The following is a 284,337-nucleotide window of genomic DNA, read 5'->3' as shown; positions in this document are numbered from 1 at the left end:
GCAGTTCAAATCATAGCATTGAAGTTAACTCAATTAATGGTGGCACAGATTCAAGCAAATCTGGTTTCAGCTTGAATTGCAATAAGAGAACTAAGTTTTTGGTGACAAAAGTTGATGAGAAATCAAGATCAAAGGAAAAGGGTGAGTACTCTCAAAGCTCAAAAAGTAGCATTGGTGAATATAGTAGTAGCACAAGCATCAGCGAGGAAAGCAGTCTAAGTAGTTCCAGTCGCGGTGGCCACAGGCCTCACATGTCAAAACACTTGAGATGGGAAGCTGTTCGTGCTGTTCAGCAGCAACATGGTAATTTAAATTTGAAGCACTTTAAGCTTCTAAGGAGGCTTGGTAGTGGGGACATTGGAACTGTTTATCTTGCAGAACTAATTGGTACAAGCTGCCTTTTTGCACTCAAAGTGATGGACAATGAATTTTTGGCAAGTCGGAAGAAAATGTTCAGGTCCCAAACTGAAAGAGAGATCCTTCAGATGCTGGACCATCCATTTCTTCCTACGCTGTATTCCCATATTGCATCAGATAAGCTCTCTTGCTTGGTTATGGAGTATTGTCCAGGCGGAGATCTGCACGTGCTGCGACAGAGGCAATCATACAAGAGTTTCTCGGAACAAGCGGCTAGGTAGGAGTTGTGGACTTTTCCACACTTTAAAAAGATATTTTGAAATTCAATCTTGCCTGGATTTCTATATTTCTGTTATTTCTGTGTTTAAATTCAGTCTTTGTCTGGTTAGAGTAAGTTCATACTATTTTTTTAACCCAAGATAGTCACTCTGTTTAAGAAGTCCAGTAGACCTTTTGTAAATTTATTCATTATAGCATTCATTTATAAGTTCAGCCATCATTTTATGTTTGATGTTATGCACTAAACTAGTAAACTAGAAAACCTAAGTTCAAATTTCTGGAGAATGAAAGAAGGTAATGTGCATAAATGGATTTTTTTTTTTTTTTTTTAAAAAAAAAGGGTTCAGTGTTAAAAAGGGCGGAAAACCATAGGAATCCCCAAAATTGAATCAAATGGGCAGTGTTTGAAATTATCTTGATTAATGTACCAAAAAAATCTTGTTTAGACTGCAACTTAGCAAGATGCAGATTAAGTATACTAGGTAAAGATTATATAATTTAGACATCTTACACATTCGCTTTCCACTAGATAACATGCTTATTCAATTGTAAATGCTGTGTTGTCTTGTTTTCACTTTACCAGAAACAGATTCCTGCATGACAATCAATGGCAAGTGGATAAGTTTTTCACCCATTTTCCTCACTATAGTCATGCCATCACATTTGCAGGTTTTATGTTGCTGAGGTTCTTCTTGCCCTGGAGTATTTGCACATGCTGGGAGTTGTATATCGTGACCTAAAGCCAGAAAATATCCTGGTACGAGAAGATGGACACATTATGCTGACAGATTTTGACTTGTCACTCAGGTGTTCTGTCAATCCAATGTTAGTCAAGTCATCTTCACCTGACACAGATGCTACAAAGAAGACGTCCAGTCCCTGTTCTGAGGCTAGTTGCATACACCCTTTCTGTCTCCAACCGGATTGGCAAGTTTCCTGCTTTACTCCCATTCTGTTATCTGCCGGAGCAAAATCTCGGAAGATGAAGGCTGACATAGCTTCTCAGGCTGGTCCTCTGCCACAGCTTGTAGTGGAGCCTACCAGTGCACGGTCTAACTCCTTTGTTGGAACCTATGAATATCTTGCTCCGGAGATCATCAAAGGTGAGGGTCATGGGAGTGCAGTAGATTGGTGGACTTTTGGTATATTTTTGTTTGAGCTTTTATATGGTAAGACTCCTTTCAAGGGCCAATCAAATGAGGACACATTAGCCAATGTGGTTTCACAAAGCCTTAAGTTCCCGGGTACTCCAATAGTCAGTTTTCATGCAAGAGATTTGATCAGAGGATTGTTGATAAAGGATCCTGAAAACCGATTAGGTTCTGTAAAAGGTGCTGCTGAAATAAAGCAGCACCCTTTCTTTGAAGGCCTGAACTGGGCTCTAATACGGTGTGCAGCACCACCAGAGCTCCCCAAGTTTCTGGATTTTGGAAGTAGTGCTCCATCTGTGGCTGCAAATAAGGAGAATGCAAATGATTTAGAGGATATAGAAGATTGTGAAGAGTTTGAGCTGTTTTAGTTAGACTTGTCTTCTCTGCCCTTTCCTACCCCCGTTGTCTTTTTCGTTTCTTCTTATGAGGGGTGGGAATTTGAATTGAAGTTGACTTGGTTTTAAAACTCGAACTCATCCATATAACACTTAGTATAGCTTATAGCATAAATGTAATCCAAACCTTGTGACAAATAGATAGGTTAGTATATGTTTATACTGTACTAGAAGTTGCAAATCGATAAAGGAAACATGAGGATTTCTTTGGTTTGTCTGCAGGCCATTTCAGCTTCTATATGATATTATCAATGGATATTTCTATCCCTTTTTTCATTTGCCTCCATGGTTGAAACATTGTCATGCTTCTTTATCATTTCTATTTTTTTTTTATAATACACTCTAGTCAGTTGCATACTTTGTACAGTTATTTACAGTACTTATGCTAAAAGTCATTTAAAAAAGAAAAGTACTTAAGTTTGTTACTGGCCTTTACAATTATGCAATTCCTTGAGATAAGTTCCATTCTGGGCCAATCCAGAAATGTAAACAAACATAACAGTGGTAGAGCTGGTTTTCTTATGTTGGTGATTTTGATTCAGTTCTCCGTAACCTGTAGTACAATATCATAATGAACTGGATAGAGCTGGTTGTCTTATTCTTGCTGTATGCAGTTGAGGGTGTTTTCTTGGTTTAAAGCACATATTGGAGTTGTTGGCAATGACTTTACATATATGCAAATTTAGAGTGACTTTGGCATTTAAATTGATATGAAAAAGGTCAGTATATGGCATTCAATATATACAAATTTAGTCTGATGTGAATACTGATGATACATGACAAGTGATGTGCTCATGTTGTAAGAAACATGACCATGCTGAAGTCCTTAATAGTTACTGACTTTACCGGTTAATACGGTCGACAGCACAGGTTTGTGAAGGTAATAAATTATTGGCTGGTTCAGCTTGTAGATAAAAGTAAAAACATTTTTGCCATGATGTGTATGAACAGGAGTTGGAATGTTCTGTGCAAGTCATCAGCAGCTGAGGGCATGATATTATATTTGATACATCAAATTATTTCGTTAAGATTGTCAATTATTGGCATTTGACACATAAACAGTAATTTCCCAAGGCTGAAATTACATGTAAAACCATTTTCATTTAAGCAATTTATTCAGGATTGCCCCATTGACTTTAATTTTCCTTGATTTCATGACGTGTAAAGTATTTTTCATGTAATTGCTTTACTTATACCAATTCACATATTCGACACCAAGTTTTTTTAATGGTTTTAAACTCTTCTAACCTAGCTTCTTGAATCAAGTGGAAGCATCACCTAATAATATTTGCTCCCAGGCTTTTGTTACTTGTAATGTTTTGAATCTTTGTTACCTAATGACCAGGATGATATCTTATTTTGTGTTGAAAAACTAATTCTCTGTGATCTAGGCCAGCATAAGTAACTTGTTGATATAATGTTCCAAACCATTTGGTGATCCAGCAGTAACTCTACTAATTGTTGTCATTCGAATTCAAACAACTCTATCCTGACTAAATAATTTTACTCGTGGTTTGTGCTCTGGTGGTGCCTGGTTTTAGATGAGGTTGAAGATTCCTGAGGATCATTGTTGGACAATATTTAGCAGAGAATGATGGTATACAGAAAGAATCTAAACCACTGAAACATCCAGAAGATCTAATTCTAGGTATGGTACATTCATTGTCAAAACACTTAAGAGGTAAAAGAATTCCTGGGTAGGCATTGGTGTGGTACTTTTGCACAATGGGCTAGTAAAAGTAGGTAACTTTATATGACCCTTCCATGTTTGGGTCATATACCATGCAATAGTTGTCAAACTGATGAAATGCTATATCTATATAAAAGGTGCACAATATGTATATATTTGATTCTTTCTCTCTTTTTAGTCTTATCCATCACATTGAATGATGGAACATCTCAGATGATTTTACTGACCATCAGAATGGCAACTATACGTATTTTCTTTTGTTGTGTTACCTCCATTACTCCTTCATTTGTGCTTTGTTCTCATGCAAGTGTTAAATCACTTCTTTTGCACACTCAACAGTGTTTTTCCATGACAGACTTAGAAGTCATGTGACACTGAAGTTGATTACGTGTTGTTGGTGTCACTGCCATTCTGACTTTCAATCAATCAATAGTTTAGAAGAAAGAAGACCATGAACGCAGGGTGTTCAAGTACGTTTAGCTGCAGATTTCAAACCAAATTAAATCCATACTTGATTTCAATTGCACCAACAACCGAAGAGGGATTGGATCTTGGTATGTGTTCTATGTGTCAAACCATGTCATTTAGCATCCCCCTGATTTTTATGCATAGATTCATTCCATTGAGTAACATTCCCTTACATGGAAATGATAGCGCAGCAAGTGATACAGGAGCATCCACTAGGATAAGGGACAACAACTTGACATAAATATGCTAAATAAATGTCCTTATAAAACTTTAATATTGCTAGCAAATAGCAATACTTTCTTGTATATTTTTTTTTGGTTGAAATTTATTAAATAAAAAGTGAGATATAATCTTGTGATTTTTCCATAAATTTTGGTTAATAGTAAAGAATGCCTTAAGGGTGTTAATATTTTCTTATAGCCAAATTATGAAATTCATTTCCAGCACTAGTTTTTGTGGCAGTGCTTTGCTATATGAATTTGATGCAAATGACTTTATGTTAAGAGTGAATTATTGAGCGAATAATTGGATGGTGGGTCGTGAGAGTGTATTTGAATTTTGGGCATGGTCAAATATGTTTTTAATTTTGATAAGATTTTAAGTTTAGTTTTAGTTTTTACAAGAAAAGTCACCTATTTTCAATACATAAGATGTGAAAAATTAATATATGCAATTTTTTAAAGATATAAATATAAATATGTATGTACAATTTAAAGCATAGCCATGTATGTGAATAGTTAGGAAGTAAAACTTTAAAATTTAAGGGACATAAATAGTAATATAATGATAATTTTTATTAATAATTTTGAATCCTTGTAAATAAGAAGCTGGTAACAAGTTTCTAAGGCGAAGAAAGAAAAATGATGATCCAATGTGAAAGGTCTTCATCGGTTTTGAAATCATTGCTCCAAATCGTATCTCCATGTAAACGAGATTTGGGTAGCTTTCGCAGACTTTGGCAACATTCTGAGTCCACTTTCTGTGTTATAGACGACAGGAACCTTCTGAGGCCGAGTCTCAACTCCAAAACCGGTCTTCACGTTCTGGACCTCATTGACTGCGGTTCGCTCGAACCGGATCGAACCCTGTACAACACGCTCTTAAAGAGGTGCACCCAATTGGGGAAGCTCAAAGAAGGAAAACTAGTGCACTTCCACGTTCTCAACTCCAACTTCAAACATGACCTTGTTATTCAGAACTCCCTTCTCTTCATGTACGCCCGCTGTGGCAGTTTGGAAGGCGCGCGCCGCCTGTTCGACGAAATGCCGCACAGGGACATGGTCTCTTGGACCTCCATGATCACCGGCTATGCTCAAAACGACCGCGCCAGTGACGCCCTCCTGTTGTTTCCTCGGATGCTTAGTGATGGCGCGGAGCCGAACGAGTTCACGTTGTCGAGCTTGGTGAAGTGTTGTGGGTATATGGCGAGTTATAATTGTGGGAGGCAGATTCATGCGTGTTGTTGGAAGTATGGATGTCACTCTAATGTGTTTGTGGGGAGTTCCCTTGTGGATATGTATGCTAGGTGTGGCTACTTAGGGGAGGCAATGTTGGTTTTCGATAAGTTGGGGTGTAAGAATGAGGTTTCTTGGAATGCTTTGATAGCCGGTTATGCTAGGAAGGGGGAAGGAGAGGAGGCTTTGGCTTTGTTTGTGAGGATGCAAAGGGAAGGTTATAGGCCGACTGAGTTTACTTATTCGGCGCTTTTGAGTTCTTGTTCCAGTATGGGCTGTTTGGAGCAAGGGAAATGGCTTCATGCGCATTTGATGAAATCGAGTCAGAAGTTGGTTGGTTACGTGGGGAACACGCTACTTCACATGTATGCAAAGTCGGGCAGCATCCGGGATGCGGAGAAGGTTTTTGACAAGTTGGTGAAAGTCGATGTTGTTTCTTGCAATTCGATGCTGATAGGGTATGCCCAACATGGGCTTGGGAAGGAAGCTGCACAGCAATTTGACGAAATGATAAGATTTGGGATTGAACCCAATGATATAACATTCCTCTCTGTTCTTACTGCTTGTAGCCATGCTAGACTTTTGGATGAGGGTAAACATTATTTTGGATTGATGAGAAAGTACAATATTGAACCAAAAGTGTCACATTATGCGACAATTGTTGATCTTCTTGGCCGAGCTGGTCTTCTTGACCAAGCAAAGAGTTTCATAGAAGAAATGCCAATTGAGCCCACTGTGGCTATCTGGGGTGCTTTGCTTGGTGCTTCCAAGATGCATAAGAACACCGAAATGGGTGCTTATGCTGCTCAGCGGGTTTTTGAGCTTGATCCTTCATACCCAGGGACACATACATTGCTTGCCAATATTTATGCCTCAGCTGGGAGGTGGGAGGATGTTGCAAAAGTCAGAAAGATAATGAAAGATAGTGGAGTGAAGAAGGAGCCAGCATGTAGCTGGGTTGAGGTTGAAAATTCTGTCCATGTGTTTGTGGCAAATGACGTTGCTCATCCTCAGAAAGAAAAGATCCATAAAATGTGGGAGAAGCTTAATCAGAAAATTAAGGAGATTGGCTATGTTCCTGACACTAGCCATGTGCTTCTGTTCGTAGACCAACAAGAGAAGGAACTAAATTTACAGTATCATAGTGAGAAGCTGGCTCTTTCATTTGCCCTTCTGAATACTCCTCCTGGATCCACTATACGCATTATGAAGAATATTAGGGTTTGTGGTGATTGCCACTCAGCAATAAAATATGTGTCATTGGTGGTGAAGAGGGAAATCATTGTGAGAGACACCAATCGGTTTCATCATTTTTGTGATGGCTTCTGCTCGTGTGGGGATTACTGGTAGTGCCAATTATTATCAATATCATCTAATCATTGAGAGGTATCATGGGATAGTTTTTGTTCCAAATATCATACCCAATTGCTCTGCTTCTACTTGACTTTGCGAAATTCCATTCTTATTACGTGGTGACACAGTCTCCATTTGCTTGAAGGTTGTGTCTAAAGGTTCAAGTAAATGTAAGTCTTGACCATGACTATGGTTATAATTCATTTGAAACATAAATATATGGGCTAGTGAGATGTACCTAACTTTTTTTTAGGTAGAAGGTGAGGTTGTTACATACTTACATGCATTTATTGAGTTATCTTTTGAGATACATTTAAAATTCATACTTTACCCGTTGTATACTTTTTTGTGCTCACTCATACATGAGTCTGAAAAGTTTTCATATTTTTCTTTTGATTTGAATTAATTAATATTCATTCAATAATATTCTTGTTGACTGCTTTTTTCCTATTATTTGTCAGTACTTGTTGCCATTTGGTGAAATATTGGAGATAATCCAAACCTTGTGACAAATAGATAGATTAGTATATGTTTATACTGCTAGAAGTTGCAAAACAATAAAGGAAACTTGAGGATTTCTTTGGTTTGTCTGCTGGCCATTTTAGCCTCTATATGATATTATCAATGGATTTTTCTTTCTCTTTTTCTGTTTGCCTCCTGGTTGAAACATTGTCATGCTCCTTTATCTTTTTTTTTTGTTTATAATACACTATAGTCAGTTACATACTTTGTACAATTATTTACAGTACTTATGCTAAAAGTTATTTTAAAAAAAAAACCGAAAAGCAAGTTTGTTACATGCCTTTACTATTATGCAAATCCTTGAGATAAGTTCCATTTCTGGGCCAATCCTGAAACGTAAACTAGCATAACAGTGGTAGAGCTGGTTTTCTTATAATGGTGACTTTGATTCGGTTCTCCGTAACCTGTAGTACGATATCATAATGAACTGGACTTGAGGGTGTTTTCTTGGTTTGAAGCACATATTGGAGTTGTTGGCAATGGCATTCAATATATGCAAATTTAGAGTGACTTTGCCATTTAAATTGGTATGCAAAAAGGTCAGTATATGATGTTTATCAACTCTGGGCTATAATTTTCTATCTAATCTGATGTGCATACTGATGATACAGGACAAGTGATATGCTCATGTTGTAAGAAACATGACCATGCTGGAGTCCTTAATAGTTACTGGCTTACTGGTCAATATGGTCGACAACACAGGTTTGTGGAGGTAATAAATTATTAACTAATATTGTTAATACACAATTATTTTTTTTGTATTAATTTTAGTTGTTTTGCAAGATTTTAAGTTTATATATTTTCATTGATGATTAAATAATTTCTTTCTAAGTGCATATTATCATCAACTTCAGTAAATTTTAAATTTATTGCTATTAAAAAATAAATAGTTACATTATCGTCTAGATTTTGTATAAAACAACCAGAATAACCATGGCCATTCTAATAAGTCTAAGTTCAGTTTTTTCGTTTGAAAATTATCTTTAATTGTTATGAATATTTCTTGAGAGTCGTATTTAAAAATCTAAAGGGAGTCCGATAATTTCAGTATTAGAAAATACTGACTAAAGTTATGCTGTTAATTTTATAATGTTTTCGACTTTAGTGCAATTAGTACTTAAAATTATTTTTCAAATTTCTTAAAATATTATTTATGGAACATATTTCACATTTAAACATCAAAATAATATCTTAATTATTAAGAGCAAATTTCTCACTAAAAATTGAACTCAGGCATATTAGAGAGGTTAGAGGTATTTTGGTAATTTTATATAGAAATCTGGACAGTTGTAGAGAATTTCTCAAATATTATTTTTAATATTATAGTTAATATTCTTAGTGAAAATAAAGCTTCTATAATTTTCTCAATTGTATTTTGGCTAAAAATAGGGAGTAAGCCATCAAAATATAAAATTATAAAACAGTTTCTCAAACTACATGTCATTAAACAAGTTAGTCTTTTCATTGATAACACCATTAGCCAACATCTCAATTTTCACCATATTATATATATATACACACGAATTATTAGTAAATTTATATTTAAAAATCTAATGGGAATTCAAGAATTTTGACACGGACAAATTGTCTTCAAGTTATCAAGAACTATTAAAATATGATTTTTAAATATTTGGAAAAATAACCAAGTTACCCCTAGTGTTATCAAACAACCACAGTTGCGTTTTTAGCCAAAATACAATTGCAAAACATGTAGAAACTTTATTTTCACATAGAATATTAGCTATAAGATTTTAAAAAATTGCGAAATTTTTTGCAACTATCTAGATTTATGTATAAAACTAGCAAAATACGCATTACCATTTTAATAACCTTATGTTCAATTTTTTCATGGGAAAATTGTCATTAATTGTTAAGAATATAACTGGAGAATCATATATAAAAATGTAAAGGACGTTCAATAATATCAGTGTTAGAAAATACTAACTGAGCTTATATTGTTGGTCTTTAATACTATATCTGATTCTTTATATTTATATGAAAAATAAATAATTATACACAATATATAACCATTTTCAAATGTAAATTGTTTGTTTCCTTTTATACCATTGATTTCCATTCTCTAATTTTTAAACGTATAATTTTTTATTGGCAAAATAGTTTAGATAACATTTGAGGATAAAAAGTGATATACTTCAAAATTAGAGGGACGGAAAAATGCACAAAACTACACATATTGTATAACTAAAAAATAGAAAATGTGCCAAAAAATTATGTTTTAAAATTAGTTTAATATTTTTGCCTCGAATGAAAATTAATTTGTCAAATCATTTTATTTGATTTTTTATTTATTATATTCTTCAATAGCACATGTAAAATTTATAAACTAATAATTTAACTTTATTTTTTTATTCATATAATATAAAATAAAGAGATATATAATATATAAAATAAAATATAAATTAAATACCATCAATGATTTTAATTTTTTAACTAATTATTTAAAGTACATAAATCTAAAGATACCGTACTATATACATAAAATAAAACATAATTATTAAAACTGATTGGATAAGAATTATTGTTAATATATAATAATTTTACAATGTTTGAAAATTAAATTAATATGAATTGTAATTTAGTTGCTACAATTTATTTTTATAAACAATAACAAATAAATTTTTAAATATATAATAAATTGAAAAAAAATCATTAAAAATGAGTAAAATATCCTAATAACTATTTAAATATTTATATTTAAAATATCTTTAATAAATAATTTTTAGACAATAATTAAAATAATAATTTTAATGTATATTATTTAAATTGTATGATAATTATTTATTATTTAAAAATATATCATGTGTGATAAATATAATAATTAATATTATATAAGAAAAATATTTATTTATACATTTGTATAATTAATAATTTAATATATTAATATCATTAAATACTATATTAATATTTGAATTCAAATTTATGTATGTGGACATCCACTTGTATTTAAAAGGAGTATATCAGTAAGTTATAACTGCATTTTCTTTTACATAACTGTAATTTTCTTAAATATTTAATAATATGCTTAATTTTAATTAAATATGTTTGAATAAATGTTTAATTAAATTCTACATTTAAATAAATTAATATTAAATATTTATTTAAATTTTATATTTAATAGATTAAATAATTACTACTGTATGAATAATTTTTATTTTTAAATACTTTTTAATATCCTTATTTATGTTGGTTTAGGTATTAAGTGTTTTAATAGTTTTTTATTTTTAATATTTTTATCCCTAAGATTTGATCACAATATCAGGCAATTTACAACACACATTATGTTCAATCAATTGAATTAGATCTCCTTAATCTTTTTTATTTATAATACATTATTAATATGTTGAATAAATTATATATATATATAATATAATATAATTAAATAACATTGTAAAAAATAAAAATTAGTGAGATTGTAAATGTATTTAAATTTAAATTAAATTTAGAAAAACTACAATACTTTTACTTCATTTTTGGGGTGGTGTTAACTTTAAAAACATATTTATTTCAAAATTATTTTGCAAATGTTAAAACTTGCATTCTTAAGAAAACTTAAATGATACCAAAAGGGTATAATTAGTGAATTGAGTAAGGTGTATGAGTATTGTAAATTCTCTTGTATTATTTTTTGTTCACCGGATAAACCAAAGGTTAAATTAAAGTAAAAGTTTTTGGGTTTCATTAAAGATGGATTCATTGCTTGAAAGGAAAGTACCGTCTCCATTCTTCTGTATTTATTGTTGTTTTATTGCTCTTTTTTAGAAAAAAATTATTAATGTTTTACAAATGTAAAGTATTTAATTATTCATAATTATCAATTATTAATTATCTTCCAAAAAAATTAATTATTAATTCTTCTTCACTTATATCCTTATTTAACAGTTAGTATAATAATAATAATAATAGATCACAAACTTATAAGATTGAAATAATGATTTCATATCTTATGTTTATATTTGAGCAAATAATTTATTTAATGAAATAATTCTTGTTTGATTATCTTTGTGTGTATTTTTTTTAATTAACAACTACTCTCTATGAATATGATTAATTTTTTTATCAGTATATTAAAGAACACATGTGAGTTTCGATCCAAGAAAAAAACATATTATGAATAAATAACTATGATAAATAAAAATATTTTTGATAAAATATAACAATGTTTTACTTATATTAAATACTTCTTTACCATTAATTATAAAATATAAATACCAATAGGCATGGCTTAAAGATAATACTAACAAAAAGTAAAACATCAAAATAAACATAAAGGCCTAAATAAATTAGTTACATTCATGAACTGTGATTACCCTAATTAAATGATAGAGCAAAAAATCAAAGTAAGAATTTAATGATTATATAATATTTATTTATATTATCGTCTAAACATAAATTATTGGTATAAGTTTTAGAATAATTATCATAAAAATCAATAAAATAATTATATATAATAAATTATAATTAAATGATAATGTAAAATTATTTTATATTATTAGGGAATAACTCATTTTCTTACCCTTCTAATTTGCAATTTTTTTTGGAAGTTACAACGTCTTTGACAAAATGCAAATTTTTTTTAATGGCATAAGATAATGAAGAGCCATTAAATGATTTTCTTTAACAGTAGTCTGAGTATTTAATTTAACAGTAAATGTAAAACAGAAAGCAAATGAAGGCGCAATTGATATAATTCCACCGACGAAGAGTGTGGCTAGCTGGACTACCTGGGTGGGACCCACCTCTCCATTACTCTCTATCTTCTTTACATTACCTCTCAATTCTCTCTCTCTCTCTCTCTCTCGATCGCCCAGAGTACTGGTTCTTGTGAGAGACATGATGTCATCTTCCGGCGCCGCCAGGTACATGGCTTTTCCACCCTCGCCCTCCGCGCCTCCGTCGCCGCACCTCTCCGGTGCTCTTCGCTCCACTCCCCTCTCCGACCCGGACAAGTATATCTATATACACTCCCGATCTTCTCTTTTAATTGTTGCTTACTACGTTTTATTTCTCGAATTCTTGTTCAAAGATTCTTTTTTAAAATGATTTTTTTTTTGTACTTGTTATGATTGATCCTTTTGTGTCTACTGATTCACTGCTTTGGACTTGGAGCGAGGGTTTTTATTTTTTATTTTTGCCTTTTTTTTTTGGGTGGGAAGGGGGATAGGGTTTTTGTGTTTTCTTGGAATAGTCAAAGGGGGTCTCACTTCAATCATTGATTTTTGTTGTATGGTTGGATTTTCGTGCTTGATTGCTTCGATGGTTGGTTTTTGTGGTCTGATCTGCCGCTTGACTGTACTTGACCGGAGAACAGATCTTTTGATGGTAGTACCGGTTTGATGAAAATGGGAAATGTGGTGGAGGGTTTTTGGTGGATCATGATGGATTTGATTAATTCCATGCTCGTGAGTTTGGTTTGATTTGCGTGATGGATCATGCTTGTGTAGGTTGTTGTATTGTTTGGGTTCATTTGGTCGTTGATTGATTCTATGCAGCGTGATCTCTGCCGGAAATAAGTTGATCTTGTTGTTGATGACTTCATTTAACGTTTTTCTTGCCGTGGATGACTTTACGATAAATTGATTTTTTCTGTTGGAAATGAGTTGGCACTACTTGCCATTCCAGAAGAGTTTTTCTTTACTTTGCTTTTTTAACTGAGAGTTTTGTGGATTTATGTAGCCAGCCTCACCCAGTGGGATAAGGCTTTGTTGTTGTTTGTTGCTGTCGTCATTAATTTTGTGTGGAAGCACCGTATTGTTGTCTTTGTTGTACTTTCATGATCTTTTTTAATTCATCGTTTACTACTAAACTGAAAAAATTGACATGGATCCTTCATCCTTGATGATTTTATTATATTCTATATTTTCTTTGTGATTAGTAATGGCTATGATGTTCTACTCTCATTGTGTGTTTTTTTGCTTTGATTTTCAGATATCTTACTGAATTGTTGGGAGAACGTAACAAGCTTAGTCCCTTCATGGCGGTCCTTCCCCACTGCTTTCGATTGTTAAACCAAGGTTAGATTTGTTTCTCAAACAGTGGTGAAAATAAGCTTCAAGCCCCCTACTGCATCTCCCTCTGTGCTTTAGTTATCTGTATCATAAAATCAGTTTGCTTTCCTTCTAGTCCCTAGTTGTCTAGGGATATCAAAGCATCTATCAAATTGTGAAGCTACTCAATCAGTTGTCTGTTTACTTTGGCATAAGTCAGAACTCAAATATATATGATGTTTTGCTGATGCTCATATTTTTACCATGATTAAATTGTTTATGTTCAATCCAAGGTAGATTGTTGGGCTCAACACCTTTGCTTTAAGAGAAACTGAAACAAGTTTGTACCAACAAATAAATTACTTTACTTTTAAACTAATAATGATTGATTATCTGCCTTGCATAATACCCGGTGTAGTCAAGTATGTGTCAAATTGTTTTCAATGTGAATTGTGTGATTATATACAGAGTTATGGAATGTGTTTTGGTAGATTCATACTAGATTGTATATATATTCTATTTATAAGAGAATTTAATCTCCTACTTTTATCATTACAAACTGGTGTAGCATACCGTAATTATTGTATATCAGGAAACATTGATAGTTGCCATAATTTTTGGCTTATATTAGGGAACTAATGATACTGCTTAGGGTAAAATGTACTGCCTATGTATAGTTTCAAACTATCAAATAATATGAAGAAATTTCCCTCCCAACATGGTACTAGAGCTTCTGATTTGTGAGTCTCTATTTCTGCTGCCTTGAACTTCATTGCTTATTTGATTTGACTTTTGAGAACCCAGCTCTTTTAGTGGGCCAACCCTGGCCTTCGACACAACTTCCTTTCTCCGTTTGCACACCTTCATTATTTGTCTTGTCTTCAGCACAACTATCAAATAACATTAATAAATTTCCCTCCCAACATGATATTAGAGCTCCTGAGTTGTGAGTCTCTATTTCTGCTGCCTTGAACTTCATTGCTTATTTGATTTGACTTTTGAGAACCCAGCTCTTGTAGTGGGCCAACCCACAACTTCCTTTCTCCATTTGCACACCTTCATTGTTTGTCCTGTCCCTTCTACCACATGATCTCCAAAACCTGTCCTTATACTGCTGCAGAACCTCCAGACTGGCTATCCCCTGAAGTCCTGTTGTTGTAGACTTCCACATATGCCCTCACATGCCATTTTCCCTGCTGGCGTGTGAGCTCCATGTACCATGTTTCCAGCCACCATTCAGCTTTGTGCTTATCCCATTTTATTTATTGGTATCCCTCTTTGTTTTGGTGGGCCATAGCCTGAGCTGCACCTATTGTGGTGTTTCCTTAATTAAAACCTGAAGTCTCTCTCATGCTAATCCTGAGCCTCTGGCAAGTGGCAATGGAGAGAAAATAAGAGGAAAGAAAATGGAGTGAAGAGAAAAGAAAGAACTTTGTAGGATGTGGTGAGAGTGCGGCAGAGACAAATCATGGTGAGCTGGAAGATTCCATGAGTGGTTTCTGAGATTGAGGTGGATGATGGGTATGGGATTTGAGCATGACAGTGATGAGAGAACTGAAACTGATGAACTGATGTAAAACTAGAAAGAAACAGAGGGAGCATGATAATGACTGAAACACTCTTGGTGCCCTAGTTTGGCTTTGGAATAAGCATCTTGGATTCCTTCCTTTTACGCTATTTGATATCAATGATTTGGTCTTTATTGTCCAATGAGTTGTTGTGTCCTTTCATTTTGATGTTTCTCAATTTGTTAAAAGCACCATCATGCCACTTTCCTTTCCAATTCTAATAAAAGTTATGCCCCTTTTGATCTTATTCAGCCTTATGTTTTGGTGCCCAGCCACTATTTCTAGTAATAAACGGTCAGTTTCTTTCATTGATGACTGTACCTGAGTTACTTGGCTTTTCTTGATGAAAGATAAAGTCAAAAGTATATCAACTGTTTGCCCAGTTTTACCACATGAGACACAATTTGGGAAGCCAATCAAGTGTTTATGATCAGTTGAAATGTGAAGTCTTTCTGTTGAATGTTAAAGTTATTCTGAGAGCTGAAGACTATATGCGAACAAATTGTGTGAAAGCCCACAATTTTCACTTGGATAGAGCATAGCAGTGGACTTGTACTAACCTGTGCTGATTTATATATGAAAATCTGTAAATGTACAGTGTGCTCACAATATTAAATGTACATATTTTCATGTTATACTAGAAAATTACACTGAACTGTGAAGAGTTTTATGCACTTATATGTACATGTGTATATTTAAGTATTTATTAATTTTTGCATTTGTTGACATATTTTGGATAAGATTGGAAGGATATACAATTAAGAATGTAGCATGCATAGGAAGCAATGAATGTAAGGATTTGATGAAAATGATTGACAGGTTTAATGCTTTTGAGGTCCACTGTTATTGGAGTTATAACGATTATCACCAATTTTTTTTTTATTGGGGATTGCCCGATTCTTTTGGTTTGGGGGATGGATTTGGATGATATTAGGCCCCAGCACAATGAAATTGAAGAGAGGATCTGGAAGGTGCATAAGAGAAGAAACAGAAGAGAAAAATAATTAGTAGTTAGTCAAAAGTCATCTGACTGTCAGTCAGGCACAGCTAAGAAAGGGTTTGACAGTTGAGGGTGGGGACACTTAATAGTTTGGGGGATATGTTGTACAAGGGATTTGTCTTGCTGTACTAAGCCTAGTCATAGGTTGTGAAAGGGGCCACTCTGGTGAAGGAGTTCTCTCCTTGTGAAAGCTTCCAATCTAGTTTTTTGGTTTAATTGATGGAAATACTGCTTATTTGCTGCTAATGGTCTTTTAAAAGGCCTGTAGCGCACTGCACACCTTGTATCCTTACCATTCATCTCATTAGGCTTAGTTTTATGTTTGCCACATGACTTTTGAATTGATTTTAAGCAAAACTAGTTGCAGGAAATCTATATGTGTTGTGTTCTTGATCTCAATTGAGAGTCTAGCAGGGTGTTATAATCCATGCACATTTTAGTTGTACCCTTAGTTTATGACATGAATACCCTAAATTCAAAGCAGACAGTTGGGCAAATTCTTTTTGAGTGATTCAATAGATGCAGGAATTGAGGCTATTAAGCATCATGACGAGCTTTCTCATTCACCTAATCATCTTATAACAAAGGGCCCCTTTTCTATTATTATGAGTATGTTTGGATAAATGAGAAGGATGAGAAAATATTATGTTAGGAGTTTTTAAAATGTGGAGAGGAAACTGAGAGATTATCATGTTACCTTACAAAATCCTCACTTACTAATTTCTGTGAAAATTTTGGAGTTCCTTTAATTTGAAGGGCTTTAAACATCCACAAAGGGAAGAAAATTTATTACTTAACCTCAAATTTATTTCCTATTCCCCTTCATTTTCTTCATTTCTTTCTCTTTTCCTTCAATTCACAAATGAAACCAAATTGGATAAGACTTGTTTCTTGAGTTGGTGTATTAGTTGTTTAGGAATTGATAAAATTAGATGCGATTGGTCTTTTGCTTATCTGAATGGGATATAGAGGGTTCAATTAGTTTGGTTTTGGTTGAGTTTAGTTTCTCTGTATAGGTTATGGGATCTGATTTGTTATTAATAATCATTTTCCTTCTAAGAAAGCAGCAAAAGAAAAATTTCCAGCTGGTATATGTGATGGCTGCTTTATGTTATACTATGTGCTTACAAGATAATTGTTTATACTCTTGAAATGTTTCTATATCAAAACTAATTCTTAGATGTCATTCATTTTTCTTTTAAATTAGGTTTATACGTTGTGAAATGCCTGTTTCAATGGTTTACTAAATGGCTTTAAAGGTTTTCTTTTCTCAATTTAAGTGTATAATATTTTTCTTTTAATATTAGATGACACTTGACTGCATATTCCCCCCTTACCATTTAGAATATTACCATAAAAAGCTAGAACATATCTCATAAGGATAGCATTAGTTTTTACTGACTCAGCAAACATCCGTGTTGCATCGATTATGTAGTGACTGCTAACATGTTAACAAATGCTGACTGGTACATCTTATTCTTGAAAATTGACATTTTTGGAGCAGAAATTTTGCGTGTAACCACGCTGATGGGGAATGCATCAGTTTTAGGTCAAAGTGGGCTTGAACATGCTAGCCCCCTGGCTACCGGTGGAATATTTTCAAATGGAGGTGCCGATGTGAACGGATGGGCATCACGATTTCAATCAGAAGTATGGATACTAACCATTAACATAACTTCATTAATTCATTTCCATCTAATTCTGTATTTTAGAAGTATTTCTGACTCAATTTTACATCTCATGCTAACTCAAGACATTTGTTTTAGTGGTTGTAGTTCTAATTGTTTGTGACAGGTAGTGCAAAGCTAACATCAGGCTCTGACAATTAATCTATAGCTTAGCTTCTGTTTTTCTAATCCTGCTAGTGAATCTCATCTTTTTCTATCAAGATAAATCAGATGTCAATACTTGATTGCCTTTACATTTTTCTGCTGAATCACAGATTGATGAATAGATGCAGCTGGATAGATCTGAGTATATTAACATGAATTATGGTAGAATGCTAACATTATCCATTTAAAGGAAAGTTGAACTGTAAGTTTTATGAGGTTTAATGAATTATTAGCTAAGTTGCCAAAATGGATCGTAAATGATCCTAATGTCTCGAGTTCAGCTATAATTTCTAAGTTCATTTAACATCATTTTCTGACACTGGTCCTCCTTGATTATCCTAGTCAGGAGCCATTTGTACATTTTCATCATTATGTACATCATGGCCGTTGATACTCTTTCCATGCGTTTATTGTTTCCAACTCATTTTGAATTTAGAGCAGCTAATGTACTCCCTTTTGGTGATCTCTTGGTGGCCTCTGATACAACAGTAATTTCATCTGCATGCCAGTAAATAGACCACCATATCTCTTTTTGTAATTGACATTGGAATTAAAACATGCAGAGACCTAGCTTGTTACAGTCCTCTTCAACACAAAGCTGGCTGAGTCCACAAGGTAGCTCATCTGGTATTATTGTTAAAAAGACGGTCAGAGTAGATATTCCTGTGGACGCATATCCTAATGTACGGAGAATCTTATCTCTGCCCCAATATTTATTAAATTTTTCTTTATAGAATGATCTACTATTGACTGTAGTTTATTGCAGTTTAACTTTGTTGGTCGCCTCCTAGGCCCTAGAGGAAATTCTCTAAAGCGTGTAGAAGCAAGTACCGAGTGTCGTGTCTTGATCAGGGGCCGAGGTAGCATTAAGGATCCAGCTAGGGTAAGAATAAATTATTTGTACAAAGTCTAACATGATCATTTTTACCCAGATAAAATTACTGCACTTTGATGAAAATTTGAAATCCATTCAGAAGATATTTTTATCATTTGCCTTATTATATCAAATCATTGTGTTTACTCCAACATCTGGTTAATATATTACTATTTATTTTATCCAGAGATCTGACTTCCTTCAGGTTATTATCATGTTCCATTGATCTTGACAAAATTTTAATAATTGGTATAGCACCCTGTACTGTCTTAATGTACATGTGGTAAATGCTTGCAGTGTATATTTATATGTCCACATTGCTTAATGTTCTGTAGATTTCAGTTGGACTGTTAGGTAGTTCTGGTGTACAAGTTCTAATCATATCACATATTTCAATATTTGTAGGAGGAAATGATGAGAGGGAAACCTGGGTATGAACATCTGAATGAACCTCTCCACATTCTAGTTGAGGCAGAATTACCTGTTGAAATAGTAGATGCTCGTTTGATGCAAGCACGTGACATACTTGAAGATTTGCTCAAACCGGTGGTATGTTCTTGTGAGGTTGATTGAGATTGGTTGTGGTACTCAACTTAATGGGGACTTTGTTGTTCTGATTGTTTAAAGTTTTATCTTTCAGGATGAATCTCAGGATTTCTACAAGAAGCAGCAACTTCGGGAGTTAGCAATGCTGAATGGCACTCTTCGCGAGGAGGGTTCTCCCATGTCTGGTTCTGTTTCACCCTTCCACAACAGCCTTGGTATGAAGAGGGCCAAGACCAGGGGGTAAATTCCCCTAAAGGGTGAGAGGGCTTTTGGAGCTTGTGTTAATTTTCTACATCATCACTTACCATGCCACAGGTGATGCTGTCAACGAATGCCCTGATCTGCGATCGGGGCACTGGCATCATAGTGCCAGTTCTAACTTGTTCTATGTGCAGTGTGTTTACATTGAGTTTGGGGGAGGTTTAAAGATGGTAGCACGTAGTAAAGGTCCAATTGAGTTTGGTGAATTTGCTTTTTTTTTTTTTTTTTTTGTGTTGGTTAGGCGGTTTGGTTAGATATTCACCAAATTGTCTATATTATATATGGGGTTATATTTAAGCTTGCAAGGACAGTTTTGATATGCTTTTGGTATTTTCTGCGAGGAAGGTAATGTTATGGTTTGTACCCAGATTGTGAGGCAGATAATAATATCTACATCTACTCAATGCGTGTATGGGTGACATTTTGTAGGTATCTAATTTAGATTATAAATTCGTGAAATACCTTTTTCTGGGGTCAAATAGTTTTTATACAATTGCTAGTTGTCTTTCCTTAAATTACAGCCTTAAATTACAGATCTTGTCCGCGGTAAAAAGTATGTCATTGATTAGTACTTCTAATTTAATAGGAAAGTTGGGGCTATAATCCCTGGTCGGGTCTAGGGACAAAATGATATCCAAATTAAGAGACTACGAGTTGATCTGGCTTGGTTCAAGTAAAGCGCATTTGGGGTGTGTTTGTGGCTTAGGGGATAGAAATAGAAGAGAAATTTTTGAACTGAAGTAGAGTGTACAAAATTTCTCTTGTATATTATTTCTCTCCTTCAAAACAAACACATCCTTCGTGCCTGGTAACTCAGAATTTGACTCTTCCCAGAAACATTGTGTCAACTACTCAACTGATTCCTATATCAATTAAAAGATGTTCAGGTGAACAAGTCATTCCTACTCAACTGGTTCCTACATACCATAAAAATGAGTAAATAAAGTTGAATGGACAAATGCGTTTGAATCTCTTGTTCGGTATTTAGGGCTTGCATTGAAGCCTCTATCCATGTGATTCTTATTCGATGCATAATTCTTGTTCTGTAAATTGGTTAGGCTTTAGTTGAAAAATGATCATGGTAAGATAATTGGTTAATACTTTTCAAAATGTCATAATCAATTATCAATAAAGTTTTTCTCAAGCAAGAGAAAAACGTAAAAATGCAATAACAACAATGAAAATTACAAATAAAAATAAAAAATCATAAAGTAAAAAATTAGCAGCAAGCTTGTGTTCTTCATGAGTTATACATATATATGACAAAAGTTACTAATAATATCTTTGCGTCACAAGGAACATCCACATCTAATCTAAGTTTGCTTCCGAGTAGTAAAAGAAGCTTCATGAAGTTTTTCATTGTGTTCAATCTTTTTTTTTCTTTTGCAACTCGTCTCACGACTTCTTTGGCATGTTTCCTCTTCCTTAGGTTGTGTTCGGTTTGAAGGAAAAAGAAACGGTTAAAGTTCTAGCAGCAATGAAAAGAGAAGAAACTCAAATTTTCATATGTTGGCAGATTTGAGGTGAAAGTAATAGCAAAATTAGTACGGAAATAGTGGGATCCATGGCTGTAGATTTCTTCCCAAAACTGAGATGAAATGCGAAGAGTGGAGGTAGAGATGTTAGGTTGAGTGTTGACAAAACTAATCTTGTTGGCTTCTTGGGACACGCGCACGAGACCACAATTTTTGGGTGAAAATTGAATATGCATGTCATATTCCGATATTCAGTTATGTTTTAGCAAAATCAAATATGGTGCATGCATATTAGAATATGGTAACAAAAATAGAATATACAACATTTTACGTAGGACTACTGTTTTTGTTTATTAAAATCAAATATGTTATTTGGTCTAATTCAATTTGTTGCTAGCATAATCGACTATGCCATTGATTATGTAGAGAAGAGCATAATCAATCGTGTCAAAAGCTAATTGATTATGCTCCTTCTTTTAAAAAAATGCCATATTGTTAAATTAAAAAAGATAGTTTATGTAGTCCGAAAAAATTATCTGGGTAAAATTGGAATTTTACAAATAAGTCTGTATGTTTCAATTTTCTTACCTACTAGCTTATTTGTTCTAATATAAGAATTCACGTAGAATCAGAAAAAAAAATCTCGTAGAATCTCACGGATAAAATCCTTAATTTATTACTAGTTAGATTTGTGAAAAGTTAATTTTTAGGAAATAACTCATCATTAATTCTGGAATCGAATTTTGATAAGCTATTACAAAGTAAATTATTTATCATAAATTTTGTTTTTTCTGTACTCCAAATGTTAAAAAAATGTTGAGAAAATAAATATGAAATATGAAGGATGACGATAGTAAGTAAAGTGAAAAAGAATAAAAAGAAAGAAAGAAAGAGTGTGTGTAAGAGAAAGAAACCGACACAGGGCCATTTCACGAGTAAAAATAGCATGACACCAATTGACATTCAAATTCACTCTTTTTTCTTTATTTAATGTATTGGTTGAGTTTTGCTTCAACTTTTAATATACAATAGAAAAGAAGAATATTAGCCACATTTTCTTTCTGCAAAGTTAGTCGTAATTAATTAAAAATTATTAATTTTGGTGAGATTCACCTTTAAATTAGGAGAAAAAATAATTAAATAAAAAGTGAGACACACCAAATTTAATAATTTTTAACAAATTTTCACTAATCACGTGAAGAATGTAAGGAAAAATATTACTAGCATTTCTTGAGTTAAAAAGTATTCCAAAAATTAAAGCAGATAAACGTCTTTTAAAACTTTAATATCACTCACAGTTTCCTATATTTACACGTATTGAATTGGTATCCTCATATTAAATTAACTTTTACCCTTCTGTTAAAAAGCTACCGAATTATTCATTAAATTAATTTTACTCTTTTGTTACACTAACAATACATAAATTAAATTGTAAACTAATTTTAATTATTCATTAGTTTTTTTGTAAAAGAATTATTCATTAGTTTAAGGTTAATGCTTTGTACCTTTAAAAAAAATTAAATTTAGTGTTATTAACATAATTTTAAAATTAAAAAAAACTAATAATATTTAATTATTATTGTTATTTTTTTTTATTTATTCTTCATGTCATGTTGATATATGACAGAATGATTAAAATGACACTCATATTCTAAAAGTGATTAATTCAAGTAATATTCAACTTAATTACTTGAAGTAATGCTTTAGATTTAAGTCCGGTGGATGATTCGATTATTAAGATTAATGATGGATAAAATTGATATATAACATAAATTTATTGGATTAAGAGTGTGGCTTATAAGGAAAGGAAAAAAAAGAGTAAAGGGAGAAAACGAAAGAGAGAAAGAAGTAGAGACAGAGAGAGCAGAAGAAGGATCCACATCGTTCTCTTCCTCTCTTCTGTCTTCTTCTCCTTCAACATTCCCAAACCCAAAAAGGTATGCATAATGTTTCTGTTTTTAGTTTTTATGTTATGGTTTAAATAATAATGATAATAGGTGAGAAATAGAAAGGGTGGTTATGTGATTGCGAGATCGAAGAAAATGCATGAAATTGAAATGAATGCGTTTTTTATTTGGGTGAAGAAAGAAATTAATAAATGCAACCACGGATCCAACTCAACCCATGACGTTAATTAATTAATATACTACGACCCTCCTTTCATTCATGTTCATGTGTATAACTCTTTCACATCACCAACTTCATTAAAAACCCAACCCCAAAATTTTTGTGTACCAGCCAGCCACATTGCAATCGCCGAAATTTTTCCACTTCGCGAAACGGCGAGTCGTTTTGGAATCCTGAGTTTTGGTTTTTGCTTTCGTAGGTTTTGATTGGGGTTACCGAGCGAACAGGTGTTTTAACAGCTACAAAATAAGGTTCTTAAACGACAATTCTCTCTCCTTATTTGATTCACCTCTAGATTCTTTGATTCCATCATTTCAATGACTCTGCATTTTACTTTTTCATTTTTAATTTTAAGATATGTACCTTACAATTCACTGAAATATTAGCTTTTTTTAATGCATTTCCTTTCTTGAGTTTTTTTTTCTTTCCATAATTTTTAACTTTTAATTTCAATTTTTGGTTTGTGTTGTGTGTGGATCAGTAATTTATTTTCGCATACTTTTTTATTTATTTTAATCTTAACTTTTTTGGTTGTGTATGTGTGGAGCAGTGATTTATGATATGATGGAGTTTGGTGTGAATTTCATTCACTGATTCAACGATTAGGATCAACTGTCATTGGTTTTTTTGTGTTGGGACTAGAAATGTCAATGTCAGGTATTTTCAGCTTTTTCTTTGCTATATATTGTAGTGTGCTTTTTTATGTATGTTGTGATTGGCACGTGACTTTGTGAGTGTAAATTACATTGCTGATGATGTTGTATTTCAATGGTTATTGATGCAATGTGCGTGTGAAAGGATTTGAAGGGCAATGTAGTAATGATGAGATTAGAGAGAGGAGGTCCGATGTTGAGAACTCAGAAGACGAGAGGCGGCCGTCGAGAATTGGGAACTTGAAGAAGAAGGCGATGAATGCGTCATCTAGATTCACTCATTCTCTTAAGAAAAGAGGGAAAAGGAAAATCGATTATCGGGTTCCGTCCATGTCCATTGAGGATGTAAGAGATGCGCGGGAGGAGACTGCCGTCCACGAATTGCGCCAGAAACTTGTTGAGAGGGGATCTTTACCTCCTAGGCATGATGACTATCATACATTGTTAAGGTATTTCATCAATTCAAAAGGGTACAATAAGCAAATATCAAGTGATCTTTTTTTTTGCTCACACTTGCTATGTTGCTCTCTAATTCTTGGTAGGTTTCTTAAAGCTAGGGACTTAAACATTGAGAAGACAGTTCAGATGTGGGAAGAAATGCTTACTTGGCGAAAGGAATATGGAACTGATACCATCCTTGAGGTATAAAGATAATAATATGTCATAGCCCACAGAATGTTTCAGTGTATCAAAGTACAATACATAATCCCTTGGTTTATCTGATTTTGTGGATTCTAAAATGAATTTGTTTGTTTTATAATTTGAACAAGTTGGATACAGAACCATTCATGAGCCTCCACCTCACAGCTTAAGCTTTTACAGAAAATGATCCTTGACATGGAATTAGGGCTTTTATGACCAAGCAAAGTGGCCAAGAGTTCCGTTGTTGCTGCCTAATAATTCTTCTACAGATAAGCTTAATTTCTTTGCAAGACAAAATTTGCATTGTCTACACTTCAAGGGAGGCATGTTAGATATAAAGAAAACCATTGATGGGCATCCACCTAATAGCTTAAGCTTTTAGGAGAGTTGGGCTTTGACATAATATTAGAGTCTCTACGATCAAGTGGTAGTTTGATATCTGCTGCCCCCAATTCTGTCCATGCATCAAGCACAAATAGTTCTTGTGAGGGGACATGTTAGATATAAAACCTTTCATTTTTCTAATGGCATAAGGTTTTAGGAGAGTTGGTCCTTGATAGAAAAGAACAGAATTATTTAATTTTTTAATCTTTGAATATTTCAGCATCAGCATATTTTCTATGCTAGAAGACACCTTATGTATGTTTTATTTTGCTTTGGTGTGATTGTGGTGATAATGTTTGAAGGATTTTGAATTTGGAGAGCTGGAAGAAGTATTGCAGTATTATCCTCAAGGGTACCATGGAGTTGATAAGGAAGGTAGGCCAGTCTACATTGAGAGACTTGGGAAAGCCCATCCAAGCCGCCTAATGCACGCCACCACAATAGATCGATATTTGAAATACCACGTCCAGGAGTTCGAGAGGACCCTGCAGGAGAAATTTCCAGCATGCTCCATAGCAGCAAAGAGACGGATTTCTTCAACAACAACAATATTGGATGTACAGGGCTTGGTATGTTGCATTACACAAAATTATTTGTGTACCTTATCACTAATATCAGGTGTATTTCTGTTGTTGTTTCTCTTTGTATGCATGATAGTTGGTGCTGCTTTTTGATAGTATATTATTAATGTAGTTATCCTTTAAGCATTTTTATCAAATATGATATCTGCCTATAGTATTTTACAATCCAATCTATTTACTAAGGGGGTTGTTCCTGATTGGGTTTTCCCTATTTTAGGAGCTTCCTTGTTTTAAGTTGTTGAAAAGTTTCTGTACTAAAATTTTAGCTGACACTTGATATGTGTGATGCAGGGAATGAAAAATTTCTCACGTACTGCTGCAAATCTCTTGTCTGCTGTGACAAAAATAGATAGCAGTTACTATCCTGAGGTTTTTGTCCCATCCTTTCCCAAATTAACGTCTTTTCATCCATTCTATATAAAGCTTGATAGTGTATATTTGCAGACATTACATCACATGTATGTTGTCAATGCTGGTTCTGGCTTTAAGAAGATGCTTTGGCCTGCTGCACAGAAGTTTCTTGATTCCAAAACCATTGCGAAGATACAGGTGAAGAATATAATCTTCAGGCTTCAGCTAATATTTCATATGATCTATTTCTGCAGTGCCACTGACCTTACATTCATTTCCCAAATTTCCAGATTCTTGATTCTAAGTCTTTATATAAATTACTGGAAGTCATCGACTCTAGGTATACATTTATGTCTTCATCATATGGCATTGGAATTTCTATTCAATTTATTGATTAATTTGAATTTTGTAAATGAAACTATACAGTCAGTTGCCAGACTTTCTGGGTGGTTCTTGTACATGTGCTGCAGAAGGTGGATGTCTTCGGTCTAACAAGGGTCCATGGAATGATCCTGACATCATGAAGGTAATGTTTCATTGTATATCTTGTTTCTTAGTATTTACATGCCTCAGCTTATGAAAATATACATAACTTGGAATTGCCTTGTCATATGGCCAACTAATGTTGGATATTCTGATCTTTAGCTGGTACATAATGAGGAGGCAACATTTGTGAGGCAAATCACCAGAATGCCCAATGGTCAACATACATTTGACTCCTATCAAATTCCCCGACTGAAGGCAAGTATTGGTCTTCTTGTCATTGGGAAGTTGGGAATTCACATGTGTTTACTTTATATATATGGACTTTTAACCTTTTTTTCTTCTCATCTCCCAGGAACGAAGCAGTGATACATCAACAGCCGAATCAGGGTCTGATATGAATGATTACTCCTCTCCCAACAGACACAGGAGCTGTCCTTGTCCTCATTTAGCCCCAGTTCATGAAGAAGTCAGTTTGGAAACTTTGAATCTGATTTATTTGAGATCCCTCATTCTTGTCTTTACCTGCAATCTCATTACATGTGGTTGTGTCTTGAGCTTTTAATCATACCTAGCACTGTATCTTCTGTAGGTTAAAGCACCAGATCTCAATGGCTACTACAGTTGTGATGATAGTGCTCTAGCAGTTGAGAAAGTGATTGAAAGTGATCACTTTCACCTTAATCGAGAGCAGCCATTGCAAACTAATGATATAGGGAATGTTGCTTGTAGAACAGATTCAGGAGGTATTGTCATGAAATTGTTGAAGAAATAATATTTATATGCTATATGGAACTCAAGTTGCAGATATACCTTGTCATATTTGAATTTGGAAGTTGGAAACTCATGGTAGCTATCATTCATGCTAGGTTTAACTGATTTCATTGACAAGTATTTCGGTAGTGTCCTTATTTGCTGAACTCACGCTACTTGATTTTTTGTTAGGTACTTATGTCAACAGTTGGTTCAGCATTGTTAAGGAAAAAGTAGAGAAAATAAATGTCTTATGTGTGGCAAGAGTGATGACATTTTTCATGGAAAAACTAGTTACACTCTTCCGCTATTTAACATTCGAATTTTGGAGAACACAGAACAATGTTCACCCATCAATTACCATGGAACATAACATTAATAACTATTCAGCAACTGTTGAAACAGCTTCTGAAAGAGATTATGTTCTTCCATGTGTACAACGTCTTCAGAGACTAGAAAAAGTCTTTGAGGAACTTAACAACAAGCCTGACGGTATGCCTCAGGAAAAGGAGCAAATGCTTATGGATTCCATGGATAGAATTAAATCTGTTGAGTTTGACCTTGAGAAGACCAAGAGGGTATTAGTCTATATTCTTGGTCATGTAGAACTTTTGATTATGCTGATCTGATAGGATGGTTTAAACTTTGTGCTTTTACTGCAGGTGCTACATGCTGCAGTGATGAAGCAGCTTGAGATTGTTGAATTGCTGGAGAACTTGAAGAAATCAAACTGCCGAGTAAGTTGGTCCTTGTATAACTTCTATATTCAAAATTGTTCAGACTACTCAATGTGTGGTTGACATTAATTATGTTACCTGAATGAAGATGAACTGGTAGAGGAGGATTTTCCCCTTGTTATTTTAACAAACATTTCTACATCTTTAGGTAAGTGAGCATGTCATTGCCAAATTCTGCTGATGAATTCTTAGTTACAGCAACCAGTTTCACTTAAAACTTTGATTAAATCTCAAGTTTATAGTCGTAGTTGACTTTCCTTTCATCTTCCTTTGCGTTTCCCATCCTATTTTTCTTGTCATGTCGTGTTCTGTTTCTTTCTTTATCAGGTACTTGTCCACATCGAATTCTTAAACCTCCCTGAAAACTATTCTAAACCCCTCACTACTTACCCAAGCTAGGTGTTTGGCTTGTGATTCTGTGCTCTTTAGTTCCTTATTTTAGTCAAAGGCCCTAATGAATCTTGACTAACTTGTTTTTGCAATTGAAATATGCCATTATAAATTACAGGAACATAAATGAATAAATTGGTGTGTGTTTTCAGTTGAAAACATGAACCTTATTTTGGGTAAAATAAAATTGTCATGGCAAAAAATGTAATTTTAAGCAAATCTAAATACAAAAAAGACAAGAAGTCAATATATCATAAATTTTCAGTATTTTTATTTCCTGAAAACAGAAAACAAGAAGTCAAACCAAACATGTTTTCAGAATTCTAATCTTTTGAAAATGAAAACAATTTTCAAAAAATGAAAATTGAAAATGAAAACAGAAAATGAAAATGCAAACCAAACACCTCCTTAAGTTGCCAATGCTTGTGCAATTTGTATTTATAGAGATCATACTTCAATTATGTCACCGATGTTGAGACTTCCAAGATCCAAGTAACCTAACAAGCAGGGGGACAACCTTCAGAACAACTTTGGTTCAATCTAAACAGTAAATTGATTATAAAAAATAAATATTTACACCATCTGCACTAGCCACTTCCAACATGGTCTGTGGTATCACCCCTGTGCACAAGTACAACGTTTGAACTTGAGTTCATAGATGTAGTTTTTTGAAAACTTTTTTTAACAAGGATTATTCTTGCAGCAAAGAAGCCTGTTCTGTTGAGTCATCTAAACGTTCAGCAACAGAAGTCCTTGGCACCACAGAAGATATTTCCATCAAAGAGAAGACTTCGTGCAACCTCACACCTAGATTGGACCATAGGAAGCATGAGGCAACGGAGTTTTGGTAGAGCATACATAGAAACATGACGAATTGGGATGATACACAGTCCACTTTGTTTTATATCTAATAATAATAATAATATGATATATAATATAGTTTTCCTCTTGCATCTTTTGTCTTCTTTCATAGTAAATAAGTGTAAAGAAGGTGTAATTATGCATGGATGAGATGTTCTAATAAGTTTAAGACAGTTTTGAGAATAGAAAAAAAATAGAAAAGTTTCTAGTGCAGAAAGTTTAAAAAATCCTAACCTGTGTTACGTGTAAAGGATTTTGAAAATGTTTTCACAGACATTGGAATGATAAGTCACCAGATGGGTGTGACAGTAGTCTATTTTCCCTATTGGTTCATGTAAGGTTTGTTGAGTACTCAAACTGGCCTGGTTATCACAAATAAAACTCAATGAACTGGCAAGCAAATACTAAACCACTTCTGTTCAAAGTCATATTAGATTTGCAATCATCTTTGATAGGGAATTTATAAGTACTATGTTAATCACAAATCACAAACAAACTCAGCCAAAACTTATTTGGGTTGTTGATTTTGGCACATTTTTTTATTTTGTGTTTTAGAGTAAACTATACTTCTCAGTTCTCTCTATCCAAAGATTTTTAAATTAAATATCCAAAAATCAACATAGTTCCCACAACTTGGAATTTCCATGCTAACATGAGAAGATTTGCGTAGAAATGAACAATACTATTCGCTTTGGACAATACTAACCCACGGTTTTGGTGGATTTGCCGATGCGGAAATCAATTTTGTTCAAGGACATAGTGCTTGTTTGGATCAGCGGCTTGTACCAAAAACGTGTGTAAGGGACGTGAAAATGTGAAGCAAAACGTGTAGAGAGAAGATCTCTTGATTCACGTTTTTCAATTATTTTTTTTCCAAACACAGGGTATAATCGATTTTATTTGTGCTTGTGTTTCAAAATGGCTCAAATTATCGATTTTGGTTGACAACCACAACTGATTAAGGTTTTTTTTTTTTTTTTTATAGCCGTATTCAATGTGCTTCTTTGATATGTATATTAGTAGGTCTACGATAACTAAAATAAATAATAATTATTATAATAATATATTTTAATTTAATATTAATTTTTTCTTTTCTTACCTACTAAACAATTTTAATTCAATTTTTTGCTTTCTATTTACTTTACTTCTCTCCCATGAAACAATTTTTATTTCTATCATATTTTCACCTATTTTTCTTCTTTCTTTTCTCACTTATTCATTTTTATTTTCTCTCTTTTTTCCTTCAACAACTGTAACATGTTTGATTTTCAGTCCAACTTGTGCACAAATTCTAAAATCAAATCTAATGGTCCACAGCAAACTGTCACCATTGTTTATTTGTAACATATACCTAAACATGTACTAAGCACACTGTCAAAATTTCCAAGGAGTCAAACACATTAAAGGCCACCGAAATTTCAACCCCACACAACGCTGAATCAAACACATTGAACCAATGATCGTGACTCCCTCTCTGTCTTTCTCTATTTCTTTATTCAAACAATTTTTGTTTAGTTCAGCTCTCTCTTCTCTGATAAACAGCCACTCTATTTTTTGTGTCCTTTTTTTTTTTCTTTTCTTTTAAGTTAGAATCTGGTCATTACTACTCATTACTCAAATCAGAAACATAACTCTTATTTGAAACTAACCAAAAAAAGCAAGATCATGGTACCATTAAGTTAACTCCATCTAGAACTATCTTTCTATCCACCCTTCTTGTCTCAACTCTCAAGTCATGGCATTTTCTTTCACTCAACGATTTTTCCTTTCTCCTTCACTTCTTCTTCTCCTTCTCCTGATTGCTCTCTCTGCTTCTTCTCTTACTCCCACTTGTTTTTCTGGTAAGTTCTTAATTTGTATTGGAGTGTCGGAAAACTAAAACTCAAGACAAGAAGTTTCTTTGTTAATATTTGGGTTTTGTTGTTTGTTGCAGACAGTGTTTTTGATTCTCAAGCAGCGCATGCTGGGAGGAACCTTCTTCAGGCTAAAAAAAGTTGGTGATTTTTGTTATGTTTTATTTATTTTGCCTCCCTATGCATTTAGATCTACCATCATATTAGCTTCTTTAAAAAAGAAAGCTCCAACATATATCTAACCACTAAGGGCATGCATTAACAGGTATGCAATTTAATCAGCACTCTCAAGTTAGAACTTTTGCGTTAAATAGTTAGAAAAAGGAAAACAAAACAACAAAATATGAGCAAGATAACCTAGTCTATTGCTATAGAAATCCTCCAACACAAAGGAAACAACAAAAGAGCTATTGTGATGAATACCAACCACAAGTGTCTTGATTCTCTTTCTTATCTCTGAATCATGAATGCAGGTTGTCCTGTGAATTTCGAGTTTTTAAACTACACAGTAATCACAAGCAAATGCAAAGGACCCCAGTACCCACCCAAGCAATGCTGTGCTGCATTTAAAGAGTTTGCTTGCCCTTATGCCAATGCTTTAAACGATTCAACGAATGATTGTGCTGCAATCATGTTTAGTTACATTAATCTCTATGGAAAGTACCCTTTCGGCTTCTTTGCTAGTGTGTGTCGCCAAGGGAAGAAAGGTATTACTATTAACTGTCCTGCTTCTGCTGCATCGCCACCATCAGTATCAGAAGATGACACTGGAATGAAAACTCACCAGATACGTGTGTGACAGTAATAGTAGTAGTCTATTTTCCATGTTGTTATGTTACATGTAATAAGGTTTGTTCAGTACTTACACTGGACAAGTACTAAACCACTTCAGTTCAAAGACATGTTAAATTTGCACTCAGATCATCCTGGGGATGCAACTTATAACTACTATGTTGGTTTCACAAGCTGTCTCTAGTAGGAAATGCCAGAATATTTTTACTTTCATCATCTCTGTTGTGTTTTATTTCTCTTAATTTTCTAATAAAAAAAAATCATCCAATCAAGTTGTTAACCCAACCCCCCTCAGGGCCACCTCAGATCAAATTATATGTCATGATTTATATTTTTAAAATACAATTTAATCAATCCACCTCTAATAGTGTTTGGGTTGTATGTTGTAACTCTATCAGGCTTTATTGCTATCAAATAGATTTATTTGAAAAATGCTTGAGTTGTGGAGGGTTGTGTTAGGTTTTATTATTATGAAATGGATTTACTTTTAAGTCAATAAATTTCTCAGATAAATTATAATATTTTATTATATTTATCAAAACTTCGTTTAAGTAATTAAAGATTACATTTTTGTAAAATATCTTATTTTAGTATATATTATGAACAATTTAAGAAAAAAATGTTCTAAATTAAAATTAAATAATACTCCTAACTACTCTTCAAGTCGCAAAGTTCGAAACAAATATCATGTAATAATTTTGTTTTTTTTTTTGGATAGATACATCATGTAATAAAATTAAAAAAAATACTAGTACTACCAATAACTAACTTTATTAATTAAAGCATAAATTAACTACCACATTGATTAATAAATTAAAAAAGGCAATTTTTATTAGGATATACACTGTTCATAGCTTTTTTTTTAAAGTTTTTTTTATCATCCAACAGAGACTCATTAATTATATTTGGTTAAGTGAAATTGGATTGAGTGGGAGAAAGAAAAAAAAAAGACAGCTTGCAGAAGAGCAGGTTTGCGCGTATTGGTGCTGTCACTCATTACAACGTTAGATTAGATCGTGTCTTCTTCCTCTCTCTACTTTCTTCTCTAATACCATACCTGCCACTTCCAACACTTATTCCTTTTTTTTTTTTCCCTCTTGTCATTACTCAAATTGGAAACATTATTTGAAGCTATCAAACAACAATCTTTCTTCTATCAACCCTCAGCCATGGTGTTTTCTTTCAACCAAAGCTTCTGCCTTTCTTCTTCGCTTCTCCTTCTCCTCATGGCCCTCTGTGTTTCTTCTCTTTCTGGTAACTAACTCTTTCTTTCTTCTCTCAATTTTCACTCTTTTCTAAATCAGAATAGTTTCTTTGTTAATTAACATTTTTGTTGGTTTTGCTTGCAGACACCGTTTTCAACTCTCAAGCAGCGCATACCGCTCGGAACCTTCTTCAGGCTAAAAAAAGTTTGTATTTTTTTTCCTCTGCCTATGCTTTTGGATCTACCCGATTATTATGCTTTTTTTTTTGGTCCTGCTAACTTAATCAACCTATATCTTAAATATTAAAAGGGTGTGGTTTAGTTGGTAATTAACATTTGTTGAGCATGTGAGTTTGCTCACATTACAAATTCTTGGGGAGAGGCTAAGAGATTTAAATGTGATTAAGCCACAAGACTAAGAATTGATCTAACCAAAAGAGTTGGTGCAATGGTGTAAGATTATGCTACTTTCATATGTGTGAAAATGAGATTAGTCTCTTATCCCGTGGGTTGGGAACTCTCGAGGACTCTGATGCAGGACCAAAGAAGATTAAGTATTAGTCTCATAGTTAAGCCAAAGAATTGAAACTTGTGAGGATACTTGAGTGTCCCATCAGGGATTTAAAGACCTTAACTATGAGACATGATACATGTATAATAATTCTTATAACAATTTATTCAACACCATTTTATGTGTCTATCTCTCTCTATCATATAATTTATTATATTTCAAAATTTTCTCTCTCCTTTCACTTTTCTCGCTTTCTCTTTCTTTGTTGTAAGATTTGTTGTACAAATTAATAACATTTCTCTAACTTAATTAGGATAGTTACTGGAAAAAAATATATCAAAAGTATTGAGTATGTAATTTACATTGTCATTCAATTATAACCTGTTATCTATGTTAAAGTTTGTTAATTTTTACAATAATTACCTTAAAAATCTTATCTACTTGGCTTTTGATTGGTTGACAGAGTCAATCTTTCTATGTGCTATATTTTTTGTGGTTTGTTATGGATTTTGTCTGTATAATTTTTTTTAGATTGAAGAAAACAAAGTTCACTAGCAGTAAGTAAAGATGGGTTTACAATTGCTCGTTAAAGCAATAGTAAGAGGAAGAAGCTGGGTTTGCCAGGAAATAATATTTCTTCCAGAAAGAAAGACTATAACTAACTACCATTTTGGTTTTCCAAATACATATTTGATATCACAATTTGGTCCTCTGAAGGTTTGTGTGAGCAAATTAGTCCTTCAAAAGTTTGAAGTGACATCGATTAAAATTGATTTCACTTTAAATCTTTGAAAGGCTGATTTGATAGCACAATATTTCAGTTGTCCAAATTGATGTTCAGTGTATCTTTGGAGGATCAAAATGTTGGTTAATTTTATTTTTTTTTCCAGAAAGAAACAAGCTTTCTACTTAATCTTATGTTCACATACATACGTTAGTAATGGGCTATTTGAGAATTATGGCCCCAAAATTAGCAATAGTATAGACTATACAATGAGTTATGGCAAAATTTTCCTTTCAAACCCACAATGCTCCCGTCCCCTTAGAGGGTCTTTCTCCATTGATCCCCAATATATATGTACATAGCTGGCACGCCAATTTTGACCAAAGCTAAATATTAGTCAGATGATGCTGTTTTTTCACCTTGCACCTGCAGGTTGTTCTGTGAATTTCGAGTTTTTAAACTACACAGTAATCACAAGCAAATGCAAAGGACCCCATTACCCTCCCAAAGAATGTTGTGGGGCTTTTAAAGAATTTGCTTGCCCTTATGTCGATGTATTAAATGATTTAACGAACGAGTGCGCCTCAACCATGTTTAGTTACATTAATCTCTATGGAAAATACCCTCCTGGCCTCTTTGCTAGTGAGTGTCATGAAGGGAAACTTGGTCTCGCTTGTCCTGCATTGCCACCGTCTGCATCAGCAGATGACACAGCAAATCAAGTTGTACACTGTCCATCTCTATTGCTGATGCTCACAGCCTGCTTCTTAATCTTGTTATTTTGATATCTTTCTATACACAACTTTTATTCTTTTTCTCGCACAATATTGATGTATAATCAGTTACCATTTTTTATATGTTGTGTGTGAATTACTTTTTGAGCAAAAAAAATTGACAATGTACCTGTAGTTTAAGGAGAGTTCTATTGATCAAATTTTATCTAATGAAATTACGTTTGCCAAGTGCGCAGGACTTGAATTTGAATTAGCTTATTTCAGGGAAAAATGTAAATTATATTAAACCCAAAATGATACAACAATAAACGGGACATATCTCGCAGCTAGAGAAAATCAAAAGTCTCCCTAATACAAGAAGGTCTATATCAAGATGCTAAAACAAATGCAACAAGTGTGCTTGTCTATATATAAGAAACTTAATCTTGCTAATAACCTCTATTATAAAAAATTGATAATCTTATTTCACTTTTAGTTTAAGGAGAGGAGGGTTTTTGGGAGGGGAAGAGAGAAAACGAAATTCAGAGGAAAATGAAGCATAGAAACTATCGTTGAAAACTGACCTAATATGTTTCTATTTATACCTAGGCTATTCACAAGCTATCATTTACTTTATTTTTTAAAAAGAAACTCTATTTTATTCTTTATCAAATGAATAAATAGAAGATTTTTTTATTTTCTCTCAAACCATTACTTTAGTTAATAAAGTTATTTCTCCTTATTTATTTAATTATAAAAATCTCATAATTTTTCTAAAACTCTATTTATTTATAAATAACAATCATTTTTAAATTAGTTAAAAAAATATGGAATGTTACATGGAGCACAACAATTCATTTATTAACTTATATTAGGTGTTTTCATTTGAGTGATTTTATCTCAATTTTCAAATAGAACAATAAATGAATTAAGAGAGTTTGTCGATGTTTCTCAATAATTAATTTTGCGAAAAATAGAGTGTATAATTACATGGGAGAAGATGAATAGTTGAATGATTATTTGATTATATATATAAAAATATTTTTTTTTTATAATATTGACAATGAAACTATCACATAACATTTTCAAATGTAGATGCATAAAGAACAATTATAATTTATAAAAGTTTAAGTATTTTAAATTATTTTTTTATCATGACATTATATAGTAAAAATTTATGATATTTTTCTTTTTCCTTCTGTCAAACACAAACTTAAAAGTTAAGTTAAATTGATAGGTGAAATGTTTAATTTTAACCGGAATTCTGGTTAACTGTTAACCTTTTGTAATTAGTTTATCCGTATAAACCTTTAATGTAAGCCTCTCGAAAGACAAATAAACTTCCATTCTTCACCTCAAAGTTATAACAGTTTGACTTGAAAAAGTAAAACATTAAATTAACAGTCCTGACTTTAGTCTCATGTAAATGTACCTAAATATACACCATGTGGCCATATAGCTAGCATATTACTACATTGAATTGAACTCGCAAAATACAAGCTCACTCAATTAAAACAAGAGATAGAAAGCAATAAAATATATCTGTGATCCAAAACAAACCAATAAAAGCATGCCAGGTCATCATGCAAATCTTTATTCAATGGCTTACAATAACAATGCATCTTATCTGTCTCCCACCACCCCTTTTCATAGTATATGATCTCATCTCAAAGTCCATTCTACACAATTCTCTCTCATCATCTTTGCTATTACCTCTTTTTCCAAACTCTAAAAATTTTTAGTTCCACAAAACCAAACCAAAATGGCAGCAGCCTCGGCCTCATCCACCATGATATCAACACCAGCCTTATCTCCAAGCACAAGCATCCAAAAGCACCATCATTTGAAGCCATCCAACGTGTGCTTTCAAGGCCTTAGACCCCTCACAAGGTTCACAACCAAAGTGAGCAGCACCACCAAAAGGGTTATTCCAAAGGGTGGTGTCGGTGTTAGAGCTGAACTCAACTCAGCACTTGTCATAAGCCTCAGCACTGGGCTCTCCCTCTTCTTGGGGAGGTTTGTGTTCTTCAACTTCCAAAGGGAGAACGTGGCAAAGCAAGTGCCTGAGCAGAACGGACTCACACACTTTGAGGCTGGTGACACACGTGCCAAGGAGTATGTCAGCCTCCTCAAATCCAATGACCCTGTTGGATTCAACATTGTTGATGTCTTGGCTTGGGGCTCCATTGGCCATGTTGTTGCTTACTATATCTTGGCCACCACTAGCAATGGCTATGACCCTGCATTCTTTGGCTGATTTTCATCACGTTCCATTGTCTTTCTTTGCTTACTTTTTACTATGTTATAATGTAATCAATGTCATCATGTATAGGTTCTCTCTAAGATCCAACAAGTTCAGCATATGCTAATTTGGTCACTCTTTTCGCCTGCTATTTGGTTAATGGAAAATGGATTCTCTTTATTATCATGTTCCATTGTGTTTGTTACCGTATATTATTTTTCTTGGTAGTATGTTATGTGATGTACAGGTTCTCTCTAGATCCAGCAAGTTCAGCATATGCTAATTTGGTCACTCTTTTCGCCTGCTATTTGGTTAATGGAAAATGGCTGAGGAGGTTATATGATCTTTTTGGCTCGTGTTTCTTTGTTATCAAATTTATTCATCTTCTTTTGAGCCTTGACTTCATAATTTACTAATTAACAACCTGATGTCCTTGTTTAATTTATGCTAACATTTTAAATTATGATCGGAATCGTGTTTCTTGATATTGTGCGAAATTGTGAACAAATACAACCATAATTATAGTTACAAATATCCCAAAAATCTTGATGTTGCAGTTGAAATCTGAGTTGTAACCGTTTTTTAAAACCTTAATTGGTACATGTAAGGTCGAACAATATTGGATTATATGCGTTTTTTTGGCTGAACAGGTAAGTTCTAAAAGTCTGAGGGACATAATTGATTATGTGAACTTAATAACTATGATTAGTATGAAAGTTATTAAATTGAGAGCTTTTATGTCAAAATGATCAAAAAGCCTTTAGAATTGGAAGGTCATGGAATCATAGTATTTTCTCTAGTATCTTACAAGATACATGATCTACTTGAAAAATATCTTATGACGATGAACTTAGAGATTTTGCAAATGGGGTTGGCTCACATTACTGAACTTTCTCACATGTGGGGAGGAGCTTGGTGATTGCTATTACTCAGCGGTTTCAAAAAAATCAGGTGCACCTATACCATGTAGGGAGATAAATGTGCGGAAACTAGCAAAAATGAAAAGTCTGTTCATGCTAATAGAAAAATTTCTTCAAATAAAGTCATGTTCTAATCCTCATTTTCCAATGATATTCAGAAATTTCAATTTTCTAAATGATTTAAACTTGAAATTGACTATTTCGCATCGTGAATGCACGATGGTTTTTTTTTATCTTTATTGGGCTATATATTACAATTGCTATGGAAAAAGACCAAAATAGGATTCAAACTAAAGTCTAAACAAGGATAACTTTGTTGACTAGATAAACAGAGCGTTGATGTTATTACTTATTACACATGTACCTCCTCTAGGTTGCACTTGAAAATTTTATAAAACTTATTCCACAAAATACTTGTTTTCATTTACAGAGAGAATAAACTCCGAGCAGTTGTTGCTCAAAAGGGAGAGGAACGACAGAAACATGCCCTATTTCGTTTTCCCTAAACTATGGACAGAGCAGTATATGAACCAAAAGTGAAACATCATTATGTCTTCACTGTTCCTCATTCGCTTCAGTGATTTCCTTCTTAGGGTGCTCAGCTTCATTATAATACGCATTAGAATTGTCATTATTCTGTACAAAAGTGAAACATCATTATAGATATCAAAGCAACCTGCATATAAACTGCACACGCCAGTTGCAGCTAAATAAATTTGTTAAATCATATTAAAGAGAAAATTGCTAATGGTTTATATTGATTGAAATCCCAAAGTATAACAGAACTCATACAAGTCTTCGCTTAGGAATTCAGAAACAACACAAAAGGAAACTAAAATAACCTAACACAGGATTCAGTCCCACACATTGAGAGAACTACCTCAATCACAACTCACAAATTTCAAAGCAAAGGTATCCACTATTTTTCCTAACTTCCTTTGTACAAAAACAGTCCCCCCCCCCCCCTTCCTTCCCTCTAAGATATGAACTATTCCTATCTGAATTGGAATTGTATTACTGTGTATAGATGATGAAGGAATTACAAGAAAATAAGAACATGCCCCCAAGCCAGAGACACGTCTCTAGGCTACAATCGACAATAATCTCAAAAGATATCCCCCACTTATTCTCTTTCCCCCTATATATCAGATTCTACGTCCTTTTCTCTTTCTATATAACTAACTCCTCCCTTCCCCCAATAGTGGTTCATGTTAGGTTGTGCTAGCTTTTAGGCACTTTGGCCTTGGGCCTCTTGGTGTAGACCTTAAGAGCTTTCTCACTTGTAGTCTGTCCAAGAACCATAGGAACTGGGTTCCCATCAATATCACCCTCTCTAATTTCAGCATTTTCCTCAAAGCAGAGAGAAGGGAACTTCTCTTTGATCGTCTCTGTCTCTGTCTCTGATGCCTCCCAAGTTGCCTCCTCTACCAGTTGAGCTTCAGAAATTGTCTTGCCATTTCGCTCCCCTTCTCTAGTTGCTAGTACTGCTTCAGGTGCTACTGATTCTTCTTCATCTACCTGCATGTCAGGGACCCTTGAGTTCAACTCTCAACAAAAACACCAAATGATAGGAATTATTCCTATCTAAAAAGGAATTGTATTACTGCGTAACTGTGGATAGAAGACGAAGGAATAAATGATGAAAATAAGGGCCAAGCCCCCAAGCCAAAGACACACGCCTCTAGGTTCCAATCAACAATAATCTCAAAACATACCCCCTCCCCCCTCCAAAAAAAAAAGGAACTAATTCTCTCTCCCCCTATATATCAGATTCTATCTCCCTTTCTCTTTCTAAAACTAACTCCTCCCTTCCCCCCAATAGTGATTCCCATAAGGTTGTGCTACTTTTGGCACTTGGGCCTCCTAGTGTAGACCTTAAGAGGTTTCTCACTTGTAGGCTGTCCAAGAACCATAGGAAACGGTTCCCATTAGATAACCACCCATAATTAACAGCCTTTAGGACTGGAATTATAAACCTTGACATCAACTATAAGATCATATTAAACAGAAAAAACAAAAATAAATAAATACAAATTATCAATTAAATATTTTGGACAGACTAAGGAACACTAATTTTAATGGACTAATAATGAGATGTGTAGATCAACACATACACTTTTAGTGGGACCATGAGCTGACATAACTTCATGCATCTTGCGCATAAGCATCTCTTCTTCGACCTAAAAATCAAAAGTTCAAAATTTAGAGAATTGTCGACACAGATGAATTTGGGTTCAATTTAAAGGTCATCCATTATCAACTCCTGTTCAATTATTTTTGCTAAACCAGTAGCAGAATAAAAAAAAGTAATGCAAAACCCTAAAAACCAAATTGAAAACCTGAAGTTTCCGCAATTCATGGAACATGGATCTATATGCTTCCATAAGGACCTCATTCTGACTATCCATGTGCCTGTTGAGTAGAAACATAGAATATGAAGAGCAGTTCAAGTAAATTAAAGCAGAAGCATTGGGTTGAAGAAATGTACTTCAATAACTCCCCAGTGTATCTTGGGTCAAAATTACGAAATTCCATGTCGATCCAATCGGAAAAGGGATCTGTTTAGTGTATAAATGCACAGAGAATAGTTGTGGGTTCGAACCAATAATGACCCGGTTGGATTTGCAGCTTAAACTGAACGGGAATTTGTCATGCACAGACAAAGAGATGCAAAATCGTGAAGAAATTCAATAAAAACTAAGGAAGAAGTTTAATACAATCAAAGCCTAAAAGTTACCTTGGATTGAGGGATTGAGAGAGCCAGAAAACGATTTGGATGTGGATTTCGGATCTGATGGGTTTGGATTCAGATGTTCACGTAAGATCCATTATTAGATAATGAATTTTGAAAATAAGACGTGGATAGATTTTAAAAGCTCAATCCTTAAAAATTATTTTCAAAAGATTGGACTGAAAAACATTTATTGTAAAAGTAGAAAACAAACTATCAACACATGGAGGCTTTTTTTCTTCTGTTTTTTTTTTCACAGCCAAATCATGGAAGTTTGTGATTAGATTATATAAAATTTGTAATATTTCTTGCCCTTTTTGTTTTCAATTTTTTTTTGTTTTTTTTTTAGATTGTAATTAAGATTTTTTTACTTTTCTGGTAGAATTTTAAGATATTTTTATAAACTTCAATTTTTTTAATCAGTTATAAAATTAATCATCAATTACTGTATAATCTATTTTTACTTATATACAGTGACCATTATCTTTTGTTGTTATGTCAGTTTAAAAATATTTATTGTGCATTATATATCTCTTTTGAAAATGCTTTAATTTAATTTAGGTTAATTAAGTTTTTAATTTTTCAATTTTTTTAGATTTCAATTTTTAGTCTTTTAAATTTTTTTTTTTTTTTACAATTTTTAGTCCTCCGGTAATTTTCCAATAGTATTTTTAGTTTTAGTTTTTTATTTATCTTTATTACTCAAGATTAGTCTTTGTTTTGTTCATTTTTAGTCTCTTATTTTTATATATTTTGAAATTAATTTTGAGAAATTAAAATAAATGAAGGACTAAAAATAGGCAAAAAAAAAATAGAGGGACTAAAAATACGGACAAAAATTTAACTAAGGACTAAAAGTTCTCAAATAAATTTTGAGTGACTAAAAATTTAATTAACCCTTGAAATTAATACAATTATAACTTTGAATTATTTAAAAAAATTAAGATTTAAATATATATTTGGTTCATACAATTTAACACTTTTTTTCATATTCGTCCGTATATTTTTTTTCTTTATTTTAATCCTTACAAAATATGTTACAAAATATGTTTGTTTTGTTTTTCTTCTTCAAGTCACTTTAAATAACACCTTTGAACCGTGAAACAACTGTTTTCGGTAGTGAAAAATATATTTATATAAAGTGCTTTAAAGATTAAAAAAATAAAACAAAATATTTTATAAGAATTAAAACAAAAAAATAAATTTGTAAGGACAAAAATGAAAAAAATGCTAATTTACAGGAAAAAAGTATTAAGTTAAAATTTAATGAAAAATCATTATACATTATACCAATTAGATATCACTATTAATAAGGCTTTTAAAAAAATATTATAAAAATTAACAAATTCATCCTGTGATTAGATAATACTTGTTAACCTCTATGAAAGTAATAAAACCAAGTTATTACTTTTAGGATGAAACCTTGATAAAATTCTATTGATATCAAACAAGTTAAGGTTTAAAAGTTCATGTTGGTTAAAAATAAAATTTCCACTAATTTTTTCATTGATTATGGATTTCTATTTTTTGTTTTTTTTATATAAGATGTTATTGTTTCTCTGACCTTATTAGATTTGATTTGAGTCCTTAAATAAAATTGGATTTCTATAACTAGAAATTTAAAAAAATATACCATTGTGAGAGTAAAACTGAATTTTGTCTCCTTAAATAAAAATCTGGTTTGAGTTTTATAAATGGATATTTCATACTAATATCATGATATCAATGATGATAATTTTTTTAAGAAAAATGTTAGTGACATTCACTTATACTCTCTCTCAAATATTCTCTCTATGATTGATTAAAATCTTTTGGAAATAATTAATTTTCATAGATTTCATTTCTCATTAATATAAATCAGGATAAAAAATTATTAAATGATAAATAAAACCTATTAAAATAATAATTTCAAATAAATTATAATCAATCATAATCTTAGGAAAAAAATTATATCAAAAAGAGATTATCGCTGGTATTTTTTAAAAAATATCATTGATTATATTTACTTAAATAAGTTTTTCAAAATTTCTTGAGTGAAAATAATCTCACAAAGAAAAAAAAATCCAATGCAATGAATTCTAACCATATATCAATTGATGAAAGTTTAAAAATAAATAGAGAAAATACTTAACACTATAAAAAATATAAACATGATTAATTAACATAAAGAAATATCCCACTTGCAAACAAACAATTAATTTCATATTCTTAAAATCTAAAATAAAGAAAAAAAATACGTACCATTCTATTTATCACATTAAATACTTACCTTATATGTGAAAAGATTTTCTTTTTGGTAACGGAACGGAAATATGCAGATTAATATATTATTATTATTATTATTATTATTATTTTTTGTTTCACCTACATTGATTTCGTCTAATTTAATTTATATTATACCAACATATACCACCACCCTAAAATACCAAAAGTGCAGATGCAGTATATAAAGGATTTTTTATTTTATATAACCTATGGTTTTGCAATAATCGAAAGCAATTCAAATTGTCCTAAGGTAAGGTGTTTGAATGCTTACATACATAGATTAAGGATTTTAGGACCAAAGAGGGAGTCATGAATGTGACAAACAAACCAAACCCATATGGTTCCACCAATGGGTTTCAGTCTCTGCTTCAACAAAATGGGTGGGAACAGGGATCATCTAGACTCAGACCCACTAAGCTTTACCCTGCACCAACGGCTCGCTACCAGGACATTGTTCGTGATGCAAACCTCTTCTGGGGAACGCTTCAAGCTTTTCACAAAACACTTGGCACCAAATATAAGTAAGAATTTAAATAAATCAATAAATAAATACTCTTTTTCAATTATTCTCTTTTACTGTGTTATTTGTTGCTGATTTTTTTTTTATTTTACTTTGTTGGGTTGGTTAATTTGTTTATGGGGGGTGTAAATTTGTGTGCTTTTTGGTGTGTGTGTTCGCCCACATAGCTGATGGTGAAAAACGACATTTTGAAAATTTGCTTGTTTTGTATTGAGTTTAGAGTTCTAAAGCTTGCATGGTTAGTTAATGATCATGAAAATTGGCATGCTAGTACTTTTTGCTATGCTGTTAAAACTTGCCCTGGTTCTATTGGTTGGACAATTGGGAAAATTGTGGTTAATAGATTTTCTTGAAGTTGGGGTTTTGAAAATTGGTTGGCTTTAATGAGTTTGATGCTTCCTTCTTATTGATTTTATAGTGCACCTGTTATTTTCTCCTGTCTATTTATTTGCACATGGGAGTGTTGAATGAAGCGTGGATGATGCAGAAAAGTAATAATAGAATTAAAATTGATGTCACTTTTCCCCTTTTGTTTGTGTAGGATTTCTACTGTGGGAGGAACGCCACTTGATCTACATCGTCTTTTTGTCGAAGTTACATCTCGCGGTGGGATTGAAAAGGTATGCATTGCATACATCATTCTCTATTAATTGTAGAAAATCTGGCCCTTTATGTCATGAAACATGTTTGTTTTGTTTTCTTTGTTTATTTTTCCTTTTTTTATGATGTGATTTTGGTTGAATTGAGTTTGGTTTACTTTCAGCAGATTTGGAGCTGATTGTAGAAATTTTAGGTTTTAGATTTATCTATGATACAGCTCTGTGATCTTATAAAAATTGTTAGATTCATTTATCCTAAGCGTTTCTTAAATTCATGTAGGTGATTGTTGATCGTAAGTGGAAGGAAGTGATTCTGACCTTCAATTTCAAAGATACCATAACCAATGCATCATTTATGGTGCGCAAATCCTACCTCTCGATGCTTTATCACTTTGAGCAAGTGTATTATTTTGGGAGGCAAGGCATTCCTCCCACAACACCTGGTGAGGAAAGATGATTTTCTTTTTCCTCTCTTGTTTGAGATCCTACTTTGACTAGTAATATAACCAAACTAGAGGATATAAGTGAGAGGCATCTCTCACCACTTGAGCTTGTTTTTTGGTTGAGTTAGGCCAAAACCCAAATTCTAAATGGTACTAGAATCTATCCTAGTGATTGTTGTTGAGCTTGTCAGGTCTTAGGATGTTCAGTATTGGCCAAAATAGAGATATAAGTGGGGACAACTCCTGCATCTTGTTTTTGGGATTGAGTAAGGTCTAAACCCATATTCTAAGATGGTATCAAAGTCTATGATAACGATTGTTGTTGGGCTCATCAAGCCTCGAGATGTCTAGATCTTGGTGTGAGGGGATTTCGGAGATTTCACGTTGACTAATGGTATGTTCAAAATAGAATATATAAACAGGGGCAACTCTCACCTTGAGTCTATCCTATGGATTGTTGTTGGGCCTATCACACATTGAGATGTCTAGTCCTCGACATGAGGGTTGCATTGGAGACCCCACATCAAATAGTGGCATGGCCACAATAGAGTATATAAATGAGGGACAACTCTCACCTCTTGAGTTAGCTTTTGAGTTTGAGTTAGGCCCAAATCCAAATTCTAAGACCTAATCATGTTGTGATTTTTTTTTTCTTTTGCATCTTTGTCTAATCAATACTTTCATTTATCCAGATCTTATGATTAGAGGCCAATCATGCCAACCCTATAGCTCCACAACCATTCCAGAAGTTGCTGCTGTGAATGATTCACCTGTTCAGAGTAAGTCAACATTTAGATCTGATTACCGCTTTGATACTTCATATATTCATTTGACTCTATATTTTTATTCTCTTAAAACTGTGCTTAATAAGACATAGTCATAATCTCCAAATTACTAAAACCTTGTTTGAGCAATTTTTGTAAGACCGCTTTTTAATAGAATGTACTTTTGGAAGAATCAATTTTGAAGAGTTTATTTTTAGTAGACAGAGTCCTCTGTTTCACATAAAGTCATTTTTAAGAATCTTTTTAACTTGGGTGGGAAATTACCAAAATAAAAATTAATGCATTTTATTTTGTGTGAATATTTAGTACTTTAATGGAGGCCAAACTTAATTATTAAGATTTTGTTGAAATCTGAGTTTTAGGTAGAAAATGTGGAAAACAAATAAAAATGTTTGACAATATGATGAGACTAATATCAGGTGTTATAGGATACCCTAACCTAATGTTCAAATTTGTATTAATTCTAAGTTAGGTACTAGTACTACTAGTACAGACCCAAGATAACTTAAAATATGACTGATAGCCATAATATTGTGACAGATTGCATGACTGGAAAGCTTTAAAACATACAATTGCCAACTTCCTTGTGCCAACAATTTTGACACATTCCTCATGATTTAGGCTATACTTTTTGTTGTCATCAATAAGCAAGTTGAAGATAACACCTACAATATTTTAATGTGATGTGGAAATAGAAGTAGGGAGCATGCTTTTTTCTTAGAAAATTTATTTTTTCTCGTCCTGCGATTATTAGTAAATATCTGCTTCTGTTCTTTTGAAATTGGAAGTAATGAAACAAATTACTGTTTTCAATGATTCATTTCTACAATTTCCACTTGGCATTGCTTTGTAGCTTTGTGTTTATCCAATCATGGTAAGTGGATATACTTCTCATGTATAACTGTAACAAGGATTTGCTTTCTAATTTGCAGGTACTCCAGTACAGGCACATGATGATATGGTTTCTGGAACAATTGATGCGAAATTTGATGTTGGATATGTAGTTACAGTGACTCTAGGTTCTGAGCAGCTGCAAGGTGTCCTGTTTCATGTTCCTGATAACGTGTCCCAGAGTTCTCATGCCGAAGGCACATCTAGTTCACAGAATCTTGGTGATGACACGTCTAATTTACAGAGTCGAAAGAGAGCAAAATATGCACCACGTGATCCATTTCGGCCAAAGTCAAACAGGAGCGGTTACAACTTTTTCTTTGCTGAAAATTATGCCAGGCTGAAGCCCTCGTATCATGGGCAAGAGAGAGCAATTAGTAAGAGGATTGGGTTTCTGTGGAACAATCTGTCAGAAGCAGAAAGACAGGTATAGATGCACTCGTTTTACCAATGACGACGGTTTTGTGCTTTGGTTTTGTTTTGCTGCTGTTTCCTTTTTCTTTTTTTAACTTCACATACTGGTCTCTGACATACATAGTGAAGATGAAGGGAAATAAATGGATAAGTTATGTGTATCTGGGCTAGTTTTTCAGGCATATGGATCATTTTCCTTCTTTTTCCCATCATTTATCTCTTACTGTTTACTAATGAGGCACATGCTGCATTGAGTTCTGTTTTAAGATTCAGAAAATTAATGACATGCCTGGTATTTTTCTACTTTCAATTTATTGATGCTACATACTTTGTTGCTTGCTATATTTGCATTTGATGTATCTATTATTGATGGGGTTGCTAATCTAGATGTGTGTTAGATCTCGAAACAGTTTCTATTTTCTTCTTTGTACACATGACTTGATGCTTAGCTATTTTTTCATTACAAACTAGAACTAAGCTAAATTTGACTTCTAAGAGAATGTTCTTCCACAAGTTTTATATTTTATAGCTAACTATTTTCTATTTGCTTATGGAAGCTATAAGGGATAACCACTTGTAATTTTATGTGGGTAATAACGACTTCTCAATTCTATGTGAAAATATTAGGAAGGCTATAAATATAAGAAGGGCTATATTTGTTTTAGTAATAATGGCCTTTTGCTTTTTTTGCCTTTTATACAATTTAACTTGTCAGAGAAAAAGTTGTGTTAACCATAGAATAAAAATACATTAGCTTGCTGACCAAAGTCCAATTCTTTGTCATATGTATGGAAAAGATTTTGTTAGGAGAAACAAAGCTCACTTTGGTGATCTTTACATCTTGAAGGGTTCAGTTCAGTCTCTAACTTTCTGCTGGAGATACCAAGATACCTTTAGTGCTAAAAAAATTACATTTGCTTGCCAAAAACAGAACATCGATGTGGAGCTACCTTATTTGTTTGGAGTTATATTCTGGGGTTATTTATCTCCAAGATTTTGTCATGCATTGTTTTTTTTTTTTTTTTCATGTGTGTGAATTTGATGCAGGTTTATCAAGAGAAAGGGATAAGAGATAAGGAAAGATACAGGACTGAACTGATGGAGTACAAATCCAATAATTCAACTCCAAATGCTCAATAGGCTGTTTTATGTAATCCTTAGACTGTCATTTCATATGCTTCATCTGTTGTTCTTTTCATGCCTTTGCTATAGTTAATTTTCTTATCCATTCTACAGAGAAACTTAGAAGAGTAGCTTTGTGACAATTCTGGTGTAAATTATGCTGAATGGTTTTAATAAACATCTTGTAGCGGTTAATTCATTGTAGTTACTCTTGAAATTAAGGGTCCTTCATTCAATTTAAACATCTTATTTGTAAGTCTACGTCTCATTTGTGACATGGCCTTGTTTGTTTACTGTTTTCAAAAACAGTTTTCTGTTTTAGGGTAATTACTTCCTCACATCCTTCTTTGCTTCCTACACCCCACAATAACAATCAAATGACAAAATTACCCTAGTGAATGCACCTCCTTCCCTAACCTGCAACAACACTGCCTTGCCCCACCCGACACTGCCCAATCCCCTCACCGCAGGATGGCTGGCGGCAACAATCCCAACTCTTCCCTCCATAACAAACCTCCCACCACTGACCATTCAGATTTTAAATCCACCTTCCATGCACATGATACCCGCCTTTCAATAAATCCACACGAAACCACTCTTCTGAGTCACATATCCTTCTCACTTATGAGTTATGACCAAATCACAAATTCCACTTCTTGAATCAACAGTTTAACATCAAAAGTGTCATGCTTAAAAATACATTCATTTCTTATCTTCCAAATGCACCAAGTGATTGCACACCACACCACATACCACCTCTCTTTTTTCACCTCTATTATTCAAAACATACACACATGTTGCCACAAGTCAGATTCTACATCCATTGATGGCAGTGTTTCCAAACCATATCCACTTTTAGGCATGTGAAGAGAATAACATTCCGCTTCTTGAGGTTATCCTTTGTTGGAAGCCTATGATTGATAACCCTCTAAAGAAAGTGTATGATCTTTGAAGGAACTTTTAGGCTCCAAAAAAAGGAAAACACATGCTGTGGCGATGTAAAATGAATAAGACTTTATGGGCCGATTTCACAAAATACTCCCACTAGGGTCTAGCTCCCACAACCAAACATCTTCACCGCCCTCTTTGCATTTGTATATTTGCCACGACATTAAAATATTTTTTTTGATAAATTTCACACTTTCAATTTCAATTATGAAAATGCTAGCAATACATTGTACACTCCACCTTTTTGGTATAATGAAGGGAGATATTTAATTATTTGTTTTAAATAATTTATTTTATTAAAAGCCGCCACTTCTATTCTGTTCAGTTCAGCACCTTCAATCGTTTCAGTTGCGAATAACGGCCTATGGCGCCATGGCTGTCATGGCGGAAGAACAAAAGGAGAAACGAGCCTACATCCCTACCCGACCCAGTTGAATTACATCCTTCAAAACCCTAACGAAAACAGAGAGAAGCTCCAAACCTGTCTTCTCTCACTCTCACGCGTTACTCTGCATTGCTCCGATCACTGCTGCCGACGACGTGATTTGGAACGAAAATGGTGTTATCTGCCAAGAAACTTAAAAAAAAGAGGAGAAAATGACACTGACTTGGATGACTACAAATCTACAAGACTATGGATTACAAAGAGAAAGAGGTGTATATAGGAGATTGGAGAAGAGAACCTTGTTCAAGTCATCACAGATAATGGAAGCAACTATGCATTGATATGATGATTGAAGACATTGGGAAGCTTCCCTTGATAAATAAGACAATTAGAAGGGGACAAGACAATTAGAATGGCAATCAATCTTGTTGGGTTTATCTATAACCATTCTAGTACCTTGATTTTGTTGAGGCATTTCACAAAAAAAAGGGAATTGGTGAGGCATGCCATTACTAGATTTACTACATCCTATCTATCGTTAGAAATACTTCATAAAGAGAAAGCAAATCTTAGAAGGATGTTTGTTTCTGATGAGTGGAACATAAACAAGTTGTGTAAATTTTAAGGATTCCCTATATTAACAATTATAGGAAACTAATAGGATCTTGAAACCTATGATTCTCACAAATAATAGATAAATAGTGCGTATCTTTCTCCATAATAAGATTTCTCTCTGGTGCACTTTGATTCCTCGGAAGAGAAGAGAAACAAAATTTTGCTTTCTTGACTACTCTTTCTATATCTCTACGTTGGTTAAAGAAAACACTTCTCTCTTAAGAAGAAAACATGTTAATGATTATTAACTCCTTTTATTACTCATATTTAACTCATTATAATTTAATCTTTAATTATTAATTATTTATTAGTCCCTGCATAATTCACATTGACTTTGAAATACATTAATTCTAACAAGTTGTCTAGGCAGGCTAATGGGAAGGAAGCCGAAAAAGTTGTCTTCATGCCTTTATTTTGGAACCATGTGGTTTTCACTCTTAAAGTCATGACTCCATTGGTTTGAGTGCTTCGTCTTGTGTATGGTGAAAGAAAACCAGCCATGGGCTATATTTATGAAGCAATGACTAAGGCAAAAGAAACAATTATGAAATCTTTCAACAATAATGAAAACAAATACAAAGATGTGTTTGCAATCATGGATGATAGATGGAGTTTTCAGCTTCATCGGCCATTGCATGCTGCTGGTCACTTGTTACAACTTGGAATTGGAGTTTGATTTTGAGGTCCATAATGGATTGTATGAATGCATTAGGAGGTTGGTGCAAAAAGACAAGCAACAGAAAGTACTAGTTGAGTCACTATTTTACAAGAGTGGCGATGTCCTCTTCGGTTCTGATTTTGCAAAATCACTAAGAAAAACCGTTGCTCCTGGCGAGAAACTAATTTAAGTTTTTTTTTAATGTTTTACTGTTAAAATTCTAAGTCATACTCTTTTGTTTTATAGATGATTGGTGGCGAATGTTTGGTCACCAAACTCCAAATTTGCAGAGGTTGGTTATCAAGATTTTGAGCTTGACATGTAGTGCATTGGGATGTGAACCCAATTAGAGTGTATTTGAGCAAGTAATTGTCAATATTATATATATATATATATATATATATATATATATATATATATGTTTTAGTTTGATGGTAAAACTTATTATTATGTTGTTATAGGAAGAAACTAGTTGACACTTCTTTATAATTATATTTATGTTGCAGATTCATTCAAAAAAGCGAAATAGGCTTGACCATAAGAAGTTGCATAATATGGTTTATGTCAAATACAACCAAAAACTCAAAGAAAGACATAATGCTAGAGATGAAATTGATCCAATTAGGCTCAATGATATTGCTGAATGTAATGAGTGGTTCGTGGGAGAGATGAATGATGCTGGAAATGAGTTGGTTCTTTATGATGATAGCACAAAAATGAAAAAAAAAAGGTGCAGCCTCAAAAGGGAGACAAAAAGTGGTTGAAGAAGATGATGAGGAAGTGGAATTTAAGGAGAATGATGAGGAGTCCAAAGAAGAGAAGTTAGTTAATTTTGAGGAATCCAAAGGAGAAGAGGGGGAAGGATATGCTTCACTTGATTACAAAGAAGATGATTATGTTGAGCTTGAGGAAGAGGATTAAAGACATTTACTTTGTGTTTGCATTGCTTTTTTACCATTTTGTTGTTTTGAACTCATGAAGTAGATGAAAATGAGGTCGTTAGTGGTTTATACATTTTTATTATGAGACTTATGATGCTTTCTAGGAATTGAGTCTATGGTTCTTGACATATTTTGTTAGTATATTTAGTTTTTATTTATTTATTCTCAGTTCTTTAGTGTGTGTGTTATTTTTATTTTGTCCACTATGAAGCTGCCACCCGCCACACCATATGCGCTGCCATTATCTGCCATGGATAACGCTGGGAATGACAGTCTTTTTTGACTTAAGAGTTCTCACATCTGTTCATAAGCATTGCAATTTGCAAAACATATGCAAGATATTGCTTTCCCAGATACGTTAATGTTGAATGTTACAGTAGCTTTGGTGCTAAGCAATATATTAATGTGAGAATTCTGGTCAGCTGTCAAACTGATGGTTCATAAGTCATCCTACTAACTGATACCATTAGTTCTTTCTATAAATTACTCAAGTTATGGTGAATATTGTTTCCCTTAATCTAAAAGATTGTATGCATTCTGATATATCTCAAATTTAACTTTCTAACTTCATGGATCCTTAGAAGAACTCGAAGCATCATAAGGACAGAGATCTTCTCAAGGGTCAGGCTGCGAAAAGCCAGAAGGTGTATTTGTACTTTCATTGTTTGACTTTTGCCCTGACCAACGCTTTTTTGTTTCATCATGGTATAGGCTATTTTGTGTTCAGTTATTTTTTGCCATTTATCTATTCATCTGCTTCACCATTTACTTTTTATTATAGAAAGTTAAAAAATGTTCATTAGTCATTAATTTGTCAATAGATGTCCATTTTACCTACCATCTTTGCTTCAGTATCATTTTACTCGCTTCTGTTATGAGTTTGTAATAACATCACCAAAAAATTGTTCTACCTGAAGGCCGTATTGTACAAAATTCTTGAGTTTATATTCTTACTTCAGAAGCCGTTCTCAAGTTCAAATAGGTCGCCCTGGGTATTTTCCTACCTCAGTTTTAATGTGAATTACTATTTTATTTTATCAGAATGTCATAGCAGTAGCTTATCTTTGGTGCGGAATTGTATCAAACATGGACCATTACACTTCTTCTGTGCAATGAATTTAAAATATGAAGGTAATATGAAAGAAAAGGGAATGAGATGTGGATATAGGAAGGGTAATTAGACAACAAAAATATGCAACTTAAGGGTACATTCTTACGAGATTTCGTAACTTCATGATGACATGTTACACAAGTCCACATACATCATATCCATTTTGAAATTGAATCCCCTCCCTTTGAAATGTTTGCAAAATAATAACACGGCAGAAGATTAATCTGATAATGAAGCACTACACAAATGTCTTAGATGCTCCAAATAATATCATGCCCTTAATGTTAAGAATGGTGGGAATTAAGGAGAGGAATACTCTGTTCATTCCTGAAAAAATTTAGGGGGTCAAACTTTGTCTTAATTTGAGCTAATCTCCTAAAGTTTCCCTTAAAGTACTTCTTGCCCCAAACACTAGCTTCTGAGTAGCTTGTGCTGTCCAGCTTGTTTTTGCCCAAATCAAGATCCTTATAGTTGAAATAGGCAGCTCTAGGAGATTTTGAGACATAAGGAGTCATGTATTTATAAACCATTTTGGCCCATTGTAGATGCCTCCTGGATGCTTCGTCGCTATTCACTTCCCAATTGACCAAGTATTGTAAGTTGTACAAGTTGCCCTTTCTGTGGGGAAAAGGAATTTCAGATTCTGAAATTTCATTCATTCTACCACCATATGGTTCCATTATCAGGAAGGCTATTTCTTCTTCTAGAAGCAGTTTCCAAGCTCCTTCTAGACCAGATTTTGGTACAGGCTCCTTAAAGAAGTCAGACTTGGCCTTGAAAGATCTTTTAAACATGGTAGTTCTGTTGAGCAAGAGTTCTAGAGGGTCCTCTATGTTGTATCCAGCTATGAACATAACTGATTGAATCCAGCTCATTTCAGTGCAGTCTTTGGCCTGCAATCCCAATTCAGGGAAACTCTCATTCATCAGTGGGATCAACCTGTCTACTCCTCCTAGGAAAATAGAGTTGAAGGTTGCTCGGAATTTTTTTGATTTGTCATGGCCACTAATTTGAGCAATTACTCTAATGACAAGATCCTCATGCAAGTCATGTGCTATGTATTGCCACCTGTGAATGAGATCGGTGACTCCTTCCTCAGGTGTTCTAGGAACGTTGAACCCGGTAACAATAGGTGGAACTCTGACCAACTTGATCTTCCATGCAAGGATGACTCCAAAACTAGAAGCATCACCTCCTCTGATGGCCCAGAAAACATCTTCTCCCATTGATTTTCTATCATGAATCTTCCCATTTGCATCTATGAGGTAAGCATCGACAACATTGTCTGCTGCTAGGCCATGCTTCCTCAACATCAGACCCTGTCCCCCTCCACTTATATGTCCTCCTATCCCTACACTTGGACAGGTTCCTGCCGGGAATCCGTGCACTTTACTTGCTTTTGAAATTTTGTAGTAAAGTTCACCTATTGATGCCCCAGCCTGAACCCAAGCTGTTTCATCAGCAAGGTTAATTTCAATGGAACGGATGTTGATCAGGTCAACCATCACAAATGGTACATCACTAAGGTATGATAGCCCTTCATAATCATGGCCTCCACTTCTCACTCTTAGCTGCAACTTCAGTTCTTTGCTGCATAGAATGGCTGCTTGAATTTCTGATTCATGGAAAGGTGTTAGAATCATAAGAGGCTTCCTTGATGAAATATTAACCCATCTTGGATTTTGTGCCAATGAATCCCAAACTTGGGGATATAGTGTGGAGGATGAGGTGAAGGTTATTTTTTCAATGTGTTCAGAATTTCCATCAAGTTGGGTTAACAAGCATTCCTTGAATTGCTTCTCAACTGATGTAGCATCTGCACGTGAGATTGGAATAAGCAGTATCAGAAACACTGCACAATAACTCAATTCCATGTTTACAATTATTTCTCTAGTTTCAGTTGATTATGTTTCGTTACATAATTCACACATTTATATACATGATAGTTCGTTGACATCATTTTTATAAACAAAAGATCGATATGAATTTTTTAAAAAATAATTTATTAGTATGAATCTATTTTAATCATTGACTGTCAAAATTGTTATTTTGACAAGTAAATTTAAGCACAACATATTAATCAAATAGGTAATTTTAATTGATTAATGATCAAAACAGACCCATATTAATAAATTGTTTTAAACTGACACATTGTTTATAAAAATTAACCAAATTGATCTATTGGCTATGGGCATATATGCAACTCATGTTTAGGTGAAAAGGTTGAATATTGAACTAGATAAAATGCTGACGCTATTTTGTAATCAATCCAAAATTAATATACGTTGATTTGACTGTGCGAGGCGTTTACTATTCCATTTTGGCTGCTTGAGATATTGAAAGTAAATAAAAACCAAAACGTTTTAAACTAAATCACTAAAAATTATTTTATTAAAGGCAAAAGATACATCATACATGGATCACGAGAGAAATAAAGGATTTAGGGATAGTCTTCTCGTCATGGATAATCTATCTATCTAATCAAAATTCATAGGTTTGGAATCATATATCATATAAAAAATAAATTTGATAGAAAATGGCAATAATCTATCTATCTAATCATATATCATATATCATACAATAATATCATATGATATAATAATAAATTTGTAAACAAATTCATAGGTTTAGAATCCGGTGACATTCCAGAGAAATTTTCAAGGTTTGAAAACCTATATCAACAATGTGAAATTTCGGATAACACGTGTTATAATATCGTGTTTTGTAAAACCTGGTTTGTTACATATAATAATAATAATAATAATAATAATAATAATAATAATAATAATAATAATATCGTGTTTAGTTGATTATATAATATCGTGTTTGTTATTATTATTATTATTTCAGAATACAAAGTATTCAGATTTTAAAATTTGTTAATTATTTTGAAAAATTATTCTAGATAAATATTTTATTTTTTATAATAAAAGACCCACTAATTATAATAAATACTATTTATGCACAAATTTAATATTATACTTTTGGATATTGCACGAATTTGGCAAACACTATATATTAATATTCCAAAGTCAATACATTTTTTAGAGGCACCAAAGACAATACATGATTTCTACTAAATTGATTTAATTTTATATTTATATATTTTTATCCAATAGATTGTACTTAACTGAATATTAAAAATTACCATTCATGTTAAAAAAAGGTATTCAATTTTAAGGTTTTCAATATAATTAGCACTATGATTTGTAATTAAGCTGAATTTAATAAAATTTGAATTTAGTTTAAACCAAATAAAAAATAATATCTCACAATTAAGGTAATTTGCATTAATTTTATTTTATTTTGGGCATAATCTGCATTATTTTATAAAATATGTTTATTTTGTAATTGTTTAGAATACCACAATTGTTAATTTTAAGAACAAATCGGTACAAGTGAAATTGAATTTTTTTCTGCAACCTTCATTCTACATTCTCTTTCTCAAAGCATGAGAACATTGTAAAAATATAGAAATGTAGAGCGTGCGATTTGAGAATTCCTCCGGGTCCCTTAGTCCCCTATATATAAGTAAGCAAAGATATTATTTTCCTGATAAAAATATCTTATGGGATAATAAACTAAAAAATTTGAATATAAAAATAAAAATAGTTTATTTTCCTTGATTTTTTAGTATTACTTAAAGAAATTATAAAAATTAAAATATCTTTGCAGGATAATAAACTAAAATATATATATATATATTGTGCATCAAACTGTTCTATCCAAATTAATACTAATTAAGTGATAATAAATAATTGTTAAATTTGATATATAATTTTCTAATTAATTATTTTGAGTCTCGAAATAAGTGAACGGTGTTTAACAATTTAAATTAATATGATACAAGTTTAATTAGTTAAAATAAAATTGATAAAAATATGTAATCATTCAAAAAATATAATTTAGAAAGTTTTAAAAATGATTTTTTATTGATAAAAGAATTAATTATGATTTGAATAGTATTATCTATATTTAATGTTAACTTATAAAATGATATTAATTAAATCTATAGGATAACCAATTAAAAAATATACTATATTATTTTTCATTCTTAATTTTTTAATAATCAATTAAAAAAAAGAAATAATAAACTTAGTCGACAAATTATACGGACCAAAAGTAAGATTAAAGTGGAATTTAATATTTACATAAACAAGGCAATTAAGTGCAATTGATCAGTTTAATAGAACCATATTTGTTCCTAATTATGGATTAAAATGAAATTATTTGCAAATTTAGATATTAAAATTAATAAGCAATAATAAAATTAGTGATATTAAAAAATATAGCAATGTATACTAAATGGAAAAAAATGTAATAATTTTGACAATATGATGAGTAAGATTCTATTTTGTACGTTATATATTTTTCTTGATGATCTTAATATATTTCTGGTCATTCGCGTAAGTTATTATACTAGTGCTAAAAATACATGCATTAACATAAGTTCATTCTCTTAAAAAGAAAAAAACTAAGTTCATTGATGTTCTTGTCTAGGCTGTTATGGTACTATTTATAAAAAAAATTATTATAATTAAATCTCTAATTAAAAATTAATTTATACAAATCAAAAGATACGTGTACCACGAAAGAAATAAAGTATTTACTTATAGTGTTTCCGTCATGGATCACGAAAGAACTAAAAAACAAAAACTAAGCAAAATTTAATAGAAAATAACAATGATGCTAAAAATGCACCAGTGACCAAAGTTCATTGAAGTTCTTGTTTATTGTTTAGGCTATTATGGTAATGGTACTATTTATATTTATTTTGCCAGGAGTGGAGATAGGGTTTGTTTTACATATTACTTTTTTTTAAAATCAAGTTTTATTATTTTAATATTAATTAAATCACAGTATACTTAAGTTTGATGGAAGTATTAAACTTTAGTATTAATTTAATATTAAAAAAATACTGTAATATTATTTACACTACCATTTCTTGAGAGATGCAAGTATTACATCATTCTCTTGTATTAAGATATACACTTTTTTTTTTCCCTTAACAGATGCAAATATACTTTGTTTTAAAAAAATTCTTTGCATATAAATTTATGACTAAAATATCTATTGCTTTCCCCTATCTTATTTAACTATTGTATTTTTCTCTAATCTTATTTTAAGATATACACCACAATTTTTACCATTTTTTTATGTAAAAAAATAGTTCTATAAATGCATAAGTTTCTACGATAAAATCATTTGTTAATATATTTGTCATTTATTTTAAAAAAACATGTTACTAAATTAATCGTTTTTTATAATATTTTTGTTTCATAAATTCATTCTCTTTTGAGTGTCATTTTTAGCCTTTATATATAATACTAATAAAAAAACCTGGTTAAATATTTTGTTACTCTCAAATGTGGAGTAGGGGTTGTTGAATGCTGTGGATTTTTTTGAAATTGTTGGGAGCCTTAGCTTAACACATTAAGGTACAGTGGTTATCTAAAATTTATGGTGTATAATTATATGGTAACCACTGGTAGGATAAGTTTAAGTTGAATTCTATCTACGTATATATATGGATGGGGTATCCCTTGTACCTTGGATTTTATTAATATATATTTATCTTTGTCGATAAATAATAATAAAAAAAAAGACGTTTTACTTTATCTATAACATCTTTCGAAGAAAGGCAATATTAATGTGTAGATAGAAAGCAGTGTTAGGGCATCAAGTGAATGAACTATAAAAATATTTTAGTATAATTTTAATTTTAAATATATTTGAAAAAATATTCTTTAATGGTGTTTAATTAAATGAGCTAAACTGTATATTTCAACCATAAGTTGGGATCGAGGACAATGTATGTAATACATATATCTCATAAAGGAGAAGAGTCTAGTTTATTTTAATGGTGATGAGAGGGACCAAATTTGCTTAAACATTTATCTTTTGTAAAAATTTATTTATTTATTTAGCTTCTCCAAAAGTTAAAGTGCATAAGTTCATTTTAACATATGAAGAAACTTAATGCATTGTACTTTATTGTATTCTTCTTTTATAAGTGTTAATGAAAAAATTCATCTAAACAAGATCAAGACTATTACGATTAGTTTGCTTTAAGACTCAAGATTGGACATATTTTACATATTACTTTTATATAAAAAAAAATCAAGCTTTATTATTTTAATAGTAATTAAATAACAGTAAATTTTTTAAAGCAATTTATAATTTTATGTTAACAAACATTAAACTTTAATCAATTCTTACAGTCTAAGTTTAAGTCCAAGTTGTTGAGCATGAGAACATTTTCTATTTCTGTTTTACTCTTTACCTGTAACAAATGGTTTTGTTTCTGTGTTTATTTTAAATTCTCAAATTACTGATTATTTTAATCCCATGTGAATCTCAAATACAAAAATATTAATTATATACTGATGCATTTTGAGATATGCGTTTAATTTAATGTTAATTATTATTTAGCAATTATGGAGTCTGTAACTTAAACTTCACATTTTTTTTTGAAAGGGAAATTCACATTTTATAAGGGTTGCGGATCTGGATTGTTTAATATTTATAAGTACAAAGTCAAATCAACAGGTATTTCGGGCTGTTGACAAAATAGTTTCATATATATATATATATATATATATATATATATATATATATATATATATATATATATATATATATATATATATATATCAACTAGTACAAGGTTGGTCTAACTTAATAAGATGCCACCATTTTGAGTTCTTATTATGCGGTTTGTCAAATAAATGAAAATCCCATGATAAAGAGTGCTTCTTAGATGCTAAAAAAAATCTTGAAAAAAAAAACAAAAACAAGTATATATATATGAACTCTATATTTCTAGATATATTAATTGTATACGTGTGTGTTGCCAACTATTTCTTAATTTCTTTCATTCTTTAATAGTCTGAAGTTGAATGACAGACACTTTTTTTTTTAAGCATATCCACTTATCCTCGTCACATATACTATTGACCAAGCAACAAGAAATTTGCATTTGTGTGGGCTGGTTTTGATGATCGTGTTGAGATTTTGTGTATCATTGACCAAGATATTTACATTAATGGCCTGGCGTTGAATTTGATCCTCTTAAGTTATTTAATGTGTGTATTATTGACCGTCTGGTTTAGTGTCTTTCATGAATATTAATTGCTTACTGCTATATATATTGTTTGACTACATTAATTTCCTCTTTGAATTTTCATATATTGAAACTTTTAATAGAATGCATGCATGCATGGCTGCTAATATGGAATGGCTTGAGGTCCGCGCGGATAACCGATCAATTTTTTTAAACGGTCCATAATTATGTCATATTTTTGTGTCTGTCCTGCTTAATCCGCGGGGTCCGTGGGCTGTCCACATGAGGATTTTATTGCTAAATTATTTGTTGTTGGAGATGTTTAAGTTTCATATTTTAGATTTATTGTTTGAATTTTCTTTTGTTAAAATATTATTTATTTTATTGATGTAATTGACTAATTGTTAAGATTTTATTTACATTTGTATTGAACTTAATTTGATTGTATTGTATTTTTATTGAAATTAAAATTCTTTTAAAACTAAGCCTGCGGACCGGCCCGTTTAACCCGTGGGGGCAGACCAATTTATTTGGTCCGTGTAAGAATGCGGGACAGGCTGGCCCGATCCGCTGCCAATGCAGACTTATGTGGGCGGGCCTTACGCAGGGCGGACCGACCTGCTTATCCACCCCTACTAGGAATAGTAGAAATATCGAGCATGTGGGATTTTCGCGGATAAAAGTCTGCGCTGGATAGAAAATAGTTGATTGGTTAGATTATCACAGGTAATTTAAACAAATATATCTCGTACCCATTAATAAATAGGGATGGAGACGAATTCCATTCTATATTTGTTATAACAAATTTGGGTAATTTAGTTTCTAAATGTATAAATTATTTAATATCCGAATGGGTAAAAAACAAATGTCTGTTTAATAATTTGATGATAAATTAATTTTTAAACTTTATAAATTAATGTTAAATTAATTATTAAATATTATAACTTAATAATAAAATAGTTCCAAAAAATATAGATAAAAGAAGTAATTATCACAATTTTTATATATTTAGAAACTAAATCAAGTTTTTTGTTCGTCCAAGAACAAAATTATAATCATATATTCATCGATTAAAATATCATTTACCCTAATAATGTTACTAAAGCATATTTATTTAAATATATGAAATTAAATTATTTTAATTTATTGACTTTTATATGGATGGATGTGATTAAAATATTTTATCTTTTAAACTTTTGTTCGTACTTATAAGAGAATTATTTTATTTTATTGATTTTGGTCGGGACTTATGGTATTGAAGTATTTTAACATTTAAATTTAGTTTTTCAATTAAAGTATTTTGGTTGGTGTTATTGTGTAGAGTAATTTTAATTTTAATATTTTAAATTTTTAAAGAAAATAAACTTGAATAACAATTTATTTAAGTAAATAATCACTTTTGTTCTTAAAAGTTATGATAATAATTTAGTTATCGAAAAAAATGAAAACCTTTTAGTCTATCAATGTATAGAAAGTGTGACAATAGCGTTATGTCATAAAACTTAATATCAAGTTAATCCATAAACTTTAAAACTTAATGTCAAATTAGTCTTAAAAAATTATAACTTAATATCAAATTCATCATTGAACATTATAACTTGATGACAAAATAATTTCATGAAACTTAACGACAAAACATAATTATTGTTGGGGATAAATGTGTATCCCTAAAATCTAATTCATCATGTAATCAATTTTAGTAAAAAAAATATTCTTTATTTTATTATCATATTTATTATTTTATTAAATTGTTAATTTGATAATTCTTTGATTAAAATTAGATACATGTTATCATGATAGAGATTATGATAACGAGAAATAAATCCTTTATAATTTTAATCTACATTATTTTTTATCATATGATTAATGTGAATAGGACATTGATAATTCAGACAGATCAATGTATATATATATATATATATATATATATATATATATATATATATATATATATATATATATATATATAATGGTCTTTATAGAATAAAGATTAATAGATCTTATTTATTGAATTACATATATAGATGATGTATATAATGGATCTTAATATTACCTTGATATGTCAATAGGAAGTTCATAAGAAATTTTACTTGATATTATCATAATAATTAACAAGTTGTTTGTTATATTTTAATTTTAGACACCTAATGTCTTAGGGTATTAGTTGAATAAATATTGAATATGATTAAATACTTGTAGAATCAATGATTAATCAAGAAGAAATCCATTAACTTTAAGTCTATGATATAATTAAGACATTGGCCAAAACAATTAAATGAAAAAACAAAATAGTTTCTTAAGTCGTTCATTGATTAAATATAATGTGTTAATTTAGTAGAGCATGAGAGTAATACTATATTCTAGAGTTAACCTTGAACTCGAAATGATGGAAGAAAATATTACATTATTCTTCTATTGATTTTTGAATATAAAAGATGCTACTTTATGATATCTGGACCTTAAGGAATGTTGTTAGATGTCTACCTTGATTAGTAACTTAATTATAATTAATTTACTACTGATTTAGTATTGAACCTATGGGATCACACTCAAATAAGTGTTCTAATATTTACAAAAGAAAATAATTTATTTGATAATTAAATTAGAGAATTTAATTTAATCAAATAAATATTTTAGCAAAATATTATTATATTCTTTGCTAGCACTAAGAATATACTTAACATAAACAAAGAATATCATTTGATAAATGTAGAAGTTGTTCAGAAAATAAGAATAAAATTCTATTGTTACATATCAGGATTAGATGATGTGATTAGTTATTGTAATTAGTCATGTGATTATTTGAGGATTATCTTTGTTTCATATTAGGACGTTTCTTAGGATAAAAATATATGAGATAGTTTTTATGTTTAAATATAAAGATAAAGAGATATGAAATTATGTTAAATAAAATCTTGACTTTTTGAAAAAGGTCCACATTCGTATCTATCTCTTTATCATTATAAATAGAAACATATGCTTGAATGCAAAGGGTACAAGACATAAATTAGAAAAGTTTAAGTCTAATTTTTAGACCTAAAAAGTAGGAAGATGGTTCGCTCTTTAGAGTTCCATTCATCAAGAGTTGACAACAAAGATTGATTTTAATGTGGAAACACATAAAGTCTTCACACTATTAAAGAAAAATTTCGTTGCTTCAAGAACCCACATCCGGGTACAAATATATTTTTTCTTTATTTATTATTGCTGCATATTTTGAATACAAAATAGATCCTAATTTTCTTCTATAATTATTAGGAACACTTCTATATAACTATCAATTATCACACATTTAGAAACTAAATGAGAATTTTTGTTGTTTCATAAAAGAAATTGCCACCACTTCACACATTTGATAACAGTTGCCTCTTGCACTTTTTTACATTTTGGAAAAAGCTAACCTAAAATGCAAGCAATTGCCCGGCCCAAATGTTCATGAGAACCTCAACCTATGTCTGTTTCACATGGCTTTTCGAATTAGAATTGTTTAACTTTGAGGACTCTGAAGGATTTGCCTCACTTGATGAGAATGAAAATTGATTATGTTGTCTTTTGTGTTGAATTATGTTCTTTTTGTCATTATTTGAAGTTTTCAACTCGGTGTTTTGTTCACACATCACATATATGTTCATTATGTAAGTTGTCAAAAGCCAGAAGGTGTGGTTTTTTCTTCATCACGTTATAAGCTATTGTGTTTTGTTACTTTTGCCATTTATTTATTCGTCTTGTTAAATGCATTTGACTTTCATTATAGTAAGTTAAAAAAATGTTCATTAGTCATTAATTTGTCTATACATGTCCATTTTACCTATCATCTTTTCTTCAGTATCATTTTAGTTTCTTCTATTATGAGTATGTAATAACATCGCCAAAATTTGTTTTACCTGAAGGCCTTCTTGTACAAAATTATTGAGCTCATCTTTGGTGTGGAATCGGAACAAGCATAGACCATTACACACACTGCAATGACAATTTAAAATATAAAGAAAAAATGAGGGTAGTATGGAAGAAAAGGAGATGAATGTAAATATAGAAAGGGTGATTACTAATTAGACAACATAAATATGCAACTTAAGGGTACATTCTTTTGAGATTTTGTAACTTCATGATGTGTAACACCAGTCCACACCCATTATGAAAATACATCATATCCATTTTGAAATTGCATCCCCAACCTTTGAAATGTTTGCAAAAGCAGCATTCCATTCCAGATTGGGTCTACACCAATCACACAAAGTAGAAGATTAACATAATATTGAAGTACACAAATGTTCTAGGTGATCCAAAAAATGTCAAGCACGCCCTTCAGAATTAAAAAGGATGGTTATGTAGAAGAGAAATACTCTGTTCATTCTTGAAAAAAATTTGAGGGTCAAACTTTGTCTTAATTTGTGCCAATCTTCTAAAGTTTCCCTTGTTGCCCCAAACACTAGCTTTTGAGTAGCTTGTGTTGTGATGCTTGTTTTTTCCTAAATCAAGATCCTTATAGTTGAAATATGCATCTCTTGGAGATTTTGAGACATAAGGAGTCATGTATCTATAAACCCTTTTAGCCCATTGTAGATGCCTCTTGGTTTCTTCCTTGCTATTCAATTTCCACTTGACCACGTATTGTATGTTGTACAAGTTTCCCTTTCAGATTCTGAAATTTGACTCATTCAACCACCATATGGTTCCATTATCAGCCATGCAAACGTTTCTTCTTCTAGAAGCATTTTCCAAGCTTCTTCTAGACCATATTTTGGTATTGGCTTCTGTCGAGCAAGAGTTTTGGAGGGTCATTTTTGTTGTATCTGGCATCGACTATAACTAATTGAATCCATCTCATTCAATGCAGTGATTGGCATCCAATAGCAATTTTGGGAAACTCTCATTCATCAGTTTGATCAACCTGTCTGTTTCTCCAAGGAAGATAGAGCTTTGAATGTTTCGTATTTGTCATCTTTTGAGTAATTACTCAAATGACAATATCCTCATACGATTCATGTGCTATGTATTGCCACCTGTAAATAAAATTGGTGGCTCCTCCCTTAGTGAAATGGATTTGATGAGGTCAACCATGACAAATGGGGTCTTAGTCTTACTAAGGTATGATAGCCCTTCATAATGATGGCCTCCACTTCTAACTCTTAGCTGCAACTTAAGTTCTTTGCTGCATAGAGTAACTGCTTGAATTTTTTTTTTCATAGAAAGGTGTTAGAATGATAAGAGTTTTCCTTGATGTAATATTAACCCATCTAGGATTTTGTTCCAACAAATCCAAGATTTGGGAATCCAGTGAGGAGGATCAGGTGAACATTATATTTTCAATGTTTTTAGAATTGCCATCAAGTTGGGTTAACAAGCATTCTTTGAACTTCTTATCAACTAAGATAGAAGCATATGCCACAAATTCTCTAAAATTTTCACAAAACAAAAATCAAATCAATAAAAAAATCTCAATACCATGTCCAAAAATATTACAATTACACCCATCACCATCATGACTGTTGCCAACACTGCTGCCATGACCACTATTGCATCCACTGTAATGACCATCATCGCATCCATTGCAATGATTGTCGTCCCTGCTACCACCATGATTATTACATGCCGCCATCACCATAACTGTTGTCGTCACATTGGGGACACAAAGTGTAAATAAACAATATGAATGAGTGTGTTAGAACCATTAACATGGATTTTTCTTTTTCATGTCTCCTTTTTATTGTTATTATCAAAAATGAAAGATAGATGAAAATCTGTTTTAGGATTCATTTATAAAAGTATTACAAAGTTGATTTATTTATACAAAGACAGAAAATAACTAACTTGAGTAACCAACACTAACTTACTCAAATAATTTCTAGTAACTAACTAACTTCCATAACCAAGTAACTACTCAAATAACTTCTAGTAATCAACTACAACTGCTTAATCATGATAGTAATCACACTATTAAACACCTAACTTTTTTCATCTCTAGTGCTAGAAGGGTCTACCCCTTTTTGAGTAGTTTGTTGCTTATTAACTTGCATAAGGTATCAACAAAATATTTGGTCTAATAATAAGATACAAAACAACAAATAAACCTTTTAATTATGTAGCCAAAGGTTTGATTTTCAGGTTTGTGTATATGAAAGACCATTTACTGAAAGATACCAGTTCCTTAAATGAATAAAAATTCGTCAAGAGATTAGTTTTTAACTTTTGGCCTGGAGATATCCAGAAGTTCATAAAAAAACCCAACAATGACAAACAAACAACTTAGAAAATATAGGAAAGAAATTTATGGTTGAATGCAAAGTCTTCATAAGTCATCATGTTGGTTTTAAACACCCCCCCCCCCCTAAACTTGTTTTTGACATTGTAGCTCAAAATCAACAAATTGTGTGGGAAACTTGTTAGGAATTAATAGGATTTATACTAGAATTTAAAACACCTAAATTATAATGCAAAGTGCTCATAAATTGCATATACCTCTTGAAGACATCATTTACAGTAATCACTTGATCTTGGAAAAGCACGCATACATTAGGAACAAGATCTTCCTCTTGATCTCCCCTCTTTTACAGATTGACTATTAGATAGAGCAATGAGCCGTCAAAGAAAACATGAGTCAAGTGGGAATCTCTCCTTTTTTTAAAATATACATGTAACTTAATATCCAATAATCACGAATATTAGGCCCATTAGGCCTAACACACTTATCTATTAGGTTTAACCCAATAAACAAACATATAAATGTTTCTTAAAACCCAAATTTGATCACTTAATAATTGGGCTCACGGACAAATATGTTAGGTTATATATTCAAACCCATATTTTAATCAAACAAAATACACCAATCAATAAAAAGCCAAACACAAAAAATTATAACAAAACTACATTAAAATAATCCAATTTGATGCATGGTCACAACTAGTCATCCTGTTGGTTAAATGCTAAGTGAAAACTTACATTAGAAGTAAAGCAATTTGATGCATGGTCACAACAATAGTCCAATACCCCAAATCATCATGAGGAAAGTGAAATTGTGCAAATCAATGAATCATGAAATTCAATCTTTTTTCAATTTTATACGTCAAAAATATTTGCTCAGCTACCTATTTAGTCACATCTCAAATGTGGTATTATTCATTTTCCTTAGCAATTTTATGACAAAAAGAAATGAAGTGTAGATTGGGACACCCTTTACCCCGACATGCATATAAATGGGAAAAATATATACAAAATGCGAAATTAACTACATTGATTTTATTTTAAACATAAAAGAGTTCATGTGGATAAAATGGTCATATTCGCTTTACTATCACCAAATAAAACTTATTGAAATCTTATCCAACTCAGAACAAGACTGTCAAAGTTTACAAAAGAAACTTGTTAAATAGTGTAATAAAATAAAATAAAATAACATCATGTAATTGAACTAAAAACTCATGTCTCAATGTCACATCCTAGCATAGTATTATGTCACAGCGTCCTCTAACATGAGGTTCTTTAAAGTCATCCACCTAGTCATCTACTCCCATGAACACAAGGTTCGAGATCATCACAGGATCCAAACACAAACAACACACAAGGAATGAGTTATTACATTTCTAAATAAAATACAAATAAATAAAGACATAATCAATATAAATTATAAAAGTATTTATAACATAACTCAACTTAATACAATCCACGTTACTTTATCACTTTATCATTTAAAATTCATTTTTCAATCACCAACCACTTTACACATAAATCACACACTCGAGTCAAGATGTAACAACACTCATCAATTTTATAATAAACAATTCACAGGTGTTATGCAACAATTATACTAAGACTCAAGTCTATATGTAATGTGATAACATGTCAGTGAAAAACAACACTAGAGTGCTTAGGAGTACATAACAAGGCACGCCACACAATGAGTATGTCAGGTCGCTCTCACTAAGTAAAATTATAAAGTGACCAGTCAGGATCACTTTGTTTTGCAAGAATGCTTCAACCGTATGGGATCAACATAGGCTTAAAGGGGCACTCAAACCGAGTGTATTTACCCTCAAGGCCTAGACTTCGAAGAATCCGTTATGGCATCACCTTCCTAATTCAGGTCCAACCCCTAAAACAACTTTTGCATGCAGACACTGCTCATGAATTATACAATACTCACGACCTCACATTTATTTTCAAACATATTTAACACATTGCGCTACAATTTAACATCTCAGGTTCCTAACTTGGAACCCTACACTTTTCTTTTAACACCTCGCGTATTGCGATACAATTTAACACCTCAGGTTTCTAACTTGGAACCCTACACTTTCATTTTAACACCTCGCGCATAAAATTTTTTCTCAAGGTAAACACTAGTCGGTTTATTGTATAATTTACAACTCACAACACAAATAATTGTCACATCAAGTATTAACCACACACTTATTCACAACCATATCTCATGTCCATAATTTAACATCTCACAATGTCACAATCCACCATTGCATATTTACGTGTATCTTTCAAATTAACACATGTTTAACTTTGCATTTATACTCAATCTCAACAATAATGTTATAATCTCAGAGCAACATGTTATCTCACAATTCATCACATATTTAATTTATCACTTATATACAATTTCATGATTCCAATATAACAATTTATCATGCTAATATAGTAAATCTTATCCAAAACACAAACAAATTATACAAAAATGTTTCTCACAACATGGGGAGTAAAATCCCTCAAATAATTTCACATAATCATATAGGAAGAATTACAATACAATAAACATCCTAAAATAAACCCTAATTTGATCCTCTAAGGATCCCTAAACATGTTCATTCTAATCCCAATTACGATGAACTCATTCCTTACCTCTAAGCAGGCACACGTGTGTAGTCCAGTAGCGATAGTGGAATATCTAGTAGTTCCCTAAGATTTATCAAGTTTTTTCTCTAGTTGCTCTGCTAGGGTTTCTAAGCATTAAAGAGAAGGAGAAATGATTGAAGCCTTCATTCCACTATCCATGTGCGAGGGGAATTGCTCTCACCATAGATTTTATTTCGCAAATTCCAACGGTGGAAATGTGGTTTACTGAGACATGTTTGAGTGTATGCAGGAAAAATAGAAGGTTTGGGGAGAGGAAGAAGGGAAAATGAAATTGAGAGGAAGAGACAGTGCAACGATGTATCGTAAATGTAAAAATTGACCTAATATGTATTTATAATTAGGGTAGTTTGGGCTTATTATTTACTCTATTTTTCTTTATTTTATCATTTTATAAAAATAAACTATTTTACTACCTATCAAATAAATAAATAAAACATTTTTATAAGAATATCTATTTATTTTAATTAATAAAACTATTTCTTTTTATTTATTTAATTACAAAATTTTCATTATTTTTTCGTAAAACTCTATATATTTTTAAATAAAATCCTTTTTATTTATTTTATGAAAAAAATAAGGTGTTACATAGATAATAGGTAAGGAACTAAAAAGCTTGAGAAGACATCTTAGGAAGGGTCATTAGACTAAAATAATTGGCAACAAGAGGGTTCATTCTTATGATATATGAAAATACATGATATCCATTTTGATTTTGCATCCCCTAGCTTTGAAATGTATACAAAAGCAGTATACTGTTTAGGGTTGGGTCTCGCAGAAGATTAACATAATATTGAAGTATTACACAAATGTTTCTAGGTGCTCAAAAAAATGTAATACATGTCCTTTATGTTAAGAACTAAGAAGGATGGGTGTGTAGGAGAGGAATACTCTGTTCATTGCTGAAAAAATTTTGAGGGTCAAATTTTGTCTTAATTTGTGCCAATCTTCTAAAGTTTCCCTTAAAGTATTTCTTGCCCCAAACACTAGCTTTTGAGTAGCTTGTGTTGTGATGCTTGTTTTTGCCTAAATCAAGATCCTTATAGTTGAAATAGGCAGCTCTTGGAGACTTTGAGACATACGGAGTCATGTATCTATAGACCCTTTTAGCCCAATGTAGATGTTTCTTGGATGCTTCATTGCTATTCACTTCCCACTTGACCAAGTATTGTATGTTGTACAAGTTTCCCTTCCTGTGGGGAAAAGGGATTTCAGATTCTGAAATTTCATTCATTCTACCACCATATGGTTCCATTAACAGCAAGGCTAACGTTTCTTCTTCTTGAAGCATTTTCCAAATTCCTTCTAAACCAGTTTTTGGTATTGGCTCTTTTACAAAGTCAGACTTGGCCTTGAAGGAGCTTTTATATGTGGTAGTTCTGTTGAGCAAGACTTCTGGAGAGTCCCCTTTGTTGTATCCAGAAAAGAACAAAACTGATTGAATCCAGCTCATTTCAGTGCAGTCTTCGGCCTGCAATCCCAATTCCGGGAAACTCGCATTCATCAGTGGGATCAACCTGTCTATTCCTCCAAGGAAGAGAGATTCAAAGGTTGCTTGGAATGTTTTTGATTTGTCACCACTATTTTGAGCAACTATTCTAATGAAAAGATCCTCATGCAATTCATGTGCTATGTGTTGCCACCTGTGAATGAGCTTGCTGGCTCCTTCCTCCAGTGTTCTATGAATGTTGAACCCTGTAAGAATAGGTGGAACTCTAACCAACCTGATTTTCCATGCAAGAATGACTCCAAAACTAGTAGCACTACCTCCTCTTATAGCCCAGAAAACATCTTCTCCCATTGATTTTCTATCATGAATCTTCCCATTTGCATCTATGAGGTAAGCATCAACAACATTGTCTGCTGCTAGGCCATGTTTCCTGAACATGGTACCAACCCCCCCTCCACTTATGTGTCCCCCTATCCCTACACTTGGACAGGTTCCTGCCGGGAATCCGTGCACTTTACTTGCTTTAGAAATTTTGTAGTAAAGTTCACCTATTGATGCCCCAGCCTGAACCCAAGTTGTTTCGTCATCAAGGTTAATTTCGATGGAACGTATGTTGATTAGGTCAACCATCACAAATGGGGCCTTACAAAGATATGATAACCCTTCATAATCATGGCCACCACTTCTGATTCTAATCTGCAGCCCAAGTTCTTTGCTGCATAGAATGGCTGCTTGAATTTCTGATTCATGGAAAGGTGTTAGAATGAGGAGAGGCTTCCTTGAAGAATTCAGCCATCTAGGATTTTGCTCCAATGATTCCAAGATTTGTGTATATAGTGAGGAGGATGATCTGAAGAGCATTTTCTCAATGGCTTCAGAATTGCCATCAACTCTGGTTATTAACATGCACTGTGTGAATTTCTTCTCAACCAAGGTAGAATCAACACATGAGATTGAAAGAAGCAGTGTCAGAAACACTGCAAGATAACCCATCTCCATGTTTTCTTCTCTACCCTTTAGTTGATTGAGTTTTGTTTCATATATAAGGAACACTTGCCCACTTGAAAAGAGGGAATATTCTAGTAGAGAACATGTTGAATCTGTTTTTTTCCTTGAGTTCAAAACATTCCAAAACAAATAAACAAGGGGTTGTGATATTTCCAAAGCAGAGATTGAAACGGTAATGTTTGATTTGCATTTGTACTTAGCAAGTTAGCATACCCAAGATCGGCAGCCGCATATAAAATATAGTTCTTGTTGAGCTACAGAATCCATATATGTTCAGCAATTATATTCTCCCTCACTTGTCATGTCAATTTTTCTAATATCTTGTTTGGTTAAGCTTAATTTTAGAAAATAATTACTCAATAAGCGCTTTAAAGACAAAAAAATAAAATAAATATAATTTATAAAGATTAAAAAAAATTATAAGGACAAAAAAAAATGCTAAATTGCAACCACTAAAAAGATATTTAAACCTATTTTATATTAAATTTTACTACTAACTTGCTTTTAAAATAAAACATCCAAATGTAAATCACTTCACATTGAAATCAATTTTAACTAAAACCATTTTCCTTTTTAAAACCATTTTTGCAAAGTTCCATCCCATCCCTTGTATAGATTTTCATTGAGAAAGTCCCAAACCCTGATTTGAATATAAGCTTGTTTCTTATAAAACAGGCAGGTGATCCAAAATACTTCAGTTATATCTAGCGTACCATATATCAGGGAAGCTATAACAGCAACAACAAAAAGTTAAAATGGATTATATATATATATATAATCAAATTACCACATATGATGAGATTGATTTCTATAATAATTATTTTAAAAAATTATATTTAAGATGATTTCTAATTTGTTCACAATATACAAATCTATATCTTGGCAGGTTATTAAAATTAAACTCAAGAAAAAAACTAACAATAACAATTGTCTTGCCAAGCCCAAATTACAAGGGGTTGTGCACAAAATGATATTAAAACAACGAGAGCGGATACATGCTCTCCCCCTACCCAGAGAAAGAAGGGTCAGTTTTATATAACAACGAAATTTTACATTCAAAGATCAGAAAAAAAAAAAAACTTAAACTTCTAAGATTGCACAAAATGAACCTAATTTTGCAGACCTACGTGGGTACAACCATCCCAGAATTTTGCGATAACTGTGACATGTAAAGCCAAAAGATCAAAACTAAAAACATAAACTGTATGAAAAGATAAAATGACATCTTACATACTCTTCTCTGCAGCACAAAAGACTCCTCAACTACTACACTATCACCACAATATTTTTCCAACTCTTCTGCTTTGTTCTTCAGCACTGAAGCCTTACTCTCTGCATCTACAAGCTTGTTGAGAACCTGCACTTGACTTTTGGACAGTTTCTCTTGTTCTTCCAATAATGTCTGATGGAAAACTGCCCCATCCTTCAAGTTCTGCATTACCTTTGAGATGGCTAGGCATTCAACCTCAGCTTCAATCCTTAGCCTAAAAAGGTCCTCAAGCTCCGACTCAACCACTTTACATTTTTCATCCGACGAATCTACGGTTCTAGCAGACTCTTCCCTAGAAATCTTAACACTACTCGAGGATGTTTCAAGTTCAGCAATCCTGGAGTCCCTCAGAGCAAGCACACCCTGTAAATCTTCCAACTTGCTTTCCAAAATATTTATATTTTGTGTCAGGCTCAATACCTGAGGATCTGAGGAACTTGAAGCAGTTTGTTTAATTTCTTCTGCACCAGACTGACCAGATTGGCTTGATTTATTAAGTCCAAGATCAATAGTAGTACCAGCAGACGCACTGCTACACTTGGCTGAGTCATCATCTAGTGAAACGGCTTCAATCCCAATCTCCCTGAATTTCTGGAGTTCTGCAAGAGTACATGTAGTTGGTCATTAGCAATGCCACATGCCATATTTGATTCTTCCGTTAAAGACCACTTTACGGAAAAGAAGGAACTTCAGCATACCAATAAAAAATAAATGGAAAAAGTTGTTTCTCAGTAGTATGCAAATAAACAATTTTATCATCAACAAACAAACACTAAATTGATTAAATAAAAGCTTAGAATATAGACTGTCATTAATCATTCCAGAAAACCATAAATTTAAAATTGAAAATATTAATAATTAAGTATCAAATAGCATAAGTTGTTCCAGTAAATAATAATCAAGGTAGGATAGGGAAGTAGAATTGTAAAAAGTAGCTTAAAAAGCCAATAACCTATCTCCCATCATTGTTTTCAGTTTCTGGCTCAGGTCATATATTAGCCAACTAATAGGAGCAACAAAAATTGGCGGGTCTAGGATTTATATAATCTCTTAATAAATGGTTTTTACTTAAGGGTAAAGGTACAAGTAATTTCTGTCATTAATGAAAAAATCAACTGTTGATATTCCAACATGTTAATGATTTGTAATACATGCACATATAATATTGATGGTTGATTTTCTCATCAATGACTGAGATTACTTTACCCTCTAAAGTGAGTTGGACACTTTAAAGGAGGCAGATCCTGAATAGATAACCAACAAACAATATTACAGTAACAAGATAAACAGGATACTTTTGGAATGAAAACAGAGAATAAAATATGTATGGTGGTCCTACTAAAACAAAGAACAAAGCTTTAATAGAAAATACAAGTAAACAGTGAAGCAGAAGTCAAGTTTTGGGTTCATATGGAAGAAAATAATATTACAATAACATTACAATATGCAGGCAAGCTTGCACAATCAAATTAATACAAAATATAAAAAAAAAGTCACCCGACAAGTTCATAGTTAGATTATATTTTCTAATTTCAGGTTCCATTCATTTAGCTATCTATAAGTTCTTGCATTTCTCAATATAGATGAAATCTAACCAACGAATCATTCAATAATCTTCACAAAGAGAAAATAAGATTCGGAATTCCATTAAAGAAACACACCAAATACATTAACTATGATAGGCTCAAAATGAAGATAATTAACCAAAAGACAGTCCACCCACCAGGGGAAAGGTCAAATGGGCATACTGACATTTAGTCAAGGCAATCCATGATATTAGCAATAAAAAAATTTAGCCTGCTGAACCACTTGATTTAATACAAGTATACAACCTATCCTCTACAAGACAACTTATAAGCAAAATCCAAAATGCAAAAATTACATCTATGATATATCTTAAAAACTTATAACATTTAACATAAGTTTTCCACAGGCTCATTTTATATTTTCCACCTATTTATCAACCAGCAAAGTGCTACATATGCAATAAGAGGACAACAGTTTTTAAATTTAAAATTATAGGATTATTTGATTTTAAAAAGGCTTACAAAGGAGGCTAGACTAGACCTGTAGACCATCAGAGTTTTAAGGTTATATAATAAAATAATAAAAAAAAATTTAAAAGGAGTTCAAAAGAACAAGAAATATAAGGAAACAGAATATTGATCATTCAGAGATTTAGTTCACAACATATTCAGACCCATTGGCTAAGCTAAATTAGGTAACACATTTAATATTAGTGAAATATTTATCAGAATGTCCAACATTATGCCAAAAACTTGCAACTGCTACTCAAATTTGAAAGATATTTTTGTTTTCCATCAAGAAACAAACTCCTTAATTCAATAAGACCCTCCAATGTTCTAGATTCAGGGGTGCTCAAGGCACCAAACAAACTGATTAAACAGAACCAAATCAATGGTTTCCTTTGGTTGAGTTTAGAAAAACAAAAAATCATAAGGTTTAAACAGTTATGGGGTTCCAATCAGACCAAAATATATTAGGTCAGTTCATGCATTGATATCTGCCATGCCGGCAGCTTTATTGACAGTTGAATTGAATCACACAACAGAATCCAATGGTCAAGAAACTGCTAATAAGGTAATATATTAACATACATTTTCCCAAGGATTATAAAACCAAGAAACATAACAATATCAGTTGCAAACAAGGTGCACAGAGAAGGATACACACAAAAATCAAACGTTCCGGAAAAATAGAAAGGACAAACCTTCTTGAAGTGCCTCCTGGACAGCCTGAAGGCAACTAACTGATTCAATTAAGGGATCTTCAATGGCTGAAGATGGGTTGTTCACACTTTTTTCTTCTGCAACATCCCAAGACAAATTTGTACCCAAATTCTCTTGTAAAAGATCTTCATCCTCAACAACATTTTCGTTGCCATAACCACCTTCAACTCCCTCAGTGAAATGCTCACTAGTGTGTGCTTCACCACTATTAACTCCATCGTAAACATTTGGCTTACCACTATGTTTTCCATTACTAGTAACCAAAAAAACACCTTGCTTGAAGTTGGAGCTTCTTGAATCAGATTCCAAACTAGAAAAAGAATTTTCCTTCTCAATTTTGACTGTTCCACCTCCTCCTGGTTTGTTACTGCCTTCAGTCCGTCCCTTTCCCTGTTGAACTCGTTGAGCTGAGTTTGCTAAATGCTTTGAATTCACATTCTTACTACGGCTTTTCGCTTGCCTCAACTTGGGCTCGCTAGCCGCTGTAGAAGACTTGCTACTCCGATCCTCGCTATTCTCAGAATCAGTCCCAACAACAAAACCAGATCCAAGTGCATATCTAGAATCCAAACTCGAACCGTGGATCACATTGCCATCTGAAAACACTACATTCCCAAACATATTCGAAGATCCATCGCTCTTCTCCTTAACATCGCGCAGAAAAGACTGGCTTTCACTCAAATTGGCATTGCCAGACAACCCCCTCTTCAAGACTTTACCGGAATCAACGCTCGAACTCGGATCCTTAACAACATTCCTCCTAATTCTCTTCCATTTCTTCAACCCAAACCCCTTTGTTGGTGTCCCTTTGGAATTCACACCTTCCCCACTACTACCCACTTCAACTTCACCAACCGTTCCCTTTTGATCCGAACCATTGACATCCGAATTTCCCTCCAAACCAAACCCAATTATCTCGTCATCATCATAAGAACCACCGTTTCCATTCCCATCATGATTCACTTCATTCTCTTCCACGGATTCGCTTCCCAAATCCATGATCAATTTCAACCCTTTTCGCTAAATCTGGACACAGAGATCAAAACCAACTTACAATTAATTGCGGTTGAAGCAACAACACAAATGAGATTTCACGAACTTCATAATCAAGACTCCAAAAAAATTAAATAAATTATTTTTGGGATAGAAACGGATGAATAAATAAATAAATATATAAGCAATCAAAAAATTGAATGAGAGAGACAGAAAGAGAAAGAAGAGAGGATCTATGATTTTGAGTAAATTACCTTCATAAACGAAGTCTTTGGATTGGACACGGAAACCCTAAAGATTGGGATTTTGATGGGATTTGCAGTTTTACAGGCGGAGAAGGGATCAACCGAAGGAGATGCAAATACTAACAATTATTTATTTATATATACAAATCATTACATTCATTTATTTATTATTTTCGTCCATTGTCTCTCATCCGTATATTCTTTACCTCTTAATAATATTTCGATATTATTTATTAATTAAAAAAATTATTATATAAGTTAAATTATCTTAGTTAATTATTTTTTAAATTCATTTTGAAAATATAAACCAGCACTGTCAGTATAAGATTTATATTATCAATAAATAAAACATGATAGTAATGGTTTTTAAGGAAATAATTATTAAAGTCCATAAACTTAAAATACAGATTAATTTATGTTTAAATTATAGTGAGAAAACAGTTTATACTGTTTTTTTTTTTTACAGACAGTCTATACTTTATACCGTTTCTACATATATTATTTATTATCTTTTCAAATAAATTATACCCAGTATTAAATATATTGATTAAATTTCCTATAATTAGTAGAAGTGAATTTCCCGAAAAAAATTTAACTTTTACAGACAATAAATTACGCTTTAACTTCTTTCTCATAACATAACATATCTCTATAAAATATGTCTGTAAACAATAAAAAAATTCATTAGTATTTTTTAATTAATTAGTTAATACTAGTTAATTTGATGAAAAGTTGAAACAGCGACAATGGGTAGCGTGGGCCACATGGAGATGTTGGCCCACTGTCGCATCATATCATGGGAGCAGTGTACCTGGATCACAGGTTCGTGAGTGGTACATAATTTTAAAAAATAAATATACTGAAAAATAATAAATATTGGTTTTAATTAATATGCACTTTTAATCTATTTTTTTACTCTCTTTACAAAAAATGTAAATTTTTTGAACAGAGTAAAATTATAATTTTAAACTATCAAATCATCCAGAAATAAATTTTAATATATTATAGAGTAAACAAATTAATCATATGATAATTTATAATTAATTAAATGATAGTACATAAAATATATATTAAACTAACCATTTTTCTCACTTTGTCTTTTTGAGTAGAATCTCTATACGGTACATCTTCAATTTTTTGACATTTTTTCTTCACCAGTCGTGGCCATCTGACTTTAAATTTGAACTCTAACTAGCTTTTTTCTTGAAATCCTTGTTACTCAAGCATGTAACTTAGATCAACTCTAAGCTTCAAATAACATTAGCTTTCAAAAAATCGGAATTCAACTAAATTCCAAATGATGCTTCTAACTCTGAAAATTTCTATGTTTGACACTAAGGATAAAGTTATATACTAATAATGATAATATGTGTTTCTTTTATCTCCAACAAGTTATCCAAATAAATAATTCCTTTTGTTTGGAAGGAAGATTGATAGATACAAAATGTTAACAAATAATACCATGTCATAAGAAAAAAGAGATGGATTACAATAATCAACATTTTTTTTCAAGTGTTTTTCTTAGAATAATGATATTCATCATATTCACTCTCTGGATACAATAATTTTTATCTCATTTTTACTCTCTTTAATGTTCTCTATCTCTTTTACCACATAACATATTATATCTATAATTTTTTTTCTTTATTATTTTTATTTCTCTCTATCCCTATCTTTCATCCACCATTGACCCTAATTCATTCCAAAATGAAATGAATATAACATTTATTCTTATCTCCCATCCACCATTAGACCCTAATTCATTCCAAATGAAATGAATGTAACATTTATTCTTTGGATTAAGAATAATGATATTCATCCCACACACTCTTGCTACTCATTTTCACATCACATTTCATATCTTAATAATTCCTTACATCACATCCCTTACTTGCCTACAATAAGTAGTTATTGTACGAAATGCTAAGATGCAACGCGTTGTTATATTACTGTTTAATAGTTAATTGAAAACAATAGTACCGTAAGATTTGATAGAAAACATGGTGCTGTGTTATTGTGGACAGTTTTCATCATTTTTTTATTGAAAAATTCATACTATTCAATAACAAAAATCATGTTATTTAATGAGGCCTTAATAGATTACATAAAATCTTAGCAATCATACAAAAAACATCGATAAATCTCTAGAACCTAGCATGCCCTAGAAGACATATAATTCAAATTTCTGTTGTAGGTGGGGGCAATCTGGAAATTATGCCTATCTTCCTTTACCAACCTCTAATCCTAATGCAACACCTTCCCTTGTAAAAATAACATCCATCACTAGTAAAATTATATTTTGTCCATTTCAAGACATGAAAACTGTCCTTAATGCTAAAATAAAGTGCCACAGGAAGTGACAAATGAAAATTCTTCATTTTCCCTAGAACAAGAAAATTTCTGGTGTTCATTTACAATAAATCTAGCATTACAATCATTTATTGAAGTTCACAAATCACAATCAATCTACTGGTAGGGTAATTTTACAGAGTTTTGAGTTCTCGAAGGTTGAACCTTTTTGTTAAAATTATTTTTTAATTAACTTCATGATTGAACCGTTATCCAAAAACTTAGTAGAAATCTCCTAATTGTATGATGAGAAAGGTTAACCTCTTGAGTGAGAACTGCACACCACCAATAAAATTTACCCTACATGAGATATTAACTTATCAATCAGTATTAGATTACAAAAGTAGAAGTACCATGCAGTGATATTAAGTGATTCAGCCACCACTTATTGGAGGAATTATGGCCAACTCATCAGTGTCTTTAACAATGGTTGACTCAGTTGTATACTCCTCATTCAGAGCCAAAACCATGCAGCCTCTTATTTCTTCCAAACTTGGAAACTTGACAAAAAGCTTTTTCAAACAATCATGAGTAGTACTTCCAGATGACACCTCCAGTGGCAACTCACTCAGGCCAGTGAGATCACGGGCTCTGGCGAAAAACAATACTTTTATCTTCACCAGAGAACTTTCTTTCTTTTTGTGAGTGTCATCTCCATCCAAAAGCTTAATATCTCCTTCCATTCCCTTTCCTGCATACAATAAGTAGTTAGAGACAAACTAGTACACACAAGAAAACTGCAGAAAATTCAATATGACAACATAAACCAGTGTTTACAGTTTATTTTATCCACTGTAAAACCAATAAGTGGAAACAATTCTGTCAAAAAACCATCTCTGGCTGCTAAAATTATTAAAATGAAAAGATCCCAATCATCTAACTGACAAAATCTCTCTCTCTCTCTGTATGTATATATATATATATATATATATACAGTGAACATGAGAACATGCTTCTGGAAGTAAAAGTCATTAGTAAGTGTCACAATAGTTTGAGAAGGGGAAGGGGGGATTCAGAAGCTGCCACTAATTTTTATTTGAATTGGGAAAACCAGAAAATATTTAAAAAGAACATTTTAGTCAATAACGAGTCTTGTCTGTAAAACAATATTAAATTTAGTGTTCTAAGTATAGGGAAAGATAGAAAGTTATGGGCTAAAATGGTTATAGGTAAAGAGGCAATTGATGGACTAATGTAGTACAATGAGTTCAATCTAGAGGCTAATGATGGAATGATGGTAACTAGTACTGCATAGTGAAATCTGCTGCTGATAGGTGTGTTCCCGGTGCAATTTGATTCAGTTTTTGGCTAAAAAGTCATCCAAACCAAACATAAAAATTATGTTATTCGGTTTGGTTCAGTTTGAATGTAATATTTAATCTGAACCAAACCAAACCAATCTTTTGTGGTTTGGTTTGGATCAGTTTTTACTTGACACATCCTCACTGCTTATTTTACTAGTTAAGAGTAGGACCACAGAACAGTAACATAAACAGGGATGAAGAAGCAAAGTGATAAGGAAGAAGAAACCAAAGTGAACATTTCAAATGTAGATGCAATTAGGATATACACAACCGCCTAAACAACATAAAGTATATATTATACGAGTGACAGAATGAAACGATGATCAACCCTTGCAATCAGTTGTTGGATTAAAAAAGTTAAATAATATTCCATGAATCGCATTACCCTCAATTGAAAGTCACCATAGAAAGATCACAGCAGAGCAGAATATGATAGGAGCTCCTTACTCTCAATTTAAAATTATTGGTACAACCACAAGCATATTCCTACAATATTACAAAACACATAAACCCAATAATCCATTTACAAAAGCTAATCAAACTGGTATCACATCTCTAGAAATTATAGAAAGTATGGTGAGAGTGAGGAGGTCAACTTATTGAACTTGTCTCTCAATTTGGGATTGGATGTTGGTGCTGATTCTGAGATTGAAAGCGGTCGGATTTGTAGCTTTGAAGAGCAAGAATTAGAAGTATTCAAGAGAGTCAAGAGGGAACTGTTTGTTGAGACTCCTTACTTGCTGATAATTGACAAATGACAACAATAACCATTCCCTCCTTTTTTTTCTTTTTCTTACAAAAAAGGGGCCAATCCATTTATCAAACATCTTGCAAGCAGATACAAGTCACAACAACTACAAGTACCTTAACCTTACTCCTACAACAGTTAATTAGATAAAGATTTTCACAAATATAACCGTTTCCCAATTTTCTCCTCAGACAGTTGAATCATACAGCAACACAAAATAGACAATAAATTCATAAATAAATCAGCCACAAGATAATTCAATTCAATTCAATATGCAAGAGCACAATTATCATGCTCCAGCAAAGCACTCCCCAAAAATGAACCATTTAAACGAAACCCATTAACTAAAGTTGAGGTTTTTCATATGATATCCACATGCAATTGGTTGTGTAAAATTCAATTTGCTTAATGATTTAAACATGAGACATAATATGGGCTTTTGTGGAAAATTGAGAGAGGAAATTGAGACTTACAGAATTGCGATGTGTTGACGGTGTAAGAAATGGAAATGGTTCATTCATTTATTCTCACACACACGTGTATATATATATATATACATTGTACCCAATCCATATGTCAGCAAAAAGACAATACTATTGTTTTGTCTGTTATTTAAATGCCAGCGCGAGAAATGCTTAATATTATTTTGTATTTAACGTAAAAATTAGTGAAAATTACTCCAAAAAAAATTAAATGTGTGAAAAATTCTGTCAAATCAATTTTAAATTCAAAGTGAATTTTTCAAACACGTGAAACCAAAACGTACTGTTGAGAATGTGATGTAAAATGGCGTAGGATTGTTTTAGATTAATTAGTGGTTCTGAGATGGTAGGATTAGTTTTGTTGAATACTAAGACGAGTTATTATTATTTTTCTCACAGTAATGTTATATTATTTGTTTCAATAAGATTGTTTTTGACACAAGATTGTAATCATATATTTTTGTTTATCTTTGGTTCGGGAAAGAGGAAGAAGAAACAAATAGGTGAGAAAATAAAAAGAAAAAAAATAACAAATAGGATGGAAATAAAAATCATTTGATTGTAGAAAAATAGTAAAGTAATATAATATAAATTAAATTTTTGAGATTATTTAGTTTAAAGAAATAAATAAATATCATTATTATTATATATTTTATTATTATTTATTTTTATTATTGTTAATTATTAGTATATAACAAATCAGGAAGGGACAACCTCCATAATCGATAATGGGAGGCACCATAATCAACGACGGGGGCATTTAAGAAAATAATCGTTGTGTGCAACATAAACAATTATGTTGTAATATGCCAGTAGAGTAACATTATTATTTTTAGAAAAAACGTTAATTGAATTGACCTTACTAAGAATAAATTAAAATTAGTAAATGAAATTAATATTATATTTTTAATAATTAAAAATATTTAAAAAATAATCTTAAAAAGATCAGTTAATTTTATTTTTGGTTATATTGTGTTGCCATTTAAGTGTTTCTGTAATTTTTATCATCAGTATTATCATTGAAAAAAGAGATTTACTGGAGGTTAATCAGATTCTTCTATAAAAATTAATCATTAATAAAAGTGATAATAATAAAAGTGATAAGTATTTCATATTTATAACATAATAAAAAAATAACTTATCCGAAAATATATAATTATATTTTTATTATTTTAAAAATATATTTAATAAATTATAATTTTATTTACAGAATAATAAAATATAAATATACATATTGATTTTTTGTGTGTGGAACTTTTTTATTATTTAAAAAGTTGATGTCTATGCAGTCAAGAAAAAATTCTTATTTCTCAAAAAGAAAAAAGTTGATGTCTATCCTTCTCCTAGACCTCTCTAACAGGGGAGAGGATACGTGTTCATGCTGAAGTTATATAGATTTATAATATTGGTACACTTTCTAGCATCAATTGAATAAGATTTTTTAATACTTGATCTTTATATAAGAAATAAATAGATGTGATTTTTTAATTATAAAAATATGAATCCAGTTTTAAATGTATTAATTGTTTAATTTTTTATATATTTAATTTATTATGAAATTTATTAATGAAACATTTACTCTGTATTTACTGAGTTATTAATAATATAGGTTAAAGATGTTTCTGGTACGTTTAATTTGATTTTTAGATAAAATTCATTTAAACTAAACATAATATAAAAATGCGGTATATTTAAGTGTAATTTAAATATAACATCAAATCTAAATTAAATCATTTTTTTAAAAGTGAGCTCAAATTCATATTTAAAAGTAAAATTTACTCATATTAACTTGATATTAACTAAATATAACATCTAGTTTTCATAACATCTACTTTTCATATTAACTTGATATTAACTAAATATACATAATTATTATACTATATTATTTTAAAAGTAAAATTTATTTTTTTATTAAATTTTCTTTAAGATATTTTTACTTTTTTTACTCATTTAACATATTAAAAGGTTCATGTGCGGTTATGATTAAAATATTTTTTCCTTAAATATTCTTTCAATTTTTTATTTTATTTTCAAGAGCTTTATTAGTTAATTATATTTATTTTAATGAAAATATTAAATTTTATAAACAGATATATTTTGAATATGTGTCACAACTGTTATCCGAAAAAAAAATGTGTCACAATGGGAATAATACGTGCGAATGTACGGATACTAACTGGTTGATTTTTTTAATTTTTATTACTGTGTGCTTCAGGTTGACCAGTCGTTGGTCCAATTTCCAATACCAATTGTTTAAATTGGTGTCAGATGATTACGCAGATAGATACCCTTCCCAACTAGTATTATTATATGAAGTACCATCATAATAATTTTCTGTCACTTCAAAAGAAAAAACTTATTAGTAGTGTAAGTTTTGATCCATAGGGCAGGAGGCACCCCACCCAAATCCATTTTTTTGTGGGAGATAATGAAATTGTTTTTAGGTAAACTACCATTTTGTACCAAAATTGTAATCTCCTGAAACTGAAAGTACGAAAATATTACCATTTTTGTTAAAATTAATATTTTTACCAACATGACACATTGTTTGTCTATATGGAAATTGAGAGTGCACACATGATAATTTGATACATAGGTAACAATTGATGATACCCACATAATAGTTAGATCAAAGACCAAAATGATAATAACAAGATAATCATCTATTATTCGAGTATTACACAACATAACCAAATATCACGGTTGTCTCATATTATTATATGTCATTCACATATGCAGCATCATCAATTATCATGTAAACAAATAGAATGTCTCATAGGCACAAATATTTATTTTAATGAGAGTTTTTAATAGCATAACTAAAATGATAGATAAATTATATTTTTAGGAACTTAAAAGATATTTTCATACTTTTAAGGCCTAAATAACTGTGAAGTACATAATAAAGTGACATTTTTCCTTATTAATTTTTTCCTACTGTTAGTATTTTGATAACTTGTGAAGCATTGGTATATTGTTGAAATTGATTTGGCGGCAACTAAATTCATGCATTCACGTGATTATCAAATCGAAATCATTGAATAAGGGATACATAGCTCAAATGTCAAAATAAATCTGAGTTTTTTTAATTTTCATATAACAGTTAACTGACTACATAAACACATAAAATAATTGAAAAATATTCCTGAATTGTACAACAATTTGTTACACGAAATCACACAAATAAGACCATGGGTTATTCACTTATTCAACTTCCACTCCAATCAAATAATTATTAGTTACTTGACTGGTGAAACCATTAATTCTTATTTTTGTGTCAATTTTTTCTTACTAACAAATAGCCTCATTGAAATTATTACTGTAATAAATCTAGATCCATTCTCAGAATACCAAACTTCTTAAAGTATGATTAATAACTATCTAATGACATTCATATGGGAAAAGGCAGTGAAGTAAAATCATACCAAGTTCTCACTCAATTATGATAAATAAATCTGTCTTGGGGTAAAACTCTGATCAATCTTTGGTCTTTGTGCTATTGACAACTTTAACTGCAAGAATTTTCATTTACAGCAGGTGAGAGCCTGAGAGCATACAGGGCCAAACAAATAAGACAAAACGAAAATTGCACTACGGTGTATTAAACTATTTAGTATTGAAATACTACACCATACTTGCTTTTCTTTTTCTTTGTTTTGGTAGTGGCACCAAACTTGTTTTTAAGTGCTTATTTAATTATTACTTGTCCATTTGTTTTGGCAGAGAAATCAATACTATATTTTCAATTCAAACTTGGGAGAATCAACCCCACGTTAGATACCCTGCAGAACTACATGATGGAGAGAGAAAAGGTACCACTGGACTTAGACAAGGGTCATTTCTTTTCCCTCCATTTCAAAGGTTAACCCTGGAGTTGAAGTTGAAGCAGACATAGAGAAGAAAATGGCCTTTACATTTTTGTTTTTTCAGCCAAAAATAGTGGAAAAATAAGGTAACTTCAAAGGTTTCAGACTTTCAGAACAGAAGTTAGCATCACTATCACCAAATAAGGTTGGCTTAGTGATGTGAGAGTCACTTCTGATTTCTAAGACTAACATTTTTTCTTTGCTGTTTCCTTTTCAACTACAGTATAGTAGCATGGCCAAAACTGGAAGCTGAAACTCATCTCCAAGTTTTCACATTCATCAAGCACACAGTTTTGATGCTTCACAACTCACACACCACATCAATCAGTTTTGAAGTACAGCACACAGCTTCAGATACTAAAAGCCAAGTGATGAATCTGTGCACCACATGCAGAGCTCTTGTGTCTTAGCCTTTTACCATTGGATTGCATTTATGTTTCCAGGACCAAGCAAATGCTGTAGGGTCATAGTCAGAGCCACACAGATACATTATTCAGGTCTCCTGTATCCTAGCAACAAATAATGGTTTTTTTTTTAAGACCTACCTATGTCCCACATAAACAATAGAGGAGCCATTACTAATTATTAAGAAAGAAATATTGTAGAGTGTAGAGCAATATACTATGTGTGTACATCTATAGTGAGATCTATCATCCTATCCTAAAGGCCACTAGCACTGCACTTGTTAGCCATCTTTGAAGAGTTTCTTATTCATGGACAGTGAAAGAGAGGACAACAACCACCGAGGCACCAATGCAACACACACTGCAATCTCTAGCACACTTAAAATTAAGATTGCAAGCAGCAACAAACAAGGTGAGGGGAGTTTAGACAACTCAAACTTACCTTCACCAAACATAAACAATACCACAGAATCATCTCCTTATGGCTCTCCTCTTGTGTCCCCACCTTCTTCAGCATTTGTTTCAGCATTGCAGTCTCCATATATATCTCCAAGGGCCATAATCCCAGACCCACCTAATGGTTCTTCTCCTTTGGAAAACCAACCATCACTACCAACAACAACAACAACAACAACAACCACTTCCACCCCAGAAGATGTGCCTAGCAGTTCCTATACCCCCCCTTCTGATCAATATGAGTTCTCTGATGACACTGCTGACACAAGGCTCAAATATGTGACATGTGTTCCTGAAGCAGCTCCTGAACGCATCTCATTCTCATTTCAAGTCCCCAGAATTTCTTTTGCAAAAGGTGCTATCTCACCTGCTTCCAATGCTAAACTAAGAAGCTGTGATGTTTACATTGGATTCCATGGCCAGAACCCCAACTTGGTGCGCTTCTGCAAGTGGCTTAAGTCTGAGCTTGAGCTTCAAGGGATTGATTGCATGCTTGCTGATAGAGGAAAGTACTCAGACAGTCAGAGCCATGAGATTGCTGATAGAGTCATTTGCTCGGTGGCATTTGGAGTGGTGGTTGTTACAAGTTCCAGCTTCCTCAACCATTATACCATGGAGGAGGTGAGATTCTTTGCTCAAAAAAAGAACTTGATCCCTCTCTTGTTTGATACAGGAACTTCTGAGATTATGTCTCTTCTTAACTGCAACTCTATTGACAAAGAATGTAAAGAGGCAATTGATGGACTAATGAAGTGCAATGAGTTGAATCTAGAGGCCAATGATGGTAACTGGCGAAGCTGCATAGCGAAAGCTGCTGGCATCTTAAGAGCAAGACTTGGTAGGAAGAATACTGAGCAGAAGGATAATATGCAAGGATTTGAGAGTTTACCTTTCCCAAGGAACACATATTTTGTAGGAAGAGAGAAGGAGATCATGGAGATTGAAGGCCTTTTTTTCGGTCGAGGGAATTGCATGGAACAAGTCCAAGATCATTGTAGGGCATTCACCAAAGGAGAAGCTAGTGGAAGTGGACAATCTGAAGGCCTTGCAGATGAGGAAAGTGAGCCAGTAATAGGTAGGTGTGGAAGGTATATTAGTCTAGAGATGGGGAGGTGCAAAGAGCCAACTTTAGAGGCTTGGGTTGAACCAACCATAGGAAACAATTCTGTGAAGAGGTTGAAGAATAAGAAGGCAAAGAGTGGAAACTGCAAGAGCTTGTGTAGCAGTGTGATTTGCATTAATGGAGTTTCTGGGATTGGAAAGTCTGAGCTGGCACTAGAATTTGCTCATAGATATCACCAGAAGTACAAAATGGTCTTGTGGGTTGGTGGTGAAGCCAGGTATCTTAGGCAGAACTTATTGAATTTGTCTCTCAATTTGGGATTGGATGTTGGTGCTGATTCTGAGATTGAAAGAGGTCGGATTCGTAGCTTTGAGGAGCAAGAATTTGAAGCATTCAAGAGAGTCAAGAGGGAACTGTTTGGTGAGACTCCTTACTTGCTGATAATTGATAATCTTGAGACAGAAGTGGAATGGTGGGAAGGGAAAGATCTATATGACTTGATACCAAGAAACACAGGAGGGACACATGTGATTGTTACTACTAGGTTGTCCAAAGTAATGAGCTATGATACTATTCAGCTTCTTCCTTTGCCATTATCTGATGCAATGATTCTGATGATAGGAAGAAAAATGAAAGATTATCCAGCAGATGAGATAGACATCCTTGAAAAATTCAATGAGAAACTTGGAAGGTTGAGCTTTGGCTTGTGGATGATTGGTTCATTACTGTCTGAACTTGCAATAGGCCCTTCTTCTCTCTTTGAGGCCATAAACCAGGTGTCACTCATTGAAGATTCAAACTCTTGCTATATGAGCATTGCAGAAGGGCAATGGTGCAAGAGCAACCCTTTTCTCATGAAGACCCTCCTCTTTTGTTTGGAGACTTTGGAAAAAACAAAAGGTAAAGGGAACATCTTGGCCATAAGAATGCTGCTTGTGAGTGGCTGGTTTTCCCCTGCTCCCATTTCAGCCAGTTTATTAGCCAATGCAGCAAAGAGTATTCCTATGGTTGAAAACCGTCTCAAGAAGTGGACCAAATCTCTGAGCCTAACACCTAGTTGTTTATCATCGCGGTCGTGGAAAAACGAAGAAGATTCAGCAATGCTTCTTGTGAAAATGGGACTGGCCAGATGGGCTAATCAACATGATGGATGCTGGCTTAATTTCCACCCCATAACGCAAGCATTCGCCAAAAGAAAAGGCAGTTTGCAGTATGCCAAAGCCGCAATTCAAGGAGTGAGAAAAATGGGCAGCCATGTGAACTCAGATCACTTATGGACCTCAGCTTTCCTTGTGTTTGGGTTCAAATCTGAGCCTCCACTTGTGCAGCTGAAGGCAATTGACATGGTTTTGTACATCAAGAGAACAGCTCTCCCCTTAGCAATTCAAGCCTTCACCACTTTCTCAAGATGCAATTCATCCTTGGAGCTCCTAAGGGTGTGCACCAATGCACTGGAGGAAGTTGAGAAGTCCTTTGTCTCTCAAATCCAAGATTGGTCCTCACATAATTCAATCTGTTGGAAAAGGAGGCTGCAAAGAGGCCAAAAAGTGGATGAATATGTGTGGCAGGATGTGACCTTGTTGAAGGCAACACTGCTGGAGACAAGAGCGAAGTTGCTAGCAAGAGGGGGCCATCTAGACAGTGCCAAGGAACTGTGCAGAACATGCATCAGTATCAGAACTGTGATGCTTGGCCACAACCATGCACAGACCTTGGCAGCTCAAGAGACATTGACAAGGTTGGTGAGAATGAGGAGTAAGATATGAGTATGTGTTTTTTGTCTTCTACTTTACTGTTAAAACTTCATACAAAACAACACATGTAATGAAAGGTGTGTAAATGTTACTATGGCAAAATAAGCATTACTGTGTATGAATGTACTACTAATGTTCCTTGTCTGCCTCAACAAAAAAAGTATTACTGTCGCAATAATGTTGTTCTTGTTAGAGGCATTTACTGTAATGTTGGAGAATATGATAGTGCCAATGGAAAATCTAGTAGTTACCTTAATATGTTGCTGCTCTTTGATTGAATTTACATTACTCTACTGCATATAATAGATCAATAAAAATTTCATTAGTGGAATTCAGCTGAGGTTTTCTACAACAACTTTTGAATTACTCAACGGTTGAGGAATTTAAATGAATACCTTGAAGACAAGTGGTGAACAAAAATTGTTTTCAACTGGAAGCAAACCCACATGCTATGCTGGTAGATAAAGAAAATTGTTTCAGATTTTATTTAATTAGAACTACATTTTTCTTATGTGTTGATTTTCAAAGTTAAGAATAATACAATTAATTACATAATTCTTAGTTTCTGAGATCTTTTTTCCCCTTAAAGAGGCACTTAAAAAAAACAATGAGCTGTTAGATTCAGCAAAACTGGAAATTTGAAGCATCAAATTGGTAATTCGAAAAAAATGAACAAAGCAGAACAGACCAACTTGATAAACTATTGAGATCAAATGAAATCATGATGACTAAATTATTAGAATCCAATGAGTAAATGCATTAAAAAAATCCAATGAGTAAATAAGACAATTTATGGGAATCAGATAAGGATGATTGACTACAACATTAAAATGACAAAAAAGATAATTATGAATCCTAATCAAAACAAATAGAAAATACAAAACTGTATGTATTTTCACAAAAGAAAGTATTGATGAGTTGGTATTCATGTTCCCCCTTTACAATTACAATCACTTATCAGTTTTAGGAAATTTTTTTAGGGCTAAGGATATGTTTGGATAAAATTTTTATATACTTATAGGAAAAAAAATAAGAAGGAAAAAAAATGAAATGAGCTTTTCCATAAAATAAAATAAACATATTATAAGCTAATTGGCATAATAATTTTTATGTTAGTTTCTCTAAAAAGATTTTTTTTAATTTATACATAAGTTAATTTTAACTTATGAAAAAGTTTATTTCATTTTTTTATGTTCTTCTTTTAAAAAAAATTTATAAAGAAGTTTATTTAAATATGTCTTAAATATCATTATTGAAACTGTTTTAATTAACGGCAACTTGGGAAGTGTTGGAAGCAAAAGCCAAAACTCAATTTGTAGGGGTTGAGCGAAATAAATGTTCTTAGATATAGGGCTCCTTTACCTAAAAAAAGAAAAGAAAAAAGAAGATAGGATTCCTCGTATATACTTGTAAAGACTCTAGACCTTACCATAGTCGAAGTAAAATTATGATGTTATACTAAGATAGTAATATTGCTCCTCTTATGTTTTGTGTTAAAAAAAATCAACTCATTCTAAACTCTTATAAATACATCATATAGTAGTAGATAAATATTTATTAAGGTTAAATATGATTTTATTCCTCTAAATATTAACTTATTGGTTTTAGTTTTCCTAGAAATAATTTTAATGTATTTGGTCCCTAAATTTTTTTAAAATGCATCTTTTAAGTATTTTATTTAACTATTAATTTTTCTAGTTAAAAGTTTACCGTAGTAACTGTTTCAACTTTAGCATTATTTAACTTCATTTATTTTTTAGTTAAAAGTTTAATTAACATTTTTATTTCCAGCATTAGCATGCAATGTGTCCTGCTAGAAAGAAGAAAAAAAACATATTACAACTCTACTACTTCCAAACAGTACATATAATTAAATTCATATATTATCTCTTTGTTGGTGAAGTCTGATTATGGAACAAACATAGTTACATGGACCGTAACAGTTTAAGTCTCAGTAACATAATTTACAATACATAGAGGTAACTTGCATTTAATAAAAGATATTAAGGAAGTTAATAAAGAACAAAAAAAAAATTAAAAATTTCAAAGACCAAATGGAGAATACAATAGAATTATTTTCAGAGGATTAAAACTAATATTCATTGATATTTAAAGGACAACATTTTTAATCCATATTTATTATATACTATTGTTACCTTTTACATGTACCACCTTTTTTGCTCACTGCGGGGAATTTTTTTTATTTATTATTATTATTAGAAGATATCGGACATTGGTTAATAACTTAATATGGAGTATACTTCCCCCATACTATCTTAAAAGTCAGTTAAAACCAGCCATCTAAAAAGCATAAAAAAAATATACAGAATATATTTAAATTTTAAAAAAATAATATGAAAAGGATAGACAAAAGGAAAACCACTTGAAGAGCATGAGAGTAAAGAATTTTTTGATAACCAAAACACACTTCAATTGAAATTTAAAATTTTAAAGCAAAGCTGGCAATTTATACTGACATAGCTTTTAAAAAAAAAAAGATAATACCTACGAGGCAATGTATTTGTATAGTCTATATTTTAGAATTTATATTTCTTATCAAATTTCTTTAAAAATATTAAATTGTTGGTGTCATGTTGACATCAATATACATACATCATATTAACAAAGATGATGTCAACATGATGTCATGTCATCAATGTCGTGTCAACAAAAAGTAATACATCATTGATGTCACATGGACAATAATATAATATCATCGGTATCACATTATTGTTACAGTAAAAGACTTGAAAATGAAAAAAAATACAAAGATGAAAAATAAAAAAATTATATAGACTAAGAAAAAAATGACATACTTAGATACACGAAACATGTTAGTTGACTTAGTGATTAAAAGAAACAAGAATTTGTGCGAGTGTTGAGTGAGGAAAAAAAAAGACAATAAGTAATGAATTGATTATTTTTGTGTGTGGTTATGTCGAGAGTCCTTAAAATGTATTTTTTTTTTAGTATGTATGTCTTGTAAAAGAAAAGAATAATGTATATAACCAATTAGAGTGTTTAAAGTACTTCCTCTGTTCATAATTTTAAGATACTTTCAAAAATTTGTTTGTCCTTTTATATAAGACTCTTATCCAATTTCTAAATGGATTAATTATTTTTTTTCTACATATTCTTATTTAATTATTATCTCTCCAAACATTAGTGAGAAATAATTAAGTGAAAAGAAAGATAAGAAAAGGATAATTTTAGAATAATAATATCAATAATTGAATAATTTAATGTGATTAACTAAATCAATTATTTTAAGAGGTGTGAATTAGTTGAAATGTTCTTATAATTAGAAACACATGAAATATTTATGTAATGTGTGTATGACTTTATGATGTTAAACAAGAAAAAAAATAAACAAAAAAGTTGAAAAAATACGTGATTATAGAGCTCTTCCACATTTTTTTTCCTTTTTTCTCTCTAATGAATTCAAGGGGTATTCTCACTAAAAGAGAATGCTAGTTCTATTACTTTAATTATTATTGGGAAAGGCCTCTTGGAGATTTGCATTTTATGCGTATAAGTCTGTGAGGACAATCTGTCAAACACGTCACATGCTATTGTATTATGTGTTGTTAAGCTTTGCGAGTCGAAGAAGAGTCAAAATTCATGATTACACAAGTGTTTGAGTTCATGATGACTGCTGTTTGTAATTTTAGTTACATAGAACAACACTATATACGACTTTTAATGGAGAAATATTAATGCTTTCTTTGAATTAGAAACATAAATAAACAGATAGAAAAGATTCACCATGAGTAAAATAAAAAGGGAAAGTAATAAAACTTTTATCCTTCATTTGAATAAGTAAAAGAAAATAATAAATAAATTACAAAAAATATTTTTATACTAATTAAAAAATTAAACTTTTTTGTTCCATTAATTTCTATTAAATATTTTATTTTGTTCCATTATATTAGTTTTTAAAGAAACTAAAATAACAAACATGAAAAAGACAGGTCTTCATTTCCCCTATATTCATGTCAATTTAGAGGAAAAAATTTCTTGTGGGTCTAAGAAAAAACTTCCGCCCTTCCTATTCCTTGTCTCAATAAACAGTACAAATTTGATATTTCTTTTCTATTTTCTTCTTATTCCCTCCTAAACAAACAAGTGTAAAACAAATCAAAACCATAACATTGATTGTCAAAGCCCGAGACGAATTTCACACAAAACTGTATCTTCAAAACATGTAAGTTACATATTCACAAAGTTTGGGTGGCAGTTGCTTATTATGAATAAATATTTTTAAATGACAAGAAATTTGTAGTGACCACTTATAGAATTTGATTCACAATTATGTGATAGTTCGAATAAATATTCCAATAATCTCTTAGAAGAGAACAATATTGAAGAAATAAAATGAATTAAACTTCTCTTATAAGTTAAAACCAACTCTACAAAAAAAAAAAAAAAGATAAAATCTACTTATATACCTGAAATTATTCATAAATTAAATGAAAACTTACAAAAAAAAAATTAAATGCAGAAGTTAATTCTAATATGCAAGAAACTCAACAAGAATGTCAATTGAAAGCCATTCTGTTAAATAATGGCCAAATACATAAGCAAATTTGTTACAATGGGATATTTTACAATTTTGCATCATTCGACACAATTCTCCTCTAATAACCCTAGTAGTGATGCAGAGGCATTAAAAAGAGAGAGGAGAACATTGGACAACATAAAATTCAGCTTACATAAATACATAATTCCTAAGAGGAGACAATTTATGAAAATGAAAAAAAATGAAAATAAAAAGCAGCATTTCATTTTTGTATAAAGCTAATGACTAAACATACCACTACATAATGTCTCCTGAGAGTTGAGTGATCACAGATCAAAAGTGTTTCTGATAATCCTGCGATGGAGGTTGCTCCCATGGCCGCAAAAAGCCTACACAGAGCAATCAGTTTAGATACATAGGAAATGTGAAATCTGCACACAAATATTTTATCATTGTTTTATAAAATCTACAAATTAATATTTACATCTCATAAAAGTTGCAATAATCAATTATATTTCAATTCTGGATTCTTATCATGCTTTAAGCAACAAACCGTGAATCATATATTCAGGCATGGGTCAACGCAAGCTATGTTTTAACTTTTAATGTATCCATACTACGCCCTACCTCCCTCACAAAGAACATGCAGCAGAGATGTTTATATGATCCACTTGCTAAATTCAGTCTAAAACATCCTTCCCAATATAAATGTTGAAGTTATAGGATAGGGCTAAGATAGGGAAAGAAAAAAAAAAGAATCCTCAGTAAACTAAAGCTTTGTTACAAATATACATACATGAAAGAAAGTAACCCTTAAAAAATGCAGGCTTCATTGACCATACATCCTCCCCCTTTTCCTCCTTTTGTTTCTCTCCCTTTCGAGATCATAACGAAGTGCCAACAACTAAACAGGCAAAGCTTCAATACATGGCCATCATAGCTTTGCCACACAAACGACTCAGTTAATATATATATAAATCTTTAGGGAAACGATGATTTTTTAGATTGATTATCATCTCAACATTTCCCTCAAGTAGGAGCATAAAAATCATATGCAAAAAACTTGTTATAAATGTAGATAATCCAAGGATCACGAAAAGACTGATAAGATATCTTATTAGTCATTTAAGTGACAAAAAAGTAAAAATACAGTGACAAAATTTCTTTCATGAAAAGGAAAACCTACCTCCTTTTTGTTTGGTTGGTCCTCACAGAAAATAGTTTAAATTGGAACAAGCATGTAAGGCTACTTGATTATCAGTTTGTCAAATATCAATAGTTTTAGACAAAAGAGTTGACATGTTGCCATTGCTTCTGCATTTGACAAGGCAATAATACCCCGATTCATACTTTTTCAAGATACAAGATTGCCTCCAAAGTACCCTAAAGTCAAATATCTATTTGAAGGAGATCTGGCAATATCTGCATATGTGAAACCCATTCTCAGGCATGTCCAAATATTGTCATGTATAAATTCTTCTCTTGGTAGCTTTAATGAGAATCACATCTTTCCAATTGCTGTCACATGGAGTCTGTTGAAAAAAACTGACCAAGCTCACAACAAAGGAAATATCTGATCACATGATAGTGAGCTAGTTCAACTTGACATTTGGATCCACAAGTGCAAAAACAGGTCAGCAGTTTGTCATTTCAGTATCCTCCAGTACACCTAGTCCATATTTTCTACATGAGACGAGATTGCAACACCAGTAATATTGAAACACTTCAATACCCAGAATCATGGGTAAAAAATGTGCTTTGCAGTTGGCAGATATTTTCCTTATCACAATCAGTTATGACATTATGACAACATCACCCGCATAGACAACCAACTGTATGCACGTGGAATAGTGAGGAATGATAATAGAAAATAGAGGGATCTTCGTCACCATGAATCATCTCAAACTGTTAAATAACTATGTTAAATCTCCCAAACCATGACAGCAAAGGTTGCCTCAAAATACAAGGAGCATTATGCAGGCAGCACACTAATCCAAACACCTTATAGTGTTTTCTCCATATAAACCTCTCTAGCAAGCTCTCTGCGAAGAAAGACATTTATAACTCCATAGGTCAAAAGGTATCACTATAACCCAGCTCATGCATCTTTGTCTAGCAATTAACAACAAACTTTGCATTGAGCCAATCAATCTGGCCACTTGACCAACTTTAACTGTGTATGCACAGAAACAACCAAATGTAAAAGATAAAAGAACCAGCCACCAAGTGCCACTAGAATGTAAGGTAATCATTTCATCAAATGCACCATTGTTTTTGCAACCCACAATGGCATGAAACCTTATCAGTAATCTTTGGAATATAGGCAGGATGAAAAGATGTGCCAAAAGTATAATTGGGTTAAAATAGAATCAGTGACTCAAATTCATACATGCAATGCAGACTGGGATTGGAGCAAATAACTTTTCAAAAGGAAACAGAAAGACTGGTTATTATAGATGGGATTGTGCAAGGTAAGGGAATTGGAGAAAGAGAGTCAGCAGGTGCTTCCAGAGGTCTGGCAAGAGGATTAGGATGCGAGCAACAACAATAAACCTAAACTCTGCAGAAGAACCAGTCAAAGGAACATGAAGAACCTCATACACAAAGGAATGCTCAGTAGAACTCTCAAAGAAGGTAAAATTTGATATGGTAAGGTAACAGTTTGTTCCTGGAGAAAAACATCAATATCCTTTGTGAGAATTGGCACAAAGTTTGTCTTGTCCTAGATCAAGATCAAGAACAAAGCACATGCAAGGTGAAGCTAAGCCCACAAAGGGGAAAAGAAGGGGTAATCTGGTTTAGTAAAACCAAAGGGGGTAAGCAATTAAGTAAAATATGAGAACTGCATCACCATAAAACCTCAAAAGGACATTATTGTGAAGAACCAAAATATAAGCATTCTTTTAACTAATGGTCTTTACGCGTTACGATGCCATTTTTCCGAGGGTTGTGATTGCATGAATTGCATGAAGATTGATGAAGTATGCCCTATGAGGCCATAAAGTTGTAAGCAAACCAGAAAATTACTCCTGGGCCATATAAAAAAAATAGAAGATATCTAGAGGTACAAAATTAATTGTGAAAGTACAAAAGGATTCAAATATAGAAAGCAGTGATATATTTTCATATATGATAACCTTGTGCAACAAGAATAATCATTGATAAATATAAAAAATACTATAATCCCAATATTGGGAAAAGCCAAACCAAGTCCCACTTTGACTAGAGATAATACCTGATAAGAGTTTATAAAGCTTAGGTACCCCTCACCTTACAAAACGGTTTCGTAGGAATGAGTTAGACCCAAAGTCTAAGATGGTATTAAAGTTTATCCTAGATCTATTATTGGACCACCTACCATATTATATTATTATTATTCATGCACCAAGCCCAATAGTGTTGGGTGTGAGGAGGATGTATTGGAAAAAACTCAATTCCCACATTACAAAAGATAGTTCCTAATAAGAACTTATAAAGCTTTTTTTGTTGTTGTTGCTTTCACAAGGAATGTTCTCTACTGGTGTAAGGCCTAATCTCTTCCGGGGTACAAAAGGCAAAAGGTTAGACCCTCCCAACTAGGTTTTCTCGGGAATCAAACCCCAACCTCTCTCCTTGGCAAAAAATCAAATTGAATTTTAGTAACAGAAGAGACATCTTAATCTTTGCTCAATTTCCCTTACCTATAACTTCATAGTATGATTCATCGGCTTTATCCCCTTGTACAGAATTTTCTAAGACCTCGTAATCTTGTTAAACAATTTTGCAAGCCAACTAATACTTTTCGCTCCTAGACCCTTCTATACCTCAATGATCCGCTCCAACTGCTTTGTTATTTGTCATCCTCTACAATGCTTCTTTAACCTCAAGCTCTCAAATTCTAAGAAAAAAGTTATAAATTTGGTCCTCATCCCTTGTGTTTAGCCTATTTGAATGCAAAAGATTCTTTCTTCATTAACTAGCTTGTGAAAGTAATTTTCCATCCTTCAATTATATATATCATTTTGTAACCAAGACTTTACCTTCATTCTCAATGCATTTTACTTTATCAAAGTATCATGACTATATTTCCCTACTTATAGCAAGCTCGTAAATAGTTCTTTCTCCATCTTTAGTGCCCATCAAAAGTTGTAGCTCTCTCCTCATCCACCACCTTCTTGACATCTTTCATAGTGACCACATATTTTTCCCATTTTTCAATATTCTTACACAAACCCACACTTTATAACATTCTTTTTGAACCTTAACTTTCTTTTGCAAACTTCCATTTCTCCAACAAGATTATTTACCCTTAGGTCCCCAACCTCTTAAGTCATCAACAATCTGTTTTGCTACCTTCCTAATCCCTTCATCCATTTGTCCAACATATTTTCACTTCCCACACCCTTCCTCAAGAACTTTTCATTGAAACTTCCTAATTTTTTGCCTTGTGACCACTTGATCCTTGAAATCCTATCTTGGCTTTTCCTTACTCTCTTCTCAACTCTTACATCCATGACCTAACTCTGTGTTGGGTAGTCAATCTCTCCCCATGTATCACTTTGAAATCCATGCAAAGTTTTCTGCCTGATTTCCTCATAAATAAGAAATCAATTTGCGAGCATACCACCCCACTTTTGTGGGAGATAAGATGGTCCTCCCTCTTCCTAAAACAGGTGTTGTCTAGTATAAAATCATAATCAACAGAAAAATCTAGGATAGATTTACCCTAAGCATTTGCTTCTCTTACAACAACAACAACGCCTTATCCCACTAGGTGGGGTCGGCTACATGGATCAACTTCCGCCATAATGTTCTATCAAGTACCAAGCATTTGCTTCTCTTAGATAGGGAAAAAATAAGTCCTCTTGTCCTGCTGGAAAAGGAGGCAGCAGAAGTCGTCATTTTGATTGTACTATGCAGCTTCAATCAAAAGTGTTTGAAGAAACTCCCTTTTTCTCTTCTTCAATGCAGGATTTCAATTCTGTCCAACAAGTCTTGCATGTTCCATCTCTTACTCCATTAGTGTCACCAGTCCATGAAATCCCTAGCATGGACACAAGTCAAGCCACCTATCCAATCAGCCCTACTCGATCTCCTCCCAGTGTTGACCAGCATGAGTCACAGATAGCTATCTAGTCCTATGTCACAAGGAGAGTCCTCTGCTTCATGTCTGTCACCTTGAACGACTCATACCACGGTTCCAGTTAAAGATGACTCTGGGTGGCCAATTGCCCTTAGGAAAGGTATTAGATCTACCAAAAATTCTCATCCTATTTTTAATTTTTTGAGTTATCACCGGTTATCTCCTTATTTTTCCTTTATTTCATCCATATCACCTCTCACCATTCCTAAATATATTCATGAAGCACTTGATCACCCTGGGTGGCGACAAGCCACGGTTGTTGAGATGCAGGCTCTTGAAAGCAGTGGTACATGGGAGTTAGTTCCCCTACCTCCTGGGAAGCAGACAGTCAATTGTAGATGGGTGTATGCTATTAAGGTTAGGCCTAATGGTGAAGTTGATCGCCTTAAGGCTCGATTGGTGGCAAAAGGATACACTTAGATATATGGTCTTGATTACGGTGATACCTTTTCTCTAGTCAACAAACTCACTACTATCCGTTTATTTCTTGCTATGGTTGTCATTCGTCATTGGTCTCTCCATCAATTGGACATCAAAAATGTTTTTCTACATAGTGACCTAGAAGAAGAGATATATACATGGAGCAACCTCTTGGATTTGTTGCTCAAGGAGAATGCGGGTTAGTTTGTAAACTGCGAAGATCTCTTTATGGCCTCAAACAATCGTCACGTGCTTGGTTTGGGAAATTTAGTCAAATTATATAGGCATTTGGATTAAAACGTAGTGAAGCAGATCATTCAGTCTTCTATGGTCACACCTCACTAGGAAAGTGTATTTATTTGATCGTCTATGTTGATGACATAGTTATCACAAGAAATGATGCTGCTGCAATTTCTCATCTGAAAAAACATCTATTCAACCATTATCAAACCAAAGACCTTGGATGTCTAAAATACTTCCTTGGTATAGAGGTAGCTCAATCAAACGAAGGCATTGTTATTTCTCAAATGAAGTACGCTTTGGATATTCTGAATGAGACTGACATGAGTGGATGTAGGCCCCATTGACAGTCCCATGGATCCAAATCAAAAGTGGATGGCAGAACAGGGTGAACCCCTCTCAAATCCTGAGAGGTATAGGAGACTAGTTGGGAAACTCATTTATCTCACAATCACCAGACCTGACATCTCTTTGCAGTTGGAGTAATGAGTCAATTTATGCAGAATCCTTACACTGATCATTGGAATGTTGTCACTCAAATTCTCAGGTACATTAAAAAGGCTCCAGGACAAGGGTTGTTGTATGAAGATAAGGGAAACACCCATGTCACTGGCTATTGTGATGCTGACTGGGCAGGTTCTCCTATAGACAGGCGCTCTACTACTAGATATTGTGTGTTCATAAGAGGAAATCTGATTTCTTGGAAGAGCAAAAAACATAATGTTGTCGCTCGATCTAGTGCAGAAGCTGAGTATAGAGAAATGGCCTCAACTACTTGTGAACTTATGTGGATCAAGCAACTTCTTCAAGAACTTAAGTTTTGTGAAGTTCTGCAGATGCAGCTCTATTGTGATAATCAGGAAGCACTTCATATTGCCTCTAATCCTATATTCCATGAAAGAACCAAGCACATAGAAGTGGACTACTACTTTGTTCGAGAGGAGCTAATGGCTAAGGAAATTAGTACAGAAAAAATTGGCTCTAATGATCAACTCGCAGATATTTTGACTAAGTCATTAAGGGGGCCTAGGATTCAATTTTATTTCCAAGCTTGGTGCATATGATTTATATGCTCCAGCTTGAGGGGGAATGTTGGAAAATAGGTCATGATGTACCTAGAGTAGTAGCTTACATTTTATTTTAGTCTTTTGTATACCTGCTCTGTTCAGAGCTCTGTATTTTGTACTTACCTTTCTTCAGCTTACTGAGTAAGCTAAGTTTTCTAATATAATAGAGCCTGAGTGTGGAGAACACACTTGAGGATTTCCATTCAATCATCTTTAGTTACATTTAAGTAAAAGTAAAGATGAAGTAACAATTTATAGGCAGGATACGAAGTATAAACCAGGCAGCAAAATATGCAGGTGAGGTGAACAGAAGTCACATAACCAAATCAGCCGCAAAAACAAGTGCAAATGGTTAATCTGAGAGCTGCAATACAACCATGTGGCAGCTTTATAGACAGAACCAAAAAAGAAGCTGAGGAGCTCTGAACAGATTGTCACAAAAGATTGTGTCACACACCAACATCGATGACAGGACAGCTATGTGGTAGAAGTATATGAAAAGGTAGATGACAGAAAGGTTGAGTAGGCCAATTGATCGAGGAAAGACAATCTGAATGTTGGAATCAATCAAACTTCAAAGGATAAAAGGTCTCAAAATGTGTGAGCTATAGGACACAACCAAACATGGGTGGTTGGAGAACACATCCAAACCCTAACTGTTAGGGTTGATCACCTGATTCCCATATCCAAATAAAATGTAGAAAGATGAAAGGATCTTTGAGAGATCCCATATACAGAAGTGTCTAGCAGTATATGTGTGTCTTGGTGTTATTAATAATAGGGAAAAGGCTATGTAAATTCTATAGTTCAAGAGAACAGCTATGCCTGTATTTTATAGAACAGATTAATAGATAGCTAGTATCTCAACCACCTCAAAAGTCAACTAAAGTATTAGTGCAGTAACCTACCCAATTACTCGTAACTGCAGCATCAAATATCAACTAACATGAATCACAGGTACACTTAACAAATAAGTCATGGATGAAGCTTTATTCCATTCATGGGCCTGGTTAAAATGTATGGACAAAGATTTCCATATTCATTTTAATCAATGGTCCACTAGTTTGAGGGAGGAGTTGTCTTAGGGGTTGATTCTTTTTGGCTTCAGCTAATGTTATCTTGTAATTTTCAGATGGGTTAGGCAATTTTGCCTTGTACTCTTTATCCTGTATGCAGTACACCTAGTACTTCATTATATATAAAATTCTATATCGATTTTTGCTGTGCAAAAAAAAAAAAAAACAAATAAGAAAACAAACCATTAATAAAAATCTGTCATACTTAATTCTCCAAGCGACATATATATGGAATCATCCTCAGCAAGTGTCCCCTGAAACGAAAAGAATGAAATTATGAGAAAATCATCAATTATGATTATTAAGAAAAATCTTCTCAGAATAAAGAATCATTTCATTGTTGATTATAAAGGCATGCAGCAACAATCAAGTCAGCAAAGGTTATATTAAAAGGACATGCATCAAAATATATCTCAATTTGAAGGTAGCATTGTACCGTTCCACTTTGAAGGCCCATTTCATTGTGCACAGAGTTTATGTCACCAGGTACTGAAGAACAGTTAGGGAAATCTGGCCCAAGCAACTCTGATATCATAAGCCCATATCCATCCTGAACATCATGCATGTCAGCAGCATTTTGAGCATGGCTAGAAAAACCTTCAAGGCCAGGAAACATAGTCTCTGTCCTGTGATTTCAAGACAACATATTAGGAAGAGAGTGGCAAGTAAATGAAGGGTGTTTAAAACTATATGCTCCAGCTGATATTTTCACTAAGTAACTGAAAGCAAGGATAAAAAAATAGATAAATTAGATCCTAACAAACACTAAATTTGAGAGATTGGATAAAAGAACGCTTAAAAAAGATAACATAAAATATCCAGGGGGGAAGGAAGCAGGAAAAACGTACTTTCTATCCATATTGTCGATTGACTTCTCTTCTTGAATGGAATCATCATTTTCTAAATCAATTACTTCAATCTCTTTGCCATTTGTTGCATGAGTATTGAATTTCCCTGATACGCTAGCATGACTCATGGTCAGATCTATGTCAATTGGCACAGCTTTCTTTGTTTCAGAAACTGCAGGGGGGTAAATCAGAACTGGATGATCAACATGATTTTCATGCACTTCAGATGCTTCAATGAGATTCAGATCACAGGTTCTAAACGAACTCAGCAAAGAAGGCTTTTCCTCTGAACATTGAAGAAAGGGTCTATCTCCACCTTCTGTGAACTGAGAACCACTACTCATCAGGCTCCCCTGATCAGAAGCCATGGTCACTTTGTCAATATGTGAAATTTCATCTTCTACTGAGCTCTCTTTCACTTCAATTGGGTTACTATGCAGAAAGTATCCCCCACCTCCAGTCTTAGGAACAAGGGAAGGCACCCATTCTCTCAGCTTCTTGTTGTCCTCCCTCACATCATCATCATCTTCGGCAACACGCTTTTCACCACGTTCCTCAGCCAAGGAACTGCAACCTCCATACTCTGGTAGTGTAGCACCAGACTCTTGGTTGTTATCCTGCATAAAACCGCTATCCTGACCAGATTGACATGTTACATACTGAACTTCCCCGGCTTTACACACAGCATCTAATTCTTTCACATCCTCAGCAGCATGAACAGGTTCCACCTCGGCAACGTCCGCGTCAACATGTACTATATCATAACTTTTCTCACCTAGCAAATCACCCGATGAGGATCCTTTAACAGACTCATTTTCAGGCACCACTTCCTCAGCTACTTGAAGATCCCCGACATCTTGTGCAGTCCCACTCCCATCTGGGTTGTTCTCGGCCTTCAAATTCTTGCGCGTAACCGAAGATCGCCTCCTGGTGGGCACCTTAACAGACTTGCACAGCGAAACCAAATTAGCAACAACCCCACCAGAGCTACTATTCTCCTGATCACTCAACTGAGCAGACACATTCCTCAATCTCTCACTATCATCGTCGCTGCTGCCACCATCTTTCACCTCCTTAAGCCCAACACTCACACTCTCCAAATCATTACCAACACCAACCTCCATATCCACATCACTCGCATCTTTCCCTACACCACTCGGCTTCACCTCCAACACTTCAGCATTCACCCTCTCCTTATCCCTATCCTTATCATTCAAATCACCACCATCCTCACTCCTTGGCACGAATTCATTCAAATTCGAATTCGATTTCACCGAAGCATCATCAACACTATTCTGATGCTGCTGCTGGTACTGGTACTGATACTGGTGCTGATCCTCCTCACCCTGGTGTCTAACAGTAAATCCACCACTCTCATAATCATCATCCTCACCACCACCGGCACGAACCCGATCAGACCAAGACCCGTTCCTCCTATGCTCCTTCCCCCAATCCATCCCATTGCTCCTGTTGAAACTCCCCCTCCTCCTCCCTCCTCCCTTCTGCCCAAACTCATCAAACCCACCCAATTTCCTCCTCCCATCAACACTCCCGAGCCGCGTCAGGGCCGACTGCCGCCCGCCGCCCTCCGCCGGACTCTTATGGTTCTGCTGCCACTTGGGCGGCGGCGGCAGCGCGTTGGGCGGCAGCAGCCCCTGGGAGACCAAATACTCCGCCGCAAGCCGCCCTGCCTCAACGAAAATGTCGCCGCCGCCTCTCCGGCCTCTCCCCAGCCCTCCGTCACGCTGCTGGCGGTACTCGGACGCGTAAAACCCTCGCGGACTCCGTTGTCTGGCCTGCATAGTGATCAAATGAACCTAATTAATTGAATTGATGCAGCAGCTCAAAATCTTTAAGCCATGGAATTGAACAGAAAGGGATCGAGTGAGTTAGGTAGGTTTGAGGGTTTTGGTGGTTACAAGTAACAGAGTATTTAATATAATCTATGCTATGCTATGCTAGAAAGTATATTAGATTCGTTAGGATTTGGTGCGTAAATGGAAAAATTGAATTGAATGGTACAGAGGAACAAAGTTTCATGCTCATGCTCTGCATTTCATTCCCCCGATACTATTTTTTCTTTATTTGCTTGTTTTGTGTGTGTCACTGTCCTAGTCAATTTTTTTATTTTATTATTATCATGCTTCCTACGCATATATACGGAAACGTGCTTTGTTATATGTACAAGTTTATCATTCAAGGAGTAATGTATTAAGCATTTACTTAAAAATAAAAGTATTCTGCATTCAATGTTTTTTTTTTCTTTCTAGAAATAATTTTTTTTAATGCAAATGTGATTAGTAAATGCCAACAAGTCGTTATTCAACTATATTTGATCATTTTAGAAAAGATTCTGAATTTAAATCTTACGAATGAGAAAAAAAAACATATTAGATGAGAAAATCTTAAAAATAAAAAAACATAGATTGAAAAATCTTAATAAAAGTGATTAGTTAACTTTTTTGATAAATATTAATAATTGACAAAATTAATAAATATTTTAGACTGATATAATGATTACATGAAAAAATATGATTAGTAAATGGAAACAAAAATTACAAATAAAGAAAAAAAAATGGACTCAGCGCATGGTATTCACATTAGCTTATGTTTCAGCACCTTATAATATTGATTAAATTATAATTATAAACTTCTTTTTTAGGATATTATTTTAGGATAAATAGTCATTTTCATCTCTAAAAGTATATAACATGACAATTCCATCTTTGAAAAAAAAATAATCCCTTAAGATGTAAGAAGTGAGATAAATTTGTCTCATCCTTAACTTTTGTTCATAAATTTAATAACTTACTAATATTTTTGTCCTTAAAAAATACAACTTAGTGACAAATATATAAATATAATTAATTGACATCAATAATAAGATACATGCACTAACAACACATTAGACTTAGAAGTTTCTGATTTTGTTATTGTAAATATTTATTATAATGTATTATAATTATAATTATATTTATAATATCAACTTATCACAAAAGAATAAGACTTAAGAGGTGACAATGCAAGGTTAGGTTCTAAAAAAAAAAATTATTAAATCTTAAATAAATTATTCACAAGTAAAAGAAAACAAATATGAAAAATCTAATAACAAGGACTACAATACTTTTATAATTTTTTCAAGCATAGTTAATGATCACCTATATAATTATAATGTATTTGTAATAACAATAAATGAGACAAAATCAGAGACAACTTCGTATCAATATTATGGTTATAAAAAAAAACTTATTAGATTATTGAATGACACTTATCAACTATCACCCATTCTAATTCTAATGATATAAAAAAATAAAACATAATTTTTGAAATTTTGTTTAAAGTAAATTACATTAAATACTCTGAAGTTTAGAGAAATTATATAAATTTTTATTTTTTTTTCTACTCTTACACTAATCTTCTTAATTATTTAAAAAAATATTCATTAATACCCTTTTAAACATTACACTAAACTCCTTTATTATTTGAAAAACATTACATTATATTTTTCTACAAGGCAGGTTAATGTAAATGTTAAAAAAATAAAAAAAAATTGTGTAATTTTATAAAGCCATAAGAGTGATTAATATAATTTATTGTTGTATTTAATATGTCGTATTTAAATGTATCCCACAAAACCTGGAATATGATCAATGAATAGATGGAATATTAACATCTTTTAGAACCTTCAAATTATTCATTTTTAACAATTTTATATGAAATTTCAAGAAAATACAATAAAGTTTCATAAAAATATCATCATGATATGGAAGAAAACTAACCTTCCAACTCACTCAATTATCAATTTTACAATGTATATAATATAAAAAAAAAACTTTGAACAACTTCATTTTAACTATTTGCAAAATTAACATTATAAATCTATCTAGATATTCATAGTAACAACTAAGTCGCATAATATTTTCAAAAAGTACATCTGGAATTTCATTTTTTTGAATCATCTTAGAGTTTCTTCTTCTTTACAAATGAAGGAATGAAATGGTGGATCAAACTCTCAAAGTTTGGCATTTCTATTATAGAAAAAAAGATCCATCAAGGTCCAAGTCTTAGCCGATTTCATAGTAGAACTCACCTTAACACTGATTGGAATGATGGCCTCCTCACCTTGGATTTTATCAGTAAACGGTGTTGTCAACTGAGAGGGCAACATTCATGCATATGCTTAGAGGGGCCTGATGGCGTCATAGTGGACGTGTGGAACAATCTTTTAAATTCAATTCCATCCCAAGTCATAATAAAGTGGAGTTCATTTCTGAATTAGTCGGCTTTAATGAGGAGTTCAAAGCCAACCTATGACATAAAAAATCAAATCTATGCCCATCATATCATTCAAATTCCACACAATAGCATCCAAGTTGTGCATAAACACCTCCAATAGATCAGCCTGAAGCTGAGGAGTCAAGGTCGTACTGATCTTCATCTTTTTTGCCTCTACGATCTCCACTTCTTTCAACTCCACTATCAGACTCGGACCCAATCGATAAAATCTTGCCAAGGGTCCAATTCTAACACATGAAACTCGTGTTGTCTTATTGGTCCATAAAGCCCTCTTCTTGCCCTAAGGATCTCCTAATAACATTTCTGAGCAATCTCTTGATTAACACTAATGGTGTCGACCAACCCATCTTCCTATAAGAATTTCACTTCAGATGCGTCGTCGTACAATTGCTTCTAACTTATTCAACAACGGCCGACCGAGAAAAACATTGTAGGATGGCGATTCATTTACAATCAAATATTGAATCGTCAATGTCTTGACCCCTTCATTACCAAAAGTTATTTCTAGGCCAGCATAGCCTTGAACTTCGATTTCTTCCATCACAAATCTAACTAGTGCCCCTAAATAAGGGCTTAACAAATCTTTTGGGACCTTCAAGCCGATGAAGGCATCCCAATACATCACATTAGCCGAGCTATCTTGATCTACTAAGATATGTTGAATATTGAATCCCATCATCGCTACAAAAATGACAACAACATCATTGTCGTGTGGTGAGACTCCTTTAAAGTCTACATCAACGAATATAATGTCGGGCGTAGACCGAGGAGGTTGGAACGACACAGTCATGACCGATCGAGCATAACACTTTCTTGCTAAAGAAATTGCTCTTCCTCCTTAAAAACACAAGCTATATTATTGTAATCATCACAAATTACCTGTTCGTGATTGAAAGTTGATGTCGAACCCGGTGTTGGGGGTGGCAAAGGTGGATCTCTCTTGTCAGCCTTATCCCTTTCTTTTATGTTCCGATGGTTTTTTTTTGTGTGCATATTTGGCTAACAACCCAATTTTGATCAGATATTCGATTTTCTCAATCTGGGCAAAACTCTTTTTAGTTTCATGCTCATTTGTCTTGTGAAACTTACACCACTTAGATCGGTCAAGGCCTAGTTGTCGTTCGGTGGAAGCTAGATACTGGATCAAGTTTGCATTGTACACCTCCTTCAAAATATATTGTTTATGAACAGTCAATGGTATCGGGCCAAGGATTTCATCTTTTTTCCTCTACCTCCATTATTCATATCTTTTCCATCCTCCTCCATTGTTACGCCTTGGACCATGACTAATTGCCCTTTTGCTTCAATTACTTGGAGGCTTCAAAAACTCCTTCCAGTAAGGCTTGGAACTAGATGCTAGTTGAGGTCAGTAGATCCATCAAAGGGTGGCAACTTCGAGATCAAAATGTTCACTAGAATCTTTATATTCAATACGACCACCTTGAAAGGGGTTTAAATCCCTTGGTTGTTCCTCTGCGACCCCTTCCAAAAGTCTGAGATTGCTTGCTTGGACCTCGAGGGATGCCTAAGCTTGATCAACCCTCAATTGCATCTTCAGGTTTTGTTGTCGTAGTGTGTCATTGGCCTATAGAGCTTCACCAACCACCTTTATTGCTTCTACACTCTCCCTCCTAGCTTTTGCATTTTCTCTCCTCATGTCCTCCATCTGCACCATTATCTGTTCCATTGTCAAGGGATCTCCGCCATCATTCCCCAAAGTGGATGTCACTTTCATGGTGTGCCTCACCATCAACAATGAAAGAAACAAGGTGAAATAGAAAGGGTGACATGAAGTGTTTCACTATATCTCATGGTGGATGCCAAAATGTTCTTATAGCTAGATCATGCCTCAAAGTAAGGATACTTAGTACAAGAGCATTCAAGTGTAAAATGTAACATGTCTTACTAGGTCAAGTGTTGGAGCTTATATGGGGGGTGCACCACAACTGAACCATCTAATCTTCCCGGGCATGTATCTAACTGAACAATCCGATATTCCTGGGTGTGAATCACGAACGGTTGCGGATGCTTGTATGCTAAAGGTCTAATGACTGTTCGACAAAACATTTGCCTACAAATATAAACACAACTAATTGGATTCCGAGCACTTAACTTAAATGGCAGGCCAACCGAAAGCTCAACTAAGTGTGAGACTAATCGAGGGGATTAAGGGGATACACAACCTTGTAGTCTCAAGTGCGGAAACACAAAAAGACTAAAGCTTATAAATTGATCAACTAATAATCAAGAGAATACACAACCTTACAATCTGAAATACGAAAACAAGAAGATGAATCAACCAGCTAATAATAAAGGGGTACATTTAATAAAATTTCAAGACTAATTTGTTATTATTTGACTCCCAGGCGTCTCTCTAAATTTTTAAATAATAAAATAAATAAAAGTTAAATACAGTAAATAAAATAAAAAACTAATAATATAAAAATAGTGGAAAATTAATATAGGTTAAAAGAAAAATTTAAAATTCAAAAAATAATTTAAGAATAAAATTGTCTAATAATAAAATGTCAACAATGTAATAATTCTCATTAATATAATTATAGATGATTGATGATTAACAAACTGCCCAATTTCAATGGAAGTTGATTTTTTTTAGTTGAAGGATCTAGTCTTTAATCGGTGATCACATAGTGTCTAACTAGGAAATAAAACTGCCATAAACAACTTTTTCTTTGTATATCTATTAAAATCTAATTAAATTAAATTCTACAACAATTCTTATCCTAATTTTTTTTGTATAACAATATTTTAGATGGCCGTGAATTATTATAAATTAAAAAAAAAAAGAGGGGACGTAGTTTTCAACTTTGATGAGAACACGCTTTCTGGGTCTGTGAGAAGAACGCACCACAGACAGAGAAGGTTTGTGAGAAGTAAAGAAGACGCAAACAGTGCTTTGATTTTGATTGGATAAAAGGAACAAATAAACAAAGTTATATTGGAAACGTGCCTAAGGCTACTTCTTCGCCACATGCAACAGTGACGCCACGTCACCGCAAGATCCATTCGTTTGGAATCATCGTTCCACCCACCTTGGTTCCATCCATCTTCAAAAAGCAAAGAATTTGAGTAATGGGTTTTGAAATTCAAGTAATTTGAGTCGTGGGTTTTGAAATTCACGCGATTTGGGACGTGAGTTTTTGAAATTCGAGGCCATTTGGTTGATGGGTTTGGGAGGAATCTGAGGAAAATTTTCAATGTCGGAGAGCGATCAGCGTCGTCTTCTCGGGGCTTCCGAGGATGACGTGGAGTCTGGAGGGTCGGAATTGGCTTTGGCGGTCGTCAATGGCAGCAGTGGCAACAACAACAACAACAACAAAGGTTTTAGGGATTTGTTAAGGTTGTCGGGTCACCGACACAGTTTGAAGCGCATTGAGAAAGAAGAAGATAGAGATAGAGACAGGGATAGGGGTATAGATAGAGATAGAAGAGATCAAAATCGGCATCTCCACGATGTGGATCTTGATTCTTCTGTTGATGTGCTTGGGGACAGTGCACCTCCTGAATGGGCGTTGCTTCTTATTGGTTGCCTCATTGGACTCACCACTGGGCTATTTGTGGCACTTTTCAATAAAGGGGTATGCCGAATTTTCATTCTTTTTTTTTGTTAATCTCTAACTCTCAGTAGTTTTTGTCTTATAGATCACATGGAGGATTGTCCAATTTGTAGTTACCGAGGTTTTAAATTGCGGTTTCATTGCGATCCTTGATGTTGTAGACAAATGTGGCTGCAACTGCAGTTGCTAAGAGTCCGAAAACCTTGACGTTGTGGTCAAAATCTCGGTTGAGAAACCTTGATAGTTACATGATTTTCTCAATATCCTTGTGAATGGCGTACTGAATTTGCCATAGTAGTGTAGTACTTAGTGCATATTGGATTCTCTTTAAAGGAAGTCTTCTACTAGGATGTGTTTAGGACAATTGCGAAAATTAGATTATTTCAGTAAAGGTTTATAATGTCTATGCATTTTTTTTTATCAGCAAAGATAATTTATATTGATAATGAAGTACCAGAGGTACTAAGGGTACAAATTAGCATGAAACATCAGTGAACTGGTTCCAAACTCAGACTTTAGTCAGTCTCGATGGGAACCAGAAACTAAGAAAATACAGTATGTGATTACTGCCATTGCAGCTACTTATATTCCCCCCCACTATTAAACAAAAGCTGATGATAAATGTCTATGCATTGACAGCGTAAAACTGTTATACACTATCATCCAATCATAAATTTCCGTTTAAATTACTTTAAGATAATTATTTTAAAAGTCAACAAACTTACCATACCTGGGTTGTGATTGGATGACTGTTTAAAACTTTTTATATTGTCCGTGTATAAATAGAAACAGTTTTTGTTTAGGTAAGTTTGTTGGAAAGTGATTTAAGATATAAAAAGTGATGAGCTGGGTACTTACAAGAACGACATACCGTACTATGGGCTTGGTAACTACTACAGTTCCAATTAGTGGAGGCAAAGGGAGACCTATAGAATCTATTGGCCAAACCACTAGGAAGGACTTAGAGATCTATAGTTTGTCCGCAAACATGATTTATGACTGAGGTAAATGGTGCCATTTGATTTATGTAGCCAACTCCATTCATTGGTAAAAGGCTTGATGCTAATGTTGTTTTTAATCTCTTGCTAAAGAATTTTTTTGAGTTGCTTTGCTATAGTGGATTTCAACTTCTTTGCACTGGTTGCCTATAGTGGATTTACGAATGAACATCATGCTGTCATTTGATTCATGTACCATTGGTGAAAGTATTGACTATTGATGGTTGTTATGGTTAATCTCTCACTAAATAACATTTCTTTAGTTGCTTGCTATACTGGATTTCAACTTGTTCTTAGCCCTGGTTGGGCTTTGTTGATGTGTTTCTTATACAAGTTCATATAATGGAGGCAAGATGTTCAGATTCTAAAACGAAAATGTGTTTGTCGTGTATGAAATGTGTGTTATGTGAACATTGATCTCAATGGACAGGAACAAAAACATACTATAATATAATGTTAGGAGAAAGAGTTAGTAATAGTTGAGTTTCGATGACCTAGATCTTGTTTAAATTGTTTGCAAATTGTAATATTATGAGTAATCAGATGACATGTATTCATGTTGTCTGCTATTTTATATGTTTTTTAATTGGACTGGCCACTGGTGTAGAGCTCTTGAAGTACATGACAATTTCTCTAATGTTAAAACATAGAAGTGAAGTTAGTACTGTCTTAAATGTTAAAAAGTAGTAGGGCTGGTTTAAGAATTAGACAGCCCCATAATTTATGCTTGTGGCAATTTCTTCTCATGTGCTTTGTTGGTCTGCCTCTTCATTGGTATTAGGAAAAACGGCATAAATCATAACTGACTGAAATGATTACAAATTCTCTTTTTTATACTAATCTTGTTGGCAGCTATAAGTCTTTTTGTGGCTGTTCTCTTTTTTTTATTGCTTCTATTGTTTAGTCGCATTTTAGTTGGTTTGGCATGTGTGGAGAAGACTTACACAAGTGCAGTAAGGAGAGTACATCAGATGGAGGCTATCCTAGTGGTTTGAGGCAGAGGGAGACTAATAAAAAATTTAGGAGAAACAATCAAGGATTTAGAACTCAATAATTTGTCTGTAGACATTTTTTACAATGGAACATTATGATATCATTTGATCCATGTAGACCTAGTGGGAAAAGGCTTGCTTGTAGTTGTGTGTGTATATATATATATATATATATATATATATATATATTTTCTTTTAATGTTGTCTGGTAAGAACTTGGGCATTTATAAATTATTCTGTCGTGCTTGGCAAGCCGTCTTTGATACTTGTCTTTTGTCTGTTTCTTTGTTATACAGTGAAAACTAAAATCATTTGGTTTTGGGCTATCTGGTTATGCATATTCTATTTTTTATGTAAGGATCTTTGCCAAACCCGATGAGGAAGATGATTTATCTGATATATAATGAAATGTGGTCATCTAGGTGCATGTAATACATGAATGGGTATGGGCTGGTACTCCAGTTGAAGGTGCTGCCTGGCTTCGTATTCAGAGATTGGCTGATACATGGCATCGAATCCTTTTAATACCTGTCACTGGAGGAGTCATTGTTGGCATGATGTGTGGTTTACTGGAAATACTGGACCAAATAAAGCAATCCACTTCCTCTCAAACACAAGGATTTGATTTTCTTGCAGGAATCTTTCCAACAATAAAGGCTATCCAGGCTGCAGTTACTTTAGGTACTGGGTGTTCATTGGGTCCTGAAGGTCCTAGTGTTGATATTGGGAAGTCATGTGCCAATGGATTCTCACTAATGATGGAACACGACAGAGAAAGGAAAATAGCACTTGTTGCGGCTGGTGCAGCAGCTGGTATTTCTTCAGGTAGCTGGCAATATTGTCAAAGTCACTTTTTAAAACTCAATTTTATGTTTATTCATTTCATATTATGGTCATTTAAACCTAGTTGAAAGTTTTAATGGTGATTTAACCAATGAGAAATTAGTAAAAAAGTTGTTTATTGGTTTACCATATGCCTGCCATGTTGTACTCATTGTAGATTTTCCAAAATTAAAATATCCTAGTATACATGATGTGCTATTTGTTTTCTACTTTCTTTTCATAAAAGAAGAATGATGCAGAACTGCTATATCTTGACACCATAGCTGAAAATAACCTGGCTACAGGACTGCTATTCTTCACAGGACAGTATCTCCTATCTGATAAGCACCCAAACACTTGGGGAACCCTCCCTTAAAAGTTAGCTATTAAGGGGGGAGAACCAGACCACTTAGGTACTCCACTGAGCATCCCATACTACTCGATGTGGGACTTAGACACCCCATAATACCCACAACCCTATCATAGCATTGCCCTTGAGAGCTGACGTCTTGGTGGCTGCACTCTATGATGCTTCACTCAGCCTTTCTGGTCAGACCTTCCGTAAGTAGCCCTTTCGGAGACATTGACAACCAGCTCTCAACCTGCCCTTGAGATTTTTCACTTTTTTTTTAATAAAAGAAACTTTTAATCAAGGAAAAAGAGAAAGTACTGTTGAGAAGTTTGAAACATCCCCTGAAAGAAACAAGAAAAATAATTATGTCGAGAGAAAACTAAATATGACAAAGTACTCCAATCCCTTGAAAATATGACAAAGAATCCTCTTGAAAATGACCGTTGGCTGAGTTTAGGGGCTAAGAAAACCACCCGTATCCCATAAGGCTTTGCTTATTTTAAAGGAGGGAAATAATATACCAAAGAAACTTTGTACTATATTCTGTGGCACCCACACCTTTTACACTCTACTCTAATTAAAAAAAAATTCTTCTATTTCTCTCCTCTAAACCAAACACACCCTAAAAGAGGCAGAAGATTTTTTGGTTGTAGTTTTAGTTTCTTTTCAATTTTTTAGTTATAGCTTAACTCTGCTCTCTATATAATATCCTGTTGCAAAAGGACAGGGTCAGACAAGCAAAGAAACTTGGGGTTGCTTATATGATCTATTTTTGCTCCCGCCCCACCTTCTTGTGCCTTAAGAGGATTCGTGATCTATCCTCTGTTCCCTTTCCTGTCTTAAATTATTGTTTTCTAAAAAAACTGTATTGTTGCAGGAGGTGGGGTCCTAATAAGATGTTATCTCATGAGAGATGAATTATTTTTGCTAATAAATTTGTAGCCCTTTGGGCATTTAATTTTGTTGCCAGGTCACAGGAAATAAGTTGAACAAATCATTATAAATTTTTATTGAGCAGTAAGTTTACACGCATACTTTTTAGTAGCTTCTTTTTGCTTTTTTAATGGAGCTCCAGATTAAATATAATAAACTGTTATATATTGTGTTCCAATGTCAGTTCTATAAAATTATGAATAAACCTCATTTGAGTGAATGAAAATTTCTTTCCTATGTGAAGATCAAGTCCCTGTACAGTTTTCTTCTATCTTGTGGCACCTAGCTTTGCTAGAGAGTTAAATCAATCTTTTCTTCCCTTGCTGATCTTGTTTCTTTTTTAAGAGTATGGATTTACTTTGCAGCATCTGGAATCTAGATTATTATGCTTTGGATTTTTAAATGTTGGTTGTTTTAGTTTTCAATTGTCCTCTCTTCAGGCTTCAATGCTCCAGTTGCTGGTTGTTTCTTTGCTATTGAAACTGTGCTGAGGCCTCTTCGTGCAGAGAACTCACCCCCATTTACAACTGCCATGATTATATTGGCTTCTGTTATCTCGTCAACTGTATCTAATGTTTTACAGGGGACCCAATCAGCTTTTACAATACCCGAGTATGATTTGAAATCTGCTGCTGGTACTTTTCCTTAACCTTGTTGCGTATATTATATATGGTTTCGGTTTGTCATCATATTTGCCTTTTCAAATCTGGTATCTCATTTTTTACCCAATGAGAAGGAATTGCTGTACTTTTTCTGCTGAATTTATTGTTGATTGTATTGATGAGGTTAACGACACTTTTTTTTTGGGAGGATTTTGTTGAAAGTACTGCATATATGAATTATGAAAAGTACTTCTGACTTCCCAATTCCACATTTTTTAGTATCCAATCTGTTTTTATATTCAATGTATGTTATGTCTGTCAATGTATCATGTAAATTATAGTAACTAAGAAAATTGTATTGTATTTTTTTTATATTCATAATATGTGGCATAGTTGAGAAACAATTTTCATTATATGTGTCAATTTTCTCTCTCTACAGTCTACACAAAATAGAATGATTTATTTTATTTTTTCCCCATTGTCTTCTAAAATGGTTTATTCAAAGCCTCAGTCCCCTGTTAATCACATTGTATAGATCTGAAACTTTTTTACCTATGCTCCAATGATCTGTTTTAATAGAAAGGCCTAAGAGTTAGTCGCTGGTACATAAGCTCTATTGTCAACCAATATTAATCTTAACTTATTTGTTTTTCAATAGAAGAAAACCTTACCCTGATTCATGTGTTGTCTGATATTTCATCATGATGTTGCATGCAGAGCTACCTTTATACCTGATATTGGGAATGCTATGTGGTGTTATAAGTGTGGCCCTGACTCGTTTGGTTGCTTGGTTCACCAAATTATTTAAGATTATTCAAGATAAGTTTGGCATTCCTACCGTGGTCTGCCCTGCTTTAGGTGGCTTTGGAGCTGGGATCATTGCTCTTAAATATCCTGGAATATTGTATTGGGGTTTCACAAATGTGGAAGAAATTCTACGTACTGGAAAGAGTGCTTCAGCTCCTGGAATATGGCTTCTGGCTCAATTGGTAGCTGCTAAGGTTATTGCAACGGCTCTTTGCAAGGGATCTGGGCTAGTAGGTGGTCTTTATGCACCGAGTTTAATGATAGGTGCCGCAGCTGGTGCTGTATTTGGAGGCTTTTCTGCTGAAGTTATTAATTCAGCAATTCCTGGAAATACTGCTGTTGCTCAGCCCCCAGCATATGCTCTGGTAAGCTGAATTTACTGTAAGAGTATGTTTGGTATGGAAAAGAAAGAGAAAGGAAAGAAACGAGATGGAAAGAAAAGGAGTGGAAAGTAAGATGATTTTTTAGGTTGTTTGGTAAGAAAGAAAAGGAAAGAAAAGTAAAGTGTAGAATAAAAATAATTATTTTTAATTAATAAAAAGTTGACAAATAATATTTTTATTTTTTTAGTTTTATTATTTAAATATTAATAGAGGGCGAGCCCTGGTGCAGCGGTAAAGTTGTGCCTTGGTGACTTGTTGGTCATGGGTTCGAATCCGGAAACAGCCTCTTTGCATATGCAAGGGTAAGGCTGCGTACAACATCCCTCCCCCATACCTTCGCATAGCGAAGAGCCTCTGGGCAATGGGGTACGAAGTTTTTTTTTTTTTTATTATTTAAATATTAAAATATTGACACTACAAATCATATTATATATAAATGTTTTTATTTATTACTTTCTTTTTATTCATAAACTATTTATTTATTTATAGTTTATTTTCAATTACATATTCTAATTTCTACACATAAAATTTGCTGCAAAATTCAAAGTTTTGAAAAGCTGCTAGTGTAGGAAGGATTGCTTTATTATTTTTTTTTATGGGTCCCACTCATTTCATTCTTTCCTTTCCTTTTTGTGTTCCAAACTTTGGAAAGAATGAATTTTTACTAGTACTCATTCCTTTTCTATTCCTTCCTTCTATTTTCTTTGGTACCAAACACATCATAAAGTATGTAGGTTACAAAATGTCACTGCTAACAATAATACTGATTTGGTTGATGAAGATTCAGATAGTTACAAGTTAATCTAACTTCTGCAGGTTGGAATGGCTGCTACACTAGCATCTGCTTGTTCTGTTCCTTTGACATCGGTTCTACTTCTTTTTGAGCTGACAAAAGATTATAGGATACTGCTTCCACTCATGGTAATCCTTCAATAGAATTCTCTTACCAAAAAAAGGAAAATTACTGTTTGTTGCATGTGTAGTTTTCTGCTGTTCTAGTAGTTCCTATGACTACCAAAATGAGTTAATTGTAAATATCTTTCTTTTTGGTAGCTGAATTGTTAAAGATGATTGGCTTACTCTGACCATGATTCCTTTGTGTCACTGATGGTTATCCATAATTCTATATATCTGATATTTACACCATGGCAAGAGAAATTGTTTCTTTATGAAGCCATGGCTTTGTTGTATTTTGATCTGGAGTTGAAAGTCAAAGTATATTAACATTTATATCCATGCATTGAAAGAAGAGTTGCATACTTTTCTCTTTCTTCAAGTTCATATGTATATGTGTAGCCATTCTGGTATGCAACAATTGCTTATATAAACAACTCTTTTTAATGCAACCTTCTCTCTTTTTCACGTTAACAACTTTAACCCTACAATTCATTATGATTTATGACAGTTGTTTATTTTTATGCTGCTCCCTCTAAAATTGCTCTCAAATGATCTTGCATGTTTCTTAAACTTAGTGTGGTTGGACATGATCTATTGTCTGTGAAGTGCATTAGCTTTTAATGTGGTTTTGAATTCATAAATTCATTGCATTATTCTCTCTTTCAAAATATCAGTTGCTTTAGGAAGTTTGTTTTGTTACAGTTTATCTGTTGTTTTAGAAAATGAAGGTGGTATTGATTGGTATCTTCACTAAATGGAATGAGAGGGAGCATTAATGGAGTGATGGGTGTTTTGAATATTTTAGCAAAGGATAAATTAGTCAAATGCAGTTAAATTAATCAAGGCTATTTTATAGATTTTTTTAATTCTTGTGTAATTATCTGAAACGGCAGATATTTTAAATCAGAGAAAGTACTTTTTTTTCAACTACTCCGGCTTTGTAATGCATGTAGAATTTTCTATCAACCAGAACTTGTGGCTTTAATTTTGAACTTCAACCTTCTTGTTTTATTCAGGTTTCCCATCTCCCTTAACTTGCAAATTGTGCATCTTTTTATTGTAGTGAAAATTGCTAATATTTAATGTTCTCATATTTGTCGTGTGAACCTTGCCCTTAGGGAGCTGTTGGATTGGCAATATGGGTACCCTCAGTGACAAACCGGGTGAAGGAGAGTGAGACACCTGATTCAAGTAAATCAGCAAGAGGATACTCTCCAATTTCACATGCCGGATATGATAATGAAGATAACTGGAGACAAGCCAATGATGGGAATGATTTAGAACTCCGTATTGTTGATGGCACTAATCTTGAACCAATTGATAAGGAACTGCTTCTGGACAATCTTCAGGTTGAGAAAAGATTTTTCGCATTTCCTTCTGATGACTGTCATTTCCATCTTCTGATGTTAACTCTGCAGCATGTTGACTTCTTTATCTTGTTTTTTTTTTTATCTGTAAACTCTGTTGCCTTTGACACTAATATTTTTGGTTCTCAGGTTTCTCAGGCCATGTCAAAACAATATCTGAAGGTTTTGTCATCTGCAACCCTGAAAGATGCAATAAAATGCATGCATGACAGCCAGCAGAATTGTGTGCTGGTGGTTGATAAAGAAGATTTTCTAGAAGGAATATTGACAGATGGTGACGTTAAAAGGTGTCTGTCCCAGAAGTCTAATGACACTTCGAATGGCGATTCAGGGATTGTGGATGTATGTAGAAAATGCCTGTTATTTATGTATTCAAGAGCCATGTCTGTTTGCAAATTGTTTTAGAACCAGTTGTTTTCCATAATTCATGAAAAAAAAACATTTTTAGCAAGAACTGTATTCGGAAATATTTTTAGCAACAAACTTGACTGAACCAACTGTTTTCAAGATTTTGGTCTAGCAAGAACAGAATTGCTACTACATTTTTTTTTTGGAGTTATAAACTATAATAATGCTTTGATGAATGGATTTTAAATGTACCATTGAGAAAATTCATGTCTGGATCTTCATGCTATACTGCTAGGATAGAATTGTCATTAATTTATTATAATGTCTGTACTTCATTGTTGCCAGTCTTCTATAAATCTCTAATGATAATTCAAATTGGATATTTGACAGGCAAACACATGCCTTGTTTCCTCTGTTTGTACTCGAGGGATGAGCTATCGTGGACGAGAGCGAGGAATCTTAACCTGCTATCCAAATACTAGTTTGGCTATGGCCAAAGAGTTGATGGAGGCCAAGGACATTAAGCAATTACCAGTGGTTAAACGTGGTGTAGATCACAGTAGAGAAATGAAGAGGAGAATTGTTGGTCTTCTTCATTATGATGCACTATGGCAATGTCTCAGGTTTTTCTTAGAATCTGATACTTGTTTATTATACTCTTACACAACACTAAATCTGGGTTTCTCTTTTTCACGTATAAAATGCCTTTTAGCTATGTCCTTTGTATCTTTTATAATACAATGAATACTTTTTTTCCACTGCAAACTAGATTTTGTTTAATTAGTTGAGCACATGGGAATGATGCTCATTTCTTGTCTGTCTAGACTGACTATATTTTGAACAAAAGCTGGTTTTTAAAATTTCTACTTACCCAACTTTTTCCTGATAGTCTTTGATACGTTCGAAGAACTTAAGGAATCAGGCAGATAAGAAATCGATCTTTTAAAGGTTTATAGCCTTTTCTTCTCTGCCACTATTTGTTGAACAACATTATTATAAAAATAGAGCACAATTTTGTATATTTCCTGTGTGAATGTGATTATGTATTCCGACACATTTAATTGCCTAAGTACTGTTACTATTTGTTGAGATATGATAGCGATTTGGGAGATATGATAATATATGATTCTGTTATAATATGGTGAACAGAATCATATCTTAATCTCTACCATATTATAACAGAATCATATCTTAACACAATCTATCTTCTTTCCACATTTTCTTCCTGCTAGTTGGTAGTTGAGTATAATAAATACTTTTCTCTGAAGTCACAATTGGCTTCTAAGTTTTGATCTCATCATTCTGATGGCAATGTCTAAGAACAATTTGTAGCCAAGTAATTATTGTTTCCATTCATATTACCTTTGTTGATATATTTGTCTAATGTCTATGTGCAGGAAAGATATTAATCACAGGCAGACAGCCCATCAAAATAGGACAGATAACAATTTGGCTGTGAAAACAACAAATGGGCACTAATTCTGTAGTCAATCTTTTTTGTTGCTCTTATGAAGGAAATAGTGAGGTTGTAGCAAGAAGCTCCCTTGGTTGCCTTCAAAAGTGAGACTATATAATTCATGTATATTCTAGTGCCAAAATAATGGTTATTGGATAAGGAAGAAAGTATTTCCAACCCCCACAAGTCTAAATCATAACTTGAGATTCTTTTGCATAATTTAGGACACTGCAGCGTGTAAAGTAACTCTTGAGAAGCAAAGAACTACGGAATACGATGGGAAATAGAAAAAAAGGTGTTTAAACACTGAAATTTGTTCCTTTTGTATTTCTATTCTTCCCTCCTCAACATTGGACTTTTTTTTAGGCAAAGCAAAAGCATACTTAATTTCGATACCATTTTATTTTATGAAAATTCTGTTATGCCATGGTTCATCTTGTGAATTTCATCTCCAATACTAATATATTATTATTTTTGAGAATTCAATAGCGAAATATGGTTGATTGAAGCATGTCTTAAATAGTATTTTTACGACACTAATTTACATTTGTTTTAAAACATTTAGAAAAAAAAGACAAGTTATGCATTAATAGATTAAAGCAGTTTTACACATTCATCTAATCAAATAGTACTATATATGATAAATTTGATGACTTTTGCAATCACTAAATTAAAAGTCACACTAATAGTAACTTTTTTATTGGTTTATAGTATAAAAGGTTAAGAAAATAGTTTTATGCACTAGTAATTTTATATAGTCATTCAAGCACAAAGCAATATATATAAGTTGGTTGACTTTATAATAATTATCTTAAAAGTCATACTAGTGGAGTAGTGGTGATTTCAACTAATTAATAATATAAAACTATGTTGATTCTTGTGTCGATGTTAGAACCTTTTTGATAACCTTTTTGATAAGTAGTCTGAAAGTATTTTTTTAAGTGTTCAGCTCACCTAAATTTTGATGACTCTTAAGATTCAACTCATCTAAATTTTCTCATAAAAAATATAATTTAATATGATTTAAAATAAATTTTAACGGTTTAGTTTCACATATTGAAAAATTAATTTTAAGTCCATAATAAATTTTAAATTGAAAAATCTGTTGGTAGTTTAGTATTAAATAAAAAACATATACTAAATTTTAGTTCTTGAATTAATTTTAATTGAATTTATTAAATTAAAGATTTTGACTCAATCACATGTTAAACACTTTTAGTTTAACAAAAATGAACCATCAAATTGGTTCCAAGAATCCCATATAAAAAAATGTTTATTAGAATGAAGATAAAAAAAAATTGTCTTTTCAATATTTGACTCAAATTGAAACACATAAAACTCAACAGATTTTCGTCATCAACAATTTCATGTTGATTAAAGCAATTTTAAAGTGAAATTTGGTTAAAAACACGAAATCAAATCTCGAACTGATTTGATTTAAAAGTTTTGGTAAAAGTAATTTTAGCATAATATTATAATTAATTTCATTTTACTGTAATCAAACATAATTTTGTCAAAGAGAGCTCAACTCTCTCGATCCCAAAGACAATATTAGACCGATGAGAACTATTAATATACTCTTCTAAATATTTTTATTATTAATTGAAACTCATAAAAATTTATAAACCACCATCAAATGATCTTCTATCCAACTTCCGTCTTTGACCAATATTTCGAACTCAAATACTGTCTCACTCACTTAACCAATATTTTCCTCAGCCGTCCCTTTCAAAATGAAAGCTTTGTTAGTTCTCACTACTATTCCCTCCTCTTTCCACATTCCAACCAAACGGTCCAAACCTACCTCCTCCTCCTCATTCAAAACTATTATGTGATTTTAACTTAAACTCATATGCAAATTCAAAATTAATTTTTGAAAATTCGTTAACTTACTTCACATGCATATACAGCAAAAGGAAGGAATAGTGTATAATAGATCAAGGATACTTTTTTGGTGTAGAATAGTAAAACTAAGAATCGAACCTAAGTTCTGGTTTTTTTTATTTCAACTGCAATCCTAGACTGGCGCTAGATGGTTTGAATAATGAATTACATGTTGTGATAAGAAGATAGATATAGAAAAAAATACAAACACTTTCATATATCTCTTTTATCTATTTTTTATTTATTTATAATAATCAATTATTTATCTCTTTCTTCTTTTTACTTCTATGGAAGAATATAGACACCACACATATATAATATATTTATCCTTGGAGAAAATCACTACTCATATAAATTACCCAACCAACAAAATTTAAGACCTTAAGCACATGCAGTTCAAATTTATAAAACAACATTAATTAACTAGAAAGGTTTCACCGACCAAAAATGGAACAAGAAGACACAGTAGTGTTGTATCCAGCACCAGGCATAGGCCATATTGTTTCCATGGTTGAACTCGCCAAGCTTCTCCAAACACACAGTTATTCAATCATAATCCTCCTTTCCACCGGCTTCCTCGACCATCCCTCCGTCGACGCCTATGTCCACCGCATCTCCACCTCCCACCCTTACATCTCCTTCCACCGCCTCCCCCACATCGCCCCCACCACCACCACCACGGTTAGCTTCGCCGCAAAGGGCTTCAACTTCATCAAAAGAAACACCCCCAACGTCGCCACCACCCTCGCCAAAATCTCCAAATCCACCAGCACCACCATAAAAGCCTTCATAACCGACCTCTTTTGCTTCTCTGTCACGGAAACAACTTCCTCAATGGGAATCCCAGTTTACTACTTCTTCGCTTCTGGTGCTGCCGGTCTCGCAATCGTCTCGTACTTCCCGAAACTCCATGAAGAAACGAACGTGTCGTTTAAGGACATGGTCGGTGTGGAAGTGCGTGTGCCGGGTAACGCGCCGCTGAAGGCCGTGAACATGCCGCAACCCATGTTGGACAGGGACGACTCTGCGTACTGGGACATGCTGTATCTGGGCACGCACCTTGGTGAAGCGAGTGGGGTTGTGGTGAACACGTTTCCGGAGCTTGAGCCTCTGGCGGTTAACGCCGTAGCCGGTGGCGCATGCTTTGCAGACGCGAAAGAAGCACCTCCGGTTTTCTACATCGGTCCACTCATCGCTGAACCACAACTATCAGGTCTTGTCCTTTTCGTTGAATAATCAGTTTTCTAAGTTCTCTCCCTCATACCATTCAATAGTTATTAATAATGTATGAAGCACGATTAACCTGTACAATGTTCGACACGTGTCTGTGTCAATATTCAACACTAATATGATATTCATATTACATTTTATATTTTCAACATTACAAATATTCACGTATGTCCGATATTCCAAGCCCTCCAAAAGACAATCAAGTCTTAAACTTCACCACAAATTAACATCATGAAATTAATGATAATGAATCGCATTAATTAGGATAATAGCATCTCTTAAAAAGTATGATAGATCGATCGTAGGCACGTTACCATGCACGCACACTCCAATTGTCCAAGAGCTTTAGGCTCAAGAATCAACACATACTAGATGCAAGCCCAAATCAATGAACTAATAAAAGCTAAGAAGAAAAACAAAACACAGACAAATAATAGGATGACATACTCCTCATAAGGACAAGTCCAACCATTCAAATCAAACCATTTAGATTAATTTGATTTTTTTTTTTGGATTGAATCTGAATCAAATCAATTAAAATCCCACGATGATATGTAGAATCCATAAATTTCAAATTAAAATCAATCAGAACCAAACCATCTATATATCTATCATTGTTTGTTTTTATTGTTTTTTAATACTTAACTTACATACTATTACCACTTTTGAATCTTTTCATTGTGTTGCATTTTAGCTTACTTTTAGAATCAAGGTCTACGTTGAATAATTTTATTTATTTATTTTCTATTATTAATATATAGAGGAAGTTTTAAGATTTAATCAATCAATTAATCATGTGTTTCTTTTTTATATAATTTATGCAATTATTCAGTTGGTATAAGATAATTACATTTAAATATCTTGCTTACGTTATTTTATGATAATATTATTTGTCAAATTTAAGATAAAATTATGTTACTTTAAAAAATCAAAATTGTTTTTTATTCTAAATTTTTAGTCGGACATCTAATAATTTAAATCAAACCAATCCATTAATAATTGGATTTGTTTGGTGCGGAGAGAAAAAATTATAAATCCAAACCAATTTGAATTTTATTTTCTCGCAAATCTGAACCATATCAACCATGAACACACCCACACCAAGGCCAACAACTCCCAAAACCCTTTTGGGTAAGAGAGTAAGTCAAAAGAAATGAAGGTATAATTATTTTTTCTCTTTTCTTGTTGTTTGGGTTGAAAATGAAAGAAAACAAATATACTACTTATTTTGTAAAATTTCATTAAACAAAAATGAAATGTATTAAAAAAGAATAAAAATATAACTATGCTCTTAATAATGGGTTAAATCCGTCGACAAGTAAACCTTTTTAATTCACTAAAACGGGTTTAATTGGTTTGTAAATCAACCCTTCAACTTGAATAATTAGCAAAATCTAACGGGCAAAGAGTAAGTGGTTGCGTTGGCCTATTAAATTGTTGTTGTTGAATTTTTTACCGTGTTTGGTTAAATATTTTATTATTTACACCATTTTATGCTCTCTCTATATATATTAGGAATGTTATGCTGTTTTGTAATACATTTATTTAATTTGTAATGATAATTTTTAGAAAATATTTGTATCAGGGCAATTTAATAAGATAACATTTTTGGTAATTAATTGTAAAAACATATTCATCTTTTGATAGATTTATATTTTACTTATGAGAAAAATTATATACACTGTACAAAAATTTATACAATTATTCAATCATGTACAATAACTTTATGGACCAGAAAGTTTCGAGAAAATTTTCATTTTTTTATTTTCTTAAAATAATTTAAATGATAATTTATAATTAGACAACATAATAATACACAAACATCAAGCTCTTTATTTATTTACTATATTAATTTATAAGTTATCGATCTTTTATATTTGTTATTTTTTCTAAAAAAATTAAACAGTGAGTCAACTCAATTAGAAAACACGTTCTCATTCCATCCTGCATGAATACCTTCTAATTTTAAATATTTCATAGAAACTTTTCAATTCTTTTATCTCTCTTTTCTTATTAAACCTAAATTTTATTTTATTTTTTCTCCAAGGGAATATTTGATAGGGTGTATCCATCAAACATTTTCCAATATATAAACAAAAACAAGACCATTACCCAACCAAACAAAAATGGAACAAGAAGACACAGTAGTGTTGTATCCAGCCCCAGGCATAGGCCACATTGTATCCATGGTTGAGCTTGCTAAGCTTCTCCAATTACATGCTCATTCAATCACAATTCTTCTCACCACGGGTCTCCTTGACCACCCCTCTATCGACACCTACATACACCGAATCTCCATCTCTCACCCTTCCATCTTCTTCCACCGCCTCCCCCACACATCACTCTCCACCACCACCACCGTGAGCATGGCCGCCAAAGCCTTCAACTTCATCAACATAAACACCCCCAACGTAGCCACCACCCTCACCCAAATCACCAAATCCACCAATATCAAAGCCTTCATAATCGATCTCTTCTGCACCTCCGCAATGGAACCGGCTTCTTCATTGGGAATCCCCGTCTACTACTTCTTCACCTCCGGCGCCGCCGTTCTCTCGCTTTTCTCTTACTTTCCAAAACTCCACCAAGAGACCCACGTGTCGTTTAAGGATATGGTCGGGGTAGAACTGCGCGTGCCGGGCAACGCGCCGCTGAGGGCCGTGAACATGCCGGAGCCAATGTTGAAGAGGGACGACCCTGCTTACTGGGACATGCTGGAGTTCTGCACGCGCCTTCCGGAGGCGCGTGGGATCATCGTGAACTCGTTTGAAGAGCTGGAGCCTGTGGCGGTTGATGCCGTTGCGGACGGCGCGTGCTTTCCAGACGCGAAACGTGTGCCTGGTGTGTACTACATAGGACCACTCATCGCTGAACCCCAACAATCAGGTTTTGTCAATGATCTCGTTCTCGTCTTATGAATTAAATAATTTTGTTCTTCAAAAAGGTTCCTCTTTTTTCCATTCGATACAAAAAATTGTTCTGCATTGATGAATAGAATGGAACATTAATGGACCAAATTAATACACCGTTCTTATAGGATAAGCAGATGAGAAAGATAATTTTCTTTGTCGGTTTGCTCACTTAAGTTATAAGGATCAAGGAGTGTCATTGTTAACTTCTTTTTACTCCAAATATATTATTTGGTATATTTTAGTCCTTGATTTAATTACTTTTTGTTAGTACAATTTAATTTATAAATTAACCAAACTCGTTCCATATTAAGTGTATCTAAACAGTCCTTTGCAAATTTGGTTGATTGAATTCTTAGCTTTGTTTGTAACAAAAGCTTGGTTTCTGTAAAAATCAGATGTAACAACGGAGAGTAAACAATGTTTGTCATGGCTTGATCAACAACCAAGTAGAAGCGTGGTGTACCTGTGTTTTGGAAGCCGTGGATCGTTCTCAGTGTCACAACTGAGAGAAATAGCAAATGGGTTGGAGAAGAGTGGCCACAGTTTCTTATGGGTTGTGAAGAGGCCAACACAAGACGAAAAAACAAAGCAGATTCACGACACAACAACAACAACAACAACAATGGATTTCGATTTGAGTTCGGTGTTGCCAAGTGGGTTCATCGAGAGAACCAAGGACAGGGGCCTGGTGGTGAGCTCGTGGGCCCCACAAGTGGAGGTGCTGAGCCGCGGCTCGGTGGCTGCGTTCGTGAGTCACTGCGGGTGGAACTCGGTGCTGGAAGGGGTGGTTGCCGGGGTGCCAATGGTTGCATGGCCGCTGTACGCGGAGCAGCACGTGAACATGCACGTGATGGTGGGTGAGATGAAGGTGGCTGTTGCGGTGGAGCAAAGGGAAGAAGATGGGTTCGTGAGTGGGGAGGAAGTGGAGAAGAGAGTGAGGGAGGTGATGGAGTCAGAGGAGATTAGGGAGAGGAGTTTGAAGCTGAAAGAGATGGCTTTGGCTGCAGTTGGGGAATTTGGATCCTCTAAAACAGCACTTGCAAATTTGGTTCAATCATGGACTACTCATGTGTAACATTTTTTTTTATCATTAAAAATTGAAAGACCAAAAAAACAAAACAAAAGGCATGATATTTACAATAATTCACGCATATGTCTTGATATTCTGATATATCCTAGTGTTGTAAAACTGCTTTGTGTTCTCAAGTGGGTTTAAACTATGATTACTTGGATTGTAGTTTGTATGTTAGTGGCATTAATAATGTTGAAGTGGTTAATATCATCTTTCTAAATATGTATATCAAATTTGATATAATTTAGATATTCATTATTATATTATTTCTATTTATTTATGGATATTTACTTATATTTTAAATTATATGTTATCTGTTATAAAGTTAATTTACTTTATAAGAATTTTTTCAATTCAATGGGTTAGATTAATTGATTTTATGTTCTACATAAAAATTATCAAGTGGTATGAGTACATAAGTTTGATATTTTGCATAAGAAATTGTAAGTTATATATGAATTCCTAAAAAAATTACAGTTGTTCTTAGAAAATGCAGTTTTATGAGTAACTGTTGTTGAGATACAATTACTTAACAGAAAAAAGTAAGGTTAGAAACTCCCTTTAAAGTTATATATGAATTCCTAATAAAATTACAGTTTTTCTTAGAAAATGAAGTTTTATGAGACACTGTTAAGATAAAAAACATACAATTACTCAACAGAAAAAGGTTAGCAACTCCCTTTAAAGTTGTTTTTACGTCCTTGCTTGTTATGTCCCTTCTGTGAGGTAAGTTTTGCATTTGTTTTAAAAGGAAAGAAAATGGGGACTCCCAATTCCTCTTACTTCCTACTTAGTAATATCTACATGCTCTGATAGGTTCAATTTCTAAGTGCATTGTGGTTAGTAATTGATCTGTGGTCTTGCTTATTTTCTTTCATCAGTTTTGACAACTTCTTGTTTGTGGTAAATTTTGCATTTTTTTGAAAATGGAAAACAAAGTAGGATTAATTGTTGGTTGGAGACTCTAGCTAGCTAGCAATGGGTGCGTGGCTTTTCTGGCTATTTAAAAGGCATAAATAATTGACCAATCTACAACCTGAACTTTTGCCTTTCTTTTCCATGGTCTTAACTCTTTAGACTTTGTTTTGTCTTGTCAACTTTGGATAGATGGTGTTGATTGAATGTTGTTACAAATATTATTTTGCATTCAGACATGATGTAAGGATTGTTATAAGGGTGTAGGAGTAGGAAGTCTTAATACGGAAGGGGAATCAATGATGATGCACATTATATGAATAAGTGGGGTTCAAATCATGAACATTGTTTGGGAGGGATTAGGTGGACCACACCTCCACCTGGGTTAGGGGAATTCACATTCACATTTTTCATGGTTTGATATGCTCCTTGTTTGTTGTAGTTTGTGTGTGTGTTTAAATGGGTAGGAATTTTAGGATTAAAACTTTTTTTTGAGAATTTTAGGATGGAGATTGGAGAATGATAATTAACATAATTTTAGTGATATCATTTTTTTATTATAGTAAAATAAGTAAAATGAATATTTAAACGTACACTTTTCCTTTCTTTTCCTAAGGTGATGTAAAACAAAACAAAAAAAATGTGTAAATGTCAGACACACTCCTACCCACGACAACAGTCAATTGTTTCAAATTTCTTTTTCTATCAATTTTCTTTTCATAAAGGATGTAGGCCACTTAGGGGTCTTAAAAAGAAATAAACACACACAACCTATCAGTTATCATTGTTTAATTAATTTATAAAATTTTGCATGTATTGCTTAATACATAGTTTGCTTTCGTATTACTTTTTCCCCTTTCGGTGATCTAACAAAAAGTTGGACAGTTTTCGTATTTTTTTTTATTAATCATAGTTGTGGTTGAAACCTACATCAAAGTTGTTGCATAGCTAAAATTTGAAGTAGGCATTATACTCATTACCATAAACCAAATTATATAAGGGGTAAATAGTTATTTTCATTTTTGAACGTGTAGAGTGTTAATAAATTTATTCTTGAAAAATAAAAATTCAAATTTTAGTTCCTGAAAGTAAAAAAATACAATAAATTTATCCATCCATTAACTTTCGTCCATTACGGTATATTTAGGGGTGAATTTGTCAGCGCTGTATATTTAAAACCAAAAATGACTATTTATCCAAAATATAATTGAGTCTTCATCTTTTTTTCTTTTTTAATCGTTACAAGCATAATATTACAATACACACTTAAAAATAGGAAAACAAGCATAAATTAGAAAAAAAACATAATAATAAACATAATATTGATTAATAAGCATAGTCTGTATATTGCTCTGAAATTTTTAATGTGACAATATTTTACCCAAAATACGAGACTCAAACAAAAATGAACAACCATTAACTTAATCCTTACAACAAAATGATACTCAACTTGATTTTGTCACTACCTAATGTTGTCACATTAGAAATTTTAGAACAACAAATAGATTATGCTTATTAATCAATATTATTATTATGTTTGTTCCAAACTTACGCGTGTTTTCCTATATTTTTTAAGTGTTTATTGTAATGTTATACTTGCAACGATTAAAAGGGGGGGCAAGATGAAAATTAAATTATATTTTGGATAAATAACTATTTTCGGCCTTGAATGTGTAGAGTGCTTACAAATTCGTAGGCTCTTTCAGTAACGGACAAAAGTTACTAAATTGATGAATTTATCGTACTTTTTATTATTTTTGGTGATTAAAATTTGAATTTTCATCTTTGAGAACGAATTTGTCAACACATTACACATTCAATTACGAAAATGATTATTTACTGTTACATATACCGGACATCGATTCTCTTTAAATGGAAAAGTTAAACACTTTTATTGCCCTCAAAATTAATTATAGTCATTGCAGAATTTGAAAATAAATAAATTTAGCCAAACAATCTTACTGGTTACTTCTGTTCAACTTGGTTAAAATGCCTGCAAACAGGATTACAGTAGCAAACTAATTGTACGATTGTTAACCTTTGTGGACATTCGTTGGGTGAAAGTTAAATTTTGTTTGACAAAACTTGCCTTAGAAAAAGTTGTCGGTAGCAACCCAAGAAATGACAAAACATAGGGTAATTACGTTATTGATTGGCCCTCGTGATTTGGAATTGATTTTTAAATAAAAAAATATAGACAAATCTCAATTTAATATTCAAACATATAAAAGTTAGTACAAAAAAAAATATAAAAGTTAAGTATTCAGCCTATCAGCCAAACTTTATGTATGCCTAGGTACAACTAATCTAAAAAAATGATTCTGTCTACCAGTCAAACCATTAAGAGAATCCAAAACAAAAGTCTAATATATAGAGACTTCTTTCTCGCTCTTTAGACAAATGGGTATAATTTATCAAAGATAATGCAAAAACATAATTAAATTATATTACCAACTGACTTAATCAATGCTGAATCTAATAAAATATATTTTCTATAAAGAACAATTCTTAATTGAACACAATCTATCATAGCCACAAATTCTTAAATTGACCAATGCAATAAATGAGCAAAATAACATATACCTTTGACATGTGATGAAGAATGTCAAACATTACAATGAGTCTAATAATGAAAAGTCCGCCTATGTATGCCTTGGCATTACATATATGTATAAATCTATATATGTATGTTATCAGATGTAAACATTAGTTTTTTCTTTAAAGAATCAGGGAATAAAATTTTACATATGAGGTCCAAGAGGCATGCGACTCATCATTTCTTGGTACACTGATGAGCCATTTGACAGGTTAAGGCCACCATGTTCAGGAATAGCCTCCACATTTGGCTCTCCCTTTGGCAACATGAAACCCAAATCATTTGCAGCGCATTGTTGTTGTTGATGTTGCTGTTGCTGTTGATGTTGTTGCTGCTGCTGTTGATGTTGCTGCTGCTGTTGATGTTGTTGTCGCTGTTGATGTTGTTGTTGCGCTGCCAAGAACGGATGAACAGGCATGACAGGAAGCTTTGCTTGCGCGTGGCCTAACCCTGACATCACCAGATTTGATAGCATGGATTGGTTCATACCAAAGGAGAAGCCATGGGATGGTCCTAGTTGCTGCCTCCCGGGTAGGTTGAATGAGCCAAGAGAAGGCCTCTCAAGCCTTCCAATGCCATTGTGAACTTGAGATGGTTCGGGTCTATGAACATGAGTCTGAAGAGAAGCTTGGCCAGGAACGGCATTGGAAGCATTAGCGTTGACGTGACTGCTGGCACGAGCAGCAGGAACATCATGGTTATGTTTTCCCTCGTATGTTGTGATTACAGATTTAAGGTCATGTGATGCTCTCTCCACATGCTTCCTGACCGTGCACCCTGCATTCGTGCACTTGTAGTAACTCCTGCAGCAAAAAAGCTACATTCAGCTTTGTAACATAAATGAAATGATGCATTGTTTGTATTAACGTATGTGCATGCACAGATAAGATCAGAGGAGAATGACAACCTTGGGTTGGGATTTCCTTTGACAACTTTTTGCCCATATTTCCGCCACCGATAACCATCATCGAGGATATCTACTTCGCTGGTAGTCTGTACAACAACTCTAGGCTCGCGAATGGCTCTAGTAGCTCCACTCAACTCTGCATATGATTCCAGTTTCCTGATAAAATAGATCATTGATTTCAAATTTTCAATATGTTACACTGATAAATATTAGTTTAGAAAAATTAAAAATTAAAGACAAGTACCTTCTCTTAGACTCAGATTCATCTCCTTCCCCATCATAACCTAATGATACACTACCATGAGTGACTTGATCGTCTTCTTCATTAGAAAAAGTAGATGAGGCATCCACCGCCTCTCCTGAATCTAAGTGAGTACCATTTTGAGCCTGCAAATTGGGGGACTGGTTGCAGTATTCAGGGCCAACAGATGCTGATGATGTGGCTTCAATGTTTTCATGCTTCCAATTAGCAGCTCCAGCTATATTTCCCTTTTGTACATTAGCCCAGCCCAAGTCACCATCACCACCATTGTGTGGTTCAACGTGTTCAGGGTTGTCCACTTGCATGTCAGTATGAAGGTTAACCGAACCTATACTTGACCGGCGATTTGGAGGAGGTTTTGCATGGTCGTGCGTTCCCTTGTAGATGATCTCAGTTATGTGGCCCTCATGAGATCGTTCTACTTTCTTCTTAACCTGACAGTTCGGATGAGTACACTTGTAGTAACTCCGTGGGTACTCGCTGCCCTTCACTTGCTTTTGGCCATATTTTCTCCAGTTATATCCATCTTCAGATGGTGCACCAACACCACCAGCCATTGAATCTCCATTGACTCTTTGATCTCCTTCTTCATCTGCTTGCTCTTCAACTGGTGTAGAATGTTCAATGCCACTGCCAACAGCATGAAAAGCCCTTTGATTGGCTGAGAACATTTTAATTCCATTATCTTTTTGAGGAGGCGATTCAACAAAGTCTTCCTGAAGATGAAGGCCACTTTTGTTCTCAGTTTGAGCTTTGACAGCATCAACACTTTGACATTGAAAAGAATTTTCAGACTGAGCCGAAACCTCAACACCAGGAAGGGATTGTTGAGGAAGTGTAGTTGGATTTATCTGCAAACAAAGGACCAACCAAATGACCAAAATGAAGAAATTAATGAACATATTATTATTGCCAAGACATCGTTGTCAAGTGTCAAATCAACTCACTACAGATCCCATATCAGAAGATATCTAACTTGAATTATTATCTATAATTGAATAACACCCGATGAATGTGTGGACAAATGGCATGTCATGTTGGATCGGAAGAGTAATTTGTCAATATATAAATAAATTTCCAGTAGTAAAAAAGATTATTAGAATGTGCTTACTTTTCTTCCAGCACCATGATAAAAAGAGGAGCCTGAATCTGTTGCAGGCTTGAAAGCAAAGGATGATGTGTAGATATCATCAAAGCCATTGTGTTTACATTTTTCTGGAGCATCAGATGATAATTCTGAGTGCCGCATGTTGCCATTAACCATGAACAGGAACTTTCCGGTTGTTGGAGATGGCTGTGCCTGAAATTAGACAGATTCATAGCTCAATAGGAGGCGGAACAATGTCAACAGAACCAGGTATCAGTTTCCTACAACAACAGATGGACCACTAATACTATTGGTGCCTCTAAAAGGGAAAGTGATAACTTAGGACTGTAAAAACTACATTTGACACCATGTGTTAAAGGCATAAAAAGTGCCTCATTGCATGGCATGCAGAGCAGCAAGAATCTAAGTGGTTTACAGTTTCCAAGATAGATAATGTGAGTAGCACTGCATGATGAAAATCAAATCAAATTTTAAGCACAGTTGCATACCATTACCAAGACAACAGGGTCCTACCAGGTCTTTCAAAGTTAAAGTACAAACATACAATTTACATATAATAATTATATACTCTATGTCTGAGTGCACCACTTACTGTTACAAAAAGTATATCGAAAAGAAAAAGTCACAACAAGACATGACATTTTTTTAACCTGTTCTAGAGGATGCTTCAAAACTATGATGTCAGAAAAGAGCTATCATATTAACCAAACAGCATGCCCCTGATGAAATTTGAGGAGCTTAAGAAAAGACAGAAAAGAAACATAAGAAAGAAAGTGCAAGCATGAAAATTCCAGAAGTGAATCAAACAAGGTCATAGGAAAACTTTAGATCACCTAATATAACGCTTATTCAAATTGAAAAAATAACCCGTACGAATCCTCATATGTGCAAACTCCAAACTACAGCATTAACATTACATAAATGAATTAAATACGCAGCCGTGGACTCCAGGAGCAATAATGGTTTGTGCTTTGTACTGTAGTATGCTTACAGCCACCTCTAGGATCTATTTCCTTTTTTTTCCCCCCCCCCCCCCCCCCCCCCCCCAATTCTTGATTTTTAAGAGAGTAAATAACAAATTCGATAAACAAATAAACAAGCCACAGCAATAAACCAGGGCTCACCAGTGAATTTGCAAGGAACACTGGAGAATCTAAAAGTGTAGTAGGACTGAGACCAGGTGGGATGGTCAAGTAAGGAGACTGAATGTCGGAATTAAGTGAAAGGTCAGTAGATCTAATGCTTTCTGTATTCAACCTCGGAGCATTAAACCCAGCTCTAGCAGCCATTCTTTCAACAAGACCACCCCGAGAGCTCGGCTTCTGCTCGGTCTGAAAACTCACGTCAGTCAATTGGGCTCCAGAATCACCATCCTGTGCCCTATCTTTCATGTTTTCTTTCCTCATCTCACTAGGCTCGCGATGTCCCGAAAAGGGATCCCCAGTTCTACCACTTCCAGAATGTTCTGAGATTGATCTTGTCACACTATCTTCTTCTAACATTCTGGAAAAAAAGGTCCTTGGACTTGGGCTAGCAAGACCCCAATCACCAGTAAGGGCAACATTATCATCAATCCCAGCCATTCAGACCTCACCTTAGGAACACCTAACCTGCATAAAAAAAAAAAAAAAATTCTGAAAAATAAGGCCAAAAAACACAGAAACCTCACCTTCAGCACCAGAAACACAAAATGACAACCACTCAAAAGATAAGAGAAGAAAAGGAAAAAGTAAATGATTCTGTTTTACAAACAGATATGGAAATTGCTTAATCTGCTGACAAAATAAAAGACAACCCTGCCAACATGAATCATCATAGGACAAATGCTTTTAACAATAAAAATTTCCAAAAAATTCATAACCCCCTTCCCACTTTGCTCATTCACCATTTGACAAAGTCTCAAAATCAAAATCATCATTAAAAAAAGATCCTATTTTTTTTTTCTCTTAGTCCCTTCCAACAAGAAATAATAAAAAAACCAAAAATGGGACAAAAAGGAAACAAAAACCGAACACAAAAAACACGACCGGATTCATGAAAAGCAACGAACAACATTGTTTCAAAATCGTTTAAATCACCAAACAAACAAGGTAAAAAGCACAAAAACAAATGAGAAAATAAAAGAACAAAACCAGAGAGAGAGAAAACACAAAAACAGACAAAAACGAGAGAGAATGATGAATGAGTTTTACCTAGAGAACGATGGATTGCTGAGAAGATTGAAAGAGAGCACTGAAATCACCACAACAACAACGGTTGAACCAGAGAAACGGATCCAAAGAAACCCGAACCCGACCCAACCAGTTATTTGGAATTTGATCCAACTTTGTTATCTTACCATGTTGATGTTGTTGTTGTTGTCTGTCTCAGGCTGTGTTGTGTGTTTTGAAATAATTGTCCCAAAATATACAAAAAATGAAATGATTGTGTTGTTGAAGGAGTAAAAGGAGGAAGAAGAACAAGAGGAGCAAGGAGAATAGTTACAAAAAGAGAACCCAATTTTTTTATTATATAAATAAATGAATGATTTTTTTAAATTATTATTTAATTATGGCATTGTTGTTAAAATTTGAAAAATAATAAATATTTATTACCACTCTTGTTAAAGCAAAAGGGGAGGAAGGACTTTGTGGGGAAGGTGGGAAGAGAAAAAAGAGAGATGATTGAGAAATGGTGGTGGACCTTCAAAATCAATCAAAGGAATCTTTCACACACAGACATATCCTATCTTTAATTCTCTTTTCAGACACTTATTCATTCCGTTTCCAATGTTTTTTTTATTTTTATTTTGTAATTTGATTGTAATCTATAATGACACTCGCAAATTCTTGTTTTGTTTTCTTTTAGGAGCTATGTTGCAATAATAGAATAGAGTATGTTTCTTTTTTTAATTAAATAATAAATTATACATTACATATATATACTAATATCTAATAGTGTAATGATTTGTTCCATTCTTATTTAATTACAAACCATTATAATCATTTTTTATAATGAGAAAGTTTAGGTGAGTTAGGTTTTAAAATATCATCAGGATATCTTTCAAAGTTTAACGAGTAAAATATTTATATATTATTCATCAACAAAGTTTTCATATTAACAATAAAAATTGAATTATATCCTTTTGAGATATGAATTAATTTTTTACCAATTTAACTAATCTTTATTGGTTTTTATTATAATCATCTTAAGGTTATATAAAAGATGAGAGTATATAAGATTGGTTTATGAGGAGAGAAATGAAAGGACAAGTTATAAGTTCAAATTCTCCAGTTAATAAAAAACCAATAATACTAACGTTTAATATTTGCTCATAAAAAAATGATTCCTGTTCAATTCTAGATTTAAAATGGTGCTTATTTGTAGTGTTTGTTTCCACTCCAGTTTTAGGGTTTGGGTTGGCACCAATTTTTGTCACTTTCACTACAACCATAACAGCTGGCCTTTGTAGTTATTTGTTTTGGGAAATGAGTTACCGCGTTGTTGGATAGGGAAGATCTTGGTTCTTAGAGGAGTTAATTAACACTGGCATAGTATTATTTATTTAACTAATCACCCTTTTAGTGTGGTTAAATTTACGTGGCATAACCTCTTTGAGTCTTTTCCCTGTAACAAAAGTTAAAATTACGGTGAAATGTCACTTTTTTTTTTCCAATCATTTTGCTTAAGAATGTTATAATGCGGTGCAATATTAACGTTAGTGTTGATGTCATGTAAGGATTTTCAATTCTTCATTAGTTTAGAATGAAAACAAAAAATACTACTAGTATTCAAAATAAAATTTAGTAAAAGTGAAAACAATTACTATAAAAGTGTACTTGTTAAACTAATTATTGGTTGTTGGGTGAGAAAAAATAGGGATAAAGCAGAAGGTGCCTAGTTGCCAAACACTTGGAATCATGAAATGTAAGTGCAGCTTGTAACCAACCACCTATGGCTATTCTTTCTCCTTTAACATCTAATTCACATCCCATACAGCTCGTAGTATCAGTTGGTTTTGCATTTTGTGGTTGTCCACCACTTCATAATTTCACTAACAATGACCAAGTTCTTCGATAAAAAGTAATTATCAATCAAATCAATTAATATTTTGTAATAATAATATGATAAAAAAATATAATGAAAAAAATAGAAAATCAGTGGAATTATCAAAATAATTGTAATAATTGAAAAAAATAGAAAATTAGTGTATAATTTTAAATTTATTGTTCAAATTCAAAAGCAAAACTAGTATAAGAAAGTCTAAAGCTATAATCAATTTAGCTATTAAAAGATTAAAAAAATTATATTGGATATATTTTTTTTATACAAACCTCATCATTTCTTATTGTTTTTTTTTCACTAACTCTTATAATTTTAATTGTATTTTTAAAAATTCACAATATCCTTTTAAATCTTGTAAATTTATAAAATCTTCTTAAATTTTTTAAATTTATATGATATAAATCCATTAAAATTTAATATATCCTAAAAATATTATAAAAAAATATGATAAATCATAACATTCTCACGTAATCTTTTAAAATTTACAAAAAAAATTTTATACTAAAATAATCTTTTAAAATTTTAACTCAATATAACTCACTAAACTTTTTTCCTTATATGAACATGTGTTGTCCTTGAGATTGAAAGCAAAATTTGCCCGGTTTGTTTGAAGGATATAAAATTAATTCTTGCATTTTTTTTTTATAATAAGGAGAAGAGCACTCAACTTTACTAAATTTTATTTTTTTAAGTAAATACTTTAAATTTTTATTCTGTTTCCATTGATATTCAAACTTTACCTTAAACAAATATGTTGAACTTTAATTCCAAAAAACTATTAATCCTTAAATTCTATCTTTTATAACAAATAGTTCTATCTATCAAGTTAAAGTTAAATGACTAACAAATAGAAATCCTAATAACAGTTTATTTATCTTAAATATCGATTATTCACTTTTTTTCTTATCATTCATTTCCAAACATTAAAATATAATGAAAATAAGAATTTAGAAAGAAAAAAATATTTATCTTATACTACTATTCTAACAATAATATGTAAAATGTTTAAAGATAGTTTAATCAAAATCAATGTTAACATACTCTAAAAGAGGATAGAGAACTTACCTCTTCCGCCAAGTGAGCATTAAAATTAGTGGGAGAAAAATCCCAGTCATTTGATTGATCAGCCAAGACCTCATACCAATTGCCAAGTTCTGGACAAAAAAACAATATTGAACAAGAGTACCTTCCAGTGGATATAGAATTTAAATGTTTAAAGTAGTTGGCGGATAAAAAGATTTTTTTTATAAATGCACCCGGATCTTATAAAAAATCCAACATAAATTCTTTTCATTTATATAAATACAAGAAGATTTTTTTACCACTGTGAGCTCTTTGAATTAGATGATAAAAAGAATTTAAAGTACTTATTATCATAAATTGCTAAACCTATAAAAAAAAAATCATAAGTTGCTAAACAGTATGAAAATCGTCTACGTACGCAATTCTAATGAATTTGTACGAAAAATAAAACTTTGATCCCGTCCCTTCTTAAATGATCATGCGAGTTTGTCATTGGTTAATTATGAATTTGTATTTTTCTTATTAATTTGGTACCGACTAATATCACTGTTTTTTTTTTATTTATGTGAGAAAAAAAGAAATATACTAAATATAGCTTACTATTACTGATTCATGACAATAAACATGAAGCTTTTACATTCTTAGAAATTGATGCATGCCCCTCCAATTTTTTTTAAGACATACTTTGGAGTTTAGTCCAATTTTGGTTTTTCATAAAAAAAAAAGAAAAAACTAAGTTATTGGATCAAATATTTTTTTCCCTTCAAAATTAATCTAGTACAATCCATAAATATCCCTGATATAATACTAGTATAATTCTCAAAATTATATTGAACATCATATTGACTTAGTGACTATAGTATTCCTCTTTGAGTAAAGAGGTGGTGGTTTGAGCCCCACCTCTAACTAGATATGTTAAATTATTGTAAATGAGAAAAAAATTTAAGGATTTAATCGGTGTAATTGAACCATGAAAGACCAAAACTACACTATGGGGTTAAAAGTGTGACAAAGTCAATATTATTCAATTAAATAAGTAGACTTATTTATAATTTGGAATAATATGTATTTTTGACATTTTTATACTTAAACTTATAACAATATATATACCTTGCTAAGGATATTCCACTCCAAAGAGTGAGAAAATATGGTTTAATTGATTTTATGTATGTCTCAAAAGTGATTGATTTTGAAGAAGAAAAATTATTCGATAACACTCAAATGTTATGATGCATATCATATCTCAATGAAAACACTAGTCTCCTTAGGCTTCTCATTACACATAGTGAGTCCATTCTTGCCTCTCATAAGTTAGCTCACTCCCTACCAAGATACTACATGAGCTCATTCTTTCAAACTAATAGGCTAGATCACCTGTCATAATGCTATCTCATTGCAACACATAACTCATACCAATCACCATTATGCCTCTTATAGCATGATATCACATGTTCATAGCCAACGGAATAACATTCTAAAGCATAATCCATCCACACACATCGTGTTGAATTCAACTAAGCCTTATTCAAGTCAATCCATCTTAATACTATACCCCTTACTCATCTCAACAACTATCCACTTTGTATTATGGATAATATGATATTTCTTAAGTTTTGGATGTTATCTCACTCATTTTTTATTACGCGTCTATGACTTTTGCAGAGTGTAAATGCAATATTTAGAGTTATACTAATCCTATCATGTTGATTCTTATCTTGTTGTAAATCTAAGACAATTATCTACAATTTCTATGGTGATCTCAAAAGCTAGTTTAATCGTTTACTATGTCTAAAAGTCTCATTTAAACTAATGGTCCAATGTAAGTCTAGACCCTAGCAAAATAAAAACATAAAAATTATTGTAGGTGTTTCACGGGTAAATTGCAATAGGGAATTCATGGGCTAGCAATGATCTTTTGCATTTTGGGAGCGCTACATATGGTTCATGGGAAGTAGAGAATTCACGGGTTGGTCATGATTTTTGTTATCATGTCTGAAAGTGTTTCACGTGCAATGGGGAATTCATGGGTTGGTCATGAACTTCGCTACCTTGTTACTCTAAGTCATGTTTGCATTTTTTTTTTTTGCTTAATTCCTTCCTTAAGGGTCCCTAACATTCCATAATTCTCTAAGCTTGTAGGATTGAAGTCTAACCCATTACAAACCACAAAATACACATGAAGCACAAATTAAATGCATAGAAACATCAAATCGTAGAAATCAATTCTAAGAACATCAAGAAGGGGCAAATTACCAAACATAACCCAACCTATCAATTCATGACAACAAGAAAAAAGGACTTGGGATGTTCAACGTCTCAATCATGTAGTTCAGTACATTCAACAGCTTCGGCCTCCCTTAAGCTCTAATCCTAAAGATTATGTGGAAGATGTCTCTTTCTCAACTAAGGAAGCTTATACAAAAATTATTTACTGTGTCATTTACCCCAACTTCTCAGAACTTGTTCTTCAAAGGAGATTTAATGGAATGGTTACGTTTCAACTTAAAGCGCTCTGCTAAACTTGATGGGACTTTTTGGTATCAATGGCTCTTGACAGAATCTAGTGGAGGAGAAATATGTTTGTTTGTTTTCCAAGACAAATGGATTCCCGAATTTGGAGTGGTACTGCTTCAATTGTTGAAAGCACCGCTTGCTGATATGGCAAGAAGCTCAGCTGATCATTGAATCTGAGTTATGGTCCTTGCCCTTTGGAATGATGATGTTGTAGGATGCATAATGTCCAATGCATCTTGTCAATGGTGGTTCTGTGAACTAACAGAACAATGGCCCAAAACCCGTACAACCCAATAGCTCTCATTCTTGTAAATATCTCTTTATGTAAACATTTTTCTGTTATGATCCTAGAGTAGATTCTAGAATAGTATGAGGTGTAATTTGTTAGGCAAAAAGGACATTCTTTAGCCTTATTCCTTTAGGGTAATACATGTATATAAAATTGTATCTTTTTGCTAAAATCAATATATATAATTCATTCTCAAACCATTACCTCAATGTCCTGAATATCTTCTCTCTTGTCTTTATTCGTTTTATGGTATCAGAGCTCCTTCCTAGAGCTTTGTGTGTCGCCCTCCCATGTCTTCAACACCTCTTTCAAGTCCAAATAAAGACAATCCTTCTGGTTCTGGTTTCAATGATCCATCGCTCAACCCTTCAAGTCCTTATTTCATCCATCCTAGTGATGGTCCTTCCTTTGTGTCCATTACCCCTGTCTTTGACGAAACCAACTATCAGCCCTGGTCTCATACTTTCTGTATGGCCCTCATCTCCAAACACAAAATGGCATTCCTCCTTGGCTCAATCCTGGTCCCTTCAGTCAAATAACCTCTTTACTCTGGTTGGGAGAGATGCAACACTCTCATCATGTCCTGGCTTTTGAATTCACTTTCCCCCTCAATTGCTCAAAGCATCATCTTCCTTGAATATGCTACCGGCATTTGGAACGACCTTCATGAACATTTTTCACAGGGAGATCTTCTCCGTATTTCAGAGCTCCAGGAAGAAATATATGGTCTTTCTCAAGGTAACCGTCCTGTCTCTGACTTTTACACTGCCTTGAAAACCCTCTGGGAGGAACTGGATAATTATCATCCTTTTGTTACCTGTTCTTGTGAGGCTAAGAAATATCACCACTAGGATTTTATCATTAGATTCTTGAAATGATTGGATGAACGTTTTTCTGTTGTACGTTCCCAAATCTTGCTTATAGATCCCTTTCCGACGGTCAATCAAGTTTTCTCCATGGTGGTTCAACAGGAACGTCAGCTCAGTGTCGTTCCTCCTTCCTCTGCTGAACCCAATAGCTTCATCAATGCTTCCAATGGTTTTGGTAAAGGTCGCGGTGTGTTTGGTTCCTCGTCCACCAACAAAAACGCTTCCAATAAAAAGTGCTCTTACTGCCACCTCACATGACACACTATTGACGTCTATTGGGGGAAGACAACTATCCACCGGGTCATCCTTGCTACCCTGGCCTCCTACGGTTCAACAACCATGAATCCTCTTCTTCTACCAATAACGCTGCTTCAGTTGACCCAGTGGAGAGACCAACTGCTTCTTCAGGCCCTATTACTTTGACCCAAGCCCAATATCAATCTCTAATGGCCTTGATTCAACAACCCAACTCTACTTCTGATGCTACAGGGAACAACTTTGTCCAGCCCAATAGCGCCAATCTCATTCAAGTTGCTTTTAATAAAAAAAAATGGTTCTGACTCTAGTGGTATATCATTTATTTTTTGCAACAATACACACTTCACACACAATACTTCTTCCACCACCCGTAAACATAGTGTGCCCTGGATCATAGATTCAAGAGCCACATATCACATTGCATCTTTTTTAAAGTGTTTTTCAAGTTATTCTAAAATAAATCCTATTCAAATTAATTTGCCAAATAAATCCATTGTCACTGCTTTATATTTTTGGAACAATTATATTTTCTCCAAATTTCATTCTTCACGATGTCCTCTTTATTCCTGAATTTCATTTCAATCTCTTGTCTATATTTAAGTTGCTTAAGACTCATAAATTTACTCTTATCTTTGATGATTTCTTTTGCACTATATAGGACAAGCATTCGTTGTAGATGATTTAGTCCATATGGACATTTGGGGTCCTTTTTCCAAAGCTTCAATTCATGGAGAAAAATATTTTTTGACCATTGTAGATGATTTTAGTAGATATACTTGGGTAGTGTTATTAAAGTCAAAATCTGAAGTTAAAATGCATGTCCAAAATTTTATTGCCTTAATAGAAAATCAATTTGATTCCAAAATAAAGTGCATTCATTCATATAATGGACCCAAATTTTTTCTTAAAGATTTATTTGCCACAAAGGGTATCATTCATCACACTAGTTGTGTTTACACCCCTCAACAAAATGGGCGTGTAAAAAGAAAACACCAACACATTCTTAACATTGCGCGTGCCCTTATGTTCCAATCTCAATTACTTGAATATTTGTGGTCTCATGCCATAAAACATTCAGTCTTCCTTATTAATAGAATACCTTCTCCAGTCACTAATAAATAAACACCTTATGAGCTTTTGCATAATCATAAACCAGATTTTTCAATGCTTAAAGTTTTTGGGTCTTTATGTTATTCTTCAACCAATCGACCACATCAAAAATTTGACCCTAGATCTAGACAAGGTGTTTTTCTTGGATTTCAAACTGGAATAAAAGGGTATGTCATTTTAGATTTTCAATCAAGAGAAATTTTTATCTCAAGAAATGTCATATTTTATGAAACAATATTTCCTTTTATTCAAAATAATCAAGTTCCCAAGGAGGCCCAACATGATCCTCTACCTATGCCAACTAATGCCCAAAACCTTCATGAGGAAAACCCAATACAAATGCCCAATCCGGATTTAACTCCTACTTACACCACCCAACAACCCAACTTTATCCCATCTCCAAATCGACATTTACCATAGCCTCACTCCTACACCTACTCCATTTGTCCCAAGACGCTCTTCTCAACCTATCAAACCCAATGTTCTCCCTGCAGACTATATCTGTAGCATCAAGACACAACCAAATCAATCATCATCAACATGCTTGTATCCCCTCCAGTCTGTTTTGTCTTATTCTAACATCTCTGAGTTTAAGCGTCACTATATAATGAATTTATCTTCTGGGGTTGAACCTCGAAGTTATCAGAAAGCGAGTTTGAGTCCTTGTTCGGTTGAAGCCATGAAAGATGAAATTGAGGCTTTAAAACTCAACAACACCAGGGAAATTGTTGATACTCTAGCTGGTGTTAAACCCATAGGATGCAAATGTTTCTACAAAATTAAGAGAAAATCAAATGGAAGTGTGGAACGGTACAAAGCACGATTGGTTGCAAAGGGTTTCTCTTTAGTGGAAGGAATTGATTTCTTTGAAACATTCTCTCCCGTGGTAAAAATGGCCACTATCTATTTCATCCTCGCTCTTGCTTTTGCAAATAAATGTCAGCTTCAACAACTCGATGTGAGTAATGCTTTCCTCCACGGTGACTTGTCTGAAGAGGTTTATATGACAATTCCTCAAGGATTGCAAGACCATGGCTCTTCTCAGAGTTGTAAACTAAAAAAATCTCTATATGGCCTCAAGCAAGCTAGCCGTAAATGGTATGAAAAGCTTTTTGATCTTCTTATTTCATTTGGTTACCAACAATCACATGCAGATCATAGTTTATTTATCAAACACAATGGAGATGAATTTACAACTTGTTGATCTATGTGGATGACATTGTTTTAACTGGGAATTCTGCTGCCGAAATGGCCCAAATCAAAAACATTCTTCATTCGAATTTTCGAGTTAAGGATTTAGGAGCATTGAAATACTTTCTGGGTTTAGAAATAAATCACTCTGCTGATGGCATATATGTATCACAATGTAAATACTGTCTTGAGTTGCTTGCTGATTTTGGAATGATGGGTTGCAAACCTTGTTCAACACCTATGGACAGTTCATTGCGACTGCATCAAGATGACTCTAGTGATCTTCTTGATGATCCTTTATCCTATAGGCATCTTGTTGGTCGTCTAGTTTACCTCACCACAACCCGTCCTAACATTGTTTTTGCAACCCAATAACTCAGCTAATTGATAGCTCATCCCACAAAGTCTCATCTAGGTGCTGCAAGGAGAGTCTTAAGATACCTGAAGGGTTCTCCAAGCAAAGGTCTTCAATTCAAGAGGGACACTCCTATACATTTAATTGGCTTCAGCGATGCTGATTGGGCGACTTATGTTGACACCCGCAGATCAATCACAGGTTATTGTTTCTTCATTGGGAACTCTCTAGTGTCATGGAAAACAAAAAAGCAAAATACAATGTCTCGTTCGTCTTCGGAAGCGGAGTATCGTGCTCTTGCTACAAGTACATGTGAACTACAGTGGCTCACATATCTTCTCAATGATTTAAAAATATGTTGTTCCAAACCTGCAACATTATATTGCGAAAACCAAAGTGCACTTTACATTGTATCAAATCCAGTGTTTCATGAGAGAACAAAACACTTGGAAATTGACTGCCATCTTGTTCGGGAAAATGCTTAAGCAGGTCTAATGTGATTGCTGCCAGTTCCATCCTCTCATCAACTTGCTTACATGTTCACTAAGGCATTATTACCTCGTCTCTTCAAGTCAAATGTATCCAAGCCGGAGTTAATTGATCTTTATACACCTCCAGCTTGAGGGAGGCTAACAGAACAATGACCCAAAACCCGTACAACCCAATAGCTCTCATTCTTGTAAATATCTCTTTATGCAAACATTTTTCTGTTATGATCCTATAGTAGATTCTAGAATAGTATGAGCTGTAATTTGTTAGGCAAAAATGACATTCTTTGGCCTTATTCCTTTAGGGCAATACATGTATATAAAATTATATCTTTTTGCTGAAATCAATATACAAAATTCATTCTCAAACCATTAACTCAGTGTCCTGAATATCTTCTCTCTTGTCTTTATTCGTTTTATGAACCATATCTTTAGGGAGTCAAATATGCTTGCTGATAGCTTTGCTAACTATGGTCTTTCTATTAGCAAAGATAATTGTATCTTTCTTCCTCTACCAGATTTTTTGCTTGTAACTCCTTCATGGAGGATGTTTCTTTTATTGATAAGTCAATAATATCTTAATCTTGGTTTGGGATGTTTGCCCAACCCATCAGCAAAAAAAAAAAGTAAAGATATTATTAGTATGTTCAATCCGGAAAAGTAAACTAATTATTATGGTCATTTTGTAATATAAATGCCTCGTTAAACTAAATGTGACATAAAATAGGATTTTGGTTACAACCAAATTTTTTTTGTCAAGACATAAAATAGGATATAAGTATGTTTCCCTTTAATCTCACATAAAAATTGACAAATTAACTTATTTATGCACTCCAACATTATAAAAACTTAAACTCTACAACGATTTTGGGTATGAGTTCATACTATCTTGCATGCATCGTTCCTGTTTAATTACTTGCAATATACAGACTTTTAGATTAGTTTAACTATAGTACTATTAATTAATGCATTAAGTTCGCATTTTAAATGGTATAGTTGTGTACGTGAACGTGGCGAGGACAGTTTTTGAAATGCGATAAAGACAAGTTAACATAGCGAAATATCCGGAGCTCTCAAAGACTAAACCAAAAACTGAATTATAGGACCTTTCGACCTTATATATATTAGGACAAGGAGGAGCATATACTATAATATATATTGCAATCTAAAGAGTAATTACCTCGACGAAACGATAAATAGAAAATGACAAACAGATGCATCTTTTTGGAACAAATATATCTACAAGAGGAGAGCTAGTTAATATTTTAATATTGTTTAGTAAAGCTTTAATACGGTTGCTTGTCTTTTTTTGAATTATTAATAGGAAAACTTACATATTCTCACCTCCTACCTTTATCTCTCAATCTATCTAGTAGGAGAGAAAGAAATTAAATAAGTAAAAAGTAAATAAAAATAAGAACGAGAGAAATAAGTGAATGAAATTAAGCAAGAAAAACAGAAAATTTAGAAGGGTTTGATTTAAGAAAAAAAAATTTGAGATGAGATAGTCTCAAATAGCAAAGCAAACGAGGTATGCGTTTTTTTTTTCTCCAAAGAAGATACTCAAGTTATAGATTGAATCGAAACAAAGAGACACATCAACTGTGGGTTGATATAATGACACATGATGAAAGTGAAAGTCAGGTGATAACACGTTATGCAAAATCGATTAATTCATTTTTGCAAGTAAATAAATTTGAAAAAGACATCACTTTTTATTTTTGTTCTACCATATTTCATATAATACCAAACATATTCACTTTTGTTGTTTTCTCCTATTTTCACGTCTTATATGTCATGTCTTTCCAGTCTCTTCACCACAAAATAAGAACGCATATATGTAAACAATGTAAACATATTACTGTATTAGTATTAACTTTTTTTTTTTATCGACGGAGAAAATATTGAAGGTATAAGGGTACCTAAAAACTCATATACACAAGATATTATCAGCTATAGTTAAATAATGAAGATTATATAATTCGAAATAACGTGCAAGTTTGCATGTTTAGCTTTAATAGCTATACAACCAATAAAGCTGGGTATTGGACAAACCTTTACTAAAAAAGTATAATTAAAGAAAGAAAGATTGGACGGAGATTGAAGAGAGGATCAAAGCCATTCTAGGTCCCAATGTTTATTGTCATATGGATCTCCCATAATAGAAGAATTGTGCCCAATAATTCCAAAAGAAACAAAATATTTATGTTATTTCAATTAGTTTTTTGTATTTTTTTTTTTCTTCCTCTTAACTCTCCTTTTTCATGATCAAAACAAAAGTAAAAATGAAAGAAGTAAATTTAAGGTATTTTCCCAGAAAAAAGTAGTCAAATCCAATTAATCATTCTTAAATCTCATTGGATCTCTATACTTCTTGCAAGCCAATGATTCCGAACCTTGCTCATTCAAACACTGGATGCGTCTTAGGTTTTTTAATTAGAGGCTGTAATTTCTAATAAAATAAATATCTAAATTTTTTTTGTTCTCTAATAAAAAAGTTTTGTTTTGTTTCATGATATTACAATTTTTTTTTTTGATCCTAACACTTTTTTAGTCAATGATAAATCAATCAATTTTGTGTTTGTTACCTGATGAATTTTTTTCATTTGTAATTAATCCCTTTGAAAAAGAATAATAAGAAATGAATTTTTTTTTATCATGAAACAAACATAAAATTTGTTAACTTATCAAAGACTAAAAAAAATATCAAGAACTAAAAACAAAATTATTGATTTATTAGGAACTCAATAAAAAAAATTACCAGAAAATAAATATAAAATATAAGTATTTATTAGGGATTAAAAACATAGTTGAGCTTTAATTATATAAAAAAGTGGTACGCAGTTCCATTTATTTTAAGACTTCTTTTTTGCCCACAAAAAAAGAAAGTGAAATTTTATTTTTTATTAGTTTTATTTTTTATCCGTAAGAATTGGATATAATAAGTTAATACCGAGGATTTATAACATTCATACACTTTTCAATCAACTAAATTGAACCCCTTATTTCGAATTCAATAAATTATTATTTTGATTTTTTAAGAATTTAATTTAATTTCTAATTGATGCAGCTTTCCAACAAATATTTCGTGGAAATTTTACTCAATGAAACTTAAAATCGACACAAAGGTTTTTGTTAGAATTATTCTTATAAAAAGGGCTTATAAGTTATAACTCCGTTTTTTTATTGGAGAAAAAAAAACTCATTTCAACAAACTTGCAATTGATGGTGAAATTACGAAATGAATTTCTTTTTAATTCATCTTAATAAGCTTCATGCTAAAACTTATGACATAAGCTATGACGTAAAAAAACTTTATTGATTCAAAATTGCTTCACATGGGACTCACGAGATGCTATACGACAAGCAGAAACTTGTAAAGCACCATTTGTTAGTGAAATTAGTTGGTCAACCAGTAAAAGTGTAAAACAAATGCCTCCAAATTTTCACTAGATATGATTTTAAAAATATAGAAGAGGTCAAGAAACTATCACAAGATCATTTTTTTTTTTGGAGAAATGTTACTTGTTAATTATTGTTAGAATATTAGTGAGAGGAGATTTGAACCCAAGATTTATTCATTCCCCTTGTTCCTCTAACCACTAAATCAATCTTATAATTCTTCACAATGTCAATTTAATTCGTTAGATTCACAAGATTAGTAACTGATGGAGAAAAAAAATTGGTAGATGACTAAGGTTATGTATTGAAGTTTTGGCAAAGGTAAGGGAGCTCAATATAATTAGTTGAAATATGAAGGTTCGTATACTTGGACAAGGAGTATTGGCATGAGGGCAATGGTTTAGTGCAGGATACTCAACTGGTTTGGTCAAAAGCACTTGGTGGTCCATTGGCTGAGAGTGATAAATAAATAGTACATAACATGCTTAAATTTATAATAAGCTAGAAGAAAATGTACATTCTGTTATAAGAGGATATTGATGTAAATATTTCTTTGGCTAGAAATGAAGAAGGCATGTGACACCTTAGCTTAGACAGATGATGATACCAATTTGAGACGGTTAGCTTTGACTCATTAAGTACTAGTATAGTTTGTATAAAGGTTATCAAACTCAAAAGTTTACGCAAACTTGTGAGAGTTTCATATACTTGACTCGTGACTCAACTCGTAGACTCGTAAGAGTCTACTTCATATAAAAATAATAACAAAATATCTATAAATAACATACTAATTAAACATTTTAACAATATAATAAAGCAAAATAGTAAATCATAATGTTCAGAATATTTAAATAACCAAGTCTAGTAATAATGCATCACTACCAAATAATAACTTGCAGAGGTTATAATAGTGGTAGATCATTCTCATCGAAAGTTTGATGTTATTAGAGAACAAGGATTTAATATTATTAAATGTGAGAATTTTGTATTTGAGAATAATACATTAAATGAAGGTATCATGAATGCTATAAAGACAAAAACCTAAAATAATGACTTGCATTTTGGTCTAATTTTTTTAACTTGTTAACTCGTTGACTCAGTGGTAAACTCGAGAGTCTACCGAGTTTACTTAGAGTTTATAGAGTTTGTCCAGAATTTACTAAAAAAAAGAGTTTACTCAAAAGTCAACTCGCAGAGGACAAGTGAACTTGTAAACTCGTAAGAGTTAGCAAGTTAACTCGAGAGTTTGATAACCATGATTTGCACAATGTAATTGAAGCTAATCATGTACTTGAAAAACATGTGTTTAGTTTCTCTGAAGCTCACGGATTGGCATATATTACAGTCAAGTCTTAAAATCTTTTAAATTCCATGTGTCTTTCAACTTCAAGCTGACTGTAATTACGTTTTCTGCAAAGTTCTTACTTTTTCCTTGTAATTTGACCCCATCTTTAATCTTTAAATCTTACAAGATTAAACTGCACCAATTTTACCATTTTTAACTTCATGCAAATATATACACTGAAATCCATGCAAATTCGTTATGTATCCATCGTACAAAATAGCATAACTATAAAATTAAACTCTAAAAACACAAGGTATCTAATTTATTCAATTTATATCAATATCATTTTAGTTTTTTTTTTAAATTAAACAATTCAATACCATATAAACCGTTAGAAATGTCGAATCACCATAATGCCAGGAACAAAACTTTATAAATTAGAATAGATTTCTCTACTGTAGTATGATAATGCTCTTTCTTTAAAGTCCAATTTATACCATTCAACGTTACATGATATGCAATTTCGTCCTTAAACTTCAAAGCGTATAACTGTATAAGATGGTTTTATCTTCACAAAGTATGCCAATTAGTCCTCCCAAACGACAGCTCATCCATTTGACGAAAGTGTCACATAACCATTGACAGACAAAATTCTAACCAAACACGTTACTTTAAGTGACAAAGTCCATCAAATTTTGGACAAATGTGAGTCACGATCAACATCATCTCACACATGCTGGGAACTTTGAGGACCATCTTGCTTGTTGTAAAAGCTATGATACTAAAATTGCATATTTTTGGAAAGTTAAAAGGGTGCATATTCGACAGGTCCCTTCTTTTGAACTTTGAGCAACGCAAGCAGCTAACTATATAGTATTAAATTTCAGAGAAGTTTCTTCAACATTGGTGCACCACAATTGTGACAGTTATAACACTTCTGATTTCTAAACAGGAGCATATGGTTCTACTTGTGAATCAGAATTAAAGTTTTACCTTAGTATATGCTGATTTTTAATGCAGACTTTTATCACGTGGATTACTGAGATAAAACTTCAATTCTGATAAGAAAACAATAACATAAAAACCTAAGGAATTTTATCAAGTTTTGTCTGTGTACTAGTGTAGGATTATATTGAAGTTTCAGATTCACTCATCTCTGTACAGAGAATAGAGAGATTTCCAAACTTGAAGATTTGATGCATTATTATGATTTGAAGATGTTTACTACACGTGCTTTACCTAATAGCAATGGATTAACAGAATGAAATTGACTGAAATACAAGTTCAACAAGCAGGGTAGCAAACCCAGGGTCTGCAAAGGGAATGAAATTAGTTCATGGTGTTAGGAAACGTGAAAAATGCTCACCCCTAAGTAGACACATAGATCAAGGAATATGAAAAGCAGTATGTTTTGAAAGTATCATCAAGTTCACTGTCAAAAATCAAGTGGTAAGAGGGAACTCCAGTTTCATGACAAAAAAAATCACTCTGCTACCATGTAAAACAGTGTCGAAGTATTGCAAATATCAAACGAAAAATTCATATAAAGCTCATAGACTGAGCCTAGAATTAGACATCTATTTCATAACAAGTCATTTGACACACTTGATATTAACTTTGAAAATTGGAAGCACCAGACTTGGTGTAGAGCAACAATTACCAATAAATACTAAAGGTACAGGTGTAAGGGGAAAAACAAGCACAATGCTGCATGAATGGACAGAAGAGGGCAACCCAGGCCATGCAACTTTCTGAGTACGCAAATCTAACATATGCAACTTCCATATGTGGTTTTTATGTGCTGCAATATTAAAAAATGCAACAAAAATGAGATGATAAATAATAGTACCACATGAATGCAGGTAGCTTCTCTATTCAAGTAATTGCAACAGGCCTACAGCAATTGCACCGGCATTCCCATAGCTTTCTCTCATCATCATATGTGCAACAGTAGGGAAAAAGCTTCTACATTCCACCAGCTACGAGAGAGTGCAGTTCAAGCTTGGGGTATTTGTATAGATATTAACCCTCTTAACCTTCCCCTAGTGTGGTTGTCACATGATATATAACCTCCACAAATGTTATGAAATCTTACTCCTTATCCTATGAATTTACCAAATAAGCATTATAAAAAGGGAATTTACTGCATTAAATTTAACCAGTATTAACCCCAATAGAACAACTCAAAAAATCAAAAAGTGAAAAGAAAATTACAAAGCAAAAAAGCTTCTGCTGTTATTGTTGCTGTTTTAAGTTTGCTATCCAGTAATATACAAAGCAATCCGCAAGTAAGAAGAATAAAGGAACATGTATTTTCAATATTCTGTAGCCTTTGACCCTGTTCATGTCCCTGTGATATGCCTTCTTTTTAAGGTTACCAAGATTCTATTTGAGATTTGATTAATTACAAAGAAACCCAAAAAGATAAATGTGTTTGTTGATTGGCATCCAAACTTCAACCTCTATTTTATCTTACAGAACAATGATCATTTGATGTTAATCTAATCCAGATAATATGCAATTATGAAGATTTCATTTATATTTACAACAGATTCTAGGTTTCTACAGACAATAAAAATTGACAGTTGAAATATGAACCAAAACACCAAATGAGCAAAACTGTGGTAGTATCAGAACCCAATGGAAATGGCAAACAAAATATTGAAGTGATCAGCAAAAGTGGCATTGATGATGGAGTGTGTGAAGTTCATAGGAAAAATACATATATATCTACCAATTTCAAGTGGCTGAACACTAGATCGGCAAAAAAGAAGCATACAAAACTGTCTATAACCTTAAGTCTCAACCTTCAATTCAATCCATGATTGCCTTTGATCTCTTGGTCTCATTAAGTGTCTTATATACATCAAAAAAAGGTGAAAGAACCCTCCTCCAATTTCAGATAGGATAGATATAGATCAGTGTCACCAGAATTGTCAACTTAGTCAGCAACACTCCAAATTTTGAGAACCTCTTTATTTCCTTCTCAACTGTCAAAGGGCTTTGAGTCTTGTAGAAAAGATCCTCTTCTCAAGCTTCATCAATAACATTGTCTCTGAGAGAGAAGCTATCAAGCATATCATTATCTGTGTCAACCTGAAGCTCTTTAAACATAGCCATCACTTGTATCATAGTTGGCCGCCGGTATGGTCTCTCATCCAGACATTCAAAAGCAATTCTCAAATATTGTAATAGTTCACTTTCACTAGATGTCTGCACAATTAAATCAGGATCAATTATTTCGTTAATTCGTTTCTCTTTGTAAAGCTTCTTAGACCATCCAACAAGATTGCTGTCATCACCAAACTCAGAAGAGTCAATTGGTCTCTTTCCTGATAGAAGCTCTAGCAATATGACACCATAGCTATAGACATCCCCTTTTGCTGTACATCTAAAACTCTGGTAGTACTCTGGGGGTACATAGCCCGGTGTTCCGGCAAGCGTGCTGACTGTGAGATGAGTGTCAAGGGCATTAACCAATCTCGCCATGCCAAAATCAGAAACTCTGGCCTCAAAATTTTCATCAAGAAGAATATTGCTGGACTTCATGTCCCGGTGTATAATGTGAGGAATGCAACTATGGTGAAGAAATGCAAGACCTCTTGCTGACCCTATGGCAATCTTCTTCCTTGCTGCCCAATCAAGCTTTGAAACTCCTGCTTTTGCCCTCTCATGTAAAACAGCCTCAAGACTTCCCCATTTCATGTACTCATACACAAGCAGCCTCTCCTCTCCAATTTTACAGTAACCCAGCAGCTGAACCAGGTTCCTATGCTTAATCTTCCCAATTGTTTCCATCTCAGCCATGAACTCCCTATCTCCCTGACCCGTCACATGAATGAGCTTCTTGATAGCAACAACACAACCATCTTTCAGCTTAGCTTTGTACACCTCACCAAACCCCCCAGAACCTATCAAACTCTCAGCACTGAAACCGTTAGTAGCCTCAAGAAGATGCGCAAAAGTCAGCTTCCGCAGAGGCTTCTCAAAGGTGGCAACATTGATACTCAAAGGCTCAGGAAAGCTGGAAAGCTTCCAACTACTGCTCCCAGAAGTTGGAAGACTCTCTATATACTTTTCCCTCATCTCCTCCTTCCTCTGCGCCTTCCTCACTCGGTACAAAGCCAACACAAGCCCAAGTGCAAACACGAGGAAGCAAAGCAAACCAATGACGACCCCAGCTACAACAGGCTGCTGCTTCTTCCAATCCCCAACAGCAACCGAGTGATTCTTTGAAGCCCCACACGCCGGCAAAGGCACCCCACAAAGGCCAGAGTTGTTCTCATATCTGGAAGCTGGAAAAGTAGTTAACTGACCACCAGAAGGAATGGACCCATTGAGATTATTATTAGACACATCAAGGTCACTGAGAAAAGAAAGACCCTCCAACGCCCCAGGGATGGACCCATTAAGACTATTATGAGACAGATCAAGCACCCCTATTGCTTTCAAACCACCAAACCTATCTGGAATGTTCCCACTCAACCTATTGTGCCCCAAATTCAACACCTGCAAATAGGCCATCTCACCCAAATTCTCAGGAATGCTCCCAGACAACAAGTTGTAGGAAAGGTCAAGGTAGATCATGCTCCCATTGGAAGCAAAAGTATACACGGTCCTACCGGAGTAAATCCGCGTCAACGGGCAGGAATGCACCATGGGAAAACCTTCAAGCCTCTCTGTCCTAATATCCTCAAACTCAACCAACCCACCAGCACCCCTGCAACTAGTCCCACCCTCATTCCTCACAAACGCAAACTGCTTCCCCGAAACCCTCCCCGGGATAACAAACCCGGCCTGATCAGCAAGCTGGAAAGGGATATCCCCAGTTAGGTTATTACTATTCAAATCCAACCATATCAATCTCCTGCACTCGCCTATCTCCGGTGGAACCCTCCCACTCAACGAGTTATTGCCCAGCTGAAGAATCGCCAATGCGTTCAAATTCCCAATCCCAGCCGGTATCTGCCCAGTTAACCGGTTGCTCGCCAACGACACCCATATCATGTTGGTGCAATTCGCAATCGACTTCGGAATGGACCCCGAAATTAGATTATTGTTCAAAATCAAAGTCTCCAAGTTCCCTCCCTCAACACAAATCCCCTCGGGGATTTCTCCGTTGAGTTTATTAGCCCACATAATCAAATCAGTTAAATTAGGCAAAGACCACACCTCCCACGGTATCGAACCGTTCAAACTGTTAAAGCTGAAATCAATAGTTTTCAAGTTCTTACACTCACCGAGCTGCGACGGTACAGTCCCTGAAAGGTAATTGCCAGCGAGGATCAACTTCTCCAACTCCGAAGGACAAAATAACGATGGAACATTGCCGCTGAACCGGTTCGAGCTTAGGTCAAGAACCCGAAGTTCTTTCAAGTTAACAAGCGACGACAACGGAACCGGTCCCGTCATGTTATTAAACGCTGCGTTTAGATACTTTAGACTCCCAAGCTTGCTCACCACGGAAACAAGCAAGTTCCCAGAGAGAAAATTCCTCGCGAGGTTAAGACTCTGCAGAGAAGAACACTGAGTGAAACTCAAAGGCAACGAACCAGAAAGCTTGTTCTCGGAGAGATCAAGTTCAACAAGAGTTTCACAAAGGCCTCCAAGCTCACTCGGAATTTCGCCGGAAAACTTGTTGTGTGCGAGAAACAGAGACTTCAAACTCTTCAAACTGACAAGAATTTCTGATGGAATCTCCATGGCGAACTCATTGTGAGAAAGATCTAGAACTTCAAGATTGTTGCAGTTGCTCAACCCGCGCGGAAACTCGTTCGAAGAGATTGCATTGTGCGAGAAACTCAACCGAACTAGATTCTTGCACGAACCGAAACCGAAGTCAAATTCCGAGAAATTGTTGAACGAGAAATCGAGGACCCGAACGGCGTCGTTTAGAAGCCTCGACGGAACCTTCCCGGAGAGAACGTTATAAGAGAGGTCCAAATATGAGAGGTTCGCACTCTTCGAAACGAGCGTTTCGCTGAGTTGACCCGTTAGTTTGTTGTCGGAGAAGTTAAGTAAAACGAGAGTTGAGCTTCCGAGAGCGGAGACGAGAAGTTCCACGTCGGAGACGCGGTTTCTGGACAAGTCAAGTTGGGCCAGCTCGGGCCAGGGCCCAGGCCCAGGCACAAGCCCAGCGGTGATGAGGTTATTAGAGAGGTTGAGGTAGCTGAGGCGGTTACAGGGAGCAAAGTCTGCGAAGGGAAACTTGCCGGAGAAGTTGTTGTGAGAGAGGTCGAGTGTTTGGAGAGTGCAAAGTGGAGAAACGGTGAGGTTGAAAGAGGAGAAGGAGTTGCCACGGAGGATTAGGTTTTGAAGAGAGGGAAGGGACGTGAGAATGGGGAGGAAGAGGGTGCCGGAGAGGGAGGCGCCGCCGAGGTCGATGGAGGTGACGTCGCCGGAGGAGGAGGAGCAGGTGATAGCACGCCACGCGCATGGAGATGGCGCGTGCGGGTCCCAGTCGGAGAGAAAGTTGAAGGGATCGGAGGAAACGTGTAAGTGCTTGAAGTGTATCAATAGAAGCGCATCAGAGTTTGTTGCTTCTGCTGCGGTTATGATGAATAAGGCAGTCACAAGGAACCTCACTACTCTTCTTGCTGACCATGACATCTTCCTCCTAAGGTATGCTTTCTCTCTTTTCATTTTTTCACCTTTTTTCACTCTCATGCTTCATCAGAAAATAATAATAATAATAATAATACTATTTCAAAACCCAACCCAAAATAACTAGAAAGAATTTCCGAATTTTGATTTGTTTTATCGAATAGGACAAGAGAGGGTGCGGGGGCTTTGTTTTCCTTTCTTGTCCCGAATTTCAGACTTGTGTGGCTGTACGTGTACCTACTCTATCTGAAATTGATTTCTGTGTTGTTTTTTTTTTTCAGTTGTTTTCTGTCCTACAATTTGAACCGAGGACGGGTTTTTTAAGTTAGTTCATCCTTGAGGGATCGTGATCCTTTGTCCCGTCCACTGTAACACGTGTGTCGCCCAGGACATAAGGGGTATGATGACTTGACGTTATCCTCACCTTCCTCCGACTTATCACCGGTAGTCTGTTTAGGATTCCAAACTAAATGTTGGCAACTAAACATGAGGATTGCGTTCGTTGCGGGACTTAACCCAACACCTTACGGCACAAGGAGCAATATAGAAATAACTAAGAAAGAGTTCATGTAATCATATTAATATTTAATTTTGTAATTCAATTTTAAAACTGTGTGATTTTTAAGGAGCAACATCAGAACAATTGAGTAAGAGACCGTAGAAAAGGCAAGTCTGATAACTTTGATTTTGGGTTGCTTTTTCAACGTTTTCTTTTAAGGGGGGAAAAGAAAAAATAAATAAAGAAAGAAGACGGACTTAATTGTTGGGGAAGCTGAAATTACGTGAGGGGAAGGAATCGTTATTATTATTATTATTAAAAATTGGAAATATAAAAAAAGTGGTCCAAATCGCTTTCCGGTTTCAAAGACGTAATTATCACCCAAAGTTTGGGGTTTTGAAGATATTCGAGAAACTTATGCAGCTACTGCTTAGTGTCTACTGAGTTGAATAGTGGGGAGTAGTTCGTGTGAATAAATTACAACATTAAGTTTTTTCCCTTTATCAAAATTGGTGATAATTGTTGGGTTACCATAAGTATAAAGTACTGTATTTATTATTAACTTTCATGATGCATAATTTATGTCAGAAAATTCAATTACATTTATTTCATCGTAATATTTAAACTCAATGCTTTATTTCAAAAAATTAAACCCATACCAATCGGATTAACTAATTTATTTGATGATAGTTAATTTCATTAATGATAAGAGTTAGTGTACTGTATTTTCAATAGGATATTTTTGGAGCAATAATTAATACTAGATGCTTTAATAATATCTCTGCCATTAAACTCAAGATAATCATCTAAAAGTAATGATGGAAATCATTATGAAACACACATTAATGGTGAGTTGGGGAGCTTGCAATAATTTCTCAAACCACATTTGGTCTGGAAAATACCTTTTGGAATTTGACAGTGTGGATGTGCAGCAGGTACGATGTTCAGGTCGTGTCTAGTGGGCTAAATAAAAACAATTGCTAGATTTGTTGGGATGTTTTCAAGCAAGACAAATACACAAAACCACTTCAAATAGTTCAACATCATGTGCACCTAACATGTTGAATTGAATAGAATGACAACACTATTCATAATCAACTATGCCTTTGATATACTAACGAGAGGTTAAGTATAACGGAAGAGACTATTATCTCATGACATAATGAATCAAACTTCAAATTTTCATTCGAAAAAATGTTCACTTTTAGGAAGAGATAGGTAGGAAATATATAAAAAAAAAAGTATGCATTTGATATGATATGATATAGTACTACTGGTTGGTTGGTAATTAAGAAAGAAGAATAAATAGCAGAGGAGACCTTGATTTGCAGGAAAAATGTTGCACTTAGGATAAAGTGAAATTTGAATGCATATAGAAGTGAACTGGTAGGTGAATTAAAAAGTTAAAAACGGATTATAATAAAAAGGGTAAAACATGGCGAGCAAGGACAGGTTATGGAGAATAAGGGAAAGTGGTGCCCCCACTTCTCAAGATTTTCTTTACTTTATTTTCTCATTTATCTAGGTTTAGTCAAACTTTGGATTGTGATTTATCTACCACATGTCACAGCTATCTTCTCTTAATCATTGTTTAATTTCAATTAGACTTCCATTAAAAAAAATTAACAATTTGAGAACTTGGATAGTTGGATGGTCTAAGATACAGTAAGTTTAAAATTCTTTCGGACAGAATTGTGATTCGAATTTTCAATTTTAATTTTAATTCTGTTAAAATTAGCATTAGTCAGAGTTATATTTTATGTTTAAATCGTTCACAGAATTAAAACGAAAAAAATATTATCTAGATATAAAATTTTAAATTTAACAAGTTTTCTTTTTTATAAATATCACATCAAAACGTTATTTGCACTAATAATTAAAAAGTTGAAACATAATACTAATATTATTACAATTTGAAAATACAGTAATAATTAAAAATAGATTTTTATACATTTTTAATGTTTTTAGTTGTTAGTATTTTGCTTTGAATTAATAGTGGCAGATTCCCAGTTCCTCTTCCCATACCACTGTTAATTCATTCTCATGTATGATTCTATTTATGCGGCTAGTCCCCTCTTTTAATATATCAAAGACGTTTGTATTACCACCAATTATGCCTATAATATCTCCACCTTCTTTGTCTCATGGAGTGCCATCATAAAAACACGAGAGAAGAACTGAAGAACATCTTTGAGTTTTCTTTTTGAATTAAGCATAACTTCGAGTATTAATAGAAGTATCAACTTGGGTTAAATTTACCGTTTGGATCAACTCATTGTGGATTGGGTCATAATGGTTTAAAAAAAAAAAATCAAGTCCATAAAATTGATGATCGAATCCAATTCCTTGTGGGATATTTGAATTAGCTGATATTTTCTTTACTCAAGTTGAGTTATTACTCATTCGATTGCATCAAAATTTAAAATTTAAAGAATACGATTCTCATCTTAAATAGATTATTGAACTCTTGTAAACCTAGAGAGATCTTATACTTATACGTCAACCCTTTGGGTTATAAAAAAAAAGTCTACACCAGATAAAAAATAGGATTTTGAGTATGGTTGAACGTGCTTGATATTTAACTCTAAACTAGGCCTTAACCAATCATGTTTATCATTTTTTACAATATCATACCCAATTTTAAGCTTTGGTTTGGGTGAAGTTGATCAGGCGCACGAGATTTAACTAAATTTATCCTTGATCTTACCTCTGAAAGAAAAATGTGTAAAGACTACAAATTCGTATGAGATGAATTTGTATATAAAGTAACCATCCGTCAAATACCTTATTTTTCATTTTTTAAAATTTAACAGCCACCCAACCAGTCATACATAAACATGTGATTTTCGTATAATTGGTGTAGAATTTCTTTGTACCATAGAACATTGCTGATTCTGGAATGTCAAATTGATATTTTTAGGATGTTAATTAGGAAATGGAAACGGTACAATTAAGTTATATACCCAATTGTAGTGACTTTTGCTTCTCTTTTCTATTAAAAAAACAAAACAAACTGGCATTCCAAATAAAATTATTGATAAGAATAAGAATAGGCTTTTAGTATTCACGAATGTGAATCACAGAAGTGTTGGGGATCTTTGTTCGAATTTGTATTTTTCACCAAGTAGCAAATTTTCACAAGTTTTTTGGTCCTCCACTGACGTATAAAAGGGGGAATAAATAAGGACACTTGCCATTGCTTGGCGGAGTGATTCAGTACACATAACACAGGCCCTTCTGCCTAAATTTATAAGGTTCCGCGATAGTCTGGTGAATTCAGATTGGTGAGCTTTTATCATTTATCATTAAATTTAAAATGATAGTATAAATATGAATGATTACTGTTATTTAGCCAGTTTAGATATCAGAACATGAGATTACACCTCTATTTAGCTTCAAAGGAACAATATTTTGGTGAAAAATAAATTAGCCATGAGATCAACAGTAAAGCACCAAAGCTGCTATTCTTCAATGGAAGTAAAATATCATCTCCAAAATCCATAAATTTTAGTATTTTACCCACCAACCACTCCATTTATCATTTAAAGCAAAAGACCTCGGATTCAATAATGGCATTGCTTAAGAAACAAGGAAATAAAACATTTCTACCAAACAGACCTAGTCTTACGAGTGGTCCTGCACATGAACCAACATCTGGTGCATCGCAAACAGCTTGATTAGCTTGTACTACCTTTCTGTTCACCAGTATTACCTTGATTTGGTTTCCCACCGCAACAGAAGAAGTGTGGAAGCCTAGCACGACCACAACTCCTGCAGAAAAAGTGAGGTTAATTACTCATATCTGAACTGAAAAAAATAAAAAGTAAAAAATAATCAATTGGTACCAGTATAGAATGGACATACACTTAGTAAACCTACCTATGCATGTCACATGTAGACAACAATATAATATACATGCATTTTGAAATTTATCAGTGCAAGCCTGTCATAAATACTTCACAGACAGTAGATGATGGAATCCCACACAGCAGATATATGGGAAATACATTTTACAGTTTACCCTCCCCTCCTTCTCTCTTATCCCTCTTCTGGTTCAGAGAAAAATACTAAGTGAACTTCTTTGAAAATGCAGAGTTGGCTAAAAGGAGGACCTAAGAAATCATGGATAAGGCTATTCATGAGCCATGTTGAAAGCGAAGTTCCCAAACTATATTTTCTAATGTTGAGAAAAAAATTGGAAACTCCCATATCGATTTTGAGAGATCCTTTTACTGTGAAATCCATTGTCCTAGAACACATGGTGAAGAAGAAAAACCAACTGTGATTAAATAATTTACATATAGGTACTCTAGTTTAAGTGCTACCAAATCTTTGATCTGATGATTCTCAACTACTTTTTAGTTTTTAGAGTTGTCCTCCTTCAACCTACGTATCAAGAAGAATTTGGAAAGGAATGATATTGTCAGCAACTTTCTAACTTCAGTGAACAGTTTGAGTAGCAGTAGAAACAAAAACAATGTCAGTTATTTGCTAGCTTCATATAGTTTTTAAACAAAACTAGAGCATATTAGGGATTAATTCCTTTTGAAGTGGTAGCACATAGCATGATGAACCCAGTGAATGAGATTTGAGGGTAACAGTGACTAAGCCAGAAAGAAGCCAAGTATAATTTTCTCTTTTCTAGACTGTTTTTGCAGGTTTGACTGAGGGTGGAAGTGAATGAGAGCAAGAATGGGGATCGCAACAATGGCATGTCATAAATAAAATGGTTTACATTGTTCATAGGAGACTAAACAGTTTCATTGCACTCCAAACTTCAGGGTAGTTTAGCTTTAGCCCAAGCATCAAGGATAAAGTTTTCACCCTAGACCCCTACAAATAAAGAAACCCCACCCCTCCCTCCCTTCCAGCCTTTTTTCTCCAACATATATATAACTACTATGGTAGGTTCAATAAAAAAAATATTTTAGCCAATTGGGCATGAACTCTTAATAATACTATAAAATTATTGTAAACTTATAAAAAATTCATTGTATCTCATATTGGGTTGGCTTTCTGTTTTTTTAGTGTATTTGTCTAAACTGTTTCTACTTAAAAGAAACAGTTTTCTGCTTATTTTGAGGAGCAAATCTTATCTGCTTCTTAAAAAAGCGCTTATATAAAAAACACTTATTTTTTAAGTTTAAACAAACTCACACATTACCAGAAATAAGTTAAGAAGATGTATTTTCATTTTTGTGATCCTCAGCTTAACAAACTGACCATTCAATTTGTTCCAAAACAGAAACTTAAACCATTTTCTGTTGCAGAATATAGACCACAAGTTGTGAGAAACTTCTAAAATATGACCAGGCATGATGAATGAATCGGTATTCACACCTAAATTGAATGGTATATATATTTCAAAAACCCAATATTCAAATGCTCTAATATAACTACCAATAAGTCGTTGGTCCGAGTGATATTGGATTCTATCCACTAAAGCAAGGTCTCGAGTTCGAGCTTTGTGGATGAAAAAAACGTGATTAAAAGGGAAGAACCTCACAAATGAGGTCAGCCAGGTTTCTTCCCGATGGAGATTAATCATCGACAAAGCCGGTGGGTACCCCATACCAATGGTAACCAAAAATGCTCTAATATAGCTAATAAAAAGGAATTTGCAGAACATACAGATAACAGCAAACACTAATGAGAAAGAGACTTAAGTCTTACTTGCAGAGGACAATGACAGGAATAGGTTTAAGAGCTTTTGGTCCATTCCTTATTCCTCTTTTATGGGGAGAAACCTGCATGCCAGGCAAAACCATTAAAAATGTAAACAATAACACAGTGCACAAATTATAATCCTGCATGTTATAAAACACTACTACTCCGGTCTCAAATATAAGATTAAAAAGAAAATGATTCACGCTAACTAATAAAGTTAGTTAATCACATTTAATTGCATGAATCTCAATTAAAAATTAATTTTTCCCAACTTACCCTTGGTTGAAATTTTCTTATATTTGAGACCAAGAAAAATGTGTTTTTTCTTATATTTGAGAGAAGAGGGAATACATTGCATCAGCATACTCTATACTCTATCAGTAGCAAGAATAAGAAATCGAAAACGACAGAGAAGTGAAGATCGTACCTTGCGTTTTGGGACAGCCATAAGCTCCATAGAGCCCCCAAAAGAAGAAGAGAAAGTTGGGGAACTAAAATCAATGGTCGCAGATAAAGGAGGAGATTGGGGCAGCGAATGAATGAGCCTATTGAAGAACCCTAAAACGCTGCCCAATCTTCCTCCGCTGCTCCTCAAAATCGTTGCCATCGCTGTGGTGGTTAAACAACAACAATGAAATCAGCGAATAGAAAGAGATTTCCAGAGGAAGTGAAGCGAACGCAAAATTTGAGTTGTAAAAAAAAAAAAAAGCCGCCGGTGAAGGAGATCGCCGCCGCGCCGGTGATGTGCGCCGTTTGGAGTGAGGCAAGAGAGGGCAATGTCTAAGGTCCACAGAGTGAGTGAGTGAGTGAGACGCGCGTTTCAGTTTTTGGGTTTTCTCACAGCACAATACGACGCCGTTTCAAAATATTATGAATTTATGATGGGTAATTGGGTTGAGCTTTTACTTTATTTAAAACTATTTCTTAAAAATAGCATTTATTTTAGGTCTGGCTTGGGGTCGTTGTCAGTTTGTAATTTTATGTTTTTTAGTGTGTTTATCTAAACTTATTTTGTTTAAAAAATATAATTTTGTTTATTTTAAGAAACAACTTTTATCTGTTTAAATAATCACTTTGTTTTAAATTTAAACTATCTCTCTCTTTATTATTGCAGTAAATCACTCTTTATTATTGCAGCAAAACAACCTTATGGTTTTAATACTCTTTTATTATTTATTATTTGATGAAATTTTGTATGGGCCTCACTAAATAATTTGGGTACATTATTTATTAGTGACACTAACATAACATTTTATTTAATAATAGAAAAAAAAAGTGTTGAAAAGATTGTATTAAAAAAATGTGTTTAACATATTTCTCTTGTGCTATGTTTTTAACGATTAGCTAATGCTTCTTTATGGAGACTTATGCATACTGATCTTATAAAGGACATTAATACATGTAAGATATGAAATTGTTTTGCTTATGTTCAGTTTTAATTACATTCTTCCATTCCACCGATTTTTATTTTTATTTTTTTTTGCCCTTTTCTGTGAAGAAAGGTAGAGATAGTTGATTACAGTTGAATGAAACTGGGACGATTAGATTATATTTAGTTGATTATGTTTCCTGTTTGGTGATATGTTAACTAGAAGATAATGGATACTATAACAGGTTTCAAATTTCCTATTGTTTGGAGAGGGGGTATTATATGAATATGGACTATGGAGTTTTGTAAAATCTTGTAGGTTCCAAGAACTGTGGTGCATATTTAATATTCTTCTAGCACAACCTCTCTTTGGGGGTTGGATCATGGAAGTTATAGGTAGAAACAGAATTGGCCAGAGAAGAAAAAAAACTGGATTCTAATCAGAGAAATACTGTGGTGACAATTGAAAGCAAAAATGCATTCAGCCTCTCAATCCTTCATCTTAAATCTAACTCCACAGGTTATCCTTTTCTCATTTTCATTTTTTTAAAAACTTAGTGTTTTCCCATTATCTTGTTCTTTCTATATCAATAATAGTAGTTTGTTGCTTGTACTTTAGTAACATAATTTTTTTGTTTTCGGATGACCAGATGCAAGTAGAGAATAGATGAGTTTATTATGCCTAGCTTGAGTTATAGACGTTTTGGTCTTTCATGGAAACATAGACACGATGCAACAAATATTTTAAAAATGCACTTCTGATTTATAAATTATATTTCAAATTGCATAGGATGGTTATTTGACACTTTATTATACAACAAAGTCATTTAAAATTCCCCCCATAATTACACTACAAAACTTGGGGCATTGCAGCATTTCTCCTCAATTATAGTATCTGTGTTCTCTGCTGAGTCAAAAATCACTATCATGAAAGGGTTTTATGTATAATTTGTTCAAATTAGTATTGTCCGGTCATTCCTTAATTGCCTCAGTGCAACTAGTTTTCTTACGGTGTTGTCCATGTGATTTTGAACTGAATCTATTCAAATGACTTAAATTGATTTTGAAAACTCCATTTCCTTTTACTGGAAATACATTAAATGCCTTCCTACTGCTGATGAATTATCAGGTGCTGGTTTTTCTTTTTTGACATTTTATATCGATAAATATTAATTGTTAGTGGATATTTGAATAAGTGTTGAAATAATTGATTTTGATTAAAATTAATTCTGAAGTGATATGATTCATGTTTGAATTTTTTTATTATAAAATCAAGTAATGAATAAAATTTAATATAAAATTTTGAATTCAACACAAAACTTATTCAAATTTGTTTCAATTTAACATTAATTTTAGATCGAAAATCAATTTTGAAATCTTCTAAAAAGTGAAACCAAAATTGATTTATAAAATTATTATTGTATGGAATTTGAATTCACAACATCTCCTTCCTTTTTAACCACAAATTCAATGGTAAAAGTTAATAATTTATCCTAGACTTTGATTTCCCTGTTGTATATGCCCAAATTTCTTGTGATCATTTTGAGGACTCCTCTATCTCTGTTGCTGAAAACAATGATGCTTAGAACTAAAAGGTATCACATAAAATGTAATTCAAATAATAAGAGAAAGAGAAAATATCCATAGAAGATTAAAAAAAAAAAGGAGAAACAATAGGAATGAAATGCTGTAAACAAAGATAATGAACTATAGGAATGGAATTGATTCACAGTAGTTAAATGCACTAAAGCAGAAGGGTGAGTCAGCAAGGACACTTGTAGTGGTTAGATGGACACACAATGTTATCAATCCAAATTCTAACTCAAGAGTGAAATTCATATTGAAGGAATGTGAGGTCATGAGCACATATATATTGTTAGTAGTAGGAATATAAAGTGGGGTGTCTCAACGAAAGTAACATTTGCATAAGCAAAATAGGCAATTGTAGAATGGTGTTTGGTGAATAAGATCAACACCAATTTTTAAGAGTTAAATAACCCAACACATACCATGGCATGTAGAAAGAGTACAGACAGAACATGCTCAACCAAAGTTGTGGGGAGGAAGCATGTGAATAATATGAGAGAAAACTTCTAGAATTGGAATGCATAAGTCAGTTGAACAACTCTATTTGCACAGAGAATACAACTGCGGTAAAATTAATAGTTATGTACACATAGCATTATTCAACAATAAGCGCATACAAGATCTTGATTTTTATGAAACATAAATATGCTTTTGTATGAAGCCAAGTCTTTTGGGCAACAAGATTGAGTTCAGAGAGGAGTATATATAATTTTTCTGTTGAATTCTTTCCAAATTTTTTAGCAACACTAATGGTTGCCATTTGCTCATAAATTTTGAACTCTTCTGTCCAGATAAGTGTAGAAGTATCTTGAAACAAAACTCAAAGGATATTTGATGATGTCTTTCATAAAATGGTAGCAGTTGCACAACCAATCCTAGGATTTCGAAGAGTAAAAGGAGGAAGAGTATTTGTGGTGATATATGTTCAATTTCTTTCAAAGCCAATTAATGATGTTTAATGCATAATTTTGTTACGTCAAGAGGATGAAATGATTGACATCCATGATCAAAAGAGGAAGGAGTTTGGAAGACAAGTGGTTGCAAAATGGAGGGGTTTTTATTCCAGGATCCACCCTTGGGTAAGGGAGAAAACCCTCTATTGATCCTGAAACAATGCTTTGGCGGGCTGAGTTATTGGATACACTTTTCTCACAACATGTTCGTGATGAGATAAAGCAAATACCGTTGAGAAAGGCTGATTTGGAAGCATACAAAGGATGGTATTTATACTAATAGGTCAGGCTATCATTGTTACATGCATGCAGAAGTTGCCTCAAAATGCCTCAGAATGCAAACATCTCAGCCAAAGAGTTTGTCGTGATATAATACAGTTAAGAAAAACCTATGCAATAGAGGAATCGAAATTGAACCACTTTAATTTGCCCTTGGTGCTTAGAAATTACGTCGTAAAATGCAATTTTTTTTTTAATAATTACAAAAATGTCACTGCCCCAGCTTTTACATCATGTCTATAATAACCGATGTAGATAAACAGTTATAAAAAATACTTTTTTTAGTAGTGAAATATAATTGAACATTTGATTTTTTTTATTGGTAGAAATCAAAGATAATGTAAAGGAATTTTCAATAACTCACATAGCATATCCTTTTGATAGATTACAATTCTTGTATTTGGATTCTTAAAATTAGTTTCTATCAACTTAAAACTTAAAAAAAATTATTTGTGATAATTTTAGATATTGTGAAAAATGATAGAAAATTAAAGACTTCATTACATTTTTTAAAAAAAAATTCTAAAAATACCCAGTGATGATGGTATTAATATTAAGCGTTTTGGGTTAGTAGATATAATTATATAAGGTCTTAAGTTTGATGGGATTACTATAAAAAAGATATTAAACCTAATAATGTAATTAAAAAATTTATGGCTTTTGCTTTCAAAAGATGAGATAGTACAAAAGTGCTTGTGAGTATCGTATCTATCCAGTGTGTTTCTTCTTCTTCTCTTTCAAGGGTAGATTTCTGAAGAAGAAGAAAACCCTTACAAATCTAACTCCGATTGAAATTTGAAAGCGTTAAACCCTAAACCCCCAAATTGATTCATTCCGCTCGTTGGTGTCATGGCTTCTTCATCGAGTAGCGGATTGACGTTCAAGCTGCACCCTCTGGTGATCGTGAACATCTCCGACCACTACACCAGGGTCAAGTCTCAGATGAACCCAACCCACGCGCCACCGCACACCACCACCAACAACAACAACGCCAACGGCGGCGACGGCGTCGTTTCGCCGCCGCTCCACCCGCGGGTCTATGGTTGCGTCATAGGGGTCCAGAAGGGTCGCACCGTTGAGATCTTCAACAGCTTCGAACTCCTCTACGATCCTTCCACCCACTCCCTCGATCGCACCTTTCTCGAGAAGAAGCAAGAACTCTGTTCAGTATTTCTTTCTCTCCCTCTCTCAATTTTTATGCAATTGTGACTGCATTTGTCCTTAATTTCCCGTAACGTTAAGGATTGTGTTGCAACTGTGACAGCCAAGGCTTTAAATATATTGGTTTCGTCGCATTGCGATTTCATCATGTTTGTTGATATTGCGGACAAATGCGGCCAATGCGGTCCCAATTGTGATCGCGTTGTGGTCGCAGACAGTTCAAAAACTTGATGTTGCGGCCCAAATCACTGCCGCTGCCCGTTTCTTAAAACTTTGACAGCAATTTGAAACCTAACAATGGCTGTGTTTGATTTATAATTTCAATGTGGCGTTACTTAATTTCTGAAAATCGGTTTTTATTTATTTTAAGCATTTTTTCTCTCTCAAAGTTGTGTTTCATTTATTCATTTAAGTTTTTGGAGGTGTTGATTTTATTGGAAGATGATTTGTTTTTTTCCTTCTTCAGATAAGAAGGTGTTCCCGCACTTCTACATACTGGGCTGGTATTCGACTGGGAGTGATGCAGAGGAATCAGATATGCATATTCACAAAGCTGTAAGTTTGCATTATAGCAATTTGTCTCAATTTAAGCATGATTGTGAATAGATTGGTAGGTAGGTTTGGTTTAGGATCATGAGGGAATTTTAGTAAATTGTTTAGATGATGAAGGAGTGGAATGAGGAGGTTTTGATTCTTTTGAGGACTTTAGATGTAAAGTGTTGTTGTACGAGTTCAATTCACATGGAAGAGGAATAGCTTCTTGCTTGAAGATTGTTTTATTTGGATATATGTTTTGAAGAAGCATATGATAAGGTAGAATTAAGCTCTAGATTAAGATGGGCCAAGGGTGAAGCAAATGAAATTTTATTCTGGTTAAAAGAGTAATTAATATGGCTTTTTTGCATTCCTTTTCTCCTCTCCCCACCATGGAGTGACTCAATTCCACAAGTTGAATATTATACATAATTAACAAATTTGTGCCTTTGTTCATCTGAAATTCTCTTCCAGTGATTTATTCAGAAGTCGAATACATTCAAATTCAAGTTACTTTAGTTTCTGATTTTATCTGGACCTCTGCTGTAACAGTTGATGGATATCAATGAAAGTCCAGTTTATGTTCTTCTCAATCCTTCTATCAACCATTCTCAGAAGGATCTACCTGTCAGTATTTTTGAAAGTGGTAAGTAATCTCCATCATTGTGTTATTTAGTATGTGACTGTTTTTTCAACCACAGTTGCAAAAATGAAAAAAGCATTAATAAGGAAAGAGCTTTAGTTACTTGTTCTGTATTTCCATTTTCTTACAATGATATTCTTTTATAAAAGAATAAATTTTATTCACTTATGGCTTGAGCACACTGTTAAATGAACATGATCCACTGCATTGACACCTAGATGTAGTGAAAAATAAGCAAAGGCTCCTGCTTTTTTGTGAGAAATTGTGGGTAAAGGAATTAGTTCATGGGAGTAGGATTCATTTTGGAACATGAAATGTAGTCACACTTACAGGTATTATTAATGAAAATAGTAGACACTCTGGTTCGGAGGATAAATTCTGTCCATAGGAAAGAACCAAATACAAAGGGACTAGACACCTCTAGTTTTAAGTTGGGGTACACTGGCAAAATTAAATCAAGAAATGGGTGGGAATAATTGTAGAAAAGTATTAACGAGTGATGTTGTGGATGTAAAAAAGGTTAGGAGATTGGATCATAGTTCCAAAGCTTGTAGTGGAAGGGGAGACCTTCAATATGATGAGTACTTATACACCTCAGGTATGATTAGAGGAGCACTGTGAAATAAAATTTTGGGAGGATTTAGAAGCATTAGTCAACATGGAGGAGAATAACATTTTCTTAGGAGGGGATCTAAATGCTCATGTAGGGAGAACATCTAGAGGATATGAGGGTTCATGTGGGGTTTATGATCTTGGAGAAGGAAGTGTAGAAGGTAAATCTATCCTAGAATTCTTATTAGCTCATGACTTCACAATAGCCAACACTTCACCTTTTGGTGTTGTTTTGTCTGCTTACTGTACTGAGGAAATTAATTGTGTTTCTGCTGGTGCTGGCTATTACAATACAGAACTGCATGTCATAGATGGGATTCCACAACTTATCTTTGTTCGCTCAAGTTATACTATTGAGGTTGGATTTTATGACTTCTTCTATCCCTTTTCACATTTTAAATCACTGTTTCTAAATTAATTGATTGACTTGGATTCCCTTCTATCCTCCTCCTCTTGCTTTGCTGAAGACTGTTGAAGCAGAACGGATATCAGTTGATCATGTTGCTCATCTTAAGCCATCTGATGGTGGTTCAGCTGCTACACAATGTGAGTGTTTTTCTAGACTCTTCTTTGCATTATTATCTTTCATTAAGCCTTTGGAGTGGGGGAAGTTTTTTTATTTCTGTTCTTATTGTTAGGTAATTATACCTATGTTATATTCTTCTATTGAATTGTGTATAGCTTGTCATGAGTCTGGATAATAGGGAAGGGTTGTCTTGGGCAGTTAATGGAAAACATGAAATTTTGTTGAATTTAACTAAAGCCAGTGAAGGTTTCAGTAAGTAAAGTAGCTTAAATCGGAAGATATTCAAAATAAAACAAGTAGAGGAAGATCTAAGTTTACTGAATTTTTGGTTTTTTTTAAAGTCCAATGTTGTTGATTGATGTAAGTCACTGCACCTAGTGGGATTAGTTGTGATTTTTTTAGTTTTATTTTATGTATCTAATATTCCATGTTTTCTTATTACAGTGGCTGCTCACCTTACTGGTACACACAGTGCCATCAAAATGCTTCATAGCAGAATAAAGGTGCTACACCACTATCTTCTTGCAATGCAAAAAGGTATGTATCATTTCTGCAAAAATAGCATTTGACAATAAGAAATTATTTGTTATTAGAAATCTTTTGAAAATATTATTCTTTTGATCTGTCAATTCCTTAAGGCTTACAAGTTGCTAATTCCTTACTAATAGTGTTTAAAGAGATAAATATATAAAATTGAGAATAAATTATATAAAATGTATATATGATAATGCTCAAGTGTCTGACGAAGTTTCAAATTATCTTTTTTTATTATTATTATTATTGCAAAGAGGGTGACTTGAAATAAAATCTTTGGCATATAATTATAATCTGGATTAGCTTGATAAGTTGAGACCATATTCTGATTGAAATTGTAATAGATTAATGATTAGGCTTTAGGCGAATCACAGTAGTATTATTTTCTATTATTTATAACTGTCATGTATCTTTGTACATGTCTTCCCAAGTTTAGCAAATTAGATTCTGTTATGAATTATGATATGACCACTCCATGAATTCTCTGAAGTTTTAAAATAAACTCTTTTATGAGGTATCTTTTTGTTGAGTTTGTTTCTCAAAAGCCTCTTTTTAACTTGAGAAATGCACCAAAACATTTTTTTTTGAAAATATCAACCCATTATATAAAAAAAAAATTAAACATGATTTTTAAAGTCAGATCCTGTTTCAGAAGCATCACATGGTTTTAAGTATTTATATTCATATTTCCCAAATCAGTTTCAAAACAATATAATAGGTGCTCAGTGATTCCGTGAACAACATTTCCATTTCCTGCTTCAACTATAAATTATACATGTTCAAATATTGAAACTCTAATAAATAAGATCATTAACCTTACTGTTTAAAAGCAGGTGATGTTCCTTGTGAGAATTCACTATTAAGACAAGTGTCAAGTCTCCTGAGAAGATTGCCTGCTATTGAATCTGGGAAATTTCAAGATGATTTCTTGATGGTGAGTGTGTTCTGTTTTGAATTTTGGACTTGATGGCATGCCTGTTGTGTTTTCAAATTAGCCTTTGCATGTAAAATGGGGAAAGGAGGGTCAATTAACTTGGCCCTATTGTTATGGTTTCAGACTTCAGTACTTTTTTATTTGGAATTATTTGTGCAACCATCATGAACTGTGACGGGTCACCCTTCTAGAGAGTGGACCTTATGGTTTCCTAAATCCTAATTATAAAACATATATTTAGAACAAGTGAAAGCTTTGTGGGTGCAGGTATTTGTATTAATATTAGTAAGCCCGGCTAGCAGTAATTATATAATATGCGAAGGGTATTAAGTGTAATATGCATGTGATTAATGTACACTAGGCACTGGTACAATTATATGTGGACTCTTTGCACAAGGCAATTTTTTAAATGCTTATGTAAATTTTTCTTTAGCTTATAACATCTTTTTTCCTTGTAGGAGTACAATGACACCGTATTGATTAGTTACCTGGCAATGCTGACCAACTGTTCAAGGTATGATGTGCTTTTTGTCCTTTTTATTCTTTCCATGTTTTGTAATTTTAGTTTTTTTCCCTTTTATAACAAAAAGGTTCATAGTGTTCTATGAGAATAACAAAAAATCTCTAATTTTTATTATTCAGAAAACCATGGAACAACTTTTTGTCTCAGGTATAAAATATTAGAAAGACTCATATCCCTACTTCTATCACTTTAATAAAAAAAAAATAATAACTAACCAACATAATCATTTTAAAAAGGAAACACCAGATTTTTTATTCTAATCTTTCTCTCTCTTTATATCAGTAAACACATTAAATTTATTATAAATTGTATTAAGATAATTAATATTAGGTATTTTAGTAAATTTTATATTACTTGTGTTGTTCATTATTCGGCAAACAATGTACATGATAAAAAATTATCCTGTAACTTGTATTTTTGTCCTGTGTTGTTCTTATTGTCCTATCCAATATAATATTTTTAACAAATCAAATGGATTCCAAACACTTCACTTTTTGCTATACCAAAAACATTCACTGGTGGGTTGGAACTGACTAGCTTCTAGCCCTCAGATAGTCATGTCTCCATGTCTCCCAAGATTTTTAAATATTTTTCAAGAAATGTGAACACTTTTTTAGTTCAGAAGTGTAACCTTGAAATGCTTATGATATTAATATTTTTTTCTTTTTTATCTTTTGTCTTGGTGTAGCTCAATGAATGAGCTGGTGGACAAATTTAATATCGCGTACGATAGGCATAGCAGAAGGGGTGGACGAACTGCTTTTATGTGAGAGCTGCTTGGTTGCTCATTTCTGGTGGACATCCTCAACGCACTTTTCCAACTTTGTAGGCATAGATGTTTTTTTTAAACTCTTTTTGCTGGTTAGGCACAGATTATTGAAGCATAGTATTGCTTTGATTTGAAGAGAATAGGGAGAGGGAAAAAAATGGAGAAAAAGGTATTTGTTTTTTATTTTCTATAACAAGTCTGCGATGTAGAGGGGACAAAAGAGTTCAAGGACAAGATGTGAAGTTTCATTGTGATTCTTTGTTGAGTCACCATCCTTCATGTTCGTGCTTTGTGGCCTAATTCTTTTGCATGTCTTGGAGGAATAGAACTTTTACTGGGTTAAGTGGAGTGTATGGTAGAAAAATAACAGTCACTGCATTGAGTCGATCTGTTGTTATTTTTGTTAAACAATTATTCATTTTGCTTTGCTTGTTAAATGGAAAGTGATTGACATCGGTGACTCTTGAAAAACGGTTTTAAAAATTTGAAGCAATAATTATTTAATTGACAATTTTTTTAAAAAGAACATTTCCTTTTTGTCTCTTCTCCATTGGTATTTATGAACTAGATGAATAAATAGATAAAACTGAGAAAATCTCGAATCAAATATATTTTCCATGATTAGATTAATTGTGGAAAGATTATTTCAACTGTTAGTTATAGATATAATCAGTAAAATAGGTTTTTTGTTTGAATATGTGTTAGTAATAAAGTGAGTTTTTTTATTATTTTAAATCAAACTAAAGAATGAAAAAGAATATCATTGATTCGACAAAGTATGCTTTTGAAGGTTAGCATTGTACATGTTCATGACTTTAATAGAGAGATACATTATTCTAAGATACAATTGTAAAATTATGAGAGAAATATGAAAGCCAAGTGAGAAAAAAAAAATCTCATTATACATGACCTGCAAAATCATAGTAAATATGAATTTAAAATAAAAGATATCCATAATAATAAAAGAATTATGGCAAATTATAAAGCAATCCTTAGTAATTATATACAACATTTTGAGAAGTATTAGTCAATACAAATACTTACAATCGCGAAGGTAAAATACAAATGTTTTGAAGGTATTAAAATCACATTATGACACAACCACGCCTAGTGGGTGGTCTCTTATTTGCCACCTCAAGATCCCATTTGAGTTTCTGAATTTCATTATTCGATGTAATTTGAATCGATCTATAATTTTCCTCAGCTTTAAGTCTAGCAACTCTCTCTTCCTCCAAACTTTTCAAAAGGTTTGCACTTTCTTCCTTCAACTTTGATTCAACCTATATATTAAAATAAATTTATTATTTAAAAAACAATAATGGGATAATATTCATTAACGTTCATTTTATTTCACTCTCATGTTTTAATTAATTAGATGTCAATTATAATATTAGGCTGTAGAATCAATCAATTTATAAAATAAGCTTGTTAATACTTCAAATAGATTTGACACATTTAATTAATTTATGATACCAAGTTAGTAATAATAAATCCTTAAAATTAGAAATGAAAAAATGAATTAAATCTATAAGGTTGACTCATTTAACCTACTAAATGGAGTGAGTTGGAATTTCCAACCACTCTCAAAACTAGACTCAATCTAGCTTTTTTTTTTTGGGAAGGTATTGGTTGAATCTATTGAAACAAAACTCTTTTTAGAAGCTTAAGTTTTAATGATAACAAACTTTTAAGAAGTAAATTATAAGTTATCTAAAGAGATGGTTTGCTTTGAGATGTGTTTTAATAAGACAGAACTTGATCATAAGCATAAAGAAAGGTGTGAAGCCTTTAGAATGGAAAGTCTTTTAAACATAGATTCTTCCTATTAAAAATAGGACTACCAAAAGGAGAGTTGACTAGAAACATGGCAGACAATCATGTTTTCTAAATGAAAGTACATATATCAAAACTTGTGTGTGATTAGGAGCATGATTCTTGGATAACTTTAATTAAGGGATAATATAAGAAGCTACACATGATTAAATGATCGTTAGAATATGCTTTGTTGAACAAAATAATGAAGAAAAAGAGTCTATATTGTTCAAAAGCACACCCCAAAAGTATTAAAGTCAAAAGCCATGCATTAATGTATTGAAGCATTGAACCAAAAGTTACTAATTGTATGGAAAATGTACAAGCTATTCATACGCATAGAAGTTGTAGAAGACATCATGTCCTCATCCAACCAACCTAACCTGTTTTTTTAGAGAGTTGAGGGTGAATTAGGTTTGACCCAATTTTTCATCCCTCCTTAAAATAACATCTTTATTTCAAGATAATAATGATTATTAATTAGTGTTGAAAAAAAATACAAAACAAAACTACCTCAATAACTCTTTGTTCCTTTATACAAAAAATAAATGGTGGTATTTTTTTTGTTCAAAATTATAACAAATGATCACTTTTAAATGTATTAATTGTTAACTTTATATCCCTAATCTATTATGAAGTCTATTAATCATATATCACTCATTTTTCATAAAAAGTAATGTATTTATTGAGTTATTAAGAATATAACACATATTCATTTCTTGAAAAATTAATCCTTTGATTATAAGCATCTAACCGTCACTTGAACCAATTAATTTTATGGTACTTTTAGAATAAATTTTAAATTAATGAATATTAATTAAGATAAACTAATTTAATTATTTTTATTGGTCTTCATGAATTAGATATTTATTTCTTATATATATAAGAGCAGAGATCATATTTTATAATATGATAAACATTATCATATAAAATTAGAAGACACAAAATAATATTAATGCAATTTTTTTATGTAAACCAACATTTAAAGTATATGTTGATTTTCAATAACACACTTTTGCATATATATCTCGCACCAAGTGACAATTTTTCGTGTATTTATAGCAATAACTTACTATACTTTCAAATTTTCAGTAAAATCTAAGAGAGTGTTAATATGTTTAACTTTAAATAAGTAAATAGAAACAAATTTTATGAAATAAATACTAGAAGATATAGTATGTACCATATTAGTAATTCGTTTTAGCTCATCATCATATTTTTGCTGCATTTGCATTTTAATCCCCAACGTTTCTGCTTTTGAATATCCTCCCATGGAGTCAACCATTTTTTGTTGGTTATCTCGTATTGTTGCTTTCTCCTGCACGATCAAGTGACGACTTCATTGATATCATTTTATTTTTTTTACCAAAGTTTCAATAATAATGAACACTTTCAAAATTTATAAAACTTTTTACCTTCAATTCTATAAACAACTCATTTGTAAATGGTCGTCCACCATTATGTGATATAATCATGTTCACAACATTGAGAAGTTCTTGAACTTGTCCTAATCGTTTTTTTTCATCCTTAGTCTTATTATCAAAAAGCACTTTACGATTGCCACACAGGGTCAGAATATCCTACAACAACATTAAAACTCTATTAAAGTCAACAAAATTCTAAAGTTTACATTGTAGATTTAGCACAGAATAGTCTTGTATATTTCAACATATTTACACAAATAGTATTTGAAGTAACCATAATAGTAAGGAATGTAATTCAACACGATATAAGATCGTCAGTTTATTTAAATATGGAAAAATAATTGAAGTATATAAAAAAGTTAAGAAATAAATATTTTATTAATTTATAGTTATTTTGAGTATAGTATGTATATTTTTATTATGATCAACAATATAAATTTTTAAGATTTAGTAAAGTTATATTTCAAATGTATCTAATTAACTACATTAAAATAGTGCATAACACTTTATCGTACATCTGTAAAAAAAACACTTTATTATACACTACTATTTAAATATTTTCTGTATAATTATTATCCTATTCAATTTGAATTTTCAACTCTTCTAAAAATATTACTCTTACTAATAATATATATATATATATACAGTGACAATGCAAGTATTAATATATTTAGAGGCAACAACAATATCTTTATATGGCATATTATGAATGCAAAAAAATGACATATTTATGAATTTTAAGCAAATATCTTACAAATTAAGAATTTGGACCTATGTTTATTTAACTTAACCACTATGTCTATATATTTTTTTAAATGATTTGAAGAATATATAAAGAAAATATTTTACTTAAATTATAACTTATTATTGTTTTTTTTAATTCATGAACTTATTCTTGGTTTGGTTACAATTATAAAAGTACTCTATTTTAAAAGACATTTCTAATTATAACTATTTAAGAAAACTATTCAAATTAACTTTTCAATAATAATCATTAGTTATAAGTATTTGTTAATGTGAGAAATGAAAACTATAAATTTGGACCTTCTAACCATATATATAGACTGTCAATATTAAAATTTTTAATCTAAATATTCAAATACGACCTAATGATTTATATTTATGATTATCATTTCTCTCAAAAATAAGACTTCCGGCTTGAAAACTATGAGAGAGAAAAATGAGTATATATAGATATAAATGATATTTGCAAGAAACCTTAAGAGGTTGTGGACACTCGCAACCTAAATAATCATCAAGTGTCTCTTCATTAGCTTCTAGATCATCCCCTCCTGTGAAGACCACAATCATGTAGTCAACAATTTGGTGTCCAAACAATGCTTGCAAGGTAAGAAAAGTAGCTTGTTCCTCTTCAGAAAAGCGAGTTCTAACAGAGAACACCATAAGAATGGCATGAATTCCATCTTTAGCCATATCAATACATTTGACTATTTCCTTCCCAGCAGAATCAGTTCCAGCAAATAGTCCTACAAAACTTTTTAGATTTCAGATTTAGGATTAAATATGTTTATGTTCATGCAAATATAATTATTCTTACTTATAACCACAATAATAATTTATGGTATTTGATCTCTTCAATGATCTTCATCACTTGTTTTGGCCCTTATGCAAATAGAAATCAATATATCTTACAAGGACATAATGGCTTGTACTAAAAACAAAAAATAGTTATATTTATAGGGACTAAAACAAAATTCACCATATTATGCTAGAACATAAAAACAAAATTGTTATATTTGCAAGGATGTAAAATCATGTTTTTGCTAATGTTCATGGTAGAGACCAAAACAAGTAGCAACGAAATTTGCAAGGAACAAAAACCAAAAAGAAAATTGTTGGAACTAAAACCATAAACTACTTTTTCTAGGAATCTAGAATATACTTAAGCCTTAAATTTATAATGATAAAATTTGGATGATGCAATAGCAAAATTAGTTATGCAATCGCACTTCTTTAACTCAAATTACTTGCACGATTATGTTTCACCTGGGGTGTCAATAACATTAACAATCGATCCATCTTTCATAATAGTTCTTTGCAATTCACACACACTTGTTACACCAGAAGAACTTGTCCTTGACTTGAATGCTCTCCTTCCAAGAACACTATTTCCCGTTGCACTTTTGCCATTGCCAGTACGTCCAACTAAAACTAGTGTCCTTACCTCATTAGAAGATGACGCTTTTTCCATCATAATAGATTCAGATTAGGTAACTGCAAGGAATAAAGACATCCTAAATAAAAATGTTGCAACAAGATAAACATAAATTTTCTTGAAACATTAAGAAAGAAAGGTTTAAAATATGAAGGGTGGGTCTCAAATCAACAATTCACTAAGTTAAATTAAGTAACACCATTGAGTCAAAGAAATTTGTTATCAAGAAATAAATGATATAATGGTTGCATGCCTATGAATATTTTATAGAAACTTGTGTATGTGTGATGTAAAATCACAATCCACAAAATAAAATGTAGGAGATGAAATATATATATAACAAATGTTGTTTCAACTTTCAATTATATGTTTGCTTGATTTTTCTAACCTTGAGAGCCATTTTTATATTTGCTTTAGATACAAAATACACTTGCTTAAGAAAACACAAACATAAAGCCAAGCATCTCAAAAGGCAAAATCAATGTGTTTGAGAATAAAAAGATGATAATATACCTAAACTAAGGGTATGGGCAAAGAATAAATAGAGCAGGTTGGAATGATGTATTAGAATCAAAAGAGAAATAAAATTCAGCTCTTAAAAGACTTCGGAAAAGAAAAAATAAAGATAGCCCCTAACAAAAGAAAAATAAATGAAATCCACAAAATAAAAGTTCTCAAAGTCTGCAAGTTAGATTCACATATAACTTATTCCAAGCAACCTTAATTATTCCACCTATATCTTCCTTTGTGGATACACTACAAGAAAATAATTATTTTATTAGTACATAATGCCTACAATATACACTCATGGTGACTAAAATAAAAAGCACATACATCAATTGTGCCAAATCACAAATGTCGACGATGGAGACAATAATTACAACCATGATCATGTTAGTGATAATACGAAATGATCATGACTACAACTATAATGAGAGTAACAATAGTAACGTTAGTTATGACGATTATAGTGATGATTGTGATGTTCATAATAGTGATAGTGGATAATGATAATGATGAATTTGAGATATTTTAAAATATAATTATTAAACTTAATGAGAATTTGTAATCAATTTCAGTCAATCTTAAAGACCATGATCTCTTGATGGAATTTACATAAAACTTGATATTGAAATTTTGTAATTTGCATGTTTAATAATGCAAATTTGGGTTGTTGCTAACAGTAACGCACAAAACACAAATTAAACCAGACTTCCCGATATGCTAGTTGTCCTCAAACATAACTATACCAATTTAAGAAACCCACGACAGATAAAATTAGACACTTCGATCCATTGAATCAATTTTCAAAACATATAGTCCCGGAGAGTTGAATTCGGAGGGATCGATGTTCAGGTTTAGAGGATAACTTGTTGGCAATTTTTAGTCCCCTAGATCAAAATCTTCCAAAACCTTTTCAGCTTTTGACTCGCCTTATTTTCTTGTACAATATCATTTGAACCAGAATTTGCCCACGAAGCAATGTATTATAAGTAAAATTGAAACATTAATAAAATCATGACGGCACTAATCTTCAAAATCATGCAGTGTAACAATAAATGCATTACAAGACCATAGATAACAAATTCTATGGTAACTCATCCAACAACGCTAATCAATTTAGTTTAACACACTAAATGGCTGGAAGAAACCAAAAGAGAAAATAACGAAGTCACCATGCCTTCTTCCCCTCAGTTTCCCCCTTTGCTTGTTGGTGACAGCATGGCATCATGCATTACAACTACAGAAAAGCATCTTTCTCAAGTAGCTTTAGGACTTCATTTTGATTGTTTAGCTTCGCAACATCGATTGGAGTTTTACCATCCATATTCTGGAGAGTACTGTAAATTGAACAAGGAGGGAAAAAGAACTATATATGATTAAACCTAATTAAGCACCAATAGTCATTAAATAGTTTTGTAAGCAATGGAATTAATACTTGGAGGTTTTCAAAACACAAAATGAAAAGACTACTTACACTGCAGCACCATTTTCAAGGAGAAGGGCCACACATTCCTTTCTGCCATAACCAGCTGCATAATGGAGAGCAGTGTTCTTATTCTTATCCAAAGCATCCACTTTTGCTCCAGCCTCGAGGAGAACTTGAGCACATTTTACCTGAAATGATAAAAGAGCATGTCAGCCAGGTGTTAGAAAGAACCTAATTAGGATCTAAAATTATAATTCCTGACAAGCCATTCACTTTGCTTGACACCATGGGAGAGGGGGCTGAAGGAAGGTAGAACCCAAATAGCACTATCCATTAACCACTGACACTGCTGCCACTCTCCACCACCATGGTGGAAGAAACAATCAAGGCCATAGTCTTTTACTAAATAATAACCTGAGCCTCAATATATCCTTCATTTATTTCCCACCATGGTTCTAAACAAAGTCAACACCACCACCCAACAACATAAGCAGAAATTCTATGAAACAAAAAGCATGTGATGTAAGAGATGAGAAAATATTTACTCCAAATATTAGCATACCTCGCCATATCCACAGGCAAAATGCAAAGCAGTTCTTCCCTCTGAATCTTCTTCATCCTTGTCAGCACCAGAGGCTAGTGCATTTTTCAAGCCCTAAATGTGTAAAATTTTAGCTCTCAAATATTTCAAATCATACCTGATGACACTAAAGACAAGGGCTGGATTAAACAATACCATAACTAGATGGCTTAGCAACCAAATCAACCCTTAAAAAATGAACAGTTTGAATTCTGTTTAATTTTTTACTCCTTCAAAGTTGACAAAGAAAAAGGCACATAACATATGTATAGAGGCATGCAAAAACACACTTGTTCATGCAACTGCAATAATAAATGTCTAATATCCATAAATTTAAAAAGATTTTAAGCCACCTTTTCTACAATGGATATCACAAGTTGCAATTTATATTGTATAATCCAAAACCTTATAAGATGGATTTTTAAAATTGATAAAAGAAAATCAAAAGTAGTAACAATTCAGAAGATAAGTGATCTTCCATACAGAAGATGTGGAAATAAAATAACAGCAATAAAGAGATAACATCAAGGGCTAAAAGCTACCTAATCCCTTTATACCTTTATTAAAGAAACTCCCTTAAAAATACCATGTGATTTGCACCAAATAGAACCAAATCAACTCATCTTATTAAGAAAATCACCACTGCAGACTTCCAGAGCCAAAAAAAGGTCCTTAAAAATACAAGGTTTATGCTTCCTATCAACTGCACCAATTAATAGCATAGATTGCATGTTTATATGATGTTATGGCATGTTTATATTGCGGAATTTTGGCCTTCCACCATATTCCGCCATTGATAACACTGCTAATTTGTGTGTCCCACACCAGCACCTTCTACCTAAAAAAGTGGCATGCACAACAGCACAAGCATAACTACACATTGTCTTTCATTGTTTCATTGGAATAACTTCCAAGTCTTCGATCATAGAGTAAAACTCATGATTTCTTTCAAAAAACGAAAAGATATTAGAGCATATGCATGTAGAAAAATAGTGCTATATCACACCTCCACATCACCAACACTAGCAGTATGATGAACAATTGATTCATCTTCATTTCCCAAATCTTCGGTCTCATCTGCCCCAGAATTTTCAGCAGAGGCACCTGCATCTCCCGAATTGGCAAGACCCATGGCTTGTCCCAACTTCTGCAAAACCTCCTCATTATTCCAGTACCTGAAATAAAAATAATCACTTAAGAAGCTACTTGACATAAATATTATGGGGGAAATATGGAAATGTCAAAACAGTAAAAGAAATTTTTTTTTTTAAAAAAAAAAAAGCTTCTAAACCTCATCATAGCAGCAGGACCGCCAGTCTCTATCTCCTCCAAAATATGTTTCAGAGATGGATCCTCTTTGATGCGTGCCATTCTTTCTTCAAGCTGGTCTTTATTTGATGGATTAGAAAAACTTTCAAGCATGGCAGACATAGACGGATCCTGTTACAGCGTCTATATTCTATCAACCAGTAGAAATTTCATGAACAAAAATATAAGGGAGAAATTGGCAAAATAGTGACCTGCATCAATGCATTACCCAGGCGCTCAGCCATGGTCATAAAATTAGGATTCTGCATAACCTGTTGCATGGTTGAAAAATATTGTTGATTATCGAAGCTAGGGATAGCATCTTGTGGAGCTCCTTGAAAAGTTTTCTGAAGCTGCTCAGCCATCTGATTGAACGATGGATCTTTTGCTATCTGTTCAGCCAATTCCTTGATACTTGGATCCTATGCATTTCACATTTAAGCATTAGTATGCCTATATGAAGAAATATTAATATAGAATAGAAATTGAGAGCCAACTCCAAACATCTGACAAACAAAATTCCCTCAAGAGTGAAAAATGAAATAGGGAAGACTCAGGTCAAACAATACAAAGAGCTCAAAACCAATTAAATGCTTCTCCTCATTTAAATTATTCCATGGATTCCAAATAAAAGCCGTAAAAGATTAATTCAAAGATAGAAGTTAAAAGAAATGAAACTATCAATCACAATATTATTCCTATACAAATCCACAACCACCACAAAATGCTCATTCCTTTACTCTCATACTCAGGAAAGCTTTGAAGAAAAAGACAAATACAACTCTGGTGAAGTCTCACTGTCAACAGTGAAGAACTCTAAAAAATTTATAAATAGTTTTTTTCCCCTTACAAATCTCACCATCATTGTCCAACCACAGGCTCCAAAACCAGGGCCCCACCAAGACTTGTAAAAACAAGCATTTGAAAAAACAACAATATCTATAAGATGGTACGTGCTCATAAAGTGCATGCAAAAATACTCAATGTCATTAACAATTAACATGGCCTAATTATCAATAAATACAACATACAACACACATATAATACAAATAAGAAAACAAAGATAATGATTTACATTGAGCAGACCAGACATTGCTGAGAGATCAAAAGGGTTGCCTGGATGCCCAGCAGGTCCAGGTCTAGGTCCAAAAGTAGCTGTCGCTCTTTGTTCTGCTGGAGAATCTTTAGATGAAGTCTCATCTTTGGATGTTTTACTCTCTTCTGTTCCAGCTTTGTCATCTAAGAAAATCTCAACATGTGAAAAACTAACGCACTTTAAAGATTCAAGAAACTATAGCAGCTATTCTAATTGCTAGCACTAAAAGAAAAAGAAATATAAATGATGGGGACAAAAGTAAAACAAAATAAATTAGGAATAAGTCAAACAAAGAAGGCACCAATAAGCAGATAACAAAACAGAACCTTCAAATAATGGCTTGTTCTACAAGCAAAAGGGTCCGTGCAGATTCCAAAATCATGAGTTCAAGGCAATATAGTATAATACGGATTTACCCATAATGATAAGTGCGCAACAATAGTATTTTTGTAAGAATTCATTAAGCAAAACTTCATACAACAAGTACTTAATAGAATTGTGCAACTTCAAAGTGCCAGGACACTATCTCTTACTCTTCGTCATGCCTACACACAAATGCAAACTTTTTTTCCAGAAGCAAATAATTAGAGGGAACCACAAAGTGTAAAGCAATTCCCCCCTTGGGTTCTGATTATGTGGAAGAAGGAACGAAAATAACGAGGAAGTAGCAAAGTTATAAATTCAGGAGAATAAATAAACAAATAACTTTATTCTGAGATTATTGCACTTAAAAAAACAAAAAGGAAAAGAAAAAAAGAAGCTACGTCCAGTACACCCAAAGTAAAGGATAAAGGGCACAAGTGCTACTCTTAGTATTCATATATCCATACTTCATCATATATAAATATAAATATTAATTAATATAAACACAGGTATAAGTCATACATGAGGGAAATTATGTAACTAGAAAACACCAAACTCATGTCGTAACTTCGATTCAACAAGCACAAGACATCTTCTATAAAGTGATAAATAACCATCAATTGAGATCAAAATTGAAGTACCCTTTTGGCAAAGACTTTTTTTAGGGCAAAAAACCGCTTAGTTTTTCAATAAATCCAGTAAGGAAAAATAAGCTAAATAAATCAAATAAACCGCGTTGAATTTTCACCAGATGGGAAAAATAATCCAACAAATAACAATAACGTAATTATTATTGTTATTATTCTGATTATCATTATTATTATTACATCTAGAGAAGGAGATTGCACATACCAGCAGGGAAATCCTTTTTGGAATCTGAAGCCATGAGAGGAGAAAATAGAAAATTGCTGAAAGAAACGCAGAGAGATAATATAACTATCTAATAATTTAGGTTACGATGAATCGCAGATTCGAATTGAGAGAAAATCGGGGTTTCGAAATTTTGAGAGAAAAACCTAGACGGCGAGAGAGAGAAGAGTTGGAACCTGAATCTGAGAGGAAGAGGCAGTGTGAGAGTTTGGATGAAAACAAAACCCTTTTTTTTTAATTTAATTTAATTAGCGATAGAAATCTCCACCGATGAGATGATAGAATAGTGATAGGTGTGGGCCCCCTCAATCCCCATCCTTTCAAATGAATGGCTCCCTATTATATCACCCATTTCTTTCAATTATACTCTCAAAAAATTACATCATACAACACTACAAAGTATTTATTTTTATACCAAACACGTCTTTAATGTTCAAAACAAAAAATACTCCATTCTTTTCAAAGAAAAAGTATTTCATTAAATAACTCTAAAATAAGGTTATATATACTCACACTATAAAGTTGACTAGTCAGTATTCTTCAATAATTAATAAAATTGGTAAATATTTTATACTAAATATATATTGACCTAAACAAATATAAAAGTTATTTATACTATCATTTAATTCGATTACAAAAGGACGATCTAAAACTCGTTTGTTTAAATACATAAAAGGATTAATAATGTTGAATTATTCATCGTAACATGATTAATTTAATAAGTTATGAATTATCTATCAAGTAATTTTTCTGTTTAAGTGTTTTAACTACTTTGTCCTAATGGAAGATAGTGCTTATGTGAGAAGATTCAAGTGCTTTGTCCTTCATCAGAAAAGACAAAGATAGAAAACAATAAACTTTTGCATCAAAAGGCATGAAAAAAGCATAAAGCAGCAAATGAGACAATGCAGATTAAAGTTGTGACAAGGTTTATTTCCTTGCCAAAATGGGTGCAACTTATATAGATCAACTAGTTCTACTTGATGAAGCTCCCAAAGGCATGGATCACTTCTTGTTAGCGGATGCCATGGGTGTGACTCCTAATTTTTAGTTAGTTTGGTTTTTCTTTTCATTTTTTTTTTCTGTCTTACCTCCTACAAACAAAAAATTGTCAATCACAAATTGATTGTTAGATCAAAGGATGATTTAAAGTCTATATGTTAAAATAAAAAAGACTGTTATGTTGCATTATTCATCTTAGTATATTGATTACTTCTATTCAAGTACATAAGGATCACTTGTGGAGGAATTCATTTATCCAAATGCTTAAATTTCTTTGTTTTGTGGGAAGATGGTCCACACAGAATGATAGCTTATCAGATCTTACGTGACTATTATATTGGTGAAATGCATTAAATGCACTAATGCTCAAAATACAAATCACGGAACAAGAAAGCTCTTTATAAAAACTCAAAAGAATAAGTGTAAAGAATCTATTTTTTAATGTGGATTGAAGTGACAATATTATAAGTGCTTTATTGTATATTTTGTGTATCATTAAATAAACATTATCTAAGTTTTAATTTGTCATTTAGGACGATAGCCTCATGATATTACCCTAAGAGCATTTCTTAGTGATTAATTTGGACCGAGCTAGATAATGCTAGCTTGTAACTCGGGTGATGGTACCAAGATGATGGGACATGGCTCAGACTATGCTTGGCTGTGATGGTGGCTGCATTATTTTGGCATGCCCACTCCAAGTTAAGAGTTGAACAATGGGACTTGTGCGAGGACCATAATCAGGTGTGCCAAGCTCTTGAACTATCATTTTAAATAAAATCTCTTAAACAAAGTGATTAATTTGGATAGAGCTTAGAAATGGATAGTTAACAAAGAATCCTTGATTCTATTTGCCCATAAAGGCAATAACTAAAGAGCAAATATGGACTTGAAAAGGCTTGACGAAAAAATATATTTACAATAGTGTGAAATAATGATTCATGTAATTCTATTATTAGTAGAATTCGTGGTGGATAGTGAAGGTGAGATGAGGTACGTAGCATAAACGTCTTGTGTATTTTGTCTTTGGTTTTAAACTCAAAATTGCTTTAAGAAAATGTTTGTAAAAACGTGTATAAATACAATTCAACCTCACCTTTTTTTTAATTGTGATTTTCAATCATATATAATAAATTTATGGACTTTTATAATTTATCCCAAAAATCATACCAATGATCTTTTTTAATTAATTGATAATATAAAAAATTTACACTAACAATACATGTTTATTAAACTCTTTATTTACACAATCACATTGCATATTGATATTAACATTTTGTTTGGATTATAAGTGAGATGCAAGAAAAAAAAGATAAAAAGAAAGAAATAGGAGGATATAAATAAATAAAATTGAGTTATGATTCAGAGAGGTGAACTTCTTGGGACATGTGATATCTCAAGAAGGGATTGTTGCATATCTCATCAAGGTTGAGTTAGGATAGACCAAAGATCGTAACTCATATTAAGAGTTTCATAGGTTTAACATGTTATTATAGGAGATTCATCCATGATTTTTTCTCAATTAACCTTACCTTTAACTAGAGTGATTGGAGGGACAACCATTTGTTTTAGATAAAAGATGTGAGAGAAGTTTTCAAGAGCTCAAAGAGAGGTTGACTTCTACACCAATGCTAGTTATTCTTGAAGCATTAGGGAGTTTTGAGGTTGACTTCTATACTTCTTTTTACTGCACAATTTGTTGTTTTAAAAAAAAAACACATTTCACGACGGTTCTACGAACAAGACCGTCATAGAACCTGCACATTTCTACGATGGTCATACTCAGCAAACCGTAGTAGTATTAGGACCCTCTCTTACGACGGTCGTCGGCAACAGAAGACCGTAGTAGTATTAAGACCATTCTACGACGGTCCTTAGGAGACAACCGTCGTAGAACACGTTTATGTCAACGACGGTACTGTATCGAGACTGTAGTAGTATTAAGACCGTCTCTTACGACGGTTGTCCGCAACAAAACACCGTAGTAGTAATAGGACCATTCTACGACGGTTCTCAGGAGACAACCGTCGTAGAACACGATTATGTCTACGACGGTGCTGTCCTCATGGTCGTCGTAGTCTTTCGTTACTTCTACAACGGGGCTGTCCGACAGCCGTGTTAGAATTGTGGACCATTCTACGACGGTCTGTAGGATACAACCGTCGTAGAACACGATTAGGTCTACGACGGTGCTGTCCCCATGTCCGTCGTAGTCTTTCGTAAGTTCTAAGACGGGGCTGTCCGGCAACCCGTCTTAAAATTCTAGAATGTCTACGACGATTTTCTTTGACCGTCGTTGAAAGCTATTGAATTTATTACGTCGTCGCAGACGATGACGGTCTTCAATTGACATAGTATACCGCTTTTAACCGACGTTGAATTATGCTTTTGTAGTAGTGTTTATAGTAATCCATCTAATAAGTGGTTCAAATGTGTTTTGATGCAAGATAAAAAGGTAGTAGCATATGCCTCTAAACAAATAAGACCACATTAGGAGAGTTACCTTATCCACGACCTTAAGCTAGCAACTATTGTTTTTACCCATAAGATGTGGAGACATCATTTGTAAGGCATCCTAAATATGATCATTTTTTGGCTAATTAGGTGACCTAAACATAAATGATCATTTTTTGCTTGATTCGGTGGGCCAATTAGGCTTGTGCCTGATTGGACCAATCATTATATAAATAAACAAATATATAGCATATTACATGGTATAATAAATTAATAATATCTAATTGAATTAACATGAGTGATAATTTATAAGTGTGTATTGTGAATGTGTGACTAATGTTAAAACTTAAATGCACATCACTACTATGCCTACGTGAGAAAAGAATACTCATTTTCTTTTCTTTTCTCATCTATAACTTGCAACTTTAAAAGCTAAAACATGAACTGGACTTGAGAAGCTTACATATCTAAATAAAAATGGGTTATTTTCTTTTTTTGTTCTTTTGGGAACATGTATCTTGCATTAACTTTTTATGCTAATTATATTTGCAACTTGGTTTGGGTGATCCCTACATATGATCGATTGAGAAACTTATAAGAGTGAATCCATGATATATCTTAAAGCCACCAAGATCTCAGGAGGATGTTTGGGTGGTTGGGGATGAAGAAGAACATAATGGGGTTTGTATCCAAGTGCTTGAATTGTTAACAAGTCAAAGCTAAGCACCAAAAGCCATCTAACTTCCTACAATCCCTAAGACTTTTGAAGTGGAAGTGGGGGAGTGTTTTCAAGGACTTTACCATAGGTCTACTCTAGACCACATAAAGAGTGATGTTGTTTAGGTAATAATGTAGATATTTAAGTCTGATCACTTATCTAGGCCACTTTCTCTTTAGAGAAGTTGTCCAAGATTTATTTTTAAGAGATTGTGAGGTTATACGAAATGTTAGTTAACAAGGATTCTAGATTTACCTTTTTGTTAAAGCACTTCACCAAGCCTTAGGTATCAAGCTTAGTTTTAGCATAGCTTACCATCCTTACTTATCCCAACCTTAGAAGACATCCTCAGGGCTTGTGTTTTAGGAGAGTTGGGATAGGTACTTACCTTTTGTAAAGTTTGTTTACAATAACATTTATTTCTCCAACAAAGATATGACAACATGTGAGGTCATATATGGTAAGAAATGTTGGATTCTTTTGTGATGATTGTTCTTACTCATATACTTACTTTTCTTGAATATTTCTTTCAATTTATCCTATTTTATCTCAAATAAATTTCAATAGTTTTTATTTTTTATTAATAATTAGATAATCTTATATCACAGTTTAAATTATTCATTATAAACCTAAAATATTAATTATTGATTATAAAGGATTAATCAAAATATCCTTAAAATTCAGACATAACTCACAAGTTTTAATCCAATCCTAAATTCTTAATCCCATTCCCTATTAAAAATAAAAAATTGTAAAAAAAAAAGGGGAAGAAAATGACAAGAAGCATAGGCACGCACATAGAGATAATAAAACAGCCCAAAAGAGGGTACCGGTGGAGGGGAAGAAGGACAGAGACAGACCAAAGCAAACAAACAAAACAGCCACCGCCATTCCAATTCGAAGAAGAATAGTAGTTCAAGAGTTTGTTGGCAACCATGGCGATGCGCGACCTCGTTTCTGGTGCCGCGGCATGTGGCGACTCTTCTTCTTCTTCCTCAAACCCTCTCGCTTCCCTCGCCAACGCCCTTATTGGCTCTTCGTCCAAAACTCAGGTATCTTACACCCTCTCTTCCCTTTTTTCTCTCTTTATTTCACTCTCTAATTTCATTCATTTATTCACTAATTTCTCATTTTATTTTGCTCACAACAGGAGAGGCTGAAGGAGATTCCCACATCCACTCCTACTGACCCTGCTTCCCAATTTTACTCCACAGCTCTCCCCGCCAATCAGCTTCCCGGCTCCGAATTCGATAAGCCTCTATTGAATTTAAACTCCCAGGTTCGGTTTGGTTCGGATTTTTGTGTGCTTGTGATTGATTGTTATGATACTTCTTTTTTTAATTGGCAAATGTTAGTTGTTAGGATTGCTAGTTTTTGTTAGCAGGGGATTCCAACCCACCACCTCTCTCTCCTTCCCTTCTCCCTTCACCACTCCTATTGTTATGATACTTCTTAATGAATTATCCAAGTGACTTTTTTTTTTTTTTTTTACGGAACCACAGGCTTCGGAGTTTTTGCATAGGTTCCGTGGCTCCACTGGCCTTGAGGAGACATGGGATGAGATACAGCGTGATGGGGCGGCTGCCCAAATGCGCCAACTGCCACCGGGGATTCAACAGCCGCCGTTGGATGGTAGGTTGTGTTTGGATTGGTTTAGGGGTTGTTTGGTATGAGAAAAATGTTTTCTGTTTTCAAAAGTTTGTACTTTGTACCAAGGAGGAGTGTTAGCAACACACTTCTCTTAACACAATCTCTCTTGTAGGTTAAAATTTAGTAAAAACTATAAAATCATGAGTGTGTTTCATTAAATAAAGAGTGTGGCCTACACAGTTTTGTGATTTCCAACAAATTTCAACCAACAGTAGAGAGTGTGTTGCCGTTCCTCTTGTACAAGAATAAGTGAACAATTTTTTAGCGTTTTCTTTTTTTACTTTTTGTCTTCCTTTTCCTGTGTAAACTTTGGAAAACATAAAATATTTTAACAAACCAAACAACTCTTATTAGAAAACAATCGTACTCTTTTGACTTGCCATGGTGTGGGATTGAGTTGAAGTGCTGTAATTAGTGGCATTTGTGCTGTGGACTCAATTATGTTGTTTGGATGCTTCAAAATAATGAACATAGAAGAAGAGGTGTGGAGTTGATGTTGTTATCTCTGCAGGGACACCGCAGAGAGTTCTATCAAACATTTTGCATTCATTTCTTGATAGCAGCCGTGGTGGAGTGCCTTTTCATCCTGCTCCACTTCCGATGTTGGGTTTATCTGAAGGTGATAAACAATGCATACGTGACCGCAGCAGCATAATGGCCAGGCATCTCTTTGTGGATAAAAGCGAAGAATTTATTGATGCCCAAGTAAGGAAATTCATGGAAGCCTTCACATGGTCTCTCTTAGTTTAGTTTATTGATGCCCTAGTAAGGAAATTCATGGAAGCCTTCACATGGTCTCTCTTAGTTTAGTTTATTGCATGCAAATGAGCATAGTGTTCTAAAATATGAATTGGTCATTTAGGGAAAAGAGTAACAGAAACAATTTAGTTGCTTGTGTATTAGAGATTTAAGTTCAATTTGGATTACTGATTAGGTGCAAGGGTGTTCACCTAGGCTCTGGTGTGATTGCACAAGAGGTTCTTCCCATGTAATCTTCCTTCAAGTTTTGTTAAAATGATTTTAAAAATTATATTTTGGCTGCAAATTAAACCTGGATTAGATGGCTTGGGAGTTGCTCCTGTACCGTAGCTGTTTCTTCATGCACTTTGGCTGACCTTTTATTTTACTGAGTCAAAGGTTTATTAGCATCACTTATACCTTCGCCAAAATTTTACTCAGAAATTTGAGAAGCTCTTACTCTAGAGTATGCCAGCCTTTCCTTTTATAAAGCATATGGAGTGATCATGTGTTCAATATACATGTGATCAATAATGATTTCTTCCAGATATTTTGGTACATTGTCCTAAAATAAAATATTGTCTTTGCCTATATTCTTTTTGCTTGATAGCTTGACTCCGAACTCATCACATGTAACTACTTTTCAGGTAAATGCACTTCTATGCTCTCTAGATATTGACAGCAGTGTCCGTGGTAAGGGACCTATGCCTGAAAGATTTCGGGAGCTTGAGGATTACTGGAATGAGTCTCAAGGTAACCTGAGACTTGGTCCTCCTGCTCCAGACGGGTGGATTTCTGAATTTAGTCAACAAAGGGAGAAATATGATAATCCCGATTCATGGGCTAACTCATTTGAGCAACAGTATGGTGCAAATGGTTGGGTGTCTGAATTTGAACATGTGAGAAGTCTTTACTTTTCTATTTCTCGCTATAATTTGAAGTTGCTTACTCTTTTTTATATGCAAATTAATTTAGTGTTGAGTCTATTAACATGAAATTGAGATCCTTGAACTCTATTGAGGAGACTTGTTATACTGGACTGACTGCTAAAGCAAACATTGTAGGTTTACTCTTATATTTCTGTTTCAAAGTTTTGTAAACTCAGAATTTTGAATAATGTTAGACCTGCAATACCCATTTTTGGTCAATCCATGAATCTCTGAAACAAGTTCATCATATAATTAGTCAGTGGAAATTGCTTCCTTAGCATCACTCCCAAGTTCTAATTTTAGACTCTTTGTAAAAAAAAAAGTTCTGATTTTAGATTTTCCTGGACTACGATGTTGCTTCTACAGCCTTTTCTACCATTGTAGGTCTATTCCTCTAAAATTCAGTTTTCACCGTCCCTGCCTTTTTTCTTTGTCGATGGGCTTCACTTCCATATAATTTTCTGAACTTTGATGCAATGCCCTGTTTCTTCATTGGTCTTGATGTTGGCATCCATCACCTGTGTATAGCACACATATCAGGAGGAAAGAGCCATTTGGGGAATGCCATATATCTGACTGTTTGATTTCTTTTATGTGTTGAGATAGCTAGTGGATGTTATGGTGAGGAGGAAGATCAATTTTATGTGTCTACAAGAAACTAAGTGGACAGGTGAAAAAGCGAAAGAATTAGACAACTCGGGATTTAAGCTGTGGTATACGGGAAAAATCAGATCAAGAAATGGGGTAGGGATTATTGTGGACAAGGAGTGGAAGAAGGATGTCGTGGATGTAAGAAGAGTAGGAGATCGTATCATAGTCTTAAAATTGGTAGTGGGACAGGACACCTTTAATGTTATTAGTGGGTACGCACCTCAGGTTGGGTTAGCAGAACACTTTAAGGTAAAATTTTGGGAGGATCTAGAAGGGGTACTTCAGGATATACCCCAAGGAGAGAAAGTTTTCCTAGGAGGGGATCTCAATGGACATGTAGGTAGCGTGGCTAGAGGTTTTGAGGGGGTGCATGGGGGTTTTGGCCTAGGGGAGATGAATGGGGAGGGTAAATCCATCTTGGAGTTTTCGGAGGCTTTGGATCTTTCTATAGCCAATACATGGTTTAAGAAAAGAGAGGAACATCTTATCACTTACAAAAGTGGAGGGACATGTTCTCAGATAGATTTCTTCCTTATCAGGAAGTCTGATAGGAAGTATTGCTTGAACTGTAAAGTTATCCCGGGAGAGAGCTTGACTACCCAACATAGAGTTTTGGTTATGGATGTAAGAATTACAGATAGGGCAAAGAGAAGAAGTCCTCTGGTAGCACCAAGGATCAAATGGTGGCACTTGAAGGGTGAGAAACAAGGAATCTTCCAACAAAAGATATGAGAGGGTTGGTGTGGACAATCACAAGGAAGTGCAAATGATATGTGGAACAAGATGTCCCAAGAGATTATTAAAGTGGTTAAAGAGACGTTGGGTGAATCTAGAGGTTTTGGACCTAGGGGTAAAGAATCGTGGTGGTGGAATGAAAATGTTCAGAGCAAAACTAGAGTAAAAAAGGAGTGTTTCAAGGAGTGGTCTAGGTGTAGAAATTCTGAAACTTGGGATAAGTATAAGATAGCTAGAAATGAAACCAAAAAGGCGGTGAGTGAGGCAAGAACCCAAGCTTTTGACGGACTATACCAAGCTCTAGGAACCAGGGACGGAGAAAGATCTATATATAGGCTTGCTAAGGGTAGAGAGAGGAAGACTAGAGATTTGGATCAAGTAAAGTGTGTTAAGGATGAAGAAGGCAAAGTCTTAGTGCATGAAAAAGATATCAAGGAAAGGTGGAAGGCGTATTTCCACAACTTATTTAATGATGGATATGGATATGACTCTAGCAGTCTAGACACAAGAGAAGAGGACCGGAACTATAAGTACTATCGTCGGATTCAGAAACAGGAAGTAAAGGAAGCGTTGAAAAGAATGAGTAATGGTAAGGCGGTGGGGCCAGACAACATACCTATTGAAGTGTGGAAAACTCTTGGAGATAGAGGTCTTGAGTGGCTCACCGAACTCTTTAACGAAATTATGAGGTCAAAACGCATGCCGGAGGAATGGAGGAGAAGCACGTTAGTGCCAATCTATAAGAACAAGGGGGATATACAAAATTGTGCAAATTATAGGGGAATCAAGCTCATGAGTCATACCATGAAATTATGGGAAAGAGTGATCGAACGGAGATTAAGAAAGGAGACTCAAGTTACTGAGAATCAATTTGGTTTCATGCCGGGAAGGTCGACCATGGAAGCGATTTATTTATTACGGCGGGTGATGGAGCAATATCGCATGGCCCAACAAGACTTGCACTTGATTTTTATTGACTTGGAGAAAGCGTATGATAGAGTGCCTAGAGAGATTTTGTGGAAAGCTCTAGAGAAGAAAGGGGTTAGGGTTGCATATATTCGAGCTATCCAAGATATGTATGATAGGGTATCGACTAGTGTTAGGACACAAGGTGGAGAGTCAGACGATTTTCCCATCACAATTGGTTTACATCAAGGGTCAACCCTTAGCCCCTACCTTTTTACCTTAATTCTGGATGTCCTCACGGAACAAATCCAAGAGATAGCGCCGAGATGCATGCTTTTTGCAGATGACATAGTCCTCCTTGGAGAGTCGAGGGAGGAGTTGAATGAGAGGTTGGAAACTTGGAGACGAGCTCTAGAAACACATGGCTTTCGCCTAAGCAGAAGCAAATCGGAGTATATGGAATGTAAGTTCAACAAAAGAAGGAGGGTTTCTAACTCAGAGGTGAAAATAGGAGACCATATTATCCCTCAAGTCACACGGTTTAAATATCTTGGGTCTGTAATACAGGATGATGGGGAAATTGAAGGGGATGTGAATCATCGCATTCAAGCAGGATGGATGAAATGGAGAAAAGCATCGGGGGTGTTATGTGATGCAAAGGTACCGATCAAGCTAAAGGGAAAGTTTTATCGGACTGCGGTAAGACCGGCAATTTTGTACGGAACAGAATGTTGGGCGGTCAAGAGCCAACATGAGAATAAAGTAGGTGTAGCGGAGATGAGGATGTTGCGGTGGATGTGTGGTAAGACTCGACAGGATAAAATTAGAAACGAAGCTATTAGAGAGAGGGTTGGAGTAGCGCCTATTGTAGAGAAGATGGTGGAAAATAGACTTAGGTGGTTTGAGCATGTAGAGAGAAGACCGGTAGACTCTGTAGTAAGGAGAGTAGACCAGATGGAGAGAAGACAAACAATTCGAGGCAGAGGAAGACCCAAAAAGACTATAAGAGAGGTTATCAAAAAGGATCTCGAAATTAATGGTTTGGATAGAAGTATGGTACTTGATAGAACATTATGGCGAAAGTTGATCCATGTAGCCGACCCCACCTAGTGGGATAAGGCGTTGTTGTTGTTGTTGTTGTTGAGATTATTTTAATTTCAATCAGAACATCCCAAATAAACAGGTCATGAAAGAACATATAACTCAAAATGGAGGGAGGCATCATTTCTTGTTTCATACAATATATCTTTCATGCAATTGTTTCTATGCAGGTCTTGATGTTGGTATCAGTAGGTTTGGATTATACTGGTAGTTGTAGATAATCAATTTCTCAATGTACCTCGGTATAAATTATTATTTGTAATTCATTTAATCTTTTTTTTATAAAGATTATTTTCTCTTCCTATTTATTTTTGCAGTCCCAATTGTCATCAGTAGATCAAATGCGAGGTATGAACATGTCTAACTTTGCTGCAAGGGAGCAGACTCGTATGCTTGCAAACACGTTGGCCCAAAATGGTGACCCTAAATTTCAGGTTTCTCTGCTTTACGTGACTTCTATATTTCTATTTAACCAGCATGTAAATAATTCCATTCCAGTACTTCAAATGAGATATCAAAATAGATAGAAGTTCATTAATTTTTGACTTTTTGCTAATTTACTCTCCCTTTCTTCACTATGTTTGTTTTTTCTGTGTGTACTGTTTTGTTTGATAAATAAAATGTGAAATTTGGGAGAAATATTTGTACATTAATCCCCTAATTGATAATTGTTTACTCTTGCAAATTTAAGAATATGAGTAGTGAATCTTGTAAGTGAATATTGTGGATAGATATTGAATTTAGCTAAATTTTCTACTTGTGTGAAGAATTTGATAACTTTGAGACATAAGGTTATTATGTTCCTTGGCCTGAATTTCATGTGCTCAAGACACAAATTTTAGGTCTTGCACAAATTCTATCTATGCTACATTAAAATGTATTTGATTTATCACCTATATTCAATTTATTCAGTAGTGGACTAATGGTAGTACTAATATTTACAGGAGGGGAAGATCACTTGGTGCTTGTGAAAATAATATGATTCATGACATGACTCTAAGTTACTTAGGGCAACATGAGTTTTAGGAATTACTATGTTAACATTTACAGTAATTCCTCGTTGATTTTATAATGCCGGATGCTGGAGAATTATTCTTGATTTTTTTTTGAATTTTTTAATATGTTAGCAGGAGTAAATTGATGGGAATAGTCTTCCATTGATATGCTGATATTTGATGTTCAAGGATAGATGTAATGCTTGAGTTTTGAGATGGTATCTCAGCTATCATGAATTCTTTGACATAGAATAGTGTTCTTGGTTTCCTTTCGTGTTAAAGCTAATGGTTGTCTGGGGTTTTCATTATTGTTTTTCAAAGGGACTGGGTAGTGTTGAGTTGATACCTTGCATTATTTTATTTTTTTTGTTATATTTTTCTTGTGCTTTGGCTGCGTTAGGAATGCTGTTCCTTTTTCTATAGATTATCCAATCATTTAAAAATAAAGAAAAGAGAGATGACAAGATTGAGGAGGGAAAAAGTGTGAAAGATTGGTTTTACAGAATCTGTTTGAGCTATGTCATAATGTTTATGAAAGGATATCCTTGAAAGCATGTGTATGGAATAACAACTTTCTGTTGAATGTTGGTGAGCTTGTTTTTACTGTGTTATATTCATGTGCCCTTGTTAAGAAGAATATTTTATTCTCTTGTTGCATTTCTTTCCTCGAAATAAAAGAAAAATTCAGTAACATGCTTTGGTGGTATGCAGAACTCAAAATTCCTTCAATTTGTGTCAAAGATGAGCCGTGGTGAGTTGATTATTGATGACAATCAAGTTAAAGAGAATGCATTACCTGCATCTGGAGATTGGGCAACAGAATACAATCAGCAATATAATCATGGTCATGCATGGGCTGGAGAATTTTTGAATGATAAGGTATCTCCAATGAGCTTGGAACCATATTATTTTGCAGGTGTTTTATATTATTGACTGGCATATATTCAGTTATAAAGCTAAGATATATCAAGAAGTAGTTTTTGGTTACGGTTAAGAATATATTCAGTTATAAAACTAAGTGAAAAATAGGGGAGCTTTCTGAAAAGGCGCTGAATGATTGTGATTTGAAACACTGATCTTAAACTCCAAAGTATTTATACTTATGTAATAACTTCTAAATGACACAGCTGCTGCACTTTATTTTAGGTGCATTATAGAATAAAAATGATTATTAGAAAAAAGAGAGGGAATGTTCAGGTCAAGGGAATATTAAAATACTCCTGAACAAGAAGGAAGAAAATAATGGGAGCTTCATGCACTAGGCCACTCTTTTACTCATGCAAGTCTGTGATACATCTCACAGTTGATTAATTTTGACTTGATTTTATTTTAAATTTAAATACAAAGTAATGAAATCATGAAAGTGCATAGCAAATTGGGATTAATTAATTTACTAGCCCTTCTTCTCAAATTTTTGAATTCTCACTTGTGGATTCAAGGTTTATCATGGACCTGATCAGTGGGCGAATGAATTTACAAGTGAAGGACGGCAGCATGATGCAGTTGATGATCAGTGGGTTAATGAATTCTCAAAGTTGAAAGTTAATGATTGGGCAGATGAATTTGGTCAGCAGTTTGGTGAAGGAGCCTTAGGGGATAGCACTTCTGATAGTTGGGCACAAGCATATGATGAGTAAGTCAAACTTTCCTACTGACTGAATTGCGATTGTTTTTTTTTTCAACAGAGAACTATTTATCCGATAGATTGACAAAGAACACCTTCTTTTCCTTTTTAAGAGAAATGTCTTAACCACTCTTGATTCCCTTTTTCTAATGTTTTTATATTGAAGCAAGAGAACGCCACAATTGCCCTTGGAAATTCATATACTAAGCACATATTTTCTTTGCCCTTAATCTTATTATAAATTGACATGGCATTTAGATTTCAGCCAATGTGAAAAATCAAAACTTGGAGTCTAGGACAGCTGTTTCTATTCTATGTCTATACATACAGCATAGCAGGAGTGAAATAATATGACAGGATAGATGAGAGTAATAAGACAGTTATTTGATGTGTTGTATGGCAGTTATGTATGTGTTTAGTAACCATAGGACAATTATTCTTTTACTAACATTAAAAAATGGTTGTTCTTGTTCCTTCACTATTGTTTTTATTTTTTGTCCTTTTGCTTGGGTTATGCCTATATTTTTTGCTTTAGACTTGAATATTTTACATGCCATTGAGGAGATTATTCCCTCATTAATCAAAATCTCTTTTGGGGGTTATATGAAGGTTCCTAAATGAGCAAGTGGCTGCCAAGCAGCAGTTAGACAGTTCGAGGGGTGTGTATGTCTTTTCAGATTTAAATCCTTATGTTGGTCATCCAAATCCGCTAAAAGAAGGCCAAGATCTATTCAGAAAAGGACTTTTAAGTGAAGCAGTTCTAGCATTGGAAGCTGAAGTCCTAAAAAACCCTGAGAATGCTGAAGGGTGGAGACTGCTTGGAATAGCACATGCAGAGAATGATGATGATCAACAGGTTAGGTTATGCCTTATTGATGATAATCCCCCCTATTTGTGTCTCTGCAATGACATTATTGTGTAGCTGCAATTTGCTGGAACCATACAAAATATTCTACTGAACCAACAATTCTATTTATCTATTTGTTTGTATTTGTATGCCAACAGTCTATGGTAGATATGATATTGCAGTTCAATGAATTATGCTATTCAAATTTGCTTCTTTTGCCGAAACCATCAAATGATGGTTCTGGATATATAGTATACAGTTTATGCTTCCACTTTCATTTGGAAAAAAATGATTCACTGAATGGTATATTTGTATATGCCCATTTCATATATACAAATAATAATTTAAAATGGGTATTTTCATAACATAAGTGGTAGAATGCACTTAGGTGTAATTAAATAGAAATCTTATTATTCTGTGACCTATTTTTGACTGCTTTTCTGCCTCTAAGGCCTTGTTTAATATAAACTCACTATCCAAATCCTCCATGTACATTTTATGCTGCCACTTCATGTAATTTTATATTGACTATTTGGTAAAAAAATGACACTTTCTTCTTCCTTGTCCCTTACTATATAGTCTAAGTGTCAGTACTTATCTCAACTTAACCATGTTTTGCATTGATCCATCCATTGTTTTGTATTTTTGAATGTTTACTTTAGAATTTAAATGTTCTAAAACTTCTTAAACTTACACAGGCTATTGCAGCAATGATGCGTGCACAGGAGGCTAACCCAACAAACCTGGAAGTGCTTCTTGCTCTTGGTGTTAGTCATACAAATGGTTAGTGATTGCTTCTGATTCATTTCGTGGATGAATGACATAAATGATAATAGAAAATTAACTTAAAGATCATTTCTCACATCAAGCGTTGATGCTAGCTTGAATTAATTTCATTTGTATGTTCCTACCCATATTTTTGGAGTTTTTCTTTGATGAAAATTGTAGAGGTTGGAGAGCTCTTTAAGGAAGCTAATATTTTTATACTCCAGTTTGGACATGTCTTCTGTTTTGCTGAATTTGTAAAGCATTGATGCAAACGACTTGTAAACATTGTATTCCTAGATATAAAATATTAAGTTATCTGCTAATATTTGCAGAACTGGAGCAAACAGCTGCTCTGAAGTATCTATATGGATGGTTGCGCCATCACCCAAAATATGGAACACTTGCCCCGCCTGAGATGGCTGATTCTTTGTACTATGCTGATGTAAGTGGATTGATTACTTATAGTGGGAATTGTGTAAAGAATTATTACATATAGTGGGGACAGTAAAAACCTCATGCACAACACATTATAATTTTTAAATGACATACAAATGTATTTGAAAAGCCTTATGGAGGTGTGCTGTCTTAGCAGTTGTTTTGGGTAGACAATAATCCTAGTCCTGTCTCCTAAACTTCGCTCAATTGTGGGATCGACAATCCCTTACGAGTAGGAAGAAACAGAGAAAATGGGTTAGCATTTTGCGGGTTTTGTGGTCTATTTGCACCCTGGGCAGGGTGCTGCGACCCGTGCTGTCGTCAGACAGCCTTAGTCTCATCCCTCTTGTTGCCACCGATCTTTCAGTAATCCTCCATCTATGTTCTCTACCATCTACCATAGGGAATTAGGGTTGCACTTGCACTTTCACAACAGTGGCGGCACCCAACACTTATCAAAGAAGCTGATGGTTCCTAGGGTTTCAAGGGAATTGGGCAAAACATTTTTCTCTATTTTCTCTTTTTCTGGTTTGATTTGTTGGGCTTCAATTTGATCCCAATTTAGCTTCTTTTTTATTGTTTTTTTAATGTAAAACATAACATAAAATATGATAAACTATAGAAAACAGGAATACAAAATATAATAAACTATTTAAAGCATAATATATAGATTATAGAAAAAATATATCTGAATGTTGTGTGTTGTATATGTCCATACATGCATCTTATTTATAATCACGTATTAGGGTACAACAAAATCAGTCATTAATACATAAGAATGTATCAAATCCCTAAATTTTAGTGATTGCATCCCTGATTTCTAGTGATAGCTATTTCCATATTTAACGTGTATTAAATATACTATCTAACAATTCGAAAGGTTGATTTTTCTTTTTGCAGGTTGCTAGGTTATTTAATGAAGCAGCTGAACTCTCACCTGATGACGCAGATGTCCACATAGTTCTAGGGGTCATGTACAACTTATCCAGAGAATATGACAAAGCCATTGCATCTTTTGAAAGAGCACTGAAACTTAAGCCGCAGGATTACTCTCTATGGAACAAGCTGGGTGCAACACAAGCAAACAGTGTTCAAAGTGCTGATGCAATAATGGCTTATCAACAGGTAATTATGTCATTCAAATGTAACTTAATGTATCAAGATTTTGACAAGTAAAATGTGTGACCATGAACGAGACATTTATGGAACTAAAAGTTAGGGAGTTTGTCATGTCTCTTTTCAAAACCTGGTAAAAGCTTATTTTAGGGTATAATGTATATCACTAGTTCTTATTATATTTTCATGTACAGATGTTTCCAACTGTAATTTTATGAGTAAGTATTATATATTTCGTTTGCTAAGTAACAAAAAAAATGAAAAAAATTGTAGCAATCTATGAAGAAGACAGTCAAATGCTCTAATTCAGTCTGCCTAAATTAACTGCCTTTTCTATCATTGCATTGTAAAGTCATGTTTTTGGAGGAAACCTACAAATCTATTTTTTAATTAAATCTATTGTCTCTTAGATGGAATTCACCTTTTGTCTAAAACAATAATCATTTCAGGCACTGGATTTAAAGCCTAATTATGTTCGTGCTTGGGCAAATATGGGTATCAGTTATGCAAACCAGGTCAGTTCCCTGCTGGGCTTTTATCTTATTTGTATCGGACATATCAAGTTGGAAGTAGAATCATCAATCATTCCTGTCACATTTCGGTTTTACTATGTTTGTGGTATCTGCTACTGCAAGTGTTAAACTGTAATATGTGTTTGGCAGCTACATCAGTAGAAATATTCAACTTTCATATGATATTTAGTTCTGGATTTCAATGTTTGCTCCAAAGCAAGAGGCAGTACATTGTAGCATTGGTGGGAGTACATTAGGATATCCATCTATGCAATGTATTGGAACTTATTAGGTGTGACTCTTTTTGGTGTGGTATAATAACGCATTGCAAGTATTTTGGACAAGTTTAGCTTAGGCTACAGTTGTGTGCCTTGAGAACGAGTCATATACCTTTTATTTGTTTGGGTGTAACGAGTAAGGAAATGGAAAGGAGGAAGATATGATGAAGATACCAAATTTTAACTGTTTGACAAGAGAAATAAGAAACAAGTTTTTTGATAGGGTCCATACACAACAAAATTTCCCAAAGAGTTGCTTTCTATTCTCTAACAGATGTCGAAGATGGAGGAATGAAAATGATAGAGTTATCTGAAGATACCAATTTTCACCTCTTAATTTTTCGCCTTCCTATTTTTTATTGACTTTCTCAAATTTGCTACTTTTTCACTACTAAGTTTTTTGTCGCTGCTACTCTTCTAATGCCTACTACCAATCTCAAAATTGAAAGAGCTAAAAAGTTGGTAGAGAAAAATTAAATTTTAATACATATAAAAGTTTGAATTCTAAAACCCATTGAATAATTTCTTGATAAGGTGAAATTTTGTTAAACTTTAGTGATCTGTGTAATAAAATTGTCTGTCATAATTTTTGAAATTAGAATAAGCAGAATTTGTTTCTACTTGATCTGGCTTCTTGTGTGTTTAACTTCATCAATCCTTTTTATAAAAATTAAAAGGACTTTTTTTAAAAAAAAATTTAAAAATCAATCTTGTTTCTAAAATTATGCATGTTTATAGTTTGAATAGGCAGTTGATAATTTGTGAATTTTAGTACAGGTAGGGTATCCTAATGATTAGATGAATGATACTGTTTTATTGTTTCTGAAATGACTATTGTTGACCTCTGAAACATTGATGTCTTTATTTGAATTTAGTATTGGTGCTTTTACACTAATCTGGTATTGAATTTAGAGTAAGTACTCAATTTGATTTTCTAAAATTACAAGTATTGTTGATTTGGTTCTCCAATAATAAATATATTAAAATAGTACTTCAATACCAAATGTTGACCTCCAATTAGGCCTTTAATGCTATTTTTTTGACATGAAACACTGAAGGATCATTTTGATGTACTTATCAAAACAGGTGTTCACTCTTAACTGTGTTATGACAATACTAATTTACTATACGTTCACATTTCCTACAGGGTATGTATGACGAGTCCATTCGATATTATGTTCGAGCACTTGCCATGAATCCAAAAGCAGAGAATGCATGGCAATATTTGAGAATTTCATTGAGGTATGATATTAGAATATAAATTAACAGAGAAAAGTAGATCAGGATTTGACTGAGGCAAATCCATGGGAGAGTGAAAATTCAAATTAATTGTTATTTTATATTTCCGAGACTTACCTTCTATCTCGTCCTGTTTTCCAGCTGTGCTTCTAGGAATGACATGTTGGAAGCTTGTGATAGTCGTAATTTGGACCTTCTCCAGAAGGAGTTTCCACTACAGTAAGGGTGCGTTTGAGTGAACAGCTTAATCAAGCGCTTAGTGAATAAGTACTTATCATATAAGCACTATTGTATAAGATTTTTTTTTTTAATAATTGAAGAGGATATAGGGTTAACTTCTTTTCATATAAACTGTGAGCTTTTTTTTTTTTTTAGTTTTCCCAGCAAGTTAATTGAAATAAGTTGAAAATAGCTTATGGACACATAAGCTAATTTTATAGGTTCTCTCAAACACTTACAGAAGTGCTTGTGTCATAATAAGCTATCGATAAGCATTTTCAAATGCATATTAAATTTTGACTTTTTTCTGAGTGGATGAATTACAGGAGGGTCAGTTCCACTGTGGAGGTGGTTGCTTGAACATGAATCCTAATTTTCCTTAAAACTTTTGGATGAGTAAATGGCACATTTTCTGCCATTAAAGCTCGCAGTAGATGCCTGCTTCTATAGAAATTTCTTGGTGAAATGAAAGGCTGATCAAGTGACTAAGCCTGCAGGTGAATACGATGCATTATTCTAGCAATCTTTGAACATATGGTGTATATCATGAAAGTACATCAACCTGTTACACTGAATTTAGGCACAGTTACAGACTCCATTTCTTAATGTTACAAAAGCTATTTATCATAAAACAGCTGCAGTACTAAAGTTAAGGATTGTGGCTTCCATTATAAAGTTGAGTTTATTGTGTATGTACATATATATATACAGGTATACAAGATTAATCGCATATCATGTATCTAATTTGTTATATTATTACTTGATAATCAATAATCCATGTTTAAATTATCATAACTTAATTACTATCCTACTTTTCAGCCTTGGTTCATATTTTTTGGTGTGAATTGTACACCATTAATTATCTCTTTGTATTGTGTCATTTAATTGAGTGTATTTAGCCATCAAGAATAATTAAGCATTTGGACAAACTTTTCCATCATTACTTTTACAACATGTAAGTCTTGTATGAGATCAACAAACAATATGATGTGGTGAAAGATACGACGCCGATATGTAACCATATTATTTCAGAAATCAGGATCTATAGATTAATCAAAATTAGATATACTTTTTTTTGTTAAAATATAAAATTGAGATTTTTTTTTTTAAATGAGATGAGATTATATTAAACTAACAATACCAAAATGCTGTGCTGTGGTTGAGAAAGGTCATTTCTTTAAATGGATTGGTGTATATTGAGAAATTGGAGTTCTTGTACTCGAATGTTAACCATATGCAACTACAGTCTATAGGAAGTGTGCATATTTAGAAAGCACCATAACTATCTGTTTGTAATGCAAGTTTGGTTTGCACCCACTTTGATTTGCGTGTGGGGTTAAAAATGTATGGAAGGAAAAAAAAAAAAAGCTGCTAAAAACTATTAACAATAGTAGTCTTTTCCCCCTGGAAAAATAAGCTACGAGGAGCTATCGTCACTAATTCCAAAGGCAGCTTTCAGCTTGTTAATATGTGGCAGAAACTTGATGTTTTCCTGGATTGACTGGTCAAGACAGGAAACCAAATCAAGCGCAGCACCAGCTTTCTGCTGGAGCTTAGCTTCCCCATGCTTTTGTAGACACACCATCAATGATGTACTCATCTTCATCTTCTCCTGCACCATGTTTGAAAACAATGTTAGACCAAAGAGGAAAGTATAAGGTCATCAAATTATTATATTATTTATAGGTATTTTAATATTTTTAAATTAAAAAAATTAAAATAAATTCTTGAAATTTATGAGTCGAGTTTACAGAATTTCCATGAGTTTATATAAACTCTGGAGTTTGATAAGTTTAATTATATGTCAAAATATTTGCAGGAAATAGAACATGCTGTGGATGTCAGATGCTAAATTCATCCAAAATGTACAAATAATTTGGATCATCGACTAGCATAGCGGATAACCAAAGCAAGTTGAATTTGCAACAAGTTAACAGAGACCTCATTCAAGAAAAAAAAATTAGCACCAAACTTTTGGCCAGCTAACAATTCAATGATTGATTTGTATCATCAGATCAAACTGCACAATCAGTATTACAAATAGTCAAAGTTCAATAACCATGGTCTTCACAACCTGTGTTTTTTACTGGCCAACAATCCAAGACTCCCGTCCTCCCAAGACAGATAAAACAATTTCCAAGGATTGCAACTATCAGAAAATTGCAAAGAACCACATTTGGAATGCACAAAATACAATTTAGAAAAACCAACACACTAAGAAAAGGAAATAGAGAAGGCCGATGATCAAAGCATACAGGAACCAGAAAGTATAAAATAAAATTGTATGATGTCAGCCAAACCTCAATCATGTTTCAATGAATCCACCTAGAATCAGTCCCCAATTAATCATCCTTGTATATAGGTTCAAAGCTTCTTTAGTTTATAAGACTTTCCTTAATAATTTTATACACTATTGAAAATTTAAATAAGAAATAACAGATAATAAAACTAAGAGAGAATATGATAACAGAACTATGGAGTAGCTTACCTCAAACATTTCCATCTCATTATCCAAAGTTTTTTTCGCTTTAGTAAGAAGATCAATGCAATTATTGACACAATTGTTTACTTCTTCCTGCCTTTTGCTTCTATCAAAGCACTCATATCCACATTTAAAAAAATCCTTCTGCAATTATTCAATCAAACAATCAACTAGATGGAATTGGAAGTCTGCTTTATCAAGGAAACAAATTATCACATATGCTCATTTTATGCAAAACTAGTATCAACGTATAATAAATCAAACTAGTGGAAAGGAAAATACAGGACTTAAGGTACAGATAGTCAAAACCTTTAATACCTAGAAATATAAAATCCATGTCATTTGCATTTATGACTTATAAGACCAGAAGAATCATACAATAATTTGAACTAAAACCAGAAACCAAGAAATAATGTGACAAAAATCAGCTAGCCAAAAGGATACAACTTTCTGGTCCCAATTCTTATTCCATTTCTGTCATCAAGACATAAAAACCATCCAATCTTCTGAGGAAAAATTAAGTACTAGCATCCAATAGTAAAAACAAACACTAAATTACTTGTTGCAGAAAAGGACCAGAAAGAACCTGAAGAGTAAAACTGGCATAGTCTTGGACAGGGGAAATCTTAGGTTGAACAGCCTCCTCCAATTCTTTGAGTTTCGGCCTCAGCATCTCTGAAGCAAATTGCTCTTCAGCTTCTGTGTTATCCATGTGTTACTCACTGTCAACAATGAGGTCTGCACCCTTAGTTTTGAGGATAAAAAAACTGCATGATCTGGTTTGCTTATTAAAAAGATTGCCTACTATAACCTTTTATCTAGTTGACTTTTTTATAATAAGCAAACCAAAATTCCTGAAAGCTAGGATTTACAATATGTAATGTAGATTCAAGCCACATATCATAGTTTTAAACAAAGTAAATCAGTGAGTTGAGGCAATTACAGACATATAGAATCAATATTCAACTGTGTAAACTAAACTTTGACAAAGAAAAGATACAATCACAGAGACAATAGGATCTGAATAAGCAAGAAATATTTATAAGATAAGACTTAAAATTATGCCTAATAGTTTTGTTATTCTCAAATGAACCCATAATCTCTTAAAAAAATGAACCCATAATCTTTTATGTATTTATCTTTTTTCAATCACAGCTAGTACTGAATTCAAAGGATAAAGAATTTTCACGCAGAAAATCAATAGCACTATAGAGCCAGGCATGGTCAAATCAATAAGAATATTCTATACAAATAACCTACACTTCCAATTAACATGATAACATCCAATAAACACCAATTAACCTACGAGGTCTAGTCATCAAACATACCCATTGAATTGTCGTAAAAACAAGGACTAGTCATAAAAAATTTGAAAAGTTGACATTAGAATGACAATATGTAATTAAAAATTTGAGAGTTGACATTAGAATGAAAAAATGTAATTAAAAAAAAATCCACCAAGTATGATTAGAACAAGGAAAAACAAAAATCTATTTTATTTGAGGGAGGAAAAGAAACAAGTTAATTGTTAAAATTGATAATATAGAAGACAGTCACAATATGTAATTAAAAAAAATTCCACCAAGATGATTGCAAGAACAAGATTTCAGTAAGAGATTAGATAAAGAATTATAAAGAAAATAGGAAAGGGACAAGAATTTCTCAACAGAAATACCATCTGACTCATATACGAAGGAAAATCATTTGAAATTATTTTTAAGGAAATATCACAAACATCAGATTTGAAAATTTGTATTTTCCATAAAAATTATAAAAGCATAACACAAAAACAAAATTAGGGGCAAACAAAGAATCAAGCATCAAAGACCATCAAATTCATAGCACTGATGCCATTGAAAAACAGATAATGTGTCTCTCATGCATGAATATTACAGAAGATGAAGCTTGCATGCAATTGCAACCATAAAAGCATAAAATGAAACTCGTTTTTATTTTAGCTTAAAGAAATAAAAAAAGAAAGCAGAAGAACGAAGAAATGGAAGATGATACTAATCCCTCACCTGAAAACGTACCTATGGGGGTTTAGGCGTTGGTTGTTGCAAATTCTTCTCGAAAACTCTCTCTCTCACTCTCTCACTCTATCGTTCGTCGCTATTGAAATTCGAAACTCTTCTGCGCGTTCTTCCTCCTTTTATACTATTCTGTTTCAAACGGTTTAAACCCTTCGCGGGGTTTTTCTTTTTCTCGCCATAAAAAAATAAAAAGTGTTCAACAAAAAAAATGTGGTAAAAAACTTGAATGCACGTGATGTAATTGTAACAGTTCAAGTTTTGAAAGATGCATCATTCCTTGCAAATAGGAGCTACCCATATTTATTTATAACTATTAACTATGGAAGGAACTTTTCCATCACATGCCTTTGAGATATCAACATTTGGAACTCTTACCTTTTGTATGAATGAACGATTTGAAAATTTTTAAGAAATTCAAATACACAATATTTTAATGATCTTGATTTAAATTTCTTTTATTTTATAAATATTTTATTTGGATGAAACAATTTAATTTGTTGTATTTTAATTTTCTAGTTTGGATAAAGTAATTCAATTTCAATGAAATTCAAAATTTTATTTTAAAATATTTATTTAAAACTTAAAATTTCAATATTAAATAAAAATAAATATTAATCATTTTTTAAATATTTAAATATTTAAAATAATTTTAATGCTAGACAATATTTAATAATAAAAAAGTAAATGAACTTGAGCACGGAGTTGATATTTAATAGTAAAAAAGTAAATGATCATTAATACATCATTCTTTATATCGTGGCCACGATAACGGTCCTCCCTCCTTCAACCGTCGTTGTGTCCACACCTACCACAAGCTAGGATCGACATTTCCTTGTAGCCAATCGTTGTAGCCAACACCGTGGTTTTAGATCTGGTGCTTATCAACGACTCTGTGGGTCTCTTCATCACCACCACAAACATTCATCGTCTTCGTCGAAGCAACAACACCTCCCTGCATGACTCCTGGTTCGCTTAAACATGGGCTAGGATTTAGGTGGTTCAGGCTTTAGGTTGGGCTTCAGATCCGATTCCTGACTAGGGCTCAACATGAAGGTTTGAGATGGTGGCAGCGTGAAGAGGTTGTCGACACCATAGGGGTTGTGAAACGTGTGAGAGAGAGAACAAATGACTACTAGGTGAGAGGAGATTTTTGAAATTCTTACCAATTAAATGAAATTTCAATTCTTACTATTTTAGTCTATTAAAATTCTTTTAAAAATTTATGTAAACTTAAATTCGTTAAAATCCTATATCCAAACAATGAATTATAATAGGAGTATTTCAAATTCACTAAACTAAAATTTTAACATTTCTACTCTATGTACTTTTTTTTATTAATATTAATGATTTTAGTATTTATTGTCTGGTAACAACATTGTTTCAAGTGGAATGATACAAATTTTTAAGGATCCGTTTGATGGGAGAAAAAATAGGTGACAAATATGATGAATGAAAATAAGAAGAATAAATAAAAATAAGTGAGAAAAAAGCAAAAATATATATGATCAGTTTAAATAAACATTAATAAAAATAAGAAAAGGAAAAAGTAAATTCTTCCTTTAAATTTTTCTCCTCTCATTTTTCCTCTACTAAACACATTCACCTATTTCTTTTCTCACCATATTTGTCCTTCATCAAACAAAAGATCTGGATAATCATGTCATAGATTAAATCTTCAATACAACCATTATAAATAATTAAAAAAATAAGGATAAACTATATAAATTTAAAAATATACATTATTTTGATAGTCACAAAATCTCACATCACTTAAGAATCGAGACCACAAGTCTTATAAATACCCTCTCCTCTCTAACCACCTGCAGATTTGAGGATGGAACACATTCATCAAATTTTCATAAATAATAAATCTAAACGAGATAACCAAATAAATCAATGCTTTCACGTAAAACAGACTTGTGTCTTTTACCCTGTCTTTAAAAAAAATGTATGTTTGTTTCTTTTTAAGCATTCTAGGTTTATACATATCCTTCATTTGATGTCCCCTGTATTCGAATGTTAACCATATGCAACTATAGTCAAGATAGGAATTGTGCGGCTAAACTTTCTTGCAAATTACAACGTCCATCGTTGACTAAAACTCTCACATGTTGAGAAAACACACCCTTATGATCAATGATCTGTTTGTAATGCAAGTATTTTCTTGTGGGTTAAATTAAATGTATGGAAGAAGAAAAAAGCTACAATGAACCAATAACGACAATGATAGTCTTTTCCCACTAGAAAAACGTGCTACTAGGAGCCATTGTCACTGATTCCAAAGGAAGCTTTCAACTTGTTGGCAAGATGTGGCAGCGTCTTGATGCTTTCCTGGATTGACTGGTCAGCACAGGAAACCAAATCATTCATAGCATCATTTTTCTTCTGTAGCCTAGCCGCCTCGTACTTATCTTGACACACCATCAGAGATCTATTCAACCTCTCCTGCACCAAGTTGAAAACACGGTCAGAGTCAACATTATCAATGATGGATGGCGGAAGGCCAAAATTCCGCCATCACCATGGAGGCCTATGGCACCACCATAGTGGACCTCCCTTCACAAATTACCTATGGCGGTCGGCAAAAAATCTGCCATGCCATTCAGTCATGGCAGCTATGGTGCCACCATTCAACAACAATGTGTCAGACCAAAGAGGGAGGTATTAAATGTCAATGCTTCCAGGAAATAGAACATGCTGTGGATGTCAGATACTAAATTCATACAGAATATACAAATAATTTGGGCCATCAACTAGCAGAGCAGATAACCTAAGCAGCTTGAATTCGCACCTAGTTATCCATGACTTGCTATCAACTTTCATGCAATGTAGAAATTTCAAATGCAGACAAGGACAGAGTCATCATTCAATAAATAAATAAAAAAGAGTAAATGACTGGCAGATATTAAAACAAATGATGAGGTAACCCATAATTCTTGAAGCCTTGGTTTTTCTATAATATAGACAGGGGTGCTCCCCCCCATCCAACCTTCTTGAAGCCTTTTGGTTGCATAAAATGAAATTATTATGTTTCTCATATTTCATAAGACTCACCTTAATAATTTTATACACACTTAAAAATTTAAATTAGAAAGAACAGATGATGAAACTGAGAATATGATGACAGAATTATGGGTTACCTGAAACTGTGCCATCTCATGATCAAATGTATGTTGCACATTAGAAAGAGGAATGCTGCAATTTTCGACACAACTGCTTATTTCTTCCTGCCTTTTGCTTCTATCAAAGCACTCATATGCACACTTAAAATATGCTTTCTGTAATTATTCAATCAAACAATCAACTACATGGAATTGGATGTCTGCTTTATCAAACAAGCACATTACCACATATACCAATTGTATGCAAAACTAATATCGGTATATAATAAATCAATGTGGTGGAAAGGAAAATACAGGACTTAAGGTACTGAAAGTCAAAACCTTTAATACCTAAAAATATAAAATCTATGTCATCTAATAATTTGCATTTATGACTTATAAGACCAGAAGAATGGTACAATAATTGAACTAAAACCAGAAATGAAGAAACAATGTGAGACAAAAATCAGCTGGCCAAAGGGGATACAACTTTCTGGACTCAATTCTTATACAACTTCTGTCATCAAGGCATAATACCATCCAATCTTCTAAGGAAACATTAAGTACTGGAAACAATAGTATAAGCAAACACAAAATTACTTGTTACAGAAAAGGACTGGAAAAAACCTGGAGCGTGTAATTGACATAGTCTTGGACAGGGGCAAGATTAGTTTGAGCAGCCACATTTACTTCTTCAAGTTTCTGCCTCATTCTCTGTGAAGCAAGTTGCTCTTCATGTGCTGCAAAGTGATCCATCTGATACTGACTGTCAACAATGAGATCTGCACCCTTAGTTTTGGTGATAACAAACTACTAAATCTGGTTATATTTGCTGCTTAAAAGGGTTTCCTACGACAGGGTTTTATTTTATCTAGTTGACTTTTTTATGATACACAAACCAAAGTTCCCAAAGGTAGGCTTTACAATATGTAACGTAGAGTCTCAATAGATATACCATTGTTTTAAATAAAGTAAATCAGTGAGTTGAGGCAATTGGAAACATAAAGAGTTCATATCCAACCATGTAAACTTGAACGAAAAAAAGATGCAATGACAGAGATAAAGAGATCCAAATGAACAAGAAACAATATTTAAGAGATAAAAATATAGTTTTGCTATTCACAAATGTCCCCATAATCTTATATTTTATTTCATTTTGAGGAATGCTAGCGATACTCTTTCTCTAACACTCTTTCTATGATTGACTGAAATTTATCAGAAATCACCAATTTTGGTGAGTAGAGAGTCATTAAATGAAATTCATCAGTCGTTTGTTTTCAATCACCAACTCAGCATAATTTTTTACACACTGCTATGACACTATAGAGCCCAGGCATAGTGAAATCACTAAAAATCTTCCTTACAGATAACCTACACTTCCAATTAACATCCCATAACTACCGATTAATCACCAAGCAAGATTGGAAGAACAAGAAAAACAAGAAAAAACAGATAAACAATTTAAAAGGAATTAACAGAAATACCATCTGATTCATTTATGAAGGAAAAACATCAGAAACCATTTTTTCAAAAAAAAAAACATCACAAACATTTGGATTTAATAATTTTTATTATTCTGTAATAATTATAAAAACAAACACAAAAGTAAAATTAGGGGCAAACAAGAAAACAAAGAATCCATCGTCAGAGAGCATCACATATACCATTAAAGCTTGCAACAATAAATAAATAAAAACTCGTATTTGTTTTCCTCGTAATGAAATGAAAAGGAAAATAGAAGAAGAAAGAAGCGGAAGAAGACGATGGAACTCACAAACCTAAAAATGCGTGAAATCAATTTCTTTTCGGAAACTCTAAATCGCTATTGAATTGAATTGAAACTCTGCTTCGGCTTTGCAGCGTTCTCTTTCTCTTCTTACACAAATTCCGTTTCAAAGGGTTTTAGGGCTTTAGGCCCTTTAAGGGTTTAAACCTTCCGTTGAATTTTTGTTTTCTTCTTCTTACCATAACAAAAAATTAATGATGGGAAAGTGCTTTACAAAAAAAAGTTATTTTTAATTAATAGAATAGCTTCTTTAAAAGAAAAAACATAATTGAATAGTAAACATTTTTAATTCTCTAATAAGATGTTCTTTTTTTAAAAATAATATCCATAAAATGCATTTTTTTTAAACTTAGAACTCGTTAAAGGAAGACCTATTATTACTATTATTATTATTATTATTTTGCAAGAAAATATATTATTTCTCCAAATATAGAAAAGTTATTTTGCATCAAAATCTATACAGTAATTTTATTCATATAACTTGTGTAGTTATTTCGATTTGAGTGAGATGTTTTTGTGTTAATTAGAGTGTTTGTGGTTAGGTAAAAAATAATATTTATCTTGGTAAAAAAAGTAAATTATCATTTTAGTTTATGAACTTTTAATTTTTTTTTAATCCCTGAATTTTTAAGTCTGTTTTTATAGTTCCTTAACTGTTTTTCCTTTCTTACTTTTAGTCTTTTAATTTTTTTTATTCATTTTTTATTATTACAAAAATTAGGAGGAATAGATGGCCCTCTGGTTCAATGCAGAAAAAGCCTTGAAGCTTAAAAACTGCTTACTATCTTGCTCCACTTTACCAATCTTTTGGAGTTAATTCTTTTCATTCTTACTTTTAATTTTTTAAAGGAATTATTTAAATTCGATAAATATAGTTAATTAAGTCATTAAATTTGATTAGATATAAATTAAAACAACTATAAAATTTATGTTTCTATCAATGACTCACCTTAGTTCAAGTCCATTTTACATGAATATATAGATTTACATTGAAATAAAATATTAGAAACAATGGAGGATGCAATCATGAATACGTGTCAATTGTATCCACAATAATTTTTTTTACTTAAACATCTTTAATAAAAAAAGAATTTGCCCCATAAAAAATAGGTATTATCCTACAAGACAATTGTTTTTTTATAAATGAAGGTAAAAGAATTATAAGAGATAAAAGAAAAAAAAATACTTTGAAAATATTATACAAGTTAGTTATAATTTATAGAAACTTAAGTATTTTAGTATTTTTTTTCATGAGATTGTGTATTTTATAAAAAAAAGTTATATTTTTTCTATAAAAAAGTAAACTAATGTCAATACATAATAATTTGTTCATTCATTTCTATCCTTAATTTTAATTAAAATAATATATTATAAATTATTTTAAATTTAACTTCATATTTATAAAATCATTAATTTTGATTATTATTTCCTGAAATATATTTTAAATTAATTAATTTAACAAAATTAGCATAAGTAGTAATGCAATATTTAATATTACTTCTTATTATTAAAATTATCAAGATTAATAATTAATTATTAAGGATTTATAATAAATAACATTAATTGAGAAATTTAATAATTCATTAGTTAGATCCATTAAATTTAAATACAGTGAGTGAATCAACAATGATTGTAAAGTAGAAGTTAGGATCCACAACTAATATTTGGTCAAGTCTCATTTTCTATATATATAAATATAAATAGATAGCTATAGATGTTTCCCTTCTTTCTCTACACTTTGATCCGTACCATTTGGTTGCATGGCTTCCAAACCTCGCACTGTAGAAGAGATCTTCAAGGACTATAGCGCCCGAAGAATCGCTATTATTCGTGCACTCACTCATGGTACGTACTATTATTCTCTCTCTCTCTCTTGCTTTTCACCCTTGCTTCTCTAAGTTCTTCATTTTTCCTGCATTCTTTTTTTTCTTTCAGATGTTGATAAACTTTACGGGCTCTGTGATCCAGGTGAAGGGTTTTTTTAATCTATTTTTTGGTTAATTTTTAGTTTGATTTCTGTTAAATGTAAAAAAAATGGACTTTTATTTGTTTTTTTTTTTGTTGGAATTCATTTTGTTTTGCAAATTTGTAATTTTTTTTTCTCTGAGGTGTGTGTGAATGCTTGCTGGACTTAATAAGGTAGAGTTTATATGGAACAAATGAGGAAAACAAAATGGATGTGTAGTAATGAGGGAAAAAAAGAAAGAAAAAAGAGAGAGTTCATGCATGGTTCTTGTGCAATTTAGTTATCCTGGAAATGTCAAATAATATCATTGAGTTTGCTCTATGTTATCAGTTTCGGATACTAAAGGGTCACATCTATTCTCACTTTGCTAGGTTTTAATTTCACTTTACTCCCTCTGCTATCAGTTATAAATAAAAAAAGACATACTTTATATTTATTAAAAAAATAAGTTAATTTGATTAAATTATGTTATTTTTAATAAAAAATAATTTTTTTTCTTAAATTATCTTTCACTGTAACCTAATATCAAGCATAAAAAAAAATAAAAATTGGGCCTTATTAAATGAAGGATACTCTTGGAGATGATCTCATTAGATAAAACATAAATAATTGAGAATTGTTTATATATGAAAACAAGAAAATAAGGAATTTTTTTGTTTATATTTGAGACAGGAGAGAGTAATAGAGATTATTTATTTGTCTGACTTTGTAATGATTAAGCATATTATGTTGTGTCCTTCCATTAAATTTGAAGACTTATGTGTGTTTCTTTAAGGAAAGGAGAATTTGTGCCTCTATGGACATCCGAATAAGGCTTGGGAAGTAACTCTGCCATCAGAGGAAGTTCCACCAGAGCTCCCTGAGCCAACTCTTGGAATCAATTTTGCTAGGGATGATGTGAGTCGCAGGGATTGGATTTCTTTGGTTGCTGTGCATAGTGATTCGTGGTTGCTTTCTGTGGCCTTTTACCTTGGAATTCGTCTTAACCACAATGAAAGGTATGATCTTAATTACTTTGATGGAGATGCATATATTTTGCAATAACTCAAGTTTATTTTGGTTCTCTATTCATTAAGGACATCATTATGCACCCTAGTCATTTTTTTATTGTTGTAATCCTCCGGTTTATCATGGAAAATTGAAAATTGATTCTGATTGATTCAAAGTTCATTCAAAAAAATAAGTAAAATTTAACTAAAAATTGTTTTTATCAAAGATCAACTAAAGTTTAATGTAGAAGCTTTGTGTTATAATTTGTGTTAGTTCTCAACGGTCAGCTAAATCATTATGATGGGAGAAGTGTAAAAAGAAATTTCATTTGTTTCTGATCTTGGATATTGTTTCCAACCTTAGATCAACGCTGTTTGTGTCTTTAAATTAACTATGACTTTGGTTATTACTACGAATTATGAATGTCTTGAATTTTGACTGGTTTTGATTTTTTTGAGCATTTGTAAGTGTGTTGTATAAATTAGTTGTATTATTTTTTGTTATATAGCGAGTACTTGACAATCTGCTATCTTGGATTGAATACCATTGTTTTTTCTTCAACTAGAAATTTCTGGAATCACCAATTAGAAGAGATGTCAATATATAAATCTTCTATTGAATTTCTTTATTGTAGAATCTTGCTTAACATCTCCAACAACTAGGCATATGGTTCCTTTTATTTATGGTTTCCTTGATTCTTTATGACAGAAAACGCTTATTTGGTTTAATCAACATTCTTCCCACCATTTTTCAAGTTGTGACCGACAATAAACCAATTAAGGACAATCCTACTATGGATAGTGGAAGCAAATTTTGGGGAAGCACTGAGGTTAGTGTTTTCCTTATCTAGTTCAATGCTAAAGTTTCATAGAATAAAAGTAATAATTAAAGTGAACATATCAATGCCATTACTTTTTTTTAAAAAAAAGTATGATTGTTTTTGTTTGACAAACAAAACCACAGGTAGCAGCAGTTCGAAATGAGCATATTGAAATATTTTGTGGAAGTTGTGGTGGAAATTACAACAAAGATGAATTTTGGATCGGCTGTGATATTTGTGAGTGGTGGTACCATGGAAAGTGTATTATGATGACCCCTACAAAGGCTGAGACCCTAAAGCACTATAAATGTGCATCATGCAGCTTAAGGAGAGGCAGGTTATAGACCGAAGGTAATGGAATGGATTTATTTGAGGCAAGACAAGATCACAAGATATTGTAATATTGTTGTTACATCACTTATAAAATTTCATGTAACGGCATAGTATCCATGTTTATCTGCAAATTTCTTTGGGATTAAGTTTGTTTTCACAAAGATGATCAACCGTTAGCATATGTTAACATTTATATTGTTTAGAATCAAATATGACAAATTTCAATTTGATGATTTGTTGATATTTTCTTGGATTTTTAATTTAATAAGAGATCTTGGGTTTGAATTCTGAGTACACAATTATATTAAATACTTTAAAAAGTTGTTGTTCATAATAATCATACTCAACATTCAAACAGGATCGTTCCGATAAAAAAATATTTACTATCTAAAAAAAATTCTTCAAGAGGCACCCGGCAGCTTAATTTATGAGCACTTTACATTATTATTCAGGGAGTGCAAGTAACAGCAAACTCTACACAGTTAGAGAGGTTTATGATTTTCTACATTCATGTGGAGAGTTGATTCATGCTAGCTTTTATAAGGTGTTATGGAAAGTGAATGTTCCACCAATTGGTGCTTAAGTAACAGGATGAATCAAAAGATAATTTGCCTAAGAGGAATTAATATTCTAACCAATGACAGTAATCTAGGGGGTGTCTTTAGCAACAAATCATCATCAGAATCTGCACCAATTAACCTTTTCAAAAGAGCAAACTACGTTAATTACTCTCATTTTTTAAGCATGATCCACGACAACAATTCAATTTGAATCGAGTAGAATAATTTATTAACGCACTTAAAATCTCTCCTTTACAATATTCATCGCAACTGCATACACAATGCACTAGTTATATTGCAATAGTCTCGTATCACATTACTATTTTTAAGTATATATATATATATATATATATATATATATATATATATATATATATATATATATTAAAAGTTAAAATTACATAGTTATTGGCAAACTTAGCAAAAGGAAATTAAACACCCGAAATCAACAATAAAGCTAATTAACTAGCAACTAATTACTAAGCTTATGCATTTTTGTAGGGTGGCAAAGGAGAACCACAAAGACAATCATTTCCAACAAAAGCATTTGCCGGAAACTTATTCGTTGGAATAGATGGTTATAACTAACATTCAACTTCTCAGGCCTAACAACATTGTTCGGAACCTTCCCAAACACCCTAGGGAATTGCTTTGTGCACTTAGTAAATTACTTGTGCATCCAACACTTTTTCTATTTTTCCAAAAATTATCACTATAAATTTTACGAATTCTTAATCTGTATGAACCCATTACAAATTCACAATTCCTGTGAACCCATACAAATTGTCCTATGATTTTTTTTTAAAAAATATGTTTTACGAATTAATTTAAAATTAATAATTCAGATATGATTTAAGTATGTGACTTTTAAGTTATTAATACAACATTTTAACCAATTAAGTTAATAGGTCAATTATACTATAAAATAATTAATATCATTATATATATAACATTAAAATTTCTTATTTATATTTAATGAACCCGTAAATTTTGTCCCAATTGCCTAAACCTTAACTTCCCAAAATCAAACTTTAACTTATTCCCCGAAACCCAAAACCCCACCAAATATTGATTACTATTCACCTTGAGTGTTGCTAGGTGCACCCAACATTTAATTAAAATACCAAAATTGCCCCTGTGCTTTTTTCGCATTTGTGATGGGTGTGTGTGAGGGTGATCCGTAAATCGTACGGATCAAGTTGATCCATAAGATTTTTACAGATCAAATTGATCTGTAAGACTTTTACGGATCAACTTAAATGACTTACGGATCAAGAGTATTTTCATCATTTTACCTTAAGTATTAGGTGCATCAACAATAATGCTGAGTGCACCTAGCAACACCCATTGACCTTTCCCTAAAAGATCTATAAAATCAAAGAACTGAATCCTTAGGAAACTTGACACCTTAGGAAGAGCCTTAGGACCCGGGTGCTGTTATAGTGACATTCTACTCCAGTTCATTTGCAACAGTTCGTATCCGATATCCAATTATTCAACAAAAAAACTCGGGAATTGGATTTTTTATGAAGCTTGGGAATGTTAGAGAATAGGGTGAGTGGGTAATGGAAATATAGTGATGCTGCAGAGATAAAAAGGTTTGTGAAAGTTTGGTGCCTTAGATGGGAGATCCAGTGACCAAGTTTGCCTAGACATAAATAGCATTGGACCCCTTTAGGATACTAGAGAATGAAATTTTTTGTTTGTTTGTGTGTATAGGAAATTTAATATGTCTACGGCTTTTAAATATACAATCAATCAACTAAACTTTAAGATAACATCATTGAAATAATTTGAATGTGTGTTTGTATTGGATTCTGCTGAAATAGTACTATTTTTTTTTAAAGAAATAATACTAGTTTTTTTTAGAGAAGAAATAATATATATAATACTAGTTAGTAGTATGATTTTAGTATTTTTTATTTTACGTTAAAGAATTACTTATAAGTTTAAAATAAATTTTAAAATAATTTTTTTAAAGAATATATATTAAATTTTTATTTCTAACTTACTCTCAGGATATAAAACATTCAAACATCCATCACTTTAGAAGTTATTTAAATTCTCTTAAAAAAGAAGTTATTTTAATCTAAACCAATCTTATCAATTCTTATCCAAAATACCCAACAACTCTCACCCGCCTCACCGACAAGTGTTTTAATGATATTAATAGTAGAATAAGTGAATAACACTAAAATTATGGGAAAATTACTGGTAAGTATTGTTTTATGAAAAAAATAGTTGTAATTTCTTAAAGACTTTTCTTTTTATTTATTTTTTTGACAGAGTTAGAGACGTTTCTTGGCATTGTCTAAATCGTTTTAGTATAGATTTTAATATAAAGTTTATTATTGTTATTTTATTGTATTTTAAAATTTCAGTTAACCATGTTTATATATAAGCGTTGTACGCTTACAAAACAAATATATTTTATTGTATTTTTTATGCTACTCTCCTGTGAGAATTAAAATTATACCTTGTATTAAAATAAACTTTAATTACGCAGAATTTTTAAGTGAAATTCCAAAGTGTGAACAGAACCAACACAACATCTAAATTTTCTTCTTATTTGGCTTGAAGAGTAAATTTAAGTCAAAAATCAAATTTCTTTATTTAATTTCAAGCTAACTCAAAGCTATTTCACTAAAAAAAAAATGACATTTGCCAATAAATAAAAAAACGTAAAAGCAACAAAAAAAGAGAGAGCAAAAATAGCATTACACAGAAAACATGCATAAGCTCACGAGGACTAGCATTACACAGAAAACATGCATACCGCATCTTGCACCAACCTTCCAAAAAGAGCAAATTATATTAATTATTATACCCATTCAACTTACTGTTTTAAAGTAAATATATATAGTATATATTGAAAGTTAAAATTACAATTTACTTATTAAATTACATAATTATTGGAAAACTTAGCAGTAAAAGGAAATTAAACACTTGAAATCATCAACAACAAAGCTTACTACACTTATGCTTTGTTGCAGGGTGGCAAAGGAGAACCACAGAGACAATCATTTCCAACAAAAGCACTTGCCGGAAACTTATTCTTGGGAAGCTGACCACAAAGATGGTTATAGCTAACATTCAACTTCTCAAGCCCAACAACACTGTTTGGAACCTTCCCAAACACCCAATTACGAGACAAATCCAAAAACTTAAACCTCTCCCCAAACCTTAACTTCCCCAAATCAAACTTCAACTTGTTCCCCGAAGCCCAAAACCCCACCAAATACTCAGTACTATTCACCAACCCAATTGCACTCCCTGAAATTTCATTCCCCGAAAGATCAATAAAATCATAGAAATAAGTCTCCGAAGGCTTAAAATCCTCTAGCCTCATCTTTATTCCGCAATTCACAAGCTTCAGAGAGAATATTATCGGCGACGAAGCCACCCACTTGGGAATGCTCCCCAGGTGAAAACTGTTGTTCGACAAGTCCAACGATTCTATCCCTTTCACGTTCATCTCGGGGAACGGGTCCACCAGGAGGTTGTTGGAGAGGTTCAGGTTGAAGATTTTCGTCAGGTTCTTGAAACTCGCAGGGACCGTTCCGGAAAACTTGTTCCATGACAGGTCAAGCGTGTCAAGCGCCTTGAATTTTCCCAGAAAATCAGGGATTTTCCCGGAAAGTGAGTTGTGCCCAAGCTCCAAGTACGTCAGTTTCGGCGCCAGGGAAGAAATCGAGTTGGGGATATTCCCGGAAAATTTGTTGTAAGAAAAATTAAGAATCCGAAGATCCGTGAAGGAAGAGAAAAAATCCGGTATGGTACCTTCAAGTTGGTTTCCTTCGAGACTCAAATAGGTTAAATTAACGAGCTTGGCAATTCCTTGGGGAACTGTTCCGGTGAGAAAATTGTTACCGAGTTTGAGCTGAGTGAGCTGAGTCAACTTGGTTATTGAACTCGGTACGGGTCCGATGAACCGGTTACCAGTTAAACTGAGTACATCTAATCGGGTAAGGTTACCGATGTTATCGGGTATTCGACCCGAGAGATTGTTGTTTTCTAGATAGATAAATTGGAGATTTGGAAGTTGGAAAAGAAAATTTGGGAAGGGACCCGAAATGTTGATGAGGTTTATGAGGTAGAGTCCATCGAGGAGTTTGAGTTTTGAGAGGGTGGGTGAGATGGTACCCGATAAGATGGTTTCGGGTTTTTGACCCGTTAAGAATAATCTTTGGACCCGGGTGCTGTTATAGTGGCATTCTACTCCGGTCCATGTGCAGCAGTCCGTACCCGATATCCAGTTACTGAGCAGGCCGGACGGGTCGGATCGGATACCGGATTTGAAGCCCAACAGGCCCGCTTCTTCCTCAGGGTGACACGTGGCACCGTTGGCCTTGTGGGGTGTGAGAGTGAATAATATTGCAAGGAGGAGGAATATGACGGTGAAGATGGTGGTGGTGGTGGTGGTGGTGGAGGAGTGGTACAGATTCATTTTGATGAGTTTGATGAATATGAAGATTTTGGAATGAAATTAAGTGAATATGCAGAGATAGGGTTTGGTCTCTTTAATATAGGAGAGTCATTGTGTCAGTAACCAAGTTAGCCTAGACATAAATGGCATTGGACCCCCTTAGATGGAAATTTAATATGTATACGGCTTTTAGATGTACAATCAATCAATCAACAAAAGTTTAAGATAAATCATGGAAATAATTTAAATGCGTGTTTGTATTGATTTCTTCAAAATTAATTGTGTTCAAATAATATTACTTAATAGTATGATTTTACGTTTGTTTAAGAACTGATTATGAATTTAAATAATTTTAGGTAACTTTTACTTCAAATTAAGAGTTTATATTAAGTTTAATTTACCACTAATTTTTTTAATAATATAAAACATTCAAACAATGCACCACTTTAAAAGTTATTTTAATCAAAATCAGTTCTTATCAATTCTTATCCAAAATACACCCAGTGACTCTCACCGACAAGTGATATTAATAGTAGAATAGCACTAAAATCATGGGGAGAATATTGGTAAGTATTGTTATATATATATATAGCTTTAATTTCGTGAAGACGGTTGTTAACAATGCCTAAGTAGTTTTAGTATAGGTTTTAACCAAAAACTTTATTATTACTATTTTATGAGAAGAAACTTATGTAGGCATAAAAAAATTTACATAATGATTCAATCATAAAAATTGTGTTGACAGCGTTTCTGGTTTGGTGATATTTATCTGGAAGCAGCCACAAGAATTGACTCAAATCAAATGATTCAAATGTTGAGTCATTCAATTCAAGTGGCACACCGCTTTGAGCATGTGCAAGGTCGTTCTATTCCCACTTTGCGTTGCGTTCTGCCCTTGTTTCCCCTTCGAAAGAGACTTTGCGAAGTTGGCACGTATTTTATTTTTGCCTTGGAACTAAAATTTGACACAAAACTACAATTTTTTTTAGGCATGATATTGTGGTTGGAATGAATTCGATTTTGGAAAGTGTGGTGCATGGAGTGCCAATGATAGCTTAGGCTTGTTATTCAAGAAGTTTTGGATTGTTTGAAATGAGATGAAATCAAATCTAATACGATAAAATCAATCTCTCATTTTATCTCATTCTATTAATACCTCTATGTTTCTTCTTCTTAATTATACATAAGCACGAGATACAATTTGTAGTTATTTCAAAGTTCATTAATGTTTGAATCATGCATCATAGCATGATATATGATACTTGAAAGTAGTTAATGAACCTAATTGTGGAGTCAGTTATTAAAAGTTTGGTGTGTTCTAACTTTATGGTGTTATCTAATGTGAAATCTCTTTATGACTCATGTTGATGGCATGAATCTGATAATTATTGTAAAGTTGAATAACTTGACTTGCTAAATAGATATCACTCTAGTCAAGAATGTTAGTGTCAAATATCCAGAGTTGATCCGCTGACTAACATGTACTCATTAGTGTGTTTGTTATTTTGATAAAAAGCTAATAAACTACACTTGAATCACGTACAAAATCATAAAGTAGATCAAATCAAACTTAAGAAAGGATTAACCTTATATTTATTATTATCAAAATTTAAACTAGTTATTTTTATTTGTAGTATAATTTAGAGTCCTTTTATTTATATAACTTTGTTTGTTATTTTGATTGAGCGAGACTTTTATTTGTCATAATTAGGCTTAAGTAACTAAAAAATTAAGTTTATAATTTGAATTAATTTGAAGATGATATCAAATCAAATTTTGATTAAGTACAATCCAAATCGTGTAGTTTGGTTTTTACTATTATATCTTTGTCTCTAAATTATTCATTTGGTTAAAAGCTAATAAATAATTTAATTTCATTATAATAAAAGTTATTTTTTAGATATAGAAAATAAAATTTAAATGATAAAGAAAAATGTCAGATACAAGAAGCTAGAACTTCAAGTTAATCCCAAACTAATAAACTTATAAATATGAAAATAATAAGATGTAATCTTGAAAATAGATCTATATATGGAAAAAAGAAGAAGCATTGTAGTTTCATAATGTATAAACATAGAAGAATGATTGAATGCTAACACCATAAATAGAATTACAAACAAACATATAATTTTAATTTGAATTGAATTGATTTTCAAAATTGGATCTAAAATTCAATAATTATTATAATAAAAAAAATCAATTATTGAGTTTTAATTAGTTTGTTCAGTTTTCAATTTGTTGTTTGGCCTATTTTTTACATTGTACGTTCTATAAACACCCACCTACTTATACTAGTGACAAGCTGACAACGATCTACCACTTGAGTATTGAAAATGATCTTAGAACGATTTTGCTCTGCAACATATAGGAGTAGCATATATTTAGGAAATGAAAAAAGAAATTTTAAAAAAAAAGCTTATAACACATGCATAATTAAGTAAAGGGAATTTCAAGTAATAAGAGGTCATTAATTATACCTGTGATTTCTGACAAATCTTACTTCCAAGGCAAAAACAAATTACGTGCTAACTGAGCAACTGTGCAAGTCATTTTTAGATAAATATCATGAATTAACCTACTAGAACACCTAACTTCACACTCTCTTTTTTCAAATATAGTACCTCTACTATTAAATCATAGAAGTTTGTTTCTTTTTTTAAACAATAGTATCATTAAAAGTTAAAACACTTGTCGGAATGATTCAAATAATTGTACATGTAAAAACCGTATTCACATTAGAGTCTCTTATTCTAGTATCCCTAAAGGGATCCATATACCATTTTTGTCTAGGCAAACTTAGTCACTACTCACTACTCACTAGCCCTACCATTAAAGACACCAAACTCACTAGCTAAATTATTTCTCTCTCGAAGGTCCTATACCGGATTATTTTCTCGTAAGGACCTTCAGATTCTCAAACTTTCTCATGACAATTTTTTCACCAAAATATGTTAAAAAATAAAATATGTTATATTATGAAAATAAATTAAAAAAAAAACCATCAAATTGAGCCAAACTAAACTATATATAAAAAAAGATTTGTTTGGTTCAAAATGAGTATTATATTTAAGATGAACCATATCTTTCTTTTTATATTTGGTTGTAATGACTATCGTCTAAAAGTTAAACCAAACTGTACCGTCAAATCTTCGTTGAAAAAATACAAATAAATTACGTACGTAAGTGGCAACTGAGCAATTGCATGCGAAAAGTCTCTTTGGAGCGGTGCAAGGGAAGAAAGGACGCAAAGTGGAATGAGAAATTTAGAATCATCTCGCACATGCAGACATGCATGTTCAATGGCAAATCGGTGAGCCACTTTAAATCTTTAATGACCCAACAATTGCACCATTTGAGTCAACTATGGAGGCTACTTCCAGATAAATATCACCAAACAAAAAACACTATATATCAACAAATACTTTCACTCTTTTTTCAAATATACTTTTAGTATTAAACAAGTTTCATTGAAAAAAAATCATAAGCAGATAAATATACTCAAAATATGTTACTTAATTTTGTGTGAACAACACACACTTGTATATTTTTAAGTAAATAATAGTGTATGTTAAGAAATATGCTTAAACTATTCTTTTACCAAAATATATCAACAACATGCCTCCCATAAATCGTACCATTTAATATCATTAACATACTTGTCGAAATTTATACTATTTAAATATTACCAAAACCTTTTTGTTGATGAATGGTACATATAAAAATAGTACTCATATTAAAATTTCTTACACAAGTACCCTGAAAAGGGTCCAGATACCATTCATGTCGACCAGGCAAAGTTGATTACTAAATGCTCCATCATTAAAAGACACACCAAACTTTCAGAAACCTTATTATCTCTGCAATATCTCTCTTTATTTTCATTTCCCACTCACATTCCAAAATTCTCATGAAACCAAAAATGCATCATCCATTACCCTCCCTCTCCACACTGTCATTCACCACCACCACCACCACCACCACCACCACCACCACCACCACCACCACCTTATTCCTCCTCCTCACCATCTTCACACTCACAGACTACAAAGCCAATGGTGCCACGTGTCTCCCCGACGAAGAAGCGGGCCTATTGGGCTTCAAATCGGGCATCAAATCCGACCCGTCCGGAATGCTGAAGAACTGGATACCGGGTACGGACTGCTGCAAATGGACTGGTGTAGAATGTCACTATAACAGCACCCGGGTCCAAAACCTATACCTTTCGGGTCGGTTCGACACCAAACCCGAAACCACTTTATCGGGCACCATCTCACCCACCCTCTCAAAACTCAAACTCCTTGTTGGACTCTACCTCTTGAACCTCAAAGATCTTTCGGGTCCCTTCCCAACTTTCCTTTTCCAACTTCCAAATCTCCAATATATCTATTTAGAGAACAACAAGCTCTCGGGTCGAATACCCGAATACATCCACGACCTGACCCGATTAGATGTACTCAGTTTAACTGGTAATCGTTTCACTGGACCCATACCGAGTTCAATAACCGAGTTGACTCTGCTCACTCAACTCAAACTCGGTAACAATTTTCTCACCGGAACCATTCCCCAAGGAATTGCCAAGCTCGTTAATTTAACCTTTTTGAGTCTTGAGGGAAACCAACTCGATGGTACCATACCGGATTTTTTCTCGTCCTTCAAGGACCTTCGGATTCTCAATTTTTCTCACAACAAATTTTCCGGGAAAATCCCCAACTCAATTTCCACCCTGGCACCGAAATTGGCGTACTTGGAGCTGGGGCACAACTCACTTTCTGGGAAAATCCCTGATTTTCTGGGAAAGTTCAAGGCGCTGGACACGCTGGACCTATCATGGAACAAGTTTTCGGGAACTGTGCCTGCGAGTTTCAAGAACCTGACGAAGATCTTCAACCTGAACCTCTCGAACAACCTCCTGGTGGACCCGTTTCCCGAGATGAACGTGAAGGGAATCGAATCGTTGGACTTGTCGAACAATAGTTTTCACCTGAGAAACATTCCCAAGTGGGTGGCTTCGTCTCCGATAATATTCTCTCTCAAGCTTGCGAATTGCGGAATAAAGATGAGGCTCGAGGATTTTAAGCCTTCGGAGACTCAGTTCTACGATTTTATTGATCTTTCGGGGAATGAAATTTCAGGGAGTGCGATTGGGTTGGTGAATAGTACGGAGTATTTGGTGGGGTTTTGGGTTTCGGGGAACATGTTGAAGTTTGATTTGGGGAAGTTAAGGTTTGGGGAGAGGTTTAAGTATTTGGATTTGTCAGGTAATTCGGTGTTTGGGAAGGTTCCAAACAGTGTTGTTGGGCTTGAGAAGTTGGATTTGAGTTATAACCATCTTTGTGGTCAGCTTCCAAAGAATAAGTTTCCAGCTAGTGCTTTTGTCGGTAATGATTGTCTCTGTGGTTCTCCTTTGTATCCCTGCAAAAAAGCCTAGTTAATTAGCCAGCTTTACTGTTGATTTTGTGTTTTTTTTTTATCTGTAGGAAATTTATAACTCACACACCATATGTCAACTAAATGAGCTAAACTAGGTGTGTTTATGCTTGCCATTTGGGAATAATAATAGAATTTTAGGAAATGAGTTGTTATTTTAAGATATTTTATTTTCCTATTTTTTACTTTAAAGTAGTAAGTTGATTCTAACGTAGACTTGTGATCGATCGAGTTTGCATGAGTTGGTTGGTGCACTGTGAGGAGAGTGCTACGAAAAGCACAGAGGTTACTGAATACTGATTCAAATAAGGCTAGTTCTTTCTTCTCTTGAGAAATAGCTCAACATTGATTGACTAAAGAGAAAAGAAAATGGGAATTATGGCGCTCTGTACAAATAGCTCAATTGGACTACATTTTCATGTCAATGACTGAGGTGCTGTGACTCTAATGTTCAATATTTTGTCACGGTCATTGACAGGAATCAAATTTATAGTCTTGTAAGTTAAATTATAAGATTGTTTAAATTCTATACTTTAGGAAAATGGTTTTAATTTCTTTACGAAATCTGATCATGTTGTATTTTTTTTATATTTGAAATCAAGGTTCAAAGTCTTGAGAATCTCTTTTTCTTCCTCAAAATTCTTATAGCTTGAGGAATTTACGGTTCCCTCCATTGCGCATACTTACTGACAAAGAGGATTGATTTCCCTTTCATTAAAAATGTTCATCATGTTTAGTACCAAGTTAAATCATAAGCCAATTGGGACTCTTCACATTTTGTTTGTGTGCAATTATCCTAACCAGCATATGCCTACAAGTTCAGTGCTCCAATATGGTCAATTTCATGGAAAGAGAGAAGCAAACACTTCTCACATTCAAACAAGGATGAATCAGTATTGATGAATCAAATATTCTTCTCTCTTGGGAAACTGAGCAAGACTGCTGCAAATGGAGGGTAGTAACTTGCAAGTTGCAACAACAAAACTGGTCATGCCATCAAGTTGGATCTTCATTTTGAGGAGCAGACACAGCAACCTCTAATAGGTGAAATCAATCCATCACTGTTTCAACTTTTTTGGTGAAAATGGAATTCCAGAATTTATTGGCTCTTTTACTTAGTTAAGGGACCTCAAACTTGTTGCCATTGGTGTTGAAGCCTCCTTGAAGGACTAATTCCTCACCAACTTGGAAACCTCTCCAATCTGCACACCCTTGATCTAAGTTGGAATATAGATATCAGTACCAATGATCTTAGTTGGTTATCTGGCCTTTCTTCTTTGATTTACCTTGATTTATCACTTCTTAATCTTAGTAGAGCTGCTAATTGGTTAGAATCAGTTCGTTGACTTCTAAAGTCTTGTTGAGCTTCATTTGGATGATTGTGGGCTTCCAGATGTCAATCCCAAGTCTCTCTCTCATGTTAATTTCTCAACTACTCTTGAAGTTCTTCATCTCAGGTCAAACAATCTCTCTTCTTCAGTATTCACATGGGTAGGGAATGTTGGTGGTGGTAGCCTTATGGATCTCCAGTTAGATAGTAACCAATTGAAAGGACCAATTCCCAATGTGTTTGCATGCATGTCTTCTCTTGAATATCTTGATCTTTCTGAAAATGAATTTGAAGGGTCAATACTCAATACCAAATTCATTCCAGGACCTGTGTAAGATGAAGGAGGTATATTTGTCCTCAAACACTTTGATTGACCAACTTCAGGATTTAATGGACAAATTATCCTGTGCAAAGAATACCCTTGAGTTTCTGTAGTTAAGCAACAACTCATTTACAGGGCCATTCCCTGATATTGCTAAATTTTCATCCTTGAAAAGCTTTTATGCAAATTCCAACAAGTTGAATGGGACTCTTCCAGTGAGTTTGGGAACATTACCTGACTTTTCAGGAGCATCATCACTTCAAATATTAAGCCTTTCCCACAATAAAATAAAGGGCATTCTCTTAGAAAGTATTGGAAATCTTTCCAAACTCAAACTTCTTGATCTTTCTTCCAATTCCTTGAATGCCACTGTCAGTGAATATAAGCTCTCAAATCTTTATGATTTACAAACATTGGATGTCTCTGACAATTCATTTACTTTAAACCTTGGCTTGAATTGAACACCGCCTTTCAAATTGCAATACTTGAAAATGTCTTCTTGCAAGCTAGGGACAAATTTCCCACAATGGCTTCAAACCCAAAACAATCATTCTGTCCTTGACATGTCAAATGTTGGAATTTCAGAAGAAATACCTGGCTGGTTTTGGAACCTTACAAAATTACAGTATTCAAATTTGTCCAACAATTTTATTTCTGGGGTGTTGCCAAACTTATCATCAAAACTATATGATCTTCCTCAGTTTGATTTGAGTTCTAATCAGTTGTATGGTCCACTACCAGCATTTCCTCCCAATACAAATTTGTTGATTCTCTCTAGAAATAAGCTTTCTGAGCCAGTATCTTCATTGTGTAGCACATTGAGTAAAACTACACGATGAAAAATGGAACTGCCACTGTGAAAAGGAGCACACATCACAGCACATGATATTCTTGAGCCAAAGCCAAGTAAAAAAAATGATGTCTTGTATGCAGCTCTGCATGTCTACTTGTCCATCCCCGAATACACATCTATTACGTATCCTCCATAAATTCCCTCTGTTAGATGAAGAGACTCCCTGGAATTGCTAAAAATGTGCATCTGCTGTCCCTGGAAAATCCATATTTCGTGACTTTTCTGACATGAAAACAAAATGTGATCCATTGAGTTTGCTTTTAACAATGTTCAATACATCAATCAGTCATTATCATATATAGTACACAAAAATATTCCAGCCATTAACTTAAAAACAGTAATCAAAGTCAAACTACCCGTACGTGTTTTTACATCTACCTCTAATCAATTTTTTTTACCTGATTGATGTATTAAATTATAGTTTAAAATTAACAGTACACATAACTTTGTGCGACCTATGCTATTGCCTATACCAGAACAGCACCCAAAAAAGCAAGCTAAGAAAAAGCCCAATCAGCTTACTGTGTCAGATTCAAAAAATCCAATATCAGAAAAATACCCTGCCTCTCCTAACCAGAACCCAACACCGAATAAAAAAAAAAAATCCATGTATGATCCAAACTACATGTATACACAAGTATGAAATTTGATTTTAGTTAATAAATGCTTTTTATTCTACATAAATTATATTTTGTTTTTTCAAAGTTTACACACAAGTGTGTTTAGATATGTGCACTCAAGTTAAAAAGCACGTTAGCATCTCACAAACCAATAAAAAAGAGGAGAAAAACAAAGAGAATATATACAGAATTTTGATAGAGAAAAAAACTATTAATTTCCATGTTTTGAAATTTGTCAATATTTTATACTAGTGTTCATAAGTTTGCCAAGGGTTAATAAACAACCGTTAATATTCAAATCAATATAAATGAAAGATTAGAAAGTCATTTGATTATAAATGCAATTATTATATTATCTTTCAAATAGTAATAACAAATTGCAAAAGAAAACATTGTTAAAAGAATAAAATAAATGATATTCTGATATTTTATTTTAAAAGAGGAAAAATCTAAGTATATTCTCAGTAACTAAGAAAAAGGAAATAAAATATTTTATCAAAAATAAGAAAAATAAAAATGGCACTTAATTATTATTATTTCTAAAATCAAATCCTATCAAATAAACGTAATTACTACAATATTATAAAATATAAATTTTATTTTGACAAAAACCAGGGGAGGCCAAGGCCCCCCACCCCCTAACTCCGTAAGTCGTAACCTCATCCATCCCTGACCATATATATGTATGCTAAAATATTTGTGTAATTCACGAAATACTTCTTAATTTTATTATTAAAATATTTTTTTATATTTTCTAATCTGTAAAAAGGACACATTAAACATTTTTAATTACGTGAAACACAAGTAATGTATATTTTTGTTTGGTACTATTTCATTTTCGGTAGAAAGTAGTAAGTATTAAGTAGTAATGAATTCTGATCGTACGTAGTATACAAATGTTCATCAAATATTCATATATGAATATTAATTGTGTGCTTGAATTACCATTTACATAGTTAAGTTTAGTTGAACTTAATTTTGTAAACTTAAATTAGTTCAAAGTATAAGTTTAACATAATAACTTGATTTATGTTTGAATACTTTTATTTTAAAAGCTTTTTTTTTTATTGAAATAGAAACTTGTTTGAATGATAATAATGAAAAGCACTTTCAAACAGGAAAAATACTAAAGAAACAAGAAAAGGAACACACAAGCGTCTAGAGACAATCAAATTGAACAAGGGAAATCAAATTGGCAATAAAATACAATAATCTTGACTTCTAATAAGACGGCGAGTCAAAGCTAAGTTTGGTGGATTAAAGAAACAATATTTTTAGCAACTTGATAAAAAAATATCAATACATGAACTGGGAAAGTTGCAGTTTGGGATAAAGAAATGACCAGTGGGATAAAAATGAACAAAACTTTAATCTAAAGAACAGTTGCAAGTTTAGGATTCACTTGCACTCCCCGCATAATTAAGGTCCCTACCTGGAGACTTAAACATCAAAGCAACCAACCTTAAACAACAAATTAAAGCTTTGAATTAAATTGCTTGAATGAATGTTTTCATAAGAATCACATTTTAATGAATAGAAAATTAGATTCGTGAAACGTGGGTATAGCGTACGATGAAGGATGAGTGTTTGTTTAAGTGTCCAAACCAAAAATCAAACACACCTTAAAATTGTCACATATGGATAATTGTCACATATGGATAATAGTGGAAAAGATGCATTCCGTGTCACATATGGATAATTGTCACATATGGATAATAGTCTTACTATTACTATTATTTATTATTATTATTAGTTATAACTTATTAGAAAAAAGAAATGCTAGTTAGAACGCGCGTTGAAACTAGTTTTAATAGAAAACAGAAATACCAGTAAGAAAGCGTTGAAGCTTGAAACTACTTGTAATATTTTTATCGTTAAATACAATTTATATAGATAGAATCGATCTCATTCATAAAAAACTTAAATATAATTTTAGTTGATCTATTTTGTTTAATAGAGATATTTAATTTTATTATTTAAAAAAAAATCATGAATTTAATTTTTTATTTTAAAATAAAAAGATTTGATATCATAATTTTAATCTTTTATTTCTTTTAACTTTAGTCAAATCCATAATTTCATTCTTCAATTTCTTTAAGCTATATTTCCATATATAATAGTTATTTTTGTGACTGTAGAGAATCCACAAGCCACGAATCCTTTATATACCTGAGCTTAAGACCTTTGATATTAAACTTTTCAAGTTCTTTTCAAAATGGGTAATGTTTTGCCATACAAAGCTGTGAATCTAGCAAACTGGCTGGTTGTCGAAGGATGGATGCAAGAACCCTCTCTCTTTGATGGAATTGTCAACAAAGATCTCTTGGTATTGTTTCTCCCAAAGAATTTACTTCATTTATATGTTTACATATATATGAAATTTTAATCATCATATCAAAGAACACTATGTATCATTTTTCTTTCATTCCCTTTTTAGTAATGGTAAGCAACATGTATAAATAGTTTTGAAGTCTACAAATTTGTATCCATAAGGGAAATGATATCAATTATCATGGTACCTTTTTTTCCAGTTAATAGAAGAGTTTTTGATATTTGGTCATTTCAGGATGGAACTCAAGTGCAACTTAAGTCCACAAAGTTCAACAAGTATCTCACTTCTGAAAATGGGGGTGGAGCTGATGTTGTAGCCAACCGAGGTTCTGCTTCTGGTTGGGAAACATTCAAGGTACGTATGTAATTTCAATTGCATTTATTAGGAATCACATTCTTTTGATGTGGATTAATTAGGAATCTTATTCACATGGCCTAATTATGTGTTCATAATATGCAGCTGTGGAGGATCAGTGACTCATCCTTCAACTTGAGAGTGTTCAACAAGAAATTTGTTGGGCTGGAAAATCATGGGGGTGGAAACAAAATTATATCAGTTTCAGACTCACCTAGCCAACCGGAAACATTTGAGATTATAAGGAATAATAATGACCCCTTCAAAATTAGAATCAAAGCATCAAATGGTCGGTTTTTACAGGTATTTGCTACATCTTCATACTATTTTCATATTGTAAAATCTTGCACTGAATTGTACTTTGAATCTTAAACACATCTCTAAAAGGTTAATACTTTTGCTTAAATAAACAAAGAATAAACAATACACACAATTTATATTGTTATCCAGTTATAAACCATCATATGATAAGTTTTTTAAAATTTTATAATAATTACCTTAAAAGTCATATTAAAAATAATTTATGACTAGTTGACAATTTACAGTAACAGTGGACACTTATCAAACTCATTAATTCTTCAAAATGTCAATCCTTTTACAATAACATTTTTTCTTTGGTGAATAAGATGGATTTTGATTTTGTTTACCTTCGGACAAAATTGGAACGGAAATTGTTTCAGAAAGATTTATTAGTTGAAACAATATTTCTTCAGGCCCCCAATTTTTTCTTATTATATTGTGTATAGTGAAGGTTCGATCGGAGACATTAGTGACTGCAGATTATGAAGGCACAAATTGGGATGAAAGTGACCCATCAGTCTTTCGTATGAATATTGTACCAGACACCACCTTACAAGGAGAGTACCAACTTACTAATGGTTATGGTCCTGATAGAGCTCCTCAAGTCATGAGGGTGAGAAATATTAGAAACTTTTAATGACAAATTGACCATCATGGACTTGCCAAAAATTGATTGCTAGAACTCCATAAGACTATATCTTCATACTTAGCTTAAGCTATAATCTGGCCTTGTAGGATCACTGGAATACATACATAACCGAAGATGATTTCAGATTCATGTCTGCAAATGGCTTAAATGCAGTGAGAATACCTGTTGGATGGTGGATAGCTAAAGATCCGAATCCTCCTAAGCCTTTTGTTGGAGGATCATTGGCAGCATTGGACAATGCTTTCATTTGGGCACAGTAAGTCTGCAAGTTTAATGTTGTAACATGTAACCATTGTACAACCTTTAATTGAGCTTCATTCAATAAATGTTTCATTATTTACCGGGTATTTACTCTATAACTTTCAGAAACCATGGGATGAATGTGATCATAGACTTGCATGCAGCTGAAGGTTCACAGAATGGAAATGACCACAGTGGCGCAAGAGATGGATATACAGAATGGGGAGATTCATACATACCAAACACAGTCCAAGTCATAGACTTCTTAGCAGAAAGGTTTTTTCACTTCTAAAGAATGTTCTCTTCATATATATATATATATATATATATATATATGTCTTAAGTTTAAACATAGTAAATAGTTAAATAATTACTTGAATGATAATGTCTGGTCATGTCAGTCATATGATAGAAATTATTTATGGTTTCTAAATATGCATTGAATTGTCAAAACAGTTCCTGGATGTGTATTCCACCAATCAAATAGTCTCTGAGATTCATGAGATGGGAATTAATTTTACCGAGAAATGAATATATATACAAGAATCTTAGCTTAAGGTCTTGTTTAGATAAACTTCTCTATAAGCACTTATAGGAGAAGAAAATCAGAAAGTAAAAGGAAATGAGCTTCTTCCATAAGTTAAAATTAACTTATGCACTCTGTCCTTCATAGAAGTTCTTCTATCTGGCTTCTCTAAAAGCTGAAGTGATAAGTTGATTTTAGCTTACGGGAGAAATTCAGTTTTTTTACCTTTTCATTTTCTTCTGAGTATTTATGGAGAACTTTATCTCAATAGGACTTGAGCATTATTTTCATCATGCTGGGTCTAGTATAATTGAAAAATATTTTTATCAGCATGATGATATATGACCTGCTATGGTTAAAGAATTGATATTTTTATACTTGAATTTGTTGACAGATATGGTACCAGACCAAACTTAGGAGCCATAGAGCTGATGAGTGGGCCACGAGGTGTGAATCTAGAGAGCCTTAAGAAGTATTACAAGGAAGCTTATGATGCTGTCAGAAAGCACAACTCAAGTGCTTATGTGATCATGTCAAATCCATTGGATGCAGATTCTAAAGTGCTTCTCTCATTTGTGCAAGACTTTGACAGAGTAGTCATTGATGTGCATTACTATAATCTTTTTTCAAGCGATTTCAACCGCATGAATGTTCAACAAAATATTGACGTCATAAGAAATGGACGAGCCTCAGATCTTAGTGTCGTCTCTTCCTCAAATGCTCTGAGTTTTGTAGGTAAAAGCCAAATCCAACCTATATTAGTGGCCTTCATATTTTTATGGAACAATAACTAATTTGGTTTCAGTGTAGGAAAGATATTTTTTCCAAAAAAAAGAACTTTACCTTACATCGAGAAATAGTCACTTGAGCAATATTTGATAGACGTCATGTTATAAAAGATGGAAAGAAACATTAATTGTATTATATATATGTTTAGGGTATATGGAAAATAGAAGAGTGATAAGGTTAAAAGTATGGTGCATTTTAGCTTTACTAACTAATAAACCAAAGAAAATAGAATAGAACAAACTGTTCTCGTTCTATCAGCACCACAAATGTTATTTTACTAATTATATTGTGCCAAAACATGAGAGAGAAGTGTGGAAATTCAAGTGTGAATAGTTAGTCAAAAGATGACGAAGAAATGACTCAAATGAAAAAAAAAAAAAAATGCAAGAGATGTGTTTTTATAAATATTCGATTTCATTAGCATTCTTAATCATTAGCTTGCTAATCCTTTTGTTTGGGTACTCTCCATATTCCTCAACAAGAAGAGATAAGAGAATGAAAAGGAGACTTATTAATCTATATCCCCTAACTTAACTAAATTAATAAGAGGCTTTATTGGATCAATATATGTGCTGAGAAAGACATTATAATTTTCTGTTTTGTTTGTAGGGGAGTGGACTGGTGCGTGGAGCATACAAGGTGCGTCTAAGGAAGACCTCAAAAGGTATGTCCAAGCACAATTGGATGTGTATTCTCGTGCAACTTTTGGATGGGCCTATTTGGCCTACAAATGTAGGATTAACGAATGGAGCCTCAGATGGATGATCCAAAACGGTTACATATGCCTCTCATGTCCTCAAAATTTGCCATACAAAGCTGTGAATCTAGGAAACTGGCTTGTTGTTGAAGGGTGGATGCAAGAACCCTCTCTCTTTGATGGAATTGTCAACAATGACCTCTTGGTACTATTACCCCCAAACAAATTCACTTCATTTACTTAAATGGAAGTCAAATTATCATTCCACAAAACACCATGCATCATTTTCTTTCTTTCTTTTTTGTTTGAGTAAAATAATGTTTAGCAACTAGCATAAATAATTTTCAAGTCCTCAAATTAAGAAGTTCAAGTGTTAAGTTGAATCCATTAGGGAAATGATATTATGGTACCTTATTTTTCTTTTTCAGTTAATAGACAAGTTTTTGATATTTGGTCATTTCAGGATGGAACTCAAGTGCAACTTAAGTCCACAAAGTTCAACAAGTATCTCACTTCTGAAAATGGGGGTGGAGCTGATGTTGTAGCCAACCGAGGTTCTGCTTCTGGTTGGGAAACATTCAAGGTACGTACGTAATTTCAATTGCATTTATTAGGAATCACATTCTTTTGATGTGGATTAATTAGGAATCTTATTCACATGGCCTAATTATGTGTTCATAATATGCAGCTGTGGAGGATCAGTGACTCATCCTTCAACTTGAGAGTGTTCAACAAGAAATTTGTTGGGCTGGAAAATCATGGGGGTGGAAACAAAATTATATCAGTTTCAGACTCACCTAGCCAACCAGAAACATTTGAGATTATAAGGGATAATAATGACCCCTTCAAAATTAGAATCAAAGCATCAAATGGTCTGTTTTTACAGGTACCTGATCCCTCTTCATGCTACTCATAGGAAAATCTTACGCTAAAGTTTGGTTTGAATCTTAAACACATCTCTACAAGGTTATAAAAAAAAGTATTTCTCGTTATTTGGAAGCCTTAAAATATTTTTGCTTAAACATATACAGAATGAATTATACATGCACACTGATAACGGTAATCCAATTACAAAAGTCATGTATGATATGTTTGATAATTTTTATAATAACTATCTTAAAAGTCATATCAGGATGAATATGATTAGTTGGCAATGTAAAAGATTTTACAGTAACTGTGCATTATGTGAAGGTTCGATCGGAGACATCAGTGACTGCAGATTATCACGGCACAAATTGGGATGAAAGTGACCCATCAGTCTTTCGTATGACTATTGTACCAGGCACCACCTTGCAAGGAGAGTACCAACTTACTAATGGTTATGGTCCTGATAGAGCTCCTCAAGTCATGAAGGTGAGAAATATTAGAAACTTAAAATGACAAACTATAATGGACTTGACTTAATTCATTTCTAGAATTTCAAGACTATCTTGATCATACTTAGCTATACTGGCCTTGTAGGACCATTGGAGAACATACATAACTGAAGATGATTTCAGATTCATGTCAGAAAATGGCTTAAATGCAGTGAGAATACCTGTTGGATGGTGGATAGCTAAAGATCCAAACCCTCCTAAGCCTTTTGTTGGTGGATCATTGGAAGCATTGGACAATGCTTTCATTTGGGCACAGTAAGTTTGCTAGTTTAATGTTGTAACATGAAACAATTGCGAAGCATTTAATTCAGCTTCAATCCATCAATTTATAATCACTTACTCTTTATATAACTTGCAGAAACCATGGGATAAAAGTGATCATAGACTTGCATGCAGCTGAAGGTTCACAGAATAGGTTTGAACACAGTGGAACTAGAGATGGAGAAATAGAATGGGGAGATTCATACATACCAAACACAGTCCAAGTCATAGACTTCTTAGCAGAAAGGTTTCTTTTACTTTTATAGAATATATATATATATATATATATTAAACATAGTAAATAGATAAATAATTACTTGGAAGATAATGTTTGTCATGTCAGTCTCTAAATGATAGAAATTATGTGGTTTCTAAATATGCATTTAATCGTAAAATGTTTCCTGAATGAGAATTCCACCAATCAAATTAGTCTGAGATTCATGAGAAGGGAAATAATTTGAGCGAAAAATGCATATATATTCAAGAATCTTAGCTTTAAGGTCCTGTTTAAATAAACCTCTCAATATGCACTTAGGTAAAAAAATAAGAAAGTAAAATGAGTTGAGTTTATTCCAGAAGTTAAATTAAATATTCACTAACCTTAATAGAAGTTCTTCCATCTGACTTCTACAAAAGTTGAAGTGATAAGTTGATTTTAAATCAAGGGAGAAGTTCAATTCATTTTTACCTTCACATTTTCTTCTTAAGTACTTACAGAGAAGTTTATCTAAACAGAGTTTAAGTATTATTCTCAAGTACTTGTGGAGAAGTTTGTCCAAATAAGGTTTAAGCATTATTTTCATCATGCAGGGACTAATATAATTAAAAGAATATTTTTATCAACATCATGATATATGACTTGCTATGGTTTAAGCATTGATATCTTTATGCTTGAATTTGTTTACAGATATGGTAACAAACCAAACTTAGGAGGAATAGAGCTAATGAATGAGCCATTTGGTGTGAATCTAGAGAGCCTTAAGAAGTATTACAAAGAAGCATATGATGCTGTGAGGAAGCACAACTCAAGTGCTTATGTGATCATGTCAAACCCATTGGATGCAGATTCTAAAGTGCTTCTCTCATTTGTCAAAGACTTTGACAGAGTAGTCATTGATGTGCATTACTACAATCTTTTTTGGAACGGTTTCGACAGCATGACTGTTCAAGAAAATATTGACTTCATAAGAAATGAACGTGTCTCTAATCTTGGTGGCGTCTCTTCCACAAATGCTCTGAGTTTTGTAGGTAAAAGCCAAATCCAACCTATATTATTGGCCTTCATATTTTTACGGAACAATCACTAATTTGATTTCAGTTCAGGAAAGATATTTTTTTTCCAAAAAAAGAATAGTCACTTGAGCAATATTTGATACACATGTTATAAAAGATGGAGAGAAACATTCACCGTATTGCATGTTTAGGGTTAATGAAAAATTAGAGTTAGAAATAAGGTTAAAAGTATGGTGCATTTTAGTTTTAATAAAATGGTAAACCAAAGAAAATAAAACAGAACAAAACAAACTCCTCACTTGTGCCTCAACACGACAAATGTTATTTTACTATTTGTATGAAAACATGACAGAGGTGTGAAAATTCAAGTATAAATAGTTAATCTCGCAGTCTAAGAAATGACTTAATGAAAAACGTACAAGATTATAAGATATGTGATCTATGTATACTTAATTCCTTAAGATCAAAATTTGGTGTTCAATTTTTTTAGTGGACTTAAATCAGTAACTCAAAGAAAATCTCAAACTTATTATTTTTGAAAGTTTAACTTTTAACTGTATTGATTCATGTAGTCGATCTCACCTAATGAAAAAAGGTTTTGGTGTTGTTGTATGTAATCATTAATTAACTTGATAATCCTTTCAATTGTATTTCCATATTCCCCAACAAGAAGAGATAAGAAAATGAAAAGGAGGTAAAACACATGTTATTTTATATCACTTACCTTAACTAAACTATTAATAGAAGCGGCTAGGTTCAACAAAATTAATTGAAAGTTGAAAAATTAATTTATTAAATTATAAGTGTTTGATAAAATTATCTGTTGAAGTAATTGAAAAATATAATATGACAAAAAATAATAAAATTATAATTTATTTAAAAGGGATAATTTAGAAATAAATTTGATAAATATATTAAGGATAAAAAATAAAAATATAAAAAAATTAGAATATAGAAATTAACATTTAAAAAAATTTATTTGAAGTAATGTTTCAAAAATCATTAAAAAATATTAAAAAATTACTAAAGAAAAATTTGTTTATCAAGCAACTAAAAGAATTTTTTAACTAATAAAAAAATTAAAAATTAATTGAAATATCTTCTGGAATATAATTTTATTGGATCAATATAATATATATGCACTGAAAATGACATTATAATTTTTTATTTTATTTTACTGTTAGGGGAGTGGACTGGTGAGTGGGCTGTAAAAGGTGCGACTAAGGAAGACTACCAAAGGTATGCCCAAGCACAGCTAGGTGTGTATTCTCGTGCAACTTTTGGATGGGCATATTGGTCCTACAAGTGTAGGTTCAATGAATGGAGCATGAAGTGGATGATCCAAAACGGTCGCATAAAGCTCTAGATATTGGAAAAAAAAACATTATAAATATGTTGGTGGACCCAAAAACATTATAAATATGTTGTTAAGAGTAATATTGGCTTGTTCAAAATAAGCTCTTTCTCTCTCTAAAAGAGCACTACCTACTGTTAATGTATCTTTTATCTATTTTAATCAATACAATGAGTGTCTTGTATGGTACTCCTCTTCTCTCCTTTACTTTGATGATGTTTGGCCTCATCTAGCAGGAGTAACTTGCATGCATCTCCTCTCAATTCTCTGATAACAGTGTTGTTTGTTTGATGTCTTTTTCTAGATCAATTTACCTATGTGGTGGACGATTCTCTATTTTTGGCTTCCTACCTTGTCTATGATTTTATTTTTCACTTATATAATTGTGATTTGTTTGGATGAGAAACACTGTAGAGAAGAAATAAATAAGAGGTATAAAAATAAAGTAAAAGATGTTATTTATATAACTAGAAATTATAAACAGAAAAAAGTAAAATAAAATAATGAGTAAAGTATTGTCTCCATAAAGATTCTGCTTTAATAATTAATAATGCTACATAATCAACCAATTACTTTTTTTTATATATTTAAGGATAAAGAAAGAATTAGAAATATTTGAGTTTTATTATTTAATTGAAAGAAACAAGAATTCAATTAAAAGTATTAGAAAATTCAATTAATAAAAATGGTTAGGTGTTGGAGTCCTCTTAATTCTTCGCTAAGGTAATTTCTTTCCATTCTAAATCACTTCCTATTATGCCATTCACAACTAAATTTCGCAATTGCAAGATTTAGATTACAAATAAATTCTTAATGAGAGCCAATCATGCATGGAAAAGCATTAAATACAAATTCTAAAACTAAATCAACATAAATAAAGATGGACTCAACAGGAAAAACAAGCATAATACATTCAAATCAAGCTACATCCCAACCTAACCGTAAGAAAATTAAAAACTCATAAAAAGGGTAATTGGTTTACTATACCTATGTAAACTAATTCTTCATCTCTCTTTGTATGCGTGTATTTTTAATTCAATATTATTTGAACTTGTTAAAATAATAAAAACATGCAAAACTTACATGAAAATATATCCTAATTTCAGTTTCTAGCTAGTTTAAAAAATATATATATAACGCGTTTGAAGGCATTTGAGTTTGGTTGCAAGAGTACGTTCCATGATGAAATGAATAGGTCCAAGAACAAAATTGGAAATTGGGAGTGACAGAAGTTTCTTCTTCAATTGGGAAAAACTTTAGTTTTCAAATTGAAACACGCCAAACAATTAGGCTTATTCCCTCATTGCATTTGATTTGACTTGCTGCTTGTGCTGTTTTTCTTTTTGGTCATTAATAATGATGTTTATGCTGATAAATTCATTGACCTAATTATTGGTCAAAGCAGAAAAGCTTTCTGACTACAAATGTTTTGAAATTTCTTTCTTTTAAAGACTGAGAGGCAATAAGTATATAACTATGCACCCGTAATGGGAATGTTCTTTTTAATGTTTTTTCTTCTTCATGGGAATGCTATATCTACAATTAATCACATAATTTACAGAATTTGAGTCTCTTTAGGATAATTTTTATAAATTTACAATGATGATAATAGAGTTTGAACTTCGTACATACCTAATACAGTTATTTGGAATTCTCTTTATTATATTGATTTTTGTGGATATGTAAACTTTCGGTCTCATACCTATACTTAATAAATATTAATTTGAATGTTTATTTTTGTGCGATGATCTCAATACGAACTTTCTTTCTTAGATAATTATGTGTTATCCTACTTTAAGAGGTGTACTAGGATGAGGTTGGGTTGGATTAATTTAATTTGGTCCATTTTTAAGAGCTAACAGACTAATTAACACAGTGAATATGATTGCGTTGAGTTGGGTTTAATGTTGATTTTAACCATCTGATCTTATTATATATCTTAAAACTACTATTTTTTTATGCAAATTTATCCAAATAAAAATTTATTATGATTATAATTGATTATATATATCTATATTGATAATCGATTATTTAAATAATTTAGTTTTCTCATAATTGGTTTGCTTTAGGTTAGAAAGTCATCCACCAAAAAAAAAGGTTAGAAAGTCAGGTCAGATTGAAACATTATTATATTTTGAAAATTTGAAAAGATCATAAGAAAATATATATCTAACATAAACAATACGAAGAATTAAATATATGAGACTAACACTACATTGATCATAATAACTGAATTTGTATTTACTATTTAGAATCTAATATAATAGGTATCTATAACATTTATGGTCAATTAGGCTTAAAAATATTTTTTTTCCCACAAATCTAGGTCATTTTTATTTTTTTATCTCTGAAATTTAAATTTATCTTTTTTAGTTATCATAGTTGATTTTTTACTGTTTGGATATATAATTTATGATGATTTTTTAATCATAGAAGAGACTAAAATAACATTTTTGAAATAAAGAGACAAAAAAATTAAATTTGGGAGAAAAAACAAAAATACCTAAATTTGAGGGTGAAAAAATATTATATATATATATATATATATATATATATATATATATATATATATTTCTATTTAAAAATATTTTTTTATTAATTATATCTACATATCTTTATATATAAAAAGTAGTTAAGTCTCTCTTGTAAACCTTAGCATTTTCCCCCTCAACAAAAGAGTATATTAGTTATTTCAAACATTTAATATTTTCTCTCCATTTTTTCTTTTCTTCAGCTACTTTCATTGTACATGATGGGATGGCTAAGATATTTTATAGGGTTGAATTTTATAACTTATCAATGGTATAGCCCTTTTGTTACGAATAGTTTATTAGTTTGGACATGAATGCTATTTTTTGGATATTTTTGTTTGAATCATTGGATTTATGTTTTTAAGTGATGAAATTTTTTATTTTGTAGACTAATAATATAAGATAATTATATTAATTATTTATTATTAGTAAATTTTATTTTATGTATGAGTTTTTTAGACTATTAAATAAAGTGATATGCTTAATAATCATATATGTTATAAATCCTATGATGTTTTGGTAAATTATCTTAAATTATAAATAATTAAATTTTTAACTTCCTTATAAAATAAAATAAATAATAAGAATTAAAAATTAAAAATATTTCAACATAAAAAACTTATATCGACAAGAACTGACTAAAATTTTAGCATAGGCTCATAAATACATACCTTGGGCAAATTGATTTGATGGAGATAAACCAGTTAAATTTTTCGATTGTGCAAGTAAAATTGATTGGACTAGTTGACTTTTTTGTAGGCTTCTTAATTTTGCCTCTGTATCAAGCAATTTTCTTATGCAGACTTCTTAATTCCCTCTGCATCAGGCAAATTCGTCCTTTCTCTTTCCATTTTTTTTTCTAAATCAAATGACTTTTAAAACTTTATTAGAAAAATCATGTTTTTTTTTAAAAAAAAATAAATAAAAACTGTTTGCAAATGTTCTTCCTATGTGGGTCATCCCATTTAATCTTAGATTAGAACTGCACCCACATGATACGGTGTTCTTCGACTTTTGGTCAAGTCAATTGCGGTCGTCAATGTCTTTTTCTTCTTATTCCCATTGCACGCGGTTTACTATTTATTAGAAAAAAATAGAAATGTGTGTCAGAATGCGTTGCAACTTGTTTTAATATTTTTATTCTTAAATACAATTTCTATACAATTTGATTAATAAAAAAACAAACTTAGATTATTTGATAAAACATATAAATTTTAATCATCGTATAACTTATATATTTATTAAAAGTATTTATTCATTATAAAATGTGGATAAAAAATGATATTAAGCTACATTTCAAAATTATAGAACTCTATCATCTGGGATGAGTCTAGCAAAAGAGACTAGTACTCTCCCACAATTTAATGAATCAAGGGTCTAATTTTCGTTAAAACTGGTGTCCACATTTATTATTCAACTTGTGGGAAATCAAAAATAAAAAATAAAAAATTATAGAACTTTGGACATCATCTAAGCGTTTAATTTTTTTTTTCATATACAATAATTATTTTCGTGACCATAGAGAATCCACATGCCACCCTGTATTATATATACTTGAGCTTACAACCCTTGGAAGCAAACTAATTCAGTAATTCACTTTCATTTTAAAATGGGTTATCTATACTTCTTGAGTTTCCTGTTTGCTTTATGCCTCTCATCTCCTCACAATGTTTTGTTTGCTCAAAATTTACCATACAAAGTTGTGAATCTAGGAAACTGGCTGGTTGTCGAAGGGTGGATGCAAGAACCATCTCTCTTTGATGGAATTGTCAGCAAAGATCTCTTGGTATTAGTGTTATTACTCCCAAGCAATTCCCTTCATTTAGTTGCATGGAATTTTAATTACCATTCCACAAAACACCATGCATCGTTTTCTTTCTTTCTTTCTTTTTTGAGTAAAATGATGTTTAGCATGACTAATTTTCAAGTCCTCTAATTAAGAAGTTCAAGAGTTGAGTTGTATCCATAAGGGAAATAATACCATGGTATATGCCTTATTTTTCTTTTTCATGATATACAACTTTTTGATATTTGGTCATTTCAGGATGGAACTCAAGTGCAACTTAAGTCTACAAAGTTTAACAAGTATCTCACTTCTGAAAATGGGGGTGGAGCTGATGTTGTAGCCAACCGTGACTCAGCTTCTGGTTGGGAAACATTCAAGGTACACGTGCAACTTCGATTGCATTAGGAAACAGAGTCTTTTGATGTGCATTAATTATGTGAAATATATGATTTGATATGTCCTAATTACAGTAATTTAATCACAGTATTTATCATGAGATTATTTTTCTTATTTATTGTTTAGTTTCTTTATTTTGTAAATTTTCCTCGTTAGAGTATTTTGTGTGGTCTAATAACACAACGTGCAACAGTAAATAATTCTTGACCTAATTATTTGTTCATAATATGCAGCTGTGGAGGATCAGTGACTCATCCTTCAACTTGAGAGTGTTCAACAAGAAATTTGTTGGGCTGGAAAATCATGGGGGTGGAAACAAAATTGAAGCAGTTTCAGACTCACCAAACAACCCGGAAACTTTTGAGATTATAAGGGATGACAACGACCCCTTCAAAATTAGAATCAAAGCATCAAATGGCCACTTTTTACAGGTACTTGCTTTCATGCTACTCATATTGGAAAATCTTACACTAAATTGTACTTTGAACCTTAAACACATCTCTAAAAGGTTAAAATAGTAATTCTTGTTATTTGGAAACCTTAAAATACATTAACTTAAACATATAAAGAATAAATAATACATGTCCTGATTTACATACTCATCTAATTATAAACATTATGTATGATAAATTTACTTTTATAATAATTAGCTGATGAGTCATATTAATAATAATTTTTTAGTTAGTTGACAATATAAAAGATTTTCCAGTAAGTGTGCATGGCATTAAACTAAGATGGATTTGATTTTGTTTAACTTTGGACAAAATTGGAAATGAAATTGTTTCAGAAAGATTTATTAATTGAAATAACGATTATGTATGTATGTGAAGGTTGGATCAGAGACATCAGTGACTGCAGATTATGAAGGCACAAATTGGGATGAAAGTGACCCATCAGTCTTTCGTATGAATATTGTACCAGGCACCACCTTGCAAGGAGAGTACCAACTTACTAATGGTTATGGTCCTAATAGAGCTCCTCAAATCATGAGGGTGAGAAATATTAGAAACTTATCAATTCATTGCTAGAATATTCAAGACTATCTTGATCATACTTAGCTATATTGGTCTTGTAGGATCACTGGAGTACATACATAACTGAAGATGATTTCAGATTCATGTCAGAAAATGGCTTAAATGCAGTGAGAATACCTGTGGGATGGTGGATAGCTAAAGGTCCAAACCCTCCTAAGCCTTTTGTTGGAGGATCATTGGCAGCATTGGACAATGCTTTCATTTGGGCACAGTAAGTATACTAGTTGGCTTAAATATGATTGTGGTCTTTGTAATACACTCATTTTATGGTTTTAGTCTTTTTAAATTTTATTTCTGTTTGGTCTGATTATTTTTCTTTCAGTTTTTGTTCTTGTCATTGTTCAATGATGACACAACAAACATATATTGGAGAACATGCTTGTGGTTTCCTAAATAATTGAGACTAAAATCAAAATCCTTTAATATAAGAGAAACCTATATCAAAAGTTTACAATTTTGTAAGGACTAAAAAAATGACATTAGCCAAAAAAGAATCTTTTTTATAGGAATTAAAATCACAAAATGGGTATATTATAGATAGCAGAAACATATTTAAGCTTTAATGTTGTAAAATGCAACGATTTTGCTACATTTAGTTGAGCTCCAATCCATCAATCTTTCATTAGTTACCAATTATGTACTCTACATAACTTGCAGAAACCATGGGATGAAAGTGATCATAGACTTGCATGCAGCTGAAGGTTCACAAAATGGCAATGACCACAGTGGCACAAGAGATGGATATACAGAATGGGGAGATTCATACATACCAAACACAGTCCAAGTCATAGACTTCTTAGCCGAAAGGTTTCCTTTACTTCTAAAGAATTGTCCTTTCAATATATATTTTCTAAACATAGTAAATAGTGAAATTATTACTTTAAAGCTAATGTCTGAGATCTCTGTCCCTAAACGATAGAAATAATACCTGAATTTGTATTTAATCGTCAAAATAATTCCTGAATGAGTATTCCACCAATCAAATTAGTCTATGAGATTTATGAGCTTATTCCATAAGTTACAATTAACTTATGCATTCTGACATTTATAAATTAAAAATCTTCCTTCTAACTTCTACAAAAACTGAAGTTAATTTATGAGAGTCATTCAATTCATTTTATTTTCTTATTTTTTTTTAAGTACTTATAGATAACTTTATCCAAATATTATTTTCATTCTGAAAGAATTAATATAAGAGTTTAATGATCATATATTGGCGATATAAAAATAAAAAACTTACTATACATAATGATTTAATTGGATGGTGTAAAACTTTAGACTCACAATCCATTACTTATTTTCTTCTAATATTATAATTGAAAAGATATTTTTATCATCATGATCATATATGGACTTCTATGGTTTAAGAATTGATATCTTTATACTTGAATTTTTTGACAGATATGGTAATAGGCCAAACTTAGGAGGAATAGAGCTGATGAATGAGCCACAAGGTGTGAATCTTGAGAGCCTTAAGAAGTATTACAAGGAAGCTTATGATGCCGTGAGGAAGCACAACCCAAGTGCTTATGTGATCATGTCAAACCCATTAGATGCAGATTCTAAAGTGCTTCTCTCATTTGTGAAAGGCTTTGACAGAGTAGTCATTGATGTGCATTACTACAATCTTTATTCCAGCAAATTCAACAACATGACTGCTCAACAAAATATTGACTACATAAGAAATGAACGAGCCTCAGATCTTAGTGGCGTCTCTTCCTCAAATGCTCTGAGTTTTGTAGGTAAAAGCCAAATCAACCTATACTATTGGCCTTCATATTTTTATGGAACATCACTAATTTGATTTCAGTTTACCTAGCAATCCAGAAATAGTTACTTGAGCAATATTTGTGATAGACATGTTATAAAGGAAAGAAACATTAATTTTATGGACTAAGCAAATTTTTTTCCTGTAATTTAGAGTTTTTTTTTTGTAATTTTTTTTCATTTTAGTTCTTATAAAATATTTTTTTTATTTTTTATTCTTAAAGTGCTTTAGATACATTTTAAACAGCAAAAAAATAATTTGAATAGTGAAAAAAATGTTATCTGAAGCACTTTAAGATAAAAAAATAAAATAAACATATTTTTTAAGGACTTAAAAAATTATAAAAACAAAAATAAAAAAATGTTTAATTAAAAAAATATATTTAAGCATAATTTTATTATATATTTTTTTAAGGGGAGTGGACTGGTGCGTGGAGCATAAAAGGTGCGTCTAAGGAAGACCTCAAAAGGTATGCCCAAGCCCAATTGGATGTGTATTCTCGTGCAACTTTTGGATGGGCCTATTGGTCCTACAAGTGTAGGTATATGGAATGGAGCCTCAAGTCGATGATCGAAAACGGTTACATAAAGCTCTAGATTTTGGACAAAAACAATTTAGAGAGGTTGGTGGACCAAAAAAGAGGTCTACATTTAGCAAGGGCATTCCACATGTTGTTTCATTTCTTATATTCTGTTTTCTTATCTCCGTTTTGTTTGTTTGTGGTCTAGCTTTATTTGTTAGGGTTTTTCTATTTTTCACTTATCATTGTGGTTTCTTTGGATGAAGAGTACAACAGATAAGAAATAAATATGAGATTTAAAATAAAATATTAAATTATAATTTTGATATTTCTTTAATTATTTTAATTTATAATTTTGATTTTTCTTTTTGCAAATTTAGTCTCTAAATTATTAAAATTTTGCAATTTTTTAAAAATATTAATTATGCATAGGTTGACCGTCTAACTTAACACTTGGATGGACAGTGATGTGTGAATATTGTGATGGATGAAAATTAGCATTTAGCAATTAAAAAACTATTAAAATATAAGAGAAATAAAGATATACAAAATTAAGAATTAATCAAGTTGTATATGTTCTAAAACTATAAAGAAAATGAGACTAATTAACACTATATTGATCATAGTAACCTGAACTTGTATTTACTATTTAGAACCTAATAGGCGTCTGTAACATTTGATCCCAATCACAAATAGAAATGAATTACCTAATTAATTAAACTCATTCAAAATCAAGACATGCATGACACTAATAAAATTTTAGAATAATAATTAAGTTATCGTTAAATACTATATATATGTGCGTTGGGTTGGGTTAATTGAGTTTGAGACTCATCAACCTTACTATACCCCAAAACAAAACTCAAACTAAACTAATAACTCAACCAACTCGGATCAAATATTAATTGAGTTGAATTGAATTAATTAATCGGATTCACGAGACAAACATAGCCGTTTACACCCCTACCGTGGGACATCATTTTGGGGCTTCTATATCAAATCTGACTAATATTTTCTAAATTCTTCCTTCATGAAATTATTCAAAATGGATTTTAACTTCCTTTTGTTTTCAATCAAACATTCAACATTTTAAATTAGGCTTAAATTTCTTTTTATCTCTCAAATTTAAATTTCCTTTTTTTAGTTCCGCAATTTTGACAAATGTTATTTTTAGTCCCTTTGATTGATTTTTTACCATTTGGATGCACAAAATAATTTTTTTTATCATAGGAGGGATTAAAAATAGTTTTTTTTTAAAAAAAATTAAGAGACTAAAAAAATAAATTTAAATTTTGAGGACAAAAAATAAAAATGATCTAAATATGAAGGGATAAAAAATACATTTAAAACTTTTAGTTATTATTAATTGATTGGAATGAACTATTTTATTTTTAATTTATATTAAGAATATTATTTAAATTATTTTTTATTTTCAACAATTTGTAAAATGGTCATATATTAAAAACATTCCATTCAACCAAAACACATAAAGTAGTGAATTCTGAAAATAGCTATTATATGAGAGGAAATTATCTTATATAAAAATAAGTATTAGTATAATCAAACATAAATTATCAAAATTTAATTTCATATGAGTTTTTTAAAAAGTTAGATGAATTTTTAATATTAAATCTCAACCGTCCATATAAAAGCCCAAATTTAATTATCTCAATTCTTATATAAAATGTTTTCCCTCGTAATCATAATTAGCATTAAAATTGTCACTTAGCAAATGTGAATACGCATATATATACAAGTCTAGCTTACTACTACTATTTCTTTTTTGGTCCTTCATAATCTTATTATTGAAGGTGTGGGTCAAATCTTTTCCGTTGTTGTCCCTGGTATATGAAAAAGATATAGTCTAAACTCTAATGTGATGCGTTTGAAGGGGGTTGCCTACACCCAAAGGAAAGCACTGCACCTTCGCTTTCCTGAGGATTAAGAAAATTCTGAGTTGTGATTTTTTATTGATGCTGTGATGGGTTGGTTTGGTTTAGTTTTCTTGACACCACACTACTGTTTTGTTTTGGTTGGCCATTGGTTTTGTGTTCCTGCTGGATTTATCCAGAGATTCATTGTTGTGATTGGCAGTTAAGGCTGCTCCAATAAAATTGTTGTTTTTTATTAAAAAAAACAATGATAACGATTCTCTTAAATTAAGGAAAAATACTTGTGGAAATGAATTTTTAAATAAATCATAGATAAATGCAGACACAAAAGATTTGTAAAATTTGAAAATGGCTGATTATGAAATATTTTTCTTGTTGGATTTGGGTTGAAAGATAGTTGTGAACTTTTTTAAATAATGGTTGTTAACATTGTTGTTTGCTCTTATTCTCAAATAGGGGTCAACCTCTTTGTTTACATATTATTGGTACATAATATTTTTTGATTTTTGTCAATGAATTTCCATGAAAGAAAATAACTGATCATGTTTAATATGATTTATATTTCAATCAGGTCTATTGTTTTCTATAATGCTCGAACGCAAGATTTCATAATATATGATGGTTGATGCAATATTCATCTTGTTATAACTTATTGAAAGCCATTTATAATATTCATCATTTTAGAGGTTGTGTATTTGGAATCATGTTATGCGAGAAACGAAATTTGGATTTGACCTTCAGTTTTCTTTACACACTTTTTTTATGCCCAGCTCTTATGTGGTTAATTAATCCTTTAAGAGTTTATCTACTTGTATTAACTTTTTATAGAAATGAAATGAGTTTCTAGCATGAGTTAAAATTAACTTAAGTACTTTGACCTTCATAGAAGTTTTTTCATCTAATTTTTCTAAAAGCTGAAGTTATAAAGTAGATTTTAGCTTACAGAAGAAATTCATCTCTTTTTAATTTTTCACTTGGTACTCTGAGTATTTATGAAGAAGTTTATCTCAATAGTACCTTGAGCATTATTTTCATCATAAAGGGTCTAGTATAATTGAAAAATATTTTCTTCTATGGTTTAAGCATTGATATATTTATACTTGAATTTGTTGACAGATATGGTAACAGACCAAACTTAGGAGGAATAGAGCTGATGAATGAGCCAAAAGGTGTGAATCTAGACATCCTTAAGAAGTATTACAAAGAAGCTTATGATGCTGTGAGGAAGCACAGCTCAAGTGCTTATGCGATCATGTCAAATCCATTGGATGCAGATTCTAAAGTGATTCTCTCATTTGTGAAAGGCTTTGACAGAGTAGTCATTGATGTGCATTACTACAATCTTTATTCCTGCAAATTCAACAACATGAATGCTCAACAAAATATTGACTTCATAAGAGAGGATCCTCAAATGCTGAGTTTTGTAGGTAAAAACCAAATTCAACATATATATTTTTATGGAACAATCACTAATTTGATTTCAGTTTCCAAAATAAGAACTTTACCTAACAATCGAGAAATAGTCACTTGAGCAATATTTGATAGACATTTTTTTTTTGTGAATTCAATATTTGTTAGAAATGTTATAAATTTAAAAGATGAAAAGAAACGTCATTTTTTTATATGTTTAGCGCATATGAAAAACAAAAGAGTGGGAAATAAGGTTAAAAATATGCAGTAATAAAAAAGGTTAAAAATATGGTGCATTTTAGCTTTACTAAAATGATAAACCAAAGAAAATAAAACAGACCAAACTCTCATTTGTTCTATCTACCAACTCACCACAATATTATTTTACTAATTGTAGCAAAACATGAGAGAGAAGTGTGGAAATTTTAATGTGATCTATTTATCTAATTCCTTGAAGTTAAAATGTGGTGTTAAAGTTTTTAGTATTCTTAATCATTAACTCCTTAATCCTTTTGATACTCTTCTATATTACCCAACAAGAAGAGAGAAGAAAATGAAAAGGAGATTAAGCACCCATTTATTTATAGAGAAACAGTTTATAATATATTAAGGATGTATAATAATTTTACAATATTATTGATTTACAAATTATATTACATACCATAAATTTATTTATTGACTATTATAATAATTACCCCAAAAGTTATAATAACTGATTTTTTTTTAAAATTATTTTACACTGAGCCTTTATTGGATCAATATATTATATATTGACTAATTTTTTTGTAGGTCATATTAAACGTTCGGAGAATGACATTATGATTTTTTTTTTATTGGTAGGGTAGTGGACTGGTGCATGGCATGCGTCTAAGGAAGACTTAAAAAGGTATGCTCAAGCACAATTGGATGTGTATTCTCGTGCAACTTTTGGACGGGCTTATTGGTCCAACAAGTGTAGGTTCAACGATGGATGCTAGGTGCAACCAGCATGTTTTACGGATCAACTTGATCCGTATGCTTAATATTAATATACGGATTAACTTGATTTGTATTAATCTTATAGATCAACTTGATCCGTACGATTTGAGGATTATTCTTATGCACACTCAGCACAAATGCGAAGAAAGCGTAAAAGTAGTTTTAGCATTTTTAAAAAATGTTGGGTGCACCAGCAATAATGCTAGGTGCACCTAGCATCAGCCTTCAACGAATGGATCATGAAGTGGATGATCCAAAACGGTTACATAAAGCTCTAAGTTATGGACAAAAACACTATAGATATGTTGATGAACCCAAAAAGGAGTCTATATTTAGCAAGTTAATTGAGATGTTGTTTCACTTCTTGTTCTGTTTTCCTATCTTCCTTGAGAGCTTTGTTTTTTTGTTGTTTTTCCCTTGAATTTACTGAGTGGACCCCCTCTATCTTAAGCCTCTTGCCTTATTTGTGATTCTACTTTTCACTTATCATTATGGTTTGTTTGAATAAGGAGTACAATAGATAAGAAATAAATACATGATTTAAAATGAAGAGTTGATTCCTAGTTTTGATTCCTTTTTAATTGTTAATTTATAATATATCATTTGCTTGTACATGTTTGTTAATAATTTTATTCGAAAAAATATTTCAATTAGTTTCTAACTTTTTATTAGTTAAAAAATTTATTTAGTTGTTTGGTAAATAAGTTTTTTTATAATAATTTTTCAGTAACTTCTAACATTTTTTGAAACGTTACTTTAAGTAGCGTTTTTTAAAACACTAACTTCTACCTTATATATTTTCTCACTTTTATTCTCAATATATTTATTGATTTTCTTGTTATTTTTTTTAAATAAATCATGTTATTATTATTTTGTATTACTTTACATTTTTTAGTTACTTCAACAATTAATTTTACCGAATACTTTTAATTTAATAAGTTAATTTTTTCAGTTTCTAGCCACTAATTTTTATAGCTTTCACCTACCAACTAACTAGTTAACTTTGTTAAACATAATCAATATTGATATATTATGTTAATAAATAAAATTGACTCGATCTTATCACATCTTATTGAGCCTTAATTGAATTAAGTTTAAATTTAAATAACTAATTTCATCATTTTTTGTGTGAATATCCTATCAATTTTTTTAGTGAAAAAACTAAATAAACTCATAAATGTCTTAAAACAATCCCTATGATGGATATTGTAATATTTTGTGTAATATTTATTAATTTTATCAATAATTAATCTTTCATTTCAATTATATTTTTTTAATCACAAAATATAAATATGAGAATTTGCTTACAAAATTTACATATACTCAGTTCCACATGAATTTAATAAAGATTGTAACTAACCTCGCTGTAATTGGCAGTTGATAATGTCATATTCATTGATACAAATTCTTCTAAATTAGTGGGCTCTATAATTTTTTTTCCCATTGAATCTCGGTTGCTAGTGAATCACAATCTCCTTCCATGGTTGCTAGTGAATCACAATACTTGAACATTAAATGGGCAATCAATTAATCCAATGTCTCATTCATCGCCAAGTACTTCTATTATTGAGGATTCAAATTTTTTTATGGATTCTCAATTTCTCGAAAATCACTATCTTCTTTGATGTCACATTCATTACCTTCCATTTGTAATTAGCCTTGGAAACACACATATGACACGTGGAGCATATTAATTTCATTACTCATTTAAAGTCACACAAAACTTATGAATATAAATCGAATATAAGTATTTTCACATTTACTATAAATAAATCAAATATTATATTCAACTGAAATAGATTTTTTTAATCATTTAAAGTCAAAATATATATTAAACACGTCATTCTTTTCTCATTATTTACCCACTAAATTATACTATATATATGAGTTAATTACTTACTCCTTATATCTTCTTATTCATATATATATAAACTACACTGATCTCCACAAACAAAAACTATATTTAATTAAGACTAAAACTTGAAATCATTAAGATGAATTAACCTAACCCAATTGATCCATATATTTCATGATTTCCTCTTATCTTACTCACACTAATATTTATAATTTTTAATTTGCTCAATTTTTGTATAACTATTTTTTTTTATTTTAAGATTTGTTTACGAGTCACGTAGCAATTGTAATTATAAAAAATTTCATGTAAACAGATCGATGCCAAGACTCACGAGTTCTAATTATACAATTATATTAAATACATTGAATGTCAAATAACGTTAACATTATTTTAAATTTCTATATAAAATTTAAAATATTAATAATTTTAAAAAAATAGTTTGTGACTAATAGCATATATACACATACTAAAGAATTGTTTTAAATTTTTTCACTTAAAATAAAGTAATTAAAATTGAATGGAAAAATTGTTAAGGTGATATATATATATGAAATGAGTAGTAATATTAATATCATTATAATTTAAATTAATATTATTTTTCATTAATTATTTATTCAACTAATATCTATTTGTTTGTTTAAACCGTATTCATTATTTTACAAATAATATTAAGCACGAAAATATTTGTAAGTTGGCATTAAAATGATATTGTTAATAAGTCAACACCCATACTAGCATTCTAATTGCATGTGTTGAACATTTTTTTCTTAATGGTTTTGGGCAAAGCGTCCCAAAACCAAATTAATTATCATTCAAAGAGTAAACAGTTATATATGCATTCTCTAGGAAGAAATTTTTAGTGAAATCAGGGATTGAGAGAAAAGAACAAACTTTTTTACTATTGGGCAAACCATGTTTTGCAAAGGAATTAACATGTTTGACTTCCTAAAAACATGGATCACACTACTAAATTGAAAAGTCAACAAATTTTCATGAATCATATCTACCTTGACCTTGATAAATTAAAAGGAGTGTAAACATATAAGCTATTATTAATTATTCTAATAGCCTCGAAGCATTTAGATTCTAAAATAATCTTCTTGTAGCCAGCTTCCTCTGTCATTCTCAAAACAAAAAAACATTGTCTGAAATTCTGCTTCAAAAATAGAACAAAATCTCAGTCTCCTAGAGATAAGAAAACTTTAACAATGTTAAATTTACTATCCTCGAATAACCCCACCACACGAAACTGTCTTTATGGTCTGACAGACAGCACCATCATAGTTCAATTTAACAAGATCGATTAAAGGAATAGACCACCCACCAAAACCAATTTGACCATAGGGTTTTCCACATATTGTAGGATACCCACATGGACTCATTGCTTCTAGTGATGTCCTGAATTAAAGCACACCATGCATCAGAATCCATTTATTTTGAAAATCAGATTTCTATGCAACCGAATTTTATCTAGCGTCACACCAAACCATTGATTCAACTAACTTCCCCATCAAAGCTAGTATAATTCTTAATCTATGAAGCACCGACACCAATATGGACACTGAATAGGACACGGATACGGACATGTAAACACTTGTAATATCCAAAATATAAAACGTAGTATGAATGTCGTGTCGGTGTTAAACACTAACACGAACATGTATCGAACACTGGACACAACAAGAAGCTGGAGTGTTCGTGCTTCATAATTCTTAATATTCAACTCCATCCACTCAATAACGTCACACAACTAAAATGTGATTAATACCTCCCAAACTAGCTTGGTCCATTTGCAGTCCCGGCCGCAAGACATGGATAAGCGTTTCAAACTCCATCATACAATGCGAACATAATCTATCTACCATGTGCCTATGATAGCGAAGCTCATTCGTCGAAAGAATCTTCTTCTTTGCAATTTTCCATATTTGTATGTCTAGAACATCTATATCAATTATTATTCTACTCCTGCATTGTTTTTTTCATTAATTTTAAATGTGAAGTTAAATAAAAAAAATTACATATTTTAAAATACGAAAATTAAAATCAAATAATTAAAATTTACACGATCAAAATGGTCCCAATATCGTACAATGAAATAATAAAAAAATTTAAAGCCAACTAAACTTAGTTTTTTATTAAATGCTTTTAGACTCGTGGTTGGCTCAATTCCACAAAATGTCCAAGATTACGTGGCATATCAACGGCTCTAGTTTTCGAAAGTATAAGGGCCCTTCAATTTGAAATGGAAAATGGTCTTCACTGGCATGGCCACCACTTGTCGGGAAAAAAAAAAAAATCTTCTGGAGTTTTCAAAACTGTGCATAAAATCTCAGCACATTGTTAATTTTAATATTTAATCAATCGAGTCTCTCAAAAAACAATCTACTAGCCAGTATCAATCATTGATTTAAGTAATAGTATTAACATATATTTATTATCTAAAATGTTAATAAATAATTAATTCTAGAAGCTTAAATAAAACAACTAAAAATTTCAAGAAATTGTTTGAAATTTTCTTAATTTTAGAGACTAAGATAACATGTTATAGTTTCTTATGCCAAATGATGGTTTTTTTTTTTAATAACAAGATTCGTGTCCCCCCTTGTCTAAGCATCTAGGCATGCAACTTGGCACGATGAGTTAATACTTTACAAATTCCATTATCAGAAAGAGTGTAGGAACACTGCTATTAACCTATTGTAAATAAATGAATAAATAAAAACCTTATCACCAAATTGACGTTGACAGTTGAGCTTCACTAGGGAGAAAAGATATATATACTTAAATTAAAGGTTTGATGTTATAAATTAATTTATGTTGATATCTTTTTTTAACCAAATTAAATTATTAATTAAGATATTATATACGAGTTTGTAGTAATATTTTAATATTAGCAGACAATTCTCTCCGAATAAAGAACGACATATACTAAGCTTTAAAAATTAAAGGTATTATTGTGGTTTAGATTTCTTTTTTCGATCGTCTTTTCAATTTTAAAATGTGGTCTAATTTCCAAGAATTGAATTGATTGGACTCTAAAATAAAAAGAGACTAGTTGGACTGATTTATATTTACTTGGTCACTAACTGAAAATAATGAATTGAATAAACACAATAATAATAAAAAAATAGTTCAAATTTTAAAGATATTGAGAACTTTAGTATTTAATTTAAATAATATATGTGGTCTATATAGAAATAGATAATATGGGTAATGGCCCTCTGCTGGGGTATTAATGTTCTGCTGAAGAGGGTAAGTGCCTGTTTTTTATGGGGACAGTTGGATAAATAGATTGGACTTGGACATCTCACATCCCAAAATACCAGTGTGTGCACTTGCAGGTTTCGTACACTCATTTGCTGTTTCCATATTTGCTTTTCGTTGTATTATTGAACTAGATACGTTGCATTTTATTCTCTCTTTGAGCTGATATATTTCTAACATCTGTTGCGTGTAATTAAGCGCGAAACAATAACGTATAATGTTAGAATTCCTCTATCCAATCGTTGTATTTCTAGACTAATTACAATGATGTGAAGAAGGACTAAGGAACCCTTAGGTCACAAATAAGTGATGAGTTTTTGAAAGGATTGTGAAAGGAATTTTCACGAAAAGGTTTCAAAAAGAGGAAAAGGAATGAGGTTTCATAGGGGTAACAATGATTATGAGAAATTAGGGAAGTGAGGCAACTCCAAGGAGTATAGAGAGATCTAAAGAGTTGCCTCTAACTATATCCTCTAAAGTGTTGTTGAGGCAAAATATAATATCCTCTAAAGTGTTGCATAACCTATTTTAGAATGTTCTAATGGTTAATTCATATTAGGTTCAATTTTATCTTTATCAACCTTCTCACAGTTAGTTCTAAGTAAGAACTTGAGTCTCGTCATACACCTTGCTTGACTTAATTGATGTCTAATGGTATTATTGGCCAAAATTTATATTATATGAAGTTGTCGGGCTTACCAAATACTAATGTTATTAACCACATTTATTTTTCACTCTCATACTAACTTAAACATGGTCATTCCTATTGGCACCACCAAACCTTAGCAAATGACCATTTTACCCTTTTGAATTTTCCTACACCCTAACCCTTGCCCCTTCCTCTTTCACTTCTCCATCATAGCACCCCCATCATTTCTCTTCCTCTCTCACACTATTTTCTTCACCTCCATTTTTAGTAGTAATCAAATTACTTATGATACAAATTAATATCATAAATTGATTTGATTACTGTTAATAAAGGTAATTCATATAATAATTAATCTGGTTACGTTTATGAAGGGTAATTTATATCTAATTAATTCAATTTTAATTAAAAAATATACCAATTATTATTAAAAATGATAAATTATATCAAACTTAATTTGATTGCTTTTAAAGATAACGTAACTTGCATTTGAAATAAATTTTAAAAAATTATAAAAAATACATAATAAAATTATGATTTTGTTATGTTAATTGGGGGTGAAAAAAATTACAAATAAAAACATGATTGCCTTGTGTTTTATTTTTTTCAATCACATATTAACAATTGAATTATGATTTGATTGTGTATTAAAAGACAACCCATGTAGATGGTACCAGCAGCAAAAGTGACACTGACAATAGCAACCCCCTTAAGCATCACCATTTAATTCCTCCCTCCTTCGTGGTACTCTCCATATTATGTACCCACGAGTTCTTCTGGCCAGAAATTGCCCTCAGCCTAATTCAAGCACCTTGGCAATTATGCTACCTAACATTTTAACTTTGCTTTAATGTAATATATTTGATCTCAACTCACGATTTAATGTTGTTTTCTAATATAAATCATACGTGTCTTATACAAGAAGTAACCTTGTTTAACTTGAAAACAGTCCGAACTTAGTAAGATTAATTCTCTTATTGAGAATTTTTACCGTACACAAATTTTAAGAAAAAAGAATAAAATATACATATGTACTACATTAAACATATACCAACCTGTCAACTTTTTAACTTAGCTTAATTATAAACGATTTTGTCAATAATTTAAAGAAAACAATTACACATCATAACTACGTTAAATACAGACCACATGAATAAAATCAATGTTTAAATATAAAACAAATAGAAATTTACGCTGTGAGATCTAAGAATTACAACCTGATGAATAAAAAATAAAAAATAATCCGTACGCAGCTCACGCTTCTAGATAAGTCCAAGTTGTAGTAATCAAACAAATGAATGTGTTTGTCACATGGCTGCTGCAGTCACCTTAAGATCGTGTGTGAAAGCAAGTTTGAAATTATGTCGGCCAGGTAGGACCATTTTGGTTAATTAAGCACTAATCCCACATTGTAAAATTAACTAAATCTGGTTCATATAAGAGGAGTCCTGTTAATACTTTTTTATGATTGTGTTAATACTTTTCTTTCAGCACAACTGTAACTCGTAAAATTTGTTATTTTCAACAATATTTTAACTAATAATAGAAGATATGTATAAATACAAGATTGATAAAATTATATTTTTAAAACATGTGATTAGATGTACAATCTTATACACATATATTAAGAGATTTCAGTTTTTAATAAATTATAATACTTCAAGCAAATAATATCTAATTTTGCAGTGAAAGATACTTCACGTTCACTGAGAAAAAAAGAGAGAGAAAAAAACATGTTTGGTATGAACTATGAAGCACGAACATTTCAATTTCTTATTGTGTTCGATGTTTGACACACGCGTCTGTAATAATATTCAGTGCCGATACAATATTAATATTATATTCTATATTTTGGACATTACACATATTCACATATTCATATTCATATCATGTTTAGTATCTGTGTTGTGTGTCTGTGTTGATGCTTGTATAAATTTCTTGAAAAATGTATCCGAGACAGAGAGTAATCACAATGTCGGTTCTAACAAGTGGAGTCCTTTTACTTCAACAAAATAAAAATAAAAAAGAAAAGAAAAGAAAAAGCTACACTTGCACATGCGCCAGTTGAGACAAAGAAGACGTGTATTAAGCAGCTGCTTGATTGGTGAAAGGCAATGACATTCCCATTTCTTTACCCCAAACCCAATAATAAATTCCCTAGATTTTTGTTAACTAGACCCCACATACATCACAAGCAAAAACCTTTATTTATTTATTTATTTATTATAATAATTATATTTTTAGTTTTAATACTTTTATTTAAATTTGATTTTAATCCTTATATTTTTATACTCATAATTTTACTTCTCTAAATTTTAAAAAATATAAATATAAATTTAATTCCTTTTCAAGTTTATATTTAATATTTAGTGACTATCTTTAATCATCACAAAATTAAAAAAAATAAATATTAAATTTACAAAATTGAATAACTAAATTCATCCATATAAAAATAAAAGAATCAAAACTCAATTTGACCTAATTATCATTTATTTTTTCTCTAAATATCCCATACAAACCACCAACACATCTAATTCAATTAACATGCGATTATTTTAATTTAATCAATAATATTAAATTTGTTACCATGATGAAAGAAAAAACAAGAAAAGAGAAATCTTAAATTTAAATTTCTCCCACCAACAAAAACTAATACACACTAATAATTACCAAGATTTTGCTGATATAAAAAATAATTGTTATTAAAAGAAAATAGGGCACACAAACACGCTCCTCCCTCTATAAATGTAGATCTAAATCTCCACTGAATATCAAATCGAGAAAATGGCAAGAATATCAAATTGGTCTCTTGTCTTCCTCCTCATCTCTACACTACTCCACATAGAGCCCAGCCTCTCAAGCCCAAGCCCAAGCCCAAGCCCAAGCCCGTTCATAAAATCCTCCTGCAGCAGCACCCAGTACCCAGCCCTCTGCGTCTCATCCCTCTCCGTCTACGCCTCCAGCATCCAACAGGACCCTCACCAACTGGTTCAGACAGCACTCTCCCTCTCCCTGAACCGCACCCAAGCCACCAAAACCTTCGTGGCTAACTGCAACAAATTCAGAGGCCTGAAACCCAGAGAGCACGCTGCACTCAAGGACTGCGCCGAGGAAATCAGCGACAGCGTTGACCGCCTCAGCCGGTCGCTGAAGGAGCTCAAGCTATGTAAGGTTAAGGGTGAGGACTTCACGTGGCACATTAGCAACGTGGAGACATGGGTCAGTTCTGCTTTGACCGATGAGAGCACTTGCGGCGATGGATTCTCCGGGAAGGCGCTGAATGGGAAGATCAAGGACTCTATTAGGGCTAGGATGCTCAATGTTGCTCAGGTTACTAGCAATGCTCTCTCGCTTATTAACCACTATGCTGCACAACACTAGTTGGGAACAATGATCTTGGTTGCTTAATGCTTTACTTTTCTTCTTTTATGTGCTCTATGTAATTATTATATATGTGAGTCTTTATAGATATATGGATCTTCTCATGCTTCTTAAATGTGAAATATGACGTTGTGTTTTTCTATGATTATATTTTCCTCTCTACTTCTCATTGATCGATTATGGACGAATGCCAATCGAAATTAGTATATCAATGAAGTCTTCTGTTTACATTAATTATGATTTTGAGATTTAGAAAAATGTTAACAAGTGCTCTAAAGCTTTAATTTTTTTTTATGCTGATTAGTGAATTTTCTATTTGTGAATTCTTGATTTAATTACTTTTTAAATTTAAACATTATTGGATTTGGGGTTTTAAGGGATTGGCTACTAGTAAAAAAGGTACATTTCAATTATTCATAATAAAATAAACGGTACACACAATTATTATGCTAGGTTTTAAACGTAATATTTATTTTTTTTATAATAAAATCTATAAAGTGAATTAACCATAATATAAGATTAATTTTATAAAATTATTGTTTTTTAAATTTGTATAAAACAATCAAAGATGATAATTATTTTAAATATTATGTGTTTTACTATCAGATTGTTTGTTTGTTTAAATATGCATGTTGTTCGTTGTGTATAGTCCTAGAGATTATATTGTTTGGGATTCAACAAAAAGTATATAAAAAGAAGAGATTGTTTGGAATTTACTTAGGAGAATAGTATGAAGATTCTAAATTAAAGACCCAAGTCCTACCATACCCAACCGTAAATTATGGAAGAAAAAAATGAAATCGGAGTCTAAAATTGTGAGCAATGAATACGGCAGAAGAAAAAGAAAGAAAATGTAACTAAGTCTGAAATGATCACTTGTTCAGACAGACCGTGCCTACTCTACCCCACACCCCATCACACTAAAACATAAATAATGTTACCTACTAAACCTACTAAACCCCACAGCCTCATAGTAAAATTGATATTATGAGCCTAAAATTTCAAGTTCCTTCTATTTAAAATGTACGATGTAAACTACTTTAGGTTTTTGTACCAAAACAAAAACTACTTAGGTTTTCTTATGGTTACATATAATTAATTTGAAATTAATTAATAACCTATAATTTCATATTTCTATTCATAATTACGTTTCCGAACTTCTTTTTATCATTTTCCATTGGAGGAATATTTTGACAAAGGAAAATCCAAAAGGATATATATACCAATACAGTGGTAGAAAACAAAATCGTTGAAAAAATATTATTTATTTTCCCCATATGGTAACGCAACAGGATAGCCAAAAGCCAACAAGGGAGTTAGGCGGGAAGACTCCAGAAATTAAAAAAAAAATACTTTTCTCATGTTGCTTTAAGAAAAGATAAGTAACAAAAAGAAGAAAAATGATAAATTAAGAAATAGAAAGAAAAAAAAGTGAAAAATATAACAAATGACATAATTGAAAAGAAAAAAAGAAAAAAATAAATTTAATTAAAATATATTGAAAACTTGTTGTGTATAATAAATTTATTAATTTTTATAATAATTATTTTGAAATTAATTTCAAGAACTATTTCTGTTTTTTTAGTAGAACAATTTTTTACATTAACAATTCAACTTAAAAAATATGCATGAGCAAATTAAAATTCATTTTGAAATAGATTATTAGATTCAAATGTTAATAATACTAATTAACCACTAAACGCCTTGACATAAATGGTGTGATGTTCTTTAGTTTAATTGTGATCTCATATTTGAATTCTAATTATATAATTACGTTAAATATTTAAAGAAAAAAAAATTTCATTCATAATATAATATATGTATATTCTGCTTGAACAAAACTGTTTTAAGTGGAAGATAGAATCATCCAGAGTAAAATACAATAACACCGCCTAAATAATTTTTTGTGATTTGCTTAGAGGTATTGTTGTAATTTGCTCTAATAACTAAATGATATATTTAAATAGCATAAACTTGTTCTATGTTAATCAAAATTTTCAAGTTTGAAATTTGGGAATATAAATATATTAAATACTCAAAAAAAAATTTATCGTCCATGAAAATCCTAGCTACCTAGTTAATTCTAACAAGATTATCTCTAGTTTATGCTGTATGGATACAAGTAGGGTATCGATATGATTACAAGATATTGGATTTTCCTAAAATCTAGCATCCAGGAATATTAATGTTATTTTTTTAAATATGATATATAAAAATAGAATCCTATATAAACATAACTGAATTGTAAAAAAAAAAACATATAAGAAAAATTTATAACCTAAAAGGATATTAAATTGTTAAAAATAATAATAAGAGACTATAATATATAATTGTTCAACGATCAATATTATAACACCTAAGTATGGTAAGATATGATCACACTTCAACAATTTTAATCTTATCATTTCCTTGTCCACCACTAGGGGGAAAAATGACTTTAAATTAGTTTATATAAAAAAAAAGAGCAGCAACTTCAAGAAAGTTAGTCTATTAAAGTGAATCTGATTCATTTTTAAATAGTTTACAATGACTATTTTGAAATGAGTTATACTCAGTATTCATAGAGACAAGTTCGAGAGATCAAATATAAAGAGTCATGTATACCCAACAAGGATCGGGTAGGGATATGTACCCGACATGTGCACATGCCTTTAGAGTGTTCATGCTTTATAACCTTTCATAGATGATACATAATATATATACACTAACATAATCATTTTTTTATTGTGATCTAATTATAAATTATTATATAAAATGAGTTTTTTTTTTCTCTTTTGTTTTTCTGAACAAGTTTGAAGAGTTAAAGCAATAAATAGTTAAAAAAAACATATTATGATATAAATTTGTAGACTTTTATAATATTTATATAAAACATAATTTTATTGACACTTCAAAAAATTCCACACTAATAATACATCTCTATTCTTTCAAGGAGAATAAAATAATACCTCTCTAATAAATTCTATTAGTAAGTATAGGTTGATATATATCATCCAAAAAAGGCATTATGAAGTTTGATAAAGTAGAATTGATGAATCATATATATATATATATATATATATATATATATATATATATATATATATATATATATATAATTACAGACTTAATTATTAATTAATGGATTGACATTCATTACAAGTCTCGTTAATATTATTGAGTAAAATAAAATAAGGCAATAAGATAAATTTTAAATTATATAATAAAAATATAAATCTTTGACAGTAATTACTAATTATAATTGTATTTACAGTAATAGAATTATATAATTTTACTTTCTATTTGTATTTGTATCTTTCTTATAAAACTTTGATAAGATGGGTTTTGTAATTAATCGATTACACTTTGAATCAATTAAGTTTTTTATTTTAATTACTCACCAATTAAAAAAGTTAAGATATATCTCCGGGGTTAATAGTTCTTGTTTCAATTGTTCACTTTATTTAATTTTGATCTAAGATAAGATTTTGACGGTGTTGATTTAAAAATAATTAATATAAAAATTTAAAATATTAATTATACTAGAAAAAATTACAGGTGCACCGCACCTGAAATTTTAAAAATTAAATTAGATTCAAATATTAATAATCACCCCCCCCCACGGCGCAAAAGGTTTTTATATATATATATATATATATATATATATATATATATATATATATATATATATATATATATATATATATATATATATATATATATATGCAAATGGTTCTAAGCTTCAAATTTGATATAAATAGAACTGGAGAATCAAATGCCGAATAGCTAAAAACTTAATTATTACTAAATGTATTGCCGTACATTACGTGTGTGTTAATCAATAGAATACTCTGGTATTTAAAACTCAGCAATCACTTTATATGAAAAAATTAAAATAAATCTTGTATGTATGTGGATATTAAAATATGTATACGTACGTACGTTGAAATATATCAACAATTTTTCGTTTCTGTATATAATTTTTTTAGAGAAGTTAAATCTCTATGAAATATATATAATTTTTTTTTATCGTTTCTATATAATAAAAATAAACTCAAATAATTAATACAAATAATTTGTCATTAAATAGTTTTTTATATATGTATTAAAAATTTAAATTTATAATTATTTTTCAACTTTTTCTTTTATTTTTTATAAACTTATTCTTTTGTTCCTAACCTTGAGCTTACTTATATTTTTCACTTACACATTTTATAACTTATTTACTTATCTGTTTATTTAAATTTAAATACATTTTAGTTAATTTATATTTAAAAGTTTACGTAAATAAAAAAGTACACATGATAAACTTATTCTAATTAAATATAAATATAAACCACCCCGTTCTATCGTTTCTTCTTAAGTTATTTAGTTTGATCTTGCTTAAATCATCAAGATGGAGGTTCAATATTTTATTTAATTTTAAAATAATTTAAATAATCACTAATGGTGTTTGTTTTACATAAAAAAGAAAAACAAATAACGTACTAGCCCAGAAAATTTCCTTTACACTATAGTATAGATAAGTGTTGCAACCAACGGTGGTGGTTTTCATTTGGTCTTTCAAATTATTTCTTTTGTAAACATTTTGAGTTATTGCCAACTGGTTCAAAATTCTTTCATTTTCTTTTTCTGTTCTACTTGGAGTTTGGATAGCAAAGCCAACTGTGTGACAAAGAAGTCAGAGTAGTAAAAAACTGTGTGCTTGAATATGGAGCATAAAAATGGATTTAAAATTACTTGTGGGACATTCAGACAGCTTAGTCTAAATGAGCCATTGTGAGTCCGTGATTCGCATGAATAACCATTGTCGAATGTGGATCTATACTTATCCATGTTGTAAGATGTGTTTCTCTCTTGATCTCCATATATTTATGTTTTTCTTCTTCTTCAAAATATCATTATTATTTAATTAAACAAAATATAGAATTGAAGTTGTAAATACTTAATTTTAATTTGTAGTTGTAATTCATTAAAAAATACTTCAAAATTTTATTTTGTAATCATAGTAACATCTTATGTGCTGACAGGAGCAAAGACTAATTATTAGTGTGAAAGAGACAAGACACGTATAAAAAGCAATTGTTAGAAGGCCAAAGCTTCATAAATAAATTGAATACACCTAAAATGAGAGGCTGAAATTGTATAGCTAGAAATGACTTAAAAGAATTTATTAATATAATTTATACTAATCAGATATGTATTTTTTTTCATTGCTAAAGAATTTTAAGATTAAATGTGTATGGCCTGAAATAATTTTGAGATAAGGGATCTTGTTTCATAAGATGCATGTGAGTGAAATCAATACACTTTAAAAATATTTATTTTGATATGTAAAAAAGGTCGAGCTTAGAAACCACCTAGGTCACAATTGTATTTTTTTTGAAATCCCGGCATCTTTAGTGAGCATCTATTATTCTTTTTTATATAAAAAGAAAATAAAAATATATTTTTATCATCTAAAGAAATAAAAATATTTAAAAAATTTAAATACGTTTTAGTTATAGTTGCAATTGACTTGGACAATAGTGCCATATTTTCTATATTTTAGTCACAATATATTTTCTTATAAAAAAATAAAATCCTATGGCTATAGTATTACAGTAACACGTATCCTTTTTTAACTTTTAAATTAAATCAAGTTAATTTTTTTCTTTTTTAATTATTATTATTATTGTCTTTTAATCAATACTCAAATTTATTCAACTGACAGCTGTTTTGAATGTAGAAAGCTCATTATTCAATCATTTTGGAAATCCAAGTATAGCTTGGTACTGGTGTGCAGGATCAATGCCAAATAGGTCAAAGGGTTTCATGGCCATCAAGGCATTACTGATAACCTTCACATGGTGTTGCTTTCTGGCTATGATGAAAGGAGTTGAACTCTTTTGTGGTGTGTGGGAGTCAAACACGCTGTGCAGGACAAATTTATCAGATTCTTTGGAGTTGATCAATCAACAGTCTCATTTTCCATGTAGCATTATTATGTCACCATCAATGCGACCAATTCTCAGCTTGTCAAGAAGGAATGGACTGTTACAATTGCTAAGATGAATCTGTGAATATGATATATCATTGTACTAATATTACAATATAATTGACCCTTTAATTAGTTGCCCTTGCTTCTAATTTCTAGGCTGATATTATGGGAGTCCAATTTCCAATAGTTCCTTGTTTATTTTTTTAGTTTTATTTTCCTTCCTTTTTTTCCCTCACCATTTGTCAAATTAATTTATTTAACCAACAATAGGCAGTTATTGATAAATCCCTAATGTCAACACAATCCTTTAACAATTAAGTTAATTTTATTTTTAATCTTGACATTAAGCATAATCAGATATTTGTAAATCACTAATATCAAAATAATCTTCTAACAATTATATTATTTTTAATACTATTTTGACAACTTACCACTATTATAATTATAATTTACTATCTTTTTAAATATATTTAATTTTACCACTGATAAAATAATTTACATTTACTAAATCGATTTGATTCATTTAAATTATCATACGATAGACTATAAAACATGTGGATCAATTAGTATAGAATAAATTATAATTGTTTTAATTTAATTAGAAATTTTAAATTCAAACCATAAATATTTGACTAAATTAAATACCAAAAAGAAAAAAATGTTATGAAATATAATATATATATACTTGACTAAAACTAAATTATTTTTCTACATGAGTATTATAAATTTTCCTGTAAAGATACATGGACCTTGTTGCAAAAGTTTGTGACACGGCAGGACATAGGAGGATGGAACTTTTGAAGATAATGTACCGAAATTTCGGACTTCTACCCTAATTTTTTTGATCTTTTTCTTGTTATGGGTCCCAGAACCCTAGGTACAGATCGATTAATTTATTGGAACTTTAGGAAAGTAAGTAATTGTGCCCATCCACCACTTGAGACGCAAGTCTATTATTGCAGAAAATAAGGTGTCCCTTACGTTCAGTTCACTTTAGGTAATGAAGAAATTAAAGATGGGCAGGCTAAAATTCAAAGTCTCTATGTTAAATGGAAACTGAAAACTTTTAATATTGTGAGAGACCTTATTGATAATGATAATGGCCCTACCCGTACTCTTAAGGTTAGGGGTAAGTCCAAATTTCCACCTTTCGATCAATGCCTAACTTGGAATCTTTGTTTTGTTTGTCCCATATATACTGCATGGTTCTTTTATTATTATTGTCGAAAAAATCCAAATGCATTTTCGTTTTGTTTTGTTCTTTTGCAGGTGATAACTAAGATATACTTAATTCTCTAAATTTTTGCCTTTTGGAATATAATTCATTAACTATCACTAGCGCGCATCAGCAACAGATCAGATATGCGTTTTTTTATTTAAAAATTGGTACATCACTTTTGATATGCAAATACATCTATAAAGTATTTCTCCTACTGTAATATATCGTTGTCCCATATCCACAAATATTTTTGCCACAATTTTACTTAAGGGTGGAAATAATAAAGAATGTGTCATGCTAACTTTTTGACTGAACTTTAATATTTAGCCAAATTAGTGTCTAAAATTAATAAAATTTTAAATTAGTCTCTAAAATTATAAATTATTAATTAATTTAGTATTTATATTAAAATTGCAATAGTTGATTCAATTGCTCTTTAAAATAAAAAATGGTAAAATGATATTTGAAATTATAAAATCATGGATCAACTTAATCCATTTGTTATTACTTGGTGTGTGAATTTTCTAAGCTTTAAACCAAACATGCACTTTGTTTGTTTGTTTTTATTTTTTATTTTGTAAACAAAACAGTTCGTTTAATTTGGTCTAATTTCTTCGACGCTAATCTTACTCAAAATTAGTATTCATATATGAATTTCAGTTTTAATAATAAATTTAAAAAAGATAATATCATAATTAAATTTTGTATTTATATTTTTATAGACATATCAAAATATTTTTTTAGTACAGATATCAAAAGATTTAAATGAAAGGTAGGTTGGCCAGTTTTATAAAATTATTTTTCACATAATTTGTTAAGATCATCATTTAAATTTAATTATTACCAATTCCATAACAATCTAATCATAAATAAGTGATTTACCTAGATCTAATCCCCAGTATATGTGTGAGTGTTGTTATCGTGTTGAATTAACACGCATGCATGCGATCTTCAACATATATTTCAGCTATGGCCAAGCATGCATGCTCACTTCGGGTTGATGATAAAATAAAACTAATTGGGGACTAGAATTCCACATTCTCCTTGTTCCACGGGTTGATGCTCACTCTTATTAAGGACAAAGTGACTTCTTTCCTCTCTATATAAATCTAATTTATCATTATGAATACAAAAATATTTACATATATTAGCTAGGATTTCTGTATTATGAATTTAAAATTTTATTTTTAGACTATAGGGTTAGCAAAATGGTCTAAGACCATGTCACGTTCACATATGATGGAACAAAAACAAAAAATTCATGTTCAATTTTATCTGTCTAAAATTCTTTTGGGCCTAAGTTTAATTTTTGATTCACTGGATCGAAGGACACCATAATCTTTCACTAAGAAAAAAGAATAAAAATAAGATAATGTTTGTATTCATTCTTTTAATCATTTAGTCACGTTTCTTTTATATTAGAAATAAACATTATATATAATTTATATCTAATTAAATTAATATCTTTTGAATTTAATTAATTACAGATATATTTAAGGGATATTTTTTTAGTTTTCTTACTTGTTTTTATTAATTAATTTTGAACTAATATTAGTACCGTAAAATATTTATAAATTATTTATACAATAATGTTTTATCAATAGAAAAATTTAATGAACATGTATTATTGGTAATATAAAAATCATCAAATTTATTATAAATCGTGCATGGTATGTGAATGTATAATAGCGTATAAGTCAACCAACTTAATATTTCTATAATTTTAAATGTTTTATTAGTTAAAATTTAAATAGTGGCCATTTAAAATCCGCCACTAATTATGGTGGTTTAAACTTGTTTTTAATCATAAACAGTAATGGCGTCAAATCGATTTGGATGGACGGTACCAAATTTTGTCAATGTAAAATTAAGGGATCAAATTAAATATATATTTATATATTATCCAGTTGTTGTTTTTATCTGAATTAAATCATTTATTAATAGTGGTATGAAATTAAACAAAATAAATAAACAAAGAGATGAAAAAATAATTAAGCTATAATAAAGAACAGGCAAATTAGCGAATAAATTATTAACCAATTAATTAATTATTTAACCAATTAGTTAGACATAGTTTTTCTATAATCAAAGGCAATTTTTAAACTATACTCCAGGCCAAGTTTCGATCAGGAAGAACTTTCAATACAGGTTCTTTTTTATGTTTTCTTTTTTAAAAGATTGAAAAAAAATAGTTAGTTCGTGTTTGTATATTTTTTTCTAAAAAATTGAAAAGTATTTTTTTCTAAAAAAAACAGAGCATCTTTTTTCATATTTTAAAAATTCTCTTTTTTCATAAATACAAAATTCTTGCTAAAAAGGTATTCCATTTATTTTTTTGGAATCTTATTCAGAACCAAGACAAATGGGAGAAAAAAATACTTATTTTTAACAATGTCCATTCTATGAGAAAAGCACATTCAAACAAATTAACACTTTTTTTTGGATATGCAAATAAAATTTTATAGAATGGGTACAAGAAGTACCCAGTAATTACAAGCATCAGAAAATGGAGCATGAACAGAGTTCCTAACCCAATACAAGAATCAATACAATGCAAAGAAACAATTACCTTTCGAAAAAACATGCAAAGAAACAATTGGAACAAAATGGAGACTCCAACTTCAACTCTGTTCCACCCACCATGTTTCTAAACAAATTCAATTCCCCCACATGAACATACTCTAAACCAATATTCCACCTCCCTTTAACTGGCATTCACAAACAAATGAAATCGAAACACCAATTGTATTAGAAGCACTCTCAACAGCAGTATCTTCATGATTAAATCAGTCCTATCCTAAGTCACTCCAACGGGTTGCATGGTTGTCCAATCAGCTAGTGAGCAATGCTTCATCTTTCTTTTATCAGATAAACACAACCAAGCCCTTACCTTAATTTGGTCCCACGACACTTCATCAACTTGAGCTTCATTGAAAATAACATTATTTCTTAGCAGACAAATGCTCCAAACATTGGACATCTATATAACCTGTCATCTAGTATTGACATCCTTCCTCATAAAATGGAGATCATGTTGAAGATAATGAGCTTTTGCATCATATCAGAATTCGACTTTTTTTTTTTACTAAAATAGGTGATTTAAAAAATTATTTATTAAAGATGTGTGATTTTTACTTTTGACATCAATAAAAATGATTTTTGAAATCTAGTTTGGTATATAGTTTTACGAAATCACCTGATTTGATAAAAGGTCTCATAATTCACTGATTGTATGTCTATCCATTCACTATTTTTTAATTCTATATTATTGCCTGTCATTTACAAAATTACTAATAAAGGTTTTACACTTCCAAAGTTCCATTAGTATAAAATCGTGTTGCTGCTGGATAAAGTAGAGTGCTACATCTTATAGATGGTGACAGTTTCCTAGAGGCTATAGCCTAACGTTTTACTAGCTTACCAACCCAAGTGGCATATATACATGTGCATATGGAATGCCCTATGAATATAGTAAGGATTAGCTTCCAAGGCTAAATATTTTTGGTTGACCAATATTGAAATGTTACGGACAAATGCATGAGGGAATGGTGAAAAAAACCCTTGTAGGGAAGTGATTAAAACCGTAAGCTTCCAGTAGTGCAAACACACTGAGGAAAGGACCCCAGTCCGAGTTTCTAACTGCGTGGCGGTTGAAGAATGAGCCCTTAAGGAGCTTCAAACCTCCACTAATACTATGCAGGCATTCCAATAGTTTTATTGGAGTTGACTATGCTTCTACCAAAAGTATAGGACTCCATTATCTAACTACTTTAGCTTAGAAGCTTTCTTCGTTGATTCAATGGCAGACACAAGAATGTGATCATAGTTGACTTTATCTAAAGGTTACAATTTTTTTTTTTAAATCTGTTGCTGAAAAAAAAAACAATTTCTATTAAATCGACCCATTATTAGATTATCAACAAATATCTAGTCCTCTAAATTTTATGCTCGTGCGAGATGCCGAGTCCTTGGCATTCGACATGAAGATATATATGCATAATTTCATATCGACTAATGAAAGAATTAAATTAATAAAGTATATGAATATGTGATAACCATTAACCGAACATCATAATGAAATAGGAAAGCCATGGTCATCCAAACTTTTAACACAATGTGTGTGTAATTGTCATTAGTAAGAATTTTTATAATTTTATTATATTAAGTATTTGATTCTAAATTTAAAATTAATCTTGAACTTGGATAAATTTAGGTGGATTTTGTTTGAAGAAAAAAATTATTTTAAGTTCTAACTTATTTTTAAATATAAATATCTAAATATTTAAATATAAATTAGATCACTTCAAAATTAATTTTAACAAAAAATAATTTAGTTTAAAATAATTTTCCAAATGTTCACTAAACAATCATTGAAAGAGAAACAATAATTTTAATTTATAAAAAAACATAAAAAATATTTTATTTGTCATCATTTTCTTTATCATCATCATCATCATCATCATCATCATCATCATTATTATTATTATTATTATTATTATTATTATTATTATTATTATTATTATTATTATTATTATTATTATTATATTTTGGTGTTTAATAACATCAGCCCTTATGGCTAACTTACTAGCACCTTTTTTGATACATTAACTATTTCATTAATTATTTGTTTTCCATAATATAAAACCACTTTTTTTTTCTTTTTTCAAACTCATTTTTTCTATAACTTTTATATCTTCATTTTGACACAGGAAAGTTTATATAATAGACTTGAACATGCAAATTTTTCTTGTGAGTTTTTATGTAGATATTTTACACTCCAATTTTATTGCAGTTAAAAAAAAAATATTATCAAAACTATTACATTTTATTTATACACTATAATTTTTACTATCTTGGTTCCTCTAATTTTTTTCTCATAGCTCAAGTGAGAATAATCCTCACAGTTGATTTTATGAAGTTGAATTAAACATAAATCAGAATGTTATTAATATGGTATCAAAGATTATTATAATGAGCAGTATTAGGCCAATCGAGTCATCGGCTTTTGGATTATTATGAGATCATTTATAAATATCTAGTCTTGTATATTTCAAACTTAAGATGTTCAGCTCTGAAGGCTACCTTTGCATCATATCAAAAGATATGTTATAGATCCTATATGGACTAGTGATAAGTTAAATTAATGTTTATAAATAAGAGAAATTTTTTATCTCACAAGCGGATTTAATATAACTGAGTCTAAACCCAAATTTTACATGCTAGTTTAGTAAAGTTGAGATAAGTTTAAACCCAAAATCGACTAAGTTTTATCAAAAGGTTACAAATTCTATTAAATTTGGATTGTAAATAAATATAGCCATTAATTTTCACACTTGCCACTTCCGGTATTCCTTTCTTCGCACCACATAGGACCTGTCACAGGCTTAAGTGCTGGGTTCAGAGAGGAAAATGACCATACATTGTGCACATAAATTTTAAAGCAACTTGATCTCAAACCATTTTAAATACAATCAACACATCATAATTAAGCCAATTACATACCAAAGCCAAAAGAAAACCCTTTTTAAACAAAATAAAAAAGGAAAGATAAGCCTCTTATTATTAATTAGTATGCATTGTTGTTGATGAAATACAAAGCATTGCTAGTCTTCCTTGCCACATCCAAAACAATCTTTCTCATTTTGTCCGTCAAAGTGGAATCCACGTTCATCTCATCAAACCCATCTGAGCAAGTTTGATCATTGGTAATAGAGGCACTCACCCATGTCTGTACGTTGCTAATCTGAAACTTTCTATCAACACCACCCAAATCCCCCATGGCATCAAGGGAATCTTTGAGTTCACCAATGGAATCCTTCACATTGCCAAAACAATCTTGCACCACTTGTTCTGCAATTTCTGTCAAATTGTTTTTCTTCAGAATCTTTGATATGGCGGAGGATGCACTCTTGGCTGCCTTTAAAGCTAGGGAGAGAGACACATTGCATAGCTTGAGAGGATCTGCTTCAATTTTTGTAGCATAGGGGGATAGAGTTTTGTAGCATATTGATGGATATGTGGTGAAATTGCAAGAGGTTTTAATGTAGTTTTTGAAGGTTTGAGTGTAATTGGATTTGGATGGAATAATGGTTTTGTTTCGGTAATTGGTGGCAGCGTAATCATTCTTGGTTTGGGTGGAATTTGTGGGGATGGTAGAATTGTCACAAGCTGAAATGATGTTAGAGATGGCTAGAAGGATGAATGCAACAATTGTGAGAACTTTGTAGGAAGCTAGCTTCAAAGTGTAATTGGTTTCCATTTCTAGATCTCAGCTCTTTCTATTTCTTCTATGTTTTCATGTTCTATAGAGACCTTGATTTGCACGATTTATAGGTGTATTCCGTGAATGTTTTAAGCCACGTCCCTCACTAATAAAAGTGCAACTTAAGAGAATGTGCCGGAATACATGAATTGTACTTCAATTAATTCCAGTTAGTTTTTTAATTAAGAAATTATTATTTTTATATACTCTCAGTGTAAAAGAAATTGTATCAATAATTAATAAAAAATATAATAAAGATGATTTTTAAATTAATTATTAAATTTTTTTATCATACACAATAATTTATAATTAGATAACCATATAAATATCTTTATAGTTTATACCGTTGATATATATACATTATTTAGTAAACTCTAAACGTTTGATTAGATAATATCTGACTAGAACCAAAAAAAAAAAATCTGAACTGTCAAATAGCGTTTATAGTATAATTTGAATAATCACTACTCATAATTGAATCATCATAATAATAATGTAGTCATGATTATTCTACTATAAAATTGTTAATTTCAGAAACAAAGTGTAACTATAATATTTAAATGAAATACAATCCTTAATATTATACCGGTAATCTCTCAGACTTGTAAGATATTAATAGACCCATCAATTTTTTAATTTGTTTTTTTTATTATTATCGTATAGAGCCATCACTTTGCTCTCAATAACAAACACAATCAACTGAATTTGGAAACAGGTGTTTCTTTTAAATTGATGGGGAAAAAATTCGCACAATAGTATTCTATTCCTATTTACAATGCCTTATTAATCAATATTTTAATTAACGAACTCAAAATGTTTTGCCATAAACTAGTAAATTGGTATAACATTACTAATCTGTTAAGTAGTACTCTATAGTCAGTGATAATTAATTTCTAAGTAACAGTTAGCAGTTTCACTTTTCCCTGTGATTTTTGAGACATCTAACTAGCTTGTGTAAAAACAATATAACAATTAGAATGGAAGAAAAAAAAAGCATTTTCCTTATGCAAATTTTGTTTTTTGGTGAGAGTTATGCAAATATATTTTGTAACATCATAACTCATCTGAAAGAGATATACACGCCGGCATTTGAAAGGCAGAACGGGACAGATAAGCTTCCAACATTTACACGACACGTATGAAATACAGAGCTTCAAAAGTCTATAATCTAATTAACCTCAATGAACGTGCAGGCATTTCACGTTGGCCTGCGTCAAACGCTGCACAAAGATAGGAGATTAAGGCTTGAGATCACAAATTTTCTATGTTAATAATAATTGTGTCAACAAGGCAGCTACATGGAGGGTGACGAGATGATGAGCAAAGACACTTGTGTGATGATAAGTTGTGCTTTGGGACTTCTATGTCAATAGTCAACTCTTTTTTAATTCTATTGAATAATAAAAAAAATCAGTCTAGCTAAAATGATAATTATAATAAATACTGTATACGAAATTTAAAAGCTGGGATTACGTACCCTAAAAAATAAAACAGATTAAAATTCCACGCAAACCCTATTGACAATATATACTTCTATGAGATTTTTGACTGCTACATACTTTTCGGTGTTGATAAAATAGTATGTGTTTTTTTTATATAAAGAATTTAAGTGCTGGTGATCCGTGATCGGGCCTCAATTATAAATTTGATTTTTGCTTAATTGTAAAAAAAGTTTTTTTATTTATTTTATTTCACTAAATCGATTCTCTTATTTTTTTTTTAATTTACTATCAGAATCTTTCTATTTTTCCAAATTCATTATCTAAGTCCACAGAGAAAAAACTAAACGTTAACTATTAACTTAAAACGATGATTGTCATGTATTTGTATATAATTAATTGTTTAAGAGGTATTTTCAATTTACCCTCATGAGTAATTAGGTAACTAACAATTATCTCAAAAACAACAACTCATCACCGCTGTTCAGACCAGGCATAGCGATGATGGTGTGCGTTTTGACAACCATAATCTCCCTTACACTGCTCCTCCTCCTCTACATCAAACATTGCAACGACAACATCACATATGGCAGAGGTGGAAACTCGACTCCGTGGATGGTAGCGTTGTTTGCCGGAAGGAAAAACTTCGGCATTGATCAGTCTGTGGTGGAATCATTATCAATCTTCATATTTGGAGTGCTGCAGGGGCAAAAGGAAGGACTCGATTGCGCGGTGAGCCTGAACAAGTTCGAGGCCACGGAGGTTCTCTAGTTGTTGCTAAAAATCAAGCGGGTGCTCCACATGAAGTGTGTGGACACATGGCTGGATGCGAATTCCATGTGTCCTCTCTATCGCTACCGCGTGGATCTAGAGGACATTCTCCTAGTGGAGGACACAAAGCCTTTCCACCAAACTCATCAACAACGGAACAACAAACATGAATGCATGCGTTTGACTTCGAACCTGGAGAAGCAGGAGTTAATGGAGTCTCGACGGAGGCATTTGCCCGTTGGGGTGGAGGAAGGAGAAAAAAGGGAGGAGGAGCAGCATAGTCGGAGGTGGATGACATTGTTTAGAAGGTTGTTGGATAGCATTAGTGCCACATTGAGAAAGAAGAACGTTTTAAGATAACTGAAAGTTTGAGATAGTTGTTAGTTACCAAATTATTGATTAGGATAAATTAGAAATATCTCTTAAACGACCAATGGTATGCAGACACGCGACAATCAACATTTTAAGCTAACAGTCACTGTTTAATTTTTCTTCTGAGGACTTAGATAGTTAATTTGGAAAAATAAGATGATTTCGATAGTGAATTAAAAAATAAGAAGATCAATTTAGTGAAATGAAAAAATAGAAGAAGACTTTTTGTAATTAAGCCTTTGTTTTTTTTTTTACCTATGATTTAGCTTTGTCAGCTAAGGGTATAATATAATATATATCAAAGTGCCCAAAAATGTTCTTAAAAAGAAAGTCAATATGATTGCTGCAAATTAACACATGCGTCCCCCTTTGATGCAGGTCATTTTTCTTAATTCTTGTTTACACCGTTGTTTTACAAAAAGAAAAAAAAACAAGTAAAAGTGGAAAGTAATATACAATTAGCTAATGGTTAAAAATAAGTCAATTTTTTTTTATCAAACTATCTTGTAAGCTAGTGACATAGCTAAAATTATTACGTCAATAGAATATATACATTTTTGAATTTAAGTAATGTATAAATTAAAAAATATCCGACAGAGTTTTTTGAATTTAGGAAAAAGTATTATATGGGGTATTGAAATATATACAATGATCAAAATCAAGCCAAACAAAAAGCTTATAAAATGACAAACATAGAACAACATACCCCTCCTCCCAAAGAATAGTCTCTATTTAGAACATGTGTTCTCCCTCTTCAAATTAAACCTTCTACCCAAACGACAATCTAAGCAATTAATTTTACACATGAACATATTTTATTCTACCCTAGATAACACATTAATAATTAATATACTAAAACTAACAATAACAATTCTGAGAACTGAGAAGTTTTGAAATTAAAGTCATACATTTGCTTTTGAATAGTCCCGAACAATAATAGTTGAATGCAAATGCATCAAGTTAATAAAAAATATATTATCATCTACCTTGCTTGACAAAGTATAAAGAACTAAGAAATCATCACAGTCAAAATTGTTGATAAGATGCAGACCAATGGTGACAGAGCGATGACGTTAGAGTGTTTCATCTATCTTGTAACGTCTTTGATTGTTGACTTCTCGACAATCACACACTGACATTTCACGTAGTGACATTTCATTCAACTCTTCGTTGGTTAGAATTTTTCATAGGTATTTTTTGAGACCTTGACAATCACCCTTAATAGCTTTTAGAATCAATGACTATTTCCACAAACCAACACAAGACTTTTTAGTGTGTTTTATTTCCACTCACACGCTTTCTAGGAAACTTCTCAAAATTTCACTCATCTCATAACTACTTTAGGGTAAGCATGTTGAGTTGTGGAGTTCATAAGTGATAGGCTATTGAAAAATAAATACATCTTATTGATATAAATAGTATTAGTTAATTTGTTTTAAGTTATCATCAATTGTACCATCTTATACTTGCACAACTTTTGGATTCCTTTTTTCTTGTGTAATTCGTCGGGATGTTATATATCCTCGTAGCTCTTCATAGGATTCCTTTTTTCTGGATTAACTTACTAAGAAAGAGAATGATCTTATTATAAGGAAGGTAGTGAGAAGTACTAAACAACATGTTGCATAAGAAATTTACTAGGGATAGATGAATAATATTTTTCACAATATATTTTTTCTACTGCATATCGTTTAGAGCATGCTTATTTTCACCTTGTTCATGATGAGCTCATTCCAAAAACAAGATCAAGCTTCAGAACACCTAAAAAACAAATTTTAGCTCTAAATGTTTATGACAATTAGATATAGGAAAGATGTCAACGCTTGATCAAGGACGATGGGAATGGAATGAAAAAGAACTCATTAAGTTATACGAATCAATGTTAATGACAATTAAAAATATGGAAGATGTCGGAATGGAATTAATAAAAAAAATAAGAACTCATTAAGTTACCACTTTCATGTCACCAACATTATTTTTATCGCTTAATGAATTCTCAATCATTTATATGACTAAATGATCATTAATTACAAGAAAATGCCGATTTTCGATGACCAAAATTCATTGGTAAGTATGAAAATCCCCATCGGTAAATATGAATTTTCGACAAACCCAAATTTGTTGGTAGTTTGGTCATAGGAAAAAAACTCAGTCAATAAAATTACCCACGAATAATCCATCGACAATGGTTAATTTGTTCTGATCGCGATAATGATCATTAGATATCCGTCGATAATGATCAACGAATTACTGATGTCGTATCTGTCAATAAATTACCACTGTTATTTTATATATTGCCGACAGATTATTCTTTGACAATTTTATCATTAATATACTTTATAAATTTAAAATTTAATTATCTGATCGATTATTATATAATATTATATACTATTGTAAATTAATATTATACAATGACAAGATATACAAACAATAATAAATTTAAAAGATCCTAATTATTATAATGATTCGGCTACAAAATTATTGTCATACAAATTAATCCTATATATCTTTAACAGGTCAAATCATTCATAATTTAAAACAGACCATAGTTTTAATTATGTAAATACTTCATGTTAACATATCTATCATTTATGTCTCTTTTCAACACTTATTTATCACCTTAATATGATAACTACACTTCTCTTCTCCTGTATCTCGTCCTCTCTGGATGTCTACTATAGCATGGTATGGCCATACATTATTTTCCATCTTCAAAACATCCAATTAAATTAAGCGCTTTTGCTCCGCTATTGGTGATGATTGGACGACTAAGGGAGAAAATAAAAAGTAAGAAAGCTACCAACCAAAATCATTAAAAAATTTAAATGAAACCAATTACATCCATGAACGCGTTTACACATCATTATATATATATATATATATATATATATATATATATATATATATATATATATATATATATATATATATATATATATATATATATATATATATATATATATATATATATATATATATATATATATATATATATATATATATATAATGTTTTGTCAAAATTGCTCATAGTTTTCCTACTTAATTTTGCTGATTCCTCAAACTACTGCACATGGGTTACCCTAAAATCATAGAAATATATATGCTTGAACATAACGCATACGAGGACAAACGCCCACCAAGTGAAAATGATTACTACGTTCAAAGAAACTACTCCTTCTCCTAGCTAGCTTGAAGAAGTCCACTCAAAATGGATAATATATCAATTTTCTTTCGCCGCATCGTGCATGAATATGGATATATAGCATACAACTTCAGGCGAACTCAACCTTATTATCCTAAAAAACCATAGTTTAATTGTATGTTTCTATTGTAATAGCCGTCATGAGTACATTAATAAGTAAGCTTCAGAGATGTCGCTCTGGAAAGATCACACGACACTTGTTTTTCTTGCTATCACAATTAGAGACTTCTACCCTCTATGTGATATTAAGCAAGCCCTAACTATACTAATTCAAGCAATTAGAAAATAAAAGTATTAATTTTCCTACCTGATAAGATTTTATTCCTTTCATCTTTTCTTGCAAATGAATTCACAGTTTGTATCTGTGTCATTCTTCATTATCATTTGAATTCAGCCCACACGTTTACCCCTTCTACACTCCACATCCACCTAAGAAATATATATATATGTAACATCTCATCACAGAAAGCATTACAAACCAAAAACATTGATCAAACATTAATTATTTGTGGTGCAAGTGCAACTTACAACTCTCATTGATAATTTCTTCAGTCTTCTTAATCTTACTTTTATTCTTCACTTAAAATGGAAACCCTTATTGGAAAAACATTCCTCACACTCTTATTTTTATCTTCAGTTTTCTCAATAGTCTCGTCAAGTAGTGGACCAGCTCCATCCAGCAACATAGATTGGTGGTGCAACCTAACCCCACACCCTGTGCCATGCAAACACTACACCATTACTCAAATGAAGAGCCATCATTTCCAAATCAAGCACAAAACTGTCTTCCGGGAAATGCTTCTTCAACATGCCTTAAACCAAGCCCTCATCATGCAAAAAGAAGCACATGAATCTCACCAAAACAGCATGGCAACAAAGAACCACAGAACCGTGAATGAAGATTGTTTGAAGCTCTATGGAAAAACCATCTTCCACCTCAACCGCACCCTTGAGTGCTTTCATGGGAAGCAAAACTGTTCATCAGTTGATGCACAAACATGGCTCAGCACTTCTCTCACAAACATTCAAACGTGTCAAGATGGCACGGTTGAACTTGCTGTTGAAGATTTCGAAGTTCCCAACAACAATGTTTCTGAGATGATAAGGAACAGCTTGGCTATCAACATGGACTTCATGAATCATCATCACCACATGGAAGAAAAACCAGGAGATGCGTTTCCAAGGTGGTTTTCAAAGCATGAGAGGAAACTGTTGCAGTCTTCAATGATAAAGGCACGTATTGTTGTGGCGAAAGATGGTTCGGGGAATTTCAAGACTGTGCAAGATGCTCTCAATGCTGCGGCAAAGAGGAAAGAGAAAACAAGATTTGTGATACATGTCAAGAAAGGAGTATATAGAGAGAATATTGAGGTTGCTCTGCACAATGATAACATCATGCTGGTTGGTGATGGGTTGAGAAATACCATAATCACCAGTGCCAGAAGTGTTCAAGATGGTTATACTACTTATAGTTCTGCAACTGCTGGTAAGTTATAATCCATATTCTTTCTCTTTCTTGCTCCTTTTATTTATATTGATGTATACCTCAGGTTTAAATATAAGAAAAAAAAACTGGAGAATTGGTTTTGAATATAAACAAATTTCCAATAATTTTACCTCATTTATTAATATCATTTATTTAATAAGGATTTTGATTACAATAATTCATTATTCTTATATCAAATTTCAATGAAAAACATTTAAAGAAAGTAACTAATTTATTTAATTGAGATTAATATAATTAAATATTGTTAACTAACTTTCTTATTAGTTAAAAAGTGAATTGGTTTTTATTTTTTTGCTTATACTAAAAAATCAGAATAGTACATCCCATTGAATAATGACAAGTGTGACTGAGGGTGTTGCTAATATATTTCTTTCTAATTCTCTAATTGTGTGTGAAGGAAGTGTTTCTAACATTTCAGTTTCCAAAAGTTCCTTATGACTCTCCTTGACTTCTAAACCACTTGAACTATCCAATTTCAGGAATAGACGGCCTCCACTTTATTGCACGCGACATCACCTTCCAAAACAGTGCTGGTGTTCACAAGGGTCAAGCTGTGGCTCTCCGATCGGCCTCAGACCTCTCCGTCTTCTACCGGTGTGGCATAATGGGCTACCAAGACACCCTCATGGCTCATGCACAACGCCAATTTTACCGCCAATGCTACATCTATGGCACAGTTGACTTCATCTTTGGTAATGCTGCAGTGGTATTCCAAAATTGTTACATTTTCGCAAGAAGACCCTTAGAAGGCCAAGCCAACATGATCACTGCCCAAGGTCGAGGTGACCCATTTCAAAATACTGGAATTTCAATCCACAACTCTCAAATTCGGGCAGCTCCTGATCTCAAGCCTGTTGTTGACAAGTACAACACTTTCTTGGGTAGGCCTTGGCAACAATACTCTAGAGTGGTGGTCATGAAAACGTTCATGGACACCTTGGTGAACCCATTGGGTTGGTCTCCATGGGGTGATTCTGATTTTGCTCAGGACACAGTTTATTATGGAGAATATCAAAATTATGGGCCTAGAGCATCTACAACCAATAGAGTAAAATGGCCTGGTTTTCATGTGATTACTAGCCCAACTGAAGCGTCACAGTTTACTGTCACACGCCTCCTTGCTGGCCCAACATGGTTGGGTTCTACAACCGTGCCATTTACCTCTGGCCTGTGAGCTTGTGCTATGTGGTTACAATTTGTCGAGTCAATTATTTATTTGGAATTAAGTTATATGGTAGTTTGTGTAAAACACATTCAATTGATATTCTTCTGTATACAATTTATACTGTATTATTCTTTGTAAGACATAAACAAGCACAAGAAGGAAAATTGAATTGTATTTTAAACAATTTACAAAATCTTTTTGAATGACTTTAAATCTTTGTCTGTTTATTAGACAATATCAGAAAAATTTAGAAAATGATCCACTTGGTAAGAAAGCTTTGTAATAAAACCTTTGTTAAAAATAGGATAAACAAAAAGTTTGAAACACAAGGTTAGTAACATACATAAACAATATAAAAAACATAGATTTTGTACTAATTCGTCTGTACCAAAGAGAATGTGTCCAATTCTTGGTTAAGCACTAGGTTTCAGTATAATTGTTACAAGTTTTCACTATCCTTTTTCAAACCACTTCTTTCTCCGTCCCAAGTAGTTTGCATAGTTGTCTCCCCAAGCAATCAACCCAAGTATTTACAACTTCTTTCTACCAAGATCATTAAGAAATTGGATAAGGGTAAGCTCACTAATTATCTACTTATAAGATGGACGTGCAAGAATAAGTGCAAGTGTTTACACTAAGAATTTACAACTTAGTACAAGATATTTTAAGCTTAA

General features: G+C 32.4%; 36 protein-coding genes and 1 pseudogene across 51 annotated transcripts in view; 21 read left to right on the top strand and 16 right to left on the bottom strand.

Annotated features, from left to right (window-relative positions):
* Positions 1-2,458, top strand: part of LOC100784955 (serine/threonine-protein kinase D6PKL1) — a 5,099-nt gene extending 2,641 nt beyond the window's left edge. For all 3 annotated transcript variants that reach the window (XM_006582360.4, XM_014776886.3, XM_003526344.5), the window contains exons 2-3: positions 1-634; positions 1,306-2,458. The exon at positions 1-634 is cut by the window's left edge and continues 1,231 nt beyond it. In XM_006582360.4, coding sequence (XP_006582423.1) covers positions 1-634; positions 1,306-2,155 — 1,484 coding nt within the window. In that variant the 3' untranslated portion in view covers positions 2,156-2,458. The remainder of the gene's footprint in view (positions 635-1,305) is intronic.
* Positions 2,459-5,129: 2,671 nt separating this feature from the next.
* Positions 5,130-8,489, top strand: LOC100784425 (pentatricopeptide repeat-containing protein At3g24000, mitochondrial). The gene has a single exon (XM_003526343.5). It carries the CDS (start codon positions 5,201-5,203, stop codon positions 7,142-7,144), a length of 1,944 nt encoding a protein of 647 aa, XP_003526391.1. The 5' UTR covers positions 5,130-5,200; the 3' UTR covers positions 7,145-8,489.
* Positions 8,490-12,409: 3,920 nt separating this feature from the next.
* On the top strand, positions 12,410-20,159 carry LOC100790630 (KH domain-containing protein At5g56140). Its single transcript, XM_003527527.5, has 7 exons — positions 12,410-12,636; positions 13,616-13,701; positions 17,747-17,892; positions 18,638-18,757; positions 18,841-18,957; positions 19,354-19,497; positions 19,589-20,159. The coding sequence occupies exons 1-7, from the start codon at positions 12,521-12,523 to the stop codon at positions 19,736-19,738; spliced, it is 879 nt and encodes a 292-aa protein (XP_003527575.1). The 5' UTR covers positions 12,410-12,520; the 3' UTR covers positions 19,739-20,159.
* Positions 20,160-23,012: 2,853 nt separating this feature from the next.
* On the top strand, positions 23,013-29,405 carry LOC100783898 (phosphatidylinositol/phosphatidylcholine transfer protein SFH13). 2 transcript variants are annotated; one of them, XM_006582359.3, is made up of 16 exons: positions 23,013-23,167; positions 23,557-23,608; positions 23,908-24,014; positions 24,156-24,459; positions 24,553-24,652; positions 25,339-25,605; positions 25,909-25,986; positions 26,062-26,166; positions 26,259-26,308; positions 26,395-26,494; positions 26,614-26,709; positions 26,807-26,920; positions 27,044-27,197; positions 27,397-27,782; positions 27,867-27,941; positions 29,035-29,405. In XM_006582359.3, exons 3-16 carry the CDS (start codon positions 24,002-24,004, stop codon positions 29,053-29,055), a joined length of 1,863 nt encoding a protein of 620 aa, XP_006582422.1. In that variant the 5' UTR covers positions 23,013-23,167; positions 23,557-23,608; positions 23,908-24,001; the 3' UTR covers positions 29,056-29,405. The 2 variants fall into 2 exon arrangements, with proteins under 2 accessions (XP_006582422.1, XP_003526390.1); XM_003526342.5 differs by lacking the exon at positions 23,557-23,608.
* A 1,492-nt stretch (positions 29,406-30,897) lies between these two features.
* On the top strand, positions 30,898-32,049 carry LOC100305699 (uncharacterized). The gene is made up of 3 exons (NM_001248542.2): positions 30,898-31,033; positions 31,126-31,185; positions 31,519-32,049. The coding sequence occupies exons 1-3, from the start codon at positions 30,928-30,930 to the stop codon at positions 31,842-31,844; spliced, it is 492 nt and encodes a 163-aa protein (NP_001235471.1). The 5' UTR covers positions 30,898-30,927; the 3' UTR covers positions 31,845-32,049.
* A 730-nt stretch (positions 32,050-32,779) lies between these two features.
* Positions 32,780-35,238, top strand: LOC100790103 (GPI-anchored protein LLG1). The gene is made up of 3 exons (XM_003527526.5): positions 32,780-33,091; positions 33,187-33,246; positions 34,709-35,238. Exons 1-3 carry the CDS (start codon positions 33,007-33,009, stop codon positions 35,059-35,061), a joined length of 498 nt encoding a protein of 165 aa, XP_003527574.1. The 5' UTR covers positions 32,780-33,006; the 3' UTR covers positions 35,062-35,238.
* Positions 35,239-36,631: 1,393 nt separating this feature from the next.
* On the top strand, positions 36,632-37,417 carry LOC100499718 (photosystem I subunit V). Its single transcript, NM_001248109.3, has one exon. It carries the CDS (start codon positions 36,752-36,754, stop codon positions 37,244-37,246), a length of 495 nt encoding a protein of 164 aa, NP_001235038.1. The 5' UTR covers positions 36,632-36,751; the 3' UTR covers positions 37,247-37,417.
* Positions 37,418-38,880: 1,463 nt separating this feature from the next.
* On the bottom strand, positions 38,881-41,144 carry LOC100789572 (uncharacterized). 2 transcript variants are annotated; one of them, XM_003527525.5, is made up of 5 exons: positions 40,889-41,144; positions 40,640-40,785; positions 40,491-40,563; positions 40,266-40,331; positions 38,881-39,669 (listed from the first exon to the last, which is right to left on the bottom strand). In XM_003527525.5, exons 2-5 carry the CDS (start codon positions 40,684-40,686, stop codon positions 39,373-39,375), a joined length of 483 nt encoding a protein of 160 aa, XP_003527573.1. In that variant the 5' UTR covers positions 40,687-40,785; positions 40,889-41,144; the 3' UTR covers positions 38,881-39,372. The 2 variants fall into 2 exon arrangements, with proteins under 2 accessions (XP_003527573.1, XP_006582421.1); XM_006582358.4 differs by lacking the exon at positions 40,640-40,785 and having other exon boundaries at positions 40,889-41,069.
* Positions 41,145-43,369: 2,225 nt separating this feature from the next.
* LOC100789037 (high mobility group B protein 10-like) lies at positions 43,370-48,177 on the top strand. The gene is made up of 6 exons (NM_001369314.1): positions 43,370-43,668; positions 44,209-44,287; positions 44,547-44,709; positions 45,402-45,488; positions 46,427-46,812; positions 47,847-48,177. The coding sequence occupies exons 1-6, from the start codon at positions 43,457-43,459 to the stop codon at positions 47,937-47,939; spliced, it is 1,020 nt and encodes a 339-aa protein (NP_001356243.1). The 5' UTR covers positions 43,370-43,456; the 3' UTR covers positions 47,940-48,177.
* Positions 48,178-52,534: 4,357 nt separating this feature from the next.
* On the bottom strand, positions 52,535-54,500 carry LOC732593 (FAD-linked oxidoreductase 2). Its single transcript, NM_001250541.2, has one exon. It carries the CDS (start codon positions 54,451-54,453, stop codon positions 52,864-52,866), a length of 1,590 nt encoding a protein of 529 aa, NP_001237470.2. The 5' UTR covers positions 54,454-54,500; the 3' UTR covers positions 52,535-52,863.
* A 9,453-nt stretch (positions 54,501-63,953) lies between these two features.
* LOC113001905 (berberine bridge enzyme-like 22) lies at positions 63,954-65,222 on the bottom strand (annotated as a pseudogene).
* A 4,107-nt stretch (positions 65,223-69,329) lies between these two features.
* Positions 69,330-71,231, bottom strand: LOC100782292 (berberine bridge enzyme-like 22). The gene has a single exon (XM_003526339.5). It carries the CDS (start codon positions 70,945-70,947, stop codon positions 69,358-69,360), a length of 1,590 nt encoding a protein of 529 aa, XP_003526387.3. The 5' UTR covers positions 70,948-71,231; the 3' UTR covers positions 69,330-69,357.
* A 740-nt stretch (positions 71,232-71,971) lies between these two features.
* On the bottom strand, positions 71,972-76,396 carry LOC100781757 (WPP domain-interacting protein 2). The gene is made up of 3 exons (XM_003526338.4): positions 76,224-76,396; positions 74,958-76,002; positions 71,972-72,825 (listed from the first exon to the last, which is right to left on the bottom strand). The coding sequence occupies exons 2-3, from the start codon at positions 75,973-75,975 to the stop codon at positions 72,080-72,082; spliced, it is 1,764 nt and encodes a 587-aa protein (XP_003526386.2). The 5' UTR covers positions 75,976-76,002; positions 76,224-76,396; the 3' UTR covers positions 71,972-72,079.
* Positions 76,397-78,571: 2,175 nt separating this feature from the next.
* Positions 78,572-81,140, bottom strand: LOC100527353 (uncharacterized). Of its 3 annotated transcripts, none has more exons than XM_006580896.4 (3): positions 81,089-81,138; positions 80,253-80,353; positions 78,572-79,254 (listed from the first exon to the last, which is right to left on the bottom strand). In XM_006580896.4, exon 3 carries the CDS (start codon positions 79,244-79,246, stop codon positions 78,938-78,940), a length of 309 nt encoding a protein of 102 aa, XP_006580959.1. In that variant the 5' UTR covers positions 79,247-79,254; positions 80,253-80,353; positions 81,089-81,138; the 3' UTR covers positions 78,572-78,937. The 3 variants fall into 3 exon arrangements, with proteins under 3 accessions (XP_006580959.1, XP_006580958.1, NP_001238656.1); XM_006580895.3 differs by lacking the exon at positions 81,089-81,138 and adding an exon at positions 80,464-81,064; NM_001251727.2 differs by lacking the exon at positions 80,253-80,353 and having other exon boundaries at positions 81,089-81,140.
* A 3,650-nt stretch (positions 81,141-84,790) lies between these two features.
* On the top strand, positions 84,791-88,896 carry LOC100781208 (uncharacterized). The gene is made up of 2 exons (XM_003526337.5): positions 84,791-85,049; positions 85,187-88,896. The coding sequence occupies exon 2, from the start codon at positions 85,677-85,679 to the stop codon at positions 88,650-88,652; it is 2,976 nt and encodes a 991-aa protein (XP_003526385.1). The 5' UTR covers positions 84,791-85,049; positions 85,187-85,676; the 3' UTR covers positions 88,653-88,896.
* Positions 88,897-93,176: 4,280 nt separating this feature from the next.
* LOC100788157 (uncharacterized protein At4g26450) lies at positions 93,177-104,045 on the bottom strand. 3 transcript variants are annotated; one of them, XR_003267484.2, is made up of 5 exons: positions 101,933-104,045; positions 101,521-101,710; positions 101,290-101,338; positions 94,346-95,201; positions 93,328-93,548 (listed from the first exon to the last, which is right to left on the bottom strand). XR_003267484.2 is itself a non-coding variant. In XM_026129033.2 (4 exons), exons 1-4 carry the CDS (start codon positions 103,732-103,734, stop codon positions 93,493-93,495), a joined length of 2,097 nt encoding a protein of 698 aa, XP_025984818.1. In that variant the 5' UTR covers positions 103,735-104,043; the 3' UTR covers positions 93,177-93,492. The 3 variants fall into 3 exon arrangements, 2 of the variants coding, with proteins under 2 accessions (XP_025984818.1, XP_025984819.1); XM_026129033.2 differs by lacking the exon at positions 94,346-95,201 and having other exon boundaries at positions 93,177-93,548; positions 101,933-104,043; XM_026129034.2 differs by lacking the exon at positions 94,346-95,201 and having other exon boundaries at positions 101,268-101,338; positions 101,933-104,044.
* Positions 104,046-109,050: 5,005 nt separating this feature from the next.
* LOC100787625 (chloride channel protein CLC-f) lies at positions 109,051-120,075 on the top strand. The gene is made up of 9 exons (XM_003527521.5): positions 109,051-109,827; positions 112,219-112,621; positions 114,344-114,538; positions 115,223-115,677; positions 116,512-116,616; positions 117,711-117,941; positions 118,089-118,301; positions 118,698-118,930; positions 119,705-120,075. The coding sequence occupies exons 1-9, from the start codon at positions 109,447-109,449 to the stop codon at positions 119,784-119,786; spliced, it is 2,298 nt and encodes a 765-aa protein (XP_003527569.1). The 5' UTR covers positions 109,051-109,446; the 3' UTR covers positions 119,787-120,075.
* Positions 120,076-121,966: 1,891 nt separating this feature from the next.
* Positions 121,967-125,054, top strand: LOC121175092 (UDP-glycosyltransferase 88F5). Its single transcript, XM_041016782.1, has 2 exons — positions 121,967-122,860; positions 124,925-125,054. The coding sequence occupies exons 1-2, from the start codon at positions 122,095-122,097 to the stop codon at positions 124,933-124,935; spliced, it is 777 nt and encodes a 258-aa protein (XP_040872716.1). The 5' UTR covers positions 121,967-122,094; the 3' UTR covers positions 124,936-125,054.
* On the top strand, positions 124,899-127,094 carry IF7GT6 (isoflavone 7-O-glucosyltransferase UGT6). The gene is made up of 2 exons (NM_001367072.1): positions 124,899-125,763; positions 126,185-127,094. Exons 1-2 carry the CDS (start codon positions 125,004-125,006, stop codon positions 126,862-126,864), a joined length of 1,440 nt encoding a protein of 479 aa, NP_001354001.1. The 5' UTR covers positions 124,899-125,003; the 3' UTR covers positions 126,865-127,094.
* A 3,246-nt stretch (positions 127,095-130,340) lies between these two features.
* On the bottom strand, positions 130,341-135,291 carry WRKY59 (WRKY transcription factor 59). Of its 2 annotated transcripts, none has more exons than XM_014776882.3 (6): positions 134,842-135,291; positions 133,774-134,254; positions 132,653-132,841; positions 131,524-132,392; positions 131,280-131,435; positions 130,341-131,175 (listed from the first exon to the last, which is right to left on the bottom strand). In XM_014776882.3, the coding sequence occupies exons 2-6, from the start codon at positions 134,230-134,232 to the stop codon at positions 130,518-130,520; spliced, it is 2,331 nt and encodes a 776-aa protein (XP_014632368.1). In that variant the 5' UTR covers positions 134,233-134,254; positions 134,842-135,291; the 3' UTR covers positions 130,341-130,517. The 2 variants fall into 2 exon arrangements, with proteins under 2 accessions (XP_014632368.1, XP_003526383.1); XM_003526335.5 differs by having other exon boundaries at positions 133,774-134,259; positions 134,842-135,286.
* Positions 135,292-144,004: 8,713 nt separating this feature from the next.
* Positions 144,005-144,322, top strand: LOC102666141 (uncharacterized mitochondrial protein AtMg00810-like). The gene has a single exon (XM_006582751.1). It carries the CDS (start codon positions 144,005-144,007, stop codon positions 144,320-144,322), a length of 318 nt encoding a protein of 105 aa, XP_006582814.1.
* A 7,816-nt stretch (positions 144,323-152,138) lies between these two features.
* On the bottom strand, positions 152,139-156,341 carry BRL1B (brassinosteroid receptor-like protein). The gene has a single exon (XM_006582356.4). It carries the CDS (start codon positions 156,141-156,143, stop codon positions 152,508-152,510), a length of 3,636 nt encoding a protein of 1,211 aa, XP_006582419.2. The 5' UTR covers positions 156,144-156,341; the 3' UTR covers positions 152,139-152,507.
* A 3,676-nt stretch (positions 156,342-160,017) lies between these two features.
* Positions 160,018-163,102, bottom strand: LOC100786542 (uncharacterized). The gene is made up of 3 exons (XM_003527519.5): positions 162,674-163,102; positions 162,253-162,326; positions 160,018-160,350 (listed from the first exon to the last, which is right to left on the bottom strand). The coding sequence occupies exons 1-3, from the start codon at positions 162,851-162,853 to the stop codon at positions 160,257-160,259; spliced, it is 348 nt and encodes a 115-aa protein (XP_003527567.1). The 5' UTR covers positions 162,854-163,102; the 3' UTR covers positions 160,018-160,256.
* Positions 163,103-167,079: 3,977 nt separating this feature from the next.
* LOC100786026 (COP9 signalosome complex subunit 6a) lies at positions 167,080-173,141 on the top strand. The gene is made up of 9 exons (XM_003527518.5): positions 167,080-167,596; positions 168,062-168,150; positions 168,682-168,775; positions 169,681-169,742; positions 169,852-169,930; positions 170,355-170,447; positions 171,278-171,378; positions 171,837-171,892; positions 172,590-173,141. The coding sequence occupies exons 1-9, from the start codon at positions 167,284-167,286 to the stop codon at positions 172,669-172,671; spliced, it is 969 nt and encodes a 322-aa protein (XP_003527566.1). The 5' UTR covers positions 167,080-167,283; the 3' UTR covers positions 172,672-173,141.
* Positions 173,142-173,669: 528 nt separating this feature from the next.
* LOC100785498 (immune-associated nucleotide-binding protein 9) lies at positions 173,670-179,439 on the bottom strand. Of its 2 annotated transcripts, none has more exons than XM_041016779.1 (6): positions 178,471-179,439; positions 177,914-178,141; positions 177,125-177,393; positions 175,898-176,062; positions 175,666-175,800; positions 173,670-173,950 (listed from the first exon to the last, which is right to left on the bottom strand). In XM_041016779.1, the coding sequence occupies exons 2-6, from the start codon at positions 178,119-178,121 to the stop codon at positions 173,756-173,758; spliced, it is 972 nt and encodes a 323-aa protein (XP_040872713.1). In that variant the 5' UTR covers positions 178,122-178,141; positions 178,471-179,439; the 3' UTR covers positions 173,670-173,755. The 2 variants fall into 2 exon arrangements, with proteins under 2 accessions (XP_040872713.1, XP_003527565.1); XM_003527517.5 differs by lacking the exon at positions 178,471-179,439 and adding an exon at positions 178,336-178,458.
* Positions 179,440-179,549: 110 nt separating this feature from the next.
* Positions 179,550-184,477, bottom strand: LOC100784610 (ankyrin repeat domain-containing protein 2-like). Of its 2 annotated transcripts, none has more exon segments than NM_001254548.2 (9): positions 179,550-179,923; positions 180,061-180,200; positions 180,575-180,667; positions 181,599-181,767; positions 181,884-182,032; positions 182,113-182,322; positions 182,976-183,139; positions 184,212-184,267; positions 184,406-184,443. In NM_001254548.2, coding segments are annotated over 8 exon segments (1,059 nt in total). In that variant the 5' UTR covers positions 184,246-184,267; positions 184,406-184,443; the 3' UTR covers positions 179,550-179,823.
* A 4,733-nt stretch (positions 184,478-189,210) lies between these two features.
* LOC100527272 (TPR repeat superfamily protein) lies at positions 189,211-203,778 on the top strand. 2 transcript variants are annotated; one of them, XM_014776134.3, is made up of 16 exons: positions 189,211-189,455; positions 189,554-189,682; positions 189,906-190,035; positions 190,565-190,758; positions 191,439-191,690; positions 195,431-195,547; positions 196,820-196,987; positions 197,548-197,741; positions 198,342-198,588; positions 199,278-199,362; positions 199,680-199,789; positions 200,683-200,907; positions 201,348-201,413; positions 202,836-202,930; positions 203,069-203,152; positions 203,473-203,778. In XM_014776134.3, the coding sequence occupies exons 1-15, from the start codon at positions 189,339-189,341 to the stop codon at positions 203,148-203,150; spliced, it is 2,211 nt and encodes a 736-aa protein (XP_014631620.1). In that variant the 5' UTR covers positions 189,211-189,338; the 3' UTR covers positions 203,151-203,152; positions 203,473-203,778. The 2 variants fall into 2 exon arrangements, with proteins under 2 accessions (XP_014631620.1, NP_001237339.2); NM_001250410.2 differs by lacking the exon at positions 203,473-203,778 and having other exon boundaries at positions 189,214-189,455; positions 203,069-203,449.
* On the bottom strand, positions 203,664-207,991 carry LOC100778010 (protein FAM136A). Of its 2 annotated transcripts, none has more exons than XM_006582354.4 (4): positions 207,650-207,991; positions 206,215-206,350; positions 205,635-205,772; positions 203,664-204,758 (listed from the first exon to the last, which is right to left on the bottom strand). In XM_006582354.4, the coding sequence occupies exons 2-4, from the start codon at positions 206,338-206,340 to the stop codon at positions 204,564-204,566; spliced, it is 459 nt and encodes a 152-aa protein (XP_006582417.1). In that variant the 5' UTR covers positions 206,341-206,350; positions 207,650-207,991; the 3' UTR covers positions 203,664-204,563. The 2 variants fall into 2 exon arrangements, with proteins under 2 accessions (XP_006582417.1, XP_006582418.1); XM_006582355.4 differs by having other exon boundaries at positions 207,662-207,991.
* A 1,739-nt stretch (positions 207,992-209,730) lies between these two features.
* On the bottom strand, positions 209,731-212,691 carry LOC100500119 (uncharacterized). Of its 2 annotated transcripts, none has more exons than XM_006580878.4 (4): positions 212,537-212,691; positions 211,390-211,528; positions 210,802-210,939; positions 209,731-210,106 (listed from the first exon to the last, which is right to left on the bottom strand). In XM_006580878.4, exons 2-4 carry the CDS (start codon positions 211,516-211,518, stop codon positions 209,918-209,920), a joined length of 456 nt encoding a protein of 151 aa, XP_006580941.1. In that variant the 5' UTR covers positions 211,519-211,528; positions 212,537-212,691; the 3' UTR covers positions 209,731-209,917. The 2 variants fall into 2 exon arrangements, with proteins under 2 accessions (XP_006580941.1, NP_001237078.1); NM_001250149.2 differs by having other exon boundaries at positions 209,762-210,106; positions 212,541-212,656.
* A 1,606-nt stretch (positions 212,692-214,297) lies between these two features.
* Positions 214,298-216,747, top strand: LOC100784077 (PHD finger protein ALFIN-LIKE 2). The gene is made up of 5 exons (XM_006582353.4): positions 214,298-214,393; positions 214,484-214,516; positions 215,290-215,512; positions 216,213-216,333; positions 216,468-216,747. The coding sequence occupies exons 1-5, from the start codon at positions 214,309-214,311 to the stop codon at positions 216,666-216,668; spliced, it is 663 nt and encodes a 220-aa protein (XP_006582416.1). The 5' UTR covers positions 214,298-214,308; the 3' UTR covers positions 216,669-216,747.
* A 3,447-nt stretch (positions 216,748-220,194) lies between these two features.
* Positions 220,195-221,664, bottom strand: LOC100305447 (disease resistance protein/LRR protein-related protein). The gene has a single exon (NM_001248597.1). It carries the CDS (start codon positions 221,662-221,664, stop codon positions 220,195-220,197), a length of 1,470 nt encoding a protein of 489 aa, NP_001235526.1.
* A 3,700-nt stretch (positions 221,665-225,364) lies between these two features.
* On the top strand, positions 225,365-227,215 carry LOC100777473 (MDIS1-interacting receptor like kinase 2). The gene has a single exon (XM_041016773.1). It carries the CDS (start codon positions 225,551-225,553, stop codon positions 227,069-227,071), a length of 1,521 nt encoding a protein of 506 aa, XP_040872707.1. The 5' UTR covers positions 225,365-225,550; the 3' UTR covers positions 227,072-227,215.
* Positions 227,216-232,359: 5,144 nt separating this feature from the next.
* LOC100776945 (uncharacterized) lies at positions 232,360-240,637 on the top strand. Of its 2 annotated transcripts, XM_014776879.2 has the most exons (15): positions 232,360-232,521; positions 232,762-232,881; positions 232,987-233,184; positions 233,633-233,794; positions 233,917-234,086; positions 234,197-234,346; positions 234,991-235,331; positions 235,995-236,287; positions 236,546-236,665; positions 236,771-236,968; positions 237,274-237,435; positions 237,544-237,713; positions 237,817-237,966; positions 238,627-238,967; positions 240,137-240,637. In XM_014776879.2, exons 1-15 carry the CDS (start codon positions 232,411-232,413, stop codon positions 240,316-240,318), a joined length of 2,868 nt encoding a protein of 955 aa, XP_014632365.1. In that variant the 5' UTR covers positions 232,360-232,410; the 3' UTR covers positions 240,319-240,637. The 2 variants fall into 2 exon arrangements, with proteins under 2 accessions (XP_014632365.1, XP_014632366.1); XM_014776880.2 differs by lacking the exons at positions 232,360-232,521; positions 232,762-232,881 and having other exon boundaries at positions 233,047-233,184; positions 233,628-233,794.
* A 3,770-nt stretch (positions 240,638-244,407) lies between these two features.
* On the top strand, positions 244,408-248,665 carry LOC106798994 (probable glucan 1,3-beta-glucosidase A). The gene is made up of 8 exons (XM_014776878.3): positions 244,408-244,623; positions 244,882-245,001; positions 245,253-245,450; positions 245,850-246,011; positions 246,095-246,264; positions 246,711-246,860; positions 247,455-247,795; positions 248,236-248,665. The coding sequence occupies exons 1-8, from the start codon at positions 244,447-244,449 to the stop codon at positions 248,415-248,417; spliced, it is 1,500 nt and encodes a 499-aa protein (XP_014632364.1). The 5' UTR covers positions 244,408-244,446; the 3' UTR covers positions 248,418-248,665.
* Positions 248,666-261,159: 12,494 nt separating this feature from the next.
* LOC100527116 (plant invertase/pectin methylesterase inhibitor domain-containing protein) lies at positions 261,160-262,020 on the top strand. The gene has a single exon (NM_001248214.2). The coding sequence runs from the start codon at positions 261,171-261,173 to the stop codon at positions 261,765-261,767; it is 597 nt and encodes a 198-aa protein (NP_001235143.1). The 5' UTR covers positions 261,160-261,170; the 3' UTR covers positions 261,768-262,020.
* A 12,247-nt stretch (positions 262,021-274,267) lies between these two features.
* Positions 274,268-275,244, bottom strand: LOC100527823 (plant invertase/pectin methylesterase inhibitor superfamily protein). The gene has a single exon (NM_001251056.3). It carries the CDS (start codon positions 275,202-275,204, stop codon positions 274,512-274,514), a length of 693 nt encoding a protein of 230 aa, NP_001237985.1. The 5' UTR covers positions 275,205-275,244; the 3' UTR covers positions 274,268-274,511.
* Positions 275,245-281,461: 6,217 nt separating this feature from the next.
* LOC100800413 (pectinesterase) lies at positions 281,462-283,841 on the top strand. The gene is made up of 2 exons (XM_003536982.3): positions 281,462-282,477; positions 282,978-283,841. Exons 1-2 carry the CDS (start codon positions 281,577-281,579, stop codon positions 283,670-283,672), a joined length of 1,596 nt encoding a protein of 531 aa, XP_003537030.1. The 5' UTR covers positions 281,462-281,576; the 3' UTR covers positions 283,673-283,841.
* Positions 283,842-284,337: the final 496 nt, after the last annotated feature.

The sequence above is a fragment of the Glycine max genome, chromosome 6 (genome assembly GCF_000004515.6).
Source record: "Glycine max cultivar Williams 82 chromosome 6, Glycine_max_v4.0, whole genome shotgun sequence".
In the NCBI taxonomy this organism is placed as follows: Eukaryota; Viridiplantae; Streptophyta; class Magnoliopsida; order Fabales; family Fabaceae; genus Glycine; species Glycine max.
The sequence above is the reverse complement of the archived record's forward strand: the minus strand, read 5'-3'. Positions and strand labels throughout refer to the sequence as shown.

What these genes read in the sequence shown, in the direction of transcription:
- BRL1B (XM_006582356.4), bottom strand. Translation starts at nt 156,143, where the DNA reads ATGAGAGTGAAAAAAGGTGAAAAAATGAAAAGAGAGAAAGCATACCTT.
- LOC100783898 (XM_003526342.5), top strand. An exon ending in TATTGGATGTACAGGGCTTG is followed by an intron (nt 25,606 to 25,908) that starts GTATGTTGCATT and finishes TGTGTGATGCAG; the next exon opens with GGAATGAAAAATTTCTCACG. An exon ending in ATAGCAGTTACTATCCTGAG is followed by an intron (nt 25,987 to 26,061) that starts GTTTTTGTCCCA and finishes GTATATTTGCAG; the next exon opens with ACATTACATCACATGTATGT.
- LOC100305699 (NM_001248542.2), top strand. Translation starts at nt 30,928, where the DNA reads ATGGCATTTTCTTTCACTCAACGATTTTTCCTTTCTCCTTCACTTCTT. An exon ending in TACTCCCACTTGTTTTTCTG is followed by an intron (nt 31,034 to 31,125) that starts GTAAGTTCTTAA and finishes TGTTTGTTGCAG; the next exon opens with ACAGTGTTTTTGATTCTCAA. An exon ending in CCTTCTTCAGGCTAAAAAAA is followed by an intron (nt 31,186 to 31,518) that starts GTTGGTGATTTT and finishes TCATGAATGCAG; the next exon opens with GTTGTCCTGTGAATTTCGAG.
- LOC100787625 (XM_003527521.5), top strand. Translation starts at nt 109,447, where the DNA reads ATGTCGGAGAGCGATCAGCGTCGTCTTCTCGGGGCTTCCGAGGATGAC. An exon ending in AGCAGCTGGTATTTCTTCAG is followed by an intron (nt 112,622 to 114,343) that starts GTAGCTGGCAAT and finishes TCCTCTCTTCAG; the next exon opens with GCTTCAATGCTCCAGTTGCT. An exon ending in TGCTTCTGGACAATCTTCAG is followed by an intron (nt 117,942 to 118,088) that starts GTTGAGAAAAGA and finishes TTTGGTTCTCAG; the next exon opens with GTTTCTCAGGCCATGTCAAA.
- LOC100785498 (XM_041016779.1), bottom strand. Translation starts at nt 178,121, where the DNA reads ATGATGGAAAAAGCGTCATCTTCTAATGAGGTAAGGACACTAGTTTTA. An exon ending in TAATGTTATTGACACCCCAG is followed by an intron (nt 177,394 to 177,913) that starts GTGAAACATAAT and finishes AAAGTTTTGTAG; the next exon opens with GACTATTTGCTGGAACTGAT. An exon ending in AGTTGTTTATAGAATTGAAG is followed by an intron (nt 175,801 to 175,897) that starts GTAAAAAGTTTT and finishes TTGATCGTGCAG; the next exon opens with GAGAAAGCAACAATACGAGA.
- LOC100786542 (XM_003527519.5), bottom strand. Translation starts at nt 162,853, where the DNA reads ATGGCAACGATTTTGAGGAGCAGCGGAGGAAGATTGGGCAGCGTTTTA. An exon ending in TGGCTGTCCCAAAACGCAAG is followed by an intron (nt 162,327 to 162,673) that starts GTACGATCTTCA and finishes CCTGGCATGCAG; the next exon opens with GTTTCTCCCCATAAAAGAGG. An exon ending in CCTGTCATTGTCCTCTGCAA is followed by an intron (nt 160,351 to 162,252) that starts GTAAGACTTAAG and finishes CTTTTTCTGCAG; the next exon opens with GAGTTGTGGTCGTGCTAGGC.
- LOC100789572 (XM_003527525.5), bottom strand. Translation starts at nt 40,686, where the DNA reads ATGGAATTTCGTAATTTTGACCCAAGATACACTGGGGAGTTATTGAA. An exon ending in TACACTGGGGAGTTATTGAA is followed by an intron (nt 40,564 to 40,639) that starts GTACATTTCTTC and finishes TCTACTCAACAG; the next exon opens with GCACATGGATAGTCAGAATG. An exon ending in ATGAATTGCGGAAACTTCAG is followed by an intron (nt 40,332 to 40,490) that starts GTTTTCAATTTG and finishes TTTGATTTTTAG; the next exon opens with GTCGAAGAAGAGATGCTTAT.
- IF7GT6 (NM_001367072.1), top strand. Translation starts at nt 125,004, where the DNA reads ATGGAACAAGAAGACACAGTAGTGTTGTATCCAGCCCCAGGCATAGGC. An exon ending in CGCTGAACCCCAACAATCAG is followed by an intron (nt 125,764 to 126,184) that starts GTTTTGTCAATG and finishes TGTAAAAATCAG; the next exon opens with ATGTAACAACGGAGAGTAAA.
- LOC100789037 (NM_001369314.1), top strand. Translation starts at nt 43,457, where the DNA reads ATGAATGTGACAAACAAACCAAACCCATATGGTTCCACCAATGGGTTT. An exon ending in ACACTTGGCACCAAATATAA is followed by an intron (nt 43,669 to 44,208) that starts GTAAGAATTTAA and finishes TTGTTTGTGTAG; the next exon opens with GATTTCTACTGTGGGAGGAA. An exon ending in CATTCCTCCCACAACACCTG is followed by an intron (nt 44,710 to 45,401) that starts GTGAGGAAAGAT and finishes TCATTTATCCAG; the next exon opens with ATCTTATGATTAGAGGCCAA.
- LOC100781757 (XM_003526338.4), bottom strand. Translation starts at nt 75,975, where the DNA reads ATGGATTTGGGAAGCGAATCCGTGGAAGAGAATGAAGTGAATCATGAT. An exon ending in CCAGGAGGCACTTCAAGAAG is followed by an intron (nt 72,826 to 74,957) that starts GTTTGTCCTTTC and finishes GTACTCTTGCAG; the next exon opens with AACTCCAGAAATTCAGGGAG.
- LOC100786026 (XM_003527518.5), top strand. Translation starts at nt 167,284, where the DNA reads ATGGCTTCTTCATCGAGTAGCGGATTGACGTTCAAGCTGCACCCTCTG. An exon ending in TGTCAGTATTTTTGAAAGTG is followed by an intron (nt 168,776 to 169,680) that starts GTAAGTAATCTC and finishes ATTACAATACAG; the next exon opens with AACTGCATGTCATAGATGGG. An exon ending in ATGCTGACCAACTGTTCAAG is followed by an intron (nt 171,893 to 172,589) that starts GTATGATGTGCT and finishes GTCTTGGTGTAG; the next exon opens with CTCAATGAATGAGCTGGTGG.
- LOC100784077 (XM_006582353.4), top strand. Translation starts at nt 214,309, where the DNA reads ATGGCTTCCAAACCTCGCACTGTAGAAGAGATCTTCAAGGACTATAGC. An exon ending in TTACGGGCTCTGTGATCCAG is followed by an intron (nt 214,517 to 215,289) that starts GTGAAGGGTTTT and finishes TGTTTCTTTAAG; the next exon opens with GAAAGGAGAATTTGTGCCTC. An exon ending in CGTCTTAACCACAATGAAAG is followed by an intron (nt 215,513 to 216,212) that starts GTATGATCTTAA and finishes TCTTTATGACAG; the next exon opens with AAAACGCTTATTTGGTTTAA.
- LOC100784610 (XM_006580924.3), bottom strand. Translation starts at nt 184,245, where the DNA reads ATGGCTTCAGATTCCAAAAAGGATTTCCCTGCTG. An exon ending in CAAAAAGGATTTCCCTGCTG is followed by an intron (nt 183,140 to 184,211) that starts GTATGTGCAATC and finishes AGATTTTCTTAG; the next exon opens with ATGACAAAGCTGGAACAGAA. An exon ending in CTTGAAAATGGTGCTGCAGT is followed by an intron (nt 179,924 to 180,060) that starts GTAAGTAGTCTT and finishes TTCAATTTACAG; the next exon opens with TACTCTCCAGAATATGGATG.
- LOC106798994 (XM_014776878.3), top strand. Translation starts at nt 244,447, where the DNA reads ATGGGTTATCTATACTTCTTGAGTTTCCTGTTTGCTTTATGCCTCTCA. An exon ending in CTGGTTGGGAAACATTCAAG is followed by an intron (nt 245,002 to 245,252) that starts GTACACGTGCAA and finishes CATAATATGCAG; the next exon opens with CTGTGGAGGATCAGTGACTC. An exon ending in GAGCTCCTCAAATCATGAGG is followed by an intron (nt 246,012 to 246,094) that starts GTGAGAAATATT and finishes TTGGTCTTGTAG; the next exon opens with GATCACTGGAGTACATACAT.
- LOC100305447 (NM_001248597.1), bottom strand. Translation starts at nt 221,664, where the DNA reads ATGAATCTGTACCACTCCTCCACCACCACCACCACCACCACCATCTTC.
- LOC100790630 (XM_003527527.5), top strand. Translation starts at nt 12,521, where the DNA reads ATGATGTCATCTTCCGGCGCCGCCAGGTACATGGCTTTTCCACCCTCG. An exon ending in CTGTGGACGCATATCCTAAT is followed by an intron (nt 18,758 to 18,840) that starts GTACGGAGAATC and finishes AGTTTATTGCAG; the next exon opens with TTTAACTTTGTTGGTCGCCT. An exon ending in GCATTAAGGATCCAGCTAGG is followed by an intron (nt 18,958 to 19,353) that starts GTAAGAATAAAT and finishes CAATATTTGTAG; the next exon opens with GAGGAAATGATGAGAGGGAA.
- LOC100800413 (XM_003536982.3), top strand. Translation starts at nt 281,577, where the DNA reads ATGGAAACCCTTATTGGAAAAACATTCCTCACACTCTTATTTTTATCT. An exon ending in TTATAGTTCTGCAACTGCTG is followed by an intron (nt 282,478 to 282,977) that starts GTAAGTTATAAT and finishes ATCCAATTTCAG; the next exon opens with GAATAGACGGCCTCCACTTT.
- LOC100500119 (XM_006580878.4), bottom strand. Translation starts at nt 211,518, where the DNA reads ATGGATCACTTTGCAGCACATGAAGAGCAACTTGCTTCACAGAGAATG. An exon ending in ATGTCAATTACACGCTCCAG is followed by an intron (nt 210,940 to 211,389) that starts GTTTTTTCCAGT and finishes GAATAATTACAG; the next exon opens with AAAGCATATTTTAAGTGTGC. An exon ending in ATGAGATGGCACAGTTTCAG is followed by an intron (nt 210,107 to 210,801) that starts GTAACCCATAAT and finishes AACTTGGTGCAG; the next exon opens with GAGAGGTTGAATAGATCTCT.
- LOC732593 (NM_001250541.2), bottom strand. Translation starts at nt 54,453, where the DNA reads ATGGAATTGAGTTATTGTGCAGTGTTTCTGATACTGCTTATTCCAATC.
- LOC100784425 (XM_003526343.5), top strand. Translation starts at nt 5,201, where the DNA reads ATGATGATCCAATGTGAAAGGTCTTCATCGGTTTTGAAATCATTGCTC.
- LOC100778010 (XM_006582354.4), bottom strand. Translation starts at nt 206,340, where the DNA reads ATGGATAACACAGAAGCTGAAGAGCAATTTGCTTCAGAGATGCTGAGG. An exon ending in ATGCCAGTTTTACTCTTCAG is followed by an intron (nt 205,773 to 206,214) that starts GTTCTTTCTGGT and finishes GAATAATTGCAG; the next exon opens with AAGGATTTTTTTAAATGTGG. An exon ending in ATGAGATGGAAATGTTTGAG is followed by an intron (nt 204,759 to 205,634) that starts GTAAGCTACTCC and finishes AACATGGTGCAG; the next exon opens with GAGAAGATGAAGATGAGTAC.
- LOC100527823 (NM_001251056.3), bottom strand. Translation starts at nt 275,204, where the DNA reads ATGGAAACCAATTACACTTTGAAGCTAGCTTCCTACAAAGTTCTCACA.
- LOC121175092 (XM_041016782.1), top strand. Translation starts at nt 122,095, where the DNA reads ATGGAACAAGAAGACACAGTAGTGTTGTATCCAGCACCAGGCATAGGC.
- LOC100527353 (NM_001251727.2), bottom strand. Translation starts at nt 79,246, where the DNA reads ATGGAAGGAGATATTAAGCTTTTGGATGGAGATGACACTCACAAAAAG.
- LOC100788157 (XM_026129033.2), bottom strand. Translation starts at nt 103,734, where the DNA reads ATGCAGGCCAGACAACGGAGTCCGCGAGGGTTTTACGCGTCCGAGTAC. An exon ending in TGGGCCTTCAAAGTGGAACG is followed by an intron (nt 101,339 to 101,520) that starts GTACAATGCTAC and finishes TTTTCGTTTCAG; the next exon opens with GGGACACTTGCTGAGGATGA. An exon ending in TATGTCGCTTGGAGAATTAA is followed by an intron (nt 93,549 to 101,289) that starts GTATGACAGATT and finishes TGCTCTGTGTAG; the next exon opens with GCTTTTTGCGGCCATGGGAG.
- LOC100781208 (XM_003526337.5), top strand. Translation starts at nt 85,677, where the DNA reads ATGGACAGTGAAAGAGAGGACAACAACCACCGAGGCACCAATGCAACA.
- LOC100782292 (XM_003526339.5), bottom strand. Translation starts at nt 70,947, where the DNA reads ATGGAGATGGGTTATCTTGCAGTGTTTCTGACACTGCTTCTTTCAATC.
- LOC100499718 (NM_001248109.3), top strand. Translation starts at nt 36,752, where the DNA reads ATGGCAGCAGCCTCGGCCTCATCCACCATGATATCAACACCAGCCTTA.
- LOC102666141 (XM_006582751.1), top strand. Translation starts at nt 144,005, where the DNA reads ATGGCCCAAATCAAAAACATTCTTCATTCGAATTTTCGAGTTAAGGAT.
- LOC100527272 (XM_014776134.3), top strand. Translation starts at nt 189,339, where the DNA reads ATGGCGATGCGCGACCTCGTTTCTGGTGCCGCGGCATGTGGCGACTCT. An exon ending in AAGAATTTATTGATGCCCAA is followed by an intron (nt 190,759 to 191,438) that starts GTAAGGAAATTC and finishes ACTACTTTTCAG; the next exon opens with GTAAATGCACTTCTATGCTC. An exon ending in TGGGCACAAGCATATGATGA is followed by an intron (nt 197,742 to 198,341) that starts GTAAGTCAAACT and finishes GGTTATATGAAG; the next exon opens with GTTCCTAAATGAGCAAGTGG.
- WRKY59 (XM_014776882.3), bottom strand. Translation starts at nt 134,232, where the DNA reads ATGGCTGGGATTGATGATAATGTTGCCCTTACTGGTGATTGGGGTCTT. An exon ending in TGTTCCTTGCAAATTCACTG is followed by an intron (nt 132,842 to 133,773) that starts GTGAGCCCTGGT and finishes GTCTAATTTCAG; the next exon opens with GCACAGCCATCTCCAACAAC. An exon ending in GAATCTGAGTCTAAGAGAAG is followed by an intron (nt 131,436 to 131,523) that starts GTACTTGTCTTT and finishes CTATTTTATCAG; the next exon opens with GAAACTGGAATCATATGCAG.
- LOC100527116 (NM_001248214.2), top strand. Translation starts at nt 261,171, where the DNA reads ATGGCAAGAATATCAAATTGGTCTCTTGTCTTCCTCCTCATCTCTACA.
- LOC100776945 (XM_014776879.2), top strand. Translation starts at nt 232,411, where the DNA reads ATGGGTAATGTTTTGCCATACAAAGCTGTGAATCTAGCAAACTGGCTG. An exon ending in AAATGCTCTGAGTTTTGTAG is followed by an intron (nt 235,332 to 235,994) that starts GTAAAAGCCAAA and finishes TTTTGTTTGTAG; the next exon opens with GGGAGTGGACTGGTGCGTGG. An exon ending in AAATGCTCTGAGTTTTGTAG is followed by an intron (nt 238,968 to 240,136) that starts GTAAAAGCCAAA and finishes TTTTACTGTTAG; the next exon opens with GGGAGTGGACTGGTGAGTGG.
- LOC100790103 (XM_003527526.5), top strand. Translation starts at nt 33,007, where the DNA reads ATGGTGTTTTCTTTCAACCAAAGCTTCTGCCTTTCTTCTTCGCTTCTC. An exon ending in CTGTGTTTCTTCTCTTTCTG is followed by an intron (nt 33,092 to 33,186) that starts GTAACTAACTCT and finishes TTTTGCTTGCAG; the next exon opens with ACACCGTTTTCAACTCTCAA. An exon ending in CCTTCTTCAGGCTAAAAAAA is followed by an intron (nt 33,247 to 34,708) that starts GTTTGTATTTTT and finishes TTGCACCTGCAG; the next exon opens with GTTGTTCTGTGAATTTCGAG.
- LOC100777473 (XM_041016773.1), top strand. Translation starts at nt 225,551, where the DNA reads ATGAAACCAAAAATGCATCATCCATTACCCTCCCTCTCCACACTGTCA.